The 288,358-nt window shown below is 42.0% G+C and overlaps 1 protein-coding gene across 3 annotated transcripts; it reads left to right on the top strand.

Annotated features, from left to right (window-relative positions):
• The first annotated feature begins 115,193 nt into the window (after positions 1–115,193).
• Positions 115,194–275,425, top strand: CRHR2 (corticotropin releasing hormone receptor 2). 3 transcript variants are annotated; one of them, XM_055806726.1, is made up of 13 exons: positions 115,194–115,363; positions 128,400–128,493; positions 164,233–164,352; positions 199,910–199,995; positions 206,385–206,491; positions 221,592–221,709; positions 225,640–225,793; positions 229,409–229,469; positions 236,915–236,987; positions 251,937–252,022; positions 255,212–255,347; positions 257,086–257,127; positions 274,247–275,425. In XM_055806726.1, exons 1-13 carry the CDS (start codon positions 115,298–115,300, stop codon positions 274,385–274,387), a joined length of 1,284 nt encoding a protein of 427 aa, XP_055662701.1. In that variant the 5' UTR covers positions 115,194–115,297; the 3' UTR covers positions 274,388–275,425. The 3 variants fall into 3 exon arrangements, with proteins under 3 accessions (XP_055662701.1, XP_005241021.1, XP_027647569.1); XM_005240964.3 differs by lacking the exons at positions 115,194–115,363; positions 128,400–128,493 and adding an exon at positions 163,761–164,090; XM_027791768.1 differs by lacking the exons at positions 115,194–115,363; positions 128,400–128,493; positions 164,233–164,352; positions 206,385–206,491.
• Positions 275,426–288,358: the final 12,933 nt, after the last annotated feature.

The raw sequence follows: 288,358 nt of genomic DNA, 5'->3' as shown, positions 1-288,358 counted from the left end.
TCAATTATTTCTTTTGTGAGGCATAACTACCACCAATTTTGTCATAAACATAGAAACTTGTTCCTTGGAATTTATGAAATACTGAAATTTTATTTTTAATGCTCTGAAACATTTGGCTTCATCATAGTTGTAGCAATTTTCTTTAACTGTAAAGTTTTTCTGTCGATACCATTTACACGTACCAGCGTATGCACTTTTCTGAGGGAGAAAGGCCTTTTTGGTTAAGGCAGGTGTTTTTTGGGTGTAGGCTTAACATAACCCATCACCACAGTGAACGAGAGTGTTGGTGAAAATCTAATTGACTATAGGTATAAATAATTAGAAAACTACCCAGGGCAACTGTCAGTGGAGAGCTGTGGGAGCTGGGTTAACACTGGGGAACACAGGGGAGCTGGACACAGCACTCCAGGTGTTCCTCAGCGATATGGAATAAGGCAGAAGGATAACCTTTGACCTGCTGGTGATGCCTCTCCTAATGCAGCCCATCATGCTGGTAGCCTTCTTTCCAGCAAGGGCACATTGCTGGCATATGTTGAGGTTGGTGTGTCCCAGGATCCTCAGGGCATTTTCTGCAAAGCTGCTTTCTAGCTGGTCAGTCCCCAGCCCATCCCAGTACATGAAGTTGTTCCTCCCCAGCTGCAGGACGTTGCATCTGCTGTAGTTGAGTCTTGTCCCTCTCCATTTCTCCAGCCTGGGAAGGGTCTTCTGAATGGCAGCACAACCAACCATCTGGTGTTATCAGTCGCTGCTCCTCGTTCTTTATTGTCGGTGACTCTGCTGCAGGTGTACTCTCTCTCAACATGCAAGTCACTAACTAACAGATTAAACAGTATTGGCCCCAGTATGAACCCCCTGGGACAGAGCACCAGTGACTGTCCTCCACGTGGTCCTCGTGCCACTGATCACAACCCTTTGAGTTTAGCAGTCCAGTTTTCAGTCCACTGGGCTGAGGTTGCTATCATTTCACTAGTGACTTCTTTTTATGCGTATGGGGAAGTTATTTAGCCTGATTTTCCTGGTAGTTGAGAAGGGCACCTAAGAAGCCTGAGGAAGTTGAGAGGCACCTGAGTTGGAGACCTAAATTGGGTCTGTGCGGTCAGCAAAAGGATACACTATCCCTCAGGAGGTGCTAGTGTCTCTGCATAGAATCATACAATCATTTAGATTGGAAGAGACCTTTAAGATCAAGTCCAACGATTAACCCAGGACTGCCAAGTTCACTAAATCATTCCCTGTGCATCACAACGTTGCTTAGAAGATGATGTTCCTCGTTAAGTGTCTGATGTCATATTGGGTCAGTCTAGCTTGTTCTCTCTCTGGGTTTCCATTTTATCATTCATCTATATGTCATCTCCCCCACTTGAAATGTAAACTTTTGGGGAAATGCTTTCTATCATGTCCCATGCCTACTCCAGGCCAGGGACAGGCTCATAACAGTTTTGCAGTACAAATAACACTGACCATTTCTGCTCTTCCATTGCCTTGTCACCTGGTCACTGGTTTGACCCCATTAACTTTAGTGATTTATTCCTAACGTACTTCAGTAAGGGAGGGATTTGCAGCTCAAAACTAGGGTATAATTCTTTAAAAAAAAACACAAGTTTTTAAAAGCCCAGAGCATGCCTCTCTGTTACCAAGGGTATGACTCTTGTAAAGCAAAGCACATCTTCAAGATTCAGTTATGGCAGCATTAGCAGAGGAGACTTAATGACATCAGGGAGAGAAGTGACTCTCTTTAGCTGCCAGCAATAAATTGTTTCATCGCCAAGTGTGACATTTCTGTTTGTGAAATACATGTTTCCTGCATATTTTGTATCTTGATTTGATGTGAGTAGAGAGGGTTACAATGCATATGAACTACTTGTGGTATTAGTTTAAAACAAAAGAACACTTCAATTATGTTTATGTTAGGATCTGGTCAAGTGAGATGTTAATGTTTGGCCAAGCACAGTCCTCTTGATACCATGTGGACCTTCATTTGCTATAGGGCTAGTATGTCACTTTTGAGTAAATGTAAAAAATGTAGAAAATTAATTACTGGATTTGCATCAAGGGACAAATTAATTACTGTCCTGTAGAGGCCCTGAGTATAGGTGCTTAAACCATCCTGATAAGGGAGAAAAGAGTAATTTAGTATGGTTCTGTGGAAATAAGTAGTTATAATTCGAATTTCAGTAAAATTTGGCAGCTGTGAAATGTGATAAATTCCAGGTTGTATTAAATGAAAAAAAACGGGGGGAAAAAAGTCAATAATTCTTGAAAGGATGAATTGGTGGCCAATTTATCGTCAAATTTGGAAGATCAAATTTCAGGCTGTCCAGAGAACAATGACTATAAAGAGAAGACAGAATTACTGGTACTAATTCTATTGCAGTTTGCGTTTACTGGCAGGATTATTACCAAATAGATTAGAAACGCTTCCTTTGCTACTCCCGTCCTCCTAAACACTTAGACGGCCACTTGGTGGGTGGGTAGCCATTCCTTTCTGCAGAAGGCTTTTAGGTGAGGCTGTGGCTGGTGTGTAGGTAGGGCTGGTGTAATAATGTTGCTGTGACTGTGATGGTGAGCAGTTAGTATGTTGTGGCTGAAGCCCTGTTGTCAGACACTTTCACATATTATATGAAGACTTCAGACTGTAGTGTGGAAATGAGAGGGAAGTTTCTGTCTGACTTGAGCAAAAATACTCTAAAAACCTTTACCAGATTGATATCAAGAGTAAATAGTCTGCAGCTGTGCTCCAAAATGATCAAAGACATCTGCAGTCTCTTCTCAGCTTGAAGATAGGATTTTTTGTGACCCTTTGTTGAAGGCCTTTAATCATTTTGCCCCTCGATTCTTCCAGTATAAAACAAGAATACCTGACCCTTTCTCACTCTCTTTGACTCTGTTCTACTTAGCTTGCCAGCTTTTGTCACCAGATTGTTCTTCAAAGGATGCTACAGCAACTAGCATAGCATCTTGCTGAGCCCCCTGACGCTGATATAATTAATAGAAATAATTGCTATGATGAAGAATCATCACAGCCTTCCCTGGAAATGTTTAATTTTTCAAGGCACTTTGGAAGGGACCTTCAGACAGCAGCCGTGGCAGATGTGATTCCTTTTCCATATCTTTTTATTAGCTGTTTTAGTTGTGAGCAAATTTTTTGCTTGAAAACGTTTTGTCAAGCCATGTAACTTGGGGGTGCAGTACTGCTTGGGTGAAAAACCTTCAGGTTTTTGTTGAATGAGCACAGAAATCAGAAACCTTTGGCTCTTAGGGAAAATGTGCTATTTATTGCATAGAAATGTCTAAGTAGCTCTAATAGCACTTGTTGGAGCACTCTTTGAAGGACCGATGTTACCTCTGTGCTCTTGGTGCTCATAAATCAGTCCTTTTACCAAGAGCTGTACTGGACAGCCACAGAAGAAGTAACGCAAATTTCAAGTAGCATCATCTCGACAAGGAAGGTTAAATAGCTGCTAAATACCTAGAAACTGGGACAAGAATCAGTGCACTGACTTTGTCTTCAATAGATGTGTGTAGTTTTGCATTAGTGGCAAGAATACTTGATGATACTGTGTTCCTCTGAATTTCATTCCTGTGCTCTCCCAAGTAGGTACCTGAATATATAGCAACAAAATTGCTTATTATCTGGCCATGAACACATGCATTGCTTTAACGTTCACATGTGGGCACAGTATAATTTTTTGTCTCTATTTCAGAATTACTCAGAGGAAAATTAACTCCCTACCAACAACAAAAAAAAAACCACAAAAAAACCAACCAAACAAACAAACAAAAAAACCAAACCAAAACAAAACAAAAAAAGCAGGGAAACAGTCAATAATTAAAAAGCCAAACCAGATTGGTTTTACCAGAGGTCCTAGGGAAGTGCACTGGTACTGAAGCAGACAGACAGATGTGATACCTGGGCCATTCTCCTAAGAGCAGTCAGCTGCAGGAACAAAAGTAGCAGCTTATGATTAGAAACCAGAAGTTCAGCTTCCCTATGGTTAAGACTTGTCAAGTCTTTCACAGCAATCCCATTGTACAGTGCTGATGGCTGGCTGGTGATATTTAGCAATGTCTCCAAAATACTTTTTTTTTTTTTTTTTCTTTTGGACTGAGTAGTACTGATACACATCTGCCTGGAACAGCTCAGCTTGCTTATACTTTGGGGATTTGTCATCCTCCTGGCTTCTGCTTCTTCTTTGATAGGGGAAGGAACCAACCTGCTTTTTATAAGTATTTGAGTGCATTTACATGTCATAGCTGTGGTTGTCGCTGTTTTGGGGTCATCTTTAATCTATATCCAGTCGTTCACTTTAATTATGTGCACACATTTAAGCCCATGTACACCTCCGGTCATTCCTCGCAGTGCAACATTTATGTCAGATATGGGAACTCAGATGTCTATTGTGCATTGTTCTTTTACTTTGCATGTTTCTCTCATCCATTTCTGATTTTAAAAAAATAATAGTGTGCACTTACAGCTGAAAGCATATGTGAAGTTGGAGTTCATGAACTTGAACTGATAAAAAACGTTGGAAGGAAATTTAAGAATCTGGATAATGATGGGGAAGTTGCTCAAGTGAAATTTGGGAAAATAAGCTAATTCTTGATCTGTGGCTGCCAGGAATGAATGTAGAGAAACCCCCTAACTCTGCATTTTGTGTGTTTTAGCTGGGGTCTGTCTTATGTAATGATTCATGTTCATAAAGCTGAAGCTTCCCAGTATGCTGGAGCCATGAAACATCTGTGATGATTATTTGTAAAATCACAAAACTATTTAGGTTGGAATTGCCCCCTAGAGTCTTTGTTCCCAAATATTGCTCTGAGAGGTACTAGCTTCTGTCTCAGACCAGGCTGCTCAAGGTTTTAGTAGAGTTCTGAAAATCTCCAATGATGGATCCTTATGACACTCAACAAAGGCAAATGCAAAGGCTTGCACCTGGGGAGGAACAACCCCATGCATCAGTATGTGCTGGGAATGACCACCTGAAAAGCAGTTTTGCAGAGAAGGATTTGGAGGTCCTGATGGATGACGGATTCAATAAGAGCCAGCAATGTGACTTCACAACAAAGACAACCAAGTTTCCTGGGCTGTATTAGCAAGACCATTGCCAGCAAGTTGAGAGAGGTGATCTTTCTTCTCTATTTAGCATGGATTGCTGCAATGGAGAGACGAGACGCAGCTTGATGCAAGCAAATGTCGATTTCTTGTACAGAAGCACGAGTTTATATACACTTTCAGAAGCTGCGCATTTTAAACAGATTGGTTCTTGAAGCTAAGCACTGCATACTAGGCCATCCCCGATTGGTGGTTAACTACCATTAATTTAACAGCAAGGTGTTACCTTTCCTTGGTGCCATCCGTCCCCCACTCCCCCATGCTCTGTCAGCATGACTCATCCTGTTAATTGTTGTGTCTATACAAGCTCGAGCACACTCCCCTCAGCTAACTGATTGCCACGCATGGTCCTAATTTCCAGCCCGCTCCTGCAATGGATGAGACCACATCTGGAGTGCTGTGTCCAGTTCTGGGCTTCCAAGTACAAGAAAGATACAGACTTACCAAGACAAGACCAAATCCAGCAAAGGGTCACAGATTGATAAAGGCATTGTAACATCTGGTATGTGAGAAGAGGCTGAGAGAGCTGGGAGTGTTTAGTCTGGAGAAGGCAGGGGGGTGCTTTTATCAGTGTTTATAATTAACTGATTGGAAAGTCTACAGAAGACAGTCAGGCTCTTATTAGTGGTGGCCACTAACAAAGCAAGAAGCAATGGGCACAAATGGGAGTGCATGAAATTCCATCTGAGCATAAAAAACCTGTTTTGACTGTGAGGTTGAACATTAAAACAAGTGGAGGTATGTTGTTCAACAATGTGGTTGAACATTGAAACAGGTTGGCACAAGAGGTTGTGGAGTCTGTATCCTCGGAAATACTCAAAACCCAGCTGGACATGGTCCTGGGCAACCTGCTGTCGCTAACCCTGCTTAAGCATGGCAGGTGGGTCTAGAAGATATTAAGAAGTCTCTGCCAACCTCAATCATTCTGAGAGTGTACAGTCTCTCAGAGCCTCTGTGCCCATGCTTCACCACCGCCATAGTGAAAACAGTTTTCATTTTTCAGGTGGGAATTTCCCTTGCTTCAGCTTGTAACTGCTGTTTCTTGTCCTTCTGCTGTGCACTCCTCAACAGCCTGGCTCCTCGTCTCCGTTGCCTCCTATTTGATAGTTGGAAGAAGTCAGATCCCCCTTAGCCTTCTCTAGGCTGAACAAGCTCTCTCAGGCTCCCCTGATGCATCATATTCCCTGGTTTGGTAGACCTCAAATCACCTTCATGATCCTCCACTGGCCTCCCTTCAACTTTGTCAACATCTCGCTTGTACAGGAGACTCCGAACCAGACACAGTGTTGCAAATATGTCCTCACAAGTGCCACGTGGAGAGGAATAATAACTTTCCACAGCCTTGGAAAGCAGCCAGATTTTACCTGAACATCATTTTGGTGTCAGCATACCTGTCAAATTTTGGCCAGTATTCTAAGATGCAAATTCAAAGGCAGTTGAAGTGAGGTGAAATTAATCTCCATCTACATCTCAGAAGGAATAATTGATGCTGTGCTGGGTCCAGTTTCTCCTTAATGACTTTGGCATCTTTCTGGATGTGCATTGTTTAACTAACGCACACATGTGCAGCTGAAAGCAAAATCCAGCTGCTGCCCTGTGACAGCTGGTGAAATATATGATATATCCGGAAAATTTGGATATAATGTCTGCATAAGAAATGAAAAGGGACTAGCAGATAGAGGGAAATTGCTTCCAGTTACAGGGAAGGTCACTTGTAAAACATCTGGAAGAGAAGAGTCATTTATTTATTTATTATTACTTAACTGTCGCTGTGTTCATTTATACTCTGCACACAAACCGCTCTGTTCTTTAACTACAGCTCATGCCTGTTCATACAGCCCACTTTGCCTAGCGTGCATCTGCTTTCTGGGTTAAGCTTTCTTGTCCTGCTACAAAAGCAGGGGGTGGGGGGTGAGAGGGAGTGGGAAGACCTGCAGAGGGGAAATAACTAGATTTGAGAAAGCCAAGCTTGCCAGACAAAGTAAGCTCTTTATATCAGTTCTGGCATTTCAGGAGGGAAAATGTTTGGAAACAATTTAGATTTTTCCAGCTGGAAAGAATAGCTGCAGAACTCCTGCAGGCGTGAGTTATCAAGCACAGGCTTCCTTCAGCTATTTGCTACACAGTACATTGACTAAACATAGAGTCTTGAGTGATCAGCAGCAACCTGAAGAAAAGTCAGAATGCTAAAGAGATCATGGTGCCAGCAGATCATGGTGCACTTCCCTTAGCTGGGGTGGGTTTTTGTGTCTTCCCACCATCTAGGAAGACTGCTCTGTACCTCGGGGGCTTTATCTGCAGGTGGTGTGTGAGGCTGCAGGCTCACTAGTTCCATTGCTCAGACAGAGAAGTTGGTTGTCCTCATCCAGAGCTGTGAATGGAGAATGAAATTAATTTTGTGATTTTCTTCCTGAAATCAAAGCAATGAGGAGAAGGTCTACTATTTAAAAAATAATTCAAAATTTCAAAAAAAATGCATTCAGTATTGCATTACTTACCATATGCAGTAGTAATGGGGACCACATGCTTGTTGGGAAGATCCCAAGGCAAAGGAACAAAGGAAATTACAATTATAAGCCTTTTTTTTCTGTGCCTGTTCCCTCAGGACTGTGCTTCTGTCTGGGTAGCTGTGGAGGAGGTGTTAGACTAGCTCACTGGGCCAATGTACTAGAATACTGTTGTAGAAGGTAACTTGTAAAACAAACCCCCTGAGTTATAGACAGTCTTGACCTCTGGGGAAGCAGGTTCCTATAAGGGCTCCAGTGTGGTTCGGGCTCTTGAGGTCACACGAGGACTTTCTAACACATAAGGACCTGCTGGGGTCACTGACCTATTTCCAACATTTATATAATCAAAACTGAAGTTCAGACCTAAGGAGGTGTCTAGAGGACTAAAAATGCAGTTATTTTCCCTCAACACCTACACTGCATCCTCACGCAAGTTCCTAACACTCGTTTCATGACCTGCTACCTCCACACATCAGGTTTAGACCTTGAGCTTGTGAGAGAAAGATCATCAAAGACGCTTGGCTGAGGGTAGATCTCAGCTTCCAAATCACTTCAGTATTCTAGAGTTTTCACTGCTTTGTGCTTCAAGACTGAAAAAAATCCAGTTTCAGACACCCCCAGATTCCAATGGGATTTCATTCTTGCTGACTACTAACATGAAAACAGGCTGCCATGGATTTGGCTGGAGCTGGATTCATCTGTCATTAGTCTAGATCATGCCAGATCCATCTATGGCACTTAGTGTTGCAGAGCTCCTTTTAGTCACAGTTTACTTACTCAGAGATTGTCTCTGAAAGTCAGACTAACTGATTAGGAATGGTTTTATATACTTATCCATCAGAAAGAGGAATTAAAATGGAATGTTATGGTATTCTCAGATGTCTAAATTGTATAAAGCTAGCACATTCTGCAGTGTTTGATGTAGAAGTAATAAAAGATTAAGAAACACTTTGAATAGACATAGTATATTCCAGGGATACATTAATATGAAATATAGTGGACCCAATCTTCAGCTGACAAACCTAGATGCAGCTCCTTGGGGTTTTAGGTAGCTGCATTCACTTCCATCAACTAAGAGCCAAATCAGGGTTGGCAAAGGCTGGGATACAGTTTTTGTAGCCAGTATGTATATGAGAGACAACATTGGTTGATGGTTAAGTCAGAAGAATTAACTCTGCAATCACCCATTCTGTTCATGGCTCTACTAAGAACAAAGTGGGGTATCCTGTGCAAAGCAATTGTGCTGCAGTTTCTTACCTGTGTAAATCAAGAGATGATGCTGTTTGCTTGAGAGTTCTCTTTGAGCTTTCCTGATAAAAAGATCACATATAAAAGCTGAGTGACATTATAACCTATTTCCCATATCATGTGCACTTCTACAAAACTTTATGTTCCTCATTTTGTAAATATTATGTGTACCATAAATGCTTGCTGTTTTTCTAAAATTTATAATAAAGGTGGGAAAAGACTGAACAATTTTAGGGATTAGAGCTCTCATAATTAAGAAACTCCAAGAGATTTGAAATCTCTGAATTCATCAGACTGTCTTCTCACATCAGACTGACTGTATTTTGTGTGTTTCTCTATTTCCTGACAGTGCAAAGTTGAGATGATATTTAAGTGATCAAATGGGGATCTGTTTTTTCTGTTGTTTGGGTGTGTGTGTTTGTTTATGGAGCCTGTAGCTGCTCTTACCATAATCTATTTAAACACACCATGACATTTCTAAATGCACTTCAGCAAAATAATCCTGAAAACAATATGTTCCCCATGCTGATTTAAAACCAGGCTCAGGTAATCCTAACTAAACCTGTTATCAGAGCCTGCAGAGCATGGCCCTTTTGTGACTGAGCCCCATTTTTTTCTTTATAGAAGCTTCAAGTTAGCTGCCAAGAGTAACTTTAGTTCCCATCTATCAAAGATGGAATAGCAGCCCTCTGCCCTTGGCTATTTGGCTCTTCAGCTGTGCATGGAATACAGCCAAATGTAACAAATGGAAAGACTTGAGCCAGAAATAAACACAAAATAGACCGTGCTGTTGCTACAGGGGGAAGAGGTGCTCAACTATCCTAAATACGCATGATGCAACAGCAGTGTTGGTGACAGCATTCGAGATGCCTGGGCAATATTTTGAAGCGGGGTGTCTGTCTGGAGGAGCAAGGTTTGTGGGAGTGGACAGCTTCGAAGGACAGCCATGAACTGTCTCCCGTGCCAGCATTATCGCGTTGTCATCAATGGGCTATGTGCTATTTTTTATTTGATGGCTACTCCGATATTAACTATCTGTCAGAAGGGACTGAAATGAGCTGTCAGCTGTTGGGAGGATTTTGCCTGTGGTTGGTGGTGGTGATGGATCCGAAAATTACCGCTGGCAGGAGGAAGCCAACAGTCTCTGGATGGGGATGTAAATGATGTTGTGAGGAGAGTGTCGGTGTTGGTATTGAAATATGCTCCCAGTGACATGAGCTCTAATTCCAGCTGGGTCTGGCAGGGGGTGGGAAGGTGGCTCTGTCCATGGTGTTGGTGCATGTTGCTCATTAAGCAGAAGGTTTTTTCCATTATAGAAAGAAACATTGACATGAAAAGTGTCCTGCTGCTTGGAACAGATCAAAACCCAATAGATGCCCTTTTTTTTGTTTGTGCTAGAAAGTGGTTTTTAATGCTGACACATGTCAGTGGTCAGTCTTGTGGCATGGCTTCAGCTGGTCTCCTAAGCCCCTCTGACTTCCTGACTTCAACTTGTCCCTCTCTTTTCTGTGGGTTTTTCATCTCGACTTGTTCTTGCAATATGCCTCCATCTTTTATTTCCTATAAGTTTATTCCCTAGAAGTCTCTTATTTTCCCATTTCCCCATACCATTATGGCCTTTTGTAGTGCTCTTTTTAGTGTAATAGCTTATTGTAACAATGACTGTAGAAGCTGTTGAGGAGCAACATGTACTGGAAGAAATGGGGTCATAATATAGCTATAGTGGAACTTTCTTTCCAGGTTCAAGAATAAGGACCTGGACTATCTATCTGTCCTGGGCAAAGTAGTGTTTCTGGATGTCTCATTTTGGCTATAGTTACAGCATTCATAACTATAGCTCATAGTTACAGTGGTTCAGAGCATAACAGCCGGGCCTTGAAGCTAGATGTTAATCTGGCTTTCTAAACTGCAGGCTATTTTCTAAGACTTGCTGTCTCCAGGACTTGCTGGTTTTCCCAGACCACCTTTGTGAGAAGGTCACTGGGCTGGGCCAGGTTGTAGAACCAGCAATTTCCCCAGAAGGCAAAACCCAGACCAAGGTACACTGTGTCCATACCCACAGGGACTGATACAAAGAAATAACTTGATCTCTCATCTTTAGGGACGTCACTATATGCCCTGACCTTGATTCTTCTGAAGCCCTTTCTCTAAGGAAAGCATGTTATGCCTATGTGCCTTCTAGCCATTTCCACTTCAGAGCATGTATCAGCTTTCTCGTGGCCCTACTTATGCACCGAGTGCAACGCTTATTTCTCACAGATTTTGCTGGGGCACATTACTACTTCTGAAGGCCTTTTCTTTTGGCTTAACGTTTCACTGCACTCAGGCTAATACAACTTTATGTGAAGTGTCTGTTCCTTTTACTAAAGGCTTTTGTGTCTTCTTCCTTCTCTATATAATTATACAGTTATGTAGCTTGACATATAGCTGCTAGCTGAAATGGTGCTAAAAACAGGATCAAAGCCTATGTATAATAAGCTTTAAGACAATAGAGGATAGTGTCTTCAGGGCATGGCACAAAGCTTGCCTAACCTTCTGAGATTTGTAAGTCTCTTTATTCACATTTTATAGATATCAGAAATTGAGTTTCAAATACTTTCTCCCTACCGTGAAGTACCTTGACTGAGGACTCGCAGTACTGTGTTGTCTTGGCTCAGCTAAGGATTTGGCTTCTTTTCCTGGTGGATGTGGGCAGGCTGTCTGTGTCTAGACTGGAGGATAGCTGTGAGGATGACTTTTGGTTTTGCCTGTTTATGTAGCAGCAAGTGTGTTCCTTAGTGTTTGACACGAGAGGAGTGTAGTACCCAAAATGCATGTAATCTCTGAACCTTTCCTGGATTCTCATCCTTGCTGTGACTGCAGTGATGTGTGTGCTGTTTGCCTTTTCTTTAGAGTTACTGAAAAAGTTATCTACCGATTTTTGCACTTCCCTCTCTAATTAGCCAGTGGGCACATTAAAAGCTCCACTGGCTTCAATTTGAATTAGGGAGTTTAGAAACAATATATTCCACAACTTTTTTCCCCTGCTTTTTCTTAAGCCTTATGGTTGGATTTTAGCCACTCTTTGTTTTCATGTGGGTTTTGGGGAGAATGTCTTGTGAAGATATGCAGTGCTGAAGTTTTGAGTCATGAATACTTGGGGCTATGACAATCTATGACATCCTTGGCAGCAATGACCATGAAATAGTAGAGTTCAAGACCCAAAGAGGAACACAACACAAACCCTGGATGTAGGGAGAGCAGAATTCAGTTTTAGTGGTATAACTCTGGTTTTGACTGTCTCTAGATCTGGGTCTTATCTACAGATCTGAAACTTTTTATGTAAAACCAAAAATTAAACAAAACTAAACAAAACAAACAAACAAAAAAAGACCAAAACCCCAAACCCAGAGAAAGGAGGTCACAAATACTTTTATTTTCCCAAGAAGTGTTTCTGCTCTCATGAGGGAGGTGTTTAAGTTTTGAGTTGTGAGCAGAGCTCCCTAAAGCTGTGAGACAAAACTGTTCACAGTGGAAGAAGCAGGCTAACTCATCCATAAATTCAAGTGCTAAGCTTCAGATATTTCTTGAAATCTCCTTCATGACTATGAGTTCACACATTTGTGCTTGCTTGAGCTTGCAACTTTAGTGTGAAGTCAGTAGCTGTGGGGATTAATGCAGAGCTAAACAGAGATATTTATAGATGAAAGATTCATTCCAAATGCAGTTACTAAAGTCATAATCTTAGAGTACAGTGTTTTGGTCACTATGGAGATGAGCAGCCTGTATAACTCTATAGATAGCTAAACAAAGTTAGGTTTGTGTTAAGATGCTTAAGTGGCTGAGGAGCTGAGAGCACCTTTTCTTCAATCTCACCAGCTTCACTGTGGCAAAATCTGCAAGAGACCTGGTGCTGGAGCCCTACATTGCATTTTTGAAAGTGGATTAACATGAACAATTGGAAGTGTGTAGGCATTTCATCTTTTCTGGATTCAATCGGATGTGTCATAGTGTTTTTGAGAATTCAGCAAGGAACTAATTTTAGATGTTTAAGTATCGGGTAATCCAGTTAACTACATGCCAGTTTATTGGATTTCCAGCCCTGGGCAGAATTATGGAAAAGCTGATACAGGATTTGATTAGTGAAGACACAGAGGATGGCAATGCAATTACAATGTTTGTCAGCATGGCTTTATTGAACATAGGTCTTGTCAGACACTTGATCAAGGGAAACTGTGAAGCTTTGTGCACCAATATGCCAAAGCATCTTTCAAATGCTTTTAATTGGGATTGAGCAATAGTATGGACACTAATGAGCAATGTTCATCAGTTCATGAGAGTAGGTATTCTTATCTGTAGAAACACTTCCAGGTTATTAAGAACAAGGCAAACAGCATTCCTGTAGCTAATGAAATGGCTTTTTGAGATGCTTTACTGGCATTTTACAAGATTGGCACCAAGCCCAGCACTAGTCAACAGTGTCATTAATGATCCAAAAGTAAATATGCAATCACAGCTGATAAAATTTGTGGGTGTCAAAATGATGAAGGACCTGTAAATAATAATGAAGAGAAGACATTTAGAGAGGGCAATTTTGACTGCTTATCAGCTAGGCCTGTGTAAATGGTCTTTTTATTGCAGACAAATGCAACTTGCTGCCTCTAGGAATGCAGGTAATTCTTGAAGAATAGATGATAGTGTTTTGAAAACACTGACTCCAAAGATGATCTTGTAAGTGTAATTCTGAGCAGTTCAGTCTGCGCTGGCAGTCACAGACTGGGATTTGTGTGTGCGTTTTGGGTGTGTGTGTGTGTGTGTGTGTCTGATCAACCTTTTAGGTGTTGGGAGAGGAACAGCTGGTTAAAAAAATCACCTTAACTGGGAGCAGTGGACAAATTCACAGTGGTATCTGTTGGCGTCAGGACATGGATAAACTAATCAGGGAGGAGAAGCAACACATAAAATGATTTGAGGGCTGTGGAAGACACTTTTGATAAGTGATTTAATGAGCTTGGTCTCTTCAGTTTGTCAGACATATGATTGAGAGGTGACTTGATTGCACCCCAGAAGTATGTTCTCCACAAGAGATGGCAAAGTAGTTAAGAAGCTATTTAAACGAACAGCAACACAGCAAGAACCAGTGTTGGATAGCAAAGGAAAATTCAGACAAGACCCCTGTTTTTGACAGAATTATCATCGCAGCCAAGGAGATGAAGGACTGAACTCTTGATGTCTCAAAACAAACACCAGATACTCTCTGTGAGAAATGCTGTTGCCAGAAGTTGCCTGGGCTTTGACCTAGTGTAGCAGTGAAATAACAAATGCTCAGAAGTGATAGGTGACAAATCCTTTTTGGCATTCACACTTATAGAGCCTTTGCACTTTGAGCCCTACTTTAAGTCCTGGCCCAGGATCCCGAGGCAACATGAGTGTTTTGGGCAATGTCACCACTGCTGTAGCCGCAGCCTGTACAAAGCATTTCCACAGTTCATTAAAATTGCTTAGAGGAGTGCGGCAACAGTTATATAATCACATTTCATCCTGTGATATCCCAGAGTTACACATGGGGAAAGCCATGTGTGAAGCACCTGGCCACGTGGAGCAAGCCAGACCTGGGACCCCACCTGCCCAGAAAAGCCACTTTGGCTCCATCATGCCTGCACGCATCCTCTGCGGGGCTGGTTTTAGGAGGTACGCTGCAGACCTAGCTTTTAAGCACCTTTCTTCTGTACACGTCCAATCCAGGTGTTTTCTCATCAGCTCGGGGCTTATGTGCTGCTTAATGCTTCTCTCAAAGCACAGAAGCTTTCAGGCTGTATTTTATTTTATATATCTGTGTAAAAGGATTCTTTTTATAGCTGAAGCTGCTCAGCTTCACAGCAGTGCTGAGCTCTATCCTTCTATTTCATTACTCTTTCCCTAGAGCTTAGATATAAAACCTTCCTGTTAGTTGCTCTTAATGTAGTTGCAGGCTGTTGCACTGCGTTAACTTGTGAATGCATTGTCTAGCAGACTCATTTTTATGCTAAAAGAAGACAGGAAAGAGTGGGGAAAGGATGGGAGAAAGTAGTGTTAACGGAAGCAACAAGATGGGAACATGTCAGAAATGAGAATAATCAACCTTTAGTGCTGCAGCACTCTGTCTTTTGCATAACCTCTGACAGCTGTGGTTCAGGTCAGTCTTTTCAGTGACACCAGTGACCTTTGTTTGGGTAAGGCTTTTTGTACTGAGGTTAAGTCCTGAATTCCTGTAGGTAAATCACATATTTGGACTCATCCACTCAGGCACACTTCTGCTCCCCTGAAGCTGAACTGGGAATGACTCCCGCTGTCAATGTAACCCCCTTCAGGTCACAGAGCCTAAAGTGTCTGCTCTTTTGTGCTGGAAAGAGCAAGTTCCCTTTACACTGGAATAGGTACCACAGTGTTTGTTGGAACCTCAATGTGAAGGTTCAACTGGCTACAAGTTCCAGGTGTTTGAATGGTTGGTGAGACCTAGCACACAACCCTTTACTGCCACAGGGGCTTGTTCAGAGAAAGGCCCGAGTAACCTGGGGAGAAGAAACAGAGGGGTACGTCCTGCTGAAAGCTATTTCATGTATCTGGTTACTCTTTCTTGGAAAGAGTGGTTGCCCACACATGTTCGCTACTCTGTCTGGCACTCCAGTATTTTCTCTGCATTGAAATTGCATGGTTTTAGGCTGTGTTTGTGTTTTAGTCCTGGATTTCCAATGTCATCTCCTCTGGGAGATCACTAAGGCACTCTTAATCAGAAAAAAACCCAAGAATTCCTGTTTTAAAACATCTTTCTGGTCTCAAATAACACCCTGAAAAAAGCCTCGTGATACATGACATAGCTTTTGGAAGTATGAGGAGTGTTAAGAAGTGAGATGAGACTGGATCTTCGATTTTCCTGTAATGAAGTTCAGAATTTTTTATAAGAGTTTCCTAATTCCTTTACTTTTTACTTTTCCCTTTCCTTTTCCCTTCCCTTTTGCCTTCCCTTCCTTCAGAAGACTAAACTGGTTACAGTCACCACCCAGGGGTGGCAGATACAGGAAAGGATGTCTTGTTCAGCCATCATTTTCACACTGTTTTAATTAATTCGCCAATAAAGTGGTTACACTTTAGTAAATTAGTAAATCACTAGGTACGCATTAATCTTGCACAAAGAACTGCACTTCACCTGAACCAGCTGCTCTTTCCCTCTCACTGAAAGAGCTAAATTTTATTCTTTTGTCATTCTCCTGTCAGGGGACACCTAGTTGTCAAGTACTTTGGTGCTGGGAAGAAGGGAGAGAAGAAAAAAAAGTTATTACGGGCACAACCAAAGGGGAAAGGGAAGGGATGTGAGGGTCAAAGGCTCAAACACGGGTTTGGAGAGAATTGCAGGAGGACAGTAAGCAGGGCATCCTTGATGATGTCTGTTGCTCCCCAGAGGCATCCAGGGAGCCAGCTGATGCTACCCACAGGTGCTGTGCTTGGATACCTGAGAGGTTAGTATATAGAAACAGGCCCTGTCATCACCTCCATCTTCTCCATGAGCTTTCCTCCTCTTGATGCTTAGAGGACAAGTTTAGCCAGGGTTAGGAAGAAGTCAGTAAGGTGATACCACAGCCTTGGGTGGGGCCTTGGGTGCAGAGGAGGTAAATGGAGAGGGTAGGGGATCAGGAGGTTAAGGAGGAGCCAGAGAGGACCACAGCTGGGAGTATTCAAGGTTGCAACCTGGAGCAGAAACACTCAAGAGCTTCAGTTAGCAGTGGAACTCTGTCACAGGCACCTTCAAGTGTGGAGGTAAGAGCACAGTAAAAGTTCAGAAAAGGCCAAATCATTCCCTCCATCCCCCAAGGAAATTCTGGGGTATGTGTTTACAGCTTAAAAAGAGGATGGAGGAAATGGAAAAAGCTTTGAGTGATTTCAGTGAATCAGGCCCAAAGGCAGTTTTAGAGAACCATCAAACGCAGGACTTCAAAGAGGAGCATTTAGGAGGTGCGCATTTAGCACAGCTTTGGCCCCAAGCTCTTTGCAGTATGTTCCAGCAGCTTTATTGACTCTATAGACTCACAGGCAAGGCTGTATATTGTTATAAGCCAACACATGGCAGACTTTTATGCTCACCTTGTTGGGAAGAGGCCAGTTCTCCTAGAACAAATCCAAAATAACTAGTCCCTCCTGAAAAAACTTGGCTCTTAGCACTTTGTTATTTTTATTGTTTCCTAAAATACTGAGCACTTCAGAGGAAAAACAGATGGGCAAAGATGCCCGTCACTACAAGCTCTCATTTTAGTATTAAATATAATGCATTTTTTGGAGATTGAGTAGAATCGACAGCTTGAAGGTTACAAAGGACAGTCCTCCCAGGAACATAACATCTGTGTGCCATTGCTGCTATATCATTTTATCCCTTTAACTACCTGGGTTGTGTTTTTTTAATTTACTTTAAGCCAAAAACTACAAGATTTTACATTGAAGGCTTAAAGGTCAGAGAGCTACTAACAGACAAAGCTAATTTATACTCTATAAATATGACCCAAACATGGGAGCTCTAACACAGGATGCAGTTTAGCCTTTAGGCACTTAATTTTCCCCAGAAATATTTCTAAATCTGGGATGGTTATAAAGGTATTATCAAAGTTCATGACCTTTCATAAGAAATCTGCATCCAATTTGAAGCAATCCTGGACCATTCAACAGGTTTGCAAGAAACTGGAATTAAGCTCAACAGAAAGTTCATGATTCTTATTAACACAGCTTTTTTGGAAGCTTATCTCTAAATGAAATTCCAGTAATTTTTTTTTTTTTTTTTGTGCTAAAAATCAAAGGAACACCAGCAATCAAAGCAACACCAGAATCAGGTGAATATAACTTACATGTTCCAGGCTTCCTGCTTTTAACTCTGGGGTACAGTGAAATGTAAATATTTTATATTATTGCTTATTAATCCACTACAGTAATATGTTTAACAGTTCAAGAAAATTATATTCCAGAAAATACACAGAGTTGACAACTATTTCCACATGGTTCAGGCAACAGATATGGTGTTACATCTGTCAGGATACAGGACACACAAATATGAAGTAAAGTCTCACAGGGTCTGACAGAAAAATCTGCATTAGATCCGGGAGTTAACTGCTAGTCTGGTATGTTAAATCCACTGGGTTGTTGTTAGCTTGAGTGTTTCTAGGCAGGCCAATGTATGGGTCTGTTGTCACTGTGTATAATGTAGGAAGTCTGAACTTTTTCAGAAAGTATTGGGCTTAATTCTCACCTGGTATAGATAAATCCAACATTTCTGGATGTACAGCAGCCTCAGTAAATCCACAGGTGTAATAAAACCTCAAATTCCACTCAGTTAAAAAGTCCAGGAAGAAAAGCAGGGCATCTGCAGTGAAACCCAGGCTTTATGATGGCCCCATCAAACCTAGACTGCCATTGCTTGCTAAAGCAAAGGCAGCAAGGTGTTGTGCAGGATCACTGCTGAGGCAATGTTAGCCACCTTCAGGCATCTTATCTGTGATTGTTCCTGGCTTCTGGATGCTGCAACTGCAAGTGCTTGAAGCTGTCAGAGCACTCATGGTGCTGAGGTACTTCAAGGACTGATTTGAACTCTTCCCTTTAATTGGTTTTGTACTGCGTTTTTGAACAGTGCTTTGCCTGATCCACCTCGGAGGGAACACCACCAGGAAGTTCAGCTCTCGCAGGCAAAGACTGCAGCCTTGTCCTCTTCCTCACACAGCGCTCTGTCACGTCACTAGCCAATTTTAGAGATTGGCAGGCTGCAACAAAAGCACAGGGCTTGACTTTGCATGAGCAAAGCAAGCAGACTCTGATGGCTTTGTTCTGCTCCTGGCCCTTCCAGGACTGCTGCGCTGTGATCCAGTCAGCCTGGTTGCTGGAGCAGAGCCTTTCCCCATCGCAGTGCGGCAGGGTTCAGCTCAAGCCCCAGAGTCCATAGTAACTCTGGGAAGGATGTCAGAGAATCATAGAATGGTTTGGGTTGGAAGGGACCTTAAAGATCATCTAGTTACAACCTCCGTACCATGGGCAGGGACATCACTAGATCAGGTTGCTCAAAGCGCCGTCCACCCTGGCCTTGAAGACTTCCAGGGATGGGACATCCACAGCTTCTCTGGGCAACCTGTTCCAGTGTCTCACCACCCTCATGGTAGAGATAAGGAAGAAAATCTTTAATCCAAATTTCAGTTAAAAACCATTAGCTTTCATCACTACAGCTCCTGATAAAGAGTCCCTCCCCATCTTTCTTGTTGGCCCCTTTAGGCACTGGAAGGCTGCTATAAGGTCTCCCCAGGCTGAACAGCCCCAGCTCTCCCAGTCTGTCTGCAGAGAAGAGGGGCTCCAGCCTCTGAGCATCTTCGTGTCCTCCTCTGGACTCGCTCCAATACATCCATGTCCTTGTTATGTTGGGAGGCTCAGAGCTGAACTCAGTACTTCAGGTTGGATCTCACAAAAGCAGAGCAGAGGGGGAGAATCCCCTCCCTCGACCTTGGCCACGCTTCTTGTGGTGCAGCCCAGGATGCGGTTGGCTTTCTGGGCTGTCAGCACACGTTGCCAACTCATATGTCACTCCGCTTGCATCCCCCAGGAATATCAAGAAAAGTTACAACCTGAAGCTGTCCTGTTTTTTCTGCTAAGAACCTCACAGACTTCCAAGAAATCAAATAATAACATGAATGCTTGTAAGAAAGACACTAAGTACTTTTTCTTTTTTTGCTAATTATTGATAAGTGTGGCACCATTCAGACAAACTGGACCAGCATATACCCTGGTCCCTGTGACAAATCTGCTTTTCAAGCCTTTGTATTTCCCATCAACCCCTACCCAATAGTGTAAATGGTTATTTTTTGTGAGGCAACTGAGAAAACACCAGTCTCAGGGCAATTTTGAACAGCAGCATGATGCAAATTGCACCATCACAGAGGTCTGTCAAGGGACCCTCTGCTGGTCCCCCATTCCTGTTATCACCAAGGACAGTCACCTGAGTGCCATGGTTGGGTCTAGTTTTGGGGATGTGGCACAGGGAGAGAATTTACCTCTGAAGGAACCAGCTTTTGTAGTGATCATCTCATGCTTAGCACATTTCCCCTCTTGCCGAGGTCCCTGGCTCATTTCTGCACAGCTTGTGAAATAAGGCAGTGGCTCTGTAGGAAGGAGGGACTGAAGTGCCCAGATGCTGTTAACTGCCATGAGGAGTGAACACCCTTATAGCTAGGGCCGGCAGTGCATTTCACTTTCCTTCCTAACTCAATTACAGACTCCCTAAGATGAACACTGAGGGACAGAGCTAGAAAAGGGTACAGGTGCCTACCACAGACTTTGGACAGAGACTTAGAGCTGTTCCATGCTATTAGATACTGTTTAGGCATTTGATGCCACTTGATGAGCCTTAGGTACTCATTACTTTCCTCCTGGGTTGACAGATGTGCTAGGTAGGTCTGTCCTGTTCTAGAAGTTGGGAAAGATGCTGTAGAGCATGACAAATAGCACAAAACACCTACATGGGGACAAGAGAATGTAACCACTCATGCCAGTGTTTGCAGTTGCAGCCCCAAAGTCTTGTGGAGCTGCATTTTAATCCTGGAGGTTCTGCATCTCTGGATGCCATCAGTCCTGCTCTTGCATATGCAAAGAGCTGGACCTGAAATGAGTAGAGCTGTACCAAGTTGTAAATGCTTATGAGAAGAAGACATGCGCGTACTTTTTGTATAACACTTACTGATTTAAATCTTGACCTAGGAAGATGGAAATGGGGACTGTTGGTATAATTAGGCAAATCTTACCCTTTCTTTGAATTGAACTTGGGACAACTCAGGTGAGTTAAATGTACGCTGGGGATACCTAATCCATCCATCTCACTTCCCCTCTGCCTCCATGAGCAATGCAGGATCGTTGCCTGTATCCACAGCCCAATGAACATTAGAGAAATAGTTGCTTTGTTCAGCTCTTCAGCATATGTCTTTCTGCTTGGGGACCAAAGCAAATCTGAGCTCCAGATCTGTACTACTTGATTTTAAAGGTGAGGCTCAGTTTGAGATTTGGACATCTGACTCTCTGAGCTCCTTTTGTGGTTAAGGGAAGTCTAGTCAATGCAGTCCATGGAGCCTAGACAGCAGTTCAGCCAAGTAGATTTAAGGACGTAATTAGCCGAACAGGTCTGTAGATTTCAGTGAGTGCAGTTCCATTACGGTCAAAACAACCGGAGCCCAAATATGGGTTAGTGCAACCTCATTTGCACTGTAAGATCTTTAGGAGTGAAGTGGTAACAAAGAGGAAATGGGTCAAACACCTCTCTCTAATTCTGATGCTCAAAATCCCCTTAAATTGGGATTTAAAAGGACTGAATAAGGACCACTTGGGGGTCAGGAATGCCTTTTAGCAGTTGTATGGTCAACATATGTTAAATTTACCAGTCTGAACTTGCTCAAGTGTTTCTGGGCCAGCTGTCGTACAAGTGGCCATTCACACAGCACCACCTTCCACTTAAAGGGGGAAAAGGAGGATGCGAGTGAGGCAGCTCTGCATACTCAGGTGAAAACTTAAGCATCTAAACAGTGACAGCCAGCTGAATTGCATTCAGTTCTTGGAATTATTTTTTGCACACCTCAGTACCTCTGCTCCCTGCACTCTCTTACTACACACCAAAATTGATGCTCTGCTTTTCCTTAGCACCTGTGCCAAAACTGTGAAAGCACTGGATGTAGAAAGGAGATAAACAATGCCCTATAGCATTCTTTATAGTGATGTTTAATGGTTATTTGTTATAATGCTAATTTTTTTCCCTAGGCTGTGCTGTGATGGGGCTGTGTGGTGTTTTGTTCGTGCTCTGCAAGGTCTTTCTCTCTCAGATACTTTTCCGTTTGCACTGTTGAGTTGGTTTCTTGCCTTTTCAACAGCAGTAGTGATGTTATTGGAATGTGATATTTAATACCTCATAGCTGAGGCAGAATTGGGAGAGGTGAGTTCTTGGAAGTGCAGTCCTGAAATCTGTAGGTCACTTTTGAGCTTCCCAAGAGAAAGAGATGCATTTTGCTGTCACATGTATGTCCGTTGCAAGGGCTTGCCCTGTGGCTTTTACTCACTGTATGTTTTCCTGTGGCATTTAATAACTTACAGTATCCTTGTGTATGATAATAGTGGCATGTAATCACATCGGCTGGTTTCAGTTTCTCATTGCACTTGACAGTGCACCTTGTAAGGATGATAAGGTAAAATGCAAAGTCATCATTATACCCAGAGATTTTGATGAACTGAGACTGTAGGAGAGGTATGTGTACAGGACCAGGAGGACATCTGTTGTCCTTGAAAAGAGAGACTGCAAGTTTTTCGACTATGGATGCAATGCTAATGAGAGAGAGAGTCTAATACGCCATCAGGTGGTATTTCTATTAATCCCAGGAGGGGTTAGATCAGACAGACTTTAAGAAATCTCAGTGTCTGAACAATGGTGTAATACACCTTTGGGATGGAGGGTATTTCAGGGGGGAGTAAGAAAAGACTGCTTGAGCTGGGACACTTGTAACTTCACAACAAACATCCTGGTTTTATAGCATTCTTAATTTTCAAGAGAGCTATGTAATGCTGGTGTCCTGCCAAAAAAAGAACATGCAGGAAGTAAGTCAGCCTCTTACTTTTGGCCTGACAAGGACTTTTTTTGAGCTTCCTGAAGACAAATCTTTAAGTACAAGTGTTATTTGCCTGCAAGACACACTTGGGAGTAAAAGGGCAGGTTGTTTTCAGGAACCTATGGCAAGCAAATTTCCCATCTGGGTAAACATAATTAATTGTGTGTTGCATGCCAGAGAAACAACAGGTTTGCTCTTAAATGCATCATCTTGAGGGATTAGTACATCCAAGCCGAGGCTGAAGGCACCCTGATCCTCCCACTATGGCTTTCTGGCATTAACACAACAAAACTCGATCCTGTTTGCTATTTTTCCTGTTATTATTCCACTGATCTGACAAAGAGATAAGTACTGGTGTAATCCAGCACCCATTATGCCTGAAATCTATGCTTTGTATAGGCATAGAAAGAAGACATATGGATCCCTGTGACTTTCTGACTTCTGCAAAGTTATATGCTTTGCACATGTATCTTTCTGTCATTTTATTACAATCATATTTTATAAATGTAAAACCCAACAGGAGATCAAAGTGCTTGAACAAAATGGCTTGTGTTGATTCTGGTAATGGAGAAGCTCCAAATATATTACAAAAAGACATGGGTGAGTACCATCTCAAAAGTATTGCAAGGGACTAAATCACTCAACAAATACATAACGATGGAGCTTGAACAGAACTGGAAATTAGAGGTCCATCAAAACTGGAATTGCTGTTGTTAATGTTGGAATATGTTTGCAAGTGCTGTTTTCAGTAGCATTTGAGGCTAATTTCCTTCTTCTCTGTCTACCATGTCACCTGTTTTAGGAATGCAAATGTGTTACAGTGGGAAAGAAGGGTCAAGAAATCAACATCTGGTTTTGTTGGAATTATGAATTTACCATGGATACTGACATAAACACAGAATTCTAAATTATTTTGGAATTATGTTGTCTGTGATACAGAGATCTTGTCATGGCCATCTGTTCTGGCAGTGGGCACGGGTGCTTCAGAGCTGTCTCAAACCTGTGTCCAAAACAAAGAGGTCAAGGCAAGGTACACATCATGGTATGTCCTCTGATCCAAAAACTTCAGCCAGCTGGATAAAAGAAGGGTAGTGGTGGGCAGATGGGCAGCTTCTGCAACCCAGTTTCTGCCCATTACAAGATGATGAACATCACTGTCTTAGAGAGTAATTTTTGATATTTTGTATAGCACTGATTGCTTCTTCTTGGGAACCTGGCATCAGCCAGCTAACAGGTGGGCTCTGTATATTGCCATCTTCCTGCATGGTCTTTCCAGAAATGTGCACCCCTCTCTGTAATAAGGTTGTTAGGAGGAAGACCTCATGTTTTCTCCTAAAGGAGGTACCACAAACCGGTAACTGCAAGAGGGCCGCTCTACCCAGTGCCATGGCATGCAACTTTGGCCTTGGTTCCGCTTAGAGAAAAGGACTTAATTTTACCCATGTCAGGTGTAAATGTTTGCTGCCCAGCTCTAAATGTGGATAACAAGGCAGTGACACCTAAGAGAATGCCTGCTGCAATTTAAATCACCAATGTAGAGGCACCCTAACTGTTTACAAGCCCACAGTAAATGGGTAATGTCTAGGGGTGATGATGAATGTGCCTGCTGTTATGAAGGTGGCTTATTACCCAATAATATATATGTCTTAAACCTGACACAGTATTGTGAAGTTAAACGTGTTGATTCAGTGGAATTTGATATCCAGCAGAAATGCATCTATTTGATGGAGCACTTTGAAAATAAATTAACAGCTTTCCTTTGACTCTCGTATTGACATTTCTTGCTCCCTAATAGCAAAATCAAAACAATAACATTCAATGTTGTCAGAATGAAATATGTGGCACCATTACAGCCCGAAAAGAAATTTGAAAGTGTTTTTCTTAGGATGAAAATTTAAATTTTCAGCAACCTCATTCATATTTTTTAATGATAGCTTGAATGAAAATTAGAATGTTGCAACAAGCCCTACATGCAAAATCTGTTTACCTGGTAAATATGAACATAGTTGAATCCCATAATGGAATTTAGCTTTATTAGTCACTCTGTAGAGAATATGATAAATGCTGAAGTCTAGCCAACTTCTGTTAGTACTGATAGGCTTATCTATGCTTAGGTTGATCAGTGTCTTAAATGTGCTAGGGAGATGCATGGAATTAACAGCTTTGACCTAATTTGGCGCATTCCACCTGGACTGAACTATAGGTGTTTGAGTTTAGGGAGAGATGTAACAGTTTATCAGTGTCAATTAGAGATAGTTTTGCAACACCTATCTCCATCATTTCAGCCCAAAACGTTGTGAGATCTGCACAACTTTCAACCTCAATACTAGGCTTAATTCAGCTCCGAGCAAAATTTCACAATCTGCTGCAGGGCCCAGATGCTTCCCTTTCCCTTTGGCACTGTGAATTTCTTCTACTGCTTAAAATACTTACTATGTTCCCACAGATACTTGCAACTTGCTAAAAGTTTGTAGAAATCTGAGTATCCCAGAATCCTCAGATAGTCCTTAAATAGCCCCCATTTAACTCAAAGATCAGATTTCCGTGAGCTCCAGGGGACTCTAGGGCAGGATTCAGTTGCCTGAACACAGGCATCTGGTGGCACTACCCTACGTGGGTATCTGTGGGTGGCTGCCAGAGGTGGTACAGGATTAATGAGAAGCAGCAGAGGCTATAGAGACTTGGCAGGATACACCCACAGAGCCTGAGATTACAATAGGTGCTAAGACATTTAGGCAGCTGAACTGGGAGTTGAATAGGGCTGTACATTTTTTTCAGTTCTTGCCACATTTGTTAGTTGTAAATGGTTTTGAAAAGGTCTTTTCCCTCCCATCTCTTTGTTTTGCTTAATTTGTTCATGCAGTAATTAGGCAGAGCTGGTGCAGCCAAATTTTACTTTATGCATCCTGTAACAATGAGATTTATTTTCATAGCCTGTAACTAGATCTGACTGGAAACAAAGATGTTTGAGAGCAAGTTTACACTGCAGGGTTTTTGTGTTTGTTTGTTTTTAGGTTTGTTTTAATTAAATTATCAGTAGAATCAAACCAAACCCCAGAATAAGGGTATATCTTGGTTAAAACTTGACCAAATCTGGTTTTTGCTCATAACTGTGTAACTCATATGTAATTCTCCTGAAGTTAAGAGCAAGTGAGATGGTAGCTCAACCACCTATTCTAGCTCACCCAGCTAGTTTCTTTTATTTGTTTTCAGAGGCAGAGAGACTCTTCCAGTGGGTGATTAATTCCTCCCCCTCCCATTTTAACATCAACCGAATCACTCTCTGGAGACAGCTGTCTCTTTCCATTACCTGGGAAATACATTTAGGCCAGAATCTAATCTTAGGGTAGACAAATGTCCTCTAAAGTGACTTGACCAGGGTTTCCCAGGGGGTCAGTGGCAGAGGAAGGAATGAAAACCTGTCCCCCCTGCAATCCAATGCGCTTTACCATCCACTTTGCATTAAAGCAGCCTAACTTTTATGTACAGCATGAACAAGCCTCTTTCTTAGAAATACTTTTCCCATGGCAATTCTTATCTGGAGAGTGAAAATCGGAGAGGAGGGGTCTTTTTTAATTTGTCAGGATCATATAATGGAAACAGGTCAGTGGCAAAACACTGAGGGAGGCTGAATTTAATTCAGGGAATGGAATCTCATTCTATGTAATATCAACATCTGGGGAAAGAATCACTTATCGGATACAAAGCAATTTCAGTTCATTAAAAATGTATGTGTGCTCTCCAAAACACACTATCATGGGAAAATTAATAAATATGAAAACAAACTCATCAGGACTGTTGCTGTAATTGAGTAAAGGATCCTGTTGTTAATCTGAAACACGTAACTAATTCAGAAAGCACACATCGTAGTCAGGCACTGTGGATAACGTGATTAACACATACATATGTGCGTGCAGACTCATTACTGTGCTGACTCTTTCAATTTAAACACACTGAGTTATCACCTCATTCCTCAAAGGTAACATTCACACCGTTCTTAATTATGTCTGTTTAAGCAAGAGGCTACATTCATCAAAGTTATAAGGTAGGAAAAGTGATTATCTTTATTACTTGCAGCACTTTTCCCAGACTGGCACTACAGCCCAGATCAACTTTAATGGACAGATCTTGTCAAGTTTGGGATACTGGGACCAGTGATGTCCCTTTTGACTTGTAAAACTCTAGGCTCAATTTCCAAACTGATTTACATGCCTGGGACCCTTGCAGGGTGTGCAGGCAGGCTGCGTGACTTGCTCCCAGTGAAATTGGTTGCAGCCCCATGAAGGGTTAAATTCAAAAACTGCTCAGCAGCTGTCAGCATCGCTCTGTACCTGTACTGGTGGTAGGGTCATCCCCTGGCTTGCCTCCAGATGCTCACACCTCTGCTCCTGACCGTTCTCAGAGCCATCCCAGGTTTCAGAAGTGCAGGAACTGGGTCAAAATCCCTCCCGAGGGAAGAATGTTTGAACCTATAGCCCATCGCATGTCACAGTAGGACAAGCTAAACCACATGGCCGTGTCTGGTGCAGCGCTTCTGCCTCTGCTTGTAGTTGTGTCACTGTGCAGCCAAGACCCATCGCTCCATAGGGCCACACTGAATTTCTCTAGCTGTAGCGCTGCTACAGGAAACCAACCTCTGACACCCTGTGGGTTTTCAACTGATCAGTACACTGTCCTTTCTTCTTCACTGACTAGTTTGGGGATTCATACTGTGAGGTGAGCCAGTGTAAGAAGTACTCTCGAGGAAGAGGGGCTCTGTTTCGTGTATATTACTGCAGGTTTAAGTACCTATTGCAATATATCCCCAGGCCTACAGAGTTACAGTGCCAAGGAGAGTGCTGCAGGGTCCATCAGAGGAAGACTGTGAACCAGTCTTGAAGTTGCTTATGAGATGTAGCCCTGAACTTCTATAGGTGCCTGCTGGGATCTTTCCAAACTGTCTTTCTCTGACTTGAAGCTCTGAAGTGGCTTTGTGCAGTCTGAAAACAAGACCTAAATCATGTCCAGTCCAAATTCCCACCAGCTGTAAGCAAGAACCTAATTGCAGTTCATGCACCATCAGGTAAGAAGTCCTGTCCATATGAGAAACAGAACAAAGATCTAAAAAGACCTTGTTAAGGTCAAATCTCTAGCTGCTGGAAATTAGCACAGCTTGATTATTACCTACATGCTTTTAGTGTCAAATACCAGCCAAAAACCTGTCCCTGTAGCTTGAAAGCTCCATGTTCTGCTTGCTTTTTCTGGGCTATTAGCTGAGTTTGAGTGTCAAGCAGAGTAAACCCAGCTAATGAAAGCACCTCTCTCTAGAGAGATTATGTCTTTTTGCTGAAAGAAATATGTTCCTGTGCACATCTCACAAGGTCACAAGGCACTTTGGAGATAACCATCCTTATTGCTTCCTGATGTCTGGGTGAAATGGGTTCACCTGCCTTAGGGCAGGCAGCTTCCTAAACCATGCATTTGCAAATGCTTCAGGTGGAGGGACAGCAATAAAATGCAGCCAGAAGGATTCAGTGGGAAGGAAATGAGCTGCACCACCCCTGCGTGCTCTGCATAAAGTGGGACACCTGGACAGATGTGCATCCCCTGTGAGGTGATGTTAACAATCCAGCCAATGGTTCCCTGGGGAATTATTTTTTTTTTTTTTTTTATGTTGGAATATGCTAAATCAGAAATAACAGAAGACCTCTTTGTATCCACAGCCCTTGACCTTGTGGTATCTTCCCATTAACCTCATTTTTTCACTATCATGAATCAACCTACGTAAAAAGATCCAGAAATTGTCCACTGCCAGTATCTGTAGCTCAGAACTGCTTCACCTCCTGCATATGGCAAATCTGAGCTACTGACTGTAACACCCATTGAATGTGAGATATAACTATGTCTTAATTTCCGAGCTTATGTTATTGGTTTCAACTTAATTAACTAGATCAGTAAAGCATGCCATTGCATGCAAAAGTGCTAACACATGGAACCATAATGGTTTTCAAGTATTAACTCGTAGGGGCAGCTAAAAACTGAAATAACTGCTTACTCCACCTGAAATTGCTCCTCCAATTTTGCAATGACCTTGCAATACATTTTCTCCTTACTTCTGCTCTGGGACTGCATTGTGCATAGCTTCTTACCTACTTTGACAATGTATTTGAAAATAAATCAAATGTTGCATGGGCAAGGAACCAGGCATTTTGTAATCCTATTTCCTATTGATTGGGAAATGCTGGAGTAATATGCAATTGAAGGTGTCTAAAAGGAGTAAAATGCTACCTGGTGACCCATCACAATTAATGTACCACTGCGACCATAATAATGAAGAGGTGCCACGTAGCAACACAGCATGGTTATCCAAATGGTTTCTGATTTAACTTCACCAGCAATTCCATTTTGTCACTGTAGTGGAGTGGCTCAGAGAATTGAGAACAGGTTATAAAATTATTCCCTCTCCCTTCTCCTCTGTCAGCCCCACTCCCTCTGTTAGTAATGCACATTCAAAGCGGGCCAGAAGAGAATGACTGGAGATCTAAATTTTTATTGATTTATTTATCCCTAGTGTGAGCATCCAAGGCCTTTACTGTATCATAGAAATACGTTTTGGGTTGCTTAAGGGTTGATTTAGTTTTACTTTGGTTGCGTAGGACTGTTGTTGTTTGTGGGCCTTTGCAATCTTTGTGATCGAATACTGCAGATAATGAGTCGTGGCTTGCAAAGGTTGTGATTTTGTTAAATATCTTCAAACCCTTCCCAGTTTTCCAGAGATGAATTCGGTCACAGAAGCCACCTTTGATTTGCATGCTCTCCCTCTGGAAAGAGAAAAGACCAGGGCAACCATAAAGATGTCAGCTCCAGTTATTCAACCTTATGCCTCTTCCACAAAAGTCCTTAGTTCATTTTTTAACTCCAAGATATTTTTATTATGCTGTGTTTTACATCCCTAAAGTCTGGCTTGTATTTTTGAGCTGCCATGCTGCTGCCATGAGAAGGGAACTAAAATTGATGAAGTGACCCGTTACCTGTTGTTGCACAAATTTCTTCTGGCCACTCTAGATACCTTCAATCCAACCTTGACTCTCTCCGGTAGCATTGCCTGATGACAAGCATTGATGTTCAAATGTCCCAAAGGCTCATCTCTCTGTATGCTTTTGGGTCTGTGGAATTGTTGTTCACTGGCCTTAAAAGAGTGGTGAAATGGATTGGTCTTTATAGCCTCAGAACCGCTCCTTGGTCACCAGATGCAGCAGGTACATGAAGAGCTTCTGTTGGGTTTTTCCACTGCAAGGGGCTCCACACACCAAGCTCCGCTTCAGCCTCAAGCTGTTGGGCTGCACACAGAAAAATTCAGGGCATACAACCTGTTACGTAAGGCATCTTTAAAATTTGTAACTACTCAATTACTTTACTGTCCAGGACTTCTAGTAATCCTCAGCGTGTAGAGGCCACAGTGCAGTTTGGCTGGCTGCACCTTCTCATGGTCTTTGTGGTGCACCTTTGCTTTGAAGCTTGGAGGTAATAACAGCGGTAGGTCTATAAGGAAGCCCGTGAAAACTTTCCTGAGCTCAGTAGATTCCCCAAAATTCTGCTTTCTAGCAGTCATCTCAAGGGAAGCGAGATTACACTTGCTGACTCACTGTGAAGAGATACTCAAGAAGTCTCATGAAATGGTCTTTGAATAACTGGGTGCATCGAACAGATGCAACAGGAAATTAGCATGTTTACCTTTGATGGTTTTGATGCAGGACGAGTAATTTCATTTTTGGCCTTATTATGGCAGCAAAGCATGTATTAACAGGGTATAATTTACTTTAAAAAGGAGACCAAAAATGTTTTCTCTCTTCCTGGTAATGCAATTAGCTTGTTACATGACCATCTATCAGGCATGAGAGCATCTCCTATTTCTATGCAGATTTGTTCTTTAAGCAAATTTTATGTAGGTGCAGGAGGGGAGGGGGTGTTCTTTCTTTTAACGTACACCTGTAATTTATTTAGATCAGAGCTTCCCTGCAGGGAAGTAAAAATAAAATCATCATTTCTACTGTGCTACAAGAACACAGTTTGCAAAAAAAGTCTTGTTCCCTGTCTCCTTAGAGACATCACTGGCAGCATGGAACTTTCTGTGCCCCTCGGAGCACTACTGAAATTGCCACACATTAAGACTGTTTGATCAGTGGAGCTATAACTTGGATTTAGAAGCATTTTCCCTGGATGTCAATATTAACAAAGGCTATTCCAGTGTATGACATTCCTTTCTCTTGGGAGGAATGGTGAGGAGCAGGCAGAGGGCTTAGGGACCTTTTAGCTTTTCCTTTCTCCAGTGAGACCAATTTCTGCCAAGGGAGTGCTGCATGGGCTCTTGATTTCCTAAGATATGTAGGACCCAGTTCACCCTTAGAAGAAAAACAACTCCCAAGGGTGAGCTATGGCTTAGACAGATCTGTGCCTGTCCTGGAGGTGTGTATTTGCTCCAGCTGTGTGATGATACTCTTTGGATAGGGACCCTTTTTAACTGGGATGAGCTGTAGCCATAGCATGGATCCTTACCTGCAGACAGCCCTAGGCTGGACACCATACTGAAAAGGTTGTGCAGTTCCTTGGACTTGAGATGCTGCACTAATTCCGTGCAGAGCTGCTTAGCTCAGTGCTAAGCAAGGTCTCTTTGCAGAGTGGTGCACTCTGTGTACTTCAGCTGTGGAACATCTTTCCTGCAAGGTGTGATGGATGGTAAAAATTCATAGATTCAAAACGGGACTGAAAAGTATGTGGTGGGGGAAAAAATGAAATCCATCAAGGCCTATTCAATTTTAAGACAACATCCCTCATGCAGAAAACCCTTAATCTGCAAAATGATGGAGAGTATTTGTCCATATGTTTGCCTGTTCTTTCAGTCTTCCGTGATCATCTGCTGGTGGGGAGGTAACAGGGCATGTGGTCATGAAGATCTCAAAGCAGAAGCTATTATTTGCTTGACTGGGGCTGGATATGAGCCTTGTATGGTTCCAAAATACCGCCTGCCTTTTATCCATATTCTGGCAAAAGGAACTGACTCACCTAAAGTACCTGTGTTTTAAGCTGGGTAGAGATCAGATCCCACAGCCACCTCGAATTCCTGCTTGTAAATTGTTCCTGATGGCTGTTTGATGCTGCCAAGGGGGCAGCTCTTGGGACACTGTTGGAGAGGGAAGGGGATCTACGCTGCCCAGCAGAGCAGCTGCCGGAGCCGAGGTTTTCTGGGAGGTTTTCTTGTGGGAAGCAGCCCAGTGGGCTCAGGCAGGCTGGGAGTGATGTCCCACCATGAAGACGGTGGCTCTCACAGTCCTGTGCAAGGCCAAGCACAAAGAGGGTGCTTGGTGGGGGTTCATGACACTTGATTTCAGTCATTTGCAAAATGCACAGCTACACTAAATGCCTCTATAACTTACAGAGAGAAAGAAGAATTTGGTCTGATTTAGGCATCTGGTTTAGGATTACAGGAGTGGGACTCTTACAAAGGAGGCGTCCCCTTCCAAGATGGACAGCCACACTTGGGTGAATCCCTCTCCTGCTTGTGTGCTAAGAAGGTTTTTCTTGCAGATAAAAACAAATGCTTTATTTTTCAGAGAACAAAGGAGTGTGTTGAGGCTGCTGTTGGCCCAGACATATCTAGGGGCTTGATTGCAGGAAGAACTGAAGAATTCAGTCCTATCATTTGTCTGTCCCTGTTGCTATCTGCTTGTTTAGAAGGGGATTCAGAATTAGGTTTAGTTGAGACAGAGCATCCCTGAGCAGAAGGGCCAAGAAGTCCCTGGGGTGTGGGACCTCATCTTCCTGGTTTGAGAGCAGTCCCCAAATCCTTCTCACTCAGGCTAAATTCACATAAAGTTCAACAAGACTCCACTAAGTTTCTCTGCTGCTTTTCACTTTCCCAGCATCTCTTTAACAAAAGCATGGAGTAAAATTGCTGTGCAATTAGTGGCAAAATTCCCACTGACTTGAATGGGGCCAGGATTTCATGTTAGACCTAATATTGCCTGTAATTTCCCTTCTGATGGGCTGAACCGTTCTCAGTGGTGTGTTGAGAAAGAGCAATTCTTTCCACTGCAGGAAATGGCAAGTTCAGTCCTATGGCCTGTACTATTTATAGGGGACCCACATCCTCTGTCCCACCAGTGGACTCCTTTAATGCCGGTGAACTTTCTGACTCCTTACCAATGGGAACTCTTTCCACTTGGTCCTCAAGCTGCTGGAAAGAATTAGCCCATGATTAAATTTCTCTCTTCAGCAAAAGGCTTCTAAATTTCTTCAGTGTATGAAAAATTTACATATTTGAGAGCTGATCACTTCACTGCTCCATTACCGTGAACCTACAGATACTAAATCAGAATAACTATGAAGCAATGTACATACCTGTATTTCTTTTTGCTGGCGTCTGCTTCAGAGCACAGAGTGAATTAAGAGGTTTAATTTTCTTTCATGGCACCCAGTTAGACTGGTTGATGTTATCTGGGAACCTTGCCCAGAGGTGGTGTGTAAGACATTTTGCATCTGTCAAATAAGAAATACCTGCAAATTGATCCCCCTCTGTTTTCTGTACCCAAGCTCATGAAGAGAGTGTGTTCAAAGTAAGTATCCAGAAATCTTTCAAGGAGCGTGAGAAGCCTGAGCTCTAACTTGTGAAAATAGGGGAATTCCACACATTTCCTCCTAAGTGTTTTTGGTTTTGGGGTTTTTTTTCCCTTCTATGAGATAAAATATTTATTGATCAGCAATTACAGAAAGGGTAAGCGTGATGTATCCATAACTTTCAGTTTCCCTTAGCATATATTAAGAGGGCAGCAGAATTACCCAGCTATCTTAATGTAGCAAGAGGTCATCGTTTATATCTGCCTTGAGAGCTGCAGACCCACCATGTGTGGTGGATTTCACTGGGTATGACACTTAATTTGGGAAGCGTGATTTCACACTGCTTTAAGGCAATCATTTTCCCTGTGTTGCCTTGTGACACCAAGTCAGCCTGATTTTTCATCTGTTGCTCTTACATGCTACCCTGGAGGATGCCTTGAGACTGCAGATGCAGCAACACCTGTATCAAAGTTAGTCTGTGGGACCTTGCATAAATTTTCCATGTATGTTTAACAGAATCCATTCTGTTTAACCTGTATATGATGAGAGAGGTAGAGGCTAAGAGATATTTCTTTGAGCTCACCTGCGTGGCAAATGGCCATGAAAATGTAGTCAGCCCTGCTGATTTTTCAGACCTGCTGCTGGGGACAGTGAGCAAATGTTGCATTTCAGTAGGTTTAATTCTATATTAGATATTGGTGTGTGAAAGACAGGTCAAGTTTGCAGTGTATGGAGTCCAGAGTCTGTCCATATCATCCATTTAAATTTTCCTTACTAGAGATGTTGTCCAAGTAGCCAACACCTGGACAGAGAGGTTCGAAACCTCCCAGCAAATGTTCCATAGACTGTGTTGGCATCATTGCAATTTATTTGTATGACCATGTGTTTCTGATGTCCTAGCTATATACTAGCACTCAGATGTGCTGGATAGGTGCCCTCAAAATCTTAGGGGATGCTTGTAGGCACATCTAATTTCCAAGGGTAATAACAGTTCTAATTTCCTCCTAAAGGAGTATTAATACCACAGTCAGCTTCTTTAGAGCTGTGGCCTTTACTTCTGCCCTCATGTTTGAAGGGCCAGTGGCAGCCGGTTCACCCCAGAATGGAGCATGGTCCCAACAGAGCTGCCAGCAGAAACACAACTATGCCAAGAAATGAGACTGTCAGACTTCTGCTCTTTAGGGACTCTGGGGAATTTTTGCACTGGCAGACTGTTGCTGGTATCTTACAGCAATGGAAAAAAAACATGAAAAAACCCAACAACCTCCATCCTAGGAGCTGTGTTTAGCTATACCGTAACAAAAGTCCTTATGCTTAGGTAATGCCCTCATTTTCCAGTAGGTGAATTGGTAGCTATGAAAAACCCAGATTGCTCCTGCACCTCTGAAGCTGTGGTCGGTAAAATGGCATCAGGATCAGACATTTCCCAGTGGTGCTTGGGCAGGTTTCCATCCCATAAGAAGGCAATATGTCTTTTCCATTCCTTCACATCATCTGTGTGAGGAGGGGGCATGCTGGGATCGGTCATGGAAGTGACTTGTTAATCATTTCTCATATGGCACTCACAGACCAGAAGCCCATTGTGTGACACGCTATATTATTCCGATTATGAGGTGGTTTTTGCCCCGAAGGTGTGACAAACCCTAAGCTGTGCAATCTCTCTTTAGTACTGAAGCAAGATGGTACTCTTTAACCAATCTAATACTTTTAAAAAAGAGTTTGCCATGAGGAGTCTTTTGCATGTTTTCCATTTTCTGCATTTATTTATCATCTCTGCTCACAGCTTGAATTGGAGATAATTGCCATTTCTTTGCCGTAGTGCAAGGTGAACTGGCTCCCCAGTGTGCCTGAGAATCTTCAAAATCTTCCCAGCCATTCCAGCAGTGAGACAGAATGGTTGCCTGCCACCCCCAGCAGAATTTGAACACAGGAAATATAAAATGACATATTACTCAACCCCTAGGTAGGCCGACTAAAGAGGAAAAACCCCCAACTCAGCAGCACAGGCTGTGCGTACACTGTTATAGCTGGAAAAGTGTTGCTTGAAAAAGGAGTTCAGCGCCATCTAATTTTTAGAAATTAATAGGTGCAGTGGGACTGGCTCAGAACAATGCCCTTTTCTTGAAAGGAAAATCTGGTCTCACCAGAATTACAGCTTACGCACACCAGCATGAGGAAGTGACGGGGGAATCGTTCTGCCTTGCTCCCAGCCAAGTTTCATCCATCAGCTGGAGATCCTGATGCCAGTCAGTGTCAACTCCAGGTACAGCTGGGGAAGAGACATCCCTTGATCATATGGGTAATGTACCCCAGGACCGGGCTGAGTTAATTGGATTCTGGAAGTAACGCCAAAATGTTTCTATGAGAGGCTCATGACACAGACCATTAAAGATGTGGATTGCACAATGGAGTTGGAAACGCAAGCTGAATCTTCTGATTTGACATCAGAGAGTTTAATACTATATGGCAAGTGGTTCAGCTGTCACCCTGATAGCTGTCTTCCAGGACTGGAACAACCAAATGGGCACTTAATTCAGATCTGAGAAGAAGTATCATAGAGGTCAGCTCTGACAGAAATTGCTGTAGTTCTGCATACTCCAGGAAAGAGAATTACCCCTCCCAAGATTGGAGCTGGCTTGGATCAAGGGACGCAGCGGGACCCCGTTCAGCCCACTCAAAATTCTCCATCGCTGGACAAATACCACATCACCGGTTGTGGTGTGTTGTGCCTGTGATACATCACCAAACACTGCATTCCGGGCGAAGCACCTAATAAACGGGAAAATATTCTGCAGTCATAAACTCCAATGATAACTAAAACACAAAACAACTGGAGCTGGAGCAACTTCCCTTCAGCTCTATAAAACCAGGAGTCACACAGAGATCTGGAAAAAAAATTTTACCCAAGCTGGCAAGAGTTGTCTCAAGTAGGAATCACAAAGCCAGTATGCCTGTGAGTACTGCCTTGGGAGCACTGCATTTAACTGTGATAATCTAGAAAAGAGCAAGTCTGTGAGTTTTCTAGTTAAAACAGAAAGTCCCCTGGGTTACACCACCTGGTTGTCTCTCAGAAAGTCAAGGGTCAGAGCAATTGGATTTGTATTTTTCTTGCCTGTCACCAGAGGTGTTAGCGTGCTACCAGCTGCTGATCTAATCTTTCCAGCTTCCATTGCATCACCACACTCCAGCTCTCATCTGCTCTTTATAGAAGTCCTTAGTGGACCTCAGAGACACTCTGGCTTTCCCTTTTTAGGTAAAAACAAACAAACAAACAAAATATTCCACTTTGCCTCATTTCTCTGTGGTTTTGAAGAGGAACGGGTGTGTTCTGGGCTTTTTCTTGTCCCTGCTCTGAAAAGTTAGTTTCATTTGCTTCTCCCACAGTGCTTCTGATTTGAGGCAAGAACAAAAAAAAAAAATATTAAAAAGTGCTAATCTTTCAGCCAGTATATCTGATAGATATGTGAAAGAAAGTGTACAGAGGGACACGTCTTTGTCATCCAATAGGACCAAAATTGCAATTCCTAGTGTAGAATTGATTTCTGTTTTGCAAATACTGGCATGACAACAGAGAAACTTTTTAAAGGCTGTGTTTTAGTTTATAAAAATAAATCCCAAATATTCAAGAAAGGTATAAAAGGGAATCTGGATTTTTCCTGTTCTCTGGAGAAAGGCGGTACACACTGTTCTCATGGTCTGTCTCCTTGTTATTGCCTCCAAGGCTTACATCAGTAATGTGTCGGAGTGTCCCACATCTTTAACATGCGTGTTAATTTTTTTTTCAGAAATGAAATCGAAAGCCTTCTGTCACTGTTTTTGATGGACATTACACCAGGGTTCTAGATGAAAATCTGAAAAGACACCTTATATTTGAGATATCTGAAACATTTGCATTGAGCTAGCAGATGTGAAACAGGACCTGTAGGAGACTCGAGCCCGTCTGTAATCACTGTTGCAGGGTACCCCATAATCTCTGATGGCACTAAGTGGCTGGTCAAGCAACAGAATTATGCTGCTACATAGGACTCTGCAGGTTAATACCTAAAACAACTGAATCATAGTGGGCCTTTGTGCTCAGTTGTGCAATGCAAGGGGCTTTGCATCCTTAGCAGTAAGATGAAGGGCTGCTGCTGAGCCTTCTGCTACTGTATTATACAAGCTCATTCCCTACTAAACATGTGTTCCTTCCAACATCTCCACAGGTTAATAAGTTGGAACTCATTTTACCTCATATTTCTGGAGTTAAAACAAGAATGTGAAGCACTGAACTACTGCATTTTAATTAATATGTATGATGGGACTGACTTACTCACATTTGCAGGAGCAATTTGTGATATCATAATCCAAGTTCTGCCATCTAAATAAAGGAAAAAGGGGACAGAGTGCACAGAGCAGCAATAATGTTTAGACCCCATCATGGAAGACCTGGGCCACAGAGGTGAATTACCTCCTCCTTCCCAACTCACTGAATGTCTTAAGGAGTGATAGATCCAAATTCTTGCTGATTGGTGACTCCAACTTGTGTCCAAGTGTCTGTGCATACAGCTCTAGAAGTCACAATGCGCACAGATCACCACAGAGATTCAGCAGTGATTTATTCCCAAGGAACCTGAAGAATCACCCAAGCCCACTGGCCTCATGCAGTCAAAAGACACCATTCCTGGGGTGTGAGCTAAGAGAAGGAAGCCAGCTTTTGCTCACCACAAAAACTGAGCAGCCATTTCTAGCTGAAGGCAGCTCAATCCAGAGCAGGGGATTTTCCACCCAGGAATAATCAAAATGGCAAACTACTGAAAAAACTCCTTGAAGTTGATACTTTTTCTCCAAGTCTTCAGAGATAAATCCTACGGCTGTGTCCTTTTCTTGGTGATGTTGTACTTCCATGCTGTAGTCACACCACCTGGGTGCTTGTCACCTGCCCAGGATTTAAAATTCTCTGCTCAGGCCTGAGGTTATGAGCCAAGTCTTAGGTCTGTTCTCTTTCTCTGTCAGACCCAGAACTATACCTCTGGACCCTTAAACTGACCACAAATATTTAAATGAATGTATTTGTCTCCTCAAACAAATCATGCCACACATTTCTCACCTACAATTTTTTAAAGATGTGATTGAATTTCCTCGAACAGGCAAAAAAGAAACAGTAGTGAAACAAAAGGTGACGCAGCAAAGTTTGCTGAGGAAGTTTCCCCAGCAGAAATTGCCATAGCACAGAAATTAATCTGGTCCACAGTTAACAACTAGTGTTTGTGAAGCATTTGAAGACCATTCACACTAAATCAGTATGATAAATGCATTTAAACCTTGGATAAATAATTCTGAGGAACAGCAAGCTTCTTGTTTTTAATTATGACACTGTCACTTAGGAGCCTGAAGGCTCCTATGTAAATGCACTTCATCAGCTGCTCATAGTTGTCTGTGTGTTTGTTTTTACCTTTCAGAAAGTAGTAGTAGTAAATAGGAGGTAATTTTAATGTCTCTTTTCCCAAGGGATAACCTGCCTTCTGTTTACCAGCCGATGCCATGCCCAAGAACATAAGCAGCTACCACAGAGCAGCTGATGTGCAGTATCTTGCTGGTGGTTAAAAGCCCTGAAATGTTGGTACTTTCAAAGGGAAATGACTCCTACTGAGAACACTGGGTTTTGGGGGCCTGGGACATTTAGTGATCGATGTTCCAGACCCATGTTTGTAGGTCACAAGTGAAAATGTGGTTTAAGGTCTTACAAAACGTAACTTTTTTTTGAAAATGTTGCCACTTGGAAGCATGACTTCTCTCAGCCAAACAGTCTTCAGAAATGTTCATACCCTGGCTTCATGCCTGGAACCAAAACAAAAGGCTATCTGTTGGGCTGGGAAGGACCAGACAAGCCTTGCAAAGTTAATTTTCAGCCATTTTCATCTGCTGTGTAAAGAGAAGATAAAGGAAAGACAGGAATCAGGACTAATAACAACCTGTTCTCTATTGAAGCTTATAATCTTCCTGTTAAGTACATTATTTTTTATAGAAAGGAATAGATAAGAAAAGAATTAATTTATAATTACACATAATGCTTTGCTATGAAGGGCAATACTGAAGCAGATGTTTTTGTTCATGACCATGGTTTAATTGTATGCGTGTCTCAAATGAGGGTGTCTGGAAAAAGCATGTGAGACAGAGTAGCCTTCTCATTAGAAGAAGAAATGGGCTTCCTGGGGTAGATCTGCAGTGGCTGAGATCGCCTGAGTGTACATGGTCCTCTCTAGCAGAAGCTGTGTAAGTTTTTGTCAACAAGCTGTTGAAGTTTTGTCTAACATCCCTCATCTTTCTTCCCCAATGCCTTTACTTAGCTCACTGCTCCACTGTGGAGAATTCCTCTTCAGGTTTGTGCTGGTCGCACACAGCCCATAGGCATCTGCTCCTCTTCTACCTACACCTTTCTGTAATGGCTTTTTTGGCATTTGAGTCTAGGCAGAAAATTTTCCTCCTCCCCGCAGGCTGGTAGAAGACTCTGAAGTCAGAGTCCTCACTACCTTCTGCTCACACTCATCTCCAAGTTGTTCAGTTTCGCAATGAAATTATGTCCAAATTGGGTCCCCCCTCATAGTCTAAGAAGCATGTTTTTTTCTGACAGCTGCTTTGTTGCCATCCAAAGTATTTTCAAACTCAAGCTCACATGGGTTGTTAGGCACTTCTCTGTCCCCATGAAAATAGTATTCATAACCTCTTTGGGGAGCCAGCTCAGGGGAGGGCTACTTTTCTTTGCCTTATGTCTTGCCCATAGGTATGCCCACACAAGAATGATACAGCTAGAAACAGGGTCAGGGCTTATCGTGCCAATAAACCTCCTAGCCAGAGTCTTTCCTGTGTTTTAGGAAACTGGACGCTTCCTTTAACAAATGACACAGTGATAAATGAAGATGAGATCCTACCCTGAGGGACCTGCACAGGCTCTATGTCTGCCTACATTCACACAGCAACATGGGCATCTCCTCCTGCCCGAACCATGATGGTGCTCTGTTCAAACCACCTAGGCACAACTCTTGTGATACTCCTGTCTTCCAGGGACCTTCTTTTTAACTCACAGAGTATCTCCCAATACCTTCACCCAGTTCTCACAGGACCTTTTCAAATTCCAGTTTGAAATCTTTTGGTTTTCTTTTCCATTTCTCTCTCATGCCTTTAATTTGACATTCCAATGTAGGAAGTCACCGCCTGTGGTTAGGACTCAGTTGCTGTATCTGCCATCATTCAAACTTTTCTCCATTTTTAACAGAATTGCTTTTCATACAATACACACAAAACACCCCAAGTTTTGGACCTGACCATTAATTCCATCCATCTAGTTCACCTTTGCTCCATCAGACATCAAAAGGGGTCTCTGCTTTCCTGGTTTTGGAGCTGCAGCTTGGGGGCTTCCCACTCATTTTAGTCTTGTCCATCAGGTTTAAACATTGCAGCTACATCAAAGTCCTGTACCATGTTTGTTGATATTCAGCACTGAATTCCCTTTCTGAGTTTTATTCTATGACTTGAGACCCTCAGACTAATTCCTTCCCCCCCCCCCCCCCCCCCCCCCACCTTTGGGTTAAAAACTCCTTCTGTGTCCAATCTAATGTCATACTTCAACAGCAGCAGTGGCACAGCCAAGCTGTAAATATTTAGGTCTTTTTTGCCTGTGCCTGTGAGTTTCTGACTTTCTCTGGTGCTCTCATCTCGGGCATCCCCCCGTGCATGGAGCTGAGTGCTCAGCATGAAGCGTGGTATTGGAGTCAGACAGAGAACCGGTGCTGTCTTCATGTATTGAGACATCTGTGTTCATGGTGGGTTTTGTAACCATCTGTTCTGCTCCCACCTACATTTCCAGTTCTCTTCTAGCATCACCAAATCTGAAATCTCTTTTTGTTTTCCCTTGCCTTCATCTCCCTTCAGATCTACTTTTTTTGCAGACATCCATTTGGGTTTCCCTAAGGAAAATCCCATTTTCCTCACTTTAGTGATGCATCTACCCAAAATGACTCTAAGTGTTCCAACAGTGGCCATCATTATCAGATGGTAGCTGTAGCTACCCTCACACTGCCTTTATTGTGTCCCATTTACAACACCTTCCCCAGTTTCCTCCCATCCATCAGAGGCTGTCATGCCAGGGGATACCATGAGTCCCAGCCTAACCCAGCAGTCAGAATCTGGGACAGGGGGAAGGTGACTGTCACAAGGAGCAAACTCTCTCACAGACCGGTCTGATGACTTTTTGCACATCTTCTAGGGAGGAACCCTGGAGTCCAGACACTGCTAGATCTGCACTCAGAAACCACCTCCATCCATCTCACAGTAGTCGCCTTATGCAGCTCATCAGTTGGACTTTTCTGCTGTGGGATCCTGTTTGCCAACATGCTGATGCAACCCAAAAGCAGCTTCTCCAAGACCAAGAGTTAATTTAATTGATCTGAGGTATAAAACAATGGAAGACAATTGTTAAAGTGAGGGGAAGTGAATGCACAAGGTTTTATTACCTACACTTCTTAAACCCATGCAGGTTATGGTGGGTTGTACTGGTGCTGTTGCTTCCCTCTCTGCAGACTCCTCTGTGACAGCTTGTGCTAGAGATCCAGAGGCTACTGCCACTACAGTCTTCTTCTGCCTCCTTGGAGGAGCATTTCAGATGTCCTTGAACTTCCTAAATTGTTGGACTTCAACTTGTTAATTCAGCCTAATGGCCAAAACCTTCCATCCTCTCAGGCTGTGACCTCCATTAATGTGCCATGGGGTCTCACGGGAGCATCAACACATGTGCCAAGCAAGGGTTACACAAGGCTGTTCTTCGCTTTTTCTGCCACCCTGGTGGAACAGCCACTGGCTTTGTGGCACATTGAAGGCTTTTTAGTAAACAGTCCTTTAGGAGCACCTTGTGCATTTGGGGTGTAATCTGCCCATGTGGTGGTAAGTCCCAGTTACAGCTGATGTTCTTTTCAATTTTGCCCGTCACCTTGCACCTGGCAGAGACATCTAATGATTCTGCAGTGGTTATATAGTATTCAATATAAATCTGAATATCAATAAAAGTATAAATCTCAACCTGTTGCCAGTGCTTTACATACAAGCCTTCAGCCAGGTTTTTTAGACCACAACGTGAGACGGAGATTAGGCCAATTTGAAAACAAGTTGTGTGCAGGACTCCATTATGCGGATCACAAATGCTCTGCTGAAGTGCTTGTACATTAGACCTGCTTCAATCTCTTCAAGTATTCATCTTATTGTGCTATATTGAAAGGTAATCACATTTTTAAATGGGTCTGCATTTTAGAAACCTGCCTGACAGCCTTTATTCGCCTTCATTATGTGTCTCGGCATACCCTGCATGCACGGCATTTCAGTGTAATCAAAAAGGTAAAATGTATAAAAACTCTCCTGAAAATAATGAAACATTTTTCACAATGGCAACAAGTTTACTTCAAGAAGTTGCTACTTATAAGTTGATTGTAAACATTCTTTTACTTTTTGCAGTCTTTATTCATGGCGTATATTTGAGTCAAAAAGCTCCCAGAAGAAATGGCCCGGTGTGCTGAACAATTTAACTAACAATATTCAAAATTGAGCCCAGACTTGCTGTGGTGGATTGCTGTTGCATTTAATTCCTGGCCCCATGCAAAACAGATGTTTAGATGTTTTGTTTTGGTGAGAGCTTGTTCCCACATCCAGCCTTTCCCAGAGAGAGGAGCACTGATCCCCACAAGCAGGACTCGTGCCAGCCTTGCAAGCAACCTGCACGTGCTTGTGAGCTGACCAAGCACGGACACGAGCCAAGGGCTCTCTGTGGTGTTGAGGTCTGCAGGAAAACCACTGTCCCTTTGGGAAAAAAAAGTTCCAAGTAGCCTTAGGCATCTAAACCAATCTCCTTAGGCTTCTTTCAGAAGAAATCTTTACAGCAATATTAAACTGACCCAATGTAGACATCTACTTCAAGTTGAGCTATGCTTGTGGCCAAGGGGAGACCATGTCGCTGTGTTTATGCTCGTTGCAATTTTCCATCAGCCATCGAGTGAGCCATCTCATCACACAGAAGGCTGCTGGGGAGGCTGGTCCAGCCCAGGCTTGAGGTCCCTCAAACATGAGTACTCCACTGTCAGCTGGGAGTGGGTGAGAAGAAGTGGACATTTTCTCCATGACTGGGACTAGGAACCAAGGGAAGTCTGCTTCTGGGACATCATCTACCTGACATGGAGACTGCAATGAATAAAGAGAAATTTTGAGAGAGGAACTGGGGTGGGTTGGTTGGGGAAAGAGCAGAATATCTACAACATGGGTTGGTCAGGGCAAGAGCAGCTAGCTGCAGCAGGGCTGAGCAGGGCTTCCTAGGGCTTTGGGGTTTGTCCTCTTACCTGCAGTTTCCAGATATAACTTGCCTGTTCTGGGTTTATCCCACCACAGCATGGGTTCTGATATCGAGAAAGATTTGCCCACGGGCACACAAGTGACACCAGAGAGCACAGTCACATCACTGCAACATCTGGATCAGGATGGGAGTCCAGGGAATCCCCTGCTTATGCTGCTTGTGGGCCAGGGCAGGAGCTTCCTCACTGAGGGGGAGCTCTGGGAGACCTGGGAAAATGCCAGAGGAGGCAGCAAGAGTCCCTGGACACGCGAAGCCATGACAAGCCCCTAGACACTGCTGTTTGGGAAGCCCAGGAGGACTAGCTCAAAGGCACTGCTCCCTTAGAGATGCCTATATTTAGTCAGATTAATTTCTGTTTAAGAGCAGAGAGTTGTCGCTAGCTGAGCTGAAAGCAAAGCAGATGTTCAGCCCAGCCAGAGGGCCATTAGGCTGTGATTATTATTACCGTATGCTTAATTTCCAGCTCTCTAGTGCTTGTCGGTGATGGATGCTGTGACAAAGAAGTCCTCAATCCTGCAGATAACTGCAAGCATACAGAAATGTAATTCTCTTCCTTTATTCTAGTAAACCTCTATTGTTCAGGTAAACCAGCTGGTCATTATCCCATGTCCACACTGAAGCCCTGGAGGCTTAAACCCAAGTTAGGATCATCCACTGCTGAGCTGACAATGAGGGGTGACGTGGTATAATTTTTTTTTTTTTTTTATAGTTAGGGATATTAAAAAGCCATTCAGTGAAATGAAGTAGTTGTTATCACAAATAAATTACAGTTCAGCAGGAAAGAATTATATTGAAAAACTGATTGGCTGTAAAATTAGTAATGTTTTGGGTAATGTGCCTGTTCCTGGCACTTCAGTGAAGCGTCAGGCTGTGGCGGTCATCACAACAGCCCAGACAGCTGTCCCCATCCCACCTCCTAGGAGCGATGTGTTAAGTCTTGCTCCTGGGTATCTGGCATGGATTCCCATATATCGTGGAAGAAAAAGGCAGAGTGCTTGTGTGTAATGTGGGCAGAGCTCTGCAGGGGACACCTGCCCACGTGGACAGCTGGCAGAGTGCCCATATGCCTCTTCCATTCTCAAACCAGGGAGAAGCAGACCCTGTGCAAGCTATTTCCACGTCAACTGTTTCCATTTTAACACGCGGGTGTATGACAGGAGCAGAGGAGTATTTTGATTACCCAAAGGTGAATTTTAGCTTGAGAGTCTTGTATTTCAGTTGCAGCGATGTCTCAAACAGTTGCCAATAATATGAATAGTAGTGGCTGCATCTCCCTTACACCAACGAGTGCCCTTATATAAACCATTACAACAGAAAGTAAGAGTCAGTGCAATTTTTTGTCACTTGGAGAACTGGTGGAAGCTACCTTAGATTCTATCTGTTGGTATATCTTGTGTCTTCACCCAAGGAAGAGACAGGTTTCTATATAGACCCTATAGTGTCCTTGAAAAACTCATACATTAATTGTTAGATTTGCTAGAAGTCAGTCATACTCAGAGCTGTGGCTCTGTCATATCTGTGTGCAGAAAGAAGTTGCTTGTGGTTGACACTGGACCTGAGTGCTTGAGGGCATGTCATTACATCTTCCCTGTACTCTAGACAGGGAACCTGTAGTATTAATATACTTCAGTGAGATGATACAAGTGTGTTGTGTGTGCTCAGGGCTTTTTCCCCTCTCCTGTTTTGTCAGCGTTTGTCTATTTAGTGTAATATGAGCAGAGTTTTTGCAAGAAAATTTCTTGTCATGATGAACTCCCATTTCACAGCACCAAGAATGGCTGTGGGGTCAGCCATGGGCAGTCATCTTGTTAGGAGGGGATGGAGACAACCGATACCCTACCCTGGATCCAACATTGATAGCTTCTCTCAAAAGTTTGGTTGCTTCCAGTATCTCTGTGTCAGCTGTATCTTGCTGCCCATCCCATTAAGCAGGTATGATTTCAACAGAAAGTCCCCTATGAACTTGTTTATGTCAGAAAATACTGTTACTAATCCCAATTGCATGTATATAGGAGAGAGATACCATGGATATAACATTAAAATTGCATAGAGAATGAATAAGTTCTAACAAGACCCTTTGGAATACATGTAACTGTGTCAGTTGAGTGTCTTTCAGCAAATATCAAGTCATAAAAATGTCATTGAAAGCTATATATATATAAATTCAAGGAAGAAACAGTAAGTACCTTCCGAGTTCACAAATCCTGTTCTTCACAATAGAAGTCTTATCTGTAGTGATCACTCATTTTTAAAGTTGTCCAAATCGAAAGTCAACTTGAAGTAATTGCTTGTTTCTTCCAGTCTGAGAACCAACTGCAACAGATTTATCTACTTTAAAAATGTCTTTGTGAAGTATCAGTCCCAAAAGGCAATTATACTAAAGCTCAGTGAGATATGATGAAATAAAAAATAATTGGAACATGCCTGTTCCAAAAAAGAGTTTTCTGGCAAAAAATACACCTGCCTTTAAATTCAGATGTGCTGCAGCAATAGAGCTGAACTGTTAAACTCCACGTGTGATATTCTGATGAGAATATGGCAGTGTGAGATAGTAACATGTGATAGGTAGGCGGCAGCTGATCACGTAGTCTGGGAAGTCCATCTCCGTAACCAGCCTCTGCAGTAAGCGGAACAGGAGGTGGCTTCTTCAGGGCCAGCTCTGAGCTGCTTGTTGGGGGAACTCCTATTCCTTCCTTGGTGCTTGAAGGGGTTCTGGGGAGAGGAGTCTGAGGTCTTACACGTCAAATACCAAACACAGACTAGGGATTTAGCATGATGGAAGTGGTGCAATAAAGTGCATTTCAATGGCAGTTGTACAAGGTACATCTTGTTAGAATCACTGTTTCATTTTGGAGAGAAAGCTTCAATTTTACTCCCCAAATCTGAATGAAGAAAAAAATTAATTGATGGAGCAGGTGCAAAGGTTCCCAAGCCACTCCAAGAAACCCCCACTCATAGGACAGTTGCCGTTCATAGGTTTCAGTGTGGATCGGGGATTGTACAGAGCACCCAGCTGAGCTAGGAGTGGACTCTGAGCCTGGGAGTCCTTGCCTACCATGTTATCCGCTGATGGATCTACCTCATTAAACCCATGACACCATGTGATGCAGGGTCTAGTTTGCAATTCTGTTCCCTACTATTTATTTCGGTATTGCAGGGTAACCTATATGTCCAGGTTATATAACAGATTTCCACATCTGGAGCTGATGTGCATCTTCTCAACTTCTAGAAGGACGCAGCTTCCCACTGGGAGAAAACCAAAACTGAACAGGCTTTCTGAATGCTTTATAAATACAGACGTAACCTCAAGCTGCCATGTTCCGTGCAGTGAATGTGTATATGACGTGTGTGACTAGACATACACATTTTTAACTGGATGCCATTACATAAGATCTATTTCAGGTGCCGACAGCACAGCCGATGTGGTTTTCCTGTAGCTTGCTGGTTTTAGGTCCAGCCTTCTCAGTAGGCACCCCTTTTCTTGGAAAGGTAATAAACGTGAAATTATGAGAGTGCACACGTCTAAGAGGTTTGAAAGGGAGACAGCATGATGCATCACTTTGAACGGGTTAGATTGGATTATATTCTTAAGGACACTGGTGTCTTCTTGAGGTCATTTTAAGTTCACCATAATTGCAAATTCAAGAAGCTCTGAAGGAGACTAGACTATGGATCTGCCTTTGGATGGGGTGTGCATCTGCATGGCAATGGAAAATTACCTCAGCAAAATGTGTTGCCACTGAGCAGCGGGGTGTTGATGTCAAAATAGAGCTAATTGCTGTCCCAGCTCACTCACACATCTGCAGCGTGCCCGCCTCCCTCCCGGCTTTTTCCTTCTCCCTCTGCCAGAGCCAAGGCAGAGAAATGAATCTTTCCAGCACACCATTGCAGCTGCGGCGGGGCCTGGAATGTCACACACCAGTGACACGGGCAGAGAAATGACTGTCAAGACTGACATCGCACTGTTGTGACATACTGTTCCCCACGAAGGCAGCTTATTCCCTGCTTCATGTGTGCTGAGGTCTGTGAAATCCCCGGTGCTCTTCCTCCCAGGAGCTGCCTGTTTCAGTGGGACTGGAGGGACTCGTGCAAGGAGCGTGAGCTCCTTGGGGACCACTTAACACCAAAGAGTGGTGAAAACAGCAATGACTGCTACCTGCATTTCAGTACTGGAACAGTTTATTTTGCCTGTGTTACCTGGTCCCTGGAGTCTTACACATTTATAACCAGAGGCAAGACTGGCTGTTGGAAAAGGCAAGGAATAAAATACTATAGACTGCTGTGCTTTCAGCAGCATGCTGACGTTGCTCATTTGTATAGGGCTGGTGCTAATGCCAGAGTCAGATCTAGATTGATTTGTGTGCTTCCCTGAAGTTAGCAGTCGGTGTGTCATCCCTTACTCAGCCCCTACTTTTGCACAAAACCCAGACAGACCCTTTCTCTACCCAATCTGTCTGCTCTGCTCACTCTTTCTGGAGCTCTTTGCCCCTTTCCCTCTTGGGTTTATTGACGATGTGGTGTCTCAGAGCTCAAACCCTGGAGTTTTGGGCTCTGAGCACTGCTTTGTGCTTCCCTCTAGATATCCCATGGCTCATGCTTTGCCTTTCAGCTTATGTGCCTATAGCCCATATGTCTTCTGCATCCTCCCATCCGCACTCAGTGTTTTGGGGTTTTTTCCTAACTTATCCTTGATATAAAAACATCTAGTGATTTAAGGACCCCAGCCTGTGGAGTGATTGGACTGCAAGCTCTGAATTTACATTGGTTCAGTTCCCCTTGCACAAAAAATCTTGGCATCTTTGTGATCGGGCTTTGATATGTGTATCTGCACACATGTATATTGTATATAAAGTGTACATTATTCATCATACATGAGCTGGCATGAGCGGAGAATAGGGAGGCTCCAGAGCTGACATTATCATGGGGAAGGGGCATAGTGAAACAGGTGTGGGGACACACACTCAAGTCCTCTAAAATCAAAAGAATTGCAAAAAAGATGTGCAGTTAACCTGATTATTGCCATATTGAGACCTATATTTGTAGAGGGGAAAGGGTTGAGCTGTGACAGCAGCAGGGCCATAGTCAAATGTGCTGTCCTGGGTTCCTGACCCATGCACAGCATATCTTGACTTTGGCCATCCTTGGTTTGCTCAGCCTCTGCAGACTGGCTGGAAGTGTTAAAGTAGGCAGGTGGTGAATAATATTTGCTGTGACCGGCGGCAAACCATGTGGCAAGAGGAAACACTGGGAAAAAAAACATTCTGCTGGGTTGTTATGACCTGGATGGACACAACCATGAGAGGTGGTTTTTGTCTGGGAACCCCAGCAGGCAGGTCAGTGTCCTGTCTATGTGCTGGAAACGTAGCTCACATCCTCAGTCTCTGGCTTAGACCTGTTCACCCTGTTGCTGCTTGCACCTAAACTGTTTCCACATGTACTGAGCAGTGACAGGAGGGTCCCTGGGTCTTTGATGGAGATATTTTACATGAGCTGGGCCACTCTTCTTGGCATGCCACTTCTTTTTTCTTCGTTGACTTTATAAAATCTTTGTATTTCTCACAGGAGATTTGTATCGAGTTATTTGTGTTTAGGATGTTGTCCTTAGGCTGGAAACACCCTTTTGAGCAGGACTGCTGTACAACCTTTTCCATCTGTACTGCGTTCAGTGAGGAGGCTGAGCTCATATGTTACCCTGAATTACAAGAGACTCCTTATAGCTGTATCAGTGCTGTCTCGCGGCCATGTAGCAGGTGAGAGGGAAACACACTGCGGGCAGCTTGTGGTCTGACAGAGACCATCTGTGGGACTGCTGACACATAATTTAAGCACTTTTTCACTGTTCCCAAGTTATGTTGCAAGATGAGACATGCAGAAGATGTTGAGGAACTCTTAATACAGCACAGTGGTAGGGACTTTACAAACACGTGCTGTCTGGGCAAGAAATTTGCATCTCCTGTGCTGCAGGTTTATTACAAAAGTTACCTTCATGGCTTTTTGAAATGCCCTGTCCTCTCCATGGGCCAGTTATTTTTAATGAACTGTCAGCATTTGGCACTGCAAGCAAATCGAGGATTAATAAAAACCTAGTGCACAGGCTGATTCGAAGAACTCTGCTGAACGTCAAACATCAGGAATAGGCAATAAGAAATAGATTCACTACCAGGGTGGGCTGCTTTCAAGCACAAAGCCAAGCATGAAATACTGAGCTGGCTGTAATTTCTGTGCTTGTTTAAGCCACAGCTATTAAAACCTTTCTACCTCAGAGGCCATTTCCCTTCCGATATCCCTCTTGGGATAAGGGATACAGTCGCATCCTTAAAATGCTGTCAGTGGCAGATGGAGTAGTGGAGGTGTTTCTGGCAACCTTACAACTGACAAGTGCCTGGAGAATATATACAGTACCTTGCTGCTGGCCCTTATGGTAATTCTTCTTCCCCTTTCATGGAAGAAAATAGTGGGCTAATGACACTCTGTCCTGTTGCATAAACACTGCTCTGCAGAGCCTTTCTGCAGCAATATATGCAGGACTGCAAATTCAGGGTCTCCATCCTGCAAGCTGCTCGAAGCCCTGCCAGCATGAGGAGTGGCAGTAGTATGGTCTTGTTGTATGCCTAGGACAGACAGCAGACTGGTGACATAGCTGGTGTCTGCACGGTTTGTACTGGCTTTTCAGACTCATGTCAAGAAAGTTGTTCCAGTGCCCCTGGGGAGTCCGCTGTGTCTGTGACGTTGTGTCATACAGATAAATGCCAAACATTCCCTTTCACCTTTTTAGAGCAACAACAACCTTACCTCAGGACATTCCTAGGGATTAATAACTGCCTAATTTGCAAGACAGCAGAAAAATCCATAAATTACTGATGGGACTTACTCAAGGTTGCATAAAAAGATTTGGCCCTTCAAAACAACCAGGTAGGCAACTCTATCCCGCACTGTCTCCAAAGCCAGTCCTGGTGATGACATCACCAGCTGTGCAGCCAGCTGTTGGGCAGGTGGAAGCACCAATTCCAAGCTGAGCCTACCACCTCGAGCAGAAGCAACACCATACTCCACTGGCTTAGATCTCAGCTGCCTACCACCTGCTCGACATACCAACGGACTAGCCAAAAACCCACCTAATTTTACTTGCCTCAGGATGCGGCAGCATGCACAGCTAACCATCAGCAGATGCCTAAGCAGGCCCTGTCCCTATAGTAAAGTTTTGGGGACACGAACGAATCAAAACCTTTTTGATTCTCCCATTCCATCATGGCATTGCTAAAGCTGAGGCATGCACTGACTGCAAAGAAAAAGTCATGCATGCCGACAGCCAGCTTTGGGAGGATTGAGGATAAAATTCCTGCTTCCATGTTGTACAAATTGCTGCCTTGGGATGCTTTTCCATCAGCATGTTTCAAAGGAGAAGGATGTCCTAGGAAAAGAAAAAGAAGCAGCTTTCTGGTTTGGCAACATGCTAGTACGAGCATGATCTTATAGTCACAATCATAACACTTTATTAGTCGTGTTCAGATCAAGACTGTCCAATGCTGTGTAAAGAAAAAGCAAAGGAGCTCTCCTTCAAAGACTGTAGGCTGATGGATGTCTGTCTCCTTGAGGAGCAGCTAGGCATGTTCTGGGATGTTCTCTCCATAGCATGTTGCAGCAGGAGTGAACAGTGCAGACACAGTCAGGACCTTGGTGTTGAACCTGAGTTAACCTGGTGCTGAACCTGAGTTAACCAGCCTTCTCCTGGCGGTGGGCTGGAAGCCATACAGCCAAACCATTTTGTGTTGGGCCACAGCAGAGCTTTAGTGTTAGGTCGTGTGATCAAGAGTTACTCACCATAAAAGCAAAGGCCTGATAAGGAGCCAGACTGTCTGGTGAGCAGGATAAGAGGTCTAGGAGCTGTGTATGGGAGAGACCATGGCCCAGGGGTCAGATACTGGAGGGATCAGAGCCTACCACTAGTTGGCTGCTGGAGGGACTGTAGGTCTGAGCTGGCTACTGGAGAGATTGTTTGCGTGTGTGGCTGTACAGGTCTGAGTACCAGCAGCTGGCGGGGGGCTGCAGACTTCCAGGGCTCAGAGGTCCAGGTGCCAGCAACAGGGGAGACTGGGATCCAGGGACCACTGGATGGACTCAGTGTCTAAGCCCAGTTACTGGAAGAATCCACATTATGTATGCACTCCACTAACTAAATATATCTGTGGAGATAGATATATATATATATTGCACTGGGTTTATATATGTATGTGCACACGTATTGTACTAACACATTTCTATCCTGATTAGCAAAAGGAGGAACAAGGTGAGACCACTGGTGCTCTTGGTGTTTGTGTGAGTGCTGTTTGCTGCTTGCACTGACCTGTGTGACCAGCTGTGTGTATATATATGTACATATACATGTAGTATCCATGTGTTTGTGTGGGTACCGGTGGGGGATGCATGTTCAGCCTCACTACTGGCTGGACCTGGGACATGAAGCCTCGGCCCTCGCCTGTGCCACGCTACTGGATTTGGCAGCTCTCAGCAATGAGCACAGCAATTCATGTCTTCCTGAAAACCGCACATACAGTCTGGTCTCTGCAGAATCATATTTTGTTTGCTTATTATCTTTTTATTTAGATAACTCTTTTCTGTCTGCATAACTCTTTTCTGTCTGGCTTTCTTCCTTGCCCGTGGTGTTTGCCTTGCAGTGTCACTCTGTGCATGAGGGATGGTTAGACCCAGTTCCTTTCTCATTCTTCCAGACAAATCCCACTGGGCTGTTACACAGGGAAACTGAATTCACAGGGTCTTTTCCCATAGTATTTTCTGCCAACCAGAGTTCGAGAGATCTAAGTTAGCACCGACAACTACTACTTTTGATATAAAGGTGGGCAGCCTGTCCTCACTTGCACATACTACTTATACCAAATTACATAAAGTCAAAACCAAACTGACTTACAAGTTATGATGACAACTTAATCATAAGAACAAACTGCAGCTTTAAAACCCTGTGATTTAGATCATCTGTAAGTAGGATTTGAATCTAATAGTCTACCATTCAAGGCTGAACAGCTCAGTAATTGCAGCAGTACGCAGAATACAATAAAACACCAGGGGGAGAAAAAAGAAGGAAAAAAAAAAAAAGCTAAGCTGTATTCAAGACAACAATGCCAGAAGAAGTAATTACCATTGCAGCTCGGGCACTCCTAGGTGTTAGGCACTTCTGTAGCAACATTAGCTCTTCCCAGCTGAAAGTGCTTAGCGGAGCTAAAATGGGGAAAACTGAGAACTAAACCAAAGTAGGAATGAGAAGCCGCATCAGTCCTCTTTGTTCGGTCCAAGTAGTACAAACCAGTGGCTGAGGCAGAATAGCACACACTTTATGGATTTGTCTGGCTTTGGAAGGGTGTTTTCTGAACTAGTGTTTGAAGGCAAAGATGGTTAGTGCAGACTTAACTTCTCCAGGGCAAGAATGAAGTGACCAGTCTGGCTGCAACATGACGATCTCTGCTTTGCCTTGCATTTCTGCACGCACATTACTGGTGCTCAGTTCAGAGACCATTTCGCAGTGTGGCTTCTTTTCTCTTGGATTTGACATATTTTCCACATACAGTTACTCCAGTGGTCCACAAATGAAGGTGATATAAGATTTAGTAGTGAGTCTTTTTTGCAGGACATGAGCTAACATTTGCTGCTGACTGCTGTGCAGGTAGAGTTCGGTCCTGCTTCTGCTGAGGCTGAAGACACTTTCCCAGTTTTCCTTCAGTGAGAACAATCTTTCTGTGATTATGTTCACACTATGATCACTTTAATTACATCAGAGATGTTATATTTCAAGAAGCAGCCTCTTGCTTGGGGCATAAACTTAACAATGGCTTCCCACAATGTTTAAGGCAAAAGATGCTTTAGGCTCTGCATGAGAATGTTAATGCTTCTGATTTCCTGGATTGCTAAGGACGGCTGGACTAGGTCATACAGAAGGTTCTACTGAATGTCACGTTGCGTGTCCTTTAAGCCCAGCACCAAGGGTAAAACCGAAACATTTCAATCCCCAGCAGACAGACATTATTTGTGTAGTGTATGACAAGAGGAAAGACTTCAGTCCAGCCAGGTCTGAAGAGGAGAGATTAAATGACAGGCTGAGGTTATCCCACCAGGTGAGCAATCTTTTGATAATAGACATGGAGAAAAACACATGAAAGGAGAAGCTGTGTTTTAGGGGGAAGAGGAGTGGTTGTTTCCAGTATCAGGGCACAGCAGAAAACAATATGAGCAGATTAAGAATATGCAACAGAGAAGCATGAAAATGAGGACAGGGCATGAGTTTTGCTATCCAAGGATGACACAGATACAGCAACAGAGAAAAGCCTAACAGAGAAGATAGATGATGATAGAAACACAAGACTGAGGAAAGAAAGAGAAGCTTAGCAGCAGCATTTGAAATCTGGAGGCAGTGAAACGTAGGGATGGCAGTGACCACTCTTCCGTCATCCACCCCCACATGCAGAGGCAGGGCCAAATACATCAAAAGAATCCCTGATACATTTGCCCAACTGTGAAGGAGGTTTCTTCACTCCAAGCTTCTTACTGCTATTTATCACTTGAAATCTGTCCTCTGGGTCCAATCTAAATGTTCACATGGCATTTCCCTTCCATTTTTTAGCTCAGTGAATTTGCCTTCCCCCTCTTTACTGTAGCAAAGGGTTTCACACTGACGCATGGGTCAGAAAAATGCCAAACACACAAGCTGAAATGTATTGGAAATGGTTGCGTTCCACTTCAGACTTGTTGAACTATGTTGACGTTTCAGACTTTGTCATCATCTAAACCCAGGTCAATTCAACAGATTTGGGGGATGTGAAAGTGAAAGTGAGAGGGAAAGTGGTATTTCAGCTGAGTCTGCAAGCAAACTCAGCCTCATGTCCATCTGTCCACATGTCTGTCGGTCTTCCAATAATTTTTTAATATAAAGAGAAGAAGTTTGAGAGAGCATTGTGGAGTTTAACAGATAATTTCTTTCAAGTGTTGTGAAAATCACCACCTGGCTGAGGGTGAGAAACCCAAATTAATGGTCACTAAGAAAAAAGCAGGAAGAGCTCAGCTTTGTACTTAATTTTCAGCAACTGTGGCTTTCCGGTTTTCATGCATGTAACTCCAAATTAATCAGAGTGCTTGCAGCCTTGGGGATGGTGGGGAGGACTGGGGCATCTGGCTGGATTATGGTGGGTTGTGGTGGGATGGTGTAAGAGAAACAGGCTGCAAATCTGGAGGAAGTTGAGTTTCACACATACCACTTCTTGATTTTCATTCTCAGGACATCTGCCCACCAGAGAGGTATGTGGCTGCTGGAGGGATAAATCTGCTTTGAAAAGCAGGAGAACAGCGTGGCAACATTTGGAAAAGAATTCTGCAGATTCCAGGAGGCAAAACCAGCTCCTTCGCACCCTGGGACTACTCATGTTTCTGAGAAGACAGTGGGCAGAGGTCTGGCAGGCTCCCCCGACAGTGATGTCAGGATACTTCAAACACTGTGGAACACATGTCCCTGGGTAAGTGATACAGAGAAACTGATGCTGGAGGGGAAAGGCTTGTGCAGTTTGCCAAGCTGAAGGTCAGGCTTGATATTTGGTTGAAAACAATGCCTTTTCGGATCATTTCTGGTGGAGAGTTTATTGCTTTTCCATTCTTTCAGCCTGTGGAAATAATGCTTCCAGCCTCCACTTACCACTGTTAAGCATGAATTAAAAATCTGACAGCTTGTCAGTCTGTCTTGTATCAGCACTTCCGTCTGCAATGCCAGAGTGAGGTAAAAGAAGGCATAAAGGACAGTTAAGAGAGTGAAGGACTGTTGTGCGCTGAGGGGAAATAATTTGCTGCTAATGCACATGATACAATAAAACATTAAAAGTAAAGGTCATTTTGGGGGTGGTCTTGAAAGAAAATTGGTGCATTTCTAAATCATTGACTAGTATGCCTTAATAATACAACTGATTAATCTAAGAGACAAAAGGCATCTGGAGTATTTTCTAAAGGGCAGGAGAGCCTCGTGGGTGGAGGAGTGTAATGAAGCCATCCTGGCTTGTGTTGGAGACTAAAAAGGACCCTACAAATGTTTCTCCGCCCAGACAGCCACCTCTGCAGGTGACCTCAAAGCCACAGCATTGCCTGGATTATACATGTCACTGTTTGGCCAGACTAGTCTGATGTAAGCAAGGGAAAGAAGCTATCTTTTACTGGACTTTTGGGGGGAAAATGGAAAAAGTTTCAGGTTTGGAGTCTCTTCATTGATTTTGACAAGTAGCAGAGTCCATGTGGTCTGACTGGAAGATGGTTTCATGTTAAGCACCATGAAAGTGGCTCTCAGGAGACAGAAAACAAGATTTCAAGGATTTTTTTAAGGGAGGAGCTGGCAAAGGCCAGCAAATTATGAAGAGCATTTAGATCAGTAATTGAAAGTCAGTTCTGCAATGCCGAGAAGCTATAGATGAGAAGCTATAGTTGGAAGAGAGGGGAAGGGGAGTCGTTAGAGCACGCTGCTGCACTGTGCAGCATCCCTGAACCAGAGCGCAGTGGGACAATGTACTCCTGAGTGGTGAGACCATACCTGAAGAGAGAGCTGCAGGTGGGTGGGAATCCCGAGCAGGAGGGTGTTGAATTGTGAGAGAGAAGGACCTGAGGGGAAGACCCCAAGACATAGTCAGTTTGCAGGTTATGTTTTATCATACGTGGGAAACATTCCTTCTTAGAAAAGGAGACAAGCTGAATCACAAAAGACAGATGTAGTAAAGCAACATGTAGAAGTTTGGAGAACTGACTAAGCAGAAGCAAGATCAGGCTGTGGGCAACCTGGCTAAGGCTGTAGTTTGCTGCTTTAGGGTAAACAGGACTTGAAAAACATGGTCCTCGCCAGGCAGCACAAGCTGTGTCTTCTTTCTATGTGGCATTTTTAGCCCAGAAGCCAGGAAACAGTAGAATGAGCAGAGGGTCTCGATGGTATCGACCATGGCGAGCTCATGCTATTATCAGCTGTATCTTCACTGAAGCAGGATTGATTGGATCAGAGATGGGGATTTGCCAACTGGGAATGCTGTTACTACAAGAGCAAGGCAGTGGCCAGAGGGCTGGCAGTTGCCTCACCAAAATATGAGAGGAGGGCTTCAAAGAAGTGCCACTATACACCAGAAAGTGCTTGGTAGGTGTCACTATAGGCTTGCTTGTCTTCCTGTTGGCCTTCCCTTCCCTCAGTCCAGCGTTGGTTTGTTCATTTGAGGTACTGTTTGCAAGTAGGAACTGCACCTCAGCCAGCATCCAGATGGCTCAGGGTGGGACCCCAAGGTGGTGTGACACCTGACAATTGAACCCAGGTCCTTTTTGCTGTCCACCTACATCTGCCTGCATAGTATTTTGTTAATTAAGGTTGGGCTCAAGGGGACTATTAAGAGTAAAAAATTTCCTCTTAAGTTAGAAATATGTAGATCCTCAATTGGGTATTATTTTCTTTGTTTTATATCGACAGTAGTGAAATTTCTTTCTATTCAATGTCTTTTGTCAAGGCTTCTCATTTTTATGCTCTGGAGATTAGTGTGTTTGATGCTTGCTTGGAGCAATACACACACCCCCTTCATTTTGACCTTGTGTTCTTACAAATCAAGTACACTGGCAGCACAAGAAATTGAGCGTTAGTGTTAAGCAGGGAGTGTGGAATCATTTATTTTCACCTCAGGTAAAAATTCTGAACTGTGCATGCAGGCAGGACTGGCGCTAAATTAATTGGACATGTAGATTTGTTCACACACACCAGTGTGAAACCAGTGCCTTTCCGAGCAAGCCTTTCTCACCAGTGCTCCCCATCACCACCACTCATATGATTAAAGGTTACCTCTCTGCGAAATTTATATAAATATTTATATATATATATAAATATATAAAATATATATATTTAAAATATTATATAATAATAAATAAAAGGCTCTAAATCTTCCTCTACAACTTGCCTAAGGCTGGTTGGAAAGTTTGCTGGCACAACAACATGACTTTTGGACAATACTTTAAAAAGCATTGGTATTTCATTCTCCTCCCCATGATTGCATTGTGGCAGAGGATGCTGCTGGGCTGGGCTCAGCCCTACGGTGTGCTGCCCTCCTTTTGCCAGCTGTTGCAGGACTGAAACCCCACACAGCCCCTGAGTGCTCTCTTATCTCACTTTTTAGTAAACATTTCTTTTTTTGGTTCAAGCCCAACGCTTGCCCAGTGCTTGACCCTGGAGCTCATGTTAGCTGTTCCTCTGGGGCTCTGATCGGGATGTCTCAGTGCAGGACCAGACCTGCTGCCCACTCATCCCTAAGTATGAACTAGGAATTAATTTTATTTTAGGGTTTTTTTTTTTTTGATTGAGGAAGCAATCTCCAAGTGCCAAAGCTCAAACCTGTCCTCCAGTCACCTATAGTATTAGGATCTCTTATACTGCCCTTGAGGGTCTGGTAGTAAAACAATCTTTTCATTTTTAGTTTGGAGTGTTTCTAACTATTTTTCTTCTTTTGAAGAAATTAAAATAGTAGTGCTTCAAATTGGTAAATATAAAGGATGTCTCACACCTGAAGCAGTTCACAATTTATCTGCCGCAAGAGGTTCTAGTCCATTATGAAAAGTACAATTTAAATACACATTAGCAGCTCACAAAGGAATCTGCAGAGTATATATATACTTTTGAAATAACTTTTTTTTAAAAAAAGCATGCCATATTCTTCTCAAAGGTTTTATTCAGCACAGTGGAAAGTGTGTCTAGGCAAATACAAGATATGAATAGCTCAAAATTCACAAGAAGAAACTAACATGGGACTCTTAATTGGTAATAAACAAGTATTCTGCCCCTCTCCCATAAAATACTGGACCAGATACAGGAAAAAAAAAATCTAACAAATTTAAAGAAACATGGAAATCCTCTTTAGAATTGTTCCACTTAACTGGGTCAAGCTATTTTGAGGCTGAAAAGGTGATAGTTTCTCCTAGGCATATGAAACATTGATATGGCCAGATTAGCAAACATCATTGATTTAGAGAGCTCGCAGACCAGGAGCTGGAGCTGGAGTGTGAAATCCTGTTTATGGCTACCTAACCGATCGCTTGCTTTCCTGGGAGGGTGCAGCTATTTCAGGAAGCCTTGACCTATCGAGAACAAGATACCTAGTATTACATACTAACATTTAACATCTTCCTATTCTAGGCAAAGTTGTTATCGCAATTTCAGAGGGATGATTAAAAATGTCGGCTAGACGGGGAATCCATGATATTGTAGGATTAGGGATTTGAGGAGGAGGTGAGGAGAGGCTGTTGCTGGAGCATCTGAGGTTGTACTCAGAATGGAGGGCTGAAAAATAGGAGATGGGAGGATGAGCATCACTTAATACATTTGTTTTAGTTTTGATATTTAACTTTCTCCCACCTGCAAAAGCTGCCATGCTCCAGCTTCTGCTCAATATGAAAGACTGGGTGCCTCAAGCACCCATGGGCTTAAGTGGCCACTCAAATATTTACTTTTTACTTCATCCATTTAACTTTAGGAAGCCAAAGACTGAACATTCAGCCTGAAGTTCAGCCTAATACCTGGTGCTATGCATGGGACATACAGGAGATAGATCTTTGAAGAAAACAGATATGTATTTACTAGAAATTATATGTATTTGAAAGTAAACGGTGACTGACTGGGATTATGTTTCTGTTAGGCTTTGTAGTTAAATGTTACAATAACACTGGTCTGTCTTAATTGCTGTCCTTCCCAAAAATTGCTGAAAATGTATCACGTTAACAGCTCTTGGTTGTTCTCAAAGGAAATTTGAAAGCTCATGTAAAAAGAACTTTGGAAGTTGCTGTTTAAAGAGACAAAAATGATTATATTGCATCTCTCCTGCCAGACATTGTGATTTGGCCAAGAACAGCTGAGATGTGTAACTTTGATTTAGCCCAGAATGTCTTCCCCTTCAATACCATCCTGGGTATTTCCCATCTGAGCTTCCCATAGCATCCAGCCTCTACAGACTGAGTCATGTTCTCTTTACACAATGATCTTACATATTAGCAAAGACAGATGAAATCTAGAAAAGAAGCAAATCCCTTCCTTTTTTGGTTTGTTCATATCCTGGTAGTGTCCTTGGCCAGGAGCTGGATCCTAAGTGTATATTGATGAAATGACAGCCACATTGCGCCTTAGATGACCGAAGCCTCAAACCTCAGCCTTGCAGATACTTAAATTGAAGTCCTAACCAGGAACTGAGGCCCCAAATGCTTTTTTGCAGGTTTTTTTGTGTGTCCAAAACAGACGGGCTGGAAGATAGGAGTGGTCTCTCCCTGTGTTTCACAGTTTGAAAACTAGTGTGTTCATAGATGTCTAGACAGACAGCAGTTGGATTAAAAAAATGATCGAGATGTTACATACATAGAAATGAAAATATTTGTCTGAGGTTCCAGATTATGTCTGTGGAAGAGCCATACTTTGAATTGACTCTGATGCCAACTTGTAAGTTGAATGTCTCTCTCTGTTCTGTACTTCCTTCTCCCAAGGAAGCTTTTGAGCTGCTTTTGTTAACCAGCTTTCTACGAATACTGCATCTTCACTCCTACTAAATCTATCTTTCATTCTAATATACCTGTTATTTGTAGTTATACAATATTTTATATTCAGAACGTTTGCAGCATGCATAATTAGATACATGATAACACTTCAGCTCCCCAAAAGGATTATGGAGTAGTGGGTAGTTACTGCATACTACAGATGTTGGGAAAATCTTTATGGTGTCTTTTAGAAATTCTCCTTTACAGAAGTCTTGTGATTGTATGTGTTCTCCACTCTTACCAGGAAAAAATGGGCAACTTGTAAGGATGTGAGATGAGCAAAGACGCTAGGCTCCTAAAGTGGGCTGAGGTGAATGACTTAAGTTTCCTGAACGTGTTCCCTGATAAAGATCTTTCTGTTCTTTGACATTCACATACATTTTTCACTCTTGAATTTTATTCTTAGTGAGAATTGCCAGCATTTGGGGATTGCGTTTTACATTTCATAAATCTCAACATGTCCAAAAATGACAACAGCACACATGGGTATATGTGAGAGTACATGCACACATTATTGATGGCACTAGCTGGATAGAAAGCTTTACTTTTCATTCCCAGTAATTCTTAGCTAAGGCAATCTCACAGCCATAAATTCACTACAGAAAGCATGCTAAAACTTAGGCGAGAAATGAGAAGTGTTTAATTTTGAAAGTGTAAATGTATTCAACTTCAACTCTGTGAGCAAAATATGTCTTTTAAATTTCTTACTCTGTCTTATTTTATTGCAGCCACAGTTAAAAGTGGTAGGCGCTTCTGAATATAGGGTTGTTGGTTGTTACAAGAAGACAATACTGAGGGTTTCATCTCTTTTTAAATCATTTTGGCTGAGGCTTGGCTGACCCACAGGACCCCATGTAGTCATCTTTGTGCCAGCCAATTGTTCTGTCCCCTGGTTCTATGCTGGTGTTAGCCTCAAGTCACTACTACTGACTCCATGGCAATGACGCTATTTGAAGTGCCAAGTAATGTGCCAGTGACTCAGGTGGAAAAGCTCTTTGGAAGAGCTCTTATTTTGATACTCATCCTGTTGCTCTTTTGCTTCATTTTATTATCTTGATGTGTTACCTTAATAGATCATAACGAGGCCCTTACCTGCCAGGTGCATCACTCTACACGCATGCTTCAAATGTATGAGAAAGTCATTACCCATAGAAAAGTTGCATGGTTCAGAGAGAAAATGCCTGTTTCCAGCATTACACCTTTTGCTAGATGGCTTTCATGAATTTTTTAATGCTTTACCTAGGGCTTGTCTGCAAAGCACGTTGCTTCTTTTATTGCGCCTCCCCAAGACCATGGTCTCACCACAGGTAGGCATGGTTTCATCCCAGTTAGCATTTGGGTAGGAGCATGAGAATTTCAATACAGCTTCACCACGTCTAAGGCCAAAGCAGACAGCTATATTTGTCTGCGCTGCTCTCTGATGACACAGCCAAGCTTTCTTCCTCCTCTCTCTCAGAACAGAAAGCTTCAGAAGTTTAATTTAGAATCGGCTCCATCTGACATGAAAAATAGGGATACACGGTGCTTTTCAGGCAAACGCACAAACTTTTCCCATATGGTTTGGAGGAAGCCCTGTATGCTTTTGGTTGGTCAAACCCACATGAGGTAGTGTGAGATGGATGTCTGAGGGTCTTCCTTGAAGCAAAGTAGGAAAAAAGTGGTACTGAACGAAGTAGAAAATAAAGTGAGATGCACTTTTTTCCTGAAAAATAATTAGTGCAAGTGTCACTGAGAACAACGTGATTTTGTAAAACACATTTCCCAGTTAGGAAAAACCATTACAATGTGACTTCAGGCAGCGCTATTAATTACTCTGTAGTTGTGAACCAATTTTGTATTTAATGATTGAACTTGTCTGTTTTCACTTGCTGGCATCAGGAGATCTGTGATGCCATTACATGCCGTTCACTGTCAGATCTTGTCCTGAGAGCCAGTCCGTGCAGTCAGTCCTCTCTGAGAAGCTGAATGGGTGGATGTCATTAATCCAGGCATCCCGGTGTCTTCCCCACCCCCTGAACTTTAAATGGGCATTCTTCTTTCTTGGAAATATTTGATTTGAGTGAAAGGAGGAATGGCTCAAATCTCACTGAGGTTTCAAAGTCATCTCTGTGTTGCTCAGCCATCAGTAATCCGTTTGGCTTTAGAGACTTTGTAGCAATTACTGCGTTAGCTGATTCGGAACAAACCACTGATACTAATTAGGAAAACCTCCATGGGCAATTATCTAATTTAGACACCATTTCTATTTCCTTTCATGCCTTTATGAAAACACTGGGGCAGCCTCTTCCTATTGCCTGTACTGGTGTTTATTAAAGTGTTCCAGAAAGGAATTGAAATATATTTTGCCACTCTATGATTGTTCTCATCAATAACATGAAAGACATTGCTTGGATTCCAGCATATCACCGTGAGCTGCAGAAACGGTCCTTTGCGATGCATAAAAAGGACAGGGAGCAGATGGAATTATGATATTTAAAACCAATTCTATGGGGAATATTCAAATGATAGCAACCTTTGCTACTGCCAGTCATTATAGATACATATTGTTGAATGTGTAAAAGGAAATGTAATTGTTGATTGCTCAGCAGGCTGAAGGTGACAGCAAGTAAGAAGTATTAATACCTTGTATAAAGAAGTGAATAAGAAATTATTTTGTTCTGAGGTTAGGTTTATTCTGGAGATAAATTGCAATTTTATAGCCCTCAAGAAAACAAAGGGTAGGAACAAAAAGGTCTGCTCACACTTTCCACCTGAGGAAACACTGAGATACAGCAAACCGTAAGTTAACATTCATCAGTGAATGCTGAGGATTAATATAGAGCTATTTTGGTGTTTTCTTTCACTTATCCCAAGCCATTGGCTTCAGTGAATTTATAGCTGATTTGTTTTCACAAACAACTTTTAGTGCTTTTGTAACCCTGTATACAAACTATAATTATTGCAAACATCAGGAAAGAGACCCGTGACTTTAGGTCTTGCAAAATTTCAATAAACTATGCAGTAAATTTATTGGGAGAAAAAAAAGTTTAGAGAGACTAAAGCTAGTTCTGGCTCTTGGCCAAATTTGGCAAATACCTTTGGCTTGAAAAATGTTGAAAAAAACTATAAACGGCAAAGTGCTGCACACAGATTTCCTAAACAAAACATTTTGCTATTTCATTTTGAGGATGGTGTTTTGAATTGAAAACTGACCTTAAAAATAATATTTTTAATCCCTTTAAATTCACGGAACATTTAATTTCAGTTCAAATAAAATTATTCTAAATGAGCTCAAATGATTCTTTCTTCCTGTCCATTTCCTCTTCATTTCAGCTGGTTGGGAATAAAATATTTTAAAAAGTCCTCTCTCTCTGTGCTCAGGCCCTGAGCTGAAACATCCATACTCCCACCAGCTGGGTGTAAACCCCTGTGTAAATTAGAGTGTTCCACATGTAATCAGTCAGGTTGCCCTGGGATGGTATGAACGGCACTACAGGATCTGGCCATAGCATCAGTGGAAAAGGTTGACAATTGCAACAGTAGAAACAATTAGGAATTTACAGTAGGATATTGTGGATATAAACTGGACTAATGTCCTGTAATTCCAGGACCGTGGCCTGATCTGCCTGCCTAGGCTCTCTGTGGCCAGCTAGAGAAAGACAGATGCACCTTCTGAAGGCATCTCACCTGGCTTACTCCTCACTGGGGGTAAGATGGCTGCAGAGGGGATGAGTACCTGCATGAGTAAGTTAGATGGCTCATGGTACCTATAGGAGGAGCTCATCCTTTATGGTTGCTTTATGCTTGTCCACAGCCTCAGTCAACTCCCTGAATCTTAAACTTAGAAAATTTAGGTCTTTCCAGAGTTACTGGTAGCTCTGCTTAGGTCTTACCTGTCAGCTTATCATTACTGGTTATCTGATTTATTTTTCTTGAGTCAGATTTAGGCTAAAATTTAGATAAGTGTTTAAGTGCTGTTGATTGGCAACTCAGTGCCTTGGGGATGCAATGTGACAGCAAAGCAAACAGCCAGTTCATCAGTAAATAAGAACTAATACAGATGGCTTTCTTACAGCTGAAGTTCCTTTTACTTTAAAAAATTAACAATCTATTCTATTAGAACATCTCTCTGGAAGTACAGTTTATTGAGTTATTGAATGGCGGTTTGATTTCCCTCCCAGGGGGAAGTGAAATTCACCACACAAACACCTACTGAGACATTTCCTTTTGCACTGAGCAGTATATGACGAGGGCCAAAACTCAGTTGCTATAATTTTTCACTCTGGTATTACACTGTTCAAATAGTGTCATAATATTAGTAGTACATAGTTTGCTGTTTATGAATTCTTTGTACTCAAGCTGTGAGTTTTATATTTCCTGCTATGCTTGATCATTATTGTAATACTTTGATGTTGGTAATCAACTCATATTTTTTAAAAAGCACATGAATCTGAACACATGTAGCCCAATTCTGTAGCATTTATCCATACAGAGCAATTCTTCACCTCCTCTGTAACAACTGGGTTTTGCTGTGAATGCTCCCAGAGTAAGAAGTAACTCCAAGAATGTAAGTGGTAGAATTAAAGCCATAAAGTATGGCTTTAAACTTAAGCATTAAAGTATGCTGAAGTGGTTCAGGAGTCTCATAGCTTTTTGATATTCAGTGGAACTCACATTCGTAAATGCCTGTCTGACTTTTAAAAAATGAGACTTACTCACAAGATTTCCAGAAGATATGTATTAGCCAGGTATTCTGAAGAAATTTGCTGTATAATACAGGACTATTCCAAAGGGGAAATGTAATTGGTGCTGTCAAATGAGTATGAAGGTCATGAGTTGTTCTCCTGCCACATAGCAACACCTCGTCCCCCTCCACCTCACAACCCTGATGTAAGAAAATGTTGAAACGTTCAAAACTTTCACCTTTAGGTGCTTGAAAGGTTTTGCAAGGCTTGAAAATTGATTGTCAAAATGAAAAATGTGAGTTTCCTTGCAGTCATTAGAGAAACCCATCCCAGAGGCTACCATGAGCTTGGCCATGGGAAGCTCTAAGGACCATTTCCCACCTGGCTGCAGCTGGGGTGCCCAGTCAAACTACATCTTGTGCCTTGTCAGTAAGTTAAACAGAGCCAAGGACTGTTGTTTCTCCTTGAGGACAAGTTTTCCTCTTTAAAATAAGCTCTGCCCTGCTCCTTCTCTCCACAATATGGTGGCCTCATCCATATTGATTTTTAACCCGTTCTCTCTAAAAGCTGGGAAAAGGAAGAGCTGTCTGTGCTTATCATCCAGCTGTTAGGAATGGAGGAAAGTCTGATTCCCTCGAAGAGTGCCCTTACCAGGGGCTCTTTGACTCGGCCCATAGTGCTGCTGGCTTTTATAAATCACTGACTGCCCAACACTGAACACAGATGCATCGATTCATCTTCCTGTGGCTCAGGGTCTTCCTCCATAGATGACAATTTGTGGCTTTGTTTGCCTGAGTCTTTAATTTACATTTTTGCACCTGTTGATGTACAGTGCCCTGTTTAATGGGATGAGAAGTCCCTCTTCACCAAATACCCTGTAGCCTGTTTGATTTTAGGGGTTGTGGGTCTTCCAGAATTTTTTTGGTGAAGGGCATTTTAGCCATCCATGCAATTTGATTGACTTTGGCAGCCTTGGACCATCTCTCTTTGTTCCTTAGCTCCTGACAGAATGGTGTCTCTGGGTAGCTGAAAATACATGTCCAGGACATTACCTGAGAAGCATCAGCTACAAAAAGAAAGGAAACAACAAAAGAATAATGTAGCATTGCTGACCTTTGTGAGATATTTGACTATTCTACGCTCAAATACTTAAGTACTTTGTTATACTAAAGAAACCAAAACCCTTTGTCAATCAGCACGTCTTACGCCTGGATGCCCCATCTCAGTGACTTAATACACGTATTTTTCACAGGTTTCAAGAGGAAGTTTCTTTTAGCTTTCCACGAAGAGCGATGGCTAATTCTTGTTGTATTTTCTGTCTTCTTTAATTTGATAAAGGAAGAATAGCTCAAATCAATCATCAGGAAGGATGTCATACATAAAAGCTCAAAATGAAATGGTGGGGGAAACCGAGAAGGTGGAATATTAGTGTGCAATTTGCCTGGAAAAAGAGGAGGGTACTGAGTCATGCTGCTATGCCTTGCTGCATGGTGGATGCTCGCTTTGCTGTCTGTTAGCTTGTGGTTTGACACAGCTTCTGCCTTGAGTTTTGTGCTCTACCTCTATGCGACAGTGGGCACGATGGGCAGAGGGACCAGCAAGCCTTATTGATGAATTCCAGGCTGGTGTAGGGATTTCTGCTGTGGCACTGTCAGACTCAGCACCTCCTGCCACCACAGGTTCGCTGCCTTGCCCCAGATGCTCTCTCAGGATCTCCTGCTCTGACAAGATGCCCTGCAAGGCTCCTGGTGCCCAGGAGGTGGTGCCTACGGTTTGCAGGTTTGTGTTTTCCTCCCTCTGAATCGTCTTCTGTGCCTGACAGTTTAATTGTGAACCTAAATGAGCAATTTCAGGTTCTTGCTGAGATACAATCCTGTGCACTAAATGACTCTAGCATCCAAGGGAATCCTTAGGATTCAGTTAGACACTGCTGCAGCCCTAGCAGATAAACCCAGAACTGCTGTGGGATTCGGAGAGCCCGCTCAGATACAGGGTACTTGTGAAGACTTTCCTGCTTCTACCCAGCTGTGCGAGGGCATGGGAGGGAGGGAGCAAGCTCTGCCTTGGCTGCTCCACGCTTACGGGTAAGAGAACATGGGGGAACTGAGTAGGCTGGGCTGTGAGCTGGTCCCCCCAGCTCCAGAAGACTCTATCAAAGACTGTCACCAGTTATTTTATGAATAGGGCCCAAAAGTGGCCCTGGGGTAAGCAGATGCCAGACAATTTACCCGTATCTTCATTACCCCTTGCCTCAAATTTGCTATATCAGCTTAAAAAAAGACTGCAATAGCTATAGTACCAGGCTGTCCGTGTTCAATTTTTACCTCCTTGAATCTTTCTTTATTCCTGGCCTGCATATATCCTGTTGCAACTGGTCTCCGGCTGCTATGTGTTCATCAAATGGAGAATTGTTCCTTTCTTTCATTTCTGAATTTGGTATTTTGGCTATTTTTAGTACAGGTCTTCTCCACTCCTCCACAACAGGCACAACAGGAAAGAAGTGACACGACTGAGATATATTTCCTTTCTTTCTGGGTAAAAACAGTTTCATGCTGGCCAGTATTTATATTTTACATTTGACAGTTCATGACTGGCAATGAAGATCTACTGAAATCGCTAGGGATCATTAAGGACATGACCCCTTTTGTGTGAAAACACCATGTGTCCATTTCTGTGGCTGGAGCAAAGAGTCCTGCTGCCTTGAATAACACCCAGGAAAGAAAGTAATACTTCTTTTTTAAAATTATGTGAGCAATATTTTGGGTGTTTGTAGATGAATTCAACTCCTCCTCTGTTGTAGAGCCCCAGAACCAGAGGAGGATTCTATTGCTCTGCCTGAATGGGGCAAGTGGAAATCCTGAAAACTGGCTCTTAGATGCGTGTTCCTCATGGAACAAGGCCAGCTACGCCTGGATTGAGACAGCTGCCCGCCACTTGCATCTGACACAGAAGCGCGCGATGTTAGTGATTTGTCTGGAAAACAGCTTAGGCTTTTGGGTTCTGCTGGCATTGGGCATATGACATAGCTGTGAAGGCAGCAATGGGTGGATGGAAGCGAGTAGGTCAGGAACAGAGAGGGGGCCCATCCATGTGGCAGGTGCTTCTTAAGCAGCCCCCTGGGCAGCCTTCCCTACTCAGAGCCATGCTAGAGCCAGACCCACCCTGTCTAACCCAGCTGGGGATGCTGGAGTTGCATTGACATCTCACCTCTGTAAGCAAGTTCTCTGGAACACCAGGTGCCTGTGGTCTGATAAAATTAGTAACCAACACCAAAAAGTCAGACAGTAATTTATGCCTTAATTTTACCACATCGTACCTGCTTTTTGACCAAATGACAAAAACCCTATGACCAAAAAATAAAAAACAGCAGGTGATGTGTAATGAATATGCCCAGTCTAACTAACCCTTTTCTTTCTCTCTTTTTCTTATCTCCCTTTTTTTTATTTTTTTACCGCTCTGTGACTGTGCCCCTAAAGAAGAGTTGCCTACATTTCTGTTTGACACTTAGATAAGATCAACAGTAAAGGAACTAATCAGAGGCCTGATGCTCACATTAGAGGCTGCAAATTCTGTTTATTGTGAGCTGAATCCAAATAACTAGCTGCTTCAGCTCCATCTACCTAAGAAATAACCAGGAAGAGACTGGGCTATTCCTGCTAGGGATAACAAGGCTGGGATGTAGTCTAGGACAACAAGGAGACCATCCTGGGTGACCTTTGAGTTTTTTTCCAAGGTCATTCTGGTATTTTCAAGTTGCATGATTTCTTTCTTTTTTTTTTTTTTTTTACATAATTACTGGGAAAATTTGTACTCTGGCCTCAGAGACAGGGAGCACTGGGAAAGCTTGGAAACTTATTATTCAGTGAAAGAGACTTTCAAAGGAAGTTTGAATGTATAATGAACTCTGAACACATACAGGGATTTCTCCCCCTCTCTTACTCTTTTTGTAAATTCCCAGCACTGTGTGGATTAAATGCAAAATATAGGGTCAAGACAAATGCGGCTGTTAAACTGTGCAAGTAATAACTGTTAGCCCTTATAATAAGGCTATATTCCTAAACTGCATCTGCTTAGCACAAAATTATTTCTGCAGAAGGGTGTTCTTTCATGCAAGCTCTGGAATATGGTATTCTCTTAAATGACTGTTTTCTTGCTTGCATTGTCTTCTCAGGTCAGCATGTGTCCTGAAACTGCAAGACAGAACAGGCATGCTAAAAAATTACAGGGGTGAAAGCAAGTCTAAATATGAGGGAGCTTCAGGGCAGTGGTCCGAATGGTAACTTCGACACCAACAGTATAAGGCATATGCCAGCCTCACACCAGATCAGCGGTGGATTACTTTTAAAAATTAAAATTAATCTTTTATAGCCCCCTAATGTCAAGCTTCCTTCCATAGTGAAAGAAGATTATTAGCTGCTGGAGGAGAAGGCAGGGAAGATTTACAATAAACCTATTAATCCCCAGCAGCTCTTTACAGGAGGGCATTTGCAGATCCCTGAAAAATTGCTTGCTCAGCCTGCCAGAGTCACAGCAAACAGTTTACCTGTACGTAGGATCAGGCTTCACATGCACTTATGGGAAGAGGAAAGGTTTTGTCTTTGGTAATCTCAGTGCCACTGCTAAAAAGCATTCTCTGGAATAACCGTGGTCAGGTCTGCCCGACCCCGACTTTCCTTGAGCGTTGCCTTGCAAAGTGTTGTACAGAGCTTGTCTGGGTGGCCCTGATGGCCACACCAACCTTCCTGTGTCCAGGCACATGGGATATCTTGAGTTTTGGAAAATTTCCTTTGCCTAGGATGAGTGAAAACTTAAAACCTCATCATTCTGTTCCTCTTAGCAAACATAGGAGCTTAGCTAATCAGGCTCACCAGTATTCAGGCTGAAGCCTATTTTAAAAGCCACATCTCCAGTTATAGGTTGAGGTGATTTATAAAGTACAAGAAACTTGGTGATTAGCTAATGTTCTATGATCTGGAAGTAAATTTTAATAAAAAATGTAAGAATGCAAGTAATCATGCAAATTAAGGAATGAGGAATGTACGTCTGATTTTAATGCTTGCAAAGTAATAAAGCTCAAAGATACAAATCGACCATAATAATATATATCTATATGCACAGACACATACTCAAGGCACAGTGATCCCATATATCTTGAATGTGCAGTGGTGAATGTAACAAAGAATGTTAAAGAAAATGCTGATTTGATTTTGAAACAAAGAGAGGAAGGCAAAATAGAGGAACAAAAAGTACAGACGTGGTATTTTAACGGAGAAGAGCAACTCACCTTAGGCTAGTGTCCATCTGTAGCTCAATGAAGCTGTAAAAATGTGCGTACTTGCTGAGATCTGCAATTTTGTATTGACTTATTATTTGTACATTATGATTTATCTTTGGCTTTGCTGCAGCCATAGTAAAAAAGGCACTGCTGTTTCCTAGATTACACTCCTCTGATTCATGATTTCATGCAGACTTCATCCTTTCTTGTGTCACTAATCGAAGGAGATCTCATGTATTACGGAACCTAAAATCAGTTTTTACATAAACTCAGTGCTCTAGCCAACAAAACCTAAAGACTTCAGACTTGGGGGGGGGGGGGGGGGGGGGGGCGGGGAGTGGGGGAGGGAGGCTGAGGCATCCCTTGTGAGCCATGTCAGCTTTCACTTTCAAACTAAGGTCTTTCAAACCCAGTTGAGCCACTTCCCTAACATCAAAAGAGAAAAGAGCTAGTAACAGTAGAAATTCAGTGATCACATAACATCTACAGACTCTCCTGACAATCCTAATCTCAGGGATCTGTGGTCCCATGGAAAATGGACCGCCCTCATATTTCCCTCTGAAGGAGTGTTAGGAAAAAGGCCCATTATCCCTTCCAAATTCTTTCCTCAATGGGAATCCAAAATGGCTTTTCACTTCCTGACCTGTTTAATGTTCTCTCCAAAAGACACAAATGACTCGAAGAAAATGGCTTGAGTTACAACCTGAGACCATTTGCACCCTCAAGCTACCAGTCACCAGCTCTCACTGGTGTAGAAAATTTGTTTTGTGCACTACAGGAGCTGGTCAAATTTCTTTTCAGGGGTCATGGTCCCATGTGCTGCTGAAACAGTGAGAGATGATGCCTGTCTGGCAGGGTTTGTCACCAAAGCCATCAGAGCTCAGAAAGGAAAAGTGTCACAGAAAAGCAGAGAGAACTGCCAAGCCTGCACAGCAAGTCAGGAGCAGAGCCATGAACTGGGCCCAGAAGGGTTTCAGTGCTGAGTCAGGCTGGTCTGGTACTTTTGAGAAGTAATAAATTCAAATCATATTTGCATTAACATAGCATAGGGCCAACAGCAGAGTGCACAAGGGGAGAAGTACAGAAAGGAGGGCAAATCAAAGGCACTGGGAATCTGCAGGCTACATAATGCAAACCCAGTAAATCCGGGCTATTTGCGTCCTCTGGAATCAGAGATATTTGGGTTTGGCTGTATTTGATGGGCAGTAAGTAGCTATTTTTACTTCAGTCTTGAAAAGAGCAAAACCAGAACGCTGTGTCAGCATTTTGTCCTGCTGCAAATTCTGGTAGGGTGGGTGACTGTCGGGGGAGACAGCTCTGTCCCTTGGTTAGCCTCGGTAGCTGGGCCTCTGTTGGGACATTCCAGTTTAACACAGACACAGTACTTGTCCACCAGCAAGCAGGCTAACAGAGAGGGGATACGCACCCTCCCCCTGCCCTCCCCCTGCCTCACTGCAGCTTTTCTCCAGCTACACTAAATAGCTGGTCTTTGGTGGCAGGTACTGAGTCCCAATTTTTGACAAAGAATTTGGGAGTAACCAGGTGAGAAAAGGTTTAAAAGCTTAAGCAGGATCACCATAAATCCCAGCAGTCAGTTTATTTTTATTTATAACTCCCCTGAACAGTCCAGCTCTTTGATACAAAGGCAACGCAGAGATTACACTGTGTTGCCTGAAGTTCATCTCTCTGGTAGCTGGTGGGACTACAGAGCTGTGGGTAAGCAGCATGAGGAAGGGTTTTATACCAAACCTTGTCAAACCACTTCAAACCACCTGAGGTGTCTTATTTCAATTATCAATTTAAAAATAGAATTGGTTTTTGTTCCCTGATCCACTGATTCCTGCTTGGGTTATTTTAGAATCGCTTTGAGGCTCAGAGGCAGAAAGCATCTAACGAGGATTTAGCTAAAGGGATGCTTATCTGGCTGGGTCTCTTTTGTTCTTGAAATGCCATAAGTTACAGCCAGCTACACTAGCAGAACTTTTATGCCACCAGGTTGCTAGTCAGTAGGTGAAGGGTTAAAAAATAAAAATAAAAAATAAAGCTAGTAAAGCTTGATTGGAAGTGATTTTACCCAAAACTTATACTCGGCTCCAAATCCTGGAGGTTGTCTTTTTCTCCAAGATCTTATCAAGAGCTACATTCTTTCAGGAAGGAAACATGAAGGATTTCCTTGGAAATCTGGCCTTGATTATGTCTGACCATCACAGCTTAGGTACCCTGCCATGGTCACCCCCAGCCACTTCTGAATGTGGCCTTGGCCAGCCACTTTATTTCCTTGTTCCCACAGTCCCAGAGTCTCTTAGAAAGGATTGTAGGAAGTGACAACACCATCTTGGCTTTCTATGTGGGAAGTGAGATAGTTGCATTAATTATACATTTCCCAGCCTCTTCCCACTGGCAACACCACGTGCAAGAACAAGTGGTTATTTGGGGCCATGGGGGATGCAAGCTTGGGGCTGTTGCAACCTAAGAAGGAATCGCTACAATGACAGCTGGGACAGGGGGTGACCAGGGGAATTTCTGATGCATGGAAAAGACAAGTCAACAAATATGCATGTGCTGAAAAGTAATTTCAAGCCTCAGTCAGAAATTAAACTTTCTGTAAGCATGGAGGACAACATGAAGGAATTTAAAAGCTGTGTGGTGTTTGTCTGCAGACCAAGGAGAATATGTGGAAAGAAATATATTGTTTCTGAGAGCAGGAGGTCTGAGGGGTTTGGTAATTTGGGGTTTTCTTTAGGTTTGTTTTTGTTTTTTGAAGCAGCTTTCAGGCCATTCATTCAGAGAAGTCCGCAGTACAGATCTCTCAAGAATATAAGTCTCCGTGTGGAATTAAACTGGGTTTAATGTGTTTCTCTGGCAATCAGTAAAATGGGAGGGAGAGACAGAAATTCTGATTTTGAAAAGCCTCAAAAGCTAAAGATCCAGGACTGTCATTTTAAGTAACTGAAGGCAGATAAGGGGACCGTCAGTTTTGAGGAACCGTGTTAGGTTATGTGATTAATGGCTTTTACCCTGCACACAAAGGAGCACAGAGAAACATTGTGGGGTGACAGACCCCAAAAACCTATGCAAAGAAACAATCCCTGCATCCTGCTACTCCCAGGGATGCCCCAGGAGAGCCTCATCCCTACACACACACACACGCACACACGCACATGCACGCACACACACACATCCTGGTAAGGACAAGAGGCTCTTAATGGGATGTTTAGGAGAGGAGTTAAGGGAGGGGAAAGTGTAGAATCTGGCTGGTTTGGGGGGGAACAAGCAGGATAAAATACTGGGATAATGCAGCAGATCACATGTAAGCAGTTTGCTGGCCATGCTTGTCTGACCAACCCTGCTCCAGGTCAGCGCAGACTGCCCTGTCTCCTCATTAAACTGCATTTCTAACTACTGCCCTGGGTGAGGGGCTCCCTGTTCTGTGTGCATATGTGTCTGGGGTCTGGAGTCACTGGAGTCTGGAGTCAAACCACAGGCTGGACAACCCATGTGTCTGTGGTACCAGCAACCAGAGAGACCAGAGAGTGTGCATGTTGTGTGAGCATGCATGTTGGTGTGCAAGGACCAGCTGGGGAGGGGGTACAAGGCTTGGGAGCCAGGTATGGGGGTGGCCATAAGTCTGGGCCAGATACTGGAGGGACATGAGACAGGTGAGTTGTGTGATGGAGGGACAAAGGGGTCCAAGCCAGCTACTGGAGGGACCATGAGGTCTGGGGGTCAGCTGAGAGACCTGTCTGCTTATTTGTCTGTGCCTGAGGCAACAGGAGATGAGAGGATCCAAGGGCCACCTACTGGGTGGGCAGTGGTGGACAGTTACTGGAGGATCTCTATTGTATATATGTATGGCTATAGGCATCATCTTGCTCTTGGAAATCTGTTTCATGTACCAGAGTGACTGCTCTATTCCCAGTTTTCTTCTCTGCTATCACATTTTCCAATTGCCATCACCCGACAGTCCCCTTTCAGGCTAAAACCAATCATCTTTCAATTTTCTAGAACTATCTTAACAACTAATGCCTTGTCTTCTGCTGCTGGCCCCCACCCCATAGTGACAGTCCATTCAGAAATATCACATCAGTGACATCAGGTGTTACTGGATTATTCCCTAGTTGTTGGCTTAACCAGATTTTCCAAAAACTGCCACAGGTTGTTTGATCCAAAGGAAGTTATAAACAACAAACTAGAAATAACTCCCCACAGCCATCCATCTAAAAGTAAAATTACTGTTTCTGAACTCTGAATATCCATTTGCAATTTTTAAGGATTGTTTTGAGATTTGGAGGCAGGCACAGTTTAAGTAGGAATTAGACAGACAGATATTTATCTGGCTGTCTCTCTCTGATTTCATTCCTGAAAGCTAATTCTCTTTTTTTGTCTGGGTATGTGTCTTTTAAATTAAGAATTTAATATTGCTGTGGGTTTTTTTTCTTTTCTTTTTTTTTTAATTCAAACCAGTTATTATTTCACAGTGCATTACTGAGCTTTTCTAACATACTTTTTAGTTTCTTATCTTAAATGAAGCATAACTGGCTGGTGGTAAGTCCAAATTCCATACAATGAGGCAGGATCCATTTCTTCAGTACAACAGTGTAGGCAGACTATTACATATATAGTTTCAGATTGTTATTTCTGATTCAACAAAGGTTTTGAGAATTTCTTTAAGCGCTTCACTGTATTGGATTTATGATGGTTATGCATCTTTCATATGGAAAATGCTGTCTGGAGATTGGGACAGCAACCTGAGAGTCAAAATTGCTAGATGGGTCATCTGAGGTTCTGGGTAAGATCTGGTAAATTGCTGTAGATCAGTTGTGTCTTCCTTTCTTGATTCCTGCTATGGAAACAGGGAAGAAAATGGAAATGCTTCCCAAGGAAAGCCATGGCTGGTTAGACAGCTGTTTGTGTTTACAGCCTACATTAGCTGAGGGTGTGGATGCCTTTGGTGAAAAACCTGTAACAGAAGTTCAATAGCATTCAGGGTGTGTGCAATGTTCCAGTTCTGAGACAAAGGTTTGTCTAAACCTGAGCACTCGATGTTTCTATTGCCTGGTTCAAACACGACATTAAAAAATTCCCAGCTTGCAAGGCAGGACTGTCAGGCATCTGCTGGGGAGAAAGGGAGCCAAGTGGAAATGATCACTAATGTGGCCTGAAACATGAAAATCACCATCCTTGGAGATGTTAAAAACTCAGCTAGATAATATTCTGGGCAACCTGACCTAACTTTGAACCTAACCCTGCTTTCAGCAGAGGTTGCACTAGAGGCCTCCAGAGGTCCTTTCCAACCTAAATTATTCAAAATTATTATAACTCCCTAGGCAATTTATCTTTTATTATGTTTTGTGACAAGTCTAATGTTGTTCTTAAGTCCAATAATGAAATGTAGGGAATTGTATAACTTTCATGAACTGTTAAATTGGAGCACACCAGCAATATCAATGTGTATTTGTGATGGGTAATCTAATGCCATAGCCTATAGCCCTGGGTACAAAAAGATCTAGATGGAAAAGAAGAGCTTCTCTCTAAGATGCCTCTCTTGGGCAGCAAAGTCTGCATGTGGTCTTGGAAATTGTGGTGCCTCCTCAGGGGAGAACAAATCTCTGAGGAAGACGAGTGCCTGCTAGGTCTGGAGAGTGAAAACACTGATATTGTTGAATCAAATGATATTTTGGATGAAGCTTACCTGCTAGCTGTAAGGGATAACACAGGCCCAAAACTTGATACAGAAAATTATGAGTATAAAGGTGCAACAGATGAGATGAAGCAGATATCTGTTCCACTCTAGAAATCAAGAAGCAGGCTTGCAGACTGTGGTAGAAGTATTCTGGTGTGGTGGGTTGACCTTGGCTAGCTGCTAGGTGCCTACCAAGCTGCTCTCTCACTCCCTCTCCTCAGTAGAACGGAGGGAGAAAATTAGACGAAAAACTCATGGGTCAAGACAAAGGCAGTTAACGAAAGGAGAAAAAAAAAGAAAAAAAAAAAAGGAAAAAGACAGGAGGGCATGCAGAAGCAAAGCAAAAGAAAAAAGATTTATTCTCTTCTTCCCATTATCAGGTAGTACCTAGCCACTTTCTGGTAAGCAGATCCTCAGTATGTGTATCGGTTGCTTCAGAAGACAAACACCTTGATAACGAATGGTGTCCCCTCCTCCTTTCTCTTAGCTTGCGTTGCTGAGCATGATGCCATACGGTATGGGACATCCTTTTGGTCAGTTTGGATCAGCTATGTCCCCTCCCAGCCTGTTGCCTACCCCCAGCCTACTGGCCTTCGGGGGTCTGCATGGTGAGACAGCTCTGACGCTGTGCAAGCATTGCCTACTATAGCCAAAACACTGGTGGGCTACCAGCACCATTCTAGCTACAAACACAAGCACCGTGCTGTACGGGCTGCTATGGAGAAAGTTAGCCCCACCCCAGCCAGACCCAATAATTTGGAAAGAGGGGACATATTTCATTTAATTTATTTTATCTGCTCATTTTCTCTTCTTCCTTCATAAAGTACTATTTTCTGAAGCTATTTAAGTCATTGCTTTAATAAACAAAGAAGTGTCAGTGACTGAGCAACATTGTGGCAGTTTACAGAATTTTTTCCAGTTTTCTCGATGGAAATGTGGATGAGTGCTTTGAAATGATATAAGTTGGATTTGGTAAAAACTATATACGTGAGAATGTAAATAAATCCAATCCAAATTCAGCAAAACATTTCATTCAAAAAATGCTAGAGCAGGATATTTCCACGGTTTTAAAGCACCTTCTCTCTGTTTTCCTCTGAAAAAAGTAAGATTCTTGGTAAATCAACTTAGCTTCTCAGGAAGGTTTGGGTTTTTTTCTAACAGTGTATTTTCGTGGAACATTCAACTGTTTAAAAAAGATCTGATCTGCCAGTGGTGCCTTAATAAGTGTGATGGGCCCAGCTGTCTTCCAAGAACCCAAACTGAGTAGAATAAATTGTTCCCCTGCCACAAACCTTTGTGATCTTCGCCCCAGTTCTCTGGTAAACCATGTAATGGTGAAGGCTCAGATTCAAAGTGGTTTTTCCCCCATGTATAATTGAAACCAAGATCAGCTGCCTGCAAATCCCACAATTTTTAAGAGCTCAGAACACATAAGAACCTTCCTGAAAAATGTCTGTTGTTTCATGCAGTTATTTTCAAATTGGTGTCACAACTAGGAAAAAATTAAGTCAGTCCTGCACTCGTGGAGAAGTTTGAGCTCAGTCCTCATGAGAACATATAATCTGTCACTGCGCTCTGGATCCCCAGCTACACACACAGTATGTGCTGTTAAAATTCTTTCACACTGGTCTACAAAAGTCTGTGTGAACGTATACACCTCTCCAGAAATAATTTCTTTTCTTCTCTTTTCCCTTTATAAATATCTGCTCCTGCCTACAGATAAACATGAAAACACTTGGAATGAGGAGGGAGCCATAGGTCCATGGGAAGCAGCGGTGCTGGAGGAAAACTCCTTTAGAAACCTAAGAGACTCAGACACTTCCGTCCTCAGTGCAGGAGCTGAAGGAAATCTCTTATTCACTAGGAATGCTTCCTCATCCCTGCTTTGCTCTATGCTTTGCCTGTCTTCTGTCAGAACTGTAAGCATGCGATGGCTCTTTCTAAAGTTTAATGCAGTGCTCTTGAGAAAGGCACCGGTGCTTCATCACAGCCCTTCAGCCCTCCTGAAGTATGAATAGCAATGAGGTAAGGAATGCCAGAATCCAGGAAGCAATTTTTCACTATAATGCACTTTTATCCTGGGATTTTGTTTCTTAATGCAGTGGAAGTATCTGCTGTGGTTTAAAGGTTTGAGAGGATTTTGTTTAAAGACTGCGGGTAGGTGTTTAAGGGCTTGGGCCAGGTAATATTTGAGCAAACTGCTGCAGTTGGTGAGTTCTGGGCTGGGCTCTCGCCTCATGGCAGTGGTAGAGGGGAATGCTGTGTATGTGGGTGATGCCTTTTTGAATACAGAGGAGAGTTAAAAAAGGACCAGGCTTCCTGGTCTCTTAACTTACTTGCTAGAAGAAAACATCCCTGGTCTCTTAACTTACTTGCTAGAAGAAAACATCCCTGAAGCCTGCGAAGCACAGTCGAGATGCAGATACAAAACAGTGACAACAGGGGGGTTTCTTCCTTCTTTCATACTACTCATTTAATTGGTATTAGCGTGCTTCTCAGTCACAAGCAAATATCTGAGATTTTAAAGGGCTACTCCTCTTTCACTGATGTTCAGTGTTAAGTGCATTTTGTAGATGATCTCTCATTAGGCAGCAAAACCAAGAACAAAAGGATCCCAGCTCCCTAGTTTGTCATGGTGACAGTGTCAGTGCTTCAAAGGAGAAACAAAACTCTGGAGTCAGAAGCCAGAAGATAAATATACCTGCAAATTGAGCTTTAATGAGAAAAGTGCTTTATGTCCCTAGTAATCACTGTACAGCAAGCAATGATGTCACCTCACATGTTCAATGAAAAGACCTGGGTTTTCAAGCAAGCAGCATCACTGTGCCTATCAGCATTAAATTGCGTATGAGTGTTTAGCATCCAGTAACCTCCTGTCCTCATAGGGGAGGAGCAGAAAAGACTTATGCCCACAGCCCTGTATTTGCTCTGAGAGGAAGTATTCCACCCAGCAGTATTTATGTTACACAGACACCGTAATCTTCCAGCTAACTCTCTTGTCTTCGTCAGTCTCTGTTTATCGCTCAGCTCCAGAGAACACTTTGTGCCTCTTGATCATTCCTAGAGTATCTGTCGAGGGCAGATGATTCCTCCCTAGCCCTGCGTCAAACCAGTGCGTTATGTTATCAGGTTGCCCTGACTTTGGGGATTAAATGGAGACATTCTCTGAAATACTCTGTTGTGCATGAAAGGTGACTGACCAGCTGGTTTTTACAAGGTGTGGAGGTCTGGAGAAAAGCAGTGCAGTGTTCCAGGGAATGGAACTTGGCAAAGTTTTTCTTTGAGAGACTGTCTAGTGCTCATGGAGAGCAAATCTGTGTAGTCTAGGAGAGACCGATGGGTTTTGCTCCTGTAGCAGAAGGGACAGTCCACTGGCGAATGAAAAATTTAGCAAGTAGCTGCTTGGTACATCAGTCTTGGGGAAACAGAGACTGTTTCATTTTGCTTGCTTAGAGCAAGTACTTGATTTTTCTCCCACAGCCCCCAAGGACCATTCCTGTCTTTAAAAATGGTTAATCAGGACTGACTCGTAACATGCTGTGCAGTCCAAACAGGTCCAGGCCCTGAGCTGGATACAGATGCTGGAGTCAAGTAGGCTGTTGTTGGCTGCAGGGCTCAGGTGAGGGTAACATTAATTGCTCCAAGCAAACCATGCCAATGTCAACAGCTGTCTCTGAGCATCTTTTCCCACCTATGGATCTTAAACCAGATGTTATTCATGAGCAGGGAAGTTGTCCTTCCTAGCTTTTGCTGAGGCAGACAGAGCCCACTTTGCACAGAAATGTTGCTGTGAAAGTGTGCAGACTGAAAGTAGTTTCTGTGAGTGGGTTCTGTTTCCCACTCCTGAGTGTGGTGTTGAATACTTAATAGTTGCTGGATTGAAAAACCTATTTGTCAAGAAGGTTTCTACAAGTATATTGGTATAATTGGGGGGGTGAGGGGAAACAACAACAACAAAAAAAAGAAAAATCAAACCTACACAAAAAAACACTAGCATGTCCCTGTGGCTTGCTTTGTGGAAATTTCAGCTAGGGTAATAATTACTAAGTAACCTATTTTATCAGCAGAGGGCATTTGGGGAATCTAATGGCATATCACCTCCTTGTTCCTGGCAGGTGTCCCTGTCTTAAAATGAAATTAAGTGATAAGAAGCAGAGAGGGACATAAATCCTGCAAAGTAGAACAGCAGGGACTTCAGCTAGGTGGTTACGATCATCACATGGAATCCAATTACCTTCAGACCCATTAGGCTTCATTTTAACAGAGTAAATGCTGAGAGGAGGATGTACAAGAGTAGAGATTCCTCCAGGAGACTCAAAAATATAGTAGGTGTGCTCTCATCTGAGACAGAAACTGAGCCTAACACATGCAGACAGAGATAATTTTTTGTTGATGGAATGTACAGTACACATGGTGCAAGTACAAGGAAATGAAGTCTTGGTTGAGATACTCCTGCAAGAACAGGGTAGAATCTGGAGACTGAGATATACTAGCTCTCACACCTGACGTGGCTTTCAGTAAAGGTTATTTACAGTTGCAAAAGTACAGAGAGAACAACACCAGCATAGTTTTCAGAAAAGTCTGGTACTTAAGCCAGTGGGAATGGGTCTCTCATAAGCTTCCATTTAGAACTTGATCATGTTGTCTTGCTGAAGGGTTATTCCAGCTCCTGTATAACATATCCAAGTCATCTTCACAATGCAGAATTTCTCAGACAACAGGGTTTTGTCAAGCTCAATGGCAACTTAATTATTTTTAATAATTTATAGATTTGTTATTCTCCAGAACTTGAAAGAAACCTGAGGCACCAAATGGGCAGGCACTGCTCAAATTTGAGGAATATTGTTTGCATTTGTACCTGCTGAGAAGCAGCTAAAACTAACAACCTAACACTTCACTGCAGAAAGGCTCTTTCAAGGACCCAAATTACCACGTTTTTAAGATAACTCTCTTCTAAGACATCTCTGACACCACTGCAAATATAACCTAAGGTGAACATGAGAGAGAAAACAAATAATGAATTATTTAAAACTATTTCCACAGATTATTTTTTTTTTACTAAGATATCATTAGCAGAAAAATAGTATAGAAAAACATTGGGTTTGGCTTTGTCATCTCATTTGACCAAACTAAGAACACTTAAAAAAAAAAGAGGTTATTTTCTCTTTGATGTATTTTCATTGTATTTTTAGGTAGTCTTGCCTGCACTTTTCCCCTAAAGAGAGCAAAATGCTAACAGCAAAAACATTTTGAGTTCTCCTTTTTTAATATTTATATAATAAAACAGAAACTGGAAAAAGCATACTTTTAAATAGAGAAAACAAAGATCTGAGATGAGACAATAAAATAAAGTGAAAAAACCTTCTTTCTTACTCCATTGTATGCTTCGGGGTGGTATCTGTCATTCATGCTCTTCCTCGGGCAGCATTTCTGGGTTGCAGCAAAAAGTCCTGACATTGCCACGACCTGGCTGTGTGTCTGCTCCCAGCTCTTCCAGTCATGGTCCAGCTGCAGGCAACTGGCTTCCTGGGCTCTCACTGCCTTCTGCCTACACCAGTTAACCCTCCCAGAACTACCTGGGAAGGTCTGGTTGTTCTCAGGGACTGAGCAGTCTCCTCTTCAGGAAATTCAGCCTGTCCCAGAGAACTACACAGAAGCAAACAATAACTGCTCTAGTCCAAGTTTAGAGAATTTTGGTTTACTATTTTTATTTTACCATTAGCAGTCAGCTCTTCACTGCCCATGCATGTAAATCTCTGTAATGGTAAGGAATATTTTGGGTCTGTTTCCTTCCTTTGTTGCAGACCAGTTTTCTTCAATATTTATTTATCTTCCATTTTTATTTCTGCTATATGTAAGATATATGAAGATTGTCTTGTCTGGTCATACCTAATGAGAGGCTGAACTTTTGTTGGACCTGTTAATATGGATTTCAGTGGCTGGAGGTGAAGTGTAAGTGAATTCCCTAGTGTTTATTTAGCTTTTTTATTTTGTAAGGGAAGGAACAAATAGGCTGTGAAATCCTTCAGACAATTTGAAGCAAGGATGTACGTGTACTGCAGACGCCATAAAGGCACCAGATTACGTCTGGTGTCTGGAGCAGAGCTGGTTCTTGATCAAGAATAAAGCCTTTGTGGAATGCACCAGGTCACTCCCGTGGCTGTATGCACAGGGATCTTGACTCTTGGAGATCAGTGGTGACATCAGGCATAGCAGAGAGGCTTCTACACAAGATGCAAAGTGGAGAATGGACACCAAACATCTGAAAGAGAGCTAAGTAATAAGGAAAGGCTGATGCAAGACATATCTGTCTGAATATATTTGTGCAGATGTTGTGTTTTGTGAGTGTTATTGACATTTCAGTGGTAGTTACATTATACATCAGAGTGAACTCAGTCTTCAGAGGAGGGATGACAGGGATGAAGGAGTCTTGTCAGAGACTCTGCCATACCATACACCCCAGGACAGGAGAGCTGGGGTTGATTTCCTGCTCTGAATAAGGCACACTGGAACATGGAAAACGATCCATGAGCTGATGGGCAGAAAATTAACATAAACAAACAGGAAAGACAAAATGGATTTACACTGGGTTAAAATTACCATGTATTTTAACACATGCATATCTCTGTCCTAGGTGCGTGTTCTGAATGGGGGGGGAGGTATCATAATGGGTGGGTGAACAATGGTTGTATTTACACACTTTTTGAGGCATCAGAAAGAATCCTTGCCCATATGTACTGGAATGACGTGTGGGTTTAAAACCTCCTGTTCTACCTAGAACGGCTCCAAGAATTACCCATAAAAAGGGATTTGACTACCTCAAGTCAGATTATTATAGGAACAGAAAACATTTTTTCACAGTCATGTGGACAGACATTGGAACAAGTTTCTTGCAAGTTTTCAGAGCTTGACTGGACAAAGCCATGGGCAACCTGCCATAACTTCTCTGAGCAGCCAGTTCAGAGGTCCAGATGTCTTTTCCAACAGAAATTATTCTGTGATTCTAAAATAATAGCTTGTTGGGTTTTTCTCTCAAGGCTTTCATAAAGCCTTTTAAAAATGGAACAGGAATTTTTTGCCTGAGTAGCTGGTGATCTTTTCTGCAATTTGCATGAAAAACCCAGAAGTTTCAAGGGATTTGGGTATGTATTTAATGGTGATCTTGAGGCCCCCTGCAGCAGTTCATACCCCAGCACTGCCTCGTGCTGCCTAGCAGCTCTCCCTTTAGCTAAGGGTTACCTCTGCACCTGCTGTTGGACGTACATAGAAGGTCTGGGATAAGCTGTTGGCTAAGCCAGTGGCTTTAAGATCTTTTCCTTTAATATCCCAGATAAATCACAGGAAGTTTTCTAAGTGGATCCTGAAACTCACTTAGACCCTTCAGAAAAGGCTGTCTTCTGTCTCTTCATCTGCAGCTACAGACGATAATCATTTTCCATGTTGCAGGAGGAATTCTGAGAAGTCATACACTTGTGTTTGTATGTCATACAGCCTGTGGTGATAAGTGGCTTTATAAGAGTGTGGATAATTCAATTAAGTCTATTCCATTTTGAGTGTAATGTTACATGCTCCATAATCTCAGCCATGTGTAGATGCCAGCATTTAAAAAGATATGCTTACTTCAGAAATATATCCGGTATTAAAAGCTGCTTTAAACCTTGCTCAGAAATTCTGTATACAGGATAAGGAAGGTATCCATCAAGAGGTCACCTCTCAAAAGAAGCAGAAATATCTTTGACATGGCACAAGAACTCACTCAGAAAAACTTAGTCCTGGCTTGGCAAGCAGGCAGGAAAAGATGTGTTTGTTCATCATCGGTCCTTCTTCAAAGCAGACAGAGAAAAAAATTGTAACTCTCAGACTTGACAAGTCACTCCAGTACAAGCTGCTGTCAGTGGAGGCTTGTCAAGCACACATGGAAAAGAAGAGAAACGTGATGCCATTTTCTGGGCTTGGCTGGGGTAAACCTTTGAAATACTGATCTCAGCAAACAGGGTGTATAAAGACATGATAGAAATTGAAAACTCCAAATAGGTCCAACAGAGTCACCTTGAAAGATCTGCTTCACCCTGACCATGTCTCTCTGGTGGCACATTGTTAGCACCACTGTTCAAACTGTGGCTGGTGAAAAGCAGTTCCGTCTAAAGCCAGGACAGTGTGAACCCAGAGCAGCTAAATGGCATCAGTGGTTGGAACCCAGTGACTGTCAGGTCGATTGTGTTGTGATTCTTTGGGAATAGTTACAGCCAAGCTGCCAAAGGTGTTCCTGACCAACACGGGACAGAGAGCGTTGGTGCAGTCCCCAGCTGATCAGCAAACCTGGAGGTCCTGCAGCCTGGCTTGCAGCTAAGTGATACTTGGGTCCTCGGGGAGAAAGGCCTCCACAAACACAAAACTGATGCCATTCAAGACGTGTACAGAAAGGTCAGCATTTATATGGAACTGTGGCAGGAGTACACAGAACTGATTAACATCAAGGTCAGGGTCAGTCAGGGAAATGGAATGTCATTGCTGTTTAACCTGGCAAACAAGCCTCTAACCTTCATGCTGGGGTCAGATGGCAGCTGTGACTAGCAGAGTAAAACAAACCACTGCAATGGCATTTGCAGATCCTGCTCAGTGACACCTGGGAAGAAGGAGCAGGAACATCTGGATCATGGAATCATTCTGTAAACTTACTGACCAGAGCCAGATTAAATAGTGCTATGGGTTTCAGGTGAAACCTATCTACCAGTCCTGCTGTCAGTGGCTGTGAGGCCCGGGAAGTATGCACTGAAAGTCTGTGGTCACTGCAGGTGAGATGGTCTGGCAATAAAAATGGGTCCTTTTATTGGAACACCAAGGCCAGGTTGAGCTGAAACGTGGAAGACCTGGTTGACCAGAAAGAGAAGATCGTGTTAATGTATGTTAAAACTTATGTAGAAGTTCTTTCTGTTTAATGTATTCTCTGTGCCAAGCCTCACATTTAGCAGAAAAGTGAAAAGTGACTGCAGCAAGGATGCCAGCATTCAGAGGGTCGTTAAAAAATGTCTCTTTTCTTCCCTTCACATGCAGCAGTTCGCTAAACACCAGTCCTAGAGATGGAGTGTGGGGTGTGTGATGAGATTCATTAGCTTTATCCCCATATGTAGGTTTACTTTCAGCACAGGATCACCCTCTTCAGTAGCATCACAGTCTGCCAGATATCCTTGATGGAAGAGTATGGAAGGAACTTGAGATACTGTGGCTGGCAGGAAAAAAAAAAAAAAAAAGGGGAGGAGAGATCTGACACTGAAAGTGAGATATGGCTGTATGGGAGTCTAACTCTTCTCAGCACTGGCAGTGGAGAAAATGAAGGTCAACAACAAGTTGCAGCTTGGGAAGTTCATGCTGGACACCGAGTATGACGTTACTATTAGTAGGGAAGTGTAGCAGTGAAATAGGTTGCTTAGAGTTGTCAGATTTTCATCCTTGACTCACCATCCAAGACTCACCTAGGCAAAACCGCATCTGAGTTAATCTAGTGCTTGTGACAGTCCTGCTTCAAGCAGGAGGTCCGGCTGGAGGCATCCAGAGCCTCCTTCCAGCCAAGGAGAGACTTAAGGCAACAGATCTCCATGCTATAAATGTCTCTGGCCATAGTTCCATCTTCACACTCTACAAATTTCTCCAAATCTCTTCTCCTCTTGTTTATTGCTTATCTTTTTGTTTGTAGATGATACATGGTAAGATATTCTTGGAAAAGCAGTGTTCAGCACATCAAGATTTCTTGCAAGAAACTCCCAGAAAACCTTGCAAACATAGTTTCCTGGCAACCTGGAGAACAGAACAGAGACATTAACAGATTCCTCACTGCCTGCCACATGCCTTCTGCAAAAGCAACAACTTCAGTGATGGAGCCCAACTCTCAGCTCATGAAATCTCACATGGCACCATTACAGCCCACTGAGCTGTTGCTACAAATATTTTTAATCTCCAGTTAACACATTAACGTATCTCCTTAGTCATGAATTATTGGGGAGGGATATTAATTTTTTTTTCTGGAGAAAGGCCAAATGTGTTCTTCAGTTGGTGTGGTTTTGGACAAGAAAAACTAGCTGCAAACGCGTTCTTTTATCTTGCTGGCTGACACTGTACTTCTGTTGTCTTTCCCTCCACACAGCTTGTATAAAGGTGTGAGTCTTGCTGAAGAGAATACAGAACACATCATCTTTGTTCATATTCCTTTCTTATGACTATACTGGGGACTTAAAAATGCAATCAAGTTACCAAGGCCTAATAGCTTATCAAACCCAGCTGACTTGTCAGTGCACTTGTTCTTACCCCAGGACAAGTTGCAGGCAATACAAATTATTCCAGACTCCCTTCATTGACAGCTGTGCACCAAAATAAATGACTTCCTGCTTCCCACAGGCTGCAAGCATGACCATCACCACACAGCTCAAATGGGCAAGGTTGTAGATACCTACAGCTGAGCCCATTACCTGATGCTTCATTTTTCAATGCAGAGAAATGGGAAATTTTAGGGCGCATGTCATGCTTCAACAGTCTTTTTTAGGGTAAGACAAATAACACGCAGCAAGAACTTATTCCTTCCTATTATCTACACAGAGGATCCAGGCAAAAGCTCAGATGTGGCACTGTGGTCATCTATATCTGGCTCTGTGAATCCCACTCGCCATCACTTTTTAAGTCATCTTAATTGTGTGTCTGGCATCCAGGCTTGGGAAGAAAGAGGAAAAAAGAGGTAACACATCTGTACACTGACTGTGCTAAAGAGTTAATACCCCAGCAAGGGCCAGGTACACAATCTGAGTGGTTTCATTATCCAGTGTTCATTCTAAGTTTGTCTTATAAATACAGCTATATATTATAATTGACATATCTTTCAGGGTGCTGCTTTGATGCTACATGACATTCTGATTGAACAAAATGGCACTGAACAGTACCCAGAGGACGCATCTCACAAATGAAAAACAAGTTAAATGTCAGAACTTGGAAGTGTCTGTCAGTAAAAAAATCAGTATTATTTATAGAATATTTGTAGATTTTTTTTCAGGAATTTGTGTTAGTCCTGATGCTGTTGAAGATTTCCTGCCATTTTCTGGATGTAGACAAAATGATGTCTGACAATAAGGAAAAGGTGAAGCCAGGACAACAGTACCCAGACTTGTCCTTTTGATGCTTGTTACAGAAGGACATCTTCCTTTCCAGCCCTGGGCCTGTGCTCTACCATCAAATCTCAGGCATATTGGCCACGTACCACAGCTCCATTCATCTGAAGTGGGCAAATGGGCTAGTTGGCTCACTTTCTTCAGCCTTCCACAAAAGCGTATCCCATACATGCAGTCCAAGCAAAGCAGCATGGAGTGCAGGCTGGCTTCCCTGATGGGAACAGCCCATACCTGGTCCAGCAGCACTGGTTTCTTGGCAGGGCTGCTGTGACAAGGGACAATTTTGCATCATGGGCAGAAAATACATTTGGGGCTTTCTCCACTCTTCTGCTCAAGGAAAGATCATGGTCAATTCAGTGTTCCATTAAACTGTTTCTTTGGTAATAAATGTTGATGAATAAATTTTAACACCCAAAATATATTATCTTCTCTCTGGTATCTACTTGAAGGACCTTCTTACCTAGACCATCCTATTGCCTGATAGGAACCTTATAAAAAGCTGAGATTTAAGTCAGTTCTTCAAAATTTGTTCTATGCCTGCCCTAGTACCCTTAGCAAACTGAAATTTTCGAAAGGGTCTTGCTGATCTTTCTACCAGTGAGTAGTGTCCCAATGCCTTCTAGCAGGCAACTCTTTTTTCACTCCAGTTCTAGTTATTTTTGCTAAGTGAAGCTGTTTTAAATGTCCAATTGGCCATAGTGGCACTGGTGTACCAAGGGAAAAAGCTGTGATGAAGCCTTGTTTGAAGCATGGAGTGCCTGGGGAGCAGAAACCTAGCTTGCACTGAAGTTTGTGGCAATTCTTCCTTGTGTGATAAATTGGAATTTGATTGACCTCTAGCTGAACAGTGAATTACTGACATGAAATATTTTCTATACTCTGTCTCTTAGGGAAGATGCCAGGTTATAAACTATTTCTGGCTTCTGTAACTGGCTCCTGCAAGGAGGTGGTGAAGTAATGTAGTGTAGCTGTGAAAAAGGAGGGGCTAATTGGGCAGTCCAGTGTCAAAGAGGAAGATAAAACCATCTGCGGTGCTTGTGGGAACAAAACAATTTAGGTTAGTACTCAAGCATATATGCAGAGAGCATATTTGAAATTTGTAAACAGAATTATCCCCTGAGGAAATGCAGTTCTAATAGCTCTGTTTCCTATGCAAAGAAGCAAAAAGCACAGCATCTACCCAGCACATCCTGAACTTTGAATCCCTGTGTTCAAACCTATGTGATGAATGCCTGTAAAGAAAGTAGAGACCAAGTATCACTCACAGATGTGACCTGACAGATACATTCTTTCTCTGCACTGTTGCACAAAGCAAACATGGTAGAAGTATCAGGGTAAGTCAAGGTTTATTTAAAACCAGGATCAAATATTTGCTGAAAATCTCTTAAATATTCGTAGTTTAAATGACCAAAAATAAAAAGTATACATACTCAGTCTGCTCTGCTGTTTAAAGATTCTTCATATTAACAAATCTACTGTATTTTTGGTATTGCTTAAAAACCTTGATTTACATTACGGTCAGTCGCATCCATAGCTATACACACCCTGAAATAAAAGAATTCTCACCTTTGGCTTATACATCATTCCTGCAGGGGAATAAAGGCTTTCCCAGCATAGCATCTCAACTTTTTCACTATTCCTGAAGCACTTCACAATTTAGGCTTGTCAGCTGTTGACACTGAGGCAGGAAAATGCTACTGTTGTGGGTGGGTGTGGAATTTGAGCCAGCTCTCTCCCACATCCACTTTTTAAAATGATGAAGAGGGAAAACAACACCACAAACAGGGTTGGGGAACCTACAGTTCCATACAATCACTCCCGCTTAGCAGGAGTTGGAGCATGTGAGGTGGACCCTTCCTGCAGCTCTGCACCTGGAGAATGAGTATGCAGGATGCTGAGCTGTATTGATGTGGGGGCTCTGCTGTAAGCCTTGTTTTCAGATGTCAGCTCTTCATTACGGGAGGGAATTATAAGCATCCTTACCTTTGAGCACTGCCAGAAACCATGCAATTAGATAAACATAAGATCTCCCAGATTTAAGTACAAGATTATATCCTTTCATGCTATAGGCTATTGGCTGCGTACACAACAGTTAGATGACCAAGAACTGTAACTTCTCTTCAATTAGATTTTTCTCATGTGTCCTCTTGTGTATTTTTGTTATGGGTGAATAAATGCCTTTGGGTTCTTTGGTAGTGCCCAGTACCCTGGCATCACATCACATACCTCCCTGCAGTAGTGCCATCCCAGACACTGGCAGCCTCATGAATACATATTACTGTCTTCATCCTGGATTTCATTGTGTCCCAGAAGTTGTGTTAAACTGTCAGTAGAAAGTTCAGTGAGGAGAGAGTGATGGGTTGTGTATGTAAATTACTTCTTGACTGCAGGAAATAAGCAATTTCTAGTACATTCACATACCTATTTGCAGAACTCTAGTTTGTGCTGTAGTTTTGCTAATGCTTACATATGGAACCAAATCATATCAGCGCCCTTCTCATTTATTAACTAACACCAGCAAATAAATTAGATCAAGAAAGGGCCTACAGAAGACATTACTCTGATAGAGTCTAATGGGATCCTAAGAAGATTTGATCAAGAAATTCCTGGCAATTTATTTTTTTTTCCCTGCAAAAGTATCAGCTTTTTATGGAAATGAGCATAGTATTTGGCTGGATAGTCACACTCAAAAAGTTGTGGTCAATGGCCCGGTGTTCAGGTGGAGGCTAGTGATGAATGGCATTCTTCAGGGTTCCATACTAGGACCAGCGCTGTTTAAAGTCTTTGTCAGCAACATGGACAGTGGGATTGAGTGCACCCTCAGCAAATTTGCCAATGACACAAACTTGTGTAGTGTGATTGACACTCTGGAGGGCAGGGATGCCATCCAGAGGGACCTTGACAGCTTGAAAGGTGGGTCCCTGCCAACCTCATGAAGTTCAACGAGGCCAAGTGCAAGGTCCTGCGTGGGGGTCAGGGCGATCCCAAGAACAAATACAGTCTGGGCAGAGAATGGATTGAGAGCAGCCCTGAGAAGACTTGGGAGTGCTGGTTGATGAGAAACTCAACATGACCCAGGAATGTGCGCTTGCAACCCAGAAAGCCAGCCAAATCTGGGGCTGCATCACAAGAAGCGTGGCCAGCAGGTTGAGCGAGGGGATCCTCCCCCTCTGCTCTGCTGTCACGAGATACAACCTGCAGTGCTGCATCCAGCTCTGGGGCACCCAACATAAGAAGGACATGGACCTGTTGGAGCACGTCCAGAGGAGGCCACAAAGATGCTCAGAGGGCTGGAGAACCTCTCCTGTGAGGACAGGCTGAGAGAGCTGGGGTTGTTCAGGGGAAATGGCTTTAAATTGAAAGAGAGGAGATTTAGATTAGATGTAAGGAAGGAATTCCTTACTGTGATGTGTGGCGAGGTGCCGGCACAGGCTGCCCAGAGCAGCTGTGGGTGCCCCAGCCCTGGCAGTGCCCAAGGCCAGGCTGGACGGGGCTGGGAGCCACCGGGGCTGGGGGAAGGTGCCCTGCTCATGGCAGGGGGGTTGGAACTAGATGATCTTTAAGATCCCTTGCAACTTTCCATTCTTTGATTCTATGATTTCGACACAACTGTAGTGTCTGGTCAAGGAAGGGTCTGACTAAAGGAACAATAGTTCACTCTCTATTCCAGAAGCTTTGGGGTTGCAATTCAAATTTCTCTCCTTTCAGATTTAGACCAGGGACTTGCATTCAGCCTCCTGTATCAGAGAGGAGTGCTGATGCTGAGTATAAGATTTAGTCTTTAATCAGTCAATACCATGTAAGAGCACTTTAGCATAATAATTCTTTTTTTCTACAATCCATTCACCATTCTCTAGACACTATCTTCTTTAGTTTTCTGCTTGTTTTCAACCACCCAGTTTTGATTTTAGCTGAATAACAATAAAACAATTATTGGAAATAAAAGAACAGCTGTAGCACTGCCCAGGAGAGAGCATTGTGTGGCTATGTGTGTGTCTGAACAGGCTTGCAGTAATAGAGAAATGACAGCTCTTCTCCCAGTCAGTCCCAGTTCTTAGAAATACAAAAATACATAGAAAACAACATCCTAGTTTCATAAACACATACGCACAATATAAAAAAAGCTCTCTGGGAGGAAGCAGAATCAGACTGCCACAGGCAGTTACATATGAGATAGCTGCTGCTCTTAGTATTATCACTGTCAGTACCCTGAAGGGAAATTTGTCAATAATACTGCTTGAATAATGGTTAGGTTTGATTACTAGTCACTCTGGCCTGTCCAACAAGGCCAAAAATTGCCAGCTCTGTAAATTGCATAGCATTCCTGCCTTTCTGAATGTAAGGAAAACCACAGCAGTCGGGCAGCTGCACCTGCTCGGGGGAGTGCTGTGAGCTACTATTTACCCTCCGCAAAAAAATGTGGGGCAGAAGGATTGGCTACAGCAGAGCAAAATCCCGCATCTGGTGTCAACAGCTTGTGGTCACGCTGTTTCACATCCCATCTCAGCCCTCACGGGGTTCCCCCTGTAGTTGCTGGTTACCCTCTGGATGCGAGGGCAAGTGTGGAGGCCACCATAGACACATCACTCTGCTGACATCTCTGGGTCCTTCTAACCCGGTGCTGTGGCAGACAGAGGAGATACCTATAGGTGCCTGAAGAGGTCAATTTTTCCTCCACTAACACCCATGGCAATGTTAGTAACTATAGGAAGGGCTGGAACAGCTTATTTTTAATGAATATTGCAAAACAATCCCACCAAAAAAGAAAAACCCAAACCTAAACCCTGTGATTAGTATTAGCCACGTAAACAGCTGACAGCAGACCTTACACAAGAACTGACTTAAAACATCACACGAAAAACCTCCACCCTCTTCAGCAGGCTCCAGTGGCTTGGAGGAAAAAACAACTGCTTGTTCTTCAATTAAGTCTAGTTCTTAGGAGCATAAAAGCTCATTACCCAGAAGAGACTATTTACTGCTAATTGCTCCTTTCAGATTTGTAAACATGGCTCCTTGCAATACAAGGATAACTCATCTGAAGCCTCATCCTCTTCCAAGGGGGACACAGAAACCTACCACAAGCTGTCCAAACAAGCTAATTTTTCCATGTCATATATTGCATTCTGGCAATAAACTGCTTGTGAGCAGGCTAGAGAGCATCAGTTACTTTTTGAAGTGTTTTGATCGTTTGGGGGAGGGGGAAGGAGAGGAAGGGAAAGGAGCAATAAACTGATGGACCAAGGCAATTTGCAAACAGAAAGAGGAGAATAAATCACTCATTTAAGGTTATTTGTTCATTCTTGATGAATGTATTACAATTCTCTTTGTGCTCTCTTTCCCTGCATTGCCCTGATCAAGTTAAGATTGACCTTCTTTGTCTTTTTAAACAAGGCATTGACTTTGTTTCTATTTTTATTAAGCTATATAATCCCTTTATGGACTTGGTGACATTAATATCCTCAGGGGACTGTCTCGATTCCAAGTCAGTGAGCTCTTTTGCTTTCCTTTTCCCATCTATGCACAGCAATGGCATTACTGCTGACAATTAATTCAATAAGCCACCGGATCGAGGAGCACCTTTCCAAGAATCTTGTGTGAAGTGTCTTGTGAAAATGTCAGGCTTGATTAGACTTTGAAACTGAGCATTCAGAACTGACAGTAAGAGTTGTGGTTTAGCAAGTATAAACAAATATGCTGATTTAATCTGCCTTGATTTAGAGCTGAAGGATTGTTAGGAAACTATGAAAGAAACTAGGAAGATATCACATGGGTTTTAATCCATAGGACTGGGAAGATTATTTAGCTAAAAAGATCAGTCTACTGGTAGACAGCATAATTTAGTGACAAAGGAACATATCCAAGGTTGGGACAAGAGTTGGGACATTGAGATTATTCAAATATCCCATGCTGATGTGGGTACCGGCTGCTGACTGGTAGGAAATGAAGAGAACACATCACAAACACTTTCTTCTCTTGTTTCAAGCACTTCTGGCTGTAGTTAAGTACTGCCACAGAAATAGGGTTCAGAGCACAGAGGATCCTGGGGGACAGACGTCTGAATCTCATGAGGCAAGAAGAGACAGAGGAATATTTCTTTTGGATTATTTTGAGGAGTTGCATTAAATATCAAGGGGGGAAAAACCACTGACTTCAAGGTATATCAAGGTTTCCACCCCAAGCACAGCACAGTGTCTGGCTTGTAAGGCAATTTAAGCAACATCTGGGGCAGACCTGCATGCCTGAACCATCCTGACTGCTCCTTGCTTTGCTTCAGTTTCTCTGACAGCTCGTCCCTTGACTTTGGGCTCTTTGATGTTCAGATGAAAACAACATGACTTTGGTTTTGGTGAAGCCAATGCAAAGGGTCTGACCTTCAGTGCTGCATCCTTACCCCCTTTAGTTTTCTCCTGCGCTGAGAAATGAAGCATGCCAGGAACAGTTTCTGAAGTATACTGCTCTGTCAATGGAGCACAGCTGAGGCCTGAGCCAGCAAGCACCTCCTGGACAGGTCAGGAATTAACAGGCCAGCATCTGTTCCCAGCAGGCTCGTGGGTTGTGAGCCCTTTGTTTAATACAATAGATGTGGCATGTTCTATGCTGGTGGTTCCCCAGGGCCAGGGAACGCATTTAACTTATGAATAGAGATGCCCGCTCGGACTCCATTGTGCTGATGCAATGCAGTTTTGAAACCATGACCACAGGTATCCCAAAACAAAAGGCACCAGAGGAGTGGCACAGAGCTGCTTCTTACCTGCCATGGCACACTCTAGTGAGTCAACAGCCTTGTTTAGCACTCCCTGGAGATCATTACGCACCATCATTGTTTTAGACTATCCTGATGTGTTAGGCAACTTGCTTTTGAGCACCTGCATGATTAAAGGAATCCAGTCCTTCTCTTTCTCCCAAATTTTCTGTCCAAGTGACCTTCATTTTCAATGGGGTATAATTTGTCTGCCTAGTTTTATTTTGTGCTCCTACTTGTCACCACAGCAGTGAAACATCCTCTGTGTAAAATCAACAGCGGTAAAACATGACTTTGACGAGCTGGAAAGGAATTCTGATGTCTGGATCTGCAGTTGCACAGGATAGTTTAGTATCTTCATCTTCCTTTACTTAGCAGAATTTACCTCGAGTTACTTCTGGGCAAAGGAGGACAGACTTAGACTCTTTAAAGCAGTCTTTCTAAAAATAAATTGACTAAAGCACTCCCCATGAGGGTCCTGCAGCTGCTGGGATTTCAGTGAAGAATTTGAAAGTCTGGCTCCACCTTCGGAGTCAAAAGGCTGATATGGACACAATAGGGAAATGTAATGGCGAGGATCCTATGGCAGGGACCGGCAGGCAGTGTTCCCAAATGCACCCTGCTATTTTTAAAGGAGAGTTGTTTTATGAACCATGTGACTTAGTGCGGCAGCTTGAAACAGGCAGCATGCATGTGTGTTCTGTTAACTGGGTAAGTAGAAAGATTGTGCTAATTAATTACAAATTAAATATTTGTAAATGTTTGAAATGGAGAGACAGTGGAGTGGACACAGAACACCTGGCTAGAAAGGGTCGCTGAGACATCAAGCAGCATCAAGTCAGTGCATTAATATCCTGGATGGAAAAATGTCCCCAAGTCTTGTCAAGTTTTCATGGCTATTAGATTTCCATTGCAAACTCTGAAAATCTGATCAAATAAGCTTTGTGGCTCTCCCTACAGAAAGCCATCAGTGACTCATGGTTTGTTACATAAATTCTTTGGTAACACTGTGCTACCTGCCAATATGGAAGAGCGTATTAATTTCATGCCACTCCACAATTCAGTGCTGCCAACTCACACCCTTCACTGTGAGTATCCTACTAGTTCACACTTCACTTATTTCTCCAGCTTCTGCAGAAATGCCATTGGAAAGGAACTTAGCGAAGAAAACCCACAAAGCCCTCCAAATTTTTTCTGCTGTGACTGGTTATGTAGACAGTACTGAACACCTGATGCAAAGAAACCAGATAATCCCTATAAATACAGGGAAAGACTTGTAAATAAGCATCTTCAAAAACCGCTTTTTGGAGAACTTACAATTTCTAAAAATTTAGCACTGACAAAACTGATTTTAAAAACCCCTTCTGATCTGCAGACTTACCAGAAACTGCCCGACAAGCCAGATGAGGGTGTACTAAATCACAGTGATGCCTTATCTTGATGTTTCTAACAATAATAGCCCTTGGATAACTTTTCATCATAACTTAGTAATTACAGTCAAGACTAGCTAACCCTAATAATTAAGACTTGGCAGTGGAGTTTTTTGTTTGGCTGGAGGGGTGTTGTTTTTCTGTTTTTTAAGTTTTTCCAAGTTTTCCATTTTCAGCAGTGAATGAAAACCCTGATTTATGATGCACAATGGAAGAAAGAGGAAAAAAAGACAACCTATCTTTTCTTTTTTGGAGTTGATTCATTACCTGCTGGGTATCCAGCAACCTTCACTGTGACCAGTATTTCAGAAGCGTGATAGTTATATCTAAGCAGAAATCGTGGTTCCATATCACATTTTCTGTAGCAGCAAAGATGGTTCATGCTCCCCCACTTTTCACTTCCATCTTTACATCAGTTGACTTGCATCCTCATTGAGCTGTTATAACTCTTTGTGAGCCAAGCTGCAAGCCAGATCACTAAATCAGTTGGGTGAGAAAAAAGCATCAAATACAGGTAAACCCTTTTACTGACGATTTCTACCACTTTGCATTTCAAAAATACCACCTGAAAGTTCCTCAGGTCCACTGTCTTTCAGGAGGATGATAGGAATGTCTTTTTTGACCATAAACTCTAAATGCTTTGGGATTTAGTCTGGAAAATACTATTATCAGGGTTCAGGCTGACTTAGCAAACATTCTTCAGCTCCATCATCAGCTCAGCCTTTGAAGGAAAAAGCCATAAAGTTAGAGACCATAAGCTTTTCTTCCAATAAATGCTTAGCAATCCAAGCTCCATCCATCTTGTTATAGAACTAAACAGCTGCTTATTGGAAGAAAGGAATTACAGTCCCCTGTCAAACTCACTTCTTGCATTTGCTGAATATATAAGGATATCCAAACCTGATCAGCCTGGGTTCATTCAGTTAATGTCTCCTGGCTGAAGCAAGAGAGGGGAAAATAATACCTGTTCATGAATAGCTACATATTGAACTTCTATTTTAACTTACTGGTAGATTAACACTTGGCTTAAACATCAAAAGCTTATCAGTATCCCTTCTAAATATATAGGCATAATTACTTCACAAGGGAGGTTCTAATTACTCATTTGAATATATGCTTCTCTTCAACCTGTTCCACAATTTTATTCTCACTGCTATCCAGATGCACAAGAAAATTTTTGTTTCCTTCATTTATAAAGGTCTCTTTCTCTCTCTCCCCAGAGATGAGTTTCTGTCCGCGGTGGGATTGGTCATCTCAGGATTTTGGTGCTATAAGCTGTTCAACATGGCTTCTCATTAAACCACATCTCAAGTAATGAAAATTTGCTCTATACCTTGTGGGATTTTGGCAGTCTTTGTAAAGAGCTGGTGCTGTTCCAGGTTGTAGTAGACAGCTGTCATGCAACAGCACGAGCTATAAAATGCCTTTGTCAGGGAGCGACAGTGGCCAGCTGCTCCCTGAGGTGCAGGAACTAAGAGTGATACACCGGTCAGTAAGGCTAGTACCTGACTGGCTGAGATCTTGCCTCACAGGACCCCAAAATGAGGCAAACCCAGAGATGGCACCAAGGCTTAGCCAAAAGTCCAAATCATCACACAAGTTCGTGCTGATGAGACAAGTCCAAGGGTAAGCCGGGAAGTCAAGGTTAGGATCAGGTCTAGCAATAATTACCAGAGTCAGACATAGCCCTGTGATTGCCATGCAGGTCCATGGTGACAAGGTGGGTCAAGCTATGAAGTCAGCTGGTGTGTCAGTCTAGATCAATGGTATCCATGTCCAAGGGCAGCTATGACTGACCACAAGACCAATATTCATAGAACATAACTCAGGCCAAGGCTGAAGGACCAGGACTGATCTTAAATGGAGCCCATCAGCAGGGGTGTGCACAAAAGCCTCAGGAGTGGGTGGTCAGGGTGGACAAGGCCCATTAGTGCTCTCAGAACCCTGACAGCCTGTTTCTTTCCACTGATTAAAAAAAGAACAGAGACAACAAGCTCAGACACCCACAGCTGATCAGATGAATCTCACATCAGATTTAACATCAGCGTTTTCCTGAGTCTGTATTGATTTCTGGTGGAGCATAGCCTAAAATGAAGCTCTGCTTCAAAGGAAACTTTTCATCACAGTTAGAAGCAGGGCACTTTTGAACATGAATTTAAATTATTGAGTACTATTTAGTTTACATAGGAGAAATATACTGGTTTCTATATGCAGAAGAGAGTAACTGAATTAGGTAATCCCTCCTTAAGATCTCTGTAAGATCAGTTTGCTGTTGCCTGAAGGGCAGGAAGCAGCTTGAGGTCCAGGAAATCCAGCTTGATGCTGCTGAAATGGTAGAACCAAAGAGTCAAACAAGAAACTGTCTCCCTGAAAAGCATAGCAAGACTTTTTTATGAAGGTGGTATGAAGCATTCCAGCATAGTTTTTTCCTCAGTCTTAGATGATCCAGATTTCCTTGTTGTGATACTTCATTCTTACGGATGATTGCCATCTTTTTCTCCTAGTAATCCTGCGTAATCCATGCGTTTATCACCTTCAGGCTACGGTACAGTGACTCGCTTATTGGTAACTGGACACCAGCTAGTGCAGGACATGATGATTTGTATCACCATGACTCTGTCAATCCAGTGGTTCTCAAACCAAGGTATGTAAAAGCCTAGGACAAACTCCTGCTTGCCACTGATATCTGTCTATGGGACAATCTGCTCAAGAAGTCCAAGCAGGTCCATTTCCTGTTTTTCTTCAGGAAAGATTTCAACACCTCAATCTTGGAGAAGATCGCTTCCATTTTGAAATTCTCCCACACTTTCTCTCACCACCACCAAACAAAATAACTGACCCAAAAAACACTGTAGCCTTAAATACATTTTGAAACTAAGAACGAGAAATGCCAGAAAATCTGTACAATGCCGCTGTTGCTCTTGATTGTATATGGAAAGCAATAACATATTATTGTGATAGCCGAAGGCATCTGTCTCCAAAGCAGATAGATTATGGATATGCCTCCTGGAAAACATCTACATTCTGCAATGTCCTCCAAGGCTGCGATATTCAGTCTAGTCTCAACCAAGCTAATTCTGGACATAGAAACAATATAGTTGTGTTATTAGGATGTTCCACTCAGATAAATTAGCCTTTCTAGTTGACCCATCGTAGCTCCATTTTGAGAGGGACGTGGCCTGCGACACAATGAGTTCCCATGACTGTCATCCAGAGCTTCCCACAGAAAGGAGAGCACACATTACTTTAGGAGACAAGAACAGCAGACCCATGGGTAAAACTATTAGTCTCAGTAGAAGCAAAATATACCACATTGCACAGAAATTAGTTGTGACTTCTTGCTTCATTGTGAGAATCAATCTACATTTAGGCTGATTATTGTACTGGAGTAAGCCCTGATAGCAGTCCGTACTGGCTAAGGTTAAGGTGTTCATGTCTATGAAGATTTTTGTGCAGTCAGACAGATTCCCACAGTCAGATGGTATGTCTTTGTATTTAAAAACCCTTAATAACTTTTTTCTACTATGAATTTGGCCCTTCTATTTCAATAAATATTTCAGTATTCCTTATTAATTGCATGTTTCTGTGTTTCCTACATTTTCCCTTCTCTTTCTGGGAGTGTATAATTATAGGGAAAATATACTTCTATATGTTCCTCAAAATTTAAGGGGGAAGGAAAATGTGACTTGTCTGTCTCTTTCCTTAAATAAGTGTCTTGTCACATCTGCACACTGAGTCCTCAACAGCTCCCTGAGTGGGAGCAGGAAAAGATCTGGAATTTTTGGCCATGGCAATGCCATGCTGTTCCTGACTACAAGCATTCTACTTCTAAGTCAGTCTTATTTTTGACCTTAACTGCAGCTGTTTAGTAGCAGGTAAAGAGCTGTTGTGTCCAGGGAACTCAGCATAGCATACGCAGTTCCTGGCTTCAGTAGACTACAGAGCCAGGCAGAGATGCACAGTAAACATGGAAACCTGTGACAATTAGACAGTGGTGCGCTTATGAATAAAATCCACATGGGAAACTGATTTGGAGGGATGTGAACTCAAAGGCACAGTTTATGGAGGCAATATTGTCATCCCCATTTACACAGTTTTTCTTCTTCCATGTTTTCCTCCTTCTTTCTGGCCCTATACTGCTACAACAGCTTCATAGCACCTGTTTCTACCCAATCTGATAATGCTCGCAGGACTTTAACCGTTCCACTTCTGATTAAATCTTCCAGAAACACATGGCTCAATTTAAAACTGGAGGAGGAAATAGATTTTCTTTTTCACTTGAAATTCTGACAAATGAAAAAAAAATATTCAATTTTAAATGGATAACAGAGGAACAAATTTCCCCATGAAAAAAAATCAACAATAATACCAAATGCTGTTTGTTTGGGGGCATTAAAAATATTTCATTATGATTTCTGCTCTCTTTCTTTCATGGGAAATAAAGTAAAACAAAAAGCTGGTTAAAATGGAAAACAAACCCTGCTGCTCCTGAAAGACTGACAAGAGAATATTTCTATGGATGCATTCTGTTCTGATTTTTCAATGCAGTGTTTTATCAGACTTGATGTATTTCCATGATACATTTTTCTTTTGACAGGTTGACATTTCCCAGTGGGAAAACATTCCTTAGGAATGTTTCTGATGGGTTGTTTCAGATGATCTGCAGTTCTTAATGTAAAGGCATAACCTGTGGGATGCTGAAGAGAGTTATAATAATTCCGTGGCAGGGTGGGAAGCAGACAGATCACTGAATTTTGTGTTCTGCCTTAATGAATCCCATAAACAAATACTAGGTCTTAATGAAGCAGGTGACCTGATGCCTCTTCATCATAAGAACGCAGCCACTGTAGACAATTGAGACTTAATGTCTTGACTCTTAATAAGCATTCCCCTACTAATCTCTTAAATCTCCAGATTTAAACAGCTGTTCAGAAGCTCAGTAGACTGAATTTACTGCTACTGAAAAGTACACTTACTGAAAGGCATTTATTTCCTGAAAACAAATGAGCAGGACTGGGACTCAGCTTTTAAGCAGAGATCTCCACTGAGACTGATGAAAATTACTGCCTTTTGCATGTAGCAATGGCAAGATCTGTCTCAGTAGCTAGACCATTTTAAAACTATGAATCTGTATTCTCTCTGGCACTAGTATGAAACCAGAATAATTTCAGTAAAGCTGACTTGCTCCAGCAATAGCACATTATCTCTTTTCTGCTTCAGATGATCTTCTCACAAAGGTCTGTATTTTTTCATTATTAAAAAAAAAAACAACAAACAACAACTTGTGTACTTTTTTTGTCCTCTACAAAATGACTGCTTGTTTGTGCTATTGCTTGTGCTGACAACCAGTCTTTAGACATTGAACTTTTTGCTTAAATGTGTGAACCTGGGAATCATTATGTCCTCAATTCTGAGACTACTATAATTATTGATCTTAGACCTTGAACTAACAGAGAAGGACAGGAGAGATTGTTAGCCAGTGGACTAGAAATGTGGATGGCAAAACAACAAAAAAAAGTGGTTATTTGCTATGTTACCCTATCTTTATTTCACAATAATAATCTGTGAATTTAAAATGGACAATATTGCAAGCACCACAGTGTCTGAAAGATTTGGAGCTTGCAGAGAGGTGGTCAAAGAACGTTTGTTTACTGTTTCTTTCATTTCAAGAACTAAGAGTTGTAAAAGAAAATTACCAAGTGTGAATTTTAAAAACAATGGTAGAAAATTATTTTTCACACTGCATGAACTGTGAAATTCCTTGACATAGCATGTTGTAAAGGTAGGACTTTACATGTGTGTAAAATAATAGGTATATATAGAAATGAATATGGAATGTATGTGGAATAGACAAATTTATAGAAAAGTTGTGTTTAAAAAAGTTATTAATAGATTAATAGCTTTTAAATGCAAAGACATACCATCTGACCTAGGAAATTGCTGGGATAAAAATTGTCACAGCCTGGGTAAATAGTCCAGGACAGTACTACATGCCTGTGCCATTTTCACGGTAGTCATACAGTCCTAGCCCATGAAACGGAGCTAGGTGGTCCTTTGTTTTGAGTAGGCACAGCTATCATAATGCAGCTATATAGCCTATAGATGCCTTTACATTGCAATTTCAAGGAGGTTACTCCTCCTTTAACCTGGCGGTCACTGCTGTGCTCACACAGACCTGTCCAGGAGTTAGTGGCATCTGCATTTTCTATTCATAGCAGTCAATTTTTTTTCATAATCATTTATACCTTCTCACAGTTGGGAAGCCAGATACATAGTTTCAGACTTCAGCTCTGGAACGAGAGTATGTGTTTACCTGTGGAGGTTTGTGAAGTTGAGGTGAATGGAGCAGATGTGCTTGAAGGATGAATGTGAGATAGAAATGTTTACTCAACAAATTTATCCTTATCCATTTTCCATTGCTGTGTTTCCTCAAGCTCTTGGAAAGTTTATCAACATGTTTGCCATTGAAGTTTCCACTAACTTAAAACACAGCTGCCTGTTGCTACATGAAATTAATCCCAAGACTGCAGACCTATTCACCTGACTGCAGACCTATTAATAACATTCTTTGCATGCTTCAGTAATCACAGACAAGCCATACATCTAATAAGTGCTTTTGAACTACTGTCAAGCTCCTTTTTAAACCTCATTAAGATTGGATTACTTGGTTATATTAATCCTGGCAGCCTTTTGCCAGTGGCCCTGACTCATACTGGTTATTGTAACATATTGGCCATAAGAACACAGGAAATGTCAAATTCAAAACTGAGGCTGAAAGAAAGAGAAAAGCAAGAAGCTGTCCCCAGTGGCTCTTCCTTTTTCACAGTATTGTCCACAGGTCAGATGAAGGTGGGAGCCAGCATCCTGTGCTTTCAGCATTAAATTATTATGTAGTTGAGACTCAAAAAGTTGCCTTAATTTCACAGAATCACAGAATAGTCGGGGTTGGAAGGGACCTCTGGAGAGCATCCAGTCCAGCCCTCTGCTAAAGCAGGTTCACCTAGGAGCAGGTTGCACAGAATCACATGCAGGCAGGTTTTGAATGTTTCCAGAGGAGACTCCACAACCTCTCTGGGCAGCCTGTTCCAGTGCTCTGTCACCCTCAAAGTAAAGAAACTCAATAACCAGTGCACCCACCATGCAGTGGAGGGGAGCTTTCTGCCGGCCATGCAAGCATCAAAATATATCTTGTTGATATAAATACCACATGCTCCATGCTTTGCATACTAATGCTTCATTTTATGGTAACCACAAAAACATGCTGGGTCTTTCCAGTTTTACAGGTAGAGAAAACAAAGAAGACAGCAGTGCAATGTCTGAGGTTTGAATTCCTGCCTCTCATGCCCTTGCCCAAGCCAGTAAACCAAAGTGGTCTTTCCTCCATTTCATGTTTTGTTTTGTTTTCTGAATTCAAGAATCAAGATATTTGATACTTGTTTAGTTTCTGATTATTCTGGGAATTACACATCCTGGAAAGCCTCATAGTGTAATTCTTGCTGAATGGAAAGAGAGAGGTTAGAGGAGGCTGAAAATCAATGAGCTTCCTACACAGAAAGACTGGCATAGTGTGAGAATGCAGAGTATTATATCCTAACGCTTGGCAATTTTGAGATAATCTACCATTCGCATTCTGACAGTCACCCATCACAGGCTTAGCATGGTGAGCCTCCTTTACTGAACAGCGGGCATTCCCAAACATTGTTCTGAGTCCCCTGGGATGTCAGTGGGGAGACATGCTGTCAAAAATGAGCCCTTCTGAAGACAGCACCACAGGGGAGAGGTACTGCTGAGACGGTTCATCTGCTGCACTTGCCACCTCAGCAAAGATCAACAAGGTAGGTGGCAGGTGTACTTAAGGTTGCCTTTTCTTGGTTTTAGGCTTTACTTCTGAAATAGTCTTATTCTGTAAAGGACTTCCCCACTGGGCTAACTAGACTAAAGCCTGCTGTCTTTGTTTTAATCTTGATTGCCGCATAAAGTAGACAAATGTAATTCCTCTGGATAGAGAGGTCAAGGGATTAGTTGTTTTTTTCATTTCCCTCTGCTGAAGGAGTTATTTAGATAGCAGGTATGGTCCCATGCCAGAAAAGAGGAGAAAACCTCTAAAATAGGCAGTGCTCTGTGAAGACTTACCTGTGGGAAACTCCCTGTGCCATAAATACCTTTTCCTTTCTTTCAGTAAAAGTATTTTTGTCTGTGTTTCACTCTAGGGTCCTGTGAGCTCTGTTTATCTTCTCCACATGAGCCAGATCAGACTGTCAACTCACTCAGCTTTCTCCTGATTCCCTTTGGTTGGTACCACCCTTGGCAGGGGGGTGTGTGGGAACCCAGACAAGGTATTGGAGATAGCAGGATCTGAAGCCAGTCTATGCCACATCTGGCTCCTGGTGTAAATCACACAGGTAGAGCGTAACCTGACAATGACCACATCTACTGATGATAGCTAGACTCCACCTTTTGTCCCCTCAGGAGTTCTACAACAATTATTCCCAAAGGAAAAATTCTCTCTTTACATGTGAAATAAACAGCAATAACATAGAGAATCATAGAAAAATATGGGTTGGAAGAAACCTCTGGAGAAGTCTAGTCTAACTGCTGCTCAAAGCAGGGCTGACTTCAAAGTCAGGCTCAGGGACCTGTCCGGTGAGGTATGGAAAATCCCCAAGCTTATTTTTTAAATAGATTAGTTTCCTGCAGCCCTGATAGGAACTCTTTGAATCTCTTTCCCTTAAATAATGTAGAATACATTGGAGACTTTCCAATTTGGATCAGAAGATGTGAGCTAACATGGTACAAGACAATGTTGGTTTCATCCATTACTGCTGCTTGCTTTCTGCCTCCATATAGGGAAATTTCTAGATTTTTAATTTTTTTGAAATACTGCAAACCTTAGAATTCTTGTGGAACAGCTGGACTCATATCTGAATTTTAATTCAAGTCTTGTAAGGATGATGTGATTTTGCAGTGCAGCTGCATTTGATCATCATAACCTATCACTGATTCACAGGCTATCATGCAGGAACCATTGTTTTCAGGACACATTTGGATCTGTATGGTTCACCAGCATCCTGAATTTTTTTCATGTCAATTGAAAGAAAGGCCTATGGGGTCTATCTGCCATTCAGCCAGTATTACTGGCAGCTGCAGGTGCTTCAGGAATATTATTCTGTCCATCTTTACATGCTTCACCCAGCTGTTTCAAAGATTTCAAATGAGAATGGATGAAGCCTTTAAGTCCATCAAACAACTTCTGTATCTGTTCTTAAAGTCAAAGAGAAGCTGAACCATTTTATCCATAAAATTTCAGTCTTTAACAGAATAAACTTGTTTTTTCTGGGAAGAAGCTCAAGATTCAGTCAATTGCTCTCATCAGTTTATCTGGGAAAAGAGTGTCTTGCTTGCTTTCCACCTAAAAAAAGAAGATAAACAAGACAGAAATTACACACCCTTAAGCATTTCAACTGCAGGTGCCTTCAGCTCAATCTCTCTACCTCTGTTTTCATTAGAGTGTAAATTGCATTAGCCCTAACAACAATCTTTTCCTTTCCTTTTCATACCTCCATGTGTAATGCAGCATTTATTGACAAACAGCCAATACCCAGGGAACTCGATTTCTGAGCAAAAATAAATTCTTCATTACCAATTATCTGATAAATAAGCATGAAATGATACACACCTTTTCTGCTGTCAGAACTCATTCTTTCATCTATTAGTAATAGAATTAGCTCCTTTCACAGATACTTCAGCATGACTTCTAATAAAAATCTTCCTTTCATGAAGTTTTGCCAGTAGAACTGGTTCTTCACCCTGACCCATAGTTTACAGTGGGAAGATCAAAACCTGAATACATTTAATCCTCCACTTAGAATAAACAAGGCCATGGTTCCCCTTCCATTGCCAGGTAGTGTGGTACATTACGTTCTGCAAGGTGGGGTTTTTTTGAAAAATGGGATGGATAAAGGATTGATAGGAACATGTTAAAACTCAGTACTCCACTTTGAGGAGATCGCTGTCTTTCTTACAGTGCAGTCTCTGTGGTAGAGAATGCTAGAGGAAGATAGGCTTGGGTGGGTCAGTTTCTCCCTACAAATTGTCTAGAATAAAAACACTCCTGAGCAAAGGATAGTTTTTAGCTGAGACAGCAGCTCAGTACTGGCTGGATTAGAGATTTAAGAGAGTATATGGATGAAAAGGTGGTTAAGAAATGCAGAGTGGTGAGCAACCAGTATAAAAATAATTTCTTTTCTTTAAATATCTGGAAGGAAATTTTTGTAAGTGCTTGGATAACTTCATCTCTGCTAAGATGAATCAAGTGTTGGAATATTACAGGAACTCCTTTACATTTTTATGAGATGTTTCCCTTGGTAATCTAGAGGCTGAGTCCACCCACTTTGCCACCTTTTCTGCAGTGTCCATGGAAACACCAGAGTAGACTAGTAATGAAGTGTGTGCACTCCAAAAGCCAAATCTTTTTTTACTGATAATGTGAACTGCCTTATCCCTTGGAGGACTTTGTAGGATCCACTGCTAACTTCATCTGGTGTGAGATTTCAGTGCTTACATATGATATCATGGATATGGATCATGGATAGCCTGGAAAAGGTTGGACCATCCTAATCTAAGGAAGCATCAGTAAGGCCATTATTTCTTTGGGAAATAAGTTGTGAGCCCCCCAAAATGACTCTTAGTGGAAATGGAGGCTGTTGGAGCTAAGGACATCTGATGCAAAGAACTCCTGTGGAAAGGGATTATGACTGATCGTCAGAAGGGATAAAGGAAATGAACACAAGCAATCTTGGCTGAGCCACAGTAAGCCCGCCAGCATGTATTTTAATTAGATACTGACTGAGTGCATGAAGCATTACTCTGTAAAATTTCATACCTAAAGCTATCAAGTTTGAAACTGCTGTAGCTGATTGCTGCAATATTTAGGAGCAAATTAATATGAATTATAGAAGGTCCTACAGCTCTTTTGCCTGTAAGAGCTCTCCTATACAATAAGGCAACACATGCAGCTTTGATTCAGATTCTAGGAGACAGATGTTCATCATAGGGAAGTATTGCCAAAGGTGACACTAATTAATTACTGTGAACAAGATGAGTGTCAGAAATCAAATGCTCTCATGCCTAAAGGCGGTGCCTCTCGGTAAGGATTTAAGTGTGTTGGACCAGATCTTCAGAGACTGTAAACTGTCATAATACTGTGGCAATGAAGAACAGCTAAGTATATGGCAAGTAAAAAAAACTTGCAGTGTAATTTCTTCTCTCATGAGAGATTGGATAGGATTCATCTCATCCAACTTCAGTTACCTATGGTGTAACTGTTCCCATCTGAACTCACTGCTCTCAGCTCCTGTTGGAGTCAATGGAAGGAGCAGACAGAACTGGGATTGGAGTCAACGGACTGACTGCTGCCTGTAGACATTGAGTTTTGGGTGTTGTGAAGCTGAATTTTTCTGATTGTATTGATTGATGTCCACTGACTATAAAAGGAGAGTGGAGAAATCAGATCTGTAGATACATTATAAATAATGACTTTTATTCAGCCCAGCCCTACCTATGATGCCAATTTGTTGAGCCAGAATATTTCCTAGGAACCATGCCTCTTTTCCTACATCCTTTCTTAAAAGTTCAGTGTCTTATACTGGACATGTTATGAATGTCTTAGAGACTGAAATATTAACAGGAACCTCTGCTTAGTATGCAGTCTGTCTGCTTGCATTTATTTATATTTATCAGCATAATTTCTAGACCTATTGTTTACCAAATGGAGTATTGTACTGCTGCTGACTCTAGTAACTAGCAAAACTGAGATGACTGAAGGGCATAAAGTAAAATGGAAAAAAAAATATTATGAGCAAGTCCATTGTTTCTCTTTCCTAACAGAAGATAAATAAGTTGTTTTTTGACTCTCAGCAGCAATTTTTGCAGCAATTTATATACCAATTCAAACATGGCAAAAGCAAACTCTATGGTCACAATCAGTAACTTCAGGATAAATTTTATAACTATGTGTCCAATCCAAGAGTCCTAACTCACAGGGATAGCTAATTCTAATTTATTTTGCATGGATACTGAGCTTACTGAAGTAAAGCTGGTACTTATACACAAATGCATATGCTTACATGCCCAATATGGGTTCAAGTGGCTAACTTTAGGCACCCAGAATGGAAAAATGCAGCAATTGCAATCCGAAATAGAAGGCAGTTATTCCTGGGAAAAGAGAGATGCTTTTCTTCAGGAATGACACAGCACTATCAGGCTAGAGATGAAAAGAGGTAGATTATGTTGGCAGCTGAAGTCCAGGGAAATGGGTGCAGAAAATCCTCATTTTACACATTCTTCCACTCTCTAAGCCTGGTTCTCTGGTGTGTACCTCCAGTATTAGTTCACCGAAATCCACATGGCTACAAAGTGTAAAATTGGAGTATTATTTCTGTGACTGACAACAATTATTTGCAAAACTGCGTCTGATTCATTTACCTGCCAACTGTTGAGGCAAATTTTAGAGGCTCCTCCACTAAGCTGACAGTCTCAGGCAATTATGTGAAGAAATACGAACATTTTTTGCGTGTTTGTTTGTTTGCTGTTCTGTGAGCTCCCAGAAAGCTTGCAAAGAGTTATTGGGGAAAAGGAAAAAAAGAAGTGATTTTCAAATATTTCACTACAAAAGCTAAACGAGCAGTGCTGTCAGATGATGGCAAGAAATAAAACAAACTTTGCACTGGCAAAAAGTTTTTCCATGGAAATTCCTGACATACTATTGCATGATGTGGTGCTCTGATAGCCCTCTATAAGGAAATCCTAAAGTGACTTGACAGTTTTGGGCCAGAAATTGCTGACAGCTCAGCTACTAAAATAATGGAAACCTCAAAGAATTCAGAGCAGCCTGCTCAAGGGAAGGTTCTTCTCAAAATTTAATTTGGTGAAGCTGCACTTCAGCAGGAAAGCTTTCAAAGGCAATGATGAAGATTGGCAGAAATAACAGACTGAAATGTAAGGAAATCAGTGAAGACCTAATTGAATTACCATGTTCTGGCTGCAGTCACCTGCCATGTGCATACGCTCAATCTGCAGCACACAGAGGCTAAACACCTTATCTTGTCTGGTTCCCTGAGCCTTGTGATGGGCTGGGAATATGTAAACTGTGAAACCATGGTTCGGCTGACATGCAGTACATGATTCAGTACAACTATTAAGACACGCTGTATTTGGATGCCTCCAGGTGAGCTAGATGCCTCACTCTGGTTGAAGGAGATCTACTCCATACAGCCAGTGGAACACAGAGAATGAACCCCAAAGAGGTATCTCGATTAGACAGAAAAGTACTTCCTAGGTTTCATTTGGTTCACTAGATCTCCACTGACTATGATACTAGCTCAGCATTAAAATATGGAGACACCTACATTTAATTTTCTCAGTTCATAAGAGAAGACCTGTCCATAGTAACCCATTTAAACTGCAGGACTTCATTCAGAATGAAAGCTACTATGGCATGAAAGGTGACATTGAAAGCTAGATTAACAAGTTTCTTGAGCCAAACACATATCTTACAGAAAATGCAAAAATCTAGACAGATCAGTTGAGTCAGAAAGATCCAAAGAGAAAGGCAAATGGAAGAGAAGAATAAGGGTCATAAGAATCTCTTTGCAAACCGCTGAGTCTCTCATTTGTACACTATGTTCCCAAAAGTATTGTAATAAGAGTTCTTCAATTTGAAGCCTTAACAGTTACCTATAAAATTATTTCAAGTTAAAAGGATTGGGGAGTTGGCCCTCAAGCTGTGTTAATAATTTTTATTCAAGATTTCTGATATAAAAAAAAAAATCAGCCCTTGGAGAGTGAACGTTGTTTGAAGGCATTGCCTGTGAAGTTGGAAAACCACCATAAAATTTAGGACACAGCACTGAAAACTACATCCTGCAGAAAGCACTACTAGAGAAAAAACATGAGTCAGATTTAAGTGTAATCAATGGATTAAAGTCAGATGCAGAAAGTGGGGGTCTCAATCTTCATTTGATTGTCTAGTGCCAGATACCTTTTGGCATCAGTATGGTAAAATACAGGTTGACACTGCAATCTAAATGCAAAATGCAGAATATATTTCTGATAAAAGAGTGAAAGAGAGAGGCTAAATTGGATATTTCTTTCTGCTATTTGAATAACCAAGATTTAGTTCCACAGAAGTAACTTGAAAGTTATTTGGAAATAATGAAGTCATACCAAGGATCCACCAAATGTCAGCTCTACTGAAAGGGTATCAGTGTGGCAGTTGCTCTCATGACGCATTTTCCTCCTCCCCCATTGTAAAGGGAAACATTTCCTGATAATACATTTAACCATATTTTAAAGTCCCACTGAAGTAATTGCAACCCTGGCACAGATTTATACAGGTTTCAGTGCTTAGATAAGTATGGATGGGCCAAAGCAACTGCAACTAAGGATTTCCTGAGTTGGGATCTGTGTTGTCAGTAGTTCCTCCTCCTTCATGTTATCTGTGCAAAAAGGAGTAGCTTATCCTTCCAGTGAGGCACAGGAATAATTTTTTGGATAACCAAGGAAACCATGAGAGGAAGACACCCTGAGACATGAAATACAAAGGCGGCAGTATCAATAAGTATGTGCCTCAGAACTCTGGATGATGGAAGTATCACTCCATGTTTGCCTTGTCCTTGTGTTCATCTTTCTGCAGTAGATAATGGTCTAATAACTTTTTGAGCCTTTTCCTGACAAGTCCAACTACCTTCCCATCACAAACAGTGTGAACCAGCTGGGAGTGCATTGAACTGGGGACATTTTCACCTAGAGAAAGCTGAAGGAAAAAGTGGTATCCTGCAGCCAATACCCCCAGATTTTAGCCTGAGATGTCTGCCAGGCACTGATGTCTACAGTCCCTTCCACAGGACAGAACAGTGCTAGTTAACAGTGCAGATTTAATGACAGTTGTGGTCTGTGACAAGATCTTCTCGCTCCCCTCTCCCCAGGGTGGGATACCTGATCTTAATAACTTGCTGGGATGTATTGCCTTTGTGTTCCCTCCAGGAGGGTCCTGGGCTGAGAGGAGGCTCCACCCTGCTCATTTGGACAAGGAATTTGTCTCTGAAACTGCTTTGCCGAGGAACTTCAAGATGCCCTCAGAGCAATGGTGTCCAGGCTGGCAGTTGTCCTTTGCAGCCTGCCTGTCAGCTGGAGCAAGGCACCTGAAAGTCTCACTGCAAGGCACACAAACAGGCATCCCCTGATGTGGCAGCTTGGCTGTCCCCCACCTGGCTAGAGACAGAGGAGCATCTGGCAGTGCCTGCAGCCACCAGAACAATTCACCCAGACCATATAGGCTTGGTACTAGCTTAGGTTTGTGGGGCTCTTGGGAAGCGATGAGCTGACCACATTGCCTTGGCAATAGGATGTGCAAAACACTGAGCTGTTGCAAGGAAAAGCCCTCTGTTATTCCATGAGAATACAGTGTCCATGTAAGTTCCACGGTAAAGAAAGCCAGAAAATCTATTTTATGCCTAAGGGATGATCCTTCCGCCTCATTTTCCTTCTCTCCCCACAATCCCAAGGTTTATACTACACCCCAGAGACATCACTGTTAGGACCCATTTCAAACAATGGAACTTTCTTTAAATATCACCATTTTCTCCTCCATCCTACTTACATTCCTCATTCAAGTGTAGTTACAAGTACTAGCTTACTGAAGAGGAAGAAACTATGTGCCTTTACTTTGTCAGAGTGATTTCTGTTATCTTGAGCTGTGCTCGTTACCAACACTGACCCACCATTATTTCAGGAAACCATTATATTCATTATTAATAAGAACCCTCCAGCTAACTTTCCTCCCTTGCAGACATTATTCTGGTTTCAAATGTCATCATGGCATTCACTCACACTGCAAGAAGTATGGGGGACTTCTCCCATACTTTTTCCCAGCCTGACCTTTTTCAGACCTGGCATACCTAGCATACCTAGATCAATTCACCTGCCTCTTCGAAACGAGCTGACACTGATGCATTCAAAAGGGGACAGGGCAGTACAACACTTTCAGAGGTTTGTAACTGTTCTGAGCTGTCACAAACATCTCTGGAAGGGGTTTATTAGCTTAGGTGATAAATAAAACATCTGATACATACTTAAAATCGGATCCACTCAGATCTTGCACAAGAGACCTAAAACCTATTCTGAGGTCCCAAGTGGAGACTCAGTCTGCTTACCTTCCCCAAAAGCCTGCATCATTTAATTTCTGGCAATAAGAGCAAAACCTGCATTTTGCACTGAGTGTAGAGAGAGCCTAGGGTAAGAAACTGAACCCGGGCTCTTTGGATATTTTGATCCACTGAACATCTAGCAAAAAGTGCAAGCACTACCCTGCATCCAACCATATGTCTGTGACCACCATATACTCATCTCTTCTTGGTCCCAGAGATTTTCAGTTGAAGCTCAACTTCAAAGGGCGTACTTATTCCTGGCAAACCCATACAGTGTGCTTATTCAAGATACTCATGGGACAGATGCATACTGGAGCTCAGCCCCAGTAAACTGACCTGTTGCTTAAGACTCTTGGTGTCCCACTTCACAGATGAGCAGTCCAATGATGTCATCCCTGCCATTGCTCTACTCGGAACACATCCATAGAAAAGGGATCTGGATCTCACTTGAAGGGACATATTTAGTATTTTCTGTTGGTTCCCTTTAACTTAAAGACATCTCATCTCTCCGACAGGCTATCCAGTAGTTCAGAGAGACAAAGTCGGCACCTGATTCAGTCCAATTCGACCTTTTGGATACTTAGGTTTCGTTTGATGTTTGTGGCTATTAGTAAAACTCTTTATCAAGTTACTTAGTTGTATAGTAGAAATTATTCAGGTGTCCAAACATGGCAAGGACCTTACTATGTTAGATGTTACATCAAGAGGTGGCCATGCCCTTCCTCCAGTGAGGATGCTCTCTGTACAGTTTCACCACTGAAAGCAGTGGGAATACTTGCAGGCTTAGAGTTGAAGATATGTCCAACTCCTTTCAGGCGCTTTAAAAAGAAAAAAACCCACCACTAAACAAGCAAGGGGGAATCATCCTTGTAAGGGCATGGTTGCAAGCAGTATCTGAAAGTCATTTGGGCAAGAACTGAACAATTGGATCTATGCCATGGTCCCATATGGAGACTCGCTCCATCCAGCTGATCAGTATTGTCACATTCTTCTGCATTCCTGAATCCCTGTGTATTGATCTCATGGGTCTTAAGCCTGTTTCCTAAAAGAACAAGGCTTATGTTTCATTATGCCATATCCACATGCATGACTGTGTGTATATTTATGTCTGTGTATGTCTCTCTGTCTCCATTTTAAATCTTTGACCAATTTCACCCATAAAGCCACGAAGTATGTTGAACATCTTACAAGTTTTATAAAAGGAGGTGGCTGGGAGAAGAGTCCCCAGACCCACCATGACCAAAGAAAAAGCTGCAACATAAGCTCAGCCCTTAAAGAACCCAGGGCAATCTGAAGGGGAGTGACCTTGTAAGTAACCCAGCCAACGAAAAGCTTTAGTTAGACTTTGTACTCAGCTATAAGAGGAAAAACCCTGGAAATGAGACTGAGGGAATGATTTGTTTAATCCTTAGATAGTCACAATTTGGGATTGTTGTGTTCTTTTTCAATACAGCTTTTAACATTATAAGGCTCTGGTTCTGGACAGCACAATAAACACAGATAAATCATAACAGAAAGCCGTGGAGCAGCATGCTGGAAAACCTTTCTGGTTTTAGGCAGCTGACCTATGCCTGTGCACATGCAGCTTCAGGCTTCCTTTACCAGTTCTCATGGGTTCACATAATCCTGTTGCGTGTAAGTTTCCAGTCCTGGAGGTGGATGTTTAAATGCAATAAAAAATTGTGCTGGGTTTATTCCTCCTTTTGCCTTTTCATGAAAGCATTCATATTAATTGGAAGCATGCAACTTTGGGTTATGGGTTTGTTTTCTTTTAATAATGAAAGGAAACAAATGTTGGTGTGCAACTGACAGGGGAGGAAAAACTAGGCAAGCTTAAATATTTAAATGCATTCAAACTGTTGAGTAACCAGAGGAAAAGAGAAAATAATGTTGCTTTGTGAAAACTTTTGCCAGTGTGTTAGGAGAATTCCACGTCCTCTAGTGTATATAAATGCCCATCTCCTTGCTGTGAAATTCACGCTGTATTAAGTGGGACTCCCGCATGGGACTAGGGATTTAAACCTCCTTGTAGGTGTTTTAGACAAGGTGGGAAACTGTTGTTTTATGCCTTTCTGAGCAAATGACAAAGCCCAAATTAATCCAGCAAGGCCCCAAAGAAAGATGTCCATTTACTTCTGCTGCTAAGTAAGGCTTGATAAACTTTTAGAATTTTTGTTGGAACTCTTTCCTCTGTGCCACCATGACCTTTATCCAATCAATTTTGATTTAAAAAAAAACAGGGAGGGTGGTGGAAAGGCAGTGTCTCAGCGAGGAAAAGGCAACACCTCCCTGAAAGGAGACCTTTGGCTTTGCCCATCAGAGGTGACGGGAAGTGTATGACACTGCTCCCTACGGAAATCCATCAGCTGGGCTGGGAAAGAGTAGGTCATGTCTGCTCCTGCTCCAGAATTGTGACTGAGGCTTGTGTGCCTCAGGACACAGCTGGACTTTTGGGGACCGTCCCAGATGCAGCTGTGGGCAGGTACTGACTGTGATTCACAACAAAGCTGGATGTCTTCTGGGCAGATGGGATGAAGCAGAGGAGAAAAAAAATCTTATTAGGCTCATTGCTGGCACTGGGTAGACCAGGGTTTGGCCTCATGCCCACAGCTGAACAATACCACAAGCACATCCATTGTATGGAGAGGCCTAGCTGGATGCAGAAGGCAGGGACTAATTAATCTATGTTATGCCCAGGAACTTACGGGCTGCAACAGGGCTGGGCATCCACATCTGTAAGACTCCAATTCCCTTAGCAACAGCAACTACCTAGGGCAATAGAGAAGAGGCCAGAAGTCCCTTGGGCAAGTGTGTCAGTGTGCATATGGCGTGAAGATATGGTGTGACCTTGTTTTGCCTGTGCTTGCATAGAGGTCTACCCTGACAAGTATCCATAGATGAGATGAGTAGGACAAATGTCTCTTGTTTCAGAGACCAAATGTACAAGGAACAGCCACACAAGCTGCTTTCGGGTTGCTTGACTAGGAGGATGTACATTCCCAGCTAGACATGCTGTTGGGAAGTCTTACAAGGCTTAGTGCTGGGGAAGAAAGGGCTTCCCATTGCAGGTGGAGAAGAGCAAAGGGGATGCCACACAGGCTTGGAGATTTTGGAGAAGGTGTGCTGGTTAATTTGATGACCGACAGGCTAGAACTGTTTTGCCCTGGGGTACCCAGGAAGCCTGGAGACTTGTTCCTCATTATCTTGGAAGCAGAGGTCCTCCTTGCGCCTCATAACATTGCATCTAGGACTGAGGGGGGAGGTGTGTCCCCTTACTCCTGGTGGATTGGCAGGTGGTTCACCTTGCAATGTCAGGGAGGATTCCCCCTTCCTTCTCAAGGCTTAGAGGGGGTCCACAATGCACTTTGTGCCTGGGCAGTAAAGGAAACCTGTTGCTCCTGAAAGTTTATGGGCAATGGACTTAACATTGCACCTAATGCCTGGCAGGAGGGGACGGTGGTGAAGGAATTCTTCCTGCTTCTGGGGGATTGCAGGGAGTGTCTGCACTGCACCTAATTTGGGACAGGGGTACCCATTGCACCTAGAGCCTGGGCAGGGGGAGTCCTCTTGTTCCCAGAAACTTTGAGACAGTAACACCCCCGACATGTGGGGGGTGGAGGAGGATCTCCGTTATTTCTGGAGGTTTGTGTGGAAAGAGTCCCAGTCGCATCCAGTGCTTAGGGAGAAGGATCTCCATTGCACTGGTAGATTGGGGAGGGGGTTACCCCATTGCTTCTGGAGGATTGTGGGCAGTGCAGTCCCCATTGCACCCAGTGCCTGGCGGACGGGGGGGGTCCCGCATGCATTCAGCGTAGGGGGGGAGGAAGGTCCCCTTGCTCCTGGAGGCTTGGAGGGTCGCGCTCCCCCGGGGCGCCCCCCGCCTCCTCCATCCCCGAGGCATCCTGGGCGGAGGGCGGGCTGGCTCCCCCGCCCGGCTCCCTCCCTCCCTCCCGGGGGTTTGCCCTGGGACGCGCCGGCGGCGCTGAGGCTGGCTCCTCGCGGCGGGCAGGGGTCAAGGGCAGCAGCAGGGGGGAGATGCCAGCGCCGGGGCAGCGCCGAGGCTCCGGCTGAGCGGGAAGAGCCAGCCCCGGGGAGACCCCCCCACCAGCCCCGCCGGCCCCATGGCGGGGCGGGCGCCGCAGCGCAGCCTCCCGGCGGCAGCGGCCGCCGCGCTCCTGCTCCTGCCCGTAAGTGCCGAGGCCGGGGAAGGGGTGGCGCGGGGGCAGGCAGGGAGGGAGGGAGGGAGGCAGGGAGGGCGGGGGACACCTCACGACCGCAGGGAACCCGCTCGGGCTGCGAGGGAGCGAGGGGCTGTGCCCCGTCCCTCACAGGTCCCGCCCGCCCACGGGCGCTGAGGGATCCGTCCCGGTAGACCTGCTCCCTCACAGGTCCCGCCCGCGCCCGGGCGCTGAGGGGACCCCGTCCGGGCAGCCGTTACCGGCTCCCTCACAGGTGCTTCGGGCCCCCGGCTCTGAGAGACCCGTCCGGAGACCGCTTTCTGCTCGGAGTTGCTGTCGGTCCCCGGCTCTGAGAGGCCCCGCCTGGAGACCGTTACCTGCTCACAGGTGCTTCTGTGGGACGCCGTCCGGGCTGCCGATCCCGGCTCCCCCACAGGTCCTGCCCGCCCCCGGGCGCTGAGGGATCCCTCCCGGTGGCTGCTGCCCGCTCCCTCAAAGGTCGCGCCTGACTCCAGCTGCCGGAACACCCTCTCCCCTCTGGGTCCCCTCAGAGCCCCTGGGCTGAACCGTGGCCCATCTTGGTGTCCCCTTCCCTGTGAAACAGCCGCCTCCCTGTCACCTTTCCTTGCCAGGAAAGGTCCAGCACAGGGACCCCACTGGGGTTTTCCTCCCTGCCCCAGAAGAAGGGGTTCTTCTGCCACAGCCCAATTCAGTGGGGCAGTGGGTGGCCCTGGCTGGTGCCCATTGTCCCCAGCCCCTTGTCCTGGTGCCTCTCCTCACAGCATGCGCTCGGCATCGTTTGCTCTTTCACCTCAGGGATCAGCAAACGGCCCTGGCAAAGGGCAGCGCTCAGCCCGTGCATCCATCCAGGTGTTTGCTCTGCGTTTCTGTTGTTTCTGTTGAGTGAAACGTGAAGGAGCCTTTTTCTCGGGGTCCTTCCTACCAGCTTCCCCATGTGTGATGCTGCGATGAGGTGGAGATAAGATTGGCCTGTGCCAGACTGGACTTAAAACAGCTTTCCCAGCCCACACTCCTAAGTCAGACTGACTTTGATGGCTTAAGTGATAGTTTTAAGTGTGGTAGGTCACACCTGCAAAACAGATGTGAGAGATTAAGCATGAGGTACATTGATCTTGCACAGAATTTGTAAAGGCTGTTTCCACAGCATTAAAAAAGTGGCAGTGATCAGTGATTCTTCTTGACTGTAGTGTAATTGCCCTATCTTTAACATTTCCTTAGATAAAGAAAATCTGTTCTATATCCTTATGTTCTGCCTCCACCCCCCACCCCACCCCTCCGACTTACAAAGAAAGATAGAGGGAAGCCAGGTCAGGAAAAGCAACAGGCTCCAAAGGCAAGTGACAATTTAATCTAAAAAGCTTTGCAGTAGCTTTCTTAGAAGACAGAGAATATTTTCTCAACTCCACCAATGGCTTTTTTCCCCAGTCAGGTATCAGTGCACATGGGATCAGTGGCATGGGTCTACACACTTGCTGTTTTCAATCCCAAACCAGTTCTTCCTAACCTTTGTTTCTTAGTCCTTCTTCCAGGCGGTGTTTTCCCTTATTTGTTTCCTTTGGCCTATAAAAATATTTCAGTTTGTGTTTAGAGGGGGACTTCTTGCCAGTGAGGTTATCAGAAGTACCCAGGTACCGAGAGCTGCCCAGACTAATTCTTTTTCAATGAACAAAAAATGTCATGTGCTTCCTCTGTAGATGTAATCTATGGAGAGTTTTCTAGTTCCTCTGTAACTTCGCATTATTTCTGTAAATTTGGGTAGTTACATTGCTGCTTTAAAAAGAAAACAGCTGCCTTCAAAGAAGGAAAAGAGAAAAAAAAAGTAGCTCAGATTAAGAATCAAAATGTCAAGTTTCCATAAAATGCCTTTAGTCTGAGATAAATGTGTACTTTGAGTGTATTCCGAGTGCACTTACACAGAGGAACTTGTTTGGATGCAGCATACTTGTGTCTGATAGTCGTGTGTATGGCTGTGCAGTATGTGGAAATAATGTGTTGGAAGACGATCTTCAGCCTCGTGTATAGAACAGCTCTTGTTGCGCCAGTGGTAGCAAAAGCAGAGCTTTTACTGTTCTTTTGGGGTGTGTTTTCATTCGTGACTGCTGCTGGTAGGTCTGTATCTCTGCTTCACAGCTGGAGGAAACTTTGCACCCAGAAGCTTAAGAGCAATGTTTTAAAACTTTGGCTCAAATCCAAAGCTCTTAAGTTCCTGTTTAACTTGAAAACACTTGAAAGTTGACTTGAAGTCAACGGCTCTATTCACATTTGTGGATTTGAGAAAAGACATAGCTGCTTGTGGGAGCAGGCCCTTATGTGATTAAGGATGCTTAAGTTTTTGCAGTAGCTGAGCAATTGTATTTTATGGGAACTGTAGGTTTGCAACACTTATGAAATGAGGCAACTTTCTAATACAGATTTACATCTGCTACATGAAAATGGTGTCGCAAATGACTTGTCAGATTTCACAGGGCTGGTCAGCAAAAGGGTGAAGACTTGCACAGCAGGCTCTGAGATTTATGTTCTTAAAGGGTTTCTGTACATATGATACACTGGAAAATGCATTCATTTGAATGTGAAAACCAAACAAATCATAAAACAAAGGCAAATGAATCTTTTGACATTTTGATATAGAGTCCTTGCTGAGTTCACGTAATTTGGAGGAGGGGGGATTATTAATCAAAAACAAAAGCAAAGTTTGCCATAATTCATATGTGCTCCCGAGGCTGTTAAAACAGCCAGAGCAGTTTGAGTATATCAGCCAGTGGTGACAAGTTCAATAATATTCCTGGACTGAGACTGCCAAAATTCAGTCCTGGTGTGAATTAATGCAGCATAAACATCTCATCATGAGAAGCCTTTCCTGGTGGTGGATTTTGGCAAGGTTTAGATCTGTAGCCATATTGTGGTAATTACTGAATGTCTGAAGCAGGTAGCTGTACGCAAAGAAGAACGGCTGATGTTGGCTGACTGATAGCTTTGCCATGAAACATTTCAGTGGTATTCATAGCTGCCCTTAGCTAGAAAGCAAGCAGCCTTTAGCTTTTGTTCATATGAGGCATCTGCTTACATATTGCTATGCTGTCAAAAGCGGAGAAATTAAGTCCCATAAACTCTGTGGCTTTCATGTTGCAAACCAGAGCATTGTTGTGCCTGCCCTGCCACTCGCACACCTCTGCTGAACCTGGTGGAGGAAGACGGTGCAGGGATCTCATTGCAGCGTGCGCTATAAGGTGCATACTTGTTTAGTTTCTGTCGATTAGTTTCTATCTCCACTAGTACCTTAAGATTGTTAGAACAGCTCTTCAGCCTTCAGGCCAAATGCCAGAGAGTGGTTTGTGCCCATACTATTAAACTCCTTCAGCTTCTAAAATGGGGAGATGGTGTGCAAAGTGCCCATCGGGAATGGTCCGTGGTGCAGCCTAACTCCTAGAGCATTCCTGGGAACTGTCTGAGATACTGCTAGATTGCTTGGGGCAAAAATGTGGCAAGGAACCATTCTAAAAATTTAACAGTATAAATGATTAAGTAATTAAAACAGGTCTTTGCACTGTGTGATTTATTCGTTTAGATGGAGTATGCCGTACTACCATTGCTCAGGGCTCTCAATGAGTGCCTGAGGGAGGCATTTTCCTCTAATGCAAACTGTTCATTGCTTCGAATTCAGTGATCAGCTTTCTTTGTGTTAGAGATTACTGTGGGATCCTGCTTGTGATGTGATGATCCGAAAGATTCACAATGACAAAAGCCAAGTTAGTGGATATCATCAACTTTTAAAGGAAGTGTGTTTCTGTTTTCTTTTTATTTTCATTTGCCCTGTATATTAGTTAACCAAATATTTTTAAATACTATATTAGAACAAACATTTGCACATTTCTAGATTTTTTTATAGTTCTGCAGGTTTTATTTTTGGGGGAGGGGGAAAGGTGAGGAAATGTGGAAGGTAAAAACAGGCTACACACACACTGCTGACTTTGATCTTTTCAGTTTATGTCACTTTCAGGTTTGCAGCACTGCAAACCCAAGAAGGAGGCTTTATGGAAAAGCTGGTTTACTTTAGATTAACATTTTATCCAGTAAATGACATTTCTGCAGGAATTCACTTTTCCACTGTGTTTATAAATTGAAACTGGTAGATCAAATTTTGATTATATACATGTCCTTTTTTTTTTTTTTTTTTTTTTTTTTTAACCTATACTAGTTTTAATCCCAAATGGTAGTCTGTTCTTCCTTAAAGTGCAAAAGTGCAAGCATTAATTCTTGGATGTAAAGCTGGAGCTGTCCAGCGATTTACATGACACCTCCTTGCCTTCTGTAGATACATGATATGCATTAAAGCACTGCATAAACATTGTCTTTGCCTCCTTATCTTTCTATTCATAACAACCAGTATTGACAACTAAATAGTTCCTGCTGGTTTGCTTTATCAAATTATTTTGTTATAAAGAATTAATTTCTTTTACTGCTAAATCCTTTTTAAAAAATCTTAATAGCTTTGAAAATAGCTATATTTGATTTGAGCTGGTGAGTGTTGACTAAAGAACTTTATATGTTTTATTTCTTTCTCTGAAGAGTTGGATAAATTTTGCTGTGGCCCTTGTTACAAGAGAAGACAAATAGAAACTAGTTGTTTACCACTGCGATCAGTCAGTTAACAAGTACTGTCCTTCAGATGAAGGGCTGCTTGAATTTCATCAATCATGTCCAAATGTTCATACATTTTATTTCCAGTTTCTGGTGCTGGTGTGGGGATAATTGTTAGATGCTTCCTGCAAAATTCTCTGTCATGCTTTCCTAGTACCGATCAGTTCTCTGGGTCTGGGATCATTTGGATTGGCTCTCACAAGCAGATGTTCTGATCCTGACAAAGGCTGTGCCATTTGGGAAGTGCTGTGGCAGGAACAGAGGTGTTCTGAGAAAGCCAGTTCACAGAGATGGGTTTCAACACCCTGCCCTGACCTCTGGCTCACAAGTACCTCATCACTGTGCAAGTGAGCCCAGGCGGAGAGTCAGGTGCTGGGAGTGCTGCTCCTGGTGGTGCATGTCTTGTTCCCCAGATTGACAGCTCTATTGTGGAGCTAAATGGGTGGAGAACTTGGAAGCTGTCCTTCTCCGGGAATGATCAATTAAACGGCATATGTTTGTACAGAAACGTGGCTTGTTTTCACTAAATAAGAAAGAAAATCCATTTGGTATTTCGAGAGCTGAAAAGTACTTCTTCAACAGAGCATTAAGAAAGTGAAACTAATTAAAGCTCTATAAACTTTTGCGTAATCCAGGCTGAATAACTATCCACTCCGGGTTGTGTATGCCGGGAAAGTAAATAGTAAGCAATGCAGATGGAGATTAAAATACATTAGCTGTCCTCACTGCAATGCTAAACCCTTGCCCTGGTAATAGTAGCTGAAGTGCCAGAGAACTGGAAAGGAGCCACTTGCCTCTGAGGGCTATGGTATAACTTCTGTTGCTGTTACCCAGGTTCCTGGGACATAGGAGGCTTTCTGAGTGCTCTTACCTCTGCGCTGCCTTAGTTTTGGGAGTGCTGTCCTCTAGCAGGGGTGGCTTCTCCAGTAGAAAGGAGGGAGGAAAGAAGGCAAAAGTGAATAAGGAAGTGTGCTGATGAGTCTGAACAGGTTGCCTGTGGGGCTGCCAGCCAGGCTCTGTGAGCAGGCATCTCGGTGCATGGACTAAAGTATCAATTCCCGTTGAGTGGCAGTAGCAGACTCCCACAGCCCAGGCATAGCTTGGGTTTCAGGAGGCTCATGCCAGCAGAAGCAGAGAGATGGCCTGCGAGCCAGCACCAGTGGCTGTACTTTGTAGTGTGGCCATCACAGGTGTAACCTTTCTGCTTTCTCAGTTCCAGTCCCCAGGGCTACTTAAAGGAGCACAGGATTTATGCTGTTTCCTTGTTTTGGGGACGAGGACACCCAGGGACCAGGCTGCCTCATCTGTTACCGATTCTCTTTCAATGCAGAGGAAGGCCAGGGTTATCCCTCTGGCTGACAAGAATGATGCCTCAGAGCACATGACAAGATTTTGCCTAGGCAAGCTCCAAATCAGATGGAGTGAGGATCTTTAGTCATCCTGCCACATGTCCTAACTGCTGGGAGATCAGCTATTTAGTCCATCATGAACTTGAGAGACCTTCTTAGCTGTAAAAAACCCCTACTTTCTCAAAACAAGTATTTTCATTAATATTTCCAAGTCTTGTCAAAATTTTGGAATTTTAGACAGGAAAAAAAGGTTAAAGGACAATTCTAGCTATAAATATGACAATAGTTTTAAAATACCTTTTCATAGGATTTAGCATAATATTTTAATTATGATTATGCAGAGTCCAAAACATTGGAAACATGAGTGAGAGAAACCTCAAAGCCTCTAGGTTGCTGATTATTGTTCAAGACACAGTCTGTAAACTGTTAATTACACATTGCCAATAGAAAGAGTTTGGGAGTAACTATTCTCTGTTATTCTTTTTACTATAGGGGCTGCATGTCCTAAAATCAAGGAATGAAAAAATAATTTATGCTGGAAGGGACTGCTAGAGGTCTCTTATCCAGTCTCCTTCCCAAAGCAGGGCTAATTCCACAACCAGATAATGTTGCTCGGGGCCTCACCCAGTTCAGTTGTGAAAATTTGCAAAGATGGAAATTTCACAACATCCCTAAACCTCTTTTCGAATGCTCAGTTGTTGTCATGGTACATAGTTTTTTCTTCATGTTCTGTGAGATTTTCCCATGCTGCACCTTGTGAATGAGGCCTACTGCTTGTCTTTGCTTTCCCCTTCAGGTAGTGAAAGACTGTTGTTGGACCTTCTCTTGCTCCAGTCCTGGAGTTTAATTTCACCGTGATATGTGCTTTTCAAATACAAACAGTGGGCTCCAGCCCAAGACTTAGAAGTCTAAGGAAGAAGAAATGGATGGAGAGAGAGAGAACTAAAAATGAGCCAGTAAGGTGACAGTGGTCATCAGCAATGAACTGTCATGAAGTCTTGGGTCAAAGGAACATTTTATGGAGGATATAGAGGTGTCATTGTTGACATTCCATGGACAGTGAGAGCAGATATCACTAGCCAATTAAAGTCTTGATCCAGAAAGGGAGATGGGTTTTTACCTTCTTTTAGGTGGGAACATGCTGACAGACTTGAAAAACAAATATTAGGAGCTCACATTTGATGAGCTAGAATTGGGAGAGCCTATGAAGGGAGACCTTAAAGTGTAGTGTCAGTGTGATAACAATGGGTGAATGATCTTTGCAGAGACTATTCAGGCAGGTAGGAGTTTTCCTGGGAGAAGTAGCTGAGATACTGGCTTTTGTTTGGGTAAATGTGGCTTTTAAACCTGAGCTACTCTGGCTTCCCTGTGTGTTTCTTCTCCAAGCAAGTCATCTCATCCTAAAGTACATGTTTGAAGCAGGAAGTGATGGATTGTTCTTTGATAGTGTTTCCTTCTTCCACTATTAGGGAGCCTAAAGCAATGCCTTCTGAAATAGGTGGGTGAGGTGAATCACATTGGAGTTGCTGAGGGGGCTGAGGGTATGTGAATTGTGTATAAAGAGTGAGGAAGAATTAGTCATGAGTTTGGTGTGAAGACCTAGGAAAAGGGCAGACATGCAGGCAGGAGTGCTGCGAAGGGCTTGCTCCCTTTCCAGATTCTGAATATGATATCCACATATATGAGGAATGAAGAACAAAACTATTCAAGGATGTGAAATTGAAGTATTTCCATTGAACAATTTTATATGAAGACAGTTGCAGCCTGTGTTTCAAATGCTATTTTGCTCCTTTTTAATGTCTCATGTTGCTTTGAAAGGGCATGAAGACTTGATTGGACAATTCCAGCTCATGGGTGGCCTTAAGCAGTTTTGCTTTGTATGCTGTGACTCAGAAAAGCACTTAGCACATGCATGGTTTTCAGTGGATGAAGAACCTCTCCTATATACCCTTATTCAGCAGAGCACGTAGGCAGATGCTTGATGAAGGCAGATCTCCAAGTTTCAAAGACAACAGTGAAGTTCACTCGTGGGCTCAGTGTAGCAGATGCTTGAGGTTTGGGGTTTTTTTTTTATTATTTCTGAATAAAGACTAATTTAATTTCATACTTAAAACAGAGCATGTGTATAGTTGAATTTTTGAACTGAGGTTCTACTTACCATTCCACGCAGACTTATATCCTCTTTCTCCAGACTTCCTGGAAGAGCTGCAGAGAACATGCTGGCCTCAAAGATCATAGAGCAATATCTCCTGGATCATTTGGGGTTCACTAGTTAGTAGCACTATTTTATCTAGCTACTTGGATTAATTTAGAGACAAGTAATGACAGGGAGTTGAAAGAGCTGAAGGATGACTTGAAAAAGAGACTAGTTTTCTTGAACTGTGCTAGCAGTCTTTCCTTTTACTGTAACTTTAGCTGGCTCAGGTTTCAGGTTGCAGATTCCTGTGAAAACTTGTATTTAGACCTTCTATCACAAATAGACATTATTTTGCTGGCGAAGCAGAGCCAAACGGTTGTATACTGCCAAATGCCAGTGCACTAGCAAAATTAAGTTACTGAGATGAGAAAGGCCAAAGATACCTTGAAGCAGAGGACTGAGGTTTTTGGTTCTTCAACAAGCAAAGCAAAGTATTTCCACCATGCTGGCCCTCTTAGCACCGTCCTTTAATAAGTATCTCTTTTGCATAGATCTTGTGTATGAAGTAACCACACAACAGTGACTATAAATCCACCTTGGCCACAGAAAAGACCTCTCCTCCTCTCCTAGGCTGTTCTCTGTTTTCCTCCTTAAGTAGCATTCTTCACGCTCCTGGTTGTGCATATTCCTTCAGGTGATTAGTAGTCAGCAAATATTCTGGCTCTCGTAATCCTCTCCCACATATTGCTATCTCTTATTAGAGAGAAAGAGTGGCTCAGATGAATGCTGGCATTTGTTATGAGTGCATTCCACGGAATACCTGGTGTTTTTTCCCAAAGCATCTGTTTTCACACCCAAGTACTGATGATGGCAGGAACCCCTGTAAAACTTGCTGGATGCCCACCTGCCCTGGAAACTCCCTAGCTGTATTCAAACAGAGTATGGGTTTTGTCAAGGAAGAGTGGGATTTGCTTTGGTTTTGCTGCATCAAGTTCTTTCACTAATTATATTTTCATGGTGATGTTACATGCATTTCCCTAAACTGAGCTTCTGTGGACACAAACTGACAGTTTTTGCATGTAATTGGACCACTGCTTTGAGAAAGCCCATCCCAAACGTTCAGGTGGACACTCAGTCTCATTGTAGAAATGGTGTGATTTGAGAGCTTAACTTAATAAGGTTACTTTTGAGCTAGAAGTATCTCTCAGATTAATTTATTTGCATTGTCTGCTTGAAGAACTAAAAATTAAATAAAGGTTTTCCTTTTTTCTTGCTTTTATTTGGGTTTGGTTTGGGGTTTTGGTTTGGTTTGGGGTTGTTTTTTTATTTTTGGGGGTTTTTTTTGGTTTGTGGGTTTTTTAGTTCAAGGGCAAAACTAATAAGTAGCAGCTTTCTGTGTGCTGAAGGCAGTTTCATTGCACCGCTGATGTTGAAACAACGTAGAATTTAAGGCCTCAGTGCTCCCAGATGTTTTACAGAAACCCCTGGGAGGAGGTGCAGTGTGAGTCTTAACAGCAGCGCTGCTTCACAGAAACGAAGAGTGGGAATAAGCATCCTAACACAATCCATGCCATTACCATAGATGTCTGCTCAGGGGGGGAAGGTGCTTTGACTTTGTAAGGAGCAGAGGTGGCTGGTTTGGACTGAGACTTCATTTTTATGTGGCAATTGAGACATGAGATGGATCCTTCCCTTGTCAGCCGTAGACTGAGCACAGCTTTTGTGGATAATTACAAAATTGTTTGGTGTTGGAAGGTCACTTCATCTTGCTCAGTAAAAGAAAGAAAACAGTAGTATTCCAGATAATTGCTTATATTGACAGTTTTGGGTTCTGTTCACAGCTCTGGGGGCTTGTTTACATTACTGTAGCCATTTCTTACATGTTTGAGAAAAGAAAATAAACCCTCCAATGCAGATGAATTGCAGTACCAGTGTTCATTTTATCTATCTATCTCACTACTTAGCGGAACACAATAATTATCTTTAAAACCAGGATACTATATTAATTCTTTTTAAAATTAAGTTACAAGTCCTCTCTAAACTACATGAAGTAACCACAAAGTCTGATAGGAACAGACAGGAGGCAACACTATGATCCGTAAGATGTTTGTTTATCCCCAGAGCTTTCCACATGGATCCATTGAAGTATGTTACATATATCATATAATGTTGCATATGTGTTTTTATGACTTCATGTTAGTAATTTATGAGAGTACTCATGTGACAAAGAACAGTTTCTGCACAAATAAATGTTTTTAGAGGCCTTCCATTTACTGAGGAGCAGACACTGCTAGTGTCTTGCAACTTCTAACAATGTAACATAGCAATAAGTTACTTCTCTTAGGTTGTTGCCCTTTTCATCTTCCCTTCCTATATCTAGAGGTGATCTTATGGTGAGTTCCTCTGTGTGTCATAGTTGCATGCCCTCTGACAGAGATGAAGACCTTTCATGGATTAATGAAGAGCTTTGACCATGGCCAAGGGGAAAGGTCTAACGAAATGACCAAGAGCAACACAAACAGTGACACACTAAAACAATTCATCCACTCCTTTCCTGAAAGTCCTCTCAGATGCAAACAGGAGTTGACCAAAGGCTGCATATTTTGTTCTGAAGAGTGAGAACTGGCCTGCAGACTATTAATTGGTGTTCCTGCTTTAGCAAGTAAAGGACTTCTTTTCACCTTACTCTCTGGCTGAGTACATTATTTTTGTTTGTTCATTGATGTCCACAGTAGCTCAGAGAAATTAAGATAGATATTTCTGTGCATGTTTCAGGTAAATGTGCAAGACAATATGGAACTGATTTCTTGGGAAGAAGTCATGGAATAGTAGCTGTCCTAAGAGAATTCAACTAATGCTTCAAAATATATACACAGTCATAGGCCTGATTATTTATCTTTAAGACACTACATTACTTAAATGTTTCTTTTTTTGCAGTTATTTTTAAGAGGGTTTTTTAGACTTTTTGGGTTTGTCTGCTTTAAATACAATTTTTTAAATTATCACACGTCAGAAAGCTGTTCACTGTGGTTCATGGAGAGAAAATGAAAGCAAAAGTAACATAATATGTGGAAGGCGCTTTCCTCTCTAGCCAAACGAACCTAGGTTGACCCTAAACCAAATGTGACATTTAACCTTTCTTGTTCCTACACATGCTGTGCTAAGCTTGACCTCTGTCTGTTCTTTCCCATCACCTTATGAAGCAGACAGCTGAACATGCAGTGTATTTACAGTACATGGAGATGTCTCGAGTTACTTCTTTGAAGTGAGACAGTGCTTTGGCCTGTGAGGTAGCAGAGCAGCAGAGGGATCGAGGGGAAGAAATGCCATTTCTATGTCAACTCACGTGATTGGGTCTGACACGAGACATGACCACTACAGAGTCTGCTCTCTGGCAGACTTGGCTGGACTTCTATACCTTGTAAGACGGCATCTGCCCTGGCTGCAGAACAGAGCCATTGCTTTTCTCTAGCTCCTTGACCTGACCACGCATGGTCAGTACCCTGGAAGGCTTTGCTATGGGAGGCAGGAGTTTGAGTCTCCCTGGAGGCAAAACAGCAGCTTCATGGTGTTTATTTGAAAATAATTAAGTCTGAGAAAGGCTCTTTCCTTGTATTACAAGACTTCCTATTTTGTAAAACAACAGCAAAGTGAGAAATAGAGAGAAATGGTATTGCACAAATAAGAGTTCATTGCTGATGAATTCTATTGTCATGATCATTTACTCCACTTCTTATTAAGCACAAGGAATTCAGTGACATAGAAAGAGTTCGTCAATCACTTAACAATCACTTAACACATCTTAAGCACTGAAATGTAACGTCAACAGTCAAGGAATATGGCTGCTTCTATGAGTAAAAGCTGCCTGTATTACCTTAGTCATTCTGGGTAAACAGAAAAGCAAAGGCATTTTGTGTTAGCATGGCTTTATATCCTCAGAAATAGAAAGATTTTATTTCATAGTTTGAAAATTGAGGTTTCTGTCATTGAGGTGTCACTCCTGAATTTTCTCCCCACATTTAGTTCTGCCTTTCATAAAAGGCTTTTCAAGAGCTTCTCTTGCTCCAAGCAGTATCCCAACTCAGCTGTACACCAAGTTGTACAGTTCTGTGGGCATCTCTCCTCTGTCTGCAGTTGGCACTTCAGTAATTTCATTTTTGAGTCTGAAAATGAAAACATATTCCTTGGATTCAACTCTAAATACACCTTTCCTAACATTTACTTGGGGGTGTACTACTGTCCTATGCTGAACCTGCAGATTTCTTGAAGTGCCCATGTTGATATTATTGCTCTCTTTCTCACTAGTATTTGCTCTCAGTGGAGAGCTTGGCACTCTTGAGTTCTGAGAATCAAAAACTCGTGTCTTATTTACTGGCTAAAAGAGCCAAGGATCACCTTACAGGGATGCCTACTTTCCCTATACAGTCATTGGAAGCACTTCCCTCAAACTTTCTGAATTGCCTTTTGCCATTTGCTGTCTCTCGTGAATGTGTAAGGATCTTTAGCACTCCCATTAAAAAAAAAGTTAGTTGAAAAAATCTCACACATGAAGTTTAATGGGATGTGATTCATCTTCTTTATTTTTGGCATCTACTTTTAGGTGAGATAAATTGTGTCCTGAGCTTTGTTAATGCTGTTGACTAGCTCCCACAAGAAGAGGTCCAGAATAGGAGTTTCATTTGTAGATGCCTACATTTCATTAGATGAATGCCACCTGATGTCATGGAGCTAAGCAAACATAACCGTAAATCTTCTCTGTCATGAGAAGACATCTGGACCTCAACCAATTATGAATGGGAACGGCTATGAAAGTGCTGGGGATTATTGTACTCATGAATGAGAAAATCTATTTTGTGCTGCTGCTTTACTGTTTGGTTTTTGTTTCTGTCTGTTCATCTAGATAGTTCTCCACTGTGATTCTTCTGTGAACCTGCCCTTGTCTGTTCTGCTGGAAAAATACTGTGAAGCTTTGTCAGCCCGCACCAATGTCACAGGTATTTATTTCTCTATTTCTTGTTTGCTTCTTGTTACTGTAGGATCTGTTTTCAAAGTGTCCTTATTCCAGAAGCACCTTTCCTGCCGAGATAAACATAGTGCCTCCAGTCTTGGGTTTTCATTGGTACAGTGGTGTGACATGGAAAGAAAATTTTGAATTTTGCACACCTGGAAAGAACTTCAGGTGAACTAATAATAAATGCCCTTTTTCATAATTTAATCTGTTAAATTTGCTATACTCGCTGACTGATATAGTAGTTGAAGGTTAGTACAGTTAAAGTGTCTGTATCCAGATTGGTCCAGACTGGTTGCCAAAGGCTGTCTGCATTTCTCCAAGTGCAGCATGAGACATCCAGACTGTGTAGGTGAAGACAGGTGGATGTGCTATTAAAATCCAGCCCTTGTGCTGTAATCACTGCAGAAACTGGAGTGCGCTGACCAGACTGAGAGCTCATATAAACTGGGGATGAACCTTGGATCATTTCAGCCGGATCACTGGAGTATTTGCTGTGAAAAACACTAGTTCTTCAAATCAGAACACAGTGCATGCATTTAATCACAAAACTTTACCATTTCTGTTTCCTGGTCCCTCCAAAACCTGACTAACTTTTCAGGCTAGGACAGAAGGCTTTTCTGACAGAGTTAGGGCAGGGGCACTGACACGGGAGTAAAGGAATATCACAGTCTTTCTGAAAGGCTAAGGGCAGACAGCAGGAAGGAGTGCAGGGAATGTGGCGCCTTTGCTTTCCTCACACCCATTTTTGAAAGCATGGCAAAGCACTCTTTTCCTTGAATCTTAGCTAAAATATGCCAGCACAAAAATGATACTGTAAGAGATGTTAGACTGGATCCAGCTTTGCTTCAGAAGTGGGAGAAGCACACTCAAGCCACCCCTCTGCAGCATGACTGGTGTGTGTATGCTGCAATAAGTGATGCTACTGGGGGAAAAAGTGAGTTTGTTTCTTTCCCCTTCACTTCTCTTTCCCCCTGGTAAATCTTCATGGAGGTAGGAGTTTAAAATGTCTTGTAATAACGTAAATGTTCTCATTCAGCCAGCTCTTCAGCCCTAAGAAATGGCAAAGGAAATGTGGCTCATGGAAGAAAAAAAAACACCTTTCTGTATAATTTATCAGATCAGTTTTGTTTTACTCTGACTATCAATTCCTTAAGGACAGTAAGCTGATCTAGATAAGCTGATCAGACTGAAGTCTGAAAGCTGTGTTGCGCTAACTGCCTCAATTTGCATATAAATGGGTGTGTTGACCTGTGTCATGAATCTAGCCTGAGCTCTGCAACTTGCACCATTTTGTTCCAGGAAGCCTCACTGTCTCGTGGCATATCTTGTATAAATTTTAATGGCCATCTATTCCATTCTGTAGCTGGAAACAAAGGAAAGATAGATGAAGCTCTGTGAAAGCTTCCATAATTTTGAATCTTTCTTTCAGTTGTTCTTTGCCTGTTGAATATTTTTGTAAAGTATTATTGTAAAAATTGCCATTAATTCATCATTTATTTTTCCTTGTCCAGAGTTTCTATTGCAAAAAACCTTAATTTCACACCAGGCTGTCTTAGAATTTGGCAATTTACTTCTCAAGTGTTGACAAAAAAATAATTTTCTGGGCTATTTACATGATGCATGAACATAGGGCATGTTCTTAGGCTGAGTGCAACTGCTGTAATAGCATTTCAATGTGAAGAGGGAAGAGAGAAGTCACAGAAGCCTCTCTCCTATTGCACTGTCATTGTGAGGTGTCACGGATCAAAAAGGTAAAGCACTGCTCTGAAATTAATGAAACTTGATTGTTATATAGAGACAATCCTACATGCACCTTTTCTAGAATATACCTTCCCATGGTGCTTGTGACTACAGCCCTTTCTGCAGCATGCTTCAGAATGCTATGGACCTGCACTCTGCTTTGAGCATGGGCTTATATATGCAGTAAAACCCAGAGCTGCTTCATGTTCAGACCAGCTGACATAAGTCCAGTCTCAGGCATAAGCATGAAGTGAACTTTGAGACATACTAGGGACAAAAATTCACTTTTTTGCTTAGCTTGGGCTGATAGACTTTTCTCAATATCAGCTTGGTGCTTCTAAGCATTACATGTTCTTTTTTCTCCTGTGACAATTTCAGGATCTGCAAAACAGTCTGGACTATTAAGCTATGAGTCTTCTTATTAAAAATGAGGGTCTGCAATATAGCCATCTCCCCTTCATAGTCAGTAAATTTCTGTTGGTACAGTTAAAGTTCAAAGCATGATTTCATCCTAAACAGGGATCTAAAATGGAGCAGAAAGTGTTTTTTCTTAAAAGGAATCCAAGAAAGCTCCTGCGACTAAGTCTACTCTAGTTTTTTGATGTCTAAAATCATGTGAGCTGTGTGCATCCTTCATTTTGAACCCTCATAGCAATAAGGATGTATGACATTGAAACATTGGTGTGGTCCATTCAGCAGCATGGATGTATAGAACCAGAACACAACAGAGTCTGCAATGTCTGAGTCCTTTCTCTGGCTCACGTTCTTTGACACAGTCTAGGTATCATATTTTAGAAGGGGAAAAAAAGCCACAAAAAAAACGCCAAGGGGAGACATATTGAACAATCTTTATTTATAGCTGGGAGAACAGTAAACATTAAAGTTCTGTAATTGGTTATCTTCCCCGTCTCTTTTCCAGAAGATGCTGTTAATTAGTCCAATATGTTAATTTCCTCCCCCTATAATTACTAAATTCACCCCTCAAATATGTTCATACTAAGTATCCCAAACAGATGGCATAAAATGCTTTTGAGAATTTCATGTATGTATAATTTCACTGAATTGCTGAGTGAATGACATTGTAAATTCAGTCTGAAGTGATATCAACCAAGCAATACTTTTTCAGAGTTGGAAGGCAATATAACTCTCTCTCTTTTCGGCATTGTTTCCTTGAAAAATCTCTGGTTGACAGCTTCGTGATTGCTTGGGTGCAGCTTTTGACCTTGATGGGAATGCATGTTTGTATTTGTGGACTGGAAGAAGAAATTCATTTAATTATTACTTCGCTTTCATATGTAAGAGGAATTGGTTGAAATGGCAGGATTTTTCTACAGTGACTCAGCTGAAGATGTTTCTGATGTAATCTCCTGATATGGTTTGGCTAGAATTACAGTAATATCCAGGCTGACCAGATGACTGTAATCCCATATATCCGTATGATACATGCACTGAATTATAGCTTGAATTTTTATAGGAACTTAGTGGAAATGGGTCCTCAGTTCACACCAATACATGGGTTTTCTCATGCTTCTCTTCACATCCTTTGACTTTCCTATCTTATATGTTTCCACTAGAGACTACAAGTCTTGGCTTACATCTGATCCTACTCAGTTTTAATCTCCATGAAAATCTTTTGATCCCACTTTTTGGTCCGTTGACATGTTTGGCCACACAGTCTTTAAGGACTTGTCAAAAGGTGATTAACCTCAAAACTGGAATTTTGTCCAAAAAATAAACCAGAAGGTTGATGGCCAGTGCTACCGTGCTGATTGTATCTGCATAAGAATTACATTCTCTGTTTTCCTTCTCTTTCTTACCCTTCAGTCACTTTGAAGGTTGTGATTTGCATTTATGATGTTTAAGGCTATTCAGACGACCCAATAAAGGAGAGATAGGTAGATTAGATGTCATGCATTTTATTTTATGAAATCCTGAGATACATTGAAAGGAAAAATTATTTCTTCTCCCTGGTGACTGGACCCTCCTGAGGTGGGAGTTGGTTCCTTGCCTTCATTCTGGTCACTGTGTAGCACAGTGAAAGACTGTTGTCTCACAGAAATGGTGTAAACCTTCTGATTCTGAGTGGTGCAGGATTTCACCTCTACATTCTGACTTATACTACACTGATGTTATTTTCTCAAGTCTCTGGGGAGGTTCTGGTTCAAGGAATATGGTTGGTGTGAGAGGAATGTATCCGGGGTGGATTTCAATGCACAACTCCTCAAAGATGCTCATCAAGTCTCCAACTAACCTGACATAATTTGGTGATTGCCCTAGTTTCCCCTGTTGCTGAGACAGTGTTTTATACTAAAAGCTTCTCCAGCACTTACAATAGCACAAAACTGGGAAGGTATGAAAAGTAGTCTTCTTATTCTTCGTTGAACCTCGTTGTTGTGGTATAACCCAGGTAGGCAGCTAAGCACCACACAGCAACTCACTCACTCCCCCCCAGTAGGATGGGGGAAAGAATCAGAAGGCTAGAAGTAAAAAAACTTGTGAGTTGAGATGAAAACAGTTCAATAGGTAAAGCAAAAGCTGCATGCAAAAACAAAGCAAAATAAGGGATTAATTCACCACTGCCCATCTCTAGGAAAGCAGGGCCCCATCACACATAACGGTTACTCAGCAGGATAAGCGCCATGTTTGGAGTGTCCAAACATCCCCTGCTTCCTCCTTCTTCCCCAGCTTTATATGCTGAGTATGATGTCGTACGGTATGGCATATCCCTTTGGTCAGTGGGGGCCAGCTGTCCCAGACGTGTCCCCTCCCAGCTCCTTGTGCACCCCAGCCCACGTGCTGGTGGGGTGGGGTGAGGAGCAGAAAAGCCCTCGGCTCTGTGTGAGGCTGCTGGGCAATAACCAAAACATCCCTGAATTATCAACACTGTTTTCATCACAAATCCAAGACATAGCGCCATACTAGCTACTATGAAGAAACGTAACTCTACCCCTGTCAAGATCTCATAGGCCCCATGCCAAATCTTATCCACCTTATCTGACATAAATTTGCGCTGTTTCTCCTAGACAGGCATTGGTTGGTGTCAGAGTCCAATACCTTCTGACCAGGTTCTTTTAGATGTTCCATGTGTGGAGGGTATGGTGTTTAATGACAAATTTACTTATGTGAAGATATTTGATGTTCTGGTTCAGAAGAGTGGTACAAAATATGCTGAAAAGACAACACAAATGTAAGTTACACTTAGGAAAACATAGGAATTGCAATACACAGTTCAATCACAATATCAGTATGATCCTCATTACTGGTCTCTGTAATATGCTCACCATCATGACACTGGGTATCCCCAGTCACTGGGGACGAACATGTAGGTTGAAGCCAGTTCAAGCCCTTTACGTTCTTCAAAATTATTTTGGTAGTAGTTTTAGGTTTTATACTCTGTTTTGGGCTGAGCCATATATACACACACCCCAGCTGGTCTGGCTAACTAAGGGAGAGACTCACACTCTTTTGAAGAACTCAAGGAGGAATATTTACACCACCAGTTTATCCACTGAACTGTTGGTAGGTGTTTATATAAACCAAAATCCACCCTCTATCCCCTTTGCATTGAAATAAAGCCAGGTTCTTTGCAATAGCTGTGGTCAGTCACGCCCTGCATTATTCCCTGAGCTTTACAGGCCCACCAGCTCGAACTCCTCTGAGCTTTCTTCCATTGCAGGGGTTTATTGGTCAGTCACAACTGGGCAAAGCAAGGTTCATTCAAGAGAAGGATTTATGAAATCTCATGCCATTTTGAATCAAACTTCCTCTCTGGCCACTGTCACACTTCTGATAACTTCTTAATATGGCTATCAGTGTTGAGCTATTAAAGACATCTTGCCTAGAGGTCTCATGTAAGCCAGCTACAGAGCCTTATTCTCAGCTGCTGTGGAATAAGTTATTATCACTTTTCAGAAGAAACTGTTCACAAGTGTGCTAGATAACCATAAAAGGAATGTAGGAGAGGGAGGGAGAGCATGTGTACTCACATGTCTTTGCAGGTTAGTTTTTAATTGTATATTGAAAGATAGTAGCTGATAGCTGTGTGTTTACTGCATATTTGTCATTCAAGCCTAAATTAATGAGATTAAGATGCAAAAGTTTTCCCTCCATGACAAAAAAAAAATAAACAAAATGTATGCAAGGGTTATTTCAGACCTCTGAACACTGCTTCAGTATTATGGATCTGGTTCTCTTTCCAGCTATGAAAAGTACATATGTACAAAGCAAATATGTGCGTGTGCTGGTGTCTTGGGGCAGCTATATGGATGTGTTTGTGTTTTTGTATAGTGGTGACAAAACAATGTAAATTGGGGAAAACTAGCATCCTAAACTGTGGATTTCTTGTTGAAGTGAAAATTTGAAACATTTCTTTGGAGAACCACTGAAATGCTTTTATCACTCTTTTATAGATTACATTTATCTTAACTTTAATTTGTAATACTCATACATACACACACACAAAGGAAAAGAACGTAAACCTTCCTTTCAAATATTAAAAACTTAAGTTAATTTTTCAGAAAATTACACACCATCATTTTGACAAGAAAGACTTTGAAGGCTTGGTGCTATGTTTGTGCAGTGTTTCTGTCACCTTGAAGCTGACCATTCATTACAATCCTTTTAATTTCCATAATTTTTTTTTTATGTTGTCCCCGTACAGATCCACCTGTGTGTATGTGGTGCAAGAGCAAATGTCTCTAAACAGGGTTTTTTGGCTATTGTGAGATAATGGGCCTTGCAGATTCTTTGAACAATTTAATTTTTAAATGATTCCTGGCTTCTTGGAGCTTTAATCAAACAAAATCTGACCTTTCTAGGTTTGATTATGGAGGATTTATCTGTGCTACTTTACTGGAAGGGGTTTTCCTATCTGTGGCTAGAAGACTTTCTTTTTCATCCAGATTACTTGCACTGTGTTCATTTCTAACTTAGAAGCAATACAGGCCTTTTCTCAAGGCAATCTCCATGCCTGTTGTAAGGGCAGTGATCCTGTGTATGGCCTGTTTATCTGTGGGAAAGGTATTCCTTGTTAAGTTGTTCAGTTCAAGACTTAGTAAACAGGAGTTAACTTGACTACCGGGTTAGATTTTTCCCTTGGTTCACTCTTAATATCTGATTGGGACTTCTACTGATAATGAATCTCTGCAGATCAGACAGGTGTGACCATCTTGCAGTTGCAGGTGTTGCAGTATGGCTTTGTGTGCTGGTCATAATACTACCGTCCTGATTTGCTATTAATACATGCTTCATTGATTGGGTCATTTCTGCTTATGCATGTATGGAGGTCATCTCTGTGAACCAGGCAGGTGGGACTGAACCTGGGGTTTCAGAGCAAAAGCTAATAGCTGAAATTAGAAGTCATTCTAATTGCTCTTAAGAGCCATTGCACTGTTACTTTCATGGCTTCATGGATTCACAGGGTGAGATTCATCTCACAGATTACACATGTGAGTATTTGTGTTTACATGTAAGTCTGAGCTCCAATTATTGTCAGTGGAACAGGTTTTAGTTGCCCTCACATCAGTGCCCAGTGCCCTTTAAGATGCTTTAAGGTAACCAAGATGTGCAGGGCTGACGGATATGACACATAATCTACAAGAATCTTGTGCCCTCTAGAATAGCTGATGCTGGCTAGAGGGATATCTTAGGGCACTAGTGGCACTTGGTGCCTATGTGTGGCCATCTGAAACCTTCCTTAGATCTTCAATGACTGCACTAGATGAACTAGATAAGTTAAACTAGATGTTCAGCTCAATCTAGACATCACTATATAGGCACTTCCACCCAGGTGTTTCATAGATATCTGCAAATTGAACACCATATAGCATGTAGTCTGCAAGATGGGAGTTAAATTCACATTTATAGCTGAAATGCATATACAAAATCTCTGACAAGGTGATTTAATCACAGATGCTTCGGCCACTAAAACAAAGTCTAGACTTTAGCTTGCTCCCCATGCTGCTGAGTAAACACAGGCTGCAGATTTTGTTTGACTGACTGTTGTTAATTTTTAGTGGTCAATTTCAATCAATCGTTCATTTAGTAGATGAAAGTTTCCTATCAGACAAGCATATCTGATAACTTGCTTTCTATCCAGAACTGCAAAGATGAGGCACTAACTGCTCCAGGCATTATTTATTTCTGTACATTGCACTATTCTGTTTCTTGGAAACAGAAGATTTAGCCTCATTGCATCTCTGAATATCCCTCCACAGTAATGGCATGGCAGCAATTCTCACTGTATCCCTTCTGATTTTCCCAGCAGGTCACATCAATGAACACTTCCATTTATAATGATACTTGGATGAGCTATTCATTTTAACATATGCCTTGCACTCTTTTGGCGTCAGCCTGCTGGCTGAAGCTACGTATGCTGCTCCTACAGCTGCTTGTGGGGCACTTAGGAATTTACTTTCATCACATCCATACAATCCAGTTACTGCTCACAGGCATAAAGTTAACTTTGAGCATCAGCATTTGCATGATCGAAGCTTGAGCTAGACACAAGCAATCTTCCTAGCGCTTCCTATTTTCAGATGTTGCAATAACGCTATTTAAATAGAGGTGATGATGTTGGTTTACTTGCCCGCTGCCTCAAATGACATACCAGGCAGTGTAGCACTGCTTACTTGTACTTCCCAAAATAAAGCTAGCCGTGTTGTATGTTGTTAAACAATTTGTATTACTGCCGCTGGTCCTTATAAATTAAAAAGTTGCATTTCAGAAGTCTGCAGCAGTTCCAAGCTGAGGATATAGAAGGACTCTTCATATATAAAGAAACTATGTAGACAGTCCAACAAGTTCTGAGGTCCACTAGAGAGGATTATTTAGAATAATAAAGTCATTTAGGTTGGAAAAGACCGTTAAGAACATTGAGTCCAATATTAATGTAATACTGCCAAGTCCACCACTACACCATGTCCCTAAGCATCACATGTACTTCATATGTCTCCTGAGCAAAGAAAATATTTATGATAATTTTTTTTTTTTTTGGGGGGGGGGGGTGTGATTTGGGAATTTTGGGGGTTTTGTTTGTTTGTTTGTTTGTTTTTATGTAAATTGTTTATAGCTGAGATATATAAATCTATCTACAAGTCCCACATTTACCCTAGGTGTCCAGAGGCTGACAAGTTCTTCCAAAATTTACAGCAAAAAATCTCTAAGCTGTGTAAACAAGGTTGTGGAGTGCTCAGCTATTATAGTGATGACAGCCACCCAGAGAGTTTTGGGGATTTTGAGGGGAGTGATGATTTGGTTTTTTGGTTTTTTTTCCCCCGCATGATTAGCTATTGTTTCTGGTCTGCCTATGTGTTGTGAATCTGCATGCGAAACATATTTCAGTAAGAAGTTGCTCTGCTGCCCTGTTTCCATGAACAGGTAATTTTGCAGAACCTCAGAAAACTACCAAATAAAGTAATCTTGGCTTAGAAGAGGGATCAACTACACCGTAAGTGGTGCTAATGATTTAGGATGAAATATCAACTTCCCTGACATCAGTAATCACTTTCCTTGGACTTTACATTATTAGGAAGGTAACAATCTTCATCAAAACAGTTTTTCAATGGCATCGGCTCTGAACTAACTGAAGATCTGTAGTGTGTCTGTCTGTAGTCACTAAAATGTTGAGTATGTGGGTCTGAGAGAGGACTGGACAACAGGGTTGCTGATGGTATGAGGTCAGGGCAGATTCCATGATCTTGTTACATACTAGAAGCATTTGCAGCGATCAACCTGATGGCATTGCCATGGTGGTTCATGCTCCCAGCCTGGAATGCTGCAAAGAATAAGGAAAGGGAAAATTGAACAGTGTAAAATTTTATAGGAATGCAAATAAGACAGGCATAGCTCATAAAAAGAAACATGTTGCAGTGGGAACATGCCATTGAGTTTTGTTTCATATTTCAGAAGAGTGGCACACCTCAGTCCTGGATCTCTCACATCTGCATGATGGGTTCTTAGCAGACTATATGTAATGAGTGTTACAACACCACACTTCATAAAATATACTTAAATCTTTGAATTTGTACAGTTGGTACAATAAATACCATTTGCTGAATGTAGTTTCTAAATTAGCTACCATTTTTTGTACACTTAGCAGATAAAAATATACTCTGTAGAACCTCTCATTTTGTCGAGTTCTACTAAACAGATGGAGTGCCTTTTCTGTTCACATGAAATCACGTCAGTGAATCTGGTCTTAAATGAAAACACCTCCTGTCCTTTAAATCAACATTTTTCTCTAGGTTTGTGGGTTGATGAGCCCTTCAAGCAGTGAAATAACACTGTGGCCAATCTGGAGAGTAAATAAATCCACATAACAATAGTGATATTACAAACTGCACTATTTGGAACGATGGCTGGTTCAAGAGGATGTCTAAAACATGTATTGCTGGAGGATAACTATCATTAGCAAAAGGGAGGGATGGGCTAGAATAGGAAATATTTCTTTTTGTGGTTTCTGATATCAGTAAAATGCTCAAGATGTTATGACCCCGTGACTGAGTTGGCTCTCCTGTTTAGGAATGAGCCTCTAGATGTGCCCATTGACATGCAGTAGTTGTCTTGCCTTTGTCTCCCTGCTTTTGACAAAATGGGTGTCTCCATGCTTCTTTTGGAGGACTGTCCCCGAGCCATGCTGAGAGCCAGATTCACCATATAGACAAAGGTTTGACTGGGCTCCATCCATTCCTTTGTGAAGGTATAATCATAAACTCTGTGTGACTTAGACCCCTGTGAATAAAATCACACCTGCCAGCACTGCCTTACTTCACTAGCATGTACTGAAATAAAGAGTGTGAAATTCTACCATCTGTTATTAGTACGTTTGTTGCAAGATGTGCTCAAAGATGTTTGAGAATCCAGTGGATGGTCTGAGGAGAAGGTGGTAGGATGCTTCATAATTACAGATGGTGTCATGGCCTACTGTGGGTTAGAATGTGAACACAGACAATGGGCTAGAGGTTCGACTTGCATAAATCACCTGCTGTAGAATTGCAGCTGCCAACTCATCCCTCCTTGTTTAGCTCTCAACTGCATCACTTGGTTGACCTTTTCTGAATAAACTCTGTTATGCATTAAATTGATTTTCCCTGGCCTCCAATCCTGAGGTGGGAACATCTTATTGTATAATCACAGAATCATAGAATTGCTTAGGTTGGAAAAGACCTTTAAGATCATCGAGTCCAACTGTTGTCCCAGCACTGCCAAGTCCATCACTAGACCACATCCCTAAGTGCCACATCTACACATCTTTTAAATACCTCCAGGGATGGTGACTCAACCACTTCCCTGGGCCCTGTTCCAAAGCTTCACCGCACTTTCAGTGAAGAAATTTTTCCTTATGTCGAATCTAAACCTTCCCTGGGGCAACTTGAGACCATTTCCTCTTGTCCTATCACTTGCTACTTGGGAGAAGGGACTGATTGCCACCTCACTACACCCTCCTTTCAGGCAGCTGTAGAGAGCTATAGGGTCTCCCTGGAGCCTCCTTTGCTCCAGGCTAAACCACCCCAGTTCCCTCAGTGGTTCGTCATCAGCCTTGTGCTCCAGCCCCTTCCCCAGCTCTGTTGCCCTTCTCTGGACACGCTCCGGCACCTCAGTCTCTTGTAGTGAGGGGCCCAAAACTGAACACAGGGTTTGAGGTGCAACCTCACGAGTACCGATTACAAGGGGATGATCACTTCCCTGGTCCTGCTGGCCACACCATTTCTGATACAGGCCAGGATGCTATCGGCCTTCTTGGCCGCCTGGGCACACTGCTGGCTCATGTTCAGCTGGGTGCTGACCAGCACCCCCAGGTCCTTTTCTGCCAGGCAGCTTTCCGGCCACTCTTCCCCATGCCTGTTGCATTGTGTGGGGTTGTTGTCCCATACGTGAAAAAATACTTAAACAGTAAAGTCAAAATGCAAAGCTGACCTGTAAAGCTCCAGGTCTATATTCTTCAACTTTCTTATTCCATTACAAAATAAGAACTATGTGATTGGTTTTTTTCATCCAGGCATTCATCTTACTCGTTAAACTGTCAAATGGTGGAAGCTGGCTGCATAAGAAAAAGAAAATGGAAGATGTTAACACAGTTCATGTAAGCCACTAGGACCTGAACTGTTCAATTACTTCCCCCTGTGTATATCTTTACTTGTATGAGAAGACTCATTCACTACCGTGATACACTCCACTGAGTAATGTTCCTCATGTGTGTAAACATGATGGGCAAAAAGATTGTTTATGGATGCAAATATTTCAGTGCACATACCCATAGCTAAGAGAAAGAGACAAATGAGAAACAGAGTCCTAAAGGTGTAAATGCCATGTGATATCTCAACTCCATTAATGTACTACAGGAATTGGATTTTATGACTCTAAATAGCACTGCTAGCCTAGCTCTGGATTTGTTTGTCCTCCCTAAAACCCTCTAAAGAACACCGTAGGGAACTGTAACATTGCATGGCGCTGTCTTCACCCTCCTGAAACTCCGTCTTGGTCTTGTGCATATGTCCCTAGTACATACCTCCAAGAATTTAGAAGCTGATCCCTTGACTGCTAACACTGTTAAATGCACAGAGGTTTACCACAGCAAAGAAACCTTGTCTTGTTCAGGAAATCCTCTGAGATGAATATGGAGGCTGGGAGAGTGCTTATGTGTCTCCTCTTCCTGTGTTCTTCCCTAAGCATCCACTTATGGCTACTGTTGGAGACAGGAAGATGTAGCAGGTACACCTGTAGTCAGAAGCAATAGGGATAATCTGGTATTTTTAAATACACCTATTTTTTGGGTATAGAGGCAGCCTAAGGTCCACTGAGCTGCAGATGTCTGGTTTGCAATATCAAGAGTTACAGGAAATTAATCATGCTCCTAAGAACCTTCTCTTTCTTTGGAAATATCCCTGAGGTAATTTAGCAGTATGTGGCAGACTATTACTTTCTCCCTTCTGTGTAAATAAAGGGGAAAGAGTTAATATCAGAAGGGAGATATAGTTGCAATTTCATTATTAATCTGCTCAAGAAGACTGCTTATGAGTTCATCACTGAACATGGGTATGAAATCTTTAGATGAATCCTCAATGTGTAGCTACACTTCAGTGGGCATCAGGTCTTTGAAGTTTGTATTAGCAAGCTAAACCCAAGGTTTCTGGCTAAAATGGGTGGCTTCTTATCTAAGCAACTTTTTGTGGGTTTTTAATATACATATACGTACATATATAAAATATATACATATATATGTACAAATATATATGAATATCTGATTATTTTAAGAATGAAGTGTCATTATGCTGAAATTTTACTTCTTCCAGTAGCCATTGGGTGAACTCTGAAACCTTTGAGTTCTAGGATTTTGGAGTAAGATGGTTGTTTTTTGCTGTCATCTCCAAAGAAAAATATATCCTGTTCTCTTGTATGAGTTAATTTAAAACTGCACAAATCTCCATTTTCTTCATGGATAAATAAACTTAATGATTCATGCAGGATTTATGCTCACCAATTTCCCCCAACCCCCACCCCCCTCTTTCTCCTAGAAGTTTTCAAAGTCTTGAGTTTCAGAGGGGGGAAATGCTTGTTCCCACCTAAAGTGCCTGTCATTTCTGCTTGGGAGAGACTCCCCAGTTCACTCAGACCAGGCTGGTGTTCTGTCATGTCATTCTGGTTGATTACTATTCTTCTTTTACTTAATTTCTTATGAAGTCTTCTCAGATCCAAATGTAAAACTCTTATTAGCAGAAAAGATACAGTTTTCTGGGCTGCTATAAAATAGCTTCTTATGCTAGTTAGGATACAGATCTCTGAGATGTGATACAGAAATTCACCCTCTATAAGTACTTTTTAAAAAATCAATTATTTTTTAATCAGATTACAATCAAAATTAATACAGCTATATATGTTATTAAACTTTTGGCTAATGTTTCCGTAACCTGGATAAGACAATTTTCCACAGGGAGACAGAGAGCTCAGGGGCATCAGTGGAAACACACAGTAGAAATGTAATGCCTTCTATTTTGTATCATAATTATTAGAATTTAATCAACATCCACAAGAAAATGAAATAAATGTGTCGATTTTATTTGAGGAAACAGTTGGAAAATGTATGTAGCATTACACACTATCTATTGCTTAGTTTTTCTGCAGTCCCATCATCCACAGATGAAACAAGGAAAGAATACTTGATTTTTGATCTGCATTGCAGATTTTGGAGCACTTTTTAACTCTTTATGTCATTTCAGGAGGCCTGGCTATTATAGGTTATTGTAAATCAACCATTTCCGGTTACTTCTTGTTTCCAGTGTCACAAGAAATAGGAATATTTTGTTCTGGTTAGCTTTCTATAGTTTAAAATTTAAAAAATTAATAGAAAAGACATTCTTACAGAATCTATGGAAATTGGGGATTGGATATTTTTATCTCTGTTTTATATACAGTGAAAAGTTAATGATTTGCCAAGAATTCAAAGTCACTGGAGGAATATTAGAACTTGAAACATTCTCGCTCTGCAGCCTGACTGGTACTTTTTGGTACTAAAAACATAGCAATTAGAAGTAAGCATCTGACATTTTTGCATTGAAAAGGTTTTAAATATTCCATGGTAGTCTTGCAAGCCCACATGCAACATGGAAACTTTCTAATTGATTGATGTAATCACTTTTGCTTTTAGCTGGGGCTTTTATGTGTTGATATTTTAACTTTATCTTCTTCAGAAATCTTGGAAGCCCAAAGGTGAAATTCCATGGAAAAATAAGGGATTAAATATGGATTTTGGTGGCTGGTGTGAAGTTCCAGGGAACAGAAGTAATGATTTGGCGAAGGGAGGGCTGAGGTGTTCACAATGCCTGTTAGAAGCACAAGTAGGGACAAGGAAGGTAAGTTGCCCAAGACCACAGCATTAGCTAGAAGTAGATTTGAAATTCCTGTCTCTCTGCCCCATGCTCTAATCACTACTCTCTTCCTTTATGAAATGGGGCACTTGCATATTTTGATGTAGAGAAAGCAGGTATATACATGTTAGCATGACAACGACAGTGGCTGGCATGTTATATGCTGTAGAAACACCTTTATGCCATACTAGCCTGCAAAATACCTGATGGTATCTAAAAGGTTTATATTTGTATATAGCAAGGGTAATGTGATCAGCACAATAAAAATGCCTATCCTCTTTACCTGTTCCATGTGTCTAGCTCGTGACTGATACATAAATGCTTCTAATGGATGCTCTGAATTGTCATGGCTGTTGGTGTGTTTACTGGATAAATATATTAGCTAAAATAAGTAATGTCAATGTAGTCAGGATTGTCATGGCTGTTGGTGTGTTTACTGGATAAATATATTAGCTTAAATAAGTAATGTCAATGTAGTCAGGACTGTCATGGAGGAGAATAATGATGTGGGCAAGCCAACAACTACAGAAGCGACCATGTCCAGCCTTCATCTGATCTACAAATTGGCTTTGAACAGTAGCTGGAAATACTCAAACACATGAAAAACCCCTGAGAGGAATAAACTGAAACACAGGCCAAGTGACCTGGTTTAAAGAAAGCTGTTGAGCCACTCTGGTCCTGAAGGACCCCAGCGGACTGTTTCATGATACTCTGGCTGAAGCCTAAGAGGCAGTCAGCTATAGGATTTACCTCAGAGAGATACGTAGTCAAACACCTCAGCACATGCAATTACAGAGTTTAAGATCAGACAAAAATGCTGCTAGCCTTGTTACCATGGCAGCCTTTGGTATATAGAGCACTTTTCTTCCTGGAATCTCTCAGTGTCTGTTAATAAGAATCATAAGTGCTACGTTCCTAATCTTTTATATATGTATTTATTTTTTTTCTCCATGTCAATACAGTCTGAATCAGTGGTTTCCTTCACCTTTAACACTCTGTTCTTGGTAGCTCATTTCTTGTTGGGCCAAGTGCTCTGTGCAAACAGGGACTCAATTCTGCTCTCTCATAGGTAACCGTGTGGGCCACTCTCTTCTCATTAGTGTTTCTTGTACACCTGTGGCTGCCAGCAGACTCCACTCGGAGTGCCATCATCTCTGGCTTCAGGTAGTGGAATAACCCTCCACATGCTTTTTTTCTCCTGTGCTTGCTTTACTATTTTCAAGGCCAAATGTAAAACATTTCTTGATTTCTGTTGTTATATTTTTGACATTTGGCCCATGATGGCATTACACCTTGCAAATAATAGTTCTGTTTTGTAATTCTCCAGCTGAGTTACCAGGGGGTGGAGGAGACGTGGCCCCATTAGCTAAGTGCTTGCAAAGACTTTGTGTAGGGAAGCAATGTTTTCCTTTCCCAGGCTGTATTATCATGTTGGGTAATTTCAAGTCAGTGTTTTCACTTTTCACTTCCTTCTTCTCAGTGCTTTCCTCTTTATTTATTTTTCAAAGTCACGAGTAGTTGTGAGACAGTGTCTACTTGCAGGTAGAAGTCCTTGTCCCTCACAACTTTTCAGCTGCTTCATGTGTTGTATAGCTGTACTTTATTTTATTACTCTAGATTGTGTGATTGTGATTGCCTGTTGTGAAATAAATTTGCAGCTCCTTGCAAATGAAGAGATTCAGCTGAGCTGGTTCCTGATAGAGAGGGTAAAGAGTCAGTGCTAATTTGGATATTTCACTGCATAGGAAGGGGCTGCGAAGTTGGGGAACAGACGGATTGCATATCTTTCCCCTCTTCTCTAGGCTTTTCCTCTACTCACTCTCCTTCTTCCTGCTCCTTCACAGACTCCTAAGATATAGGACATCCTATCTCGCACTCCGTCCTCCCTTTGGACCCACAGATACTTCTTCCTTGTTGCAGGTGTCTAGAAGTCACCACCAGTCCTTATTCATCTTACTAAGCCTGTTATGAAGATGGGGGAGATGGAGGTGAGAGAGAGCAGGATCTGGAGGTGGGCTTTGCTCTTAAGATCAGGACTGGGGTGGATACTGGGAAGATGTTAAGGTTTTCTTCTGCTGCCATTTCTGCACAAGATCATTGGTTTAAGACTTAGTGAAGAAACAACTGTCATGGGATATTCCAACTAAGATTTTTTTTTTAAAGTGCTTTTAAAACTTATATTTGTGTTTATTGGATGCCTTGTCAAGGTCACAGTTGAAATCTGAAATGTTTTGGTACATCTAGAAAAGCAATATTTCCAGTAATTGTTAGTGTGGCAGGGTATTTAACGACAGACACTCTTCAAAAGTGTCAGCAAGCACTTAAACATGATCTTGTTAGTAAATTAATTTCTAAATATGACCTCAATTAAAAAGAACATGTGGTAGCACAAAAGCAACATAAAGCTAGCAATGTGAATAGACACCTAGATTCAGTGCCTTTTCTTTCAGTTCCCCTAGCATACTGAGGGGTTCCCAAACTCTAAATATAATTACAGAGTATTTGCCGTCCCTGTCTGTTTAGGAATTTCCAACACAAATTCTTAAAGCAATGATAATATAAATTTTCCCATAGCCAAAAGGAAACTTAAAAAAAACCATAACAGTTAAAATCCTAATACTTCTGATTGCTAGTAGATGTCTATGTGAGAATAAAACAAATTTTACCTTTAGGAAGATTTTTACATTATAAGATTTTGAAAATATTTTGGAAACTACTTTCAAGTGTATTAAAACCTTCAGGAAAGATAAAACACATCTCACTTTACTGGCTAATATTTTTAGTTATAAAAAATAAAAAAGAACATTAGCCTGGAGGAAAAGCAGCAGGATGCTTTACTTAGAGTACTGTCAGATAAGTACTTGTTATCACAGCCCATTTTTAAGAAGGCATTTCTTCCCTCTCCTCCTTTCTTACATGCTGAAACTGATTTAAGAAAAGACAGTTTGCTTTTCATTCTAGCTGATGGTCCTTTGTCTCAGAAGAGATGGAGATTTCTCAGTCTGTGCTAATCTTATCATGATTGACCACATATATTTTTCAGTAGTTGACTCATCTGTTGACAGCTGAGTCCAGTGAGAGTATAAAATATATGGAGTGAAGATAAATAACCTTCAGCTGCGAGTCTGATGGGCTCTTCATCTACAGGCATCCATTGGGCATTGGTGGTAGTGGTACTCCCTCTGGAGCTCACCGGTTCTGTTCTAGACACATCCCAGAGGAGAAACCAGCTGACTCCTGATGCCATTTAGAAAAGGGTGAATGTTTTCCTTCAATATTCCTTTTAACTCCAAATCATACAGATTTGGAGTTTAGGAATGTGTCTAATTTTCAGCAACTACTGCCAGAAAATTTTTCCAAAACTTTTGGAAAATACATGTATTAAAAAAAATCCATATTAAATCCATAATGAAACAAATCTCCTTCAAATAAATTTCTTTTAAGTTGTGCCTGATCAGAAAATAAAGGGAGAGGCTTGTCTGAGTAAATTCAGACATTCACACAGTAAAATAAGTAGGATAAAACTCACCTTCACTGTGGACGCCTGAAATTAGGTGAAATTAATTCTACCCCACTTGTTTGAACAATCAAGCATTTTCTCTGCTTACACTGATTCTAGTGTTATTAGGGTATCATAAACATTTTCTTTTTGTAGCCTTTGGCCTGCATATTTTTGTGCTTCTCTCATAAGCTGAATAGTAATTATCCAAGGAAAATGCTGTTCTGAAGAACTATGGGGTTCAGTTAGGGAAAGCAGCAAATGCATTTCTAAGAATGATCATAGAATCATCAGATCATTTACATTGGAAAAGACCATTAAGATCATCGAGCCCGACTGTTAACCCAGGACTGTCAAGTCCACCACAAAACCAGGTCCCTAAGTGCTACATTTACAGGTCTTTCACATACCTCCAGGGGTGGTGACTCCACCACTTCACTGGGCAGCCTCTTTCAATGCTTACCAACCTTTCTGGTGAAGAAATTTTTCCTAATATCCAAACTAAACTTCCCTGGCACAACTTGAGGCTATTTCCTCTCATCCTATCACTTGCTACTTTGTATGTGACATTTTTTTTTTCCATCGCTCTGGGTATCTATCCACAATTTCTGTACCACTGAAGATCATTTTCAGTGATTCATAATGACGGAATCTAATGCTGAAAAGATACCAATTTTTTATCATCAGTGCACTGTAGTGTCAATTATGTAGTTCAGAAACATTTACTTCCTCCTGGGGTCACGAAGTTAGGGGATATTCATACTTTTGGCTTCTGAGAATTGAAATGGTTGTTAAAGTGCAGGTAGGCTTCTTTGAAAACATTACAAAATCACTCTTTTATCAGTAGTGAAAAGGACAATTTGAGTCACATAAACACAAGGACGACTGGTTATGTTGCTGCAGCTGGGAGAGGAGGACATGTGATATCTGAAGGCATGTAAGTGAACAAGGACAGGAAAGATGCAGGGTCTATTTCTGGCTGGTTGGAGTCTTGCTGAAAACATGTAGGTACAGTTCACCCAAGTGTCTGTCTACCTCTGAACTAGTCACTAGTCTTCACTGACCAGTGGTACAGTGAGTAGGTGTTCAGAAACGGGCACTTCCAGAGGGATACTTGCCATTATGAGCATATCACAGGACAAAATTAATTGATCCGTGGAGGCATTTGTATTCCTCTGCTGGGCATAAATGGAAGGGTACCAGCTCTGTCTTGGAAACCTTAATTTTCTACACCTTGCTCTGTACAAATCCGTGTACATTCTGTGGATGTAGATTCCCAGCTGCATTCTAGAATAATAGCTTTTCCTTTATTTTTACTGTTTAAGTCCATTAATGGAAGCTTTTAGGACACCAATGAATTCTCATTTGCTGGGTCTCTTCTAATCTCAGAAATGAGAACTCAAAGCCTGTCTTGTGGTTATAAATCATATTGTTATTGTTATTATTCATTTTCTTATTATGATAGTATCTAGAAGCTAAATCAGATCAGCATGTCTCTTGGGATAAACACTGTGCAGATCTGAACATGCTCAGAAAGGAAGAGTTTTTATCCTTTAAACAGCAAGAATTTATAGTTGCTTGTTTGCCTCCTTCCCGCCCTTTGTATTTATTTTGGAAAGCATGGGCTTCAATGAGATTTTCTACTCTTAACTAATGCTCTTAAAATTACATCGGTCCCAAACTGATGGGGTGTATTAACAGTAGAAGTGTAAACTCTGAAAAATGAAAATCTGTTTTCTATGCAAGTGAAATCTATTCGGCAAAAATTCCCCAAGCTCAGCAATTTGCAGCAGCTGAATATTTTTTGAGTGCCTTGTACAAATCTGGCGTTTTCTCCAGCAGTGCTGAGTTCTTAGTCCTGAGCAGTTTGACTCCTACTGGGTCCAGAAAATGGGGTAAAATGGATTGGTTTAGTGCTGTTGTTTAGCTGGTCAGTTTGTTAGGGCCACCTACATGCTGGATCACTGACCACCAATTTGCGAAGTCAGCAAGTGCGGTTACGGCCATTTAGCTCACAGCACAGAAACATTCAGTATAGGTCCAGCTGCCTCAGGTTTACCCCTGTATGGAGAAGAAACTATTGCTTCAGCTTTCCCATGGTGTGTTTTACTGGGCTGTCTTGCAGCATGAGACAGCTTTGTTTCCACATTCAATTAATCTCAGGCTTAAAGAAATCACAGAAAGTCTCAGATGAAAGGTGTAGAGCCTTTAACTCGGTGCTACAGGTACTAGGCATGTTACAGGTCCACTCAAGACACCTTTTCATTCTGCCAGTGCCCAGACATGGCAATGAGCAGTTGTCAGCTGGGTTAAGTTATTTTAGTTTGGTATCTGCAAATTCCTGTGAAGAACACTGACTTTTTTGCAATATAGATAATTATCTGCATAAAGACTTCCTACTTCAAAGACCCTGGTAGTTATTTTAGGGAGCAGGATACAGTTACATGTACCAATAAAATGAAAAACTGCACTTGATCTCTCGGAATGATGCTGGTTCTGTTGTCTGGTTTGCCAAGGTCTGTCCATCAGGAAGCACCAAATTTAATGATGGCTAGTTTTAGACATCAAAAATCCAAAGTCATGCTGTTTGAATTAGGTCTAAGTGAAACTGTAGGAATTATTTCCAATTCATTGTTCACTTTTCTCTTAGTTGGTGCTATTGGTTGGTGAACCTTATTTATTCATTAAATACACTGTGATTAGAAATGGAATTCCTATGTAGCCATAATAAAGAGCAAAATGGAAAATCATGCAAAAATGAAAGCAAAAGCAAAGCCCCAGTGGAAGCATTCAGCTTTCCATAAATTGAGACTACTTTTACAGGAAAGTTTCTCTACACCTGATTTTCCTTTTATATTCCCTACAGATGGGATTTCTTCCCTAAGCTTAGACATTTGTAGTACAGACATGTCCCTGTGAGCAGGTCAGCCCAGGTTGCCTTTATCTTTACTGGTAAGAAAGAGAGACTTTTAGAAGACAATTTATCTGACCCAATTTAAGTATCTTCTTTATGGTGAAAGAAATCATCTCGTAGAGTCTACTGACTGCACTGACTAGATCCCTGTTGACTTTTAGGGGAGCCTAGACATTTCTCTGCCACTGACAGCTACTCCATAGACTGTTAAACTGAGACAAATGATCCCATCCAAATCACCTACAACTCACAGGGGAACTGGCCTGAGAAATGTCCATCTATCAATTCTTTTATGGACTATTTGGTTTATATTTTCTACAGATTTTGCCTCCAGCAAAGATTTTTGTGAAACATAATCCATAAAAAACTATTATAATTCTTCTGAAGAGTGGTGTTTTCTTCTAAAAAATACAAATGCTTCTTATTCTCAGAAGTTTCTCATAAGGAGGTTATTAGTTTTTATCTGAAGAGGTTAAAATGGGCCCTTCTTTCATTTCCATAAAATAATCAGTTATTTCAAATGAAGCCATGGCTTTCTTGGTGTGAAGGAACACTCAGCTATTGATTTCAGTGGAGACTGGAATTTTAATGTTAAAATCACAGGACTGTATATTGCTCATAATCAGAGGTGGGAAAAGAATTCAGCTCATCTAACATTAGATATACATAGTGTAGACAACTGTAATTAAGTCAGACACCTCAGGCTCCTCTTATAGGCAATTGCTAGTGCTGTAGCATTTATACATTCATCTGATTTAAATGTACACTTTGTAATAAGGTGTGTCTGTTTCTTCCATGGGCTGTTAAGGGACTCCAGGTGGTTTGCTTGCAGGCGGAGACTACTGCACATCAACACGGTCAGTGTTCTCACCCAGAGCTTCCAGTCTGTGTTTGTGGATGACCTACAGCAGGTCCAAGCACAGAACTATTATTACTAACTGTAATACAGCGATGGTATCATAAAGGCCTTTAGGACAAGCTAATCAACATCTAAAATTTAAGGATCCCAACCATTTATAGTATTCAGTAAACTGTAGATTTCAAAGAAGTCTAGGAAACTGATGTAAAATCCTGGTCCAGATTTTACACCTTTGTTCTTCTGTCTACATTTTCTGTCACTTGGCAAACGAAAACTCCCATGCAATTCAGACTAAATAATTAAAGTGTAATTTAAATGATCCCTAGGATGTTCCAGCCCAATTCAAACTAATCTCATATTCAAAGACAGAAGCAGAATCACAGAGGCTAAGAAAATCGATTTGTCCATGATTGTAGGTAGGTTTTCTATCAGTGTTGGAGTATCTCAAAGGATCTAGGATAAAATGGTCACAGTCAGGACTGTTTATTCAAAGCTACTTCTCTGTGGAAAAGAAAATATTTTCTGCCATGTGTGATAGGCTGGCTGGCTTGTATCACACCTGCAGTTAAATACATTGAAACTAACTCAGAGAAGCAATACCAGGATAATGGCAAAATCCACATCCTTCCCCAGCTGGTGGTGACAAAACTGTAGGAGGTGGATGAAGGGTGTTTGATCCTTTTTTGAACTCTCAGGGCCTACAGCAGACTCCAGTCTTTCTAAATTTGGTCTTTTTTACTTAAGCCACATACGGTGTATTTGGGTGAATAGTGGGTAGTCCTGCGGCTATGAAATTCAGCTGAGAGATTATATTTTTTCATCTGTCTCATCTGAGCAGATTCATCTCCCACTCCTCAGAAAGGTGAGGACTTACCAAACTGGTGTCCTTCTGGAGGCAGACATCTTCCCGTGAGACCTGTGAAAGCTGCTGTGCTCTCTGCATGTAAATAAAGTTCACTTTAGTGGGATCGGGGCAAAGAGATTTTGATTCAGGAGTTTGGTTGAGCCATGAGTGAAAAAGATATGTGGCAAAACTGAGTGAAACAGGGCTCTGTAGCTGGTTTTCCTTCATTGCAAGCGAAAGTTCATCCCAAATGATTATTCTGGGATGGTCAAAGCTATTTGTCTCTTATTTTGGCACTGGAAATGCTGCCCTAAGAAAAGGAATAACAAACTGTTGTGTTTCCACAAGGCAATTTAAACTGAAGAAGGTAGATTTGGACTGGATATAAGGAAGAAATTCTTTACTGTAAGTGCGGCACAGGCTGCCCAGAGCAGCTGTGGGTGCCCCAGCCCTGGCAGTGCCCAAGGCCAGGCTGGACAGGGCTTTGGACAACCTGGTGTAGTGGAAGGTGTCCCTGCCTGTGCCAGGGGGGTTGGAACTAGATGATCTCTAAGGTTCCTTCCCACCCAAACCATTCCAAGAGTTTATTATTCTATGATTCTATAATTCTGTGGTTCTGTGATTTAGCTGTAACTAACTCAGTCCTTTTGATTAAAAAAAAAACACCAAACAACAAAATAAAAAACAAAACAGGAAAAAAAACCACTGTCAGAAATTCTCAGTTGGCAATACTCACAGCAGTGTGGACATAGCGTGCCCCTTCCCACAGGGAAACGGAAAATCTTACATTATTTCCTCTTTCTGAAAAGGATGATTGATCCATCAGTGTTTCCATGAAGAGCAAATTGAACCAGCCAGGGAAATTGGTCTCAAGGTGTGGAAGTAAGTTGGAAATCAGATGACAGAGGTCTGAAAGCACTTATTTGGACAATGGATTGAGTTGTGCAGTGATTTCAGAGTGAAACCATGTGGTACAGGGAGCAATGGGTGATGAGGACAGACTTTGCTGTCCATCTCAAACCCGCAATCTCTTGTGCAGTTGATAATCTTGTGTGTAAAAGGAAATTTTCTGTTCAGTGAGATTAATCTCTTATTGTAGTGACATTTTTGCTGTTAAAGAAGGAGCAGTAAAATGCACTTTGTGCACAGGCAGATCTTTGTATGAACTAGTGAACTCTCTTGTTTGGGGTTGTTGGTTTTTTTTTTTTGTTATTGGTTTTGTATTCAGGTAATTATAAACAGGTTTTCTTTTGTAATGTTTTTAAACTCAATCAAATGCTTCTTTTGCAGTAATAGAGAATTAGGAGAGCCCTCCAGTGGCCAAGCAAAAGGAATCAGCATTGCTCTGGCAGTGAGCCAAACAAGTCTAGAAATGAGGGGGGGGAAATCTGTGCTGCATATTTCAGAGGTAGTAACTTCCAGTCCTGTTAGGGATGAGTTATACACTGCTTACATTGGTCTTTAGATCCAGAAGAATTCCATAGCACTTGACAAACTCCCTGTCTATCCCTGAACAAAATTGTATGTATTTAGTATATATTCATTTCTCAGTTCTGTCCAGGAAGGGCTATTTCCATGAAGGGGAAAATACTTTGGGGATAAACTAATAGGTTTTGTAGTTAATAACTTTACGGGAAATGAAAATGAAGAGAACTTGCTCCTCACTGAAGTAATTTTTAGTATTCAGACTGCAATAACTGCAGAAGAATCTATTAAAAAAAAAAGAATTGTTTCTTCATTAAATAGCCCCCAAAGGCAACGTTGTGATGACCAGGTGCTTGTTGCATGCAATATTGCTCTGAATGATGATCCTGATGATTTTATTAGCTGGGGAAGGGAAGAAGTGCTGAAAAAGAATATTTTTTTCCCAGCATCTGCAGAGTTTGACATCTACTTATGATAACTGCCGGTTAGCAACACCATGAATGGCTACTCTGTTTGGAGGTGGGAGATTTTCAAAGGTTAATGAGGAGATTTGGTTTGTCTGTAAGAGAAGCAGCACTTGCTTAGCAATAAGTTATCTTCTGTTTGCAGCTGACTGGAGAGCATATGAATGACAAAGTGTTTAATCAGAATGTTACATGTTTTCACAAAACTCCTTCTTTAATGTTCATTGGGGTTAGATGTGCAGTTTACCAAATACAAAACAGATTAACACATCACAGGAAAGGAACCCAGCTGTGCTGTCAAGCAGATTGGAAGTGCCAGACTTCCCAGGATTAATTTTTACTACACCTGTTATTAAGATATCTATCATAATATCAGCTATTTTATTTTATTTGATGACAGTTACATGCACTCTACATCTATGCTGAAATAAATATTTTAATTTTGGTGTGTAATTCAGTCTTTCTATTGTATTGAATTCTTGAGGACTGATCCTTGGCTTTTATAAAAATCCATTGTAACCAGTGCTGATGGAACCAGTTATAGATTGAGCTCTCCCTATCTAAACACTCGATAAGAACAGAAAAACATTGGTTTTAAGGCTTTAAACTGTTTTCCAAGGTTTATTCTTACTGTCAAAGTTCTCTGCCGTAAAATGGATGCAGTCAGTTTACAGGTGGCTCACAATGTATGTTTCAGAACAAGATTCTGTAAGCTTTATAGAAGACCAATAAAATCCAAGGGAAAACATAATATTTGAACAAATGTGTGCATTTCAACCAAAGCAGCATTTAAGTCCTAGTTCCACAAATTACCTCTATTTATCAAGTCACTCAAACTCCTCAATTTCTGAAGTCAGTGAAAGTTAAGTGTGGGTTTAAAATTAACAAAGTTTAAGCACCAGAACCCATCAATGAAACTGACTTTGAATAAGGATACAGCCTTGACCAAAGAGTGTAAGTCCCAGAGGTGGACAGGCTTAGAAAAAAACCCAACAACACTAATGATAAGCCTAATGCATGTTTTCCAGTATTTTATAGTTTACCACTATAATGTCAGCTTATATGTGATTTTAAGCTGTGTGACCTGAATGAACTTAAAACCTTTTCCTGTTACATAGTGAGTGCAAAAAGTAAGTATGATCACACTGACTACTTCTTTCAGAAACTGCTGTGTGTGAGCATGAGTGTGTGTGTGTGTGTGTGTGTGTACAGTAGAGTTCCCCAACATAATTCATGGTGCACAAGGCTCAATGAAATGGAGGTGTTTCTCTACCTTCAGCAGAATTCTTCCCCATCAATCTACCTCTATGAACAGTAGTTATTATAATGTATCTTGCAAAGATTGCTTAATGTAGGCATTTTTGTTTCTGCTTTGAAACTGGGCTGCACTGCATGATTTGTCCTTTTCAGTTTATACCTAACATATACCTACAGCTCCAATATTCACCTCAGATATGTGATGTGTCTGCAGAAGACAGATCTATCTAAAATACAAATGTATCTAACCATGTCTTGGACTGAATTGCATCCTACTAAGCAGAATATCTAAGTTAGGAATTTGAAGAAGGTATTTGTCTCCAAATTAAATGAATCATCTTTCTCTGAAAAATGCCCACTTCCCTGGAGACTGTTAGAAAGCCTGGATATATGGCTTAGTCTAGACACCTAAATTTTAGATGGTTGTAATTAGGTCAGATGAATCTCTTTGCTGCTATGGACCTCTCAAATATCCAGCCTATACCTATGCAAGACCTGATGTACCTGATGGTACAGAATCAGAAATATTGGTCCTGGTAATATAAAGGTCAAAGGGTAGTGAGTCAAGCTAGGGAAGAGATCTGAAGGGAGGTAGATGGATTTGTTATCCTAGGAGGTATCCAAAATTACATAGATAGCAAGGGTTACTGACTCCAAACACAGGCACAAACTAATGCTAGTGAGGTACTGTCCTTCCATCCATTCTGTTCTTCTGGGCTTGCAATCTCAGATGGTAACAGTTCAAAAACGCTTTGCAAATCACAAATCTGGGGATCGTTAGATTATTTTTCCTCAGTTATCATGGCCCTACTAATATTATGATAATCCATTTTCATGCCTAATCATTCCAGTTTCTGTCTAGTGTGACTGGACACTACTTCACTGTCTGTAACAGAGTGATGCTCTTGGGAACTACCATCTCACTTCTTGAAGTTGGCACAACTACTCATGATTTCTTCCATTTAATTTCCAGGCTTTTTCTCTGGTGATTACTGACTGTTCTGGAGTCCTTATAATAATCACCTGGCTAGCAGAGAGGTGCAAATCTATTATACAGTGTTTGTATTGTATTGGCTTCCTTTTGCAAATAATGACATTAAATTTAGGACATGGAATCTCTAAACATAATTCTATGTTGCTAGGATTGTGATAGTCCTATCATAACAGGACATTTTTATTCTTATCTTTATTCTTGATGTGTTTAATTTAAAATATAATTGTTTGATCTCTCATGAAATAATAGGCCCAAATTAATGAGATTACAGTTGCCAAACACTCTAGGGAGACAAGGTGCTGCAAGCCAGTAGGGGAGAGCTCAGTAAACAATTCTGTCCTTTTTCTAGGCATCTGGAATGGGATTCACTTGACTAAATGCAGACATTTACATGAGTCTAAGTTGTTATATGTTCCTCTTTCAGAGAGCAGAGATCTACTAAGGGTATTGGATGGAGCTGAGGGCAAAATCAATCTCATCCTAACATAGGTGATTACGATGGTGAACTGCATTACAAAAGTTCCTATTTCTTTCCATTGGGTGCAGAGAAAACCTAGGTTGATTAGTACCTCTGGAGATACCCGCAATGGAGATGCTGTAAGAGGTGTGGCATGTCCAAGAATTTGTTTCCTTTCTGAGAGAATGTTATAAGCATGACAGTTCATCCAAGAGAAAAATATGTCAGGAAAACTTCATTTGCTTTACAAAGCTACTACTTGTGTTACTCTTTCTTTGTGTTTTAGGAGGTTTCCCACATTTAGAAAGATTCAAGTTAGGTAACGCAAGGAATAAAAGCCTATTACATAGATAAAGCCTAAGTAGTAATAGTGGAAGACTCTCCCTAGTGACATGTTGATGGTGGGCTTCTTCCCTTTTGTGAACAGTCCAGTTTTTGATCAGTCTGATATCCAGTACCCTGAGTGGAGATACATACTAGAAGACCAAGCTTATAAGAAATTTTGCTATTGTTGCTTCTTGTTGAGTTTGATAATGGTGAGGCACTTGTGGGGATTTAGAAAGCAGCATGCACTGATATGGTCCTGCTAACTGGAATTCAGGTTAAGTCTTCAAGATTATGTGCCCATACATATCTTCAAGTGAGATCTGATCGGCTCTTATAATCAATGGATGTCTGAGGCTCTGTTTGGTTTCTTAGATACAGGTGTCCTGGAATATCTGGGATGCTTGAGGACAAAATGTCTGTCCTTCAGCTGCTGCTTCAGAAGGGATGGGTCTTCCCTAGGTCCTATTTTTATCTGCCAGCCTCATGTGGCTATCTCATATATGCTAGAGTACTGCAGATGGTGCTGGACATGTGCTTTAGGGCAGTTAAATAAAAATATAGATCCTTCTTGGCTATAATGGTGGCTTAGATACCTCATGAAAAGCAGAGAGTCAAAGCGAACTGAATCTAAGTGCTGGCGACTCTGCAGTATTTAAATCTGTTACAAGTCTCAGATTTTACATCTGGGTTGGGCAGAGATGCCCAAAGGAGTACATAAGCCACTAGCTCAGGGTCTCAAAGGCAGACTGCTGATGCCTCTCAAAAAACCAAGCAGCTATGAGTTGAATGGTTTAAAACTATGCTACAGTACTGTAGCTACAAAGCTGTATGATGAGCAATGAAAGCAAGACCCATAACACAAAGAATAATTCTCTTACTGCATCCTTAGAATGCCCTAGTAATTAGCTCATGGCAATTTGGAGCAGGGTGGTTTTGTTGTTGGGGTAAGTAATTTTCTGAAGCATCTGATTTTGGTCATTGTCAGAGATGGGATACTGGGCAACGTGATCCTACATTATATCTATCTTCTCTGCTTTCCGAGCTATATGATGTTTCAAAGTCACTTATTAAGCAGAGCATTTGCGTGTTTTCAAAGGGAATGAGGATTGACTTCTCAACATTTTGTTACCCTCTACATTTTCTTTCTGTGCTTCCTCCCAGCTTAAAACCACATGGGATGACTACTCTTCCCAGCATACACTGAAAGCCAGCACAGCAAAGCAGAGTGAGAGGCAGGGAAAGCAAAAGCTTGACTGACATGTTCTGAATTAAGCCACAAGAAATATTGTTGCCTAATGTGTTGTAAGGAGGAGAGCAGGGCAAGACACCTGATTCTATACATCTTATTTGGCAATGGTTCCTTTGTATGTAACAGAAAGAAAGTGGGACTGAGACACATCGTCATGGTCATAATTTGTTCAGTTGTGACCTACCCCCATTTTTTTATTTTATTTGTGCTGTAAACACAGGGCCAGGCAATTGCCAGGCATAAAAAAATATGTATAAAAATTAGGTCCTTTGTGGTGTTCTATGCCTGTAAACCACTGACCCTGAGTTTGACCACGTGTAAAATCAGTTATTATGGAATGAATGTTTCAGTGCTCTCTCTCATATGTTAGATGGTGTTCTGCACATTCATCCAAAACACCTCACTCAAAAAAAATTAACATTGGCAGTTTATGAGTTTGTCAGGGTTCGTTCTTCTCTGTGTTCTTATGATCTCCCTGCAATGTCTCATAATTTGTTTCATGTAACATGATTCACTTGTACAAATTTTATAGCTGTAGAGAATGACAAGTGTATTAATGTGCTGAAAGAAATATATTAATGTGTAGCTACAAGCCATTTATTATTTATGCTGTTAAATCTTTTTACACCCACAGTAAATATTTTCTAACATCAATGAAGCTGCAAAGTTTCATCACCACAGACCTGCATTTTTGAATTTTGTCTTTGCACACTACAGTCATACTTCATTTATAGAGATAAAGGATGTCTCCTGTTTCTAACAAATTATTCAATCAACTGAAACAAAGATCTGTATTTATCTATGCCTGATACTCCTCTCCACATACAACAGTTTGCAACTCTGCACATTCTGTGTAAATATCAAGTACATGCAGTAAGGACCAGATTTTGATTAGAACTGTAGTACTCAGTTTGAGAAGTGTTTTTATCTAACAGTCTACTCATGTAGCAGAGTGTAATTCATTGTGACAAGCTGTAGTGCGGTATGGCAGAGAAGACAGCCATATATGACATTCCTATGGTAGTTCTAGAGATGTACTGTCTTGTGAAGATCTTTAAGCTCTTGTCAGTCTCTTGCTGCTTGTATTGTCTTGCTCCATATGGTGTGGGGCTGTCCCATTCCCACCCTGAAAACTGCATTTACATTCATAGCCGGCATACCTGGCATGAGAAGAAAAGCCAAATATTTAACCAGGTAATGGTCATGTTGTCACAGCGTCTGAAAGTGCAGTTAGATCCGTTTCGCAGTGCATGTTGTGAAGGAAGGCTTTCAGGTTTATGGTTCAGAAGCCATTCTGGTAAATCAGTATCATTCTTAAAGTGTACGGTCTTGCATTCCTTACCTAGGTGAACAGTCCCGCTAACTTTGTAAACAGGTGCTGAAAGGTCATTGCGATAATTAGGGATTACTGGGAGGCATTTTTCAAACAGGAAAAGGAGATGAGAAATAACTTATTGTACCATTTGAAACCTTCCTGTCTCATATTTAAAGCTAACAAAAATTTAGAGGTAGACAAATGCAGAGGTAGACACTAAATTCCAAACTAAAGCAGCTGGGCTGTATGAGCATTTAGTTGATGACCACATATTACTGCCATCAAGCTTAATTCTGCCTCTTGATTGTCCTCTAGGAATTTAAAGACTTCATTTCTGCAAATAAGAAAGATCTTTCTTTAGCCTGCTTCTCCTTCTCTTTCACCTTTGTCTGCCATTCAAAACCAGGGTAGGAAATCCTTTCTTTGAGATTTACCAGAATCTTAACCTCACTGAGGATGTGATGAACACCACAAAGTGTTCATGGCATTTCACATGAATCTGAATTAACTCCATAAGGGCCAGACAGAAGTGAGATTCAAGCAGATGGCATTGTACTTGGCCTGCAGACCATAGCGCCCTTCTGAATCAGTTATTTGGGTATGTAGCTGTCTTGTTTATCTCACACTGCAAACACAGATCCATGACTGAGTTGACAGATAATATTAGACGATGACTCTGAACGTGCATTTACTTGGGTTAAAAGGGACCTAAAGAGCCAGGACTCAGACCATGACTCCAAGTGATACTTCCATATTGGTGAGGTGAATTTCTGGAAGCCAATGGAACTGAAGTAAGAAGGGTATTGGTGTAACCAGGTGGTTTGATTAATGATGTGCATTTCTTGTCCTAAACATTGTGTTCTATACCAGAAGAGATGAGTGACTGTTGTTCCTGGAAAGCATGAGCTCTTCACATCAATGGATAGGGAGCCTGGGTGATAAGACTGGCACTGTAGTGGGAAAAGAAGGCTAGATGAGATACAGTGGGCTTTTCCTTCTCTGAGGAATGGAAATGAGGAGACAACTGGTGCTTGGTTTTCTTTTTTTCCTTTTACTTCCCCCCACCACCACCCCCAATAACCATCTTGGGTATTGAAATATATAGTGGTCTCTTGTTTTTTTGGAGGTTGAGTGTCTGAGCAGAAGAGGTACTTCTAGCAGACGTGATCAAGGGGCAGTCAGCTGGTTCTGAAGGTACTGCCACCCTACACAAACACGTATGTTGGCTCCCTGAGTCTGCACAGAGCTGAGCTTTGGTGTTGCTGGTTAAACAGCACAATGTCATCCTTGTTAGTCACTGTTAGTGGGGCAAAGTAAAAGCTATCCTCTGGCTAATTCTGCCAACTGTGGGTTGGGTTGGGGATTGAGAAACCAGCTGTGTAACAGTGGTGCAAGATTTCCATTACCAGGGAATACTCTATCTTATTTATGAGCAGGGCTCATCCCTTTACTAGAAGACCTGTAGGTCACTTTCCGATATATCTTCAGTAAAAGAGGTTTACTGAGCTGTGTATGTGTTTTCATGTTTATTTCTGTCTTGTGCACTTCCATAACTTTGCATATTCAGATGTTCTTATACAGATTGGTTGTGCATATGTCTTGCATATGTCCCCACACAAATCAGTGAATACCAACACATAGGAACAAGCCTACTTTTAAGTTGACAAAGTTTTTTCTGCCTGCCAAATGCAATTGCTAGCTTTCTTGGGTTGCTCAGTGATTTTTAAGGCAAACCTCTGCTACTGATAGGCTTGCAAGATCTGGTAGCCATTTGTATCAAATGCATCATGGAGGGGTACTGCATCAGCAGCTACAATATTTCTGTCAATCTTTCATTTACTTGCATTTGCTTCTTTTATAAAGAGCAACGTTGTCACATCAAATGAATCAAAGTGACATGGTCAGGATGTGACTGGATCCAGCCAGAAGCAAACTTTCACTAAGTAGTTAATTGTACCAGAGAGACTTGCAAAAGTAGTTTTTCGTCAAGAATCTACAGGAGAATTGGGAAGGGATTATTAAAGAATGGTGCTACTTTGTGGACTGAAGAACAAAAAATCATTCTTTTCTTCATTCAGACTTATTCCTAGCCAAATTTGTTCGTCACCTCTGATTTTTTGGAGTGGTTTGGTTTTTTTCCCGGTTGTTAAATATATGGGATATAATAGCATTTTCTGTGCGGTATGTACTGCTTCTGGTTTTCTGAAGTTAGCTGAACTAAAAAGATGGAGGGATGTATCAGTTTAAATTGAAGATGTTCTAGCTTTTCTCACGTAAATGAAAAAATCATTCTTTTAATCCTGAAAAAATATTTAGTTTAATTCTGGGCTGTTGTTTTGGGTGTTAACCACAATAAAGAAGAGTTTTGAAATGAAATCCAGCTTAGTGCTTGACTCTGTAATATTTGAACCATTTGAAAAATCTTCAAGTGTTTATGCTGGACAATACAGGGCAGCATTTAGGAATGTGAAACGTTTACTGAATTTGAAAGTAATTAATTTTTTGAAACTGTTTTTGTTTTGTTTTGTTTTGTTTTTTACCTTATTAAGTGATTCATACCTCTGAAAATTCAGGAAACTCTAGTGCCCAAAGCCTCCAGCAAAGTTTTTGATTCCAGTTTGGTAGGTGTTGCAGAAATAGTGTGAGAAAACACAAGGCAGACAGTAGGTGAGAAATAAAGACTTTTGGCCAGGCTGTATGATTTTTACCCTTCAGAGAGGCAGCAGAAACAGAAAAAAAAATATCTTCTAGGCATCCTGGACAAGTGCCCTAGTCACCGATCAGTTCTTCCTCGATTGAAATGGCCACGGGGCTCAGTGATGCTGTTCTGCACTTACAAATGCTGTCTTCTGAGAAGATCTCATAGACAGCACTGAAAGGCTGTACTTGAAGAACAAAAATAAGTTTTCTGAACTCAACTGCACTGTCAGGAAAAGGTGAAGAAACTTAAACTGTAGAGCTGAAGATACTTTGAGGGTTAGATGTCTGTGAATTGCTTAGAGATTTAGAGGACCCTGTATCCCCCTCACTTGAAAGTTCAAGTAATTAGGTTTTCTCCTCAAAGCCTTGTTTAAAGACAACCAGCGTGATAGTGTGGTCATGTTGTGTGAATAATGCTAAAGAAGTTTTCTCTTCTGTATTTTGGCATTAGAGATGCATGAGAAAAAGAGATATGGTGGTGTTTACAATGGTCAATTTGTTGAAATGCAGATTTCTCAAGAAGGGTTGCAATTTTGGGAACATTCACTTGGAAAGGAGATCATGGTTCCAGAGAGAGAAACAGAGTTTCTTGCCTCAGAATATCATGCTGCTGTTAGGACACTTGTTATTTTTGTGGAGTGGTACATATTTAAAACAAAAACATTCATCCCAAAACCACAACGGCACTCCTCCCCTCTCTCCCTTGCAATCTGAAATGTTAAAAAATCTCCAGATTCCCAGATGGCAAAAGAGCATCTAGTTCTTTCATCAGTACATGTTGTTAATTTATTTGCTGTTTTAACCAGTGATTTTTTTTTTTCTTTTTCCTTTCTTTGGATAACACAATTATTTTGGTCCTTGGAGAGTAAAGAATAAAGCCCTTCATTCTTAAATATGAGTAAAGGGAAAATCCAGGTCATTGCAGGATGGGAGATAGATGCCATAGGAAGTCCTATACCACTGCTTTGAACTCGGTGTAAGCATCGTGTCCAATCTAAACCTGTGAACAGAGACTGTAAATAGCAGTTCACTTCTGGATCCCTTTCTTTCTGTCAAAACTTCTTTACTGTCCTTACCTTCTGTTTCTGCATTCATCTCTACTACTAGCATATACACTTATCTTGCTTTTCTCCCTGACAAGTCAATTTTCTATTTGCTTCCTATGATCTTTCTGAGTCCTTGATCCTACGTGACCCTCCTTAACAAGTTTTTGACACTTTTTTGTGAAGAATTCCTTATATCCTGATGTAGCAAGTCAGAAGGGCTGCTCTCCAGCATGTCACAGAGTGCAGAACTTCACCCAGTTCCCATTGTAATGAGCTTTGATTTCCCAGAAGTTGACCAACCATCTGGGCAGCTCCCTCCAAACTTCTTCTCATCTTTCCCCTTCCCCAGAGCCTTCTTATCCTGTTCCATAATGACCTCAGCTTGTCAAGCCCTTTACTCTTCCCTCTCTCCCCACATCCTGGTCTCCTTGCTTAGAGCCTCTTCCTCTTGCTTCCTGGATCAGTGTGGGTGCTCAACCTTTCTGAAATGCTTGCTCCCTCCTACCATTGGAAGATGAGAGAGTGGCTTTTCTTTTATTCTTTGTCCCCTGAATGGTCCATCCTTGGCTCAAAAGCTCTCCTCTGCTCTCTGTGCCTTGCTCTACTCTACTGTCCACCCCATCCCATCTGCATGAGTGGCTGAAAGATGTGTTGCCTCTGTGCCTTGCTTCTCCCAGGCTAGGCTCCCAACCCTTCTCTCACTCTCCCCACTTTGCCTTTCCTGGGGATCATGACTCCATATTCCTTTGTTCTGATGCCTCCCTTCTATCAGACCACCTCCCTCATCCCAGCTTTTATTATTTCTCTTCTTTGTCAAGGCATGCCTAGGATCCAGTACTGCAGCTACTGAACTGGGTCCCTTCTTTTCTCTCCCTGTCCAAGCATCTGTGTTCATCCTCACTTCCACCCAGTAAAGGCAGGAATGGCTTTGCTTCACAAAAAGCTGGAGGAGTTACATTCATCTGGCGGCTTTTCTTTTTCTCCCTGGCTCTAATTTGCAGTGACTATTTTCGCAAAAGTGCTCATCCCCGAAGCCAACAATAAACCCGTCTCGGTGTGTGTCGGTGAGCGTGTGCGCGTGTGAGAGAGAGAGAGAGAGGGAGAGAGTGAGAAGAGGGATGGAGAGAGAGCAGCGCACCAGCCTGGCAGCGTGAGGCGGCACGGAGCGCCGCTAGCCCGGGGGAGCTGGCTGGGAGACGCGAGCCCCTTCCCCCGCGCTCAGCGCGATCCCATTGGTCCCTCAGCGGCTGTCTTACAGCGGAGAGGAGCTCGCAGGATTGAACCGCGCAGCCAGACGCAGACTCTCAGCCAAGTTGTCAGCAGGCTGGGCGGAGGAGAGGCTCACACACACACACACACACACACACACACACACGAGATTGCAGGGTGTCCGCAGCTTGATGTGCGTTGGCTTCCAGAAGGGAAGAAAGGAGAGGGGACAAAAAAACCACCCCAAAACCAGAAAAGGGGGAAGGAGCCTCATCCAGTCCAGCAGTCCCGGGGAGAATAATGGATGTGACCATATCTCAGTTCATCTTAGAAGAATTTGATGTCAACTGCAGCCTCCTGGATCGTTTACAAGAGGCTTTTTTAGAGAGTTCCTCTATCCCTTTCCTGGGCTTTGATGGTAGGAGACATTACTTAGCACAAGGCTGGCAAAAGCTTTATAAGTGCTAAGATTCCGTTTACTTTGTGATGCAAAGTGTGTCACTTTTGTGCTTTCTCAGCTGCTTCTTTTTCCCTTTCTGTCTCCTTTTTTAATGCAAAAGGTCCGTACTGCAATGCCACCACTGATCAGATCGGGACCTGCTGGCCCAGAACCTCTGCAGGGGAACTAGTAGAGAGACCCTGCCCGGAGTTCTTCAATGGGATCAAATACAACACCACAAGTAAGTACAAACTCCTTTCCCTCTCCCACGGATCTGGTGTTGAGAAGGCGCCTGGGGAGACCCAGAATATATTTTCCATTTAAAAAAAAGTAAAAAAGTGTTTCCCTGGGAATCAACATTTCCTCCACATTCCAGCCTGTATTCAAAATTCCTGTCTGGAATGATGCAGATTTCTCAAAAGCACAGACTTTTGGACACCGATTCCTCTTTACTTAAGTGTATTAGGTATATCTGGGCAAAAATTTCCTCTGCCATCTAAGGCTGGTATACCATGCTTTGTGTGTTTGTTCGTGTGTAGATATGTATAGCAGTGCTTCAGCCAGGAGAATTAAAGAACCTTTGGCTTGTGAAGTATTTAGTCTTAATGCCCAAGAACTGTATTTTGAAAGGACACTCCCTTTCAGAAGCTGTCTGTGTGAACAGGGGGACAAACTGGGTTGGAAGTTGTATCTAGCAAACAGAAGGCTGTGGTCTGGAATCTGTTTAGTAACTTCAGCGGTTGGCTTATGAGGCTGGAGTGGCTACATCATTACTGCAAGGGAAACAGTAGAGGATATTATGAGGCAAATAATATTCAAAACGAGGGAGCATGGGGGCTCCTTAGAAATCTCTTGAAACTGATGCTTTAGTCTTAGAAGTAAACGATCATGATGACTCACTAAAAATTTATTACTCAGGCTGTCGGACCGAGGCACTCATTTCCTTTTCCTTATCTGTTAATATTGTTCGGACCTTTCGTTAAGAAGTTTTAACGTATTAGTTCCAAATATGTGTACCCACTTGTTTGTCACTCATTTTTTTCAGACTGCTCAGTGTGCTTTTGACCATGGTGACATTTAATTCCGCGTTTCACTCTGAATTGTCTCTCAGGTGTTAGTAATCTAATTTTCAGGTAGTGCTAATTTTGTGGGACTAGCATTCTCAGTAAGTCCTGTAAAAGAATGACCCTGTCATCTTAGGCCTTATTTTTTAACTTGTTGAAAGTGAGTTTATTCTTTCCCCAGCTCTAGGTGTCAAGGATCAGATAACTAGACAAAAGTTCTGTGGGTTTGCTATGCAAAACAAAGCCCTCTTCCAGATTTGTTCTTAGGGACCAGCTTCTGTCATCCTTGACTTTGAGCAGAGTAAGGAGGTTACCTCAGACAACTGCAAGATCATCCTCAAACCCTATATTCTCTGACCTGTGCTCTCTGCAATGAAATAGGCAGGAACATGCAGAGGGCTGGGTTGTGCTGTCTTTGATTATTGCAGGTAGTCCACTACCTTTACAGTCTCATTTGAGGTTAGAAGAAAATTTCTGGGAATTAAGGACAGCTCAGACAAGAGCAAGTGTATCAGAATGGACCCTTAAGGAACAGCCATGGAAAAGATACCTTAAAGCAGTATGGCTTCTTTTTCCCCTGTTTCCTTTTTTCGGTGAGGGATGTCAGTATTTCCATTGCCTCATTTTTGTTTCTCTAAAAGGATAGAGGGAAGGAAAAAAATAAAAAGAAAGAAAGAAATGCATTATGAATGATTCCATATTTATATCGTAAACACATTTGAGAGAATTTAAATGTGTTTCCTGTATATAGAAGAAATAAAACCTTGAATGCCCCATTTTATTTTTATAAACTCTGTTTGTGCTTTCAGTAGTTCATCAATGACCTGATTTAAAGTTCTTCCCTGCTTCTCTCCTTCTCAATGGTGGCTACTGCTTGTATTACAGTGCTAATAAATTTTCTTAACATTCATTGCTCTTAAAACAATGGCATGCTAACTAAAGACTGATGAAAATAGATTACTGGAATGCTGAAGCATTATTTTGTCATAGTCTAGGGAAATGAACATTTTTCTCCTTTCAACGTAAAGTGTGAGTAGACACATTAAGAAAACATATGTCTGCAGGACTGATTGGTAGTGCATACTGGTACCCAGATGTGGTAGCATATGTAGCTTGCAATAGAGAACCAAAGTACACTGAAGCCACTGTAGGTGGCTTTCAGTTGATCTTATATGCCTCCATGTGTGTAGCTCTTCCAAGTTGTGGTGCAGAAAAGGACTGGAAAGAATATACCAAGATTTGAGTCAACTTGTAAAATCGGTAGCTTCTTGGGAGATAGTAGTTGGTGATCAAGGCTTGGGAAAATGGTAGGACAGCAGGGTAAGATGTAAATACCGAGGTGCGATCTCTTTTGTGATTTGAAAGATGTGGAAATTAGTACACACAGAACATGTTCAAAGTTGGGGAAGGCCAAATACTGCTGCGGTCTGACTACTTTTCCTTGCATTTCACCAAGTTCATTTGTGGGCTGACAGGAGGACCATTTGTAATAAGACTCAATGTGCTTAAAACCTAGGCTGTGTACCTCATGCAGATAATAAGTACAGACAACTGATAAAAAATGGGAAATAGATCTTGCAAATTTCAGAAGTGAATAATACAGCTTCAAAGTGAAGTTTTGATCAGGAGATGACTTAGATCAACGTAAGATTTCTGCCTAGGACATGTCGTGTAGTTTTGTCCTGTTTTGTTGTGCATTTTGATGAGGCAAAGTGAGAAATGATGGCGTGTAACATTGTACTGAATTGGTTTAGAGAGTGAAAACAGACAAGTTTAGAAAAAGTACTGTGCAATGTCCTTCTCCCATAAGGGCTTATCCAGTTCTAGGTCGTAACTCAGCTATTTATTATACTGTCATGCTTCCTGTGTTTGCAAGCTGCCATGTTTTAGGAACTATAGCATATCTTTAGTTTGGTTTTGTATGGCTGTGGCTATATTTCCCATTCTAATGTGTATAGAAATTTTGCATCGATTTCAGTTGGGGGTTTTTGTGTGTTTTGTTTTTAGAAATGAAGCTCTCAAAGATTCCAAGTTCCTACCAGTTTCATAAAAGTAATTCATCAGCTGGAGGGAATGAACCCAGTAGCATTTCCCAGAAATGAAAACTTTTACATTGCAGATACTAGAAAATCCAGGTCGGGAAGTGCCTGAACTGTATGAAAAACTTAAACCAGACTCAGTCAAGACACTGATCCATGGCAAACCAGACTGCCCAAGTTCTGGTAGTCATGGGGCTATTTCTGCACCTTATTATAGTCTCTGTGCATGTATTGTATGGAATTCAAGACAAAATGCGATATATAGATTGCTCCACAGATCAGCTCATCAAATGCTTTGGATGGAACTGCCTGGCTTGGTATCCATCTTGTCAACGATCATTTTTTGATGTTCGTTCTAACTCAGAATCCCTGAGTGCTCAGATGGGGAATGCTATCAAACCCTGCAATATGCCAGCAAAATTTAATGAAAGAGTATTTGAGTCAAAAAACTCAGGAACTACTGCATAAAAATTCCCCCTCCTGTTTGCTGCTATAGAATAAACTGTTTGCATAAAATATTTCCATTCTAGCTGCAAAAAATTCCCATGGTGATTTTGTGCGTGTGTTCCTGTGTGTCTCTTGGGAACTGCTGAGTGACTCAGATAAGTTTCAGCTGGATTTGTAAAACGAAGTTTGTCAGTCTGTGAGTATTTTTCATCTGTAACACTTGGTTATTTTGGTGATTTTTTTCCCTCCCTTTTTATTTGGGAAATAAAGTCACACTGACAAATCAAGATCTGGTTACCTTGCCGTATGGTTTGTGAATATAAGCAAAATGTTTTTTGACCAAGGATCTCAAAATGATGCCATACACTTATAGCTTTGCAATTTTGCAGCAAAACTATATGTATTATTCTTAAGTGGTGGGGGTGTGTGGGGTGGTGGCGTGGGGGTGGGAGCGGAATGTATGTGTTGGTGCAGTGTGTGGCTGTGCACTTGTCTCTGCTCAGGTTCTATATTTAGCTAAAAATGACAATATCATTGCTGCCCTCTAGATGTGTTTATGCTTTGACAGTGTGAAGCTTTTATCCTTGTTTAAAAAACAGAGTAAGTCACTTATTAGGATAACCTGAAGCTTGATTAATTCAGCAAATGGGAAGTAATGAGACTTCTTTTCCTGATTGTAAAAAACATGGTTGTACATGCGAATGCTTACAGCATGTTACAGGCTAAAGTATATCTACTTTAGCTCTTTCCTTTGCCTACAAACTGCGCTGTGCAATGGGGATATCCAGAATTATATGTTCATCTGATGGACAGTAAGTGTTGACTCTTGGAGCCTTAGCTGTCTGATTTGAGTTTGTCTACACAGCTGGTGCAGCAGAGGGGTATTCCATGGTGAGACCTGTCCATCGGTCGCTGCTCTGCTTGGTTTGTGCTGGTTGCAGGCAGGAGGTGGAAGCATTTAAAGGCTTCCGTCTTTCAGATTAAGACACACAAATCTAGGTATTTCCAAGTAGGTATCAACAGCTAATTTAAGTATCTAAGCTGTAATACAAGTTAATGGAGCTCTAATTGACACAGGGGGTGAAGCCCAGAGAGTTACTCAGCTCAGCCTAAACGTGTAGATCAGTTCAGTAGCCCATGCAGAAATGTTAGTGCCATTTGGTATGTCCAGGGGTATTTTGTCTGGTGTCTAGTTCCTGTTTCAGAGGACCCAGGTCTTGTGTAGGTTTGTGGTTTATCCTCAAGGCTACATAGCTGTTGCAGATACTCTAAGCTGAATGATCTGATGCCTGTGTTTAAGCCCCTGAATTCATCCCTGGGTGTCTGTTGAGCTGAGCTGGACCCACCCCTGGGGACTGAGCTCAAACTGCTTTTGTGATTGACAGGAATAAAAGGTCTCTACAGCTCCAAGTCTCTCTCTGCAAACCCCCCTCTCTTTCTCTCTCAGTACAGGAAAGTTCTTTGACTAAGATAGGCACTTCATATGACTGTTTTGAGAATTGCAAAAAGCACCTTTGTCTTCTCCAGGGAGTATGCTGCTGAAAATGGGCAGATAGGCACTGCTAGTCTTGCACTGGTGGGGATTTGGTCCCTCCTTGCCTACTCCTTGTTCTGAGGGTGTGAACACCGTGTGTTCCTTGATGGCCCCTATAAGCAGCTGCCTTGTTGAGAATCATTTGGAAAGGGTTGGTGACTTAGCAGCTGGGCTGTTGTTCACACGGATGGACATGGAAGAAAGAGCCATTGGCACAAGTATCACACTTGTACCTATTGACATGGCTTACTCGGCAGTGAAAGAAAAATTCCTGCAGTTCTTTGTGGTCTCATCTTGAGCAGAGGCAAATAATCTTTTGTGTGCTGAAGGAAGGGTGAAGAAGTGAATTAATTGCTCTTCTGTTTTGCATCCCCCTTTTTTTGAAAGGGGTTAAAGAGATGATTTATTTTTTAAAAAAGCTAATTTTCATAGGTTAAACAGCCATTCTTTCATCAAGATCTAACCTCTGCTGCTTTTCTTTCTGATTAGTTATTGTTCAAAGTTCTTCTGGAGTGGTGGATTCAGCTTGCATATAAAACATGAGCCTTGCTTGGAAATCATTGGCCACAGAGTCGTGTTCATACTATATGGGTAAGACCTGTCCTGATAATTATGAGAATGTGCACTTGTGTAAGTGGCTAGCCTAGAGGATCAATTAACATTTTTGCTTGTGTATTTTAGTGTCTTGAGCACCTGTTGATCACATTCACATGATTTACTTTGTCAGTGGTTATTCTGGTTATTCTAAAGGGTGCATTTTTGAAAGCTAAATCCCTTTGTAAGAGACAGAGATCCTTTATGCTCTGTGGCCTTTTGTCTTTATTGGAGAGACAGAAATAAAATACCCATCAACACAGCCTTGTAAGCATGAGTGGAGGCACAGTTGGATGCAGGGAGGAGATGCAGCTGTGGTGTGGGCTGGGGAAAAGGACAAGGTGAGAGAAAGTATCCCAGCCTGAAAGGCAGCAGGTGCTAAGCAGTGCTGATGTGCTGCCATTTAGATTGAAGGTCTCTAGATATTTAAAAGACATTTCTGAAATAAGAGTTTCAAAGATCAAATATACAACCTTCTGTTTTCGGTAGGCAATGCATGAGCATTTTCAGGCTCAGAAAAGCACTGTGAAGCCCTAAAACTACTCCCACCTCATACCTCTTGCTGCACTGTTTAATGACAGAAGGAAATCTGGGGTAAGAAGAAATGTTTTGTAGCCAACTTTAAGTATGAACTAGCTAGGAAAAGGCTGTAACAAAAAAAAAAAAGTTTGCAATCTCACAGAATTCATGTTTTAGCCATCCTGGGGTGACCAATATTGTATTTTCAGCTAAGGAGTCAGGAATACATGGAAGTTAAAGAAAGGAGAGAGATAAGGAACTAAACAAACATGGCAGAGGAAAAAGGCCAGAACTGGAATTCTGGGGGAGGAAATAAAAAATAATTTTTAAGCTTGTAAAGCTTCTCTCTGAGGAGACCAAATCTGCAGTTGATTAGGTCAGCCTGACTCCAATAGCACTGTATCCAGATTAAGATTTCAACCATCTTTGTTCATTCCCTGTCGTTGGTTTAGGCTGACTTCTTCCACAAATACAGCAGTGGGAGGCACTTGATTTGAGTGCATGCACAGATGGGAGAAGTTTTACTTTTTTCCCCCTCAAGTTTTCCTTCTTTTTTTCTTTCCATTGTGAAGCATAATTTGGAGTAAGAGATGGCTCTGATTTTGCAGTTGGAAGAAGATTGATGAAAACAATATTTAAAATGAGGAATGAAAAGAACGTGTCTTTTCTTGCTCCTGCTACTATTATCCTGTGAAACATGTGATTTCTTCACTGAGCACAGAATACAAGTTAATTGCATGTAGTAAAATAAGAAGATTGTTAATGTTACTTCAGTCATGGTCAGGGACCTTTTCTCCGGCAGTTAAACACTGATTAGTATTTTTGTTCTCCACTAGTAAGTTATGAAGTAGCTTTGCTATGATCTTATTTTATCTGATTGGGAGTCTCTTAAGTTTAGGCTTGACTTTTGAAGCAGAGTTTACACATTTCCCAGAGCCAGGAATAGCTGCTGCCTTTCTGCATCAAGCCCATCTGATCCTCTGCCGGAGTCAATCAGACCTGACAGCAGCAGCAAGAGGCCCAGTCTTTTGCTTTACCCTTCAGGTAAATCCCCAGGATTGCTGGAGAAAGTGGCTTGTCACAGAGGGAGAGCAGTGACAAGTCTCTGAAAGGGCTCTTAACTTTGTTGCTTTCAGGAGGGTCAGCAAACACAGCATTGCCCACATTATTCTTGGAAGCTTCTGTGACCCTCTCTCTAAGGAAGCTGCCCCATCCACCTCTGCAACTTGCATGAGATAGCGAGCTGTTGTCTAAGCTGACAGCAGCTACCAGCTGGCAAACAGATGGACTGAGGTTCAGTTTCTTCTCACAAGTTAGGAATTAGACGATGCTTGCAAAATCGTGTGCTTCAGGGGCCAGGGGAGGAGTGGAAGAGTGAATAGCTCAGGAACATACGGGAACGGAAAAGCATTACATACATTACGAAGGGAGACAAAGCCGGTAATCCTCATCTCACAATGTCAAAATGAGAGGAAATCCCACCCAGCTACACCTAGTGTGGACACTTGTGGATGTGGAATTTTTTGTTTTGTTCTGCCTTATGGCCCATTTTCCATCCAGCCAAGCTGTGGGAGGACGAGGTCAAGGAAGGTGGAAGCAGGCTGTTCCCTCCAGTCACTGAACACCTGAGACTGCCAGCGACTCACTGGCTTTCAGCCTCTGTGTTTATTGTCAGAAAACCTTAGGGAGAGTGTCACTGAAGGAAGGGTCACCCGTAATTCCTCCTCTCAGCCACAGGGTGTCACTTAAAGTGCAGGTAAAGTGTCCACAGGCCTCTGCACTGGGTCACTTGGGTGTGGAAATAATGGATGGGGTAAAGGAAAACTGATGTCAGTAGTTGTCCTGGCCTTTGTCCTGCTCTAAGTACCGACAGTGCTGCCTCTGCAGCTTCCCCATCCTGCTGGGTGGTAAAAGAGACTCAGTGAAATGAACTGGGGACAAGGACATAGAGGAAGAGGAGGTGGAGGATGTTCTGGAAGGAACCCTGCTGTCACTGCCTTTGTGGAGCATTTGATGAGAGCAGGTCACTGGCTGAAGGTAGGTGGTTGTTGGTGGTTTCACCAGCGCTGCTCTGGAAGGCTAAAGAAAGTGAAGTGCTAAGCTTTGTTCCCAGGCAGGTATGTGTTAAGTTAGAAGACGTGGAGCTATGCAAAACGTAATGTAGCCATTCAGGTGTGAAGCGAGTCTATCAAAGAAGCTTAAGCAGTCAACAAGAAACTGCATTCGGATGATGCAGGGATTCCTCCTTGCTGTACACACCATGATCATTGCTGTACTGCTTCCTATTGCGTCGACCTCATCTCTCCTGCCTGAGTGCTGTCCCCTATTAGATTCTCCCTGTTGACCCTCAGGTACTTGGCAGATGCTCAGGGTGCTCCCATTTAACGAAACTAACAAATAGGTATATTAACAGTGGGACGATACCCTTCTCAGCAGTGACTGCTGAACTTGCATGTTGCTCATGGGAAGGGTGTTCTGCGGGTCAGTGAGTCTGTTGACTGGATTTAGATTCTTTGTATTTTCCTCTCTGTTCTTCAGTGACATGGAACCATCTTTGCAGTTCATGTAATGATGAATCTTTGCAATTTCTATGGCTTGGAAAAACAATGATGTGTTCTCGTCCAAGTAAAGTTCTCAGGCTCCGAAAGTCACATAAGTCTTTGCTCATGGTCTGCCATCCAGTGGAAGGGAATCTGTTACTCAGTTTTGGACCCCAGTATTGCTTATAACTTAACATCCTGATTAGAATAGGCATTCTTATTAGCTTGAGAAGCCAATGAAAAATATGGTTTCCCATGGAAATTGGAGTGGAATAGATTTTTAGTAGAAATTTTCCTTTTTCAGTGCAGTTTCATTCCCCTCAGATGTTATTCATAGTGTCTGTAATTGGTAGGTCTTGGGACAAATTCATAAAATCAGTAAAACTCAGATTGCTTTATGCTGGCTTCTTTGCAATTCTGGGAATAACAGAGGGCCAGATGCTGCTCTGTATGAGACTTGTGCAGTGAGAAGCAATACATTGAAGCAAATGATAGGAACAGAAACTCAGTTTTTAAAAACAAAAACAACAGAAAAAACCCTCCAGACCGCATGAAGAGTTTTCCCTAGGAAAACAGAAGAAGAAAGACACCTTCCCAATGCAGTTGAATTATCCAAAACCCCTGGGGGTTGGAAAGCACCGACCATACAGTGACACAAGAATTAATGCAGTTCCTTACCATCTTGAGTCAGCCAGGGAGCCAATGGAGATTTGGAAAACAGAAAATGTGTTATTGAAATGAGACAGAGAAGGAAGTTAGGAAATTACTTTGCTAGTGCATCTTCACCTTTTTAACTAAACTTAGATGTGAATTCCTAGTGATTCTTTTATGCTAAGAATTTTAGCTTAATTATTGCTGAATTATGCCAGTAATCCCTGAAACATCAGCATTTATGTATTTCAAAGTACATGTTGAGTAGTCATTACTACTTGCAGAATCTCCAGGCTTGCCACGTTTGTTTGTTTGTTTGCTACAGAGATTGCTGTTTTTCAACTAGAGTAGCTAATGCAGACTTCGGAAGCAGAGGGTATTTTCAAGAATCTTAGTTTCTGTGCTGATCTTAATACACTTGACCAACTGAATCCTCTGAGCTCTGCTTGGAAACCAGTGCAAACAGTAGATGTTTGGTTGCTGGAAATGGTTTTCTAGGTATCATAAACTGGGGACGCCCTATTATTTCCAGGACAATAGAGTAAAAGGCAGGGAATGATGGGCTGATGCGAAGCAGGGAGCATTTCAGAGAGAGTGTTAGGCTTTCATAGAGAAAGCACCTGGCAGGTTGCTGCTGGGTAGGATGCTGGGTAAGAGTTTCTTCTGTCCCAGGAGCTGGGGGTGGGGTGGGGTGGTTGGAGAGAGACCCCTGATGTAAGAAGGCCTTTTCTTCAAGGGCTTATGTTCTGAGAGCTCCTTGCCTCAGGATGTGGATAGTGACATCTTGGGTGGGAAGCTGCAGGGATTTGCACAGTCGTATACTTGTCCTCTGAGTGGTGTGGGGCTGTGTTGAGCCAGCTACCGGTGCCACCAGCTCACAAGACCTCTGTAGAGTGAACTTCTTTCATTCTTCCTTGCCAATACTTTGTACTAAAGAAACCCAGGATCCCATAAATGCATTTTTGGTTCATTTTAGCCATCTAATCTGATCTTCTGAATTTCCCACTTCCCATAAACCTCATGTATAAACTCACTCACTTGTCCCATTACTGTGCCAATATTTAACAAATGTCTCCCTTTTGTTAGGCGTCTCTAAAAATGCACATTTCCACCTGTTGGCTGGCAGCACTGTGCCAAAGCTGACTAACAAATCTTTATAGCACTAAGATAAGAAGGCTTTTGGTTTGTTTTGTTTGAGAAATGAGAGGACAAAGTTCTATTTGGATCTGCTTTCTGTTTCAAAGCCTAAGTCCCAAAAAGGACAGGGATGCAGCTATGATGGTGCATTGCATTTCCCAGTCCCAGGGAGGGAGGCTGTAGTAGTATGAATACTGAGTTTTGCTTCTGTTCTTATTCTTTCTCAGGGGAGAGATAAAAGATCACCACAGAGGTCTTATCTTGTAGTTAAGTCATCCTTATCCACCGACAAACCCATTCTTAGCCTGGCCTTGTGTTTTTCATTCTAACCTGTTCTTAACCCCTTCATTTCTCTTATATTCACTGCACATTTCTCCTGTAAAATAAATTCCGGCAACAATAATAGCAGTTTTATTCACACACAAGCACTTTGTTTTATTCCTTCAGTGGATGCTGAGGGAAATAAAAGGGTCTCTGAGCTGAACGAGAGGCACAAGTGTGTTGGAAGAGCACAGGCATCATAGTAGTGTGTTTCAGTTTATAATGTCTTGGGAGTATGTAAAATGCTCTCCTGTAACTAGAAGTATGATAAATAATAGTTGGATTTTTCAGCAAATGGGTGTAAAGCATTTCCTAGAGATCCCTATCTTACTGATTCTCTGTTAGATCTCAGCTGTGGATCGATGACTGCATTACTATGATTACATCAGCACATGGACAAGGAGAGGTGGAACACCTCACCACGCTTGTTCCAGTTACAGGGCCTTGAGAGAATCTGTGTTGTTATTTTTTCATCACTTTTTCAACTGGTTAGATAACTTGTAAGCCTCCTGTTTGCCTTCAGTGCGTTACCTCTTCTAGGCTCTCTATCAAAACCCCAGTCCCATTTTCCCATTCCCCACAGTAACCTGACTAGGCACAGAAAGTACCATGAATAGCCACGCAGATTTCAAATGAATCCTTCAGTGGTCTCTATCATCAGGCTTTTGTTCTTCATGGACACCTGTGACATCACATTTAGTGGTGGTGTTTTTTCATTTCTAGTACACTTGAGCTATAAGGAGAATATGAAGATTTTGTATTACACGATGTGCAACAGAGTGAGAGTAGTCTTGGTCTCTTGTTTTGATTCCATATACTTATTCATGTGTAATTTTTGTGCACCATTTTACTTGTTTTAGTTCATCCTTCACTTGTCTTTAGGGGAATCGAGTGAAACTCACAGGGCACTGACCTTTGTCTAGTTGCCATGTTACCTTAATGAAAATCAGCTGGAAAAGGCAGGGCTAATTGCTTTGATTTAATCCTGAAACGCGGATGACTCATTGATGGCTCATTCAAAAAAGCTATGAGCTCAAGGTAGAAGAACCAGATAAAAATAGCTTCCTTGAGATGAAGTTAAGCAGTTTGAGTGCTGGAAGGTTCAAATATCTGGGTCTTGCATACTGCTTGCTGGAAACTTGAACTCTGACTTTGGTATCCACATTCTCCTCTACCTTGGGGTAAGAGGAATAAACCTTCTGTTCAACTGTCAGAAGAGAGCACCAGTGACTTTGTTTGGATGTCCCTCCAACGAGCCTGGAGCTTCATCCAAGTAATGAGGTAAATGTCTGATGCAGGAGCCCTGCCACATCTGAATGACACTTTTGGGAAATACACATAACAGTGCTCAGAGTTAAAAGATTTTTTCATCTCACTGGGAGTGACTGGCTTCCACTGCTAATTTATTTCTCCTCTGCAATTACAAAATGTTGCAGGAAGAATGGAAGTATGAGGGGGGGAAAAAAAAGATAGAGGAAGAGCAGAGTGTCAACCAAGTACCTTGACTATGGAAAGAGAGGTTACTGGATGAGGTGACAGTGAGCACAGGGTCAGAGACCTTGTGTCTGGAGAAGAACTTGAGTTAAGAGTTGCTGTAGGAATGAGTGAGGTGGGAGTTCTGCAGAAGACTTTAGTTAAGTGATTTAAAATGTAGAAATGCCATTATGCAGGAGTAAGTGCTGGCAGTGTAACATGGCAGGTGTGCAGAGGTGAGAAGCAGCCACCAGCTTCTAGATAATTAAGGACAAAGTGTTGTGAGGTTAGATGGGAGGATGGCATGACAGAACACAGGTGAGGAATGGCTACATATTAGGGCTGTCAAAGAATGCCCTACATGAACCTTGACGGGTAGATGGGGCAAACGTTAGGAGACATGCAGAAAGCATTTGTGAGGAACTGGAGTGCCGTGCATGCTGGCTGCCAGCTGTGAGACAACAAACAAAACTCTTGAGATCTGATCTCGAAGAACAGCAGGTGAGAGAAGGGAATTGGTTAAATACCAAATATAAAGAACAGGTGATACATGCTGTACTGCATCCAAGGCAGGCAGCATAGAGTAACAGACACAATTACCAACAGCAGTGCCACCAGAGTCTCTGAGCAAATTAAAACTCAACAGAAGAAAATGTCAGAGCCAACGTATCTGTCTTGTAAATGAAAAAGTTATGTGCAGCTTGATTTTTAGTATTTAGCCTAAGTACTTTCCCTCTTTCCATGCTTCTGTGGGAGAAGATGTTCATAGACTAGTTCCCTTCCTGATCATTTCTTGCTCTTTTCCCTCCTGTGGCTGTCTTGTCCCCTGAGCTGGTGGGCAGGCATGTGACAGGACCACAACCTCACAATACAGAACCACTTTGGTTCTGACTATGCTGCCTTAAAGGAGCAGGTTTCAACATGAGTGCAAAGACTTACCTGACCACAGTTTGCATTGGTCCATCTGGGACGTCACTAACTGTGGGGTTGTTCTGGTACCCTTCTGCAGTCAAGAGACAGTGTTTGTGGTTGTACCAGTTTGAAAGGGGTAGGACTAGTGTAATGTCATGCTGAATGCAGCTTGTAACTGTCAGAACAGACAGTAAATGCCTATTTCATACCCTGCAATTGACCTCAGGCAAGCTGCTTCAGTCTCCTGTCCTTCAGCCTTGCCCTTTGTAAAGTAACTCAAATAAATCAGGAACTCTGAAGCCTTCCAACTCTGTAACTTCTCTCCTGTTTCTTTGGTTTAATGCAAGGAGTTCCCTGGTAATATGTCGCCTCTATTCCTCAGTATCATTGATTTCTTTGGGGTGGAGCAGAACAATTTTGAGGACAGAATCTGTGTTTTGCAGTCCTTTGTAAGAGTTTTCATATGAAGACTTTCAGATGTACAAAGTGCTAAGCAGGCAGCTGGATTTCAATGTCTTAATACCATTGTCTCCAGGACTCTCAGCAATAAAAATCTTCTATTTTCAACAAGAAGATATGAACTGAATGGAAAACATCCCTTTGTGTGTTCTGGGAAAACTGAACTTATTGTAATTAACATCTTCAGACTTGCAAAAAATCCATGAGCTTGGATATTTAATCTGTGTAATTAGTCACTACAGTTACCAATGTATTTCTGTGTTTAACCATATGTTTTCACAGCTCATCAGTATCTCTTTATTTTCATTCCTTATTGTCTTGGTGCAGGTCTCCTGGTCTGTAGCACCTGCAATTTTTCTGTGTGCCAAAGGAAATGCTTAGTTGTCAAAATCACATTTATTCAGCTATTTAGTACTCTTCTCTGCAATGCAGAGATGTTTCCTAGGCTACATTTGCCAGTACAATACATAACCTATTCTCACATATTGCATCCAGTTGATTTTGCCTCATTCCTCGATCAAGTGAAGATAAATTATTTAACTATCCTGTCCTGCTTTATCAGTGGAGATTGTCTTCATTTTCCATAAGCTGATTTTAAGTTTTTCAAAATTTATTTTTTGGGTTTTTTTGGTGGGGGGAATACACTTCAAATACATCATGCAACATTGTAGCACAAATGAAGAGGAATTCGTACACTCGGGCTACAAAGCGAGAAAGACCATGTGTTGGGGGGGGGGGGGGGAAAGCCTTTCATCAGGCTCTGCAATGCCTTTTCATGCTAAATCTAAAGTAGCTGTGTGTTGATCCTCTGAAGGCTTAATTCCCGTTTGATTTCAGCCCCTTGAATGCAGTTGCAACTTGTCTGTGAGTAGTGAAGGTGTGTGAGAGGGTCACTAGGGTCTGGGCAGCCCACAAGCATCTGAAATGAAGTGGTAGTGAAACAAGCAGCTTAAATCTAGGTTAAAGAAAGTGAAGAATCATACTGAGTAAGAACAAGAAACAAAGCTATTGTCAGGACAAGGGGGAAAAGAAGAGAAAAGTAAGGAAATCTAGGAATGGGGAAGGATTAGGTTTTTTTACTGTGCATTGTGGGGCTTTAATGCGTCAGTGGGTCTGACATAGCATCCTCAACTTCTCTATTCTCAGTGTTAAGCTGTCTCTAACTGTTCATCCCATGCCCCAGCTCACAGGCACTGATCTGTTTACAGGTTGGCTTCTGGTCTGCTGCATTTTACAGCAGGTATTTACTATAAATCAGTGTCTTGGGTGCCTCTAGGTAATGGTCATCTCAGCCTTCTGTGCCCTGGGACAAGGCAGACAGTATAGCCAGTCTGGTTTACAGTTGGGATCCTTATGAATGGATGTCAACTTTCCCCTCTGTTCAACCTTCACAGATATTTGCATTGCCAGCAATAAGTGAGATGAGCTAATTACACAGATTATGCAATTTTGCTGTACATAAAACGTATAATTTTGTAATGAAGGAGTAATGCTATGTAATAACAGTTCACATCAACCTGCCTTTGACTACAAGGGCCTGGCAGGAAGCTTTGCAAGAGAAACTTTGCATAAAAGAGTTAAATAAGAGTCATATCATTGAAAGGGAAAATTATCTCCATAAATTTCTATGTTCTTTTGGAAGTGCTAATATATCCCCCAAAATGTTTTTTAATAATTATGTTTCAACTCCGGTATTAGCAATGTCCTGAATGCTTGGACGAATCTCACAAATGTATGCAAATGTAAATTATACTTTGCAGTTTTAGAAGAATTTATTTCATTTTTTTTGCAAGGTCAGGCAAGAGATTTTGTTTGTTTGTTGTGATATTGTGGTTGTTGTCGTGGTGGTGCATGTAGCAGTAGTTTCTTGTTTGCCTCTTCGTGTATGGACCAGATCATTGATGATTACTGATAGTAATAGTTATCTTCCTATTGCTTGCATTGTTGTGATGCCTAGGGACCAGATCTTTGGTTTTGGTTTTTTTGTTGGTAGGCTCTAAACAAACTCTGGAAAATAAGTGCTGCCCCAGGCAAGTACTAGGAGGCTCTAGAATGCCAGAAAGTGAGAGAGTGGAAAGAGAGGAGGTGTACTGGGTTTACATGGCAAGATTTTGATAGCAGAGTGGCTGCAGAAGTGGCTTGGGTGAGAAGAGGCCAGGGGCTGCCCCCATGTTGGATAGAGCCAGTTTCAGCTCTTTTTTTAATTAAACTGTCTTCATTTCAACCCAGAAGCTTTTCATCTTATTTTATCCTCATGTCCTGATGAGGAGAGGCAGAGCAAGAGGTCTGATGGACACCTGGCAGCCAACTAAGGTCAACCCGCCACAGGAGGATATAAAATAAATACAGCAAAATTAATTCTGATACATTTTATCAAAATTCTTAGAGCTTGGAAATATGGTTATGGGGACCGAATGCTACAGAGCACAGGCTGGTGTCCCAGGGAAAGGCTTCCAGAAAGCTAAACTGGAGTATTTGAATGGATTTTGCAGATTGAAATTTCTGTACAGTCTACCCAAGTTGACTTAATTTTTAGTGGTACATCCAACTTTGAATATGGAAGGAGATCAGTTATTTCTTTGAAGAAATTTTCCCTTGTGCAAAGGGAAAAGTCTACTCTGCTGTCAGAGGTGTGATTTAAGTTGTTGACTGTTACAGATGTGCCTAGTGTAGCTCAGTTTAGTACTAATGACATCAAAGGTGTAAGAGCAGAACCATCAGTTTCTGCTGCCCTACTCCAGCCAAGACTAAGAGGCAGAGATGTCAGTGCTTGGGTACCCTACTGCCATCCCACTGCCCGGTTCGCCTTGGTTATGTTCCCATCCCTTCTCTGTAAATGTTCCCTACAGGCATGATTCTCAAACAGCTGTTTCAGTAGTGATCTCTGACTGTATTTTAAACCATGTGTAAATGTTTTTAAATCAACACGTGGTCCATAGCACAATACCCTAACTGGTTTTCAGTCTCAGAAAACAATCGGGGTTTGGTGTGCTGACTCAAAGACATTTTTATCTCTTAACAGCTTTGTGATGTCATATGGATAAATTGTCTCTGCCTGCAAAACATATCCTTTCCCAAAATAGAGACACAAGTCTAAAATGACTTGGGTTTTTTACCTGAAATTCTGTCTTGGTTGTCTGTCTTCAAAAGATTTCAAAGTTGATCCTCCTTCATTGAAACAAGCTCACTGATCTGTAGTAATTATCTTCATTCCCCACAAATATTTTTAAACTTTCATGGAGTTTCTGATATCATGTGCTTTCTAACATGGTCGTTAAAGTTCCACAGTGCTGTGAAAACTTTATGTATGTTTCTACCTTCTCTGACTTGGCTCCAAAGATGAGGCTTTCAGTTTTCAGATAGTCTGGTGCCATCAGATGACTGGAGGTGTCATGGTACAGTCCCTTGACAAGCTTTCCTTCGCATACTGCTCTCCATTCAACAGATCTTGAGAAACTTCAGTCTTCAGTATTTCAGCAGCATTTTTGAAGATACTTCCCTCACAGTTATGACAAGGGAGGTTGTCTTTTTATGCTGCTGTTTCACAAGTGTTGGTAAAGGGCAGGTGGTGAAGCCCTTGCTTGTTAGCATTTATTTCCCCTTTAACTAAGTAGGGTTCTCCTAAAGGCACTCTGAATGTCACTGCAGGAACTACCACTGACATGTAACTGCATCAACTGCTCACTTCTGTTGATCCAGATGTTTCATCTGGTTAGAGAATGAAGAAATGTTTAGAAATCTGCAACAGTTAAGGATGTGTTAGTGTACTATGTGGCTCACACAGTCCTTCTACAAATGTATTATCTGTAAATCAGTGTTTAAATTCTGAGATCGTTTATTTTGACAGATCATGAATGACCGTATATTTCAGGATAGAAGAATCCTGTAAGTGTAAGTAAGTGGTAAAAAGGGAGAATGTAGAAAGATTTGAAGGAGGATTTGTAAACTGACCATGGTCACATACAATCAAGTAGCATTCTCTGCAGTCTGAGGCACCCTGTGAATAGTTTACATAAATTATTTTCAATACTAAGGTAACAGAGGCCCTTGAAGTAATTGGTATATGTGTACTGCACTGTAGATCTGTTTAAACAGAGATGATGAGCTATATTCTTCTCTTAGACTGAACTAAATCCTGAGTAATTCCCTGAAGCTAAACGTTTCTTCCTATCATATTATGGATGTACGATCATGTAACAGCTAATTATAACGATTAACTGAATTTCACAGATGATGACCAGAAGAAACTGTTACATGATGTATATTGTATCTCTTTCATGTTTCAAAAATAATGAGAACAAATTTTGGTTAACATTGCGCTCTCATTAGAAAGTCTGCTAACCTTCTATTGATTGATCCAAAGATAAATCAGTGTGCACAGGAAAGGAAAAGACATTTTACCCTAAACACTTCATATGTAATTACAAAAAGAGTCTTCTATTTATATAGATTTAGATTCTATTCTAAGAGGAGAAGAGTTAAAGGGTAGTGCATCGAATGATCTCATTTTACATGATATAATTAAGGCCACACAGTTGAGATGAAAAAAGTTCTTGGTAATGATTTCCTTTAAAAAAATCCTTAATGGGAACTATTCCAGGATGTTTTAACTGCGTGACAGTAAAGTTGTCTTTTCCTCACTTGTGTTTCATTTGAGAAGTGTTATGCAGCAAATCTCCCTTTCTAACTTACGGCAGGTGAAATGAGGGTTCAGCTGTGAAACTCCCTAATCTACATTTCTGTTATGAAAGGGTTAAGCCTGGCTTTTACATGAGCGTAAGGAGCGCTTATGCAAAAGCCATCCTTCCCTTGGTGTGCTTGCTGTGATCATCCTTCTTTGGGAATGCAGGTTTGCTCCATGCTGTGTGTGTTTGATGGAGGCTAACGGCAACTCAGTCCTGGAACCACTGTGTTTGTCATTAGTTGTGATCTGTGACTGTATCTTTTAATTATGCTTTTTGCAGTCTTCTCACTGTCTGGCTTGGACCCTGCACCCTACCTCCAGTTTCTTCTTATTATACTGTTTCTTCATAACCTTAGCTCATAGAAGCTTAGGAAATGTGTTTGTTTTCTATTTCTATCTAGTTCCTTGTAGTCATGGAACTGTGTGGTGAATTAATCAAAGGGAATAGTGTTCTTTGCCTTTGGTGTTACCAGTGTTGGACACAGAGTATTACCAACCTTCACTAGACACTTCAGTACCTGAAGGTGACTTACAACTGACTCTGGGAAGTTTGCATAGTGTTACCTATTACACGTTCTTTTCTGCTGGGTGATTGAGCTAATTCCAGTGGTGAGCAAGGACCCATATCAGTGCCTGTTTAGAGTGTCTTATCTTCCATCACAGGTTTGGGAGCACAATTTCCATTCTCACTGTATGCAAATTCATACCCCTGTTTACTACAAGTTCCCAAAACTTCCCTTGCCATGGAGTGTCTGTTGCCTTTTGGTACTAAAAGGCTGCCCAGATGCCTTTTTTTATTACCTTGACTGGTGCTGGGAGAGAAATATGAGGACATCTTCTCCACAGAGCAGCCATAGTCTTTCCCCGAGGCAGGCTTCCACCCCTAGGTAGTTTGTGTTCAGGGGACTGAATGCACTACACCGTTATAAGGGTGGCTCTTGACCTGGTTTGAAATCCTGATCCTTTTAATGGTCGGGCTTTATGAAGTGTTACAGTTAAAAAGGTGTGTTGCCATACTGTGTCTGCCAGGCTACGGTGAACCCCAAACCACGCAGAATGGATCAGAGATGGCCTGCTGATCATTTCTAGTTGCAATGAGCTCAGACTCTGAAGACTTATCAGAGAGCTTAGCCAAGAAATGAAGCTGGTAAAATGCTTTTCTTAGACTGTCACAGCATGTGCTGACAGCACCCATTATGTGTTATAAAATTAGAAGAGATTTTAAAATCCCTTTTCTCCCTCCCATGCCATTTCAAACCCCCAAAGAGACAATAATTATCAGGTGATAAGAAAGCACCTTCCCACATAACAGCAGGTTTTCCAAATGAGCAATGTGTTGTATTAATAAGGTTATGTCAGGGGAACAGCCTCTTTTCCACCTGCCTGAGCTTCTGCTGGCTATTCATGGTCTTCCTGGCCAGTATGTGATCACTCAGCTCCTTGTGCACAGGGGGGTTTCTTGCGAGGAGAAAGGTCACTTCTGTGTGGGCTGGGAGATGTCTTAGGAAGCTGGACTGAAACAGAGACCAAGGAGCACTGCAGACAGTTCCATCTTGCTCTCAGAGTGCCAGATGCTATCTTTGATCTGCCTTTTCTGATTCATAAGGTGATGTGTGCATGAAAGCAACCGTTACAGAACAATACGGTCCTTCACAGTTCACTCTGAAAATTAATCTCATACTTTTTCACTTCCTTTTTGATATCACTTGCAAACCAAATTTCCTGGTATCTGTCCAATACTAGCATACATTAGATGAAATATTATTTCTCTCATGTTTCTGAACTCACTTTAGGTTTTGATACATGCTGTCCTGGAGGAAAGGATCGGTACATGTTTCATGCTACATTTTGTGAAAGCATGCAAATACAGCAGTGTTTACAGCAATGGAAGCAGTAACATAAAGTGTAGGAAGGGGAGCCCTGGGTGGTTCAAGCAGTTGGTGGACTTTGAGATTCAGGCTCTAACAAGTAGATACATTAGCAATGTAGCACATAGCATATCTACAAAGTTAGCTAATGCCTGCCGGCCTTCTCACCAGATAAACCATCTTTGGATACAGTGTCCATAGCAATGCTGTGCTCAGTCAATGTTATTTATTCAATAAAAAACTTTCAGCACTAGTTTCAAAGATAGAATGAGAAAAACTAATAGACAGGGAGGCAAGACTGGAGCTCAAGCCCAGTGCTCTTTAAGGTAATTTCTTTAATGGAAGTTTCCTCTTCCTCTTTGTGACCATTTAAGAAAGAAGATCTGAGCTGAGCGTTGCTTTTCTCCTGTCAAGTGTTTTCAGGCAGTTGTTTATAAACCTTATTCTGCTCCTCAGTTGGAAGAGGAGTGTGTTTAGAGAGAGAGAGGCAATCAACAGAAATGCTATTATTAGCTGTAATAGGACTTTAGGATTTAGAATTACAATTGTATTTCCCTGCGTCTGCAGGGACTTTTCTTTCTGATCTCCAACAAACCTAATCTGTGATGGCCTAAAGAAGCTATATATAACCTGTCACATCAGCAGTCATCTCCCCAATCAAAATTCAGGCTTTTGGTGTTGCTGAATATTTTGCTTATCCTACAAAGTAGTATGATTAGGGGTGAATTTGTATTAAGAAGAATCAAGTTGACTTCACAGAAATTGTGAGAACTTGCCCATTCTTCTCCCCTTTTTGAAGTTGTATTTTTAGAGGAATTGTGGCTCGGCAAAATGGGCTTTATATCTGCCAAGAAGCATCTGGAATTTTGATGCTCTTGCATCAGGTTTAGTTATGAAAGCTGGCAGGCATGACTTTGGCAATGGTCATTCTGTCTCATGCTTGCAGTCTTTTTTTTTTTTTTGTCTTGCAGACAGTCTGTTTCTTCTCTGCACTCCCCTGCTAGATATTTAGGCTTGAGGAAGACATGGTGCTTTCTGGCAACCAAACACAGCATAAGCTGACAGTAGTGTATGTTGTGGTTTTGTCCAGACTTCTTAAGGCATGCTAGTGTGACAGGGTTTGTCTGAATCATCCTGTAAGACTGTAATTTTCTAAAAGGCAGTGATTCTTATAAAATGCTGGATCTATGATCTGGACAAGAGTTTGACATGAAAAAAACAGCCAACAAAAAAACCCGCCTGTAAATCTGAACAACCATTCGGGTTCCTGATGGACATTACTGTGGTAGAAAAAAAAAAACCCAACAACCTAGTGCTGACTGTGATAATCGGGTTTTGTAGATCCTCGTGATGTTTTAGCAAGACTCATTCATTCCCTGTCGTGTGTGTTATCTTTCCGTGTGTACCTGGGTTGCTTTTATTTTCTGAAAGCCCTTGTCTCTCCTGTGTGCTGCTTTCCTCTTGCAGCCTCTGCTGTTGTACTGGAAGTTTCATCTGAATTCCATGTCAAAAGGTATTTGAACCTTACCAGACAAATACCACATGAACGGGCACATCTTGAAATCCAGTGCCATCTATAGCCACCACATCCTCTTTTTCTCAACCACTTTTCTCAATAGTTTTTTGCAGAGCTCTGAGACCAGGTCAGGATTCCCAAAGAATATTGACTCTATGCTCTATCATGAACCATTCATACAGCTGCTGTACTTTGCTTATGTGATTGCAACTCACATTTCATAAGGTCACCAATTTCCTGAATAAATTCCAGGCTCTGTGAGAAGAACATTGCTCCCCATGTTCCCACTTACCTCAGCAGAAATTAAACCAGAGGGAAGCTGCACACAGGGACTCGTTTACCTCAACAGGCTGTACAAATTGTCTTCTCCAGTCATCTGGCCTAGGAGAACTCGAGCCTCAGGCTCCTTCCCCCTCTCTCCCACTATTGTGTTAATCAGATCATAGTGCTTCTCAATTCCACAGTGCTTTCCTACAGGTAATAAAGTACAGTTACACCTCTCATTGTCATTGCCATCTCTCTGTGTGTTCAGTAATTATGGCAAGTGACTAATTGAATTCTGAATTTCAACTAAGAGGCAATTACTATAAAGATCAAACATCATTATCAGCCTGTGCCCTGACAGCCCTCCGGAAGGGGGTTAGGCAGGGAGTTTTATAGCTCTGTGCTCTCCTAGTTATCAGGCTGAGAAACAAATTGTGCTGCAGCCCTGGTTAATGACTTACCTCCTCCAATTTTAGTGCGTTGCAGAAACCCGCTACCACTTCAAAACAATGGGAAAATTAATGATCTGTAGGACTAACCACAAGTGAGACCCTTTCCTTAGGCTACACCTTTCTCACTCATGTGTTTCTTAGGTACCTATGTAGGTGGAAGTTCCCACATGTTCTGGGCCATAGTAATTATATAAAATAACTAATTCCTATATTATATATAAAATAATAAAAAATCCTAGTAATTTGTTCATGATCCATACAAACACCAGTTGGATGATTGCCTATGTTTCTTAAAACAATTGCATCGTACAGACTCAAGTGAGTGAAGTCTTTAAAACTACGTAGGAGTAATTGTTCCACATCAAATTACAGGCCCATCTAGGCCAATATTTTGTTTAGCCCAGACACCTAAATTTAGTTGTCTGTATGAAGGTGCTTTTATGTGGTTTAGGTGATTAAGTTCACTCCTATTGTCAATGGAATTATAGAATCCTAGAATTGCTTAGATTGGAAAAGACCTTTAAGATCATAAGAGTCCAACCATTAATCTAACACTGCTAAGGCCACCACTAAAAACTGTCCTTAAGCCACATCTAGGTGTCATTTAAATACCCCCAGGGATGGTGACTCAACCACTTCCCTGAGTAGCCTGTTCCAAAGCTTCACCGCACTTTCAGCGAAGAAATTTTCCTTATATCAAAACTAAACCTTCCCTGGGGCAACTTGAGACCATTTCCTCTTGTCCTATCACTTGCTACTTGGGAGAAGGGACTGATTGCCACCTCACTACACCCTCCTTTCAGGCAGCTGTAGAGAGCTATAGGGTCTCCCTGGAGCCTCCTTTGCTCCAGGCTAAACCACTCCAGTTCCCTCAGTGGTTCCTCATCAGCCTTGTGCTCCAGCCCCTTCCCCAGCTCTGTTGCCCTTCTCTGGACACGCTCCGGCACCTCAGTCTCTTGTAGTGAGGGGCCCAAAACTGAACACAGGGTTTGAGGTGCAACCTCACCAGTACCGATTACAAGGGGATGATCACTTCCCTGGTCCTGCTGGCCACACCATTTCTGATACAGGCCAGGATGCTATCGGCCTTCTTGGCCGCCTGGGCACACTGCTGGCTCATGTTCAGCTGGGTGCTGACCAGCACCCCCAGGTCCTTTTCTGCCAGGCAGCTTTCCGGCCACTCTTCCCCATGCCTGTTGCATTGTGTGGGGTTATTGTGACCCAGGTGCAGGACCCAGCACTGAGACTTGTTGAAACTCATACAATTGGCCTTGGCCCATCAGCCCAGCCTGCCCAGATCCCTCTGCAGAGCCTTCCTACTCTCAAGCAAATCAACACTCCCACCCAACTTTGTGTCATCTGCAAACTTACTGAGGGTGTACTCGATCCCCTTGTCCACATCATTGACAAAGGTATTAAACAGGACTGGCCCCAGCACTAAGCCCTGGGGAACACCACTTGTGACTGACCAATAGACGTGTAGTCAATGGAAGAGCAGCTCAGCTCCATAAAGTGAATGGCCACTGATCAGCTGAATCTGTCTAGACTGTGCTAGCTGCTATAGCTAGCGGTCAATTCACTTGCTTAAACTTGAGAACCTGGCACTGTTTGGGTGGCCTGGACTGAGTGGATGCCATGGACACCATGGGCCATCTCCAATAGTACTAGCTGTCTGTCTAGCAGCATGTACATTACAACCTTCAGTTACATATGAGCATTGTTAAAGGAAAAAATCACGCAGCTGTGGGTACCACTAGGGTTGCTGTAATCACAACTCAGAGTTGGGCCCCCACCTCAGTGAGTAGCAGAGAACAAAGGGTTGTAGAGCACAGTTTACATACACTTATCAAATCATTAGTCAATGTCTGAAGTTTTTAGAAGTTTTGTTTGGTCTTGTCAGTTCTGCAAATCCATGACCTGACTTCCAGCTGATTCATCTTTTCAGTTCCAGTCTCTGCCTCTGTTCCAAGCTCCTCCTTGGATCATGATCTTCTTCGTACCTGCTTTAACACACACCATCCTTCAAGCACACTTAGTCTTTGAACAAGCAATTCCTATTCACATATACTATTTTTTTCTAAAAACACGTGTGTTTCTGAGAGCACTTGTGTATACAATTGATCATCTATTGTTTTTCTATTCTCCTACTGATTAACTTGTCTAAGCGTTAAACCAGTCTTGGATTAGGGCTATACAAGGGACGAGGCCTGGTTCTGCCACTTAGCAGCTTCAGCACTTTAAATTTCTTAATTCAAAATACATTTTCTTTAACAAGCATCTGTATCATGACATCAGAATTTCTATATCTTAAGCTCAGTTTCATCTGTAGAGAGGGACATAAGAGTAAGACAAGCATGACCAAAGACTGCTCTCGTGTGCTGCTTTAGTTTCCAGCAATCCAAGTTTCTGGGGCTTGCTGAACTAGAAGCAATCTCTGCTCATGTGAAATGACTGACAAATGTTTGATCTTTCTTGTGTGTGATACTTGGCCGTTCAGCAAGTATTAGTTTGAATAGGTGTGTATGGAAATGTTAAGCACAGCATGAATTCAGACATGTTTTCCAACAGATTTTTGGGTGTCAAATTCTGTTTTCTGTTCAGCTAGAATGAAGAGGTTTGTGGGTTTTTTGCTCCCCTCCCCCTTTTTTTTTAATGTCCTGAAAACCAGGTGAAGGGAAAAGGTGATAACCTGAGGAATAGTTCAATACCAATTGCTTCATAATGTCCCTCTTTTTTCTTTCTGCTTAAAAATAAATTCAGGTCTGAGTTGAAAACCATTGGATTCTATGTACATTCACATTTGTGTATGTGCTGTCTTAGGGAATTAGCTGCAAAGTGCAAATAACCTTGGGAGGTTGCAGACTCGTCTTGCGTCTTCATCTCAAGTTCAGCACAGTAACACAATACAGAGGAAAGTAACCTCCATTTGTTTCAGAATTATTAACTTTGCAAGCTATTACAGGGTATACTTCTAATTTTAGAAGCTGCAGCACTTTTTGACAGACACTGAAAAGAAGGGATTATTTCCCTTTTTACCTTTCTTTGGTGCTTCTGACACATGGGCCAAACTCTGTCATGTCAATCGGTATGAGGGAAAAACTGTGCACTTGCATGTTTATGAAAGTGGGATTAACTGACCATTTGTCAAATGTTCGTGATCCAGTCCAGTTGTCTTTCTCTCTCCATGTTTCTTGGTGTTCCCTGAGCTGTTTCTGTATCAGCACTGTCCTGACATTTCAGAACAAGACTTTTCTTAATCACAAGCCATGAAATAATTTCCTAAGGAAATTAATAGTAAATAGAGATAATAATTACAGAAATTAATAGTAACATTGCTTTGCTGAATGATTAATAGAAGGGTTATAACTGGAGCTGTAAGGACATGTGAAAGCAGCTTCCAGGATAATTCCCCAATCATCCTTCTGAAGAGCAATTGTTTTGGGAAAGGGCAGCCATCTGGGGATTTCCTGCTACTGACTACACCTCAATCCTGAAACAATTCAAAACAAAGCTGTGAAGAAATAGAATATTCACTCTAAAAGAGATGTATGTTATGGAATAGTTTTTGATAACCCTGGAAGAATTAAAAGAGTGAAAAATCTTGCAAGAATTTGTGGTTTTATTTCCTGAGGTAAACTGTGTGGGGTTGACGTGAAAGGGATTAGAAAGTCAAACAGAATATATAGTTTTGTGTATAGTTTTATATTAGCAAATAATTCATTGAAAGTTAAAAAGAGCCATTTTTCTGACAGTTTTGAACAAATGAGTCTGGGATCTTTCTTAAGGTGCTGAATTGGCAACGCTGGATGCCAGGCAGCCCCTGCCTAGGGCAAGGGTGACCTGCTGAGCACAGTGGAGATACATCAGAAGCAGAAACTGTGGATTGGGACCTACTTAAGTCAGTCATAGGAGTGTGGAGAAAGGTAGGGGCACAGAGGCCAGGCTGTGGGTCCTGGAATCAGCTGTTGTTAAGAAGGTGAAAGCATAGCCCAAAATCTAGCCACAGCTCAGCAGTGAGGTCCATCTCAGAAATGAGAAGCAAGAGAACAAACAGCTGGCTGGTCCAGGAAGGAGATGCATATGGGATCCAGGTTTCAGCAGTATTTGCAGTGAGCCAGGCATAACACCAAGTAGGTTCCTAGCTGATCTGTCTAGGAGGAAGCCAGAGGCTGCCTGGAAAAGATTTAATAAAATTAATTCTTGGACTTCAGCACTTAGGTGAAAGATAAGAGATGGAGAAAGAGGTACAGACAAACAGAACTGTATACCTCAGATGTCCTTTTATACTTCTGTAGTGTATAGCTTCAGCTTGTCTAAGGAAAGTTACATTCAGAAGTGCTGTGTACATAAATTAGATGGTCTGTGTAAGACTGGACACAGAGCTGTGGGCAAGACTATAATCTTTATCAATATGCTTAATGGAGTATGCCTTGGGCTAGAAATCCAGAGAAATGTTTTTCTAAACTGAAGAAGTCCGGAGGACTTCTAAACTTCTGAAAGGTTATGTTCCTGCCTTTCCTTTTGACATGTTATATGACCTGAGTGATTCACTTGAGCTTTTTAGCAGATAGGAAATCGATACAGAAAATGAGTGTAATTGGACTGCTTGAGCTTCTCATAAAGTGTTTTAGGACTCCTTGGCCAAGGAAAACAGTAGAAAGCTGAGCAAAATTTGTTACATGCTTGAAAGCCTGAAGAAACATCAGATTGGTGAGCTAGACAGAGCTGAGGTAAGGAATATTTTTCTAAAGGAACATTTCTTGCCTAAAGTATTATTTGTCTGCCTTCCAGGACTCTCCTATAAGTGCATTATAACCCTACATGAATGTCACAAAAACCCCAACCAAACCATGAGCTCTAAGAATCTATCTTTGCACAAAGCTTGGCTTTCAGGATGATGTTGGCTGATATACAAAGTAATAAGCATTGTTGGATAACTGTTCTTTCCTCTCCTTATTTTTGTCTGAATATCCCTCATTCACAAATAAAGTATGTGAAGAGAGATTTTTTCTTTTCAATTGCATGGACGCCTGACTGCTGTTACAATTATACCACTGTCACTTAACAATTTCTAGAAATACAAGCAGTGTACTGGTGCATTGTGAATCCTACCTGGCTGTAGCTTGTCGCTGCAACATTCTGGAGACCCACCAAATGGAAGGATGGCACATGAATAAATAATTTATAGCTGCATGATTCAGCCCCTATTTTTAGAGGCTTGCTCTTTTTCTGAGACTTTGAAAAAGGGCTAAGAATCGTATACATATGAAGTGATGTATTCTTTATGAAGGTTTTTTTTCTGTCTCATTTGATATGAATCCTGTGAAATCTAAGCAGCCAATCTAAGGAATTTATATCATGCAATTCCTGTTGGATTTACTGGGGATCATGGTGGATAAGTACCCAAGAGAAAAATTTTTGCTTAATACCAAGCAAAATGTCTTATTTTGAACATTAAATGCCTAAAAGTTATTTGGAGAAAACACTGGGAAAATCTTGCAATATCCCAGTGATTAGGACATTCTGAAAGAAAGGAATCAATTGAACTGGGTTCAAGTTGCTCTTGAAGTCCAACAGTGGAAGGACCAGAGTTGAAGTACTCCATGTTGTGAGTAACTTATGAGCTATAATGTTAAACACTGGAATATTGTATTTTGTTTTGTTTTACTCCTGTGTTGTTTGAATTTTTCTTTTTTTTTTTTTTTTTCTTTTGGGGTGGTAAAATCTGAACCAGTTTTACCAAACTTAACAAGTTATTCTTGATGCCTCAAAAATGTGTGTTTCAAAAATTATTTATTCAGTTCAGAAAATGTCATCCAGCTTTAAGCCTGTGACTGAGGCAAGACAGGTTTTCTCCACTGTCTCTTCTGATTTTAAAGGCCAGCATCTCACAGAACCTACTTTAATATTGCACACCTAAGGAAAAAAACCTCACTTATTTGTGCTTGCTTTCCATTAACAAAATTAGCAAAATGGTGCTGGGGGGACCATTGCCTGGCTGTGCTGTGTCCTGAAGCCGTTGTAGGAAGGGACTGGTACGATGTGCAGAACAAGGCTCATTGCATGTTGATATTCTAAAATTACAAGACTGAACTCTGCCTGTGGTAAATATGCAGACCTAACCTGCCCTGAAAAGGAAGGCAAGTTACTCAACTTGGTCAGAGGGCGAAGAGGCAAAAAGAGTTTAATAGTTGTCTTAAAAAGGATGGAGGGAGGGGATGATTTAGGATATCAGCAAAAAAATTCCCGGTGGAGAGATTTAACAGACTGTCTGAAATAGATTTACAAAGCAATTACTGGAAGTTCTTGCGGCTTACACTTTTTAAGCTGAACGGAACAAATCCTGTTGGTAGGGAGATGGACATGACCCACTGTGCTCTTTCAGTTGTTTGGTGCATCTGTGATTCTCCAAGATTGCCACAGTCACTGCTAACTCCACTTTCCAATTCTTTGTACTTTCCAGGGAGTTTGTTCAGTGGGGGATCTTGGTTTTCTGGTTGATGGACCCTTCATTTCAGCCTGGCTGACAGCTACCAGGTCAGCAAGCTGTCAAAGCAGTCAGATACCCTTAGCTGTGCAGAGCTCAGAACTTACACAGACTGTGTTTTATTTATTCATTTGCCTATTTATTCCCTTCATTCCAGTACCAGATGAATTTGTCTCAAGATTATAGGGCCACTATGTGTGCGTGGGATCCAGGACAAAAGGCATAAATAGTTTGAGACGGCAGATTTCCATTTTAATGATGACCAAAAATGTAAACCTTGTTGCAAAGTCATCTACATGAGGCACAGCAAAATGATTAAAATATGTTTCAAAACCAGCTTAGTTCCAGTTGTCAAGGACAAGATCCATTAGAGTAGTGCTTGCACACAGCATCTGGAATTGTCTTTCACCCAGTAATGACTGGAAGGATGTGGTTAACTTCCTGCTGGGAATTACATCCACTTACATTTACCCTGTGCTTCTGTCTCTTGTTTGCTTTGTGCTTTTAATGGACTTCTACTGACTAAATGCAAGCCTGCCACCAGGCTAATCTATACAGATTGCGTTACCGCTACCTAAAAGGCTATATGTTCTTTAACAGGGTCAATAAAATAAAATAAATAAATAGAAAAGTCACTCATCAAATGCTCCTCTTTGCATATTCCATTTGGAAATGCAACATCATCTGCTGTTAGAAATGAAATTACGGTCAACGTTTTACCTCTCAAACTGATGTAAAACATGACACTTAAGCTGTTTTTAAAGTTGTTCCAGGGGATAATAGTGTTCTGTTAATCACAGAATCACAAGATGATTATGGTTGGAAGGGACCTCTGGAGACCGTCTGGTCCAACCCCCCTGCTCAAGCAAGGCCAGCTAGAGCTGACTGCACAGGACCATGTCCAGACAGCTTTTAAACATCTCCAAAGAGGGAGACACCACAACTTCCCCGGGCAACCTGTGCCAGTGCTCAGTCACCCCCACAATAGAAAAGTGCTCCCTGATATTCAGATCCGGACACAGTACTCCAGAGGTGGCTTCATCAGCACTGAGTAGAGGAGAAGGATCACGTCCCTTGACCTGCTGGCAATGCTTTACCTAATGCAGACCTGGATACCTTCTGCCTTCTTTCCAGCTGGGTGGCCCCACCGTATACCAGTGCATGGTGTTGTTCTTTCTCATGTGCAGGACTTTGAAATTCCTCTTGCTGAACTTCATGAGGTTCTTATCAGTCCATTTCTTCAGCCTGTCAAGGTCCCTCTGGATGGCAGCATGACCCTCTGGCATTATCAGCTGCTCTGCCCAGTTCAGTATTGTTTGCAGACTTCCTTGAAAGTACACACTTCCCCATCATCCAAATTGTTAATAAAGGTGTTAAGCAGGACCAGATCCAGTATTGATCTTTGGGATGCACTGCTAGTCACTGGTCTCCAACTAGACTTTGCGCCACTGACCACCACCCTCTGGGCCTGGCCATTCAGAAGTTTTCAATCCACCTATTATTCAGCTTTTTTTACAAAAGTGCAGTTTTTGTAGCTACTTTGCATTTGTTTATACCTCTGTCATCTAGTGTTATTGGTTGGCAGTATTTTGAATATAATCTTCATGTAAGCACTTGCAGTTTTGAAGCAGTCGGTTACACTGAATGCTAAGACTTATCACAGTCATCCAAATTCATTGGTTTCTAAGTAGCAGAAAAATCACAGCTGGGATGACAAATATTGACTGTTGCTGCTCCATTTGCTGTTTAGACACAGCACTGAGGTCTTTTTAGATGAAGCAGTAACAGTGTTGTTAATAAAGTGTAACATATTGAGAAGGAATTAGTTTTGCATGAGTTTAGATGGCTAAAAGTCACACTGCTGTTCTGGGATAAAGGTCCCTGAGCTTTTGTGAAAAACTGCTGCATCCCATGCAAGTTTTCCCAGAACCAGTCTTGTGATCCCAGTACTGAGTAGTAGGGATGTTGAAGAGGGTTATGGGCAAAGTCGTAAACAGAGTTTGGATGTGTGCCCCCTTATGAAACACCAGCTACCTGAGTGTGAGGAGTCCTTCAAAATGAACAAATAACTCTGTAAGCTTCTCTTGTGTCCTTCCATGTCAGGTCAATATCTTTATCCATTATTTTTGGTGTATGGGCTGTTTGGAGATAGATTGCTGAAATCTGGGTTGACCAGCTTCTCTTTATTTAAATAACAGATATGCTGGGGCTCCTTAAAAATCTTTTTAGCCCCAAAACCAGAGTTGTGATTATCATGCTCAGTTTTTGGTTAGATGCCAGGTTTTGGATAAATGCAACACTATTTTTCTTCTCTCTCCAAGGATCTTTTGCTCTCCATCTGGAATGTCTCACTTGCTCTTAAATGATTATACTCAGCTAAGAAAAGATCAAGTTCTAGATAGTAATATGTGTGTGTATGTATATACAAACATACACGAGTGAGGCATTCCTTTAGTTATTTGGCTGTTCCCTGACTTTATTCAGAGAAGTACCATAAAAAAATACACTGAGCTGGGCTTACCTTTCCCAAAAGCTGGAGTCGGGGAGATTTGGCACCATATGGCTAGCTGCAGTATCCTCACCACACTGCTTGTTCTGGGATGCTTCCCACAGGAGGTCGCTTCTGAGGACCCTGTGAAATCCGCAGTGATAGTTCCCTGCTCACTGAAGAGACTCCTTAGGCCTATTTAAGCTAAGAGTGAACAGTGAGACATTGCTAACAAAGACTGTATGAAGTGGGCTGGAACAGTTTTGTCCAGTAGGACACTTCGGCAGGCATTGCTTTTACAATAGCTTCAAAGAGTCCCTGGTCATGCTGTGGGTGGCCGGTTGTAAGGAACAGGGAGGGTTTCACTGTTCTATTCCTGACAATGCTTTGTTATAGTCATGCTCAGATCTTTTACCTACCTTTTTATGACGTGATACAAAGTTTTTCATAAGTGGAGATCCATTTTACATCACCTTAGAGCCCATGAGAACTGCAGATGTTGGTACTTTTACTGTCCCTGTGTATGGAGCTGAAATGTTGGCTGGTGTGTAGAATCAAGGTTTGGCATTAGGCTGTCAAAACAGCAGCCACCACTACAGAGCCCGAGCAGCAGTGGAAGGTATGGCAGTCTGCTGTCTGAGGGGCTCTAACTGCTGCATTCGACTCCGGGAATACAGCCATTTCTGTCATCGGCTTTATTGATACAATATGATATGACCAGCATGACTGAATCAGCCCTTAGAGGAAATATGAAAATGCATATGTTATGCTGGCTGGCCTGGAGGGGTTGAAATACATTTTCTGGAAGCTAGTGACCTGAGGGACAGTCTCAGCCCTGCCGGATATTTCTTTCTGTTCAGGGAGTTCCCTTTTACCTCCTTGCCTATCCCCTGGACTGATGGTTAAGCAGAAGCAATCAGGTGCCACAAATGTTGCTAAAAATCTACAACAACAGGAAACCAACATTTTAAAGTCAAAGAAGAGGCCATAGTCTGAAGCGTAGAAATGAAGCAGCTGCTTGCTGCTATGAAGAAGACTACGGTGATTATTTGAAGTTGTGATTATTTTATCCAGGGCCTTCTGTGCAGAGATATACAAGTGCATGCTGGAAGTTCAGCGCATGGCAGATGTGACTGGCTGTGGATGGAGTGAGCTTCTGTCCAGGGCATATGCAATTCATCCGATGTCCTCAAGAAATGCTAGGCTCACTATGTGCCAGGGGGTTCATCAGTGCATGAACAAGAGCTGCTTCTTCCAGGTGCCTGCAGTGAGGCTCTTACTTTCTTGTATTACCTCCCTTGCTAAATCAGGTATTTCTCCTTTAAAGCACCAGGTAAAAGACCTGTATTATATTACTAAAATAGATACATGAAAATACATTCAGGATGATGGGAACTTGTTTCCACGTGGCTATTAGAACTAATGCTGTAAAGCATTTGGAAGAAAGAAAAAAGACGTTTGCTTTGGGATATAAATTACTTATGACTGCTAAGAGTTTAGAATGAGACATTCCCAGAAGTCAGATCTACTTGCTGCTTTTGTTTCCGAGAAGTGGCTGATACTGGAGGAGATTCTGGACTAGAGAAATTCAGAGTTTGATTTTATTCTCGTCTTGTTCAGATACTCACCATGTAAGAGAACTGAGGTGACAGCTCATAAACCCAGATCACTGTTTCTCAGAGAACTGCTTTAATGTGGGTGATTTACAGGATTCCTGAATTTGCACTGAAAGATTGCTCAGAGGCACATTTCATGGCTCCTCATATTCTAAGTGTAGCAGTTACATATCAAAATTGGGGTGGAACCGAATGGCATTCGGTACGCTGGACCTTGCTTTGCTGGCCATGATCTGTTCTCTAATATTTCATTTGGACAATAAACATGAGGCACACATTCTTCTGAAAAGATTATTATAATGAGCAAGGAAGATGTAGTGCAGGGGACAGAGGCATTGTGGCCTGATAAAGTAGAAGAAGTGGTTTGTGATTGTTCACAGCCCTGCTGCAGTCCTGCCAGGTCATTTTCAGGAAGTCATGTACACACGTTTTACTTCTGTTTCTGTAGTAAATGGAAATAGCAATGAGAAGAGTAGAGGAAGAAATTAGCATGGATGGGGGAGCACTCCTAATACTAGCTTTCTTTTTCAGCTAAGAGAAATCTTTGAAGGGAGTTTTGGGGTGAAATGGGTCTTCTTTCCCTAGTTTTGATACTTTCCCTCTCTTTCACCCAACTTCAAGCTATTTTTGTTTTCTGTCAATTTCTCATCTGGAGAGAAATCAGAAGAGGAAGAGTCTTTTTTCCTTTTGCATGGATAAATACCTACTTAATTCAAATGCACCTTTCCCTCTCAGGTACTTCTGCAGCCCCAGTTGTACATTCTAAGAGTCTCACTGTGTTGATTGTGTCTGTGCTCTCCACGCCTGAGCTGGAAATACACAGCGAGGGAAAGGATGAGCCAGAATGACTAAAACAAGGGTTTCATATGAGCTATCCTTGAAGTGGGATTCAACATCTGAGTAAGCACCAGTTTCCCACTCAGTGTCTGGAGACTCAGATGTTTGCTACAGAGACTCAAAATCAGCAACCGTTCTGCACAGAGAGCCTCAGCGCTGGCTGAAGAGGGGGGCAAACACAAGGGCTTTTAGGGATGTAACTGTTATCCAACCACCTGAATTCCACTCAGACCTGGTCTCAGAGGAAGGGGGTAATAGATGACCCAAGAGACATTTAGCTTGAGATATTGAATAATAATAAACAGAACAGTGATGAAAGAAGTCTTATCACCTGCTTGCCCTTCAAGGGAAAATTGCACAAAAACAGTGCACAGAAATTGGCAGTCTATACCTGATTTTCCAGTAAGAAAGAGGGGGAAATGTGCAAATTTGCCTGTAACCTAGTGACAGAAATGGAAACTGAGGTCCTTAATCCTTAGCACAAGTTTCTGTAGTTGATCCAAATGTTACCAGTTGTTTTATTTTATTTTGTTTGGCCCTGTCACTCCAAAACAGAACAGTGAAAAAGTGCCAATAGACAGTAGTAAGATGAAATTCAGTGATCTGTATGGTTATGGTATAATCTGGAGCATCTAGGTGAACTGTTACTTGTTGCTTTCTGTGTGGATTTTCCTCCTCTGTAACAACAAACACCTTTTGAAGTCTTTTTACCTTTTTCAAAGGCCATTGTCAACAGTACTTTTAGAAATATTGAACATGATGCTTTTGTGTGACATATTTTCATGACGGTTGGATGCTGAACTAGCACTAAATGACCATGGCAAAGGCCCAAGAAGAAATTGGGTAAAAGGCAGCAAGAACATTGTGATGAGTTCATTAGGAAGTTGTCTGTATGTGTACTTTGGGCATCTTTCTGAATTTCCTGTTTTATTTTAATTCTGTTGTTTCTAAGACACAGTTCAAAATAAGCATAGAAAAAACTCTGTTGCTTGGGATTGGATGTACTTTTGACGAGTGGAGGAAGGTAGTTTGTACAGCACAACTGCATCATTTTCTCTCTGAGTTCTTGGGATGAAGAGGAGTGCTTGCCAGAAACTGAACTCCCCTCCTCACCCCCAATGTTACTAACACAGTCTGCAGAGCTCCTAAGGGTGACATTGCAATTGGACATGAAATCTCTCTGCTTCTATGAAGTAATCTATGATTTTCACTTAATGTTCTGGGAGAGCTGGCACCTTGGAAAAACATCAGAAGTGGTTTCTTTTTTACAGACAGTGGGTGAACACATCATAACCTGGGTTTCTGAAATCTTTTTCAGAGACGTTCTTGTGTGCCCTCCCCAGCCTGCCTGCCCCAGGGTTGGGAGATGTGGTTATCTTGTTCCTTCAGGTTCTTGAAAAAGTTTTACCAATAAAGTTGTTGCATAGGTAGACTAGAAAATCAGTATCTCTGGGAATGTTTCCCCTAGTTTACAGTGGAATGAATGGGAGGGAAGTAGAGCAATAAGTTTACCATACACATACTGTTCTCCTAGATGGAGCACGAAAGACCTAAACCTTTCTGCCCGCTTTTTAATACATCATTTAACATCTTTTTAGATGGCTATACTAATATTAAGCTTTCTCTTGCAACATTGTTCTCATACCTTTGCCGCCCTCTGAACCAATATGCTGTAAGAAAACATTATCAATCGTATCTTTAAATACTTTAGATGTGTTTATGTGCTTTATTTCTTCTCTCCTCAACAGGCTGTTCTAGTCATCACAGAGGTGGGATAAGTTGATTTGCCTTGTGAAGAATCTGTTCTTTTAACCTTTTCTGAAACCTGTGAAATTGCTAGTATGTTTAAAGTCCAGCATAGAGTGTTCATCTGTCTTTTCTTTTGGTCCACGCCAGGAAATGCCTACAGAGAATGCCTGGGCAATGGGACATGGGCTTCCAAGATAAACTACTCCCAGTGTGAGCCTATTCTGGATGACAAGGTTTGTATTTTTCCCTGCATTCTTCTCAATGACATTTCTCAGCGTACATGAATGCAAAGTGAAGTTTAAGGTTAACATACTAATTTGGGACTTCTGAGACAGGTTCCATTTCTGTCTCTGGAACAAATGGTCCTTGTGAATTCAGGCAAATCACTTACCTTCTCTCCATATCCCCTAATCATATGTTTTTTTAAGAAGGATGCTTTATTGCACTCCGTTGCTGATGATGTATGCTTATGCAGATCCTTCCTAGCTTTGTTCAGAGCCTACAGATGCTACATTAAATGTTAGTAATAATAACAATAAGACCAAAAGCTTCTTTGGCACTGAAAAATAAGCTTTCACCAGCTGATTCTACCCTGTACCTATCAGTTCTGCGTTCTCATCAACAACTGGCTTTTCCAGATCCCAATGTCATTTCACCTTCAGTAAATATGTTAGAGGGCAGCAACAGAAAAATACATAAAAGCAGAGTCAGGTCCCAGCTGTCTTTAAAAGATTGAGCCAGGCTTGCATTATAGAGGAGTTTACATAATTAAATTAGCATAGAGGGTTAAGCTCCTTCAGAAAGGCTGCAAGTCGTTATGCAAAGTCCTTTTCTTGTCAAACTTTCCTTGGAGGCAATTGTAGACATTCACGCTCACACGGTTTAAACCCTTAAACCTTTCATGCCATGTTCTCTTTCTCTTCCTCCTGTTCTGAGCGCTATGGTGGGACACAAGCACACACAGACTTTGTGCTGTCTCTCTGCTGGGGGGACTTTCCCCTCTAAGAACCAAGGTGGAGCCCAGCAGCTCAGGCCTGTTTAAGTTTTGGGGTTCATTCCACTCATTCTGTCACTGGAGTTGTGCCATGCCAGTTGCAAAGAGAGAGGAGGAAGACAAGCTCTCACCTGCTGAAGGCTGCTTGCAGAGCTCATCCAGATTTAGTACTCGGAAACTGTCTGGACTAGTGCTGTACCCAAAACAGTCATGATGTGCTTTGGCTGTGGCCCAGCATCCATCCTGTGAGATCCATGTAGCTGCTGAATGTGGGCTTTGACAAGTGAATCAGAGAACAGATAACTACACACCAGCTGCTGAGGAAGGCCTGCTCTTACTCACTGGCTAGAGCACTAGCCCACCTTCCCCCACCACACACACACACACACCCCTACATTTTTTAGAGGCTTCTAGAAAGTAAGAAACAGGTGCACCATAACATGACTGCCATCCAGAGGGTCTGATACATGTTTGTTGTGGTCTAGCATAGTGGAGAGGCTCCCATGGCGATTTAAGCTGACCTAAGTTGAGACCACCCCGGTGCAGCCCCTCCTTACGTTTCTTTCCCACTTAAAATGAAAAACTAAATTTTTGCTGGGTCATTTTTCGGATGAATCAGTTCCCTAAACTATCTTGTTGCACTGTTGGAGGAGCGCTGGGGCCAGCGCAAGCAAAAGGGGTGAAAGTGTGGCTGCGGCTGAGGGAACAGCAGACCTTGGGAGCAGACCAGCTCTGACTGAAAGGGATTTGCACTTCTGTGAAGCCACCCTCTTAAAAATGAGCAAAAGATAGGGTGTATAGAAGCCAGTGCTGGTTTAGAGAATGGGGAACAGAACCAGGTGAAGACTCAAAATCTTTGGTGTGATTTAGCTGGCATGGGAAACTGGGGCTGATAGTAGCAGTTTGCTGTACCAGCTCAGGAAAATGCTGCTGCATTTTAATGCCACTACGTGTTTGTCTGCATGACTTGAACAGTTGCTGTCTCTGCACAAGCAAATACAGAGGAGTTTTATTTGAAGAGGCTGGAGAAGTGTTGTGACTAGAGGACAGGATTATTTCCTTTACTCTGTTTTTGCTTCTAAAAACTTTGCAGCTATGGCGATAGCTTAAAACCTCTTAAATAGCATGTTCCTTAAACAGATGAAAGTGCAGATGTTCCCCCACCCTTGTTTGCAGAAGCTTAAAAACTCATTTATTAGATCTTTAAAGATTTGTGACAAGCTTTGCAAATATTAATATTTGAGAATATTTTTGAAATCTCTAATAATGCTCAGTGTTACAGATGAATACTTGGGTTGCTTCATGATCTCAAAAAAAAAAAAAAAAAGAAAAGAAAAAAAGAATAATCCTCATGGATTTCCCTAATCCTCCATTTTGATTAAAGGTAAGATGCAAGCATACATGTGGGTCTATTGTTATTTAATGACTGATCCTAGCAGATGCTAAGCATCAGCCAGGAGGTATGCCCTGTGTCTTGTGTTTATTGTTAATACAGAAAACAACACTACTTTCCAGCTTGGCCACTCACAGCCAGAGTGCTAAAGAATTACATGGTTTGACTTCAAATGCGGTGATTGATGCATGGGACAGGAACAAGACTTTTCAAGATCAACCCCAGTGCTACATGCTTTATAAGAGTGTCAGTAACGTCGCAAGGGAAATTTTAGGGTTTTTCAGATGTGGGTCAGCCTTAGAGGGCATAAACTCCTGTAACACACATTCACTGGACTATCATTGCTTTATTTGTGGTCAAGACCTGTGGCTGTAGTTGGTAAAACTGCTCTGGGACTACTTTTCTCCTAGATTCCTGCTTTGGCTGGGATCTAGTTGCCTGCATGTAGTTACACAGTGTAGTTTAAAATGTCCCAGTGTATGTCTGTGCATCTGGCAGGTGTGACACAGGCCTTCTGCAATACCTGTGTCCTTTAGCACAGCAACGGGAAGCCAGTCACCAGGACCAACTAGGAAGCACAGAGTCTCCCGAGTGGATCTCAAGGGGCACTAGTTGCCTCTGTGTAACTGGTTGGAGCCCTTGCTTCAGATTCTGGTTCAGATGTTAGGTAGAAACCCAGATGTAGGTGTCCTAACGTCAGACTGCATCCCATCCTCTGAGCAACTGGTTAGCTCCTTCTCCAGGCACAGGAATCGGGTACAGAAATAATTTTGATCCAACTGGCTATTTGATGGCATAACGTGCAACCAATGGGAAGCTTCTACTCAGCCTACAAGCTCCTGTGTCAAAGGGACCTTTGCTGCACCTGTCACAAATCTGTGCTGTTACAAAACGAATGAGAGTCTCAGGCAGCAAAAAAAAAAATAAATCTCAACCTCCAAGAAGAGCTATAAATTAGGAACATTGGTCTTCTCTATGTGGCCTATGGCAGCTGGATATACATTTGGTTCTGCTAATGTTTTGAGGTGGCTTCAAGCTGTGTAGCTGAGTTAGCACCATGCTGGGCTTAAGTTAGTGTATCCTGCTTAGAAGCACAGCCACGTTAGCCACAGCTACCCAGCTCCCAGCTGTCCCCGGTGACGCAGTGAACTCAGAGGCATCTTGGATGACAAAGATACTTCCCAGTTGCTTCTGAAAGTCTTTGGAGAGGAGATATGGTGTCTTTCAACTGTACTGGTGATGAGGTCATCCTGGCAACAGGGAGAAATCTAGAGTGGCTGAACTGGGAATGGAGTGTAGAGCCCCACAGGGCGATCTGAGCTGTGAGCACTGTAGGTCCTGTTAGAAGTTCTGTTAGAGGGAGAAAGATCCTTGTCATCTGGAGAGCTAAGAGAGCTGTCATTAGGTAGTTATTAGTTCAAATCATTAGCTGGTTTGGTTTGGACAGGTTAGCAGTCATGTCCTAGCTAAAGGAAAGGAAAAAGTCCTCGGGAGAGAATGACTCTGTCATTAGCCTGACATCTGGTTGCAGGGATCCCAGTGTGCCTTAGATTTGTAAAGCTGGTGCAAGTAAAGACATAAGCTGTGCTTCCTCAGCTTCCCTGGTAGAAGCTTGTTGGAAGACAACTCTGCACTGTCTGATGTAACATGATTGTCATGCATAAGGTACGGCATGCAAGAGGTGATGTGACCTGCTGTGGTCTGGAAAGCAAGGCTAATAGTGTCCAGACCATCTTCTTTTCTGTCTCCTTTGTAATATAATGATCCTTCTCCTAAGCCTAAATAGGATTTAAATCTGCATTTTAGCAAAGTGAAACATCATCCTGGAAGCAGAGTAATATTGAATAACAGTAGAAGGTTGTTACCATTTTAAATGTATGTCTTCAAGAGGGTGAGACAAAAAAGGGTTATGCAAGCATTTTACATGAACTGAGCTTTGGCCAACACATGACTGATTCTGGGCACGTGTTTTTCAGCCCCGAAGGTGTTGTCTCCAATTCTACCAGGGATGCAGATTGCATGTAGGCTGGTGGAAAGTGATCTTGCCACCCTGTCAGCTTATTTTTTCATAGGCAACGAGGCAGTTCTTGTTTCTATGATATATGAATTTGCCTTCAGGAAACCTTGCTAGTGTCAGCAACAGGAAAAATAGAAGTTGTGACTGTTTTTTCTTCAGCATCAGTGTGTCAAAGAGGAGCTTAATTATATTTTTTCCCTCTGAATTTTCTCATGTTTTGAACCATGCCTTCTTAAATCTTGAGTGAAGTTGGAACAGTGATTAGGATCCAAAGGAGGGAGCTGAAGGGCCAGATTAAAAAAGCAAGATCCTTGGCCTAGGAGAAGCACTGTCATCTTCCAGATTTCTACCATTACATGAGCAATTCTGGATGATGTTCATAGTCATATGGTTTAGCTTTAGGCTGTCCTGTGAGACGTAGGGACTTGGACTTGATGGTCCTTATAGGTCCCTTCCAATTTGAGGTATTCTGTGATTCTGTGAATTAAGCAGGGAACATAAATAAGCAAGGCAGTTTGCCAGTGCACTAGCTGAACAGTACAATGCATTTCAGGTAGGTACATCAGGTCAGGTGTGTTTTCTTCCCCTTTAGGTGTCTTTGTGACAACAGTAAATAAACTTCACTGTGGAATTCAGATTTTGTAGGTTTGTTTGTTGTTTTTTTTTTTTCTCTCCTCAAGGCTGTTCAGAAAATGGGCTTGCACATGGGGAAGTTTATTTCAGGGGATTTTATAATAGACTTAAAAATACCTTACATGGTTGAGTTCTTTCCAGAAACAGCACATTACTCCGTGTGCTGAAGATATAGGCAGGTTTCATCACAAAACTGATTCCAAGAGGGCTTGCTTGCTTTCTGGCAAAGTGCTGGAAGATGCTATCTCCACAGAACAATGGAACAGATTGACTACAGCTGCTGATTATAGCTCCATCCAAACATTCATTCACTGACAAATTCCTTTGACTGGAATACAATGTTAAGGGAAATTGTTAGAAAAAAATAAAAGAAAGGAAGTTCAACCAAATTTAGAAAACTGATGGCATTTGTAGGATTTTACTTTTATATTTTTATCACAAAGGAGGAAATTTAGGTGGTCAGTTTTCAAAGGTCTTGTTCTTCTGAAGGAGGACAACATCCCAAAGTGGGGAAAGATCTGCTTAACCTGAAAAGAAACAAATGCCAAAACAAATAAATAAATATCTTTTTTTCAGGGTGGGTGGGGTGGGTGAGTATTCTTTAAGAAACAAACATCTGTTGATTTTTAACCAGCCTGAGTATTTATCTGAATAGTATTCTATAATAGTAATTATGAATAGATTCTTCCTATCCATCAGGCAAAATGAGGAGATGCTTCTGTTTTCTCTGAAGCCAGCAGCAGCCCACCAATAAAGAATGTTTCAGTTACTTCAAGGTCAAATTTTGGTCACATCACTAAATTCACTGATTTATGTGGGAGCACTTTTGCACTTAATTTTTTGTTTATAGGATCAAGAACCTACCATAATCTCCCCAGCATCCTAGGAAATAGATATGATTACATTAAGTTTCACCACATACTTGGATTGCTGCTAAAAACAATAGGATCTCTGGTTTGTCACACTCTCAAAACTGAAAGAACACCACCCGATTCCAGGTCTTCCAATCTGCACTGGTTCTGCCCTCAATTTGAAAGATAAGGATCGTAGCTTGTAAGGAATGTACCTCAGAGAAAAATCTACCTGTCTGGAAAGGGCTTATTATTCTGACTGACAGCTGGTTCATTTTTGTATGAAAGCCAAACCATTTGAGTAGGAAAGTAGAATAACCTGGTTCATTAAGACCATGCAGTTTCCTAATAAGTAATGTTTTATAACTTTTGAAACTGTGAAATGATGTGGATTTGATAGCTTTCTCACCATAAAATGACAAAGTTTTAAAATAGCATAATAATGGAAATAAGAAATCCCAAGGAAATTGCAGGGAAAAAGGGGGAGGGGAAAAATAACTTTTTTGCTGAAATTTGTAAGAAACTGTGGACAAATCCCAAAGTGAAGTGAAACCAAGCCTGTACTTCTGTGCTTGGGCAGCATGTTTGGTTTATACATAAGCATCAGCCCTGGGGCTACTGCATCATTTTAAGTCAAGAAAAGTAATTACTGTTTCCTAAACTGATTAACTGTTCTTTAATGTCAGTGCTTAGAGAGTCATGCTGATTTAATCATGTTATCTCTTTACCTCCAGAGGAAGTATGCGCTCCATTACAAGATTGCTCTCATCATAAACTACCTGGGGCACTGTATATCAGTAGGGGCCCTTATAGTTGCCTTTATGCTTTTCTTGTGCTTGAGGTGAGTAATCTGTTTGCATGCTTCTAACTTGGTTGGGGGTGTGACACTTACCGTTTACTCAAGCCCTCTAATAACACTGTCCAGGTTGTGTACAGTCTTGAAAAATGGTCATGGCTTTTACACTCTCAAGCATGTATGTGGTTTCATTGACTCATGCATTGGATGAGCTGTCTGGTGGCTTCTGTCCATAGGAACAAAAGCCTATTTGTATTCAGGAAGAGGATTGTACGTGATTTATTGATGCAGCAAAAAATTCAGTGAGCACAGAATGCTTCATTAAGGGAAACCAGGATCTGAGTGTTTCAGGTTGCAGGTTCTGGGGGCAAGTTTTCCCTTTTTGTAAGGCAGTGCATGATAACATAAGGCATATTGCATTCCCTGACAGGTAATGCCCTGATATGGACCCAAGGAGACAGAATGAAATTTTCCCATTTTGCTTTGGGTCAATGCCAATTTTTCTTCATTGAAGAGCTTGGAAGATTTCTTAGATAACAAGAGAAGCATCTTTAGAGGTGCTTTACCTTCACCAGTGCCCATGAAATGATGAATGCAAATCAATGAAACTGCATAGAAACACTTCCCTGGTTCAGTGCTACAGAAGGGAGTTTGTCAGGTCAAATGGATATGTCAGTGAAAGAAAGTCTGTGAAGAAGAATTCGGGCTACAGGGAGAAGAGAAAGCACAGCAGGGAAGGAAACTTAGTGGAAAGTAATGGGTAGATGTGCATCAATCATCATATGTATTGTATGTAAACAGCCTGAGTTCCAGGAATATAGTTTAATAGGAGTGGCCTGGTTGGATATATCTGTATTATTTGTTGGATTACCTGAGTAGTATTTCTGTACTATTTGTGCTGTCTTTCCTAGGAGTGTTCCGCCTGAACTTAGAATGAACTGCACTAAGTGCTGTGCAATGATAATCCTTGAGAAAAATCTTACAATAGTAGGAGAGGAGAAACAGGTAGAGGACCCCCTCCCGGGATTGCAAAGTGATGATTAACAGTGCCCTGAGTGAAAGAATTATTGCTTTCCTAGAGTGGACCATCCCTACAAAGTTTTATGCTAAGTCTTCCTCTTGAGCATTCCTAAGAGGGTCTTTCTTATTAACGACAGGAATCTTCTTTCGTCCCAGCATCTATAAACAGAAGAAACTATGCTAATGGGAAGGAAAAAAAGCTTAAAACATTCAATGGGAACATTTATGGTGCATCAGTTTAAACTTCCATTTCAATATTTTTACAGTGCATATAATGCCAATTCCCTAGTGCTTAGAGACCTGAAATAATTTACATGGAATAAAGAATGCAAATTATTCATTGTAACTATATTCCCTGCTTTGACGCTGAATCTTTTATAAATCCTTAAGTAAATAATGCAAAAATAATTAGATAATATGGTATAAATGTATCCAGCTTCATCCACAGAGATGGCCTAGCTGATCTCTTTTAAATTGTGCTTCTGGTATCCAAACTTTGACTTTAAGATTTTAATTTTGCAGTCAGCTTCAGCATTAAAAATGACTGCAGCTTCAGCATTAAAAATGACTGCAGCAGTTAAGTACTTGCCTGTACATGCTGTGAATTAAGATAGCATCTTTTCAAATTCCCACTGTACCATGCAAAAAATATCTAGTGTCCAGCCAGCATTAAACAGCATGAGCTACCTCAGTGTCTGTAGAGTTACTTCACTTTTCCAAAATTCTAAAGATGCTCCAGGAAGGCAGTCCAGATTCATGGTGCATTACAGATTTCCCCTATACAAATTCTGGGTTATGCACATCTTTTTCACACTTACCTCTTCAAAGTGTCCCAAGAACAAATCAGTTTTGATAATTGAGTCCTATTATCTGGCGCTTTTTTTCATGTTTTAGTCTGGATGGAATAAAGCATCTACTAATTGGGAGAAAGGAGAGAATTTACATAATTCCTGCCTTAAAAAAACAATAGAAGACCCTGAAGGCTAGATCTGATAGTCCCACATCTTGGCCCAAAGTAGAAATCTATCAGTTCCTTATTCTTGCCCCACTCCACCCATATACCTCACTCCATGAGTATCCACTGAGGGTGAGAATAGAGGAGACCTCTATGAAGGCTCAAGTTCTACAACTGCTCCATATTTTTATGCTCTCACCCTTCACCTGCTTAATTTTCCTTTACTCTGTCAGTGCAGATGGAGTCCCAAAGGCAGTCTTAGCTGAAGGAAGAGACTGGAGCACACCAGCTATGTTGGAACATAACGCCTAGGAAGTCTGTGGGATGTCTCACACTGGAGGTTTTGAGAGCACGTTAAATATCTGGTTGGCATGGCAAAGAGTATTGCTTTGGTGATCAACTAGTGAGATGGGTGTTCGGCTTTTGAAGATGAGCTTCACCATTTCCATTGCTGCCCCAGCCCAGGTAGCCTGCTGCATTGATGGGAAGCTTAGTCCTCAGCTGTGTGGAATTGGGAAGGGGAAAGAACCGGATCTAGTACCTTTTCATCCAAATCTATCCTATGTCATCTTGTCCCCAGTTCCTGTCTTCCTCGTTTCCTTATGCAGCCCTGTGTCCTTTGTTCACAGCCCACCCTCCACACCAGTAAAAATGTTCTACTGTCCTAAACTCTAAGGAACCAAAAGACATTTTGAGGGTCAGAAATCTCAGATGTAGCAGCAACCAGTGAAATCATCTGCCATCTGTCTTTGTGCTGCCAGAAGACCCCAATACAATGGCAAAGGGAGGAGAACTTAGCCACGGACTCCCTTTTACTGTGAAGACCTATTCTAGCCTTGTTTTCTCCAGTTCTGTCACATACCAACCAATCCTTTCTTGGGTATGCAATGACAAATAAGCCAGTAAACATTTCATTTAGCACCTAAATAATAAAAAGCGAAGCCCAGCTTATGGGAGAGGGCTTGATTTTTGTTGTCATGCTGACTGAACAGCCATGAGTTATTTGAGATAGCTCCTAAAGATCTAAGTCAAGGATAGTTCCTCAAGGTCTGAATGTAGATGGTCTTAAAAGTATGACAGTCGTGCTGCCTTTACAATGCAAAACAAAACAAGCACACTAACACTAACAAAAAGAATTATGCTAAGAAGGAAAAATGAGGAATTTGTACATAAAACAAAAGTGCTGTAGATCTGTATTAATCTCCAGTGCCGGATCTGGAGAGATTTGCTCAGGGCACATCACAGGGCATTCGTTGTTAAATATATCTGCACTACTGTGAATCTCACAGTCTGTATGTTCTCATTAATAGTGAAGGTTTGATTCATCCCTCAGGTGCACACAGGCAGTTCCCGCTGACATGCCTCTCATCATCCCACATAATCACACTCTCACACTAGTAAAGCAGAAATTTTCCATAGGAGGAATCCTGCTATCAGCAATACCATTCAACCTGAAGGGAAAGAAAAGAAGAAAAAAGGCAGAAGGATTAAAACACTTCTTTTTTTCTTTTGAATTATATTTTTCCTTTACTGTTGCTGATAAAGCAGAAACTCAAATTGCTTTGTCCTGGCTTTTTCCTTGTTAGTGTGCTGTTATATCAGCTTCTGATGTGGAATAAGAGTCCCTTGTGACACTCCTGACTTTTTATGTGCTGGCATATGCCAGCACATAAACAATGTGCTGGCAACAGCCAGCATTGGCCTGACTAGATTCAATCAGGAGATGTTTTATTTGAGCAGTAGTGACCAAAGAAGAAATATGGGAAGACAGGTATTTTTTCTGGGAAACATCTAAGTCCCTGTTGAGGTTTTAGTCCAATAAAGGATGGTGCTGAAAGGGAGATAGACTGAAGACTAAAAATGACATGTCCTTCTGCACAGGTCGCTCGGTAAAGGCAGCTCTAAAAAAACCAAACCCACAAGCATTGGCATAATATCTTCTGTCACTTAGTGTGGTGGCAATGAAAGCAAATCAAGGTTTTGAGGGAAACTTCGCTTTCCTGTTGCCTCCAAATTTACCTCTTTCTATTTCCCCTTTAAAACATCTGGGTTTTTTTCTCATAGGCCTGAGGCAGTGCCTCCTTTCATTCTCGTGATTACAGCCAGATTACCTAGATCTCACGTTTCTTTTCCCCCAGAAGACTGAAACATTTTTTTCTTGAAACAACATAGTCACTTTTTTTTTTCTTCTGTTTTCCTTTTTTTTTTTTTCCTTTAGCCATCTTGCAGGGTTCAGGAGAGAAAGATCTACTTTCCTTTATCCTCCCCTGTTCCAAGCTCCTTTGAACTGCCTGTCCATCTGCAGTCTGTCACACTGTTGGTGAGACTGCTGCTGCAGGTCTCTGTTAGTCATAATGGAAGAGTTTGATTAAACCATTTGTAGAAACTTGTCAGAAGAAATATAGAGCATCCATACAGAGCAGGTTTCATAGAGCAAAGTGACCTGACACCTATCAGAGCCTAGATACTGAGGATATAACAAGTAGTTAGGTGATCTGGGCAATTAGTAGTGGTTTGCACTTAAAAGTCATGTGGTATCTAACGTGACTAGAGAAAAGCAGACTCCACGTGTAAGGCACAGTCCTCCCATTCATGCCTTTCTGTCGTCAGGGGAAAAGAACCAGTTCCCGGACAGGGCACCAGCTAACTGAACTCATGAGTTTATGTCAGTGCCCCATTTTCCCCTTCTTCTCCTGTCTTTCCACCTAGCCTAGTTAAGTCTATTCCATCTGTCATTTAGAACAGCAGAGCCTTAAATAATGATTCAGACACATGGCATTTTTTAAACTTCATTGTAAATCATAAAAAATTGCAGAGCATGTGTTCAGTGGAGACAATGGCTGTAGGTTTGGAGACAGCACTCTGTCCCACCCTGTAACAGTTCATAGTAAAGTTCTCAAAGCAAGGCAGGAAGGAAAGTGATGTAGCTCTGTAAATAAGCACACATGCAATGAGGTGGTATTCTCTGAATATAAAACATTTAAAGTGCCTGTACTGCCTGAAACCGTGTGAAGTGTCTCCTCTTGCAAACTCAGGTAAAGGACAGAAACACATCTCCTACTGATTATCCTTAGGCTGGTGTCTTTGCTTCCCACTGCCTTTACTCACCCATCTCACATCTATGACTTGTTCTTTAGGCTCTTTGTATAGACCCTACCTAGTGCTAAAACCATAGAGGAAAGCAGAGTCCTCATGAAGTCCTGGAATAATATCAGCAATTAAGAGTGTGCCCACAGGCTATATTCTTAAAATGTGGAAGTTTTCAGAAGGTGTGTCTGAAATAGTGATATTGTAGCCTAGAAATATGAAGGCTGGCAAGGAGTTATTATTGCTGCCTATAAATACATGACTGTTGGATAAACATTAGAAACTGAAGAGCTTCTTACAATCAAGGGCAATGTCAGTGCAAGAAGAGATGGGTATAGATACTCTACAGATAGATTTCTACATGGATATTAGAGGATGATTTCCAACCCACAGAGCAGTGGGTCCAGGAGCAATGTAATAGAGGAAAAACTTAACCTGGAGTTAAACTAGAGTTTCAGGAATATATGAAGGATTTCTGCTCAATTGCTTTCTTGACCTGAGGTTTGGAGGATCAGGAGGCCACTTCATATCCTGTGCTTGAAGTATGTTCCTAGTGGTATATTTCTGTCATTGCCAAGATCTTAGCCATGGGATAGTATTTTTGGAGATGGATGCTAACTTGCTTTGTGCCATATTAGATGTATATTGAGTGATTAGCGAAAACACGTCTGTGCTCTGTTCTCCTTTTGATGACAGAATGGTTTTGGGAACAGTGGAGCAAGACTTGCAACTTTTCCAAGATTTCAGAGGAAAGAAGAAAGCAAAGTTTGGGCTTTACATTTTAGATATGAATCATGCTCAGGAGTCTTGAGTCATCTCTGGGAAGGAGTATCAGAGAAGATGTTTTCAAGCCTAAATGTTTAGAGTTACGCACTATAAATGGTTTTCATCCAAGGAATCTACATCCCTCGCTAACTCCACTGTAGTTGGTCAGCACCCAGCCACCTTCTCTTCTGTCTAATTGAAAAGATGAATACTGCTGCTTCACATTATTCTGTCAAGTAAAACACAAGAGAGATGGAAAATCCTTGATTTGTGTCACCCCTAAATGGAGCTTGTACACTCCTGCTAGCATGTGGACTGCCTCTGCGTGTTATGGAAACAGCAGCTTCCTTGGGGACATGCCCAGGTTGAACTGGAAACATTTCTGCATGCACAGTGAGCATGATAAGGCTAACAAATTTGGACCAAGCACAGGAATGAATATTTGGAAGAAGCAGGCTGTGAATGATCCTATATGGTCTTTCCTGAATTCCTGGCCAAATACTCAAAAATAATGAAATATTTTACACCATGTTTGGTGGAAATGAGGCCAAGGAGAGCGTGAACAGCACCTTCAGTGCCTCAAACTTTGCTCTTTAGTTTATCTGCACAGTATCTGCAAAGTTAGATAATTTAGTAAACATTGCTAATTGTATAATTGTATTAAGAGCAAAAAAACATAACCCGTGAATTCCCCAGCTGGTCATTTAAATTAATTTTCTTTCAGGGTTGGATTGGGGTTTTTTTTTGGGGGGGGGGGTTGGTTTGGGTTGTTTTTTTTTTATAATCCCACTAGGGGATTATGAATGAGGACAAAATGTGCACTCTTGTATTTCCCGAGCAGTAGCTGTAAGCCAGATCAACCACTACCAGCTCCCAGTGTCTGGTTTCTGAAGTCCTGCCTCTTGATTTGTGCAGTCCAGCTGCAATGGTCACTCTGCTGGAAACATTCACTGTTCCACACTCTGGACAGATAACTGCAACCTGCATCAACAGGGCAACGTCTTAGATAAACCCCAGAGGGCTGTAGTGCCTGTACTGTGTCCCTGCTATTCTAAAGCTAGCTTGTTATGGGGTACTAAAGTACTAAAACCTGAGCTGCAAGGTAGCTTCTGCTAAAAGATACTTTATAGCCCCAGTTCCTGTTTGGTTCAAAAATGACTGACATCTGACCTCCATTTAGCAAAGCAAATTAGAGCAGATTTCCAAGTCTTTTTTCAACCAGCTAAACCATGATCACATGCTGTACTAAGTGAAGTCATCTGTATCTGACTTTGTTATTCCTGTGAAAGTAACTGAGAAATTTTCTCACGTGGAAGACCTGATTGCATAGCCGGGATAGGAGCCACATTCTTAGACTGGAGTATCCAGTGACTGGGTTTCAATTAGCCTGTATTTAACCACAAGTTCTCTTGTAGGACAATATTTCTCTTTGTACATTGACTAGGACAGGCTGATGTAGTGTCCTATAGTCATCCATCCACATACAAATATATATCAATTGTTAGTGTGCTCATGGGTAGTTTGCAGAGGGCCGTTTTTGAGCCCTGTTCACCATGCTACACAGCCGGACAGTGCTGGGCAGAAACACAGACAGTGAGCACAGTGGTCCTGCTCTGGGGCTGTCCTGCCTGTGGTCCTCTTCTGTGTTGTGTTGGCTGCACCCTTCCAACCCTAGGAACATCAGTGCTTTAAGCCTTTATGTCTAAAGCAGGCAGTGCCCTGCATACTGTGCTTAAAAATTGGCTTGAAGGCAGGAGAAAGAAGCTTTGGAAAATGCTTAATGAAGCACAGATGGTTCTACAATGGGTTTATTTTTAGGGTCTATACACATCCTAAACACTAATGGAAGCTGCTGCTTCTCATCTTCACCTGAGCATTTCACCCCTGTCCTCGTAATAAAACTGTTATTTTCTTCCAGACTTTTGTTCTTCCCGTGCAACTGCCCCTTGCATTTCCTGTGGGAATATTTATATTCCCCCAGGCAACTGCCCCCAAGAAGCTCATTTTCCCTGCCAACCTCTCCAGCTGCTTTTCCCATCTGTAAGCATGAGCAGTACCAGAATATATGCACTGATTGAACATGAGCACACAGGGGAAGACATAAGGACCTCAGGGGACACCTCCATATGGATAAGAGCAAGTAAACCATGATAGGCACGGAGCCTGGGAAATAACTTGCTGTTAGGTATTCTTCCCACTCCATGCCATTTATGGCTTGTCCGTGGGCTTTGCCTGTCCTGGAAAAGACTAAAGGGGGAAAAATATTTTTTTAAGTATTGTCCATGATTCTCCTCCCTGCTTGTTTAGCAGTCATGGAATGGGAAGGGCTCCAGCAAAGTGAGCTCAGATTTCTCCTGCCAACTGTTTTCAGACAGACTTTGGGACAGCAGTCCTAATTGAACATCATTATTAATGGAATACTACATGAATTAATAGAAGGTTCCCAAGCTTCTTTAATAAACTTATCATTTGCAATTATTTCCATGCAGATGATTTAACTAGTTTAGCTAGCTTTCAACCATGCTGGCACATTATTATGATTGTTAATGTTAATTGTTTGTCTCATGCTTTGAATCAGAAGATAGTAGCTCTGCACATCCCAGGGGAAAAATACTGCTGTATGGATAGAGCGAGAATAAAAAATGTAAATTGACAGAAAGGCTACTTTGAGTTTTACCAGTGCTATTTTAGAAACCCTTTTATAGAGCTCCATTTCTGACTCAGTGAGGCCACCTGTACAGAAACAGTTGATAAGATTTTTCTGCCTTTTCAGATCTCAGCATTTCTCAAATCGTAAGAATGGCTTTTCAGATTCTCTGCTTTCTGTATTCAGCCATACAGTTAAGGTCATCTGATGGAAATAATTAGCAGAGTGTCATTTCTTTACAAACAATCAGAAACTCTTTCTGCCCCTCTCGGACACAAGCTGCAGTCAACAGCTGAGGAATTTTGCTTTTTATTTATTTTTCATTGGCTGCTGTTGTTCCAACTGTGGAAGTCCAGTTATGACACCCTGTACACCAAGCAGTTCAGGATGCTGTCAGGGAATGACATTTGGGCTTGAAACATGGTCTGTTCTCAAATCAGATAAAGAGGTCATTATGTGTAATTTCCCACCATACACCTGGCTTTTGATTTACTCATTAGGAAGGCCAAAGAGAGGTATGCTTGCTGTCACCTTAATTGCTTCTTTGTGTCTAACCCCCTGCTGCAGAGCTGGAGCTAATGCTTTTATGGGGGTCTCTGTGTGTGCAGTGAGTGGGAGGCATAAACTCCCAGATCATCTTATCTGGTTTTGGCCAGCACAACCAGCGACATACTCCAAGACTCTCAACTCACTGGAATACATATTTTCCTGTACCATTGCCCCTAGATTCCTGTAAATATAGAATCAGACAAACAGAGAATGGTTTGGGTTGGAAGGGACCTTTAAAGGCTGTCTAGTCCAACCCCCCAGCAATGAGCAGGAGCATCTTCAACTAGACCAGGTTGCTCAGAGCCCCGTCCAACCTCGCCTTGAATGTTTCCAGGGATGGGGCATCTACCACCTCTCTGGGCAACCTCTGCCGGTGTCTCACCACCTTCATTGTAAAATATTTCTTCCTTATATCTGGTCTGAATCTACTCTCCTTTAGTTTAAAACCGTTACCCCTTGTCCTGTCACAATGGTTCTGCTCAAAAGTCTGTCCCCATCTTTAAACCCCCTTTAAGTATTGAAAGGCTGCAATAAGATCTTCCTGAGCCTTGTCTTCTCCAGGCTGAACAGCCCCAGCTCTCCCAGCCTGCCTGCGCAACAGAGGGGCTCCAGCCTGCTGATCACCTTCTAGCACTCCTCTGGACTCACTCCAACAGGTCCATGTCCTTCTTTCTTATGCTGGGGGCTCCAGAGCTGGACACAGCACTGCAGGTGGGGTCTAACGAGAATGACGTAGAGGGGGTGAATCCCCTCCCTCAACCTGCTGGCCACACTTCTTGTGATGCAGCTGAGAATATGGTTGGCTTTCTGGGCTGCAAGCGCACATTGCCAGCTCATGTCCAGCTTTTCATCCACCAGTACCCCCAAGCCCTATAATAAATAATTAGATATTTAAATATATAAATGAATATATAGCAAGGTACTTCATAACTCAATATCCTGTGAAAATACGCTGTTGCTTTCTACACTCTTCTATCCAAAGCCTCACATCATTAGCCTTGAGACAAGCGGCTGTATTCTGAACAATGACTCCTGGCAAAAGGTCCTGCCTGCCTGCCATGAGGACACCCCTGCCCAAATCAGCAGCAGGAGTGGCACAGCAGCAGGACTTCTGTGCAACAGCCCCTCCATATCCCCTCAACAAAACTCCTGCCTTGTCAGAAGCGGTTGTCTGGAGATCACTCAACAGCAAACAAATCACTCTGATTAAGAAATCATAAGGAGCCAAAAAACCCTTTCACTTGCAGAACCAAGGTGCTTCCAGTGGCAGTATCTTTTCTCCCTCCAAGTCAGAAACTGTAAGTCCTTCTTTTCTCTCCTTTTCAAGGAAATCATTTTCCTTCTGCCAGCTCCTTCGCTCAATGTGACAAACACCACTTGCATGTGCCTGTCTGACACTACTTGCTGTATTTCCAGGGAATATTTCATGCCTGAAATCTGCTGTCAGGCACAGCCAGAAGTAAAATTGCTGCATCAACTGTGCTATTCGGAAGCACGTGTTGGAGATGCGCTACCAACCGCACCTCCCAGCTTGCTCCCGCAGCCCACCGGACTAGCAGCTACCTGCTGTCCAGTTCCAGGCTCTTTCTATCCCTCCTCCCTGCAACTCCCAAAGGACAGAGGAGAATGCAGTTGTGAGGAAATGCCTCTTCATCCAGCCCTTAGGAGGGGACAGGCAAGCAGAGAAGAGAAACCAAGACAGACAAATGTATTTTACCATGAATAACAGCTTATGAGCTCTTCATTTCTTTATGTTAGTAGAATAAGCCGTGGCCTGACCCCACCGAACATAAACCACAAAAGAATTTCAGTGACTCCTGTGAGGAGCTGGGGCCACCAACAGGGTGATTCAATGTGATTAAATGTGGTTTCTGAATCAGGAATATCTTAACACTTCTGACTGCCAGCAGCAAGGAGGTAAGAGCAAAGAACAACAGCCTGCCTCCCCTTTTTCCCATACCATTTGCCAAACTGTCTTTTAATGATCACCACTGGGAACTAAGTCACAGCCTGACTCCTTGGTCTGACTAAATCTGCAAGTTCTTATGTCTTTATGTTGTGGAATCAATCTTTTAAGTCTGTTCTGAATAAATTACTACAACCTCTTTACTTATTCCTTACATTCTTGGACCCGTGCACCAGGGAAGAGTTAGTAGAAGAGTCCAGTCAAGGCCTTGACCAACACTTTTTGTCTGAAAAGGATCGGAGCAGGAAGCAAATACTGGAAAAAGCTCTTTAATGGAAGCCCATAGCCTCAGCCCTTGGTGTCTTGTGAGGTACCAGCCTTCAGGCTCTCTGGGATGGTGACTTGTGCTGCTGTTCCTGGAAACTGGACTACACTTGCACCCTTCAATCCACATCAAGGGTTGTAAAACAAGTAGAAATGGCATAAACACTGTTACCTGACACAAAGATGAATATGAAACCTTCTGTCATCTGATCTTTTAGTCTAGGGGACTTCAAATGGCTCTGTAACTCACAGTTTTTTCCTAGCAATGCTGTAATTGTGTCTGAAGCAGCAGATCAGCACACAGACCCCTCACCTCCCATTTCTCCCCTCTTGTGTGACTCTGCCTTCTTGAGAAAGTAGCTCTCTGTTGTCTGTGCACTCATCTCCCTAGTGTCACTGCTACGCTCTCCAAACTGTGAGAGCTCCCTACTGAGGTAAGAACAACCCCAAATTTCTTAGTTTCTGAGTTGTGAGTGAATACACTCGTGCCGATCACTGTGACTCTAGGAAAGCTCAATTAACTCAGAATACAGCTCACTGTGTTTCATTGTCTACCTCCTGCGATTTACCATGTGATGTGAATTCCTTCTCAGTGCTGCCTGTGAGGGCAGTTGCTGCTGTTTCTGGAGAGCAGGCTTGCTCACTTTTTCACTCCACAGAGCAAAGGCAATAATTAATAAAGGAGAAAGGAAACTGTGAATTTCATTGCTGTAGAAGACTGCTATGGCTGTTTAACAAGTGTTCAAAAAGGGACAGGTCATTTTCATGAATAACAGGCATATTTAAATTTAAATTAAGGCTTATAAATTTAAGCTAGCTTCCATCTACCAAGAGCCAGTAAAAGATCTGTGCAGGACAAATTACCCCTATGGGAATTATGAGTTTCTTCCTCAGGCTTTCAGATGAGTGAGTATAACAAGGTTGGCTTTGTCCTTTCCCCAAACATTAGCTGCACTGCAGGTGTCCTATTAGCTGCTAGCTTTGCCCAGTTTGGGACATGTCCTTCGTTCACTGTCCACCTCAGTGGACTCCAATCTGGCTACACAGGCAAACCTTACGCACAGGGTAAGCTCCTGGGCCCAGCAGAACAGTCTCATGTGAATAGTGCCTGAAATGAGGGGACCCTCATCTCAGTCAGTATCCCTCTAGATGCTTTACCCATACTAAATTACAATAATAACATTCACCAGCAGTGCCTGTAAATGAGAGCAGCTTTCTCAGGTGGCTGGCAAGAAATCTTTCCCTTGTTACATCGATTGACTTAGCTGCAGCCCTCCACTGCTGTGCCCTGCAGCCTCCACATGCTACATCAACCCTGCTGTTTCCCCCTCCCTGCTATGAACCTGACACAGTTATTTCTCAAGCTTTTCCTGCCCTTGGCTATGAATTGCATTACTGCCACTGTGATTTCTGTGCTAGTAGTAGTTAGGAGATAGAAACAAACAGAAACCGTGTGCTCTGGGCTCTCTCAAACAAAAACAAACTTTGAGTCTCCAGGTGGGACTCCTACTAAAATAAAAGGGGAAAAAAAAGGGGAAAGGTTAAAACCATTCTGTGCCTGGGGTCACATCACTGCCTGAGCCATTGAGAAACTCGGTGGCACTTTCAGACACGTGTTTCTCAGTCTGAATATACTGGTGTTGCCATTAAAACCCTAACTGCTATTAGCACCAGCGGAGCAGTGGCCCAGACATCACGAAAGCAAATCCTGCCCCTCGCCTGTTTGTGCTGCTGTGCCAAGGCAGCAATGCAGTGGGGAATGTGACGGGGGAGAGACTGCAACTGTAAAAGCAAATTCTTCATTGCTCTGTTAGCCCCAAAGACGTAAAGCCTTTTTAGTAGGTGAAAGCGTCTACTTACCATCCATGCCACACAGAGAGTGTCCCAGACATGGAATGAGGCCATGGTACCAGGCTGCTCATACCCAAAGTATGGCTTTTGCTAAAGGTAGTGGGACATGGGAGCCAACTGTCCCTGGTTCATGTCCAAAGCATTATTTGACAAAGCTTCAGGCATCATTTTGGTAAATTCCAGCTGCTGGCCACATTTATACTTAATTTTACACCACAAACACATCTTCCCTCAGCACATGTGGCTTTTTGAAAACTAGGAGAGTTTTGATCATAATTATCTGTAGAGCCTGGGAGTTCCCAACAGAGGCCAGACCCTCTTGCTCTGAGTCCTGAACAGACAGCACTAAAAGTTTACCTCTGTCCTAAGCATCCTTCAATCCAAACAAAAGCCAATGGCTAGGTTCAGACTGACGGGCAGAGAAGACAAAACAGTATGAACCAAGAAGCAGTGAAGAGGGCAAAGATCATACAGCCACTAGATGCCGAGTTTGTCTTTATATTCCAAGACACAGAAGAGAATGTGCGTTTGATGACTAGGATCCTACTGAGGGGAAAAGCTGTTTTTATGAACTGAACCAAACAATCTACAACTATTTGTTTGATCCTATTTGCCTCTGCACCCACTGCAACATCCTGCTGTAAATCTTGTGGGAATAAGGTTTCCTCTAGCCAGATTTAGCTGGTGTTCTAGCATACAGGATGATTAAACTACATTTAAATGGAGGCATGCAGCAAGGATTTTTTTCCCTCACTCGTTTATCTTCTCTTTGTCAAGGAATACATTCAGGTGGCAAGTGTGCTGGATCTGTTTTGTTGCTAGAGCTCTCAAAGGCAATTAATTTCATGTCAGTAACTCTACAGTTTGAAAAGATCATGTAATTGAAGGCCCTGTAACTGCAAAACTGTAACTTGGCACTTGCCTTCCTTTACTGTTTCACAAAGAATGGGAAGACAAATGATCTTGTCTTAAATGACTGAATCTGTGACGAGTAACTTTTTTTTTGGCTTCAGTGATACTTTGGTTGCTGGCATCAGCATTGTGCACTGGCTGCCTCCTGAAGCCATTTTCAGCAGCAAGCAGCATTTAAGATGTCCCCTTATTTGTTTTATGGCACTGTGTCCCAAGTTATTATAGCTCATATTTTACACTGTGCTCATATTTTATATTGCATCTGAATGGGGGCTGGGGAAGGACTAAAACCAGACAGAAATATTTTCTGGTGAAGGAGGACATGCAGCTCTGCATTGTTTAAGAAAGCTTGGTACAGACCAGGACTGAAAATCAGGCAATCCATACTCTCCTATTGTATTAATGGGTTGGAAAACTTTGAACTTCACATAGGTGAGCCTGTTCAAGAGACTAACCAAATATAAACTATTCCAGTTTTGCAACTCCAGTGCAAATATTTGTCACCAAATCTCCTTCTGTGAACAATGCAACAAACTCCAGTGCAGCCTGGTTGTTTAGGGGCTTACCAGTTCTAGTTGTTGTAAGGATGGGATGAAGGGGACCAAAAATGATAACCAAGTATGAAATGACCATTTGAGTATTTGAATCTTTCCAGGAGATCCTGTTTCACTTGCTTGAATTCAGTCTTGTCAAAGGGAGCTCCTCATGGTATCAAGACAAATTGTTGTACATGGCTCTGCAAAAGTTAGGCTGTGGTTTCTGGAAGAAAGGTCTATAGGAAGGAAAAGCAGCACAGATTTTGCTGTCCTCCTGTTGCTGTTTTGTATTTATGTCATTTATTTGTGTAGTTGTGACTACACTGCAAAATCCAAGTTTTGGCTGTGCAATTTACCCTGAGAGCCAGAGAATGAGACCAGACCAAGATATGCTTGCTGGTAAATACAAGCTACAGATAGCCTCATAGACTGTTATTGCTGACCCTTTGGACAGGCAAATCTCCTGTTTCAGAGTGTAAGAGAGGTAATGGAGGAGTTTTGCAAGTGAACAGAATTAGCTTGTTTATTTTATATAGTCATTAATGTGTATATGTTCACTATATATGATGATTTGAATGTATTTCCTTGTTTAGGAGTATCAGATGCCTGCGGAATATTATCCACTGGAACCTGATCACCACATTCATCCTGAGGAATGTGATGTGGTTTCTGCTTCAAATGATAGATCACAACATACATGAAAGCAATGAGGTAAGTGCTTGGAGGTAGCATGTTTCTGCCATGTAATCTGGGAGCAGTCAGGGATGCTGAATTGGTTCAACAGATAGAAATAATACAAAGGACACCTATCCACATCCTCAGAGTGACTTTCATGTAATTTCAAAAAGATGAAGCAAACAAGCTTAATTTGCTAAATTTTCATTGATTTCCTCATTATTGAATATCGCAAGGGTTTTTTTACAGTAAAAATCCCGCCCCAAAGCTTCTGTCTTCATTGGCCATAGATACTTTCCAAATTTGTAAACTGTCAGACACAGGATTGTGCAAAACACTAAATTTGGTGGTTCTAGAACGTTTTTGTCAGAGCATCTTGCAGTGATGTGCACCTGTGTCGAGAAAGCATTCTTCCAGAGGGCAACATCTCCATGACAGGGTACAGAAATAATTGGTTTGTCTGTTGAAGCTCTGAGTCAGCTACTTTGGCTGATGACAGTGAGCATCTTGCTGCCTATAGTCAGTGGGACTCCCAAGAAAATAAGAAATAGGGCCTGAAACAGCACAATTTTTGTTTGTTGATATCTTTGTGGGTTTTTCTACAAAATTCCATTTTTCTACTAACCTCTTCTTTGCTGTGCTGGCCTTGAGGATGAATTTCTGCAATATGGGCTGCATCCAGCAGTGACTCCCTGTCACCTGAAAGGGATGGCTGTTTCCTGCAGGGAACCAAATGCTTCATTCCAGCTCCTTCTCTTCTTGGTCCCTTGGGGAGGACCGAAACCTTGGAGACTGAACTCACTAAACTGGTGGAGGGATAACTTAGCCAACAAAAAAACAAGGAGGAGTTTCCTGCTGGCTTAGCTATCTAAAGTCAGCTTTCTGATGGGTGATCGAGAGTCAGAGACAGTTCAGGGGACCAGACAGATCCAGACAATAAAAAATGGGATGACTGAAGGGGGCGAGAAGCATCTTCTTGCATGGCATTGAGCACTCTTGAGAAATACAGCATGTCACCATGCTCCCGTTTGTCTTACGCTCCGTGTTATTTCTTGCTCACTCAAGTAAGTCCCAACTGTAAATACTTGTCTGAGTGAGGATGTTGAATCAGTCCCTATGTAAGTGCTCTAGTGCCTCCCCCTGTTTAGTCACCCAGCAGCCCCAGTAATATGAGGATTTCAGAGTGAATTGAAAGCATTCACTCCAAAAGAAAAAGCATTTTTCTCTATTTTCTTGGGGAATTATTCTACATTTCCTTTCTGGGTAGTCCTTTTTGATAGTCCCTTGGCACTTTTTTTACTGTTTTCTTTCCCTTGTAATATTCTTATAGTGGAGTATTCTCCTTTTAGGGATGTCCCCTGACATTTACCTCCATAATCAAGAAAATGTGTGCCAAACCATGGATGCAAATGGATGTGCTCACACCCATCCTTCGTACTCTCTCTCTTTGGAAAGTAGGTGGACTAAAGTGTTTACAGATTATGAGCTGGATCCATAGCTGGCGTCAGTCAATGTGGCTCCACTCATGTAGGAACTGGTCCTGCAGAAACTGAAAACCACCCCAGGAGCCTGGATATCCACTCATTTTGATGTTAGCTGGGCACTCATTATCCTTGGTTAACTTTTCAAATGTAAGGTTTGACATCTGAACTTTAATCCCATACTTTGGGAAAACAGAAAAGTCATTAGTACCTAGAGAAAGAAGGACTCTGTGCATAACTCTTTATTATTAGTATTCAATCAGGTGCTCCTTTGAGAAGATGTAGCTTCTATTAATTCATTGTTTGCTTTGTCTGTGTTTCTGACATTTTCAGAGTACAGAAGATGGTGGTATAAGAGCTTTATTGTTGACAGTTTTATGCTTTGTGATTTACTTTCATGAGTAAATATAAATAAATACACTACAAATCATAATACAGATTTTTACAGTTATTTAGGAAAAAATCAGTTAGAGTCTGGCACTCAAATGCCTCTTAAAGTGTGACTACAAAGTGCTAAGGAAAATATTAACCTGCAGATATAAGGACAGATCCTCACATGCCTCAGTTTTCATTAACACGTCTTTTCTCTGCAGAACACTGCAGTCTTTTTGGAAGGTGCTTTATACAAGCTCAGTGATAACTGTTGTTCTTATTGTGGTATAAGGCAGAGTCAAAATAACACCACCAAAAGCAACGGGAGCAACATCACTCGTGCTAGCTAACAATGGGATCTCTTCTGTGCGGATCAGTGAAGATTAAATAATGCAGTTACAGAAGCATCAAGGACTCAATGTGGAAATATTTTGCATGAAGTTATAGTGCTTATGTTAATAAATAAAGAAAGGGAACTGCTGGTTATCTGGAGCCTATTGGTGGATACGTGTGGGGGGATCAAGAATCCTTGGTCATATAAATGAAAATATATGAATTAATAAGTTCTGCTAATTGGCTTTATTAACCAATAATAATAAATCCATAATTCCAAAATAAATTGCTCAAAATTCATTTTATTCTGGTTTCCTGTGGAAATGATGCAGAGGGGGATCTCACCACTACTATGTGTATTTGTCTGTATCTGTCCCAGTATCTACCCAATCCACTGGCAAATTCCACTCAGTTCTGACACAGGAACAACAGGCTCAGATATAATTACGTTTTACAGTCCTTCTGAAAATGGGCAGCTGGGGAGAGGACAAAAACTGTGTAAGTGTTGCAGCTGTGGGAGAAAGGGGAACAAGAATCCGGATGTTATATCAGAGAATTTACATGAGACTGAGGCCACAGGGAAAGATTGAATTCATGCTTCTACCTTTGAAAAATCAAGTGTGAGATTTACAGTCTTTGGAAACCTAGTCTTACTACTAACTGCCTTGTCCAATAAATTCTTGGTCCACAGAATTTTGCTGAGTTTGATAGTGTATCTGCTGCTGTGTTGACTGCCTAGAGATCATCAATACCTCATGCATATGAAGTCTGAAATAAAAGTGACTGAGGGTCAAAAGTTTCAAATACTTTAGTAGAGTTAATTAAAAGGCTAGAGAATGCCAAGACCAAAATGACATCAAGGGTACCAGCTAACAGAGGTAATTAATGCCATGCTTCAGGGAATATGCTGAATACCTGTTTTGGTCAGAAAGAATTATTCCCCAATTTCTGTGTGTAGCACTGTGGAAATTACAATCAGCAGTTACTTGTGATTTATTGATGTGATGTTACCATCTGCCTCTCTATGACTAATTTCGTGTTCCACAGCTGTGCACTCACTGCACAGCCATTAGGAGAAGATGTCTTTACTGATACATTGAGCCTGACCAAAAATTCCTGTTGAAGTTATGGCAAAATTCAGAGGTGATGTGTGTAGTGACATGACTTACAAACTGAAACACTCATGGCAGGAATAAAAAGGATGAAGTAGCTGATAAAAGCATATCTTGAAAGTAAAATATATATTTTCTAAATGTCAGGTTAGGAAGGGTGCTCCTTCCCTTCAGAGGAAATGAAGCAAGACTGTGTGACATTACCTTCTATCTTATATTTTCTTTGAATGGCTCAGCAGGTTGGTTGTACTGCCTAAGATATGCTTAGGCTCTTACATCATCTTTGGATACGATCCTAGGCTATGGCTGTACCTCTCTGAAGGACCGTCTGTAATCAGATGGCCTGCCTCCTCTTGTCTGCTTTCCACACGGCGATTTCTTAATCTGCTTGCAGACTGCTGGTGTGGGTGTGCCTTATGGCATATGAACTTTCCAGGCATGCTTAGGTACGGGAGATCTTGCATGGTGTGGTCAAAGCCAAGCCTCAGCAGAATGTCACAGATACAGCTGTGAGTTCCCAACAGCACCTAAGGTACTGTGATTCCAAGGCACAGGTCTGCACCCCATGAATGAATTCTATCATTGATTTTTAAGGGAATAACAACATACAGACTCTTGTAAATGTTCTCACCATGATTTTAAAATATTATTTTATGTTTGCTTTCCAGCCTTGGTGTCGATGTATTACCACCGTCTACAATTACTTTGTGGTGACCAACTTCTTCTGGATGTTTGTGGAAGGCTGCTACTTACACACCGCCATAGTGATGACTTATTCCACAGATAAGCTGCGGAAATGGGTCTTTCTCTTCATAGGATGGTGTAAGTGACTTGTATGTTTAAAATGGTGTTACACAGTAGTATGTGGCATTGAAGTTATAAAGGCAAGAGAAGCAAGAATAAATTTGTAAAAATCCCACTGTGGTGAAATCTGTCATTCAAGCCTAAATTTGCCAGAACAACGTGAGATCAGGCTTAGTTCTCCACTGTGGTGATGACATAAAGCTAACAGGTTATTGCTGGATTTATCTTCTTCATTTAGAACCTCAGGCACGTGGTGCTAAGGAAAGAAAGAGAATTCCTAGGTTCAGCATTTTGGGAATGCAGCAGTTCATACCACATCCCTTTCACTTTGATCAGCAAGGCTGTGATCACACCCCTTATACACTGCTGCTCAGCATGGCATGAAACAGCAAAGGCACTGTCCGTGCCCTGTGAGCCACTCGGTCTGAAGAGACACTTCTAAGCGAAAAGCTGACTAGAAGAGAAGCCCAGTTATCTGCTTTACAGCTGTCTTTTGGATGGCTGAGTGATATGCTTCTAGAAAAAAGCCTTTAACAAAGAGTCACTTGTCATCTTTGTACTGTTCTTGTGGCTACTCAGAGACAGAAAAATAGTTCACTGTATGCCCTGTTACCTCACTTCTGTGTCAGCCTGGGCCAGAGCAAAGGCTGCTCCTTTCCTGTAGCTGCATCAACGTAAGCTGGCCCACCAGTACAGGTTGGGAACCAACTGTCAGAGTGGCCGTCCTGCTGAAAAGGATGTAGGGCTTGCAGTGGATGCAGACTTGACTGTAAGCCATCAGTGCCTTCTCCTCATGAATAAGGTAAAAGACACTGGGCTGCACTAGGAATGTGGCCAGAAGATTGAGGGAAGTTTATAATACTTTCTACTCAGCTTTGGTAAGGCTGCCTTTGGAATATTGTGGTCAGTTTGAGGTCTCTTAACTCAAAAGGGATGTGCAAAAAACAGGTATTATCCAGTGAAGAGCTGTCAATATGATCAGGGATCTAGAGGACAGTACCTGTGAAGTGAGGCTGAAGGAGCTAAACGTGTTTTAATCTGGCAAAGAGGAAGCTAAGGAGAGAGCTGTTAGGTACCAAGGGTCTATTTGAAAGATAATTGCAAAGATGATGGAGCCAAATTCTTCTTGGCAATAGCCAATGTTATAAGAAGGGACAGTGGCCACAAATTGCAGACTGAGAGGTTCCAGTTGGTCATTAAGAAAACAGAAAATTTACCAAAAGGAAGCACAATACAGGAACAGATAACTTAGAAGCTGTGGCATCTCTGACCTTGGAGGTATTGAAAATTCAGGAAGGCTAAGCCCTGCCTGAGGTAGGCTAGTGTTGATAGTTCTGCTTTGAGCAGGAGATTGGAGTGGATACCTTCAGAGGTCCTTTCCAACCAACGTATGCATTTTTTGAATGTGGCCAGGAGAAGTTTGGCAAGACAAGCCCCATGCGGGCAGTTTCTTCACTTGAATGTAAAATCTGAGGTCAAACAGAGCTAGTGAATTTGGCAGTTCCTTTTTGTTTAAAGAAGAAAGGTGGGAAAAAGTCGCAAATATTTTCTTTTCTGAAAGTACAATGACATTTTGTTCTGAAATGCCTCTCCCTCTCAGAATTCAGCAGAAGTAATTGAATTGCAGTTCTGAAGGCAGAAACAGCTTTGAAAACAAAATATGTCATTCAATTCAAAATCAAATGGGAGGAAAGAGGAGTTGTAGTAGAAATAAAATGTTTATGTGGGGAATTGATTCAAATAGTTTTTTTCATTTTTCAATTCTCTCACAAAACTGGGAAATCAGTGGCTCACTCAGCTCTCACAGACCCCCTGACTCATTTGGTCCCTAGTATTTTCCCTTCCTACCTCTCTCGGAGCCCTCTGGGTCTCTCATTACTAATGTAAGGGTGGTGTGAACTGAATATACCTTTCCTGTCACCTTTCTGTGTGCTTTCTGGCCCTGCTTTGCTTTCCTGTACACAGTCTTTTACCAGACTCATTCTTAAATCCCTGTCCAGAAGGAAAAATAAAATGTTTTTCTCCTGGAGAAAGGACATGGCTACATTTTGTCTGTTGATGCCTAGCAAGAACATGAGGGAAACAAACGCACCAAACCCCATGAGTCGATGGTGAACAAAGTGGAAGACAAGACAAGCACTTGCAGGGCACAAAAGCCACCAGAGGTGGTGCAGAAGGAGATCAGAGCTATGCTATACTTCTTGATGAGGTTAAAGATGACCACTTAGCAATTCAGTTCCGTTCCTACTGTGTTGTGATCCTCTTTCTATGCTGCTTCATCTCTTTAAAGCCTCCATTTCCCACAGAAGAAGCAACAAATGAGAGGTTAAAAGGCAGCGTTAGATACAAGACCATGCTAACTCCTACGTCAGGGTTTAAGTCATGTTGCTTCCAGTGGGAAAGAAGCAGATACTAGTGCAGGTCACTAAATCTGGGCCTTTGGGCATGCATTCAGCTTTGAATAGCAGTGATTTCAGAGGGATGTGAACCCGGAGGTTGGAATGAAGTATGGAGCTGGAGAGGCTTGTTCTGTGCTTTGGTTTTGCCTCAGGTGACAGATTAAAAGTAAAGTGGAACTGGAGAGGGGAAACTCTCCTCCTCCAATTTTGACATCCATCCAGTCTTTGCATGGGGAATGCCTGGGTGAAAAAATTCCTGTTTTCCCCTGGAGGTCTGCATCAAAAGGCCAGCTCCACTCACCCTTCCTCACTTCCAGTTTCCTTCTCCAGCAAATCTTCAAACCAGCTAGACTCTGAAGGGCTAACACAAAACAAGCATGAGGGCAAGGCTCTGGCCATGAGCCTGGTATAACAATGGAATTGGAAGGCAGAGGATATGGCACTGCTGGGACAGTAAGTGTACAAAGACACCTCATCTACTGCACTGAAGCTGCACCCACAAGGAACACTACTGTAGCACCTCCTGGCTACAACAGAGAAAGCAAGCCCTGTGAAGCAAATGCACGGCGTTGATGAGAACTCATGTGCACACATGGAGCGCACTGCACAGTGCAGGGAGTAGAGTGATATGTATAAAATTAAGAGGAGCGGGATCTTTTAGAAAGGGCAAAAAGTGAATGAATTCTAGTATTGTGAGATATCAAGAGAATCTGTCTCATAATCCTATTTCATAGGGAAGACTCAACTAAAAAAGCTGTTGAAAAGTTTTAAAATGTACTTCATGCTAAGATCCCAATAAGTGTAAAAGCTTCTTGCAGCCTAAGAAATGAAAAACTGAACACCTACCTCAAATACTGTCTTTAAGATTTTGCCATATCAGCTGCAGGAAAATGAAAAGGGACCAAAATTGCCTTTAAGTCAGCCAAAATTGTTCTGATTTCTTATATAGAAATATAGGTATATATGTGTGTTTTTTAATATTTTTAGTAACTTTTCTGACTGGTTCTAGTGTTTTCTCTTGTTGAGATGATCTTTTTTATGTATACATAAGGAGGTGTTAGCAGTTGTTGTGTTTCAAGGATACCAAGACAGGACCGCTTGTATTTAAAGTCTTCCAGTTAACTAATGAAGACTCTCCTTACACAAGTCTGAATCTGCTTTGGTATCATCCATGCATGCATCAATCCATACATACATGCATACAAGATTAACTCCTGATTTTTTGCTCCTGCAGGTATTCCTTGCCCAATCATCATTGCCTGGGCCATTGGCAAGCTATATTATGAAAATGAACAGTAAGTGACATTAACATTTGTGTTTATGTGGCTCTGTAAATAAATTAAGAAATGCCTACAGGCTGAACTGGTAATTTAGAAATGAGGCTGATTGATAGGAAAGAGGAAAGTTCAAATCACCTCCATCCAAATTCAGACCATCTGAGATTTCAGAACACTACTTGGGTCAACTGCTGAAAATACCTTTCCCAAACATCCTTGTCCAAGTCCTGAAGCTCTCATTTGATAGCTTTGTACATGATTTAGTCAAGGTAATCTCCTTTAATGGGAGTTTCGCTTCAGTAAGACTTTGGTAAAAGCTACATTTGAGTGCTTAAGGATTTAGCCTTCTGGGTGTGCAGAATTCAGTTGACAGTCTGCCAAGAATAATCTTGTGGCTGGAAATTTTGTATTTCTGTTTCTGGCTTTTCCAGTTGGAAACAGTTAGTGGATGAAATTGAAAAATATGGGAGATAAAGAGGCATCTGTGCTTTGGGACTTTTCCCCCCAAACATCAATGCTGATCAGATATAGCTCAGCTTGTAGTTTTCAACCAGTGTTTGGATCAATGTCTATTGTCTGTTACAGCTCCCTTCCCTAGCCTTAAAAAAAAATACTTTCTCCATGAATCTGTTTTTCATATGACCATGGTGTTTGTCTGTCTATAGCACATCTGATTAAATTGTCTGCCTTGTAGGTGTATGTGTTTGCACCAATATGTGGTCTTTTATGATCAGCGGTGATTAGTCAAAACAGTAGCTGGGTGCATTTCGTCGCATCTGGAAGGATGTCCAAAGTAGGTTGGATGAGTTAGACTTAAATAAATTAGGCATGGGAAGAATTCCATTATGCACTACTGAGTTCCCCTTTACTCCACACAAACTTTTGAACCCTTGACCAATCTGTCTTCTGTAGCTTTAACAATTTTGTGGTTTAACTTCAGCTGGCAACTAAGTACCACGCAGTCACTCACTCACTTTCCCCTCCCTGCAGTGGGATGGGAAGGAAAAAATGGGAAAAAGGTAAAATTTGAGAGCTGAGAGAAGAACAATTTAATAATTGAAACATAATAATAACAATAGTAATAATAACAGTAATAATATTAATATGATAATTACAATAACTATAACAATTGTAATGAAAAGGGGAGAAAAGGGGAGAGGAATAAAATCCAAAAGGAAGGGAAAAAATCCCAAATGATGCACAATACAATTGCTCACCACCTGCTGACCAATACCCAGCCAGTCCCAAGGCAGCGATCTCCCCCCTGGCCAACTCCCTCGAGTTTATATACTGGCCATGATCCTCTATGGTATGGAATATCCCTCTGGCCACTTCAGGTCAGCTCTCCTGGCTCTGCTCCTTCCCATCTCCTTGTGCCCCTGCTCACTGGCAGAGCACGGAACACTGAAAAGCCCTTGATTTAGAGTAAGCACAACTCAGCAGCAACTAAAATATCAATGTGTTATCAACATTATTCTCATACTAAATCCAAAACCCACTGTACCAGCTACTAGGCAGAAAATTAACTCTATCTCACCTGAAACCAGGGCAAATGGTGGCTTTGAAGATGATAATCTAACTCCCAGGATTACACATACTGGCAATCAGACAGACACCCCTTCACTGAGGGAAAAGTTTTGTGCGATTCCATCCCTGCTTACAGTAATCGTACAGGAGAACTCATACTGCAGCCTCAAAATGGCCAGAAAAACTTCAGTTGGAACCTGCTCCTTGAGTGTCCAAGTCAGTCTGGCCTGGCAGATAGCCTCATATCACCAGATTTCCCTAATTTCTGTGATCACAGACCTTCTTGTTTCTGGATGGGTAAAGGGTCAGAACGCTCTGGGTCTGCTTCATGGTCAGGTTCCTTGAATTTTTTACCTTTCACAAGCTATGGCAGCATAGCAGCTGTCTCATTGTGCTGAAGCAGGACTTTCAGCACTAGAACTAGAGCCAAAGGAACTAGTCCGCTTAAACAGCACAAAACAAAATAACCAAAAAAACCTTCAGCCTTGAAATCTGGAGAGGCAAAACCATGTGCTTTAATAATGACGATGCACATTAAACATTCCTGTTGTGAGTGAGTTCAACACCAAGGTTTGAACACGTAATTTTGGAAGACGGCACATCACTCCCAAAAGTAATAATAGAAAGTAGGACCCCTGACAGAAACATGCCACAACATCTGTGATCACACTGCACACAAGATGTCTGGATGGAGAAATCTGTGCCAGTGCCTTCTTTCGCCGTCATTGTATACCTGCGAAGGGAACGTGAAGGAATCTCACTTTGATGTATCACAGATATGAAAAAAGACATGATATGTTTGTCTAGGTATGTGTGCTACCTTTCACCAGCAAAGTTGTAACTGGCCCAGATCCTGCACAACAAATGAAAGGAGGATACAAAATACAGTCAGCAGGGCAAGAAAGACAAAATTATCTTATATTGGTATGCAGAATATCCAGGGTGTTCCTGTTGAGTTTCTAGGCTCAAGCTTCCTGCCTTGGGTGGATTTTCAAATGGAGCTTGTGCTTTTAAACCCATGTCGTGGACAAACCCATATGCTCTAACTCATGTACATCATTTGCCTCGCATGCTTACTGATGAGAGAGGTGCCAGGTTACTCTTGGCAGACCCAGACAATTAAACCTAATATCTCGGGATGTTTTCACCTTCCTGTCTTTAATGCTGGTGTTTGTCTTGGAGTGAAACCTTTGCACACATCTTCACTGCATATCATAGCTGCTCCCAAGGTATCGTGCATTGAGAAAGTCCTTTTGGCTTCTGCGCACCATAAGGTGAGGAGTAATGGCCTGGAGCCTCAGTGTTGTGCTCGCTTATTGTCAGCAGTGGGGCTGAGGTTTGTGTACTTTACTCTGAGAAATCAAGACTGGATGCTTCAGTAGTGCCATTTCTTTCATTTAGCATGTGCATCCAGGCAGATGGGCAGAGCACTCGTAAATGAAGAGCTAATAAGGGCATTAAGCTGTAAGGCAAAGGCTATTAAATGAAATCTGCTTTTCACATTTGTAGTAATGTCATAGGCAGGGAAGACTCAGTAAAGTAAATGAACCAAAGCAAAACAAGAGATTAATAACTTGTTGAGGGCCTGTCAATTGTCATAAATATTCAGTCATTTTCTCAAGCATTAAAGCACGTGATACCTCAGATCGCCCCTGCTCACTGCCTCATGGGTCGAGGAAAGGAGCAGATTCTGCTAAATGGTTGAACTGAAGCACATGTGGGAATGCACCTCTGGTACACGTGTGTGAGATGTGCACGTGTGTGTATTTAACTCATCATCTCTTCTCTCCAGTCCATCAGTCATTGGGACAGTTTAAACTTAGTGGCATTTCAAAATCCTTTCTCTGTGCTAGGATGATATAGAAACCATGCTTTTAATTTGAATTCTGTGTGTGCAATTATAGACAAAAGAGAAAAAACTAAGCCCTGGCTTTGATAAATAATTGCAGTCAGGATACTGGAGCATCTCTCATATGAGGAGAACCTGATAGGGTTAGGAGCGTTTAGCCTGGAGAGAAGGGTCAGGGGGATCTTATCAATGTTTATAAACATCTTATAGGAGAATATGAAGAAGGTAGAGCCAGATACTTCTCAGTGGTGCCCAGTGACAGGACAAGAGGCAGTGGCACAGTTCCATCTGAACATCAGAAAATGCCTTTTTGTTGTGAGTGTGGTAGAACACTGGAAGAGGTTGCCCAAGGAAGTTGTGAAGTCTTTTATCTTTGGAGCTACTCAAAAGCCAGCTGAGCACAGCTCTGAGCAACCTGCTTCTGCTGACTCTGCTTTGAGCATGGGAGTGGACTAGACAATCTCCAGAGGTTCCTGCCAACCTCAGCTACTCTGTGAAAACAGGCTGCTCTCCCCAGTCAGCAAAGCTCCGTGTATCTTGACCACTGACAAAATCATGTGCTATTCCCCCATGAGGTCAGACCTAGTAAACAGGTCGCATGCAGAAGACATGCAGCTCTCCTGCAGCTTCCAAGAGTGTTTGCATATCCCAGTGAACAAGCCAAAATTCCCAACAAAATAGCAGACTTCTTCATCCAAGTATGCATTTCAATTGTTACTTAAGTTGTTTGAAGGTTGAACTGGTGTTCAAGTTTTGTAGCTCATAACACTTTGAAAGCTCAGAATAACACACAGGAAGAATGTTAAGAAAATGCTTCAATCAACTTCTTAACTTTTTTCATATTTGTACTTACTAGAGACCATGTTCTGCAGAGTAAGGCAAATATAATTGGTACTGTGGCAAATACCCTGTCTGGGGTTTAGCAGTTCTTTAGCAACATCTGACAACTCTGAAAAAATGTGCTGTTAAGTCTCAATAAAAAACCCCACACAAATGATTATGAATTATTGTAGTAATTTTATTGATGGACAGTTGGTAATGGGAATAACATTAGTAAGGTCTAATTAACAATAACTATAAAACCAGTGGTGGATTTTGTTATATAAAGAACTATCAGAGGACTATGAAGAATATTAATGTGCTTTTCAATAGAAGTGAGTTTACATATCTGAATATAATCAGAACTGTCTTCCTAATTTGTCCTCTTCAATATTCAGGGGGTATTTGTTTATTTTTTCAGAGGTAAAAAAAAAAAGAGAAAATAAATAGAAAATGGCTTTTGTTTCATACAGATGGAATTAAAATTCTGATGCACCAAGTAATTTTCAGTGGTTTAGGTTTCTCTTTTTGGTTTTAAAAAAAAATGTCCATTGCTGATTTTATTGCAGAAATAATGGCTTATGTTGGATTTAAAGTAAGAGTTAAGATGACAGGCAGAAACGTTGCAATATTTCTGCTATGGACCCAGTTTGAACAGTTAGACTGTAAATATGAAATACAGCTAGAGAAATGCAGACTTATGGCCTCTCACCGGTACTCATCTGATTTAATGGGTGTATTAGAAATGTTTAAATTACTATGTAACAGGCGTGTTTCATAGCCTAATGAGATGAACACCATCCCAGAAAAGCTGCTTGCTTTTTCTCCACTAACTACAGAAGGAATCTGGAGCACCAAGCTCCTCTGTAGGTGCCTGTGTTGTAGAAGTCTACCTTTGGCCACAACCATGGTTCCTCAAATTGTGTGAAAGGGTGTATATACACATGATGCTTCACTCAATGCAACCTTGGTCTAATACGGGGCTTCAGTTAATAAATATTAGCATTTTGCTCTTCAGTATGGTCTTACAGTTAATCAATATTTAAATACCAAAGAGCAATGAGCAGCCTTTGCCTTGTCACGTCTTCTGTGGTTTACCAGCTCTGTTCCAAATTCTTTTTTGACTTTTTCTAACCCACTGAGTTCTGCCACATGCCTCAGTCTGCTTCTTATTAGTCCCTTTGCTAGATTCCTCTGCTAGAACAGCCAGCTTCCCAGAAACTCCTCTTCTAATACCTCTTGATTCTCTGAGTTTCAGGCAACAGATAACAATTCTCCTAAAATGCCCTTCAAAAACCTCTCGAAAGTAGGTTTTGCAAGTTCTAGAGAGTTGTGTTTCCTGCCTTGACATATCTTGTAATTCATTTTTCTTCATATCTTTCAATATCCCTAACAAAAAAGAATAATATCAGTTTAATGCATTTAAGGCTGCCCTGGGGATTCTTCTTGGATGATAACTTAGCTGGAGGAAGTACCTTATTCCAAGTCCTGCTATCATCACCAGATTTTGGAAGATCAGTTGCAAAATTATCTATTTACAGTAATCTGCAGTCAGTGCACCAGGGAATAACAGACATGTTTTATATTTATAAAATATTCAGAGCTCTCTCATTCATTTGGAACTTAAAAGATGTAGAAATCGAGTCAAGAAAAGGCAAATGATTGTGTGATACTGTATCCTAGATACTTGCTGCGTATCTCAGCATTTCTGAACAGTCAGTTCAGTAAGAGCATTTTGCAGTGGAGAAACAGCTCCTTCTGTTTTAGCAAACAACACATCTTGGAGAAACGCTTTGGGGGCATTACATGATTCAAAACAATTCCATCCAAACCATAGCTTTCCTTATCTCAGTTTATTTGCCTTGAACTTCTGCAGTTGTTTCTTACAGACTGCAACCCCTTTAAGGCAACAAGTGTTAATTCTTGCATGCTTGTAAAATTGCAAATCTGCACCTGACTCCATGTCTCCAGTGGCACTAGGATTATCTTTTGCGTAATTTTTGCTGTGTAGACTTGTTATACGGTATCAACAAAAAGGAAGAAAACTCTCAGACCCTTGAACTCCAAAACCTACTTCCTAAGGGAACTGGAGCTCCAGTGAACTAAACCTTTAGGCATTATGATCGCAAAGTTGTCTCCACTTGGCGGAACCAGGATCCAGACCATGTGGCTGTATCTGTAATATTAAATTTCCTGGGCCTGGAATCGTTCCTGGGACTGGTTCCAAATAGCATGGAGTAGTTCACATCCATATTATTAAACCCTCTTGGCCTCAAAATCAAGGTAGCTGCAGTTTGTAGACTATTGGGAATGTCCTCTGGCTCATGCTAGCTCCAGTTTTATTCCCCAGGAATACTTTTGGAGTTGGCTATTGTTTGTCCTGGGCCAAAACTGCACCGAGGAAAACGTAATGGTATAAATTATTGAGTCCAGACTTAAGCCCAGTTTATGATTCACTTACTGACATAAATATAACTGATTTATTACTCTCAGTTAAGAGAATGAAATGAACGTCAATATGGGTTTCTGTGAAATCACAGGTTTAGTCTATTGTATAACACAACAGGGAGAAAATACTTGTAATTAGCAGAAGTGAAAGTCAAGCCAGCACTCAGTGACACATGACACATCCAGGCTCCCTGCTAGTTTGAGGCCCTTCAGTTTACCTGTCGTTTCACTTAACCTGAGTTGTTTTCCCTTTGGTGATGTTTGATCAGGTATTTGCTAGCTTCAAGTGATGTCTGTACTGTATGCTGGATTTGGTGGTCACCAGCGTGGTTCAAAGCCAATGAGGTGAACTCCTTATTCATCCAGTGCCGTATTTAGACACCATTTCCATGCAACTTGAGACGTATTCGCTGTAACAGCCTTTACTTTATGGAGTTTAAGTGTCTTCAGGCTCTGCAATAGATAACAGATTTTTTTTCCTTACATCGAATATTTCTTTCATCTGTTTTTCAGATGCAGCAGGATGCATTTTTGCATCCTCCTTATAGTAGATTCTCACATTTCTTGGAAATATTTACATGGGCAATAGCCAAAAAGTAGTGGAAATATGAATGGTCTAATGGGAGGGCAAAATGGAGCTCAGATCTGTGTCCAAAGAAAAGGTGGCTTTGCAGCAGAAAACTCAATCACTTGCTGATTACATGTATGATTAACTGACTCACAGAATAAGGGAACATCTCTCTATGGTGTCCTTGATATTATAATCTAAAAGTATATTCCCCATTATAAGTGATTTTCTTACTTGTTTTGTTTCTTACAGATGCTGGTTTGGAAAAGAGCCAGGAAAATATATCGACTACATATATCAAGGGCCAGTGATTCTTGTTCTTCTGGTAAGCGTGTATGTGGGTGGAAGGACACTACCATCTCCCACTGAGGGATAATTTGATAGGCATCTGTGATGTTCCACATCTACTTTTATGTAAAATAAGACACAAACAAGGTCAAACATCTTCAGCTGTTCTCTGAAGTTGCCACAGTAGCTAATACTGCAAGTCAGAAGTGCAGTGATCTGGTTTTGGCTGTTTCCTTGACCTTAGCCCATTCTTTTATCTTCCCTCTGTAACACAGTTTGCCTGCCCTTTTGTACAATGTTTTGAGATATGGGAAGAAAAAATGTTTAAAAACGGGAGGTACCTTACCATATCTGATCATCCACTTGAGGCTCTTGAGAACTAGGGCGATTCAATCATGCACATTGATTAGAAAAATGAAGTAATTATGGTAGGGAATTGCCTCTGCTTGTAGGGTCATCTACATCTTCTACACTCCTACTATTGCTGTGTGTTTGCCAGCTTTCCTGTTGTTTCCTTTTCAGTGCCGCCTACAGTCACAGGCTGTTTATCTGTTTACCCAACACAGTCTCCTGTGCCAATGAACAGTAGGCAGAGGAAGAAGGAAGCTCATTCATAAACAATTTCAAACCTTCAACTAAAGCGCAGTGATCTTTTCCCAGAAAATATTGGGTATGGATAGAAAAGATCAGTGCTATTAGAAAGGACAACACTGAAAAACCTGATTCTTTTGTTCCATTCCTTTGTGGTAAAAGCCACCTAGGAGGAAGGCAGATGTCCAAACGGAGAATCTACAGGGCTCAGTGGAGTCCCCTCTCTTAGGGAACCAAGACTTAATATATCTGTCCCTTATGCCTCTCCAGGACCCATGAAGAAATGTGTAAGTGCTCCAGAATAGGCAGCCACTGCCAGCTTTTTCAAAGCTAAAAAGTCTTGTGGTCTCACCTTGTCAGCGCTGTGCCTTTCATGTGATTCAGCATTAAAAAAGCTTCTCCGTTGCATAGGAAGCCAGCTACTCATCTGAATGTTTCCTAAGCTGAAGTCAGGAGAGTTAATTTCTGGGTTAATTGTTAAGATGCAGCAACCAAATTGTATTGTGCATAGCTGAAAAGAGAAAAACATAGTAGGAGTATGTTTAAATGTAAAAAAAATCTTTTATTTATGTTCTAAGGCAAGAAATACAAGTGGTATGATACCCACAATATAACTGCGTGTCAGCAGGGGAGCCATCCCAAAACCACAAAGAGCCTCATAGTAAATTGGCTCATGGACACAGAGACTTAACTCACAAACAAATCCTATACAGACAACACAAGGTAGCAGGTTTCCAATTCTCAGAGCATTTACTTTTCACATCGTTGCCCAGAAGGCTGTGAATCCATAACACCTTTAATCAACAAGATGTGGAGAATCCTTGCGTAGCATCTCTGGCAGATACCATAGGTGGCTTAGAGTCATGAAAACAGCTTTGTTCTCCCCAGAACAGCACTTTCTATTTAAAGACCCCAAAGAGGCACAGAGAATGGGGGTGCAGTTGGAGGCTGGCTCTTTATATACACGTCATTATATCTACCTCTAATTTAGAGCAGCCTTGAGACCCCTCTAAACTGAGCCAATAACTATACTGCCCTGAACTGACACTGTGTGTTAAACCTTTCTACGTTAGCCTGAACTTGAGCTCTAATTAAAACTCTAATGAGATAACAACAGTAATTGCACTGTGGGGTGGAAAGCAGCTGATATGATTTAGAGGAATAACATAAGGGCAAGCCCTTACTTCTCCTTGGGGTTACTCCCATCAGAAAGCGCTGCTGGGTGAGGAAAAGAGCTCTCTGGAAATATAATCTAAAAGGCAAACCTGAAAAGTCCTGTTAAGTACACTCCTGATAGCTAAAATGTGTTGCCCCCCACCCCCCACCCTGCCTCACCCTTTTTTTCTTTTAAACTGACAGTTGAGTCTTGTGTTTCTAATTAAGATACACAACTCTGCAGTGTGTTAAAGCAAGCTGTCAGCCTCATTTTTTGATCTTTATGTGAAAATCAAATCGTATGTAATGACTCAAGCATCACTTATTATTATTATAGTTGCTGACCCTTTCGAGGGCGATGTGAGGAAATGCTGGGTAAAGAGCACTGAAGTGTGGCGTCTGCCAAGTACCCAGGGGGATGCAGTCAAAAGTTACACACACACCCCAGCACATCAGTATGCCTCTGCCTTAACACAGGTGGGGACAAAGTACTGCTCTTCCCTCCAGTGAACAATGGTCGCCAGAAATGGAAGATACAAAGATTTAAAAAACCATACAAACCTGTGACCTCCTTCAGTCACAGCTAATGAGTTGGATTTCAACTAACAAAGAATTGAAATGTTCAGCTGAAGTTCATGTTTTATGAAATCACATTCAGGACAATTCTGCGAGAGAACTGTCCCTGTGTACTGCTGGAAAGTTAGAGACATGAATGTTACTAGGAGAAATTAATGTTATTTCCAAAAGAGAGTTCACACTAAAAACTAAAAGTCCAAAAATTCCATCAAATGTCAACATGTGAGCACTCAGGCTGTGGCAGTTAAAGTTGGTGTCACCCACTTTAGTTAAGAGCCAAGTGCCCAGTGTAAAGTTTTGGTTACCTGTTAGACACAGGCAGCATCATTACGTATTCAAGAAGCATCATTATACCAGCAAGTGGTGATATGATTAGAGTGCTTTTGTTGGTAAATATTCTTAGTTCCAGAGGGATCAAACATGCTTCTAAAGATGTTGAGTCTTTTTAAAAGAGAGGAGAATTTCATCTGTCAAAAATTCTTTCCGCCGGGTTTTTTTGTCGCATTTTCTTGCCTCCATGCATTTAACTGCTGCAGCCCAAGGTAGTATAACACCAAGAAACACGTCATGCAGGAATTCTAATCCTCACTAAGAAATAAAGATTGGCCAGAAATAAAGTCCATTTGTCACAGTAGCAATACTCAAGTCCATCTTTAAACCATATTATTCTCTGTTATATCTCAGGGTACAAAAACCTTGAACAGTGCAATAGATTTGTTTGATTGCTTTCCTACTTCCCAAGAAACTTGAACATTGTCTTGGGCTGAAAATGGGGAAACAATTTCAGAGACAATTTCAGATGCAATTTCAGAGGCAAAGAAAACCGGGTATAAATGCTGATCCTGAATATTGAGTGAGAAACCTGTACTTTTATTGACAAAAATGTGAGGGAGAAAATGTAGGTAATCATCCTTTGTTTCATTCCTGAATGGATTTTGACTTCAACATATCCCAGGAGAGATCTAACCATTCAGTATATTGGATGCTTTGAAATTCAGTTTCTGATAGCACTAGAAAAACACACTGTGTTAAGTATTTTCACTAAGTATATTTACTAATAAGTATATTCACAACATTTCACTAATTTTTCAAATTACTGTTTTTTAAAATTCTGGTATCTTTCCTCAGACTGGCATAACCAAGTTTTGATCATACATCCCTCTCTGAAGGTAAATAAAGGACAAAGAGTTGGAAATACATGCCAGGGAACTGAATTTCAGCCTGATTTCATTAAGAAAAATACCTTTCTTATGTGCAATTTTAAATGTAATCTCTGTCAAAGAACCGGTGAACCATGAAAACACAGCAAGATCAGAGAACGAACCTCAGCAGATAGGCACTGGAGGCAGTTAACTGGGCTGCTTTTTTTGTCAATAAATACTGTTGTGAATTGACCCCAGATATGAACTGCTCTGCAATATTTGTCAGAGCTAAAATGTATTACATTTTCAGTTTTTTGAACAGGTAGATCAAATATTTAGGTTTTCTCAAACCTTACATTCAGCTTTAATAGATTTTTTTTTCTCTTGTGCTTGAAAACTGAACAGTTTTGTAACCTCTGCTTTTTTGGTCTCTGAAAATAATTCACCACATTCAATTAACTGCTGGTATAAGTGGGTATATGAGCTGATAGGAAGAGGTGGAGTTCATTTCTGTCTCTGCCTTCATCAGCTATTCACTTTTCAACAAGTTAGATTGCTGCTTTGGGTCTCAGTTTCCCCAACTATAAAGCAGGCTTAATGATACTTACCTTCCTTTGTAAAATGCTTTGAGATTCCTGGATGACAAGTGCTGTAGAAGAGTTAAGTGTCCTTAAGAAGATGGGCTTGTCCTTATTGCATTGTAGAATTTTGTTCAGGAGACAGCTGCCACATGTACTGAAGTGGTCTTTGTGATGTGCTAATCATTAATGACAGCATTTTTGTGATGGCAAGATCAAAGCTTGCCCCAGTACTCAAGGTGTGACAACACAAATGGATTTTTGTAGCAGCATCCTGTGGTCTGTTTTATTTTCTTTTTCTTCGGTAATTCCAAACATTTTTTGTTTCCTTTCTTGAGTACTGCTGGGAACTGAGGTGAAGTTTTCAGGGAGCCAGGTGTAATTCCAACATTTCTTTTGTAAATGAAAATACCCAGAGCTCATAACTCTTCATGCAAAGATCGCTTTACTTCCACATTGTGTTACCTTTATATCATGTGATTTCATGTGCCATTTTATTGCCTGGTCACTTAGTTTTGTGAGTCCCTGTACAGCAATTTGCAATCAGCCTTTATTTATGCTATCCTGAATAGCTAAGTGTAACTAAAAACCTTGTAGCCTGCCCTTCATTCCCTTTTATAGATCACTCAGGTCTCTGTAAAACAGCACAGATCTATCAGTAGCCTCTCTCCATTGAGAAAACAGACTATATAAATCTATATTGCTACCCTTTCTTTCTTGTGTTTCTATCATAATGCTCTTCCCTCCAAACTTCTAACAACCACATTTCTATAGGAGCCTTTAGAGAAACGAATTTTAATTGCTTTGAGAAACCTGAGTGGACTGCTGGATCTCTCTTGTCCCCATGCTGACTTTCAGAGGACTTCACAAACCATGTAATTCTTCCTCCTTACACCTTATTTCTATAAATTATTTTCTTTAGAGTGCTTGCAAAGAATTTGTCCAGCTCCAACTCAGCTTCAGGTTATGGGATAGAGCAATATCTTGTATGTAGCAGTCACTGGCTGATGTTCTGGAAGACCATGTCATAAAAAGAGTTTCAGTAAATATTTGAGTTTGTTTAGTTTTTCAAAGCCAATACTGTGGAAAGATATGGTGTTTTTTATATCACAGAGGAGAGTGGAGGTACTTAAGCTTATTAGTATTATTGACAAAAAGGAAATTGTCATAAATGACATAAGCTAACAAGACTTCTAGCACTCACCGAAGTATGCTTCATTAACTATTTTCCAATAAAAATGAGGGCATAGTAAAAATTTATGTGATATTGCCCACTTGTGCAAAGGATGTTTCAATCCAACTATTTACAATAGCTATAGGAGTTGACTCAGTAATTCTTCCCATCTCATGTCCTAGGTTATCAGTGTAACAATACTGTAGTGTTCACACATATATTTTTTTCTTGAAATGTGCTGCTGCCTGCTTTTCCATGATTATCCTAACACCACAAAGGCATTTACACTTCTGAAGAGCAGAGCCATCTTTCTGCTATCCTGTTACAGACATCTTTTTCCAATATACCTTTAGGAGTATTGCAGGTAGAGGAAATAGGTTTATTAAGCAACTTAATATTGATAGAATCCGTCCTTTTCTGATATATTCCAATAGATAAAATTTGTAGTGCATCTTAATCTTGATCTTCGCTTCCTTTTGCTTGATGCTTTGGCTCCCCTGGATCAGTTGTCCTGACTCTGCTCCCTCCCAGCTTCTTGTGTACCTCCTCACTGGCAGAGCACGGGAAACTGAAAAGCCCTTGACTTAGAGTAAGTGCTGCTTAGTGACAACTGAAACATCAGTGTGTTATCAACTTTATTCTCCTACTAAGTCCAAACCCAAAGCACTGTACCAGCAACTAGGAAGAAAATTAACTCTATCTCAGTCAAAACCAGGACACTTGACAGTAATGCTCCACTCAAAATATTGCAATCCACATTGCTAAAGTTCCTTCCTTTTGATCTTTTAAAAAAGTCATAAAGGTTTTTTCACTTGCCATTTTATATTTGGAAGCATTGTACCTAGGTATAAATCTGTATGCATTTCCTTTTTATTTTTTTCTGAAAAACATTCCCTAGTTCTGTGCAACCATCTTCCTTGCTGATATAACTGCTTCTCTGCGTATTTTGTTAGTCTGTGCTCTCTTCACACTTATGCTTCCACTTCTGCATTGTTCTGTTCAGAGACTGAGAACTAGTAGTAGTATTAGTAGTAGTAGTATTGGTGGTGGTTGTTGTTGTTATTATTATTAATATATCTTTTTCCTTTTCCCTTCTCCTTCCTATATGACTGGCTTTTTTTTTTTTTTCCTGGGCCACAGGATAGCCGATAGTTTTCCTATTGTGCTGTTTCAATCTAATTCTCTCTACAGATTCCCAGTTCTTCCACTGCTACCAAGGTTGTAGCTCATGACCTGCAAACTGTTTACATCCCTTAGTATTTCTTACAAAACATTTATCATAATTTCCACTGGTTTGCAAGCATGCTGTCATAGCTACACATAATATGCTAATTTGATTACGGTCCATCCAGAATTTATCTCCAATTCTGCCATCATTGCTATTATTATCTTTTTGTTTACATTTTATAGCTGTGGATTCAGTAGTGTCAAACAAGGTGTTCAATACCGTGTACACTCCTACAATGTCTCTTTCTTTCTATCATTTCTAATTCAGTTTGTGAGATATTCCACGGAGATATTCCAATAAGAAACTCATGTGACCAGCAGCGGTTGCCCAGAAAACTTTGTCCAAAATTCATTCTGTCAAGTCATATTCAGAGTACTTTCCAGATAGGAAATCACATTTCATCAGTGAGTTGCTGGATGGTTCCTCTTTGGAGGAAGAATCTCTCTTGAGTCTTCTCTTATGATTTGTACTGTCAACACAAGGCAACTTAAACCTGCCCAGCCTGGATTGCTGCCAGGTGGACTAGTCACGGTAGTATGCCCATGGTTTAGGCTGTCGTGTCATCTCGGTGATTTTCAGTGTGCTGGTGTGATTAGTTCATTGTCAAGGGGCTATCACTCAGCTCAGGCAGGAACTCCCTGCATGCCGTTGTTATTTTTGCAAGGGTATGTGTTTACTGGTGTTGCAACATTCAGTGTGTTCCTGGCTTGTCAAGTGAGATAGTTGGAGAAGAGCTCTGTGGGGTCACATGTGACTGGAGACCCCATGGTAGCTGACTTGGCTGGGCAGTGACCTGCAGTTTTTTAACAAAGCTTTTTCGATACAAGGTGATTCAGGAGAGACAGAAGGACCAGCAAAGTGTTAAGAGGATCACAGATGGGCTTATAAGATTGGAAAAGAGGCTGTGAACATGTTCATGCGTGATGCAGGGCTCTAGTGAGGAAATGGCATGATCCCAGCTAGGACTGGAGTTGCGTTTGAACTTCGGTTTAGGTGACAGTGTGGGCAAAGGCAAGGGTCTGTGTGCTGATGTGTAACACAGACACCAGTTAAGGAAGCTGTCTGCTCATTTACCACTCTCTCCCTTCCCCACCAAAACATGACTCCATCCTGTATAATCTTCAGGATGTGTATAGTCCTGCTCTGCTTGCTGGGAGGGTTGGTCTTTCACTGCTGCTCTAGGAAGTCTCTTACACAGTTTCGCTGATCATGACCATCCACCACATTATGCCTTGCTCTTCTTAATCACATCTCATTATTCCTGATTTTCCAGCACTTCCCTGTATGCCAAAGGGAGTCATTGTCATGCCTGTGACTTTCGAAAGGGAAACTTGTGTAATAAAATTCCCTGACTGAGTATCATGTCAGGACAGTAGGATAGCACAATTAAAACAAGGCACTAATAAACTGGCAGACTATTCAGTTGAGGTCAGGATGACCGTATATAATGCTCCAGCAAAAATGACTGCTCTGATGCCAATTTGAGTTATTTAATCTTGGGATTGTTTATACCAAACTGCATAAAAATGCAAAGTCTAAATAGAATAATATTTATGTTTCCTGGTAGTGAAGAGAAGCAAACATTCTAGGAATCACAGAATTACAAGCTTTCTGTGAAGCATAAAATAGAAAGCCCAACAGGAATGAGCAAAATAAATGCTAGTTGCCCATTAAACTCTCAAAAGAGAAGGGTAAGAGCTTAATGACTTCCCATTTAAACTCCTGAACTCAAGGAAAACTGCAAAGAAACTTTCACTTCTTTGTCAGCATTCCCTCTTTTGTGCATCTGGGAATATTCTGGCTATTTCATCTCACTGAGGGAGATAAATTTCCTCTCAAATGGAGTTTGGGTTTTATGACAGAAAGTTCTTGTGACCAAAATCTTTCACTGAAAGGTTTATTTTGGTTCAAAAGAGCTTCTGGGTTTGTATGTTCAGATTATAACTGATCAGTGCCAAAACAGATGGTCCAAATGCTTTTAAATCACTGGCTTATAACTCCATTTTGGGGCTCTGAATTTTCATCTCAATTTAGAGATGGAAACACTAAACTTCCAAAGCCCTGGCAAGATACAAAAGCTACTTCTTTCCCATCTGCAGTTGGAAAGGGTCTTATTCCAGCAATGATATTCTCAGCACTCTCATCATATATAAAAGACTAACAAGTAAGCTGTTTTATTCTGTCTTCAAGACCTCACCTTTAGATTAATTTTCTCGATCAACATGTATCAAGGGAAAAATCCTTAGTTCTATTTTCCATTATGAAGCAGAAAAAATCTATAAACAGAAATTATTAAAAGTATCAAGTGAGATTAAAGATAAATAAAAAGGATGCACTGCCTGTCATCTGTACTTCTCTTGAATGTCCATTCATCAGTCTCCCTGTATGGAACTGATGTGTGCATTTTGTTAGAGCTGTCAAGTTCTGAGATAAATTGATTTGTTGACACAGAGCTCCAATAATGACGAGAAAGTCCTTAACAAATTATTGTGTACTGTGCTAGACACAGTACAGAGGCTATTTTCTAGGAAAACTCACTTTGCAGTAGTAAGAACTTTCTTCCATTGAAATGCTACTACATATATATAAGGAATAAACACCAGAGGCTTCATTTGCTTTGATTGTGAATCAGAAACAATCTGGTAGTCACTAGAACTGTTTGAATTCTCTCCAGATGAGAAAATAGCTCCATTTTCATTTCAAAAACTTCAGCTTTTGCAGGCTGTGTGCAGCAGCCTGTTCCCTCTTTGATTCCCAGGTTGTGCCTTCTGTCCTGAACAAACCCAGGCTATCATCCCTATGAGCTGTGGTATCAGGCCCAGTGTGGACAAATGGACAATAAAAATCTATCTCATTATGCAGTGAGAGCTGATCTTCAGCTTAGACCTCTTTGAGGGCTACTAAAAGGTTGTACTGAGCCAAATGTCTTTCTGAAGTGAAGGAGTGTTCTTTTAAAAGAATGCGTTAAAACTGAACACACTGAAATTTGTTTCTAGTAGGCAAACCCAGAAATAGATATTATGATGTTACCGCATTTGCATCTTTTGCCTTGGAATTTTTTGCTTGCTAAGCATTGCCTTTGCAGAGTTTCCTGTTCAAGTCTTAAAGTTCTCCTAGAGAAACCTTGATAGAGACAAAAGGGAACCCTTGGTGTTGGTGCCCCAAAACGTGTTTTTTAAGCTTTCATACAATATAATGTCACAGATCCCTGGTAGATACAGCCACATTCATTCAGTTGAAGCTCAGGTGAGATACCCCTGGGTGATCTGAAAATCACTGGATGATTTGTGTGGGCAGTTGGTTTAAGTCCAAGCACTATTTATCCTGAAACTCATTTCAAATATGTCAAATGAACCAATGTTGAAAAGTCCTTGTTTCTCTCCACTGAATATAAACAGAGCCTGGGATAACCAGCTGCCTGGAAGTAATCTAAAATGAAATTATGTCAATTCAACTCAGCTCCTTATGCTTTTATTCTTCTTATCCTCGTGTGATGGAATCGCTTTACAGGAAAGGCCAAGTCACTTCAGTTTTCTCACTTAGGTAACTAATCTAGAATGGGGAAGAATTAGTTACTCTTTTTCCTGGAGGGGCCTGTGGGATGAAGCCAGTAACAGGAGCTTTGTATGCAACAAGCCAAAGGTTGTGCTCCGGTCTTGTCCTGGTGCAGCAACAGCTGTGGAAAGCAGCCCTGTGAGAAAGTGGAAAACCAAGCCTCCAAAGAGCTGCATACATTATTCATAGATTCGAAAGCCAGAAGGAGATATGAATGATTTTTCTGATCTTACTTTATGCATAAAAAGGCCATAGAATTCTCCTGACTTGCATCCCTACCGCCGCCTCTTGGGCTGATATCTATGACTTGTTTTTCCAGTACCTTCCAGCCAGCCCAAGATGCTCTGGTTCCCCCGTCCCATTTACCAGCCCTTTTGAAAAAGCAAGACTCTGGTTTGGAGGGAAAGACAGACCAAATTTGGATGTTACTTTTTTCTGCCCTCCTTCTCTTGGAGGTTTCTCCAAGAAACCTCCTTCCAACCTTCTCTTGGAACAGGTTTCTCTTTGCTTTTCAGGCAAATTTATTTTCTTTTCAAATTTTCCTCCCTCTCCTTCATGAACTGCTAAAGGGCAGTACTCACTGACACTGGGTGTTGTAAAGATGAAACCAATAGGAAGTTGAGTTAATGGATTAGACCCATTCAGGAAGGAAAAGCTCGGTGAGGCACGGAGATGAGTCTCTAATGCCTGTCTCAAAAAGTCCTCCATTGCCTGTTGCTGAAAGCTAGGATGCTGTACTTGGGCAGTGTCATTGGGTATTTGTCCTCACACTCTTTCTTTACACATCAGGGTACGCATGGAGACCGCATGGTGACTGGGTGTCAGGTTTTGCTTTTCTCCTTAGGTGACAAGCCCTTACCAGGGCTTTGATGGACACTTTAATTTATTAAATGCTAGCAAAGTGTAATTGTGTGCATAAGCGTCAGGTCTGCAGTTGGGCCAGTTTAAACTTGGGACCCTCCCTAAGAATCCAGAGAAATTTGGATCCATGTTTGCTATTTACAGAGCAGCCATTTATGAGGATCAGAATAGGAAATATAATTCCCAGGTATGAGTTTGTTTCTGCGGTTAGATAAAGTGGAATTTGGGATCAGTGTTTCTGGAGCCTTAGGTGAGCAGTGGGACAGATTTTCTGTAAATGACAGTTATTACTATAGCACCAAAGTGGCACATGGGTTAAGGCAGCCAACCATTAGCCATAGAAGTTCTGTTCCTTCATGCTTTTTGAAAAATCACTGTGACTTGGTATTCACAATTGTTTCATTAGGAAACGTTAACACTATCAAGATAGGGCTTATTTAATCTAACTCAGAGGAGGGATCTTTTTGCCTAAGCATAGGTGAATAGTACTTTTTCAGATGAAAGCCCCACATGAGTCTGTCAGAGATGATACAGATCCTCTAGAAAGCCCATGCTGTTCTGAAGCAGCAGTTTAAAGTCCAGCAGGATACACCATGGCATCAAAATGACTGTCATTGTTTAGGTGACTAAATGCAACCCTGTAATACAGCCTGATAATATAAGCCCTCCCAACAGGTCTGTCTATGCAAGTCACATAAAGAAGCACTTCAAAATGGGGAGTCATCTCATGCTGAAGTTAACGTCTCAAATAGACAGGAGGAACTATAATGTAAAAAAAAAAAAAAAAGTAGCTGTTTTTCTCCAGTGATTATTAAAGGAGCTGGTGGTAACTAGCTCAAGGGTAGATACAGTTATCTATATTGGGGCTGTCTACAAGAGTATTCCATTTTATTGCAGGCATAAGACCTAAAGCCTCCTCTCCAGCATGTGAAGGATTGCACAGCAAATGAGAACTTTAGGAGAAAGATAGAAGGAAAACAGTATAGCAGTAAGAATTTTGCGAGACCCTCCACCTTGTTGACAAGTACATGACTACAAACATTAATGGAGAGGCAGGGTGACAGGCACTCTGAAATGCAGACTAGAGATTATCCAGTGCACCCTCAGATGAATTTTAGTGTCTGTTGTCAGGCCCACAGGCTTGAACACTGCCCAAGTGACTAAGTGTAGAGGGATGAAGGCAGTGGGTTGATCAGCATTGATAACATGCAGCTGTGGCCTGGCCTCAGTGACAGTGGGTTGATTGACATGGATGATGTGCAGGTGTAGCTCCTTCCTGCTAAGTGGTTAAATAGTCCTGAGGATGGTGGGAGTGGGGGTTGGGTGGAGGAGGGGCAGTGTTGGGGTGATCTTTGGAGGAAGGAGATACAGCACAGACAGTAGAATCTGACCAATGGTAAAGCCTTGTTGCAGTTTACTAGTTTGATTGTGCTGCAGCAAATGGTGCCCCACGTGAGGCTGAGTTGGACTCAGACTACAACAACAAAGGATACACAATGTATTCAATGCAAGAACCAGGAATAGGTCTCTGGGTGAGTGGCCAATGACCCTCTTCTGGCCTCAGTGTTCCTCTCTCCTAGAAAGTGTTATAGAAATAATGTCCCTAGCAGGCTTGCACATAACAACTGGGCAGCTTGTTACAAGTAAGCACTGGTGTATCTGCCTTCCTGTTGCTGCTGTAGGCAGCTGTGGTCCCTTACCAGCCCTGTGTCACATATACCAGTGCCACCCACAGCCCTTAGCTGTGCTGGTGTCTGTGCTTGGGTAGTTGAATTCTCTCCCTGAATGTGGCCACCTTTGGGATGCTCAGCTTTTGCTGGCACACAGTACGCAGTGAGCTTTGACTGAGTCAATATTACTGCTGCCAACCAGATGAGCAAAGCAGTTGTCACCAGGGATCAGTGCAAACATACAGGAAAATCTAGGTGAGAAGTATTGCTACATCCTTTTTGTATGTTATCATTGTTTTCTTTCTGCAGCCCTTGGGTAGCGAGAGCTTAGGGAAAAGACTGGGAGAATTAAAAAATGATTTATATAGGATAAGAGTATTTCTAGTGAAGTAACCCCAAACTTTTCAGCTAGCAATTCTCCTTCTGGACTGATGAATCACACTTTTGCAATTTAATTTCAGGGATCAAAATCCCTAATTTTTCTAATGCAGCCTGTGGTGACTTGAATTTCCAGTTCCGTGCTTTCACATCAGAGTAGGACTCATGAAACTTGAAATGCTTTCTTCATTCCAGTTCATCATGTTAATCTTATGTGATTAGTCCTACTTATATCTGGAACTTGCCATTGCCTAAGAGTCTGTAATTCCATCTGGCACCTTCCATGACGATTGCAGAAGTGGCAAGTTTTGGACTGGTGCCTTTTTTGCATCCTCAATAGAAGTAACCCAAAGCTGGCTCTGAGCTGATGAAGAACCTCAAGATTTGGTAGCAGAATTTCAGAGGCAAAACTTTTCTCCCTGTGGGTGAAGGACACCCTCACCCACCTCCCCCTCGCCAGAGACTGCCGGGACATTCCTCTTTCTGGTATTGAGGAATGGTGCAGTCACCACTGTGAGGAGTTTAAGATTTAAGTTGAACCAGTGATATGAAGCTGGTTTTGCCTCTGATAAATAAAGTGAGAACCAGTTGACTTCAACCTCTTAAATATGACAAAGACAACTCTAGCACAAACAAATATACAAACTGTGCTGTTTCATTTCTTATAGTCCCAAAGGCCCTGCTCTGCTAAGGAAACAATTTCAAAAAATGTCACTTGTTAACTCCTAGAGCAGCATTTTTATATCTCACGTAATAAGTGTTTAATGTACACAATTTCCAACGTTGCCAGTCTCCCAGTGTCTATTCAGGTGCTTATTGCACCATCTGTTATAAACAAAGTTACAGTAACCACAGGGAATGATATGATGGATGCCAAGATATTAGATCATTAAAATATACCACATTGCATGGAAAAGAAAGGAGCATATTTTGAGAACACGTTTAAATTTGCAGCTCTGCTACAGTGTTCATAAATTGCTGGAAGTCTATCACAAAATTGTTCCATTCATAGAATGCGAAATGCCAGGAGCCTTGGGACTCTGGAAACTCATGTGAGATAAATATTTCTCAGAAGCCTAGGCTGTGACCCCAGCACCCTGAGATAACAGTTCCGTAGTTGTGACAGTGTAGATCATCAACAATTTTGAGACAGAACAGTATGTTGTAAGCTACCCTACTTTATGTGTTGAAAACAACATAAAACTTGCTTCTAGGTGCCAAATCCTTCTGCTGATCACAGTCTACAAATCAGAATCTCCTTTTCAGTTGTTTGGGGTTGTTTTTCTTTCCTGTTTACACTTATATAAGAAACTCACTAGCAGATGCTACAACAGTAATTAGAGCAAATCTTAATTCTCAGTGGTGAGATTGTAGCAGAAATAATAATTACCTAGCTCAGCAGATTATAAAGGGAAGTGATAAATCCATCATCTCACCTTTAAAGACAGTGCAAAAAAAATATGTTTTTTTCAGGTATGATTCATCTGCTCTGTTTTAAATGCCTCTTGTGGACTGCAATGTGTAGCCTTCACCGAATACAAAGGGAGTCCTGTGTGACAAACTCACATTCAGATCTCTGCAGTGCAGCCTCATACTTTGGGTCTGGGGAGCCCTCCCCAACCATCACAGCCTGCTGTGGGATGGGAGGATGGTCCAAAACGCCTGCCCTAGCAAGGCAGCACAGTGCTGAGTGCTGCCACATGCTCTGTGCAGGGAGCCTAGGGTGAGCTCAGCCACTGACAGATTCAAACAGCCAAACAAATCCCACGCTTAGCTCCTTGTGGCACGCAGGCAAGGAGTAAAAGGGAATAAAAAGAAGTTCCTTGCTGGGACCATTAATTTTGTATTCCATTTTCACTGCTGTTTGAAAACATTTGAAAACTTTAATAGCAGTTGCATATTTGCTGTGTAATCTGGTATTTGTAGTAAACTTCTGAGTCTGTTGCAATCAATGGTAAAACCAAGAGGTTGTTTTCAATCAGGTTGGAACTGCAAAATGTGCCTTTTAAAACATACTACATCCTTTAAGCCATTATTCAACTCACTGGTCTTATTTTTTCCTCTCCCTTCTTTTCCAGATAAATTTTGTATTTCTATTTAACATAGTTAGGATTTTAATGACAAAACTGAGAGCTTCAACCACTTCAGAAACAATACAGTACAGGTAAGTCAGCTGGTGCTTCTTGCTGTTTTCTGGTGTTAACAAAGACCTGCCTTGCCTGCCCTGCCTTTGTCCCATCTTTGTCTTTCCAGATGCTACTGTTGATCTCTGAGAGTGTCTTCCTTGCCCCTTGAGTTCAGATGGTTATGTACACAGTATTTATTTTTGCAGGCTATCCATAAAAGTGTGCCTGCATTTTTTCTCTCCTCTCCATTTCAGCGTCCAAACAACCGACGCAGCCTAGGCTTACAGGCACAGACACGCACACTGCCATTGCCACCAGCCCCTTCACCTCCTTCAGGTTTGCGTATGCTCCAACACACATGAAATTTCCCCCTTCCAATGAAATCTGAAAGATTTGATTTCAAGCGAGGATAGGTATTTAATTAATTTCTATTCGTACACAACCATCTGTATTATATTAATATATCATAAATTATTTCAATGATGACTAGACCATTCATTCAGCTAATTTGGAGAATTAGTGAAAAACTGTTCAGTCCCTACTAGGTTGCTTCTCTGTTCCAGTCTTTAGCTTCATAGGTGCAGAACAATACAATATCAAGACTTCTCAGTAAATCATGTGCGTATGTATATTAAGATCCTTGTTCATATTAATATCCTAGCAGAGCCAGAAGTAAAAGAAGAACAGAGTCTGGGCCAAAACAATCATATCATATCTATAGTCAATATCAGTATCGTTACTGATTATTACTGTGTGCATACAGGTTTTTACGGTAAGGTTTAATATTTTTTTTTTTTAAGTGTAGAATATGGGAATGAAGGGTGATTGTGCCCCTTAAGCTGGCACCAGCATCAGTGTAACCACTGAGTGGGTTGTGTCACAGAACTGATGCTCAGCTAATCATCATCTTTATATGGGGTGGGTTCTCAGGTAGATCAGATCCCCGGTTGTACAACCTCACAAGGACCAGCATGGCAGAAAGGAGAGGACAGGAACGTTTAGCACAGGGCAGCAGAAGGAAGGTGGCCTGGCCCCTTCTGGCAGCACTGTGGACTTAGAGCAACCTAAACAGCCTAAAAGCAAATTCTTAGAGATCAGGAGATGCTGAGTGCCCTTCCTCTCTTACCATTGACCAGTGTCATGCAAAATGGTTGGAGCATATGTGGACAGACAGGTCCTTACACTGGGAAATAATGCAGGTTTTGTGGAGTAAGATTGGTCACAATTCTCTAAATAATTTCTAGATAAAATAGCAGTGTATCAAGCTAAAGCTTGAATCTTGACATCCTCAAATCAACCTCCTCCTGACTCTGGAGTCAAGGCTGTTTCACAAAACAGTTTTGTTGCAGTAATATGGTTTTGTTGTTTTGCCTGATTCCTTCCTTTACTCCTGTCTGTGGTTTGGGGACAAATGTGAAGTTAATGCAGTAGTCTGATTTTCTTGTTCAGGCTCTTCTCTGCACATTTCCTGAGAAATGCATGGGGAAAATACCCCTTTTTCGTGCTCAAACTTCGTGCCATAAAACTATAAACTAGCATGAAAAGGTCTTGATTCAAATCTCAGTAGGTTTTTATACCTTCCACAGTTTGCAGGGAACATTAGGGATACTACTCTGAGGCAATCTAAAGTAACTGCCTCCATCCTTGAACAGAGGATGGTGATCTTATCCTCACTGCAGGCTCTGAAAAGGAACCCTCTTTTTCACAGCCTAAATAGGAAAGCTTGTAATTCCAGGAAAGCCTGGGGCAAGCCTCGCTGTTCTAAAGCTGAATAGTCCAAACTGAGTTAAGCAAGTGTTAAATGATGTGACAGCTACTTTGTTAAGACACTCATTTTACCCTGATGCTGGCAATGTTTTTGTGCTCCCCTGCCTGTGTACCTACCTGTCTTTATCTACCTGTTTTGGCATTACACAAAGGTTTAAACAGGCTTAACAAAATTACAGTCTTCTGTGTTTGTACGGTATCTAGCACAATGAGGTGCTGTTCTGCAGCTGACATCCCAAGGCGTTATTATAGTACCAATAATAAAGATTAGCCCCTAATAGTTCTGTTAATAATCACTTACACTTTATTGTGCACCACCTGCTTGTTTATTTATAAGACAGCCCTAAGCAACTGAGTGTGCACTTTTTGCAGAGAGAAAGAAAGCATTTCCACTCCAGGCAGAATCAAAAGATGGGCATAGAGCAGGTCTCAGGGCACAGCAGTCCTGCCCTGGTCAGAAGCTAAACTGTGCACTTATCACATCACCCTGAGCTATTAAGAAATCACTCATCAAACCTGCAGAGAATCTCAAGACTTCAGCCTAATGCAAGCCTCATTGATAGGACAGAAACTGTCTGGAGGAATAAGAGAGAGAAAGGGAGTGGTATAAAAAAGGTTCCCATTTTTCCCCTGGAATTCAAAGTGGGGACAAAAAGCAGGATTCAAAGGCAAAGGCTTTCCCAGAACACATTTCTCCAAGTGGTCAGGTACTGAGTGTGAACTATCAAACTCACCTGTGGCTTCACAGCCCACCCCTGCAGCTGTCACTCTTTCTGTGCTCCTCTGCTAAATTCTACCCAGCCTTTCTGACATGGGTTCCCATGGGCTCCCTCCTAAATATCCTCTCCTCAGCACTAAGAAGCTTTTGTTCTTCATTGCATGAGGACACTAGGAGCCTCCATCCTGAGTTACACAATAAGCTGGCCACAAATCTTGGGACTGTTCCTGTACAGGCAGGCTGAGAAGTGTCTAAAACTTGGATGTCCTCCTGGGAAAAATCTCAAATTATTTGGCCATTGTGCAAATACAACCTCCCACTGCTACCCTCAAATGCTCTAGCAGCATGCCTCAAAAGATGGAAGTACCTGCAGGGAGTACTTGTGTTCCCTAACTCCATTCGCTATGTTAGACACTAGACAGATGTGAATTTCTTTCTTAAAATACTTCCTTCCTCCAGTTGACTGTACGTATTGGACAGCCCTGAGGAGACAAGTCTTAGGCCATCCTTTTGTTTTCTTCTCACCCTGTTTGACATGTGCAGGTGCTGAACTGTCTTAAGGAGGCATCTAAGTTCCCTCTCTAGCTGATGTAGGTACTTCACTTCCCTTTCAATTGCTCTGAGACTCATCCCTCTCTCCACTGACGAAGTGATTTATTTGGTTTGGGTCAATATACAGTGGTTCAGATAACACAGTTGTTCTTTTGTGTGTTCACTTCTGTTTTCTGTTTCTTGTCCCCAGGAAGGCAGTCAAGGCAACGTTAGTTCTTCTGCCCTTGCTGGGCATCACCTACATGCTTTTCTTTGTCAACCCTGGTGAAGATGACATTTCCCAGATTGTTTTCATCTATTTCAATTCCTTCCTGCAGTCTTTTCAGGTAAGATAACAAGTTTACAGCTAGAATCAGCTACTGCTGAAAGGATCATCAGTGCTTTTCAGCCATGAAACTTATGGCAATGAAGTCAATGACAGAAATATTAGTTGAAAATAGCTCAGCTTTGTTCACGCGTGCATAATGGATATATAAGTATGTTATATGGAGTGGAGATCTCCTCTCAGACATGTAGTGGAGGGATTAATCTCCCTTAACATCAGTACTATGTTCAGTCTATAGCTACAGCTTCTCACCTGGGCTCCATCTAAAGTCTATGGAGAGAGATGATGTTTAATTCTGTCCTAAACTGCCTGAGAGAGGATGATGAATCACCCTCCCAAGGTACCTCTCTCTTCACAGAGCACACAGTGAGCCCTCCGAGACTTAGACTAGATGTTGCTAAAACAAAGGGAAACAACTCCTACCTATTGGACTTGCTTGATTGAGACATTAGCTGTATTGCCCAGCCTTTCACTCCTGCAATGGTGCATACACTCAGCCATGAGACCATACCAACTGAGAACTCATACCCTGTCTCCTCCCTCCCCTGAATTCAACAGGAGTTCTGCCAGGATGTAAAAGGCAGTGGAAAGTAAGTAATTGCCCCAGGTTTCTGGATTTGATACAAAACCAAAACTGGCTGAAGACCCTGAATGGTGTTTAGTCTGCTTAGGTGTGTCCTGCAGCTTTACCTCTGCTTAAAGACCTTCTTGAACTAGGGTGGAACTGGGTTTGACATTAATGTTTTCCCTCTGATATGTGGAGGAACAAGCACTCTGTTACCCAGGATACCAATACAAATATAGAGCACACATTCTGTCAAGCCAATTCTGTGGTTATGGATTACAAAAGTTTTGATCTTTTGATTACTGTTTTTACTGATTGCATGTTTAGCTTTGAAACACAGAGCATCCCACCAGAAACCACAACTGAATATCCAAAATGAAAAATTACCCTTTCAATCTATGAGAAAAAAGGAACTTTAGCCTTTATCAGTGAACTAATCCACACTTTTCACTCCCTAAGATTAATTGTATTTTATATCTGCTGATGCTCACTGTCTCAAAAAATGCTGCACTGGTTATTTTATCATGTTACGAAGACATAAGTAAGAAAGAAAGCACAGATATTCCCTTCTTTATGGTGACAATAATTACAGCCCATTGCATAAAGTAAAATGGGTAGGATTCTGCTCACAGGTGTAGAGATGAAACTGTCATCATGTTGTCATCTGAGCTTCCAGTTTAGTCATTACAATCTTTGCAGTCATTACAGGAGTCTAGACACTGCTGTCCGCAGATTCCACACAGCAATTCAGATCAGAAGAATGCAAGCACCCTGATGATACACTTGCTCACACAAGACCATCTAAGGCCGTTTGACATCCCCTGTGTCTGAGACATCACGTAGAGCTGGCAGGCATGACATAGTGTCTGTGAGGGGTCTGTACCATTCTGGGGTGGCAGCTGGCAGCTGTAGATGCGCTTTAGCATAGCTGAAGTGGCAAACCCCTTTATCCGTGGACAGCTGTCTAGATCCTAGTTCTCATGTCTCACCTGTGAGCTGCAAGTCACTTAGTATTTTCTCATGAAGTTTTTGGGCAAAGATTTCATCTGACTAGAAGTGGATGATCTCAACAATATTATAGTTTTGCTTGGGATGATCCCAGGATAAAGCTCAGTCCCTGATTCTGCATCTTAAAATACATGTCTAATAATTAACTGCTTTCTATTCTTTCCAGGGTTTCTTTGTGTCAGTATTTTACTGCTTCTTGAATGGTGAGGTAAGTAGTGTCCCCTTCTGTCAGTGTAATTCATTCTTGGGAGGTGGAACTTACTTGAATGCCTGCTAAACATGAGGTTTTTTTACATGGGGTCATAGTCCCATCAGTCTGTTGCTCTTGGAGAAGTTTCTGGTAGTGTGCATCTGAATTTCCCAGCCCTTTTTGTCCATGTCCTTTATTCACAAAGCTTTATCAAATTCAGGTTCTTGCCTGGAAGGTCAGGGCAGAGGAAAAGTAGTCTTCTTAGATTATAAAATATTTGTTCTTCATATTAAGACTTCTTTGAAGTTTCTTATTCATTGCAAATATGATTTCTGTGCATACATGAGTATTACTTCTGAGCTGGGCTGTTGTTAAGGATATGCTGCAGGTGACCCATTTTTATAATTGCCATGCTGAGTTGAGCAAGTTGGTTTTTTTCTGTGTGGATATCTGAGTGATCAATGCCTGTTGCATTCAGAAGAGAGGGTTGGGGACAGGGTGGTGTTCTTCATAATTAATTTTAGGTACTGCTACTCAAGCAAGAAATGGTTCACTGATATCCTCGGTGTTTGACTTACACCCCACAGTGTGAGAGATTTATCTTTTTTCCCCTGTTTACACTGCCAGTGTCTCATTTACCTACATTTAAGTGTGTCGTATTTTTCCAGGAAAAATATTGTGTCTCTGCAAAAATTAATTCCATGTCTTAATTATTCCTGCTGTATTGGGATACATTTTGTTTGTGCTGCTTCTTAATTTCATTGTAGGCTATGAGAGAGAATGGGCATGTCTTCTTACTCAGCTGCTTTGCAATATTTTCTATACTTCGGCCAGTGAAGCACCAGTATTATTTTGTTTTGTTTTCTTCATTTCCCCTCTTCCTCAAGAATTCTGAGGTGATGTTAACAAGAAGCAACCCTGTTTTCTCAGATTAAGCACATGCCACTTTTATATACTGGCAGCAGAGTGTTCTCGGTTCTCTTTCCAACTTCAATAAATTCTGACTACTCCATTTGCCTCTTAGTAAACAGGGAGGTGAAACCTCCCCCAAAAAGTACAGGCAGTTTAACTGTGGGACTACAGTTACATCAAAACCTTGCCATATATCTGAGTCGCTCATGATCGCACTTTGTTTTTCTGAGCCACTGTGCTGCAAAATCTGATGAGGTTAAAGGTGCCAGAAGTCTGGCGTGTCCCACCAGTACTCCTTGTCATATTCAGCAGGTTTATACTGTTAATGTGGGAGAATCTCCCATGTAGACAGCAGGCTTTTTTTAGGGGGGGGGGGGGGGTGGTCCTTCTTTTTTTTTTTTTTTTTTCCCCCACTGGTGTCACAGTGAACATCACGGGCTAGAACCCCAGCCACATGATTTCATAGTCAGTCAAGAGTTTGTATCACCCTAATGCGCTTCCATTTGTGCACGTAGGCTGGGACCAGCTGGCTGTTCACACCAGGCTTTCACTCTTTTGGCTGTTCTGGGATTCTTTCAGCTGTCTTGTAGTGGAAGAAATATCCCCTTCACTAACAGCAGTCTGAAGTTCTTTGTCCAAAGCCATGACCCAACTTCCCATACCCTGTAACTTCAATGAGTTCAGACATAATCAAGGTCAGTGAAAGGCAAGATGATTCACCTCATGTACTTCTATGCCTTGATAACAATCTACTAGCAGATCTGGAATGATTTCCATAACTGATTCTCCCAGCTATATCACACTAATATTACAGTTGGAATGGATGTTTCTGTGGGAGTCAGATCAAGATTAAGCCACCCAACTCAGGTGATGCAGGTGATCTTGATTCATTTCCCTAAACATAGATATTAGTGCCGCTTGATCAGCTACAGAGTATCTAAGGCATCCGCGTGGATCCACCATTGTTATACAAGACCTGTAGAAGATTCACACCCTCTGGCTGGAAAGTGAGAAGCCAAGTGGGATATGGTGGGGCTTCTCAAATGGCTCTCTATGCCATTAAGTCAAGCCAGTCAATACAATCTTCTTCTCATTAGCTTAGCCTACAATAGACATCCTTATTTGCTCACCTGAACAACTTTACTCTCCACTGACAGTGTGGACTAGCTCTCCACTATTATGCATGCCTAGACATTCTGTTCACATGTAGACACCTACAAATAGCTGAATTTATGAGCAAAATCTTCCCTGTAGCCATATATTTACAACTTCCACTTGGCTAGCTGAACCATGGCAATTCCCTAACTACTTCTTTAAGGTATAAAAGAAGTCTAAACCCCCCCAAATATTGCAGCATTGTCTATTTCAAAACTGTGCAAGACTTTGGACTAATCTTAATGTACTGTGGGAATGTTTTTGAAGTATAACAGTTTTAAAGGGTGACATTTCCTGCTCTGTTCTAGTTCCAGCTTCACACAGCTTAGGAACAAGTAGCAAATTCAGTAAATTTTCAGAGCTTTCTGGGTTTGTAATCATATTGTCTGGAAAAAAAATTGCATCTTATAGTATACTATTGTAAAAGCTCTCCCTTGTGGTAATGCCTGTCTTCCCCAGATCTTCACATACTCATCAAGCATTCTAAAAAGAGTTTATGTTTCCCAGATCACATCCTGAAGGCTACGTCACATCACATTGCAACAGCTTGCAATAATGCTGTGTTTTGCCTGTCTGTGAAGTGAGAGACCTGTACAGGCCATGCTGCCATCTGAGGCATAGATGAAGGCCTTGGTTTTAAGCATAGCAAAAGTGTGTTTTCTTACTGTAACCCTCCATGTCAAAGCAGTGAAAGCCAGGCTGATTTTCTGCTCAGTTAGATTTTCAGTACATTGTTTTCACAGTTATTTGCTATGACAAAGTCTGTTTTTTTAGTGCATGCAAACAGCATCACCTCAGAAGTACAGTAGTGCTGAAATATCATTTGTATTCTCCTGACATCAGTTGCTCTCAGAGGGACATCCCTACTAGAAGGGGTGATGAAGGTAATGCCACTCAATCCACAGGAGGTACCACCAGTCTTAGTGAGATCCACAGCAGATTTTGCTCTAAAGGAGGAAAATAGCCTGTCAGTAGTAGCCTTTCAGTAGCTTGAAATCCTTATAAATAGCACTGAAACTTTGTTGAATTATCTCTTCAGTGAGTCTGATATTCCTGTCTCTGTGATAGAGTGATGACTTGCTATCTCAGAAGGTTTTAAGTAATCCAGGGTTTCCAGTTAGGACAGAGTTGGGTTCTTTAAATGCATGTAATAGGCTTTAGTAGGTTATTCATCCCACATAGTGCCGGGCCTGCACTGAATGAAGAGACAAGCAAAAAGGCTAAAAAAGCCATTAATTTAAAGCTTTAATGATGCTGTGATCTCAGCTGCATCTCTACCATTTCATATTTGATACAGATGCCACTAGGTACTTACAAGCTTCCAGTAACTGGAGCTCAAAAATACGGATAGCCTTCCAAAAAAACCATGGTCTTCACACGGTCTTCAACGAGTGCTTCATGTCTGGGAGAATGAAGTACTTCAGCTTTTCTTAAAGGCAGACTTGTCTCTTCACAATTTTTGTATTTCCATTTGTTATGGGACTATAGCTACTGCTTTTAGTGGAAGACAGAGAAAACACCTTTGTGGGTCCTTCAAGTGTGAAGAAATGGCTGTAGAGATGTTCTACTCACCATGCAGCCACATAAAAAATCCTAGCTAATCTAGTTAGACTACTGGTTTGGGTTTTTTCTAAGGCTTGGTGTGTCATTGTACTGAGTTTTCTTAGCAAGAAGCACTTGGCTGGCTCTGGCTTTTACAAGCCAGCCAGATACCACGTTTGGTTTTTGTGTCTAGAAACCATGGTGAATTGCTGGAAGTACTTTCGGAAAAGGAGAATAATAGGAAATAAAGGATCTCCTATAGGAACAGAGATGACATTGTTCTCATCAACCATTGAGGGAGCCATGCAAAATTCCTTCCCTGTCAGGACTGGAATTAGATGCAGCCTTTGTGCTAGAATTTAATGTTCTCAGAATAAGAAGCTACAATTAATCCCAGTCATTTTTGAGGAAAGGGAGTTTTGCAGTGGATTTACTACCTGTGTTGTTGAAGTGCACTTACACATTGCAGTGAGATTTGATAATTGTTAAGAGAGTATTTCTCAATCTCTTTGATGTGAGAATTACTGTGTTTGGGTACAAGAGTAGCATTAATATCAGTTGCTGGAATTTGAGCAAATGGCAGAAAGTTTACTTAAGGCTGGGTTGTGACAGTCATGGGAAATGGAGCCATGTGTCACAACCAACCTGTGACCTGGAAATAAAGGGGAAAATTCAATGACTTCTGACAGCTATATATTGTACCAGTCGGTCCAGTTACTACAGTATCTGAACATCTGTGTAGCTTCAGAACTTCTGTACAACTACAATTGGGTTTAAAGATCAAAATCAGCTTCTTAAAAAACACTCAGAATGTGACAGTCTGTTCCTAAGGAGAGTTTGCCCCCATAAGGGAGCAGTGAGTTGGACTCAGTGATGCTTATGCGTCCCTACCAACTCCAGATATTCTATGATTCTACGATTTTATTCTATGATCATAGTTGAAAATTATCAGTTTCTGTCTTTTTGTCAGTGTTCTATCTGTGAAGTTTAGCAAATGAAACAGAACAGTTTTTTCTCTGTAACCTCTTATAGCCTCCCTTGATTTAAACAAACATGTCCTTATGACTTAGGGTTTTTCTTCCTATGAGGTCTTTTGCTCCAGATCAGAGTTGTTACACAGCTGTGCTGCTTGAATAGATCTGATGTTCTAGTGGAGAAGGCAGTGCCTCCAGCACTCTGATGATGGCACTTTGGTGATACAAGATACCGCCACAAAAAGGTCTTGGTCCTGATACCGCAGTGATTTGGTCTGACAGTGCAGCAGTGGGATCACTGAAGGGGAAAAGTGAAGCTATTAAATTACAGTCCATGGAAAGAATTTCAGATGGGAAGAGTTTATTTCTTTACGCTTTGGAGCAGGTATTTAACCTGGGAACACAAACCTCTCCCTTTCCCTCATTTCCACAGCACACAGTGTTTCACACAGGTCTTGGATTATTGGATGCCGTGACAGTTTAGCTGATGGGCCAGGTCTTGAAAGAGTGTGTATCGTTTGTGCCCCTCTACTGAAGATATTTTCCTTCAGTTATTGAATATGAATGTCTTTCCAAGCCAACACATTATACACAGGTTATTCCAGTGAACCTAAGGAAAAGCAGCAGTTTAGATACAAAGTTGGCAGGTTGTTATGTTTTATTACTTCCAAAAAGCTCTGAAGCTGTTTTGAACAGACTGTGTACACCATGGATGGGCATAAGAGGCCATTGGCACTTGACATATTAATTTGTGTAGAGACTTTATGGAAAAAAAGTTGTATTTTTTTGGACACAGAAAATCTGCTAGCACTAGAAGGCAAAAATATGCACATTTAATTTAATCTGAGTAGTGAAGATCATCTCTGGACTTCCAAGAAAATTGAGGATGAGAGGTTTCTGTCAATGTAAGTTGTTATGAAAAATGGCATAATAAAAAATACGTATGCATTTGCATTAAAGCCACTTAAAAAGAATGAATGTAGGTTGTGAACTTCTTTTTCAATGACCGCAAAAATCAAGATGATCCTCAGATTTTTTTCTGTCAACTCACAGACCACAAGACTGAATTCAATTTCATATAACACTGGATTAAAAAAAAAAAAAAAAAAGACATTTCAGATGGAGGTTTTTTTGAATGAAGATAGATAAAATGGTTTGAAACTGTGCTGAAGAGAATGCATTTCCACAAAACTCCTGTTAGACAACTTGTATTGCAGCCCACTAAATAGTCTTTAGGGTTTTTTAGCTGATTAAATTTATTCTACCTAGATCAGTTTGCTTACAACAAGATAATAGTGTGTAATCAGGGATACGCTTTCATGGTACCTCATCCTTCCATAGAAACCACTAAATCATCTCTTCAGCCTCTGTAGTACAAGCTGATGAATTCAATCCAGTAACAGGCTTGATAGCATGTGTTTAATTAAAGCCTGTCTTTCAAAAGGGTATCTGGTGTGGGATTCATCTCATGTGGTACTTTGGATTTTTTTGACAATGATCTGAAGAACTGAATGTTGGATAAAAACATCACTATCCTATCCAGGTCACAGCCAGACCCGAAACTGAAAAAAGGCTCAGTGAAGTCTGTAGTCTTTAGGCATATGTAGAGTAGCCTTATAATTGTATATAATATATATATATATATATATATATATATAAAAAAAATTTATAATTCCTTGAAACCCAGGAAAAATATTCATTAAACTTCCAGTACAAAAAGAGGCTCACTGTTATTAGGCCAATGAAGACAGTTGTCACATTTGGCTTTTCATAGGAGAGCATCAAGGGAAGACAACAGAAGGCAGCAGTGACACTCACTACACTATAAACACTCTTTGTTGATCTCTAGGCTCACAGCTCACTTACGCGTTCTTCATACTTTCGTCTCCAGGGTCATTTTTCGCTTCTTTAGTATGCACCTTCTGCTCACAGGCAGATGGGTACAGCACTCCCAGCACTTCTATTCTCTCTTTGACTCATTCCAGAAAGAAAACATCTTTAAAGGGAGATGGATCTTCCCTCCATTTCCCTTTGTAGTGTGGTATCTACCTTCTCAGTCAGACCTCCTTGCTGGTGGTGGTTTTCTCCTGAGAAAAAATAAAGTATTTCAGAGAGAGAAAGAAAGTGCATTTACAGTGTTTCATATTCCAGATATCCTTCTGTACACTTGTATTAGCTTTGGTTTTATGGCTGCTGCTTGTTGGAGTCTGGAGGGGGAGAGGTCAGATCTGAGATGCTGCAGCATCTCCTAGAAAAGGAAATAAAATATTTCCAGGAGCCGCTGGTAAACCTCCAGAGGAATGACAACCTGACTGATAGGGTTGGCTCCACTCCTGCTACCTCAACAAAGACATGATGGGAACAACAGGATAATGGAGGAAAGATCCCTGTCTCCAGAAAACACCTGTCCTTGTTATTGGGTGCTTCGGGTCATTTCTAATGACCACTGATGCTGATCCATCAGAGAGTTCTGTGATCCTTGAAAACCTTATCAACCCTAATGAGAGGTAATAACATAGCTGTACCATAACAGGATGCTTCTGAATGAAGGTGATTGTGTGTGAGAATGACCTGATTTTATAAAGTGATGGTGCCTGATGAAGGGCTAGGCAGAGAAAAGCAGTCTCCACTATCAAACAGAATGAAGGAAAAAAGGGAAATCCAGATTAAACATGGAGAAAAAAAATCATAGTGAGGATTTTTAAGCACTAAAGGAGAGGCGCAGAGGTGTTTTGAGGTCTTTGCCATTGGATGTACTCAAAATGACTGGATAAGGCCCTGACATAATTTCAAAACTGGATAAAATTTCTATACTGGACTTGCTTTCATCATGGCATTGGACCAAAGGACTTCTAAGGTCCTTTCCAACCTTAATTATTCTATAATGCATTAATCCTATGTCCATAATAAGGTGGCTGTCCTTCATTTCTAACCATGTCCTAGAGGGATACATAACTAGAAAGGCCTGTGTCTGAAACCATCCTGCAGAGCATGAATTCTTAGCTCAAGCAGGCCTCAGATTCTAGTATTATCTGGTGAATATCAATAATCACCTAGGAATTAACATTTAAAATGCAAAGCAATTAGCTGACTTAGAAAGAAACCATAACCAGAGAGGAATAGAACAGGTTACTTCATTAGACAGAACTGTAATTTATTCTCACAACAAGGTGCAAGGCAAGGATAAATATGTTTAATTTTTTTTGTGTTGACCCTTTATCCAGGCACCATCTGTCTCTCAAAATCTATTAAGCTCAAAGTGGCTTACTTTGATCTGATCATCTTGGGAGGGTATTCATTATAATTGCCAGCTATGAATCACCACCTAAATGGTTAGTCATCCACCTGCCCATCAATCTAAGCAGACTTCACATTAATCATTCTGAACCCAAAGGACATGCATTAAGCGTTCCTTCAAATCACTGAATAAATATGAATATGGGTGTGGACTAGAGGGCTAAAGTTTAATTCCACCGCCCACAATGATTGCTTTCTGCACTGTCGTGGTTTAACCCCAGCCAGCACCTAAGCCCCACTCAGCCACTTGCTCACTCCCCCACAGTGGGATGGGGGAGAGAACTGGAAGAGTAAAACTGAGAAAACTCGTGGGTTGAGATAAAAACCGTTTAATAAGTAAAGCAAAAGCCATGCAAGCAAAGCAAAACAAGGAATTAATTCATCACTTCCCATTGCAGGGAGGTGCGCAGGGCTGCAGCACCAGTAACAGGGACTGGGGAAGACAAACGCCATCACTGTGAATGTCCCCCTCTTCTTCTTCCCCAGCTTTATGTGCTGAGCATGACATGGTATGGTATGGAATGTCCCCTTGGTCAGTGGGGGGCAGCTGTCCCGGCCATGTCCCCTCCCAGCTCCTTGTGCCCCCCAGCCGGCGCTGGTGGGGTGGGGGGAGGAGCAGAAAAGCCCTCGGCTCTGTGTGAGGCCTCAGCAATAACAAAAACATCCCTCAGTTATCAACATTGTTTCCAGCCCAAATCCAAAACATAGCACCACACCAGCTACTGTGAAGAAAATTAACTCTTATCCCAGCCAAAACCAGCACATGAGCAAAAATGCCCAACAGTGTATGAGCCACTCCGCAATGCCCCAGAGGATGCCTGGTCACTATAGTCTCAACTGAAGAGATCAAGCCTTCCCTTTGGGACCACCAGGCAGCAGTCCATTACAGGACTGCAATCTCCTCTCGGTATCCACCTCCCACACCCAGCTGCACTCTGGTAGAGTCACCTTCACTGCTGTGACTCCAGTAGGTGCTCTTCAGGCTGGGGTCCTGCCAGAGAGAGAAAAATGAGAAGTCCAGGCACAGGGAAAAGGTAGCAACTGCTCTGAAGGTCCTTCCCCATCCCATCTTCCTTTTCACTACACTGCTGTTGTAAGCGGGACTCCAGAGCAGTCCACAAAAAAATCACAGAAGCTTGAGGTGGGCTGATGGCATTCACGGCCCCCCTCTCTGGTGGTTAGTCCTGGTCCTTTGTGGCCCAGAAGAAAGAAGCAGCATTTACTTCCACCCCAAAATGTGTGGAAAATCTTTATAATTAGTCAGAACTGGTCTAGCTTCTCAGTTACATACAATAACAAAATTGCGCTGTTGTGATCTTACAAATAAAACTTCAACATCCCAGTCTGGCAGGTGCTGCAAAACTATCCGTCTGTTACCAGGTTGTATGGAATTGCTGCCAAAGACTCCAGCTAGAAATGAATTGCAGATCAGTTAAGCAGGCTAATTATTTTAGGGAGAAAAATAAACTTAGCAATGTTACATAAAATACTGGTGTGATGTAGGCTATTTGGGGGGGAAAAAAAAGAGAAACAAAAAAGAGTTCCATCTGAGCTTTGTTTTGATTTCCTTTGAGCCTTGCAGATTGTTTTGAGTACATCCCTGCTTTAGGAGGATTAAACACTGATAATGGCCTCTTTATAGAGATGTTTGGTTCATTTTTTTCTCTAATGGTAACATGACTGTCTGTGGCCTAAGGGACCGGGAGCCTTTTAAAGCCATACGAACAGGGTAAGAGGTGGCTATAGGACATATATATAGTTGCTCAGTGATGTACATTATTTACAGTAAATAGATAAGGACTCACTCCGATCTCTCTGAGAGTGTTAGCGTTCCTCATCTGCAGATGCCTGGGTCTGTCAGGCCAGTGGTCTCTGTGCTTAGGCAGTTCTGTTTCTTTGCTTCCATTCAGGACTCCACTTAATCCTTCCAAGGATCTAGAGAGGCTTGACCCATAAGCTTCTTCACAGCATTTACTATTAAATCCAGCATTTACCATCCCTTCTCCCTTTGGGGACACCCTAACCCTTTTGAAAACTTTCAAGGTACCATGTAAGGCATCACCTTACAGTGGTTTAAGTTCTCTTATGTAATGGATGGTATTTATCTCTAATACATACACATATGCGGTTGAGCTGATCACCCTCAACTTCATTTATAAGCAGTGCTTCCCCCAAATGAGGGTAGATTCCAACTGACCTATTTTAGGTGACTCTTTTTGATGAACTGTTGCCAATACATTACGGCCTTTCCTATGTCTGCTGGATACAGAGAGAGGCCAGGGCTTCAGAAACTTCATGGAAGTGGAGTACACTGCAGAGTCAGACACAGTGAGACAACTATCTTGAAATTTAAAGTCTGCATAGCCAGTTCCCTTTTGCTGATCTGGGCATTGCTTGAAAGTTCCCCTTCCTCATCTGTAGCTTACAATAAGACTGAATAACTCTTCATCAACTTTTCCACAATTTGCACCTCCATTAATAACCAAAGATGTTTAAAATCCAAAGTTATTCTCCAGTTACCTCCAACTGCAGCACAAGGATCTGAAACATGGCACGAAGGTGCTTAAGTGTAGGCGGAACTTGATGAGTTCGTCACTGAAACCTATTTTTGTAGATCAAAAATAGGTCTGTTACAAAGGCCACTGAGATCTATATAAACCTTTTTAATTTGCCTTTGGATTAGATTTTCTGGGAGTAAAAAGTTGCTTATTAGCAAAGCAAGAACTTAATTAGGGTTATGTAGTCACAGACTGCTGAACACCCTGACGATTCTATACTCAGTACCTGTTATCCCTCTGCCCCTCACTTGTTAACACTTTCACGCAAGAGTTTTTCTCTGGGACAGAGTATGGCGGCATCCCAATAATATTACTTCCAGCTTCCACTGCCATCACAGCTCATTTAATCCTACTCTTCTTATCAGACCCTTCTTTTTTACCTACATTACTGCTATTATATTTTAGTATTACATCAAGAAGCCCCAGGTGAGTGGGCCCCTTTGTTCTAAGCACTGTGTAAATGCATTAAGCTTTCTTCCTTTGCTAATAAGACAATAACAATACAAAACTAGTGTCTGTTTTATCAAAAGCAAACCTTCTCTGCATGCTTTCATCCTTGTCTACATCTCTCATTTGTTTTGTTCAGAGGAGGGGGAGGAGGAGAGGTTTATAACAATTTTTATGATCAGATGTGATTTTAAGATGTGATCTGAAGGTTTGAGAACTCCTCCATCAGGTGATCCAATCAGGAAAGAAAAACTAATGCCCACTGACTTCTTTCCATCCCATCACCTGAATTCTTTCTCCTGACTGTTCTAAAGCAATCCAGCTGAGAGCAGTGCCCACACTCTCTAGGCACAAATCTGTTGGTAAATCTGATTTGACCACCTGTTCAGGAACTGTGATTATTCACAGCACGCAAAGTGCAAAGAGCTGAGAAGGGTAATTCTGAGTAACTGCAAGAGAAAGACAGACCAAGGGTCAGCACAGAGAACTGAGCCCTCCGCTCAGCAGCATGGATAAACTTTGTCATCTCCAGCAACTAAAGTTACAGAGAGGTATAGCTGATAATTTTGTTTTCCAAAGATTCTTTGTTAAGCTTTAACTGCTGATGACATCTTTGGGCTGTTACAGGCAAGTGCTGTTAATTTCAGGTCATAGATGTGCAATACTGACTCTAGGACATGGTACTGACTCTACAAATGCTTAATGGATGGAGGTAGTTGCTCTCATGGTGACTAACAACCAGGTTAGAAGTTGCTATTTTGCTTTATCTTTTTCTATTGCTCTTTGGCTGTGTAATAGCTTTTTGGGTGTCTTTTTAACATGTTATTGTAGCAGTCACAACTGGTTTTCTTTTTTATTTGCTGACCTAAAGCTAAGCTAGCATTTTGTTTCTGAGTTTGATTTCAAGAGATAAATTTGAGTTTAACCTTTTCTTCTTGTTCTCTGGTTGCATCCTAATTGCAGTGAATTATTCTGTCATTAAGAAATGCTTTGCACTCACCTCTGTAAGTGCAGAATCTGCTTCCATGTGCCCAATCCATTAGGAATGGCTCCAGCTGTACAAGACAGCATTTTTGTTACTACTTTTTATTCTTTCTCAAAGCTTGTAAACCGTATCATAAAAGCCATTTTAACAACTGCTTGTTTAGACTCCCATCTTTATCTCCAGGTGACTCTTTTTGACTTGATTGGTTTGAAGCACAAATGATAAATCTTATCTGGCTTCACTGGCTGAGTAAGTATCTGTTCACACAAGTTGCTCAGTAACACAAAAAGCCCACCAGATGATTTCCCTTTTCAAATGCTGCTGCAGGTGCACCTGTGACACATAAACTCACAGGACTGCTAGGCTGCTATTAACGTCTGTGATAGACGTTATATAAATATATATATTTATATAAATAAAAAAGACTGTGCTTTACACAGAGATTTGCTCTCTGCTTTTGCACCAAAGATTAAGAAATTCACCTCTTTGAAGGACTTCAGTTGATTCCAGACTCCCTGCATAAGGGTGTATTTCACTCTGGAAGAAAGGAGAGAAATTTCTTCTAACAATATTTTAGCATTTGGTGACATCTGGGGAGAAATGAGCATTCCAGAAGCAACATCCTCCTGTAGGTCAAGTCCCATGTTCTTCATAGGACAATTTCCCATGACAGTGGTTACCCCTCTGGCACTTTACATGTTACTTACACCATTTGCCTTAGGTGCCCAACATTCAGCTAAGCTGATTTTGTTGAGCAAGATGGAGCAAGAGCTATTCATTCCACATATCTAAGTCACTCCTTAGGGAGATTGTCTCTCTTTCTCTATTGTCTATATTGAAAGCATAAATAAGTGGCCAATACTAGGTGTCAAGCTGTCAGGTGATATGCATCCCCTCCTTGTATGTACTCTGAGACATGTATTTCCCTTTGGATGTATTTTATATCCTACTTACATCCAGAATCCGAAATAAGTATCCCTTTGCTGCTCCAAGTAGAACCGTGGTAGATTTGCAAGTAGTGGGCATCCAGGAAAATACACCACCATGATGCGTCTTTCCACTGTTTCTGGTGTTGCAGCAGGAGGGTTCAGTGAGTCATTGAGGTCAGTTTGATAAGACAGTGAAAGTCAGCGGTCCAGGCTGGCTCCTACTGTAGTGTATGACTGAGTCAGCCCGTCCTAACTCTGGCTATCTCATATAACTCATTTTTTAAACTGACCAAATGCCATCTTGAAACTAGCAGAGGCAAGTTGTACCTACTACTTCATAATGAGAGGCTCTTCCAGAAATCCCCTGCACTGTTGTTTAATCATGTTATTCTCATTTTTGTCTCAAATTCATTCATGATGATCATGCTCCTCCTGGCAATGCTGTCTTTTAATTTTAATTCTTCTTTCATTGGATGTTCACTCTTCCCCTTCTCCATGCAAGCAGTCCTATTCCTTCACAGCCTTTATTTTTCTAGGGTCTGTCCCACCCCTATTAAGTGTAAAATCCATTTTTTTATATTGAAACAAATAATTGATCCAAAATCAAAAGAAAGAAATTGAGTGTGGCACTCACCTTACTATAAACATCTGCACCTACTTGTCTGGAATGGTGGATCAAGCAGCACAGATCCCACATAGTTGAGAACATAATGAAAGATCCTCGGGTCCGATTTGCCCAAGCTGTGCCTTCTAGGAGGGCTCTGACTGAAAAGCCACAGTCCCAGGTTCAGAATTCCCCTAACGAGGCACCAAAGAGGGAAACTGCAAAACTCTTCCAGGCTGATACAAACCTGAAATGGAGCGTAAAGCTGGGGTTGAGAGGCGATTGTTTGGTGCCAGACCACAGCACTACAGAGTTTCTATGCACAGCGCTACAGACTATGGATGTGTCTATGCCCCTGAAGGCCCACCAAGAAATAGGAGGATTGAAATCATCTGAGCGAAGGAGTGCAGATCCTCACTTCACATGTCCTTCTATGAACTCTCACCTCAGAGGAGGCAGCTGGCAGAGGAGCTTGCCAAGCCACTCTTCATCATTTATCAACAGTTCTGGCAAACTGGAAAGGTCTCAGAAGACTGGTGGTTAGCCAACGTGGCACCCATCTACAAGAAGGCCAGCAAGAAGGATCCAGGAAACTATAGACCTGTCTGCCTGACCTCGGTGCCAGAGAAGGTTATGGAGCAGATCATCCTGGCACCATCACGCAGCATGTGCAGGACAACTGGGGTTTCAGGACCAGCTAGAATGGGTTTATGAAAGGCAGGTCGTGCTTGACTAACCTGATCTCCATCTAGAACAAGATGGTGTGCCCAGTGGATGAGGGAAAGCTGTGGATGTTGTATACCTGGACCTTAGTAAAACCTTTAACACCATTTCCCACAGCATTCTCCTGGGGAAACTGGCCGGTCATTGCTTGGACAGGCTTATGCTTCACAGGGTAACAAACCGGCTGCACGGCCGGCCCCAAAGAGCGGTGGTGACTGGAGTGCCACCCAGCTGGCACCAGTCACGAGTGGTGTTCCCCAGCGCTCTGTGCTGGGGCCAGTCCCCTTTAATCTCTTTATCGATGACCTGGACAGGGGGATCGAGGGCACCCTCGGTCAGTTTGCAGATGGCACCGCGCTGGGGGGAGCACTGCCCTGCCGGGGGGCAGGGGGCTCTGCAGGGTCTGGGCAGGCCGGCCGAGGGGCCGAGCGAGCTGTGTGAGGGTCACCCCGGCCCCGTGCCGGGCCCTGCCTGGGGGTCACACCAGCCCCAGGAGCTGCTGGCTGGGGGCAGGGGGCTGGGCACTGCCCAGCGGGGAAGGGGCTGGGGGAGCTGGCTGATGGCCAGCTGAACATGAGCCAGCAGTGTGCCCAGGTAGCCCAGAAGGCCAACAGCATCCTGACTTGTATCAGAAACAGTGTGGCCAGCAGGATGGGGACAGTAATTGTCCCCCTGTGCTCGGCACTGGTGAGGCCGCACCTCAAATGCTGTGTTCAGTTTTGGACCCCTCACTGCAGGAAGGACATAGAGGGGCTGGAGTGTGTCCAGAGATGGGCAACAAGGTTGGTGAAAGGTCTGGATCACAAGTCTTATGAGGAGCGGCTGAGAGAACTGGGGGGATTGCTTAGCCTGGAGCAAAGGAGGCTCCAGGGGAACCTTATCGCTCTCTACAACTACCTGAAAGGAGGTTATATCAAGGTGGTGGGGGGGTTGGTCTCTTCTCCCAGATGACAAGCAATAGGACAAAAGGAAATGGTTTCAGGTTGCCCCAGAGGAGGTTTAGATTGCATATTAGGAAAAATTTCTTTACCAAAAGGGTTGTCAAGCATTGGAACAGGCTGCCCAGGAAGGTGGTGGAATCATCATCCCTGGAGGTATTTAAAAGGCCTGTAGATGCAGTGCTTAGCGACATGGTTTAGTGATGGACTTGTCAGTCGTGGGTTAACAGTTGGACTTGGTGATCTCAAAGGTCTTTTCCAACCTAAGCAATTCTATGATACTGTGTTTTAACTTATCAGGCCATCATTCCTGTTCATCTAGGACAGCTAATACTGACAGTGTGTGGTTTGGGTGGGAAATACCTCTGCTATTAGAGCTCACCAACCCTTCTGAGCATCCATCAGACAGCATGTTGGAACTGGTCTGAAGTGGGGTTGGGGAGTGTGTGTTCCTCATGTTTTGAGTAGACTTCACACTGCACCTGAAGGCAAGCCACAAGCTATAAAAGAAAAAGAAAAGCAGTAGCTGTGTAGCTTTGGACAATTTGTTTCATCACCATCTTCCCTGCAGTCCCAGTGGGGACTATAGGTACACCCAGGATGGCTTTGATCTACCTCACTCAGGTGCTGATAGCTGAGAAGCTGTGTCAGCATGGGTTTCACACGGGCTGTGCAAGCTCATCCCAGGCCTTGCACAGTTGCCATGGTAGCTGGCCCATGTTGAGGGCGACTCTGCAACAACATCGCTGCTATTAATACCCAAGCTTTAGCCTGCTGATAGCAAAATGAGGATAAAAGCACTCCCTTACTTTTGAGGGATGCAGTGAAGATAAGTACATGAAGACTGCAAAACATTCAGGGTTAAGATATCAATATCGTCTAAATTTAGCTAAATTTATAATCCAGACATCTAAAACAGAGCTGGTTGCCCAGACTCATTTCTAACTGATGAAAGGAATTAGGTATTTTTCATCTGACCACAGTATCTACCCTGCTTTGGACATCTGCTTTCGGAGGAGATGAATCATACCCTTTACCCATGCTACTGATTCTCTCTTGGTCAGGAAGAGAGCTATGGGTCAGTGGCTGAGACGTAGTGTCTACATTATATTATTTATAACCTCATCCTCTAAACAGTTGTGTTTCTGGTAAAGGATGCCCTGGCTTCATATAGAGGTTGTATGTAAAAATGCTCTTTTTACAAAGCTGGCTGAATTTTAGGTTGGCAGCAGAATATCAACAACTTTTCTGAGTGCCATGAGTACAATTACCCATTGGCTGTCCAAGAAGCTGGTCCCAGATTCACCTAATCTAATTTTGTAGGTTTACCTGGCCGCCTAGGTTAGGGATCTGAATGGCCCTCATCTCTATGGTAAGCAGAGATCAATAAGAGTATCCAAAAATTGGTCTTAATGTTTCATTCCAGGTTCTGACTTGGAGACTTCTCTGCCAGTGATTTGGCAGGAACTGGTTTCACTTTATGTTAGGAGTATCTCAGCCCTTCCCTCCCATTCTGTGTGAGGCTAGGATTCCTGTCACCTCTTTCTCTTGCTTATATGCACATATATCTGAGCTACAGTACCTGGGATCACTCTGTGATCCATGCAAAAAAATATGCACCTTAAGTTCAAAATTCATCTGACCTATTTGCAAGCGTCTGCTTAAGGATGACCTTCTGTTGACTGCAGAGCAGCTCAACAGTGCCTGTGAAAGATGCTTCCAGGGATTAGGTCAGGTGTGTCTTTGTAGTAGACACCAATGTTTAGTTAGATGATCTGTGTTTCTCCATATACAAGGGAAGCAGGGGCAACTGTAGCTCCTGTGATAGGTCTAAGACCTCTGTCAGGTGCGCTCATCTTGAGGGCTTGACTCAGCTGCACAAGCCGAGGCATGCTTTTCCCAGAGTGCAGCACCCAAAACAATGTCAAGTGAACTAGATGCTCATGTTTAGGCAGCTGAATCAAGCCCTGTATGTTTCAGTGGCTTGACACATATCATCATTTGTCTGAGTGCTGTCTAGTGTCCCTCTACAGATACCCGAGTATTCTAAGTGTTCTTTTTTCTTTTCACCAGGTCCGTTCTGCTGCCAGGAAAAGATGGCATCGCTGGCAAGACCATCACTCCCTCCGAGTGCGTGTGGCACGTGCCATGTCTATCCCCACCTCTCCGACACGGATCAGCTTCCATAGCATCAAACAGACCGCAGCCGTGTGATATGCCCCGCAAAACACATGCACTACCTGGTGGCCTTCAGGGTTCTTCTTTCTTCACTCTCCCCAGGCCCCTTTCTTCAAACTTTGTTGCTTTATTCTGCACTGATCTCTTTCGCAAAGAAGTACCATCATGTTTTTGTGGACTCTCATCTCCCATATTCATGATGCTGCTTAAAGGCAACCAGGCAAAAGCCTCTTGGAGTAGGCAGTGGCAAAACAGATTCAAAGAAGAAAGAGATTCAATGCTGACTGTGTCTTGTGGAAGTTCACTACAATACAAAGTCTAAAACAGCACACTGGCAGGAACAATTTTTTTCTCCTTTATTTTGTTTCGTTTTTCTGTTTTCCCCTTCTGTATTGTGGTGAACAAAGACTATTTTTAACATACTGCCCAACTCACCTTGTATATTGATTCCCAATGATTTCAACAGTTTGGTGTATAGATAGCCCACCTCTTTCTTGTTTCTTTGTAAAAATTTCTTCTCTGCAGAACTGTCATTTGAGAACACGTGGCAGCAAGAAAAAGAGCGTCTGAAGGGTGGTGTGAAAAATCCTGATTTATCTGTCCTTCCCCATTTCTCCCTTTGATAGACTGGGAGTTGGCTATGGCATCGCTGGACTGTTTAATGCAGGGCACATTGCCTTGCAAGAACCATGCCCTGGTCATACACAAATTTTAGGAAAGGACAACAATATCTCTAGATAGCTCTGTAAAGTATCCTTATTCCTCTTAGCCTCACACTTTCGACACAGTGTAAGTAGCTTTTGGAAAGTCTTTGGGGTTTTTTCAGCTAAGAGGATCGGGATGGCTAAGAACACAAAACATGTTTTCTGGGTTGAAAAAATATAAAAGGGAAGCACTGTAGAAATAATGATGAAAAGAGGTTGTTTGCATTATGAGGATAGTGCTACATGCTGCACAATTATCTATTGAGCATTTTGAACTAGAGCAGATGTATCTACTAGGCTTTTTATGTGATGTTCAAAAATACTGTATATTTTCAATAATAAACACTACTCTGGGTTGGTTTCAGTAAAACCAGGCATTGTTTTCTTTACTCTGGAAAGGAAGAAGACACCTATCTTGAGTGTTTTTATATCTAAGATCAGGGAAAGGAATCCTGATTGATAATGAGCCAATAAGAACAACGTCATGATAAAATCTGATCAAGAGGGCATCTAAATGCAAGATGAATTGTCTCCCTTCTGAACTCATGGTGTTACACTGGATCCTTATACTTCTGCACTCCCCTCTACTGGGCTTTGCAACAGCAGAAAGAAAAAAGCAAGTTGTGTAATATATTCTCCATCACCTGTATCTGACCAGTGCTGGAGTAATTTGCTCTTACCACTTTAGCATGTTTATTTTTCATTCACATGTTTTAGAGTACTTCCGAGCAGAAGCTGGATTTAAATCTCCAGATTTAAATAGGTCTTTCTCTAGTTTTCAGAACTACATAGGGCTGGAAAATATCTTGGAAGACACTGATGTTAATCCCCTGCTTTTGGAGGCATCCTGTCCTAACAGCTCGAGCATATTCAACTTTGAGCTGATTAGCAATGCATAGCAAATTAAATTAACAAATTAAAATTTTGTAATTTTTCCACCTCTTAACTCTCTTTTGGATTCATGTGCCTCAATAAGATAACGAAGGAAGGAGGGAGAAGGGAGATATCTATCTAGTTAGACCTATTGTGTCTGCCAAAGAGGAGGAGCAGGAAAGAGCCTTCACACATAGCCTTCCATGTGGCGTGCCAACTAGCATGATAGATCCCAGTGTGACAGAGATCCAAATACGACTGGAAACGTGCCTGCCTATGCCACTCACTGCTGTCAGTGCCCTGGGTTCTGCAAAGCGATACAAACAATCTTTGTGGTAGCTGGGAGACAAAAGCCTCTGATGGGAGAGGACTGCGTCAGTGCTTTTATCCATTGCGTCACAGTAGCAATGCGCAGTCTCCTGGAATTTTGTGTTTGAAGGGACAGATATACCTACAGGTTGGAAATGTGTGGATTGAGTACCTCTGTGTTTGCTGTCTCTAGGCCAGTTTGGGATGAAAAAGGGGTTTGCAATGCATCAGGTACTGTCAGAAATTGCAGGTTGTTGCTACCAGGTGTGTATTTTCATTTCACAAAAAATAATATCCTTTTTCGGGTTAGTGTTTGTCCAAAGCAGATTTTCAGACCTTCCAGCGTTAGACCCTGTTTCAAGCTGCATGGTGGACATACAGTGTTAATGGGATATTGCTTATGTTAATGTTGAAGTGATTGCTATGCTAACACATGCAATACCTCTACTTGTTTTGCTGTGGAAGCTTTCTGAAGTCTGTCATTCCTGAGGTACTGACAGCCATGGCCCATTTTCTCTAAAGCCTTGTGATGAGAAACAAGCTTGAAATTCTACCGTGGGCCTTGTAAGAGCAGGATTTCAGACTTTCCCAGGAAGAGCAATAAAAAAATATTTTGAGGGTGACTTTTTTTTTTTTTGGTCTTCTCAGAGAGCACAGAGCAGGGGAGAGTGATGGAGATAGGTAGGTATGGAACTCTAAACACAGCGTATCTTGGGGATGGTGCATGGCATAAAGGCCAGGATTTGAGAGAAAAAGGCAGACTTTAGGTTATATCAGGCAAAGGCCTAGGGGGTGACTGCTTTGTGGCAGCTGGTGCAAGGAATGTCATTTACACCAGCTGAGAGTTTCCTATCTGAGATGGGATACATGGGGCTCAGTCTGAAGCTCTTCACATTATATATAGTGTGCTTTAGCTTTCCTGCACGTGGCTACCCTGTAGACAACCTATGACTGGTTTGTAGGCTGCCTAGCCTCTCAGTGAGCACCAAACCCTCCCAGTCAGCAACAAGAAGTGGAATATAGACAACTTGGATCTGACGTTCTGGTTCCTCTGGAGCCACAAGCTGAGGCACATGATATGTGGGCTGTCTGCATTTGCATGGTGGCTACCACCAATCTGTTTTTCAGGCTTACATTTCCAGTCTACTTTTACTGGTATCAGTGGAATTGGTGTCAGGCTCACTTTTGCCCTCTCAGTATCCCTTTTCAGTTCCCAATAAAGAGGCAATTCTTACCTTCGCTTTCTCTTCTCCACATCAAGGACTGGGCAGACCATAGGGCAATCAAGATCTTCTAATGAAAGCTGCCATAGAAACGGAGTGAAAAGTAATCTCCATGGAAATAGTGCTTTGAAGGCTGTTTCTTCTTCCCCCAATCTGTCAGCTGATCAATACCAACTTACTGCTCCCTTAAGCTCACCTGTCTGCCTGTGTCCTTCATTTGGTTTTAGTAGGTGCAGTAAGATCCTGCTCAGTACCATAACTAGGAGTCAGTATAGCCCATGTTAGCTGTGAAACCAACCTGCCCTTCACCTTCTGGGGTTGAAGAGCTAGGACTCATCCTGAGTTTTTCTCACTGCTGTGGACGTACACCGAGCTCTGAAGTACAAGTGCAACGCACAACACAGTAACACTTTCACCGGACTGGCTTCTTTCCCCTGGAGTGGGATATATTCTTTTTCTTAATAGACACAAAATACAACTATGTGGGCATAGCTGCATCTGCCCTTGGAGTGCCTAGCCAGAGTGAGTCACTATGATCCTTGTGCTGTGAAGCCTGCCCTTTGCCAGACGAGGCTTCACTAGTATTGTAGCAAAGGGACCATCTTAGTCGTGTGTCTCCGTGACATCTAGCACCATATAGTTCTCAGCCACAACTGGAGTCTCAGGGGCAATGTAAATAACTCTGGTGAGTGTCACTGGAAGCAGGGACTTGTCCTGTAAATGGAGCACAAGTACAATCCAGGCACAGGATACTATTCTTCCAAAGACCATTCTAGTGGAACTCACTTGACTTTATATAGCCCTTCACCAGTCTCAGCTGGAGCTAGTTCCTTCTGTAATCATTGGAGAACTGCTCGATGCACCAAGGTCCCTGGGGGCTGTGACGTTTTTATGCTGTCTTTTTTTAATGATTCAATGGTCTGATGATTATTCAGGATACCTGTGAGCAGAGCTACTGAGATGATCCATAGATGTCTTGGACAGCCAAGGGGAGTCCCTTAGTCACACATGCCCTCTCATGAAGGTGGAGACCAACTGGCTGAGGAGCAGCCGTGTGGAAAAGCACCCAGGGACCTTGGTGGATGCTGAAATGAACCCAAGCCAGCCATGTGGTCTGGCAGCAAGGATGGCTAACATCAGTCTGGGCTGTTTTGAGGGAAGTGATTATTGCCAACTACTTTGCTCTCATTAGACTGCGTCTGGATGCTGTGCCCACTCTGGGCAGCCCCAGTACAAGAAGACATTGATAAACTAGAGCAAAATCAGACACAGGCCAACAAGATGCTCAGATCTGGAGCAACTGCCATGTGCAGAGAGGCTAGAAGAGCTGCCTCAGCGTGGCGAAGAAGGAACTTTAGGTGGACTAACTAACAGCATGCCAGTACCTACAAGGGGGTTACTGTCATGACAGACCCAGGCCTTTCACAGTGATGCATGGCAGGAGGACAAGAAACAACAAAGAAAGGGCCAGATCAGCTATAAGGAGAAAGTTTTTCCTCAGGAGGACAGTCAAACAATGGGACAAGTGAGGGTGTGCAATCGCCATCTCCTGAGATTTTTTCAAGACCCAACTGAATAAAGTCCTGAGCAACTTGGTCTGTGATCATAGCTGAGCCTGCTGTGAGTTTGGACCAGAGACCTCCTGAGGTCCCTTACAACCGGATTGATCCTATCATCCTAGTAGTAATACTGTCAGTCATTCCACTAACACTAGAAAAGAGTGAACATGAGCAAGTTTTGGCTGCTGTATTTTTTTCAGGTGTACCTCAGGGGTGTTGGAAATATGCTCATAACCCCTGTCCCCAAAAGAAGCTTCTTCCTTTGCCTTCTCCTGACAGGGCTGCAAAGATGAATAAAGTGACATCTCTTTAGAGAAAACTATCTCCCTTACTTTGTGATACCTATTAAAGCCCTATGTGCCTTTCATCAAAATAATCATTCACAGCACAGATCTGGGATGATTCACATGTAGCTTCTGGATCAGCAGGAAATGTCTCAGCTATGCCAGGAAAATGATCGTGGATATGGTGGATTGATGACCTCTGTGTGTGTGTATGTGTGTGTGTTTATGTACCAGTGTATGCACATGTACGTACATGCCTGATTGTGTGTGTATGTCTGAGAAGAAAACTGGTCAAGTTACTTTTGTTTTATAGCATAATATGTAGAAAGAAAACAAGGCTGCTTGTGTTCAGTGAATCATTATGGAAATGAACATCCATGAACACTTAAGTACTTGAAACAGAGCTCATAAAAGCTCTTCCAGGAAAATGTTTGCAGTGCTGAGTGTTGCAGATAATGCATGTGCCAACTGGCAGCTGAGAGCAAGTGTAAGCTTATTTTGGATCTGGACTAATTGCTTACTTCTGACATTTTTGAAATCTTTTCACCCTCCTCCTTTGCAATAAGTCCCCAGTCCCAGATTGCTGTGGAGACAACACATTGCCTCCTTCTGACCATTCCCTGTGGCAGACAGCAACGCTGCACTGCAGTTCCTTGGTTGTGGGGATATCAGCTAAGGGACTGGGTTTGAGTGCCATCATGCAGCACGTAGAGGACAACCAGGTGATCAGGCCCAGGCAGCATGTGTTTCTGAAAGGCAGGTCCTGCTTGACTAGCCTGATCTCCTTCTACGCCAAGGGAACCCACTTAGTGGATGAGGGAAAGGCTGTGGATGTCGTCTACCTGGACCTTAGTAAAGCCTTGAACACCATTTCCCACAACATTCTCCTGGAGAAACTGGCTGCTCATGGATAGGACAGGCTTAGGCTTCACAGGGTAAAAACCTGGCTGGATGACTTAAATGATTCTTTGATTCTATGATACTGAGAAATCACTATAGGGATTTGTATCAGGTGGCAAATTCCATTTTCAATGCATGTTTTCATAGCCGCCTCTGTCATCTTTTGCTTACAAGCAGAGCTCCAACCCCCAGGAGACACCAGTGCATCTGACACATTAAGTATCAGTATCAACTATTCCAGTTGTGCAGGTGGGGACAGTGCTGGCCACCAGACCACAGTAGCACAGTTTGCAAAGCTAAAATGGCAGAAGAAAAGGACACAGTGAAGATTTGCCATTCTTAACGGTCACCCTGCAAACCTGGCATCAGTCTGTTGGAGGGTAAGGAAAAGAGAGAGGCACAAGACCCAGAGCACCTGTACCGGGGAGGAAGGGAGGATGTGCCTCCAGGGCATAGAGGTCAGTATGGCTTAAGGACCAGAGAGAGAGAAGGGGAACCTGACTCCGTGATTAGGTGGAGGTCCAATTTGAGGTGAGGGTCACAAGGATGAACACAGTAAATAGCCAGTGTCCACTGGAGAGCTCTTCTCAGTGTGGGAAAAAGCTCAGGGGAGTCCAAGGAGAGACTATGCCAAGGCTTGTCCTCAAAATAAAGTCACTTCCTTTTAACTTTTCGATGCAGCGTTCTGAGATGAGCAAGTATGAGAAAGAAGATTTTGGACATCCTTTTAAAGCCTTACGCCTGAACAGAAGTTCAGCTCATTGAAGCTCCCACACCTCTCCATAAGATCTCCTTTCCTGCTGGAAGGAGGGGGTAGAAGCAAGTCCCTCTTAATCCCTTTTCTGCTACGAACATGTTAGCCCTGACTAACACCCAGCCTTGGGTGAATTTCTAAGTGTTTTCCATTTAATAGATAAAGAAATCTTGCAGCCGGTTCTTTTGGGGATGGGCCATCAGTTGGTTTTGATTGAGGCAAATGGTGCTGTTTCTCTCACTGCCTCTTGACATGAAAAAATATTTCCTTCCAGAGTGTTAAGACAACTTTGCCATCTCCAACACTGAGTATTTGGCTGCAGCATGCACAAAGACGGGTATGTTCATGGTACTTTGAAGGGCAGAGGAGTTTGCATGGCATGAGCTCTGAGCTGGCGGGGGGGCAGGAATGGCACATCCCTGAACCCATGGTATATAGTGCATAGGTACAACTTCCAGCCGTGCTCATCACCTTGGCTACATATCACACCGTTGGTAATGTGCTCTGCAATGGGATAAGGTGATGAGCTCAGGCGCGTGGCTCTTGGGTAGATAATGTATTTTGATACTGGGGCTGAGTCACTCAGGACAGCGTGGAGCAGGAGGCTGGGCAGAGAGGAGCTGTGAAGGGCTGTAACCAGCTTCTGACCACCCTGGTCTTTGGGCAGCCTCACTGTTTCTGTGGTGGTACCTGCTTCTGCAGACAGCCACCACAAGGCTTTCCTTTTAGTCCGTAAAGAGAAACAAAGTACTTTTGGGGTTGCGGTTCTCTGAGTTTGCCACCCAAAACCTAGTATTTCCCTATGTGGAAGGGTTCATAAGTGTGACGGTTTCATGTAAATTCTTCACTTTTTCATAGATTAATTCACTTTATTCCCTTTCTCATTTAATGCCATAGAGCTGGAAGATAACAAGCACCTCAGGAGAAACTTCTGGAAGAGAAATAGCATACCTATAAATTGTGGACTGATGGCAAAATACGTAGTTAAAACAAAACCATGTATTGTCTGGATGGTCCTGTTGGATTCTACACTGGTTTCTTAAGTTTCTCCACTTGCTAATTAGTGTAGCAGAAAGAAAATATTTTTTATTATTATCATTGCCATAGAGCACTGCTATAGTGACATTAAGCTATGAGAAGCCAAAGCTTTAAAAAAGAACTCATAAAAGTTTAATGAGTTTCCCAGATGCTAACGAGCAAGCCAGCTTCCATGAAGGCTATCTGTGTTCAGCAGTCTCCACAGGCTGTGAAACGAACCCTCCGACCCTTTTGACACGTCATTCCTCTGTGCTTCCAGGCTGCAAGGGGTCGTGTCAAAGGCTGAACCAATTGATTGCACTCTGGGTATTGGCATATGTCAAAGTGATTCAGTCTTCTGAGGTAGAAAAATGACAAATTATAAAGCTGTTGGCAAGGTCAGAAGAAACAGGACCAGCACTCTTCAGGCATGTGTTCCTTGGGGTCCAGCAGTATCGTGTTGATCATTGGCCTGGTGGCTAATGAGCTGCCTCATCCAGGCTGCGCAGGGAATAGTGGTTAACTTGGGTCATCCCATACCGGCCAGCCACATCCAGCCTGAAAGCACATTTAGACAGTAGAAATTCTGAATGTCCTTCCGCTACCTTGCCTGTGATTTAGTAGCTGATTCATGTTGACCTTAGGGATGCTCACCGATTGCTGACTATACAGCTCAGCAGTTCAATCAGCTGCCGTGTCAGCTGGTGGGTCCTGACACATTAACTGATCACCTCTGACGTCTGAAACAGATTGCTTCTTCCTGGTGCAAGGGTGAGGCAACAGGTATGCTGACTCAGGAGCAGTATGCAACCAAAGTAATGCAGGCCACAGAGTCAGTCCAGCTGCTTGTTTGTGAGGTCTGGTGATTGCCATGGTTTCATCCATCTCAGGGATCCCTGCAAGTCTCTGTGCCCAGCAAACAGATGTGGATTGGCCTCAATTCTGTAAGTCATAGAATCATGGAATGGTTTATGTTGGAAGGGACCTTTAAAGGTCATCTAGTCCAACCACCCTGCAATGTGCAGGGACATCTTCAGCTAGATCAGGTTGCTCAGAGCCCTAAGCAGGTACCTGTGTGCAGGTATTTCAGATAACTCATCAAGTCTAGAGCATCCTTTCTTTTAAAAGGATTGTGTAACCTTTTTTTGGGAAAAAAAAAAGCCAACAAAAAAACCCCCAAACCAACAGAAATATAATTCTATGCTGGTTTGCCACAATAACAACACTCAAGTGGAGTTGGAGATCACTTTGAATATCTAGTGATGGCTTTTATTAGCCTTCAACTTGGTTGCCTGTATGTATATGAGTACTCATGGCTTCTTGATCCTTCTGCTTACTTAAGAAGATGTCTTATAGCTAAAGAGTGACTCACAGACCAAGAAACACTTGGCAATCAAATCAAATGCTGGATTGGGAACAGGACCGCTACACACTGTTCCCAGATCTCCTGTAGACTTCTCATGTCACTTCAAGGAAGTTTCTCTCCTTACCTGCTTGTATTAGTTTCTCCCTGCATTTGTCTAGTTTGAGCACTTAGACTGGAAGCCCTTTGGGGTAGAGAGTTATCGCAGTGGCTGTCCATATAGCATCTGGCAACTAACAGAGTGTGGGCTCTTTTGTCAATGTGTAAAACCAAAATACAAAAAAACCCAAAATTATCTGAAAAGTGTGTGTACAGTTCAATCCACATCTGAAACCTAGCGTACAATACTGGGTTGATACTGCCCATCTGTGATTTAGCACAGGCATCAGCGGTGTGAGTTGTATACACTGTGCTAACAGCAAGCCCCTGTGAGAGGTGGCTGGCTAACAAACACACTGTCATCCAAAAATAATGTATGTTTTTCCATGCTGTTGGTCAAATGTGTATTGAGTTCTAAGCAATCACACAGGAAACTAATGGGATTTTCAACCATTCCCATATAGGCAGAGTACTTAATTCCCATCGATTTCTGGTGGAGCTGACTGCATACGCTTAGAGATGCTCATGTATTTTTCAGTGTATACATGTGTTTTTGAAACACGTCTGACAGGTCTTCTGCAAATATCCCTTGAACTGGATGGGAAGGTTCTCCTGGACCTCAGCAGGCTTTGGCTGGACACATCTGTGTCCCGGTGGACAAAACCAGCCATGACAGCCAGCAGTGCCCAGCTTCTGAGTGCTACCACTGGTGCCAAGTCCCCACACACGGAAGAAAACTCCATGGCTTCATTGATGCAAAAGACTTAATCACAGCCACCGACCGGTTACTTTTCTGTTTTGATAATCTAAATCTGACCCTCTGAAGACACAGATCAAGTTTTTGAACCCAATATCATATACCTTGGGAAAAGAGCAAGTGGGAGGAACAGCATTGCTCTTTTTCCTGAAGCCATTTCGGATTTCTTTGATGGTGGTGTATATGAAAATACAAAGAGGAAAAAAAATCTGTTATTTTCCACTTACACTTTTTAATTTGAGTGGGGTTTTTTTTTTTTCTTTCTTCAGATAGACAGTTTCCATTTTGCAGGGGTGAATATGTGCAAGTGGTACCATTTATATATCCAATTCCATCACCAGATCAGTTTAGGTCGCTGAACAACATGACATTTTTCCAATAGTAGCAAATTCATGCCTCTATTCCAAAGGGATCCCCAGAAGGGAATTTCACAGGACCTGAAGCTATTTGCAAAACTGGGTTAAATGAGGCAATGATTTTGACTGAAGGAAAACATTGTTCAAAATGCTGTTACTGATGATCAAGGACTGTTTCACATTTTAAAAAATTATCTTTTTCATTTTAAAATTGACATAATATTTTAAAATAAAAGGGATTTTAAAAATAACTCCTACGTCAGATCACAGAAAATTCTACCTGGAATTTCCTTCTGTTTTTTCCAATTTCTTTGGCATTTGTGAGTTAGCAGAGGAGGCTGAGATTACTTCTCTGAATGACCACAGACTCTAGTCCTACCACGAACACCTTGTAAAGATGGGCTTGTAAAAGTGGGAAATTCTTACTGGTTCTTCTTTTCTCCCTTAGACACCACAGATGAAAGCTGCTTAACACATGTCCTGGTCAATCTGACTGCCACACACTGCCAGTTCCCAACAGGACACTTCTCGATGGCTTTCCTTATGCAAGACTGGCAACCCATGAAGCAAATTCCCTATCACTTCAGTGACCATGGTTCCTATGTTTCCCCTCCAACTTGCCCAGCTGCAGAGGAATGAAGCTGGGTTAATTAGCATGGATAATATACAACTGTGGGTTGGCTTTAGGGGCGGTGGGTTGGCCGATGTTGATAAGGTGCAGCTGTGGCTGGTTCTGTTAAGGGGTTGGGCAGCAAATGAAGAGAGAGCAGCTGAGGAAGAAGAGAGAGATGAAGAAGCAAGAGAAGAGAGAGCACACGCTCTGGAGGAGGTGAGACTAGGAGAAGGCAGCAGAGGGACTGTATGAAGAGTATGCTGGTATAAGATAGTAAAAGACCTTGTTGTAGCTTGATAGTCTGGAGAGTGCCGTGACACCCAGCTAGCATGTAACAAAACACAGACTTATTTCAAACTCTTAAATCTGCATCAAATGTGGACATATTGGCATAAAGATGCTTTCCTGGCTTGTACAGCTTCCTACTAAGGACAGGATCTTTTATTAGATCCATTCATGCCACTAGAAAAGGTAAATGAGCTTTGGGCACGTGAGTCCCTCTTTGTCACATGCAATAAAGCAAAAATTAATTTGTCTTACAAGTAAATTTCTTTAGAAAAAATGTAATTTAGCTTTTTTAAAAACCTTTCTTCTCCTCCTCTGTCCTGCCAGGCTGTATGTAGCATGCTTTCCCTTTAAAACATTCAAGGTATTTTCTCCTGGGTTTTGCAGTCACCTGTTATCTGAAGAACTTCTCCCCTCAGAAAATGAGGAACTTGCTAAGAGCATGTCTTCCCCAGGCCACGTCACACTGGTGTTCACTGGAAGTCTGAAAGCAAATACGACTATCAAAGGCAAGGGAATGTCCAGAGAACTGGAAGGACTGGCTAAATGCAGTGTGTCCATTTAGCAGCTGCCCATTCCATTAACTGCTCTAAAACCTCTTTCTTCCAAAAACATCACTTAGAGGCCTCACAACCCTAATTCCCTTTGGTGCTTTAACCTGCAAGCTATTTCCATGTGTTTTGGTGGCTGATTTTCGCCTCAGTTTGACTTGAGATTATGGGTGAGTCCTTGGGAGAAACCTGCATAAATTTACTCTCCTGTATGTGTTAATAATACTGCCGTCAGTTCTGCCAGGAGTCTGAATTCCAGCCAGGTCAGCACCCACTCACTGTATCCTCCATTTCTATTTCTCCAGAAACTTTATGCTTAATTTGTTGATCCTTGCTTGGCATTGTACTCTTCATTTCTCATGTGTCTAGTTCCAGAACAGAGACAGCCAAGTCTACTGCAGCTCTGAGATGCCTCCTCCAGCTGGTCACAGGAATGAGCCCATCGCAAGGGCATGAACTTTTATCGGGAGTGCAAAGAATGTGAACCCAGCTGGGTATGATCCTGCCATCGGGATGTTCTTCAGGGATGTTGTGGTTTAACCCCAGCTGCCAACCAAGCACCATGCAGCTGCCTGCCTAGTCCCTGCCCAGAGGGGTGGGAGGAGAATCGGAGAGGAATGTAAAACTCGAGGGTTGAGATAAGAACAATTTAATAATTTAAACAGAATAGAAAGGTAAGAACAACAACAATAATAACAGCAATAACAATAGCAATAATAATAACAACAGTTACAATGGAAAGGTGGGGAAAAGTATAAAATCCAAAGGAAAAGGGAGAAAGGAAAACAGGTGATGCACAGTACAACTGCTCACCACCCGCTGACTGATGCCCAGCCAGTCCCCAAGCAACGACTCCCAGGTCCCAGCTAACCAGTGTATATACTAAGCATGAGGTCTTATGGTGTGGAATACCTCTTTGGCTGGTTCAGGTCAACCTGGCTGTGTCCCCTCCCAAATTCTTGTGCCCCTCCAGCCTTCATGGTGGCAAGGCCTGAGAAATCAAAAAGTTCTTGACTTAGTATAAACATTACCCAGCAACAACTGAAAACATCAATGTGTTATCAATGTTGTTCTCACATAAGAGCCAAAACACAGCGCTGTACTAGCTACTAAGAAGAAAATTAGCTCCATCCCAGCTGAAACCAGGACAAGAGATGTGAAGAAACTGAGTGCCAGAGAGAGGGATATGCAAAGAAATAGTGATTGAACTTGCAGAGTTCCCAAGGAGCAGTCAATTCACAGGCTGGAGCAGTAAGGACCAACCTACTGGGCAAGATGATTTGGTGAACAACCTGCCCAGAGGATGGGAGAGATCATTGAGCTGAGGAAAGGCTTGTTGAGACCAGAACAAGGCCTGGCTGTAGAAACAGTCTAGGTAGCATGCTGCAAAGACTAAATGGTTTGAAGGCATAGGAGTCTGCATGGAAAATAGTCAGTCCTGGGGTTGGAGCAGGGAAGTGATGTTCTTGCACTGGTCCTGAGCTCCGTCCTGTGCATGCAAAGTGCATTGCATGGGAGAAGTAGCACACAACAACAACACAAGCTTCCAATGCTGTAATCAATTAGATTGCTTGAAGGTTTTGTTTCAGCTTTGCTGATTTGCATTTTCTCATTTTATTACTCACTCTGCACGTTTTACATGCTTAGTGATAAAAATCCATGACTAGAAATGTGTCTCCACATTTGTGCTGTTCTCCAGGCTAACTTTTACCTTGTTTGCTCATCCTCATTGTTCTGCCCTACTTGATGTACACAGCTTTTCAAAGCATTTTTGCTTTGGTCAGCAGTGACAAATATTGAGAAGTTGCCTGCAAAGCAATAAAGAGAAAAAGTTGCATAAAAACCTTTTATCAAAGTTGCCAACATCATAAATCTTCTAGGAAGCACGTAGTTCCCTCTCCTGCTGAACTCATAAAGGCAGAGATGTAAAATGAAACAGATCCAATCTGCCACCCACTCCAACTTGCTGTGTTCCTAAGGATTGAAAGGAAAGCCTCAAGCCTGTGCAGACCTGAAACTCATCATATGACTTCTTCAATAAATCAGCCCTTCCCACATGTTCTGAAATGATATTAGCTTCTAGCCACAAGACATTTATGATTCGTATGGGACAGGCTCCTTGCGAAATGATTACAAGTAGTCCCATCTGCAGCATAAAACCAAAGGACTGTGCAGTCAAAGTCAATTAAAAAACAAATACATCGGACCTCCTGGTCCCTGTTTCAGCAAGGAAGCATCACATCCTTTTCCCTATCAATTACTCATCAGCATCATTTTGAATGGTGTTATTTATTAGTTGTTCCTATCTGAATCAACAACCCAAATAATCAAACTGTCTCAACTCAGTTATTTTACTGTTT

Source organism: Falco peregrinus, chromosome 5 (assembly GCF_023634155.1).
Source record: "Falco peregrinus isolate bFalPer1 chromosome 5, bFalPer1.pri, whole genome shotgun sequence".
Classification (NCBI taxonomy): Eukaryota; Metazoa; Chordata; class Aves; order Falconiformes; family Falconidae; genus Falco; species Falco peregrinus.
The sequence above is the reverse complement of the archived record's forward strand: the minus strand, read 5'-3'. Positions and strand labels throughout refer to the sequence as shown.

Coding starts and splice junctions, on each gene's coding strand:
- CRHR2 (XM_055806726.1), top strand. CDS start 115,298: ATGGCGGGGCGGGCGCCGCAGCGCAGCCTCCCGGCGGCAGCGGCCGCC. Junction 164,353..199,909: donor GATCAAATACAACACCACAA/GTAAGTACAAAC, acceptor GGTCCACGCCAG/GAAATGCCTACAGAGAATGC. Junction 236,988..251,936: donor CAGTGATTCTTGTTCTTCTG/GTAAGCGTGTAT, acceptor CTTCTTTTCCAG/ATAAATTTTGTATTTCTATT.